A 251,260-nucleotide genomic window follows, 5' to 3' on the forward strand; every position below is an offset into this window, starting at 1 on the left:
TGCATTAATCCCTTTATCTGTTTTTGTCTCTCCTTCCAATTCCGAGCTAGATTGAAGAGTCTCTTTCAGAGAGCCAGGAAGAGACAGAATCAGCTAAGCACTATCCCTCTGGGTAGGATAAATGTTTTGGACAGCTCATCATAAGACTTATGTATCCTAAGATTTTTATTAATATTGATTGTTTCTTCATTGCTTATTTGACCCCCATGACAATCATTAAGTGTTGTACCACATGATTTTTGACAAATGTATCTTTTTTTAAATGTACATTGAGAGTATATGCACCAAGACAAATTCCTTGTGTGTCCAATCATACTTGGCCAATAAAGAATTCTTTTCTATTCCATTATTCTATTCTATTCTATTCTGTTCTGTTCTGTTATATAGGCTGCGATTACTAAAGATATGGGGTTACAATATTATTGCCAAGCTGAAAGATTCCTACCAAGCATTGACAAGAGTCAACATAATTTGCACCGTTTTTAAAATAGTTATCGTACTTGGTTTCATCATCTGAGAAAAGACAATAGTTCTGGGATACCTTTAGTTTGCAGTTCTGGTTGCTTCATTCCCTATTTTTGCAGGACCGTCTCCTGCCACAAACCTCCCAGAGACCAATAAGAGCAACACTCAGTTGGCCTCCTCCAGGGCCCATCAACTAAGCAATGCAGGTTGGCGGGGCTGTGGGGGAGGGCCTTCTCTGTTGCCGCCCCGACTCTACAGAATCAACTCCTCCCCAATGTCCGTACTGCTCCCACCCTACTGGCCTTCCTCAATGCCATGAAGACCTGGCTTTGCCAGCAGGCCTGGGGGCCATGAATTAACATCTATCATGGCCAAATTGTGTGAATGGTATGTATATATGCTGATTGGATAGTTTAACCATGGGTTTTAATTGGGGTTTTATAGTTTTTATAGTTTTTATAGTTTTAGACTTTAAATTTGACTTCTTTTTTATTGTATTTGTAATTTAGAAACCTAGAAACACAGCAAATTGACGGCAGAAAAAGACCTCATGGTCAATCTAGTCTGCCCTTATACTATTTCCTGTATTTTATCTTAGGATGGATACATGTTTATCCCAGGCATGTTTAAATTCAGTAACTGTGGATATACACGTCTGCTGGAAGTTTGTTCCAAGCATCTACTACTCTTTCAGTAAAATAATATTTTCTCACGTTGCTTCTGATCTTTCCCCCAACTAACCTCAGATTGTGTCCCCTTGTTCTTGTGTTCACTTTCCTATTAAAAACACTTCCCTCCTGGACCTTATTTAACCCTTTAAAATATTTAAATGTTTCAATCATGTCCCGCCTTTGCCTTCTGTCCTCCAGACTATACAGATTGAGTTCATTAAGTCTTTCCTGATATGTTTTATGCTTAAGACCTTCCACCATTTTTGTAGCCCGTCTTTGGACCTGTTCAATTTTATCAATATTTTTTTATAGGTGAAGTTTCCAGAACTGAACACAGTATTCCAAATGTGGTTCAAATTTTATATTATTATATTATTGTAAGCTGCCCCGAGTCCTTCGGGATTGGGCGGCATAGAAGTCCAATTAAATAAAAATAAATGAAAGTTCTGAAGGAACAATTACCTTTTAATTTCATTATTGATCCTCAATATGGCTTCTTTTTGAGCCATGTTATGCAACCAGTGACATATTTTACTGCATCTGGAGAGAGCTGCTCAGTTTGTATGTCTCTAGGTAGTTTTCTTTCCTGCCTGCGCTACACAGATTGCTGCTTTTGCTTTGTTTATTTCTGAGTTGTTTGTGTACCTTTAATTGGACACTGATTCATTCCCAAGGAATATTACATGTTTGTTCACTTCAAATGGTTCTAGTTGCAACAACAGAAGGAGGCCTCTGGAGGCAACGTTAATTGCGCAGCAGCTTCTGCATTGGGAATTAAGAGTCCCTCGAATAACCTTTCATATTTGAGTTAAGAAATCCAGTGTCTTGTCAAATAGGCTAATGAGATCTCAAGAAGACAGCTTCTCTGCAGCCATCCCTTAAGAGCCACAATTTCAGCCACTATTGTGAAGGTGGCGAACCAGCATCCCTTCTAACAAATATAACCTACATCTATTCAGGTTGCCCCTAAGACTTAGAGGTCTTCAAACTTGGCAACTTTAAGACTTGTGGACTTCAACTCCCAGTATTCTCCAGCCAGCTATGAGAAATCTGGGAGTCGAAGTCCACAAATCTTAAAGTTGCCAAGTTTGGGGACCCCTGCCTGTTGTGGTTGGCTCTGGGCCAGCTCCTGCTCCGAGGACTGTGGATGTTGGTTTGGGAGAATCCTCACGTTCTCAGAGACCAGTTTTACTGCCAACAGCTTTGGACAGTGAAGATTCTGTGTCAAGGGCAGACTCTGGTTGTGAAGCAGAATCGGATGGTGAGGTAGATGCAGGCAGCCCATTAGCTAATGACCCCATTAGTGAGTCATCATCAGACTCAGAGGAAGATGGATTAATAGATGCTTGCAGGCGCAGGTTTATGATGAGAAGGGAACAACTGCACGAGTATTATAGACAATAACGGAGAATACCTGTGGCTGGGGCAATTAGGCTAATAGGAGTGACCAGCACAGTGTGAATGAAGAGGAGTTGTGGGAGGTTGTGTAAGTGAGGGAGACTTCCACAAAGCAACTTGTGATCTTCCCTGTTGGCTTCCCCATTGCCTGTGCTCCCTGTCGACATCTCATGGGAAGCTGGCAGGTAGTGTGGGTAATTATGATGGAGTTTTCACTCCCTGTTAACTTCCCTCCTAAAGAAGAGCCAGATGCCTAACATTTCCAAAAGGCCACGAGAGCAGAGGCCGGTCTCTCCTTTGGGAGGAGAAGCAGGGCTGGGCAGCAGGAAGGACGGGGTGGAACACAGTTCCACCGGCAGAAATGAAGCTGTGTGTCGAACTCCAGCTGACCATCTCTGAGTCTTCGGAAAGGGGCGGCATACAAATCTAATAAATTATTATTATTATTATTATTATTATTATTATTATTATTATTATTATTATTATCCCCCCCTCCTGTCCTCTTCCTTCTCCTCAGAAAGCGGCAGAGAGACCAGCACTGGCAGGAGTTGCAGGGGGCCCATTTCCTCCCCCCTCTTTTCTCAACAGCTGATTGGCACCCATTCGCCTAGCTACCCAGCCTGAGACAGGGCGTGACCCAGGAAAGAGAGCGCGGGAAACGCGAAACAAATGGTTACCCCAGAGGGAGACACTGGTGAGGTTGTAAGTCAAGGACTTAACAGTTCACTTGAACAATGATGATCGTTCAAGCCACTCCCAACAGGTCACATGGCCAACAAGCCACACCCACAAAATAAGTCACACCCACAGTGTGGCAATAAAAATTTTGGCTGCCCACTACTGAGGAGAACATTCCAAAAGGCAGGTGCAACAGCAGGGAAGGCTCCCTTTCCTGAACCCTGCAGTCCATATTCTTTAACTGACATGGTCTGCAACATACCATCCCTGCCTAACTGGATAAAATAGGCTGATATTTATTGATTTATTATTTATTAATTGCACTTTTATGCCGCCCCTCTCCGAGGACTCGGGGCGGCTTACAACGTATGAAATAACAATATATAACATCCTGAGTCCATTTAGTAACTAACAACTTAAAAACCCAAAGACTATAAAAACACTCATACCCATTCAGTCCACTAACTGACATAGCGTTCGTCAGTGTTCCCTGTAATTTTTTTGGGGGGGGGGGCGGAAAAGTATAGTGTCTGAGCGGCAGTCCCTTCGGGACTGGGCGGCACAGAAAAAACAAACAAACAAATAAAAAACCCACCCTGTTTTGCCTCAGAGAATTTCAAAATAAAATACTGTACTGTGTGTCTATAACAGTGAGCTCATAATAGGGCAACTCTATCAATATCAAAATGCCACTTAAATAGTTGAGCTAGTTTCAAACTAGATTTTGATTTTCTTTCTCTCTTCCTTACTCCCATTCTTTTTCTTTCTCTTTTCCTTCCTCTCTTTTTTCTCTCTTCCTCTCTTCCTCTCTCTCTCCTTCCCTCTCACTCTTTCCCTCTCGGCTTCTGGGCAGGTTTGGAAAACTCTGAGTTGATGATGATTTTTAAGTGAGCGATTGCTCACTGCTCAGCTTAGAGGGAACTATGGCGTTCGTTGGCCAGGGGGCAGAAATCTAGTAGCCCCAAGCTTGGTGACATGAATGAGTTTTGAGGCTCTTACGGAAGGCGAGGAGGGTGGGGGCAGTATGAATCTCTGGGGGGACCTGATTCCAGAGGACAGAGAAGGCTCTTCCCCTAGGCCCCACCAAGTGACATTGTCTAGTTGACAGGACCTGGAGAAGGCCGACTCTGTGGGACCTAACCAGTCGCTGCAACTCATGCGGCAGAAGGCGGTCCTGTAAGTATCCTGGTCCGATGCCATGTAGGCAGTGATGGGCTCCACCCCAGGGCACCCAATTTGCACTGAAAGATGTTGAAACAAAATGCATAAGTCACGGCCACAGTGTGGTAGTAAAAATTTTGGTAGCCCATCACTGCATGTAGGGTTTTATAGGTCATAATCAACACTTTGAATTGTATCCGGAAACCAATTGATGTAATGGGGCAAAGTCAGTTTTGCAGATAATCTGGCCCTGTGCCATGCAGGGCTTTAAAAAGGCATAACCTTTGACCTGAATGCAGAGGCAAAATGGCACCAACGCAACTTGGGTAGCAGAGGTTACTTGAACTGTCCTCGGGGTGCTCAAAATTGCTCAGGGACCACATTCTGTACAAGCTGAAGCTTCCGGAGACATTTGTAGAGTAGCCCCATGTAAAGGACATTATAAAATCCAATGACTGGGAAATGACCAGGGTATGAGTCACCAAGTAGAGGGACTCCTTATCCAGGAAAGGCTGTACCTGGTACAACATACAAAGTTGAGCAAAGGCCAGTAATGGGTTGCTATCCAGTATGTGCCACACTGCATATTGGTAGCAAAAATGGATACTACCACACTGTGGGTGTGGCTTATTTTTTGGGTGTGGCTTGCCAGCCATGTGACGGGGGGGGGGTTGCTTAAAGGTCATGTGATTGGCTTAAAGGTGGTCAGCTTGACATCACTCACATCAAGGGTTTGGGTTAGGGTGCCTAGCCTCTCCTTGCCTCAAAGCGATACAATTTCCCTATCTATTTACTATTACTGAACATTCCCAAATACAGTACAGTATACTATTTAATTCTATGTACAGGGGGTGGACAAAAAAATGGAAACACCTTGAAAAATCATCCAAATATCTTTTAATATGGTGTTGGTCCATCTTTTGCAGCAAATACAGCCTCAATTCTCCGAGGTATTGATTCATTCAAATTGTGAATTGTTTCCAAAGGAATTTTAGCCCATTCTTCAGTTAAAGCACCCTCCAGTTCTTTTAGAGACGATGGTGGTGGAAATTGACTTCTTACCTGAATCTCTAAAATCGACCATAAATGCTCAATAATGTTGAGGTCTGGTGATTGTGGTGGCCAGATGAGATGCTGAACTTCATTAGAATGTTCCTCATGTTAAATAACCAAGCTGAAACAGAATTTTATTAAACTTGGCCGAAAGTTTACAATTGGTGGAACACAAAAAAAGATTCTTAAAGATATTAAAATAAAGTATTGAATAGTTAAATTTACTAGATTGAATATATTACATAGTGATATTTGAGAGATAACTTTATTTCTTCAAATGGACTTTAATTATTTTAATTATAATAATATAATTGCTGGAAAATATTGAAAAGTTAAGATTTTTATGTCAGTATATATTATATAGAGATATTTCATTGATAAGTTTACTTTTCTGTATTGATCTAAACTACAATTAGTTTTTTTCTCTGTATTAAGAAGACTTCTATACTGAGCGGAGCAATTGTAGCTCCTTTTTATGTTAAGTGTTGTATGTCTTGTCTTGTCTTACATTTTAAAAAATTAATAAAAATATATTTTTTAAAATAGAATGTTTCTCATGCCATTCCTTAACAATTCTTGCTCTATGGATTGGTGCATTATCATCTTGAAAGATGGCATCCCCCTCTGGAAACAGTTCTTGAACCATAGGATGAATTTGGTCAGCCAAAATTCCTAAATAGTGATGGCTGTTAATTCTTCCATTAAGGTGGATTTCTTGGCAAGACGATGTGTAGCTTCACGAGATTTCGGTGATTCCCCCTCCCCCATATGCGCAGAAGCAAGAAAAACATCACCGAAATCTCGTACAGCCACACTCCATCACTGGAGGTTTTCAAAAACAAACTGGACAATCATTTGAGTGGGATGGAGCAGGGGGTTCGTTCTAGAAGACCTCTGATGTCCCTTCCAATGCAATGATTCTCTGATTCTAAGCTCTTAGGGGTTAGGGTTGCAAAAAGAAAAGATAATAAACAAATATTTGAATAAACAAAATCTCACAGCCAACCCCCACTCAGTAAAAGACCTTGGAATACTAATATCAAATGATCTAAGTGCCAAAGCCCACTGCAAACAATATCGGCAAAAAGGCTTCTAGAGTTGTTAACCTGATCCTACGCAGCTTCTGCACTGGCAATCTCACACTACTCACCAGAGCCTACAAAACTTTTGCCAAACCCATCCTTGAATACAGTTCATCTGTCTGGAACCCATACCACATCTCGGACATCAACACCCTTGAAAATGTCCACAGATACTTCACCAGAAGAGCCCTTCACTCCTCCACTCGAAACAGAATACCCTACGAAAGCAGACTATCAATCCTAGGTCTAGAAAGCTTAGAACTACGTCGCCTAAAACACGATCTAAGTATTGCCCACAAGATCATATGCTGCAACGTTCTACCTGTCAATGACTACTTCAATCGCAACAACACAAGAGCACGCAACAGATTCAAACTTAATATTAACCGCTCCAAACTTGACTGTAAAAAATGTGACTTCAGCAACCGAGTTGTCGAAGCGTGGAACTCATTACCTGACTCAGTAGTGTCAACCCCTAACCCCCAACATTTTCTCCTTAGACTATCCACGATTGACCTCTCCAGGTTCCTTAGAGGTCAGTAAGGGGCGTGCATAAGTGCACCAGTGTGCCCTCCGTTCCCTGTCCAATTGTCTCTCCTTATCTCATTTATCTTTTCTTCCTTTCAAATATGTTCACCTATACTTTTATATCTTTTCTTCTATTCTTTTCTTTATTTATATTATTACATATCTATTCTCTTCAATGTGTATTATGTATTGGACAAAACAAACAAATAAATAAATAAATAAATAAATAAATAAATAAATAAATAAATAAATAAATAAATAAATAAATAAATAAATAAATAAATAAATAAATTTAAAATAAATAAATAAAATTGTTTGTTGAGCTGGCCCCTAGGTGTCGCTGCTGCATTTTAGAAAAGTTTCTTAATAAAATAGGCAAGCTGCAGTTCTGGGCAGAAAGCAGCCCTTTAATCTTAATGTTAAGATTATTATTCTCTGAACATAAATTGTCAGTGCTTGAAAATATTAACAGTGACCCCTCTGCAAGGAGTTTCTGGTGGCATTGAGCTTTCCGTGGTTATCTCAATAGCCAAAGAATGGAGGGTGTGTGTGTGTGTGAATTAATCAAATGCAAATATAAACCAATTTCTTCAGCAAGATAAGAAGTTCCCGATAAATGAATAATACATCTGAATATTAGCAAACCGGTACAAAAGTTAGACGTTACAATTTCTTTTCTTTTTTAAAATCTGCTTAGTTGAAGAGATGTTAACATGATTGATTGTCTTCTCCATTGTTTATCTCCTAGTTCCAAAAGAAGTGGGATGCAGAGACAAGCCCATTGGGCATAAAAAGATTGTTCCTATGCAAATTCCCTGTCTCATAAATATTGGTAATATTGCTTGTACTCTCGTGATATATTGACACATAGTTTGTTGAATAAACCACAATTATCTGGCTCAGTGATGGCGAACCTTTTTTTCCTCGGGTGCCACTATTGTGCATGCGTGAGTGCCCACACCCATAATTCAATGCCTTGGGAGGGTGAAAACAGCTTCCCCCACCCCCCAGAGGCCCTGTGGAGGCTAAAAATAGCCTGTTTCCCAACTTCTGGTGGCCCAGTAGGCTAGTGTTTCACCCTCCCCAGGCTTCCCTGGAGCCGGGGGAGGGTAAAAACACCGTCCCCCATCCCCACCGAGGATCCCTGGAATCCAAAAATACCCTCCTAGAGCCTCTGTGTGAGCCAAAAATCAGCTGGTCGGCACACACATGCATGTTGGAGCTGAGCTAGGGCAACGGCTCGGGTGCCAGCCGATATGGCTCTGCCTGTCACCTGTGGCACCCGTGCCATAGATTCGCCATCACTGATCTGGGTTCACACAACACATTAATTCAATTCAATTCAATTTATTAGATTTGTATGTCGCCCCTCTTCAAAGACTCGGGGCGGCTCACAACAATAAAAACAGTATAACAATGGAACAAATCTACTAATAAAATTACATTAAAAAAACCCAACAATTTAAAAACCATACAACACGTACATACCAAACATAAAATATAAGAAAGCCTGGGGGAGATGTCTTAATTCCCCCATGCCTGGCGATATAGGTAGGTCTTGAGTAACTTGTGAAAGACAAGGAGGGTGGGGACCGTTCTAATCTCCGGGGGGAGTTGATTCCAGAGGGCCGGGGCCGCCACAGAGAAGGCTCTTCCCCTGGGGCCCGCCAAACGACATTGTTTGGTCGACTGGACCCGGAGAAGGCCAACTCTGTGGGACCTTATCGGCCGCTTTAGAAAATATTCTTTTGGGTTTATCAACATACTGAGCTACAAGAAAATCTCCTTTGTATAGAATGTATTTGCTGCGAGGTGGGAAGATTGGAATAATACTAGAGTTACAACCAGTAGCAGGTTCCAAACGATAAGGATGAGGATGGCGCACTGGGAGTGAAATTTGTGTGGTGCGCGCAGCTTCTCTTCTCCCGCATGCACATGTGCCCATCCCAGTGTGTTTCTGCTTCTGTGCATGGGCAGGAAGCAAAATCTCGTGAGGGGATGCACGTGCATACAGTAATGGACAGCCAAATTTTTACTGTCACACTGTGGGTGTGGCTTATTTTGTGGGTGTGGCTTAATTGTCATGTGACTGGGTAGGAGTGGCTTGCCGACCATGTGACCAGGTGGAGTGGCTTGGACGATCATCATCGTTCAAGTGAACTGTTAAGTCCTTGACTTACAACTTTACCAGTGTCGCTCGCTGGGATGACAATTTGCTTCGGGTTTCCCGCGCTCTCCTTCCTGGGTCGCCCCCCACCTCAGGCTGGGTAGCTAGGCGAACGGGTGCTGCCAGAAGCATAAATGGTGCCAGCTCCACTTCCACCCTTCCTTCTGCTTGCACCTCAGGTGGGAGGTGGCCACGTGAGGCTGGAGGGGAGCCAGGCAGGAGAGAGGGAAGATTGTCCGAGGCCAGGAAGAAGGAAAGAGGAAAAAAGCAAGGAGCGCAGACACAGCAGCAGCAGCAGCAGGGAACTGCGTTCCACCCCGTCCGGCCTGCTGCCCACCCCTGCATGCATGTGAGATTTTGGAGATTTTTTTATTCAGCGAGTTGGGGGGGGCAAAATGTTTATTTCTTCCTGGGGGGGGGCGCAATAGAAAATAATTGAGAAATGCTGGCTTAAAGTAATTTAGCATGTTGTTGTTGTTGTTGTTGTTGTTGTTGTTGTTATTATTATTATTATTATTATTATTATTATTATTATTATTATTATTATTATGCCACCCCTCTCCGAGGACCCGGAGCGGCTCTCAACATGCAATACAAACAATACGTATACAAATCCAATAGTTAAAAACAGCAAACTAAAATTACAGTATATAAAAATTACAGTCTGCTCAATCACATCCACACATAATATTTAATGGTCAGAGAAGAAGTCCATCCATCCATCCATCCATCCATCCATCTAAAAAAACCAAATGTATGTAAATATATAAGTATACTTCTAAGTAAACAACTTCTTGAGTGAATCTATTATTACCAGACCTTCAGATGACAGCAGAAAAAATTGCTACTATAATTCTTTGTTCACTGCATTCACTGTCCATAACCCATTGGCAGCCGCTTTCCTCACCTCAAGTGGTCAATCAAATTTATATCAAACTTGCTATGTTGAGATGGAGATGATGGAATAGCATACACACATGTGCCTAAAATCTTCTTCGACAAACATTGCCTTTCTACTTTACAAATGAAAGTATAGGCAGCAATGTTTAGTTAAGCAGAGCAGCCCTGCTCTTTGAAAATGCTTATTCAGTGGTCCACCAGTGACAGGCAGCATGAGAAAAACTTCACTGGGTGAATCTTTTTCTTCACTCCTCATTCCTCCTCCCCCTTGCATATTTGGATGAGTTTTGGTTTTGGTACTTCCTGCTGTTTTTTATTCAACAAATCCCCTTGTGTGTTTTACTGTCTCTCACCCCCATGTACAAAAAAAATGCTTTCATAATTTCAAAAAGCTCCTTTGGAATTGCAAGCAGCCAAACAGTTGACCTCTTGTTTGCACCCTGCCCATCACAACTTTGCCATTTATGAAATATTTATGCAAACACATTTCACCAGTAAAAGGCTCATCAATTAATTCTTTGACATCTCTCCCTCATAAGAGCTAGTTTCCACTGAAATGCTAGATTTCCGCTTGGTAGTCTGTTTCATGTTTCAAATGAGTCCAGGTCTGCAGTGCAGATTAACATGAAGTATTTTAATTAAAAGTACACTCTTGCAAATTGTGTTGGGAGCAGTTACACATTGTCTCCTCCCAGAATGTTTTATTTTAATTCCCTTGCATTGCAAAGGTGTTCATAGGACGTGGTCAAAAAAGTCAAGATGGCAGCCATGAGATAAATTTATCTCAGCATCTGCTGTTGTCCTACTATCGCAGCACTATTGAGTGTCTTGACATATGGCATTCTAGCCTGGTATGGGAGCAACTCTGTAGCGAACAAAAAAGCTCTACAGAGAACTATTAAAACTGCCCAGAATATCATTGGGCTCCAGCTACCCGCCCTGGATGACATCTTCACATCTCGCTGTTCCAGGAAGGTGCATACCATTCTCAAAGACTCTTCTCATCCTGTTTACAATCTTTTTGAACTGTTGCCTTCTGGCAGAAGATATAGAACAACTAGAACTCGGACCACATGTTTCCTGAATAGTATTTATCCCAGAGCTATACTCGCACTTAACAACGAACTAAAGGGTCACCATCAGTGAACTGTTGGACAATATTACTCGGTTTGTCATGTAGATGGTTGAGTGGTTCAGGGTGGGGAATTTGTAGTGGGTGGGACATTTATTCTATTTTTTATTCTATTTTTATTCTATTTTTAAATTTACCTATTCTGATTTTATGTATGGTGGGTCTGGTCTCTGGGTGTCACACGACTTTCGTTGCCAATGACAATTCGTTGCTTTGACAATGACAATAAATAAATTTTTTTATTATTATTATTATTATTATTATTATTATTATTATTATTATTATTATTATTATTATTATTAAGTGATCAAAGTTCTGCCACCTGGGAACTGCATAAGTTGTAGGTATTGCTTAATAGGCTCATATTGATGCATTTTTCTAGAAATGTTCAATATTTCTTAGTTATTTCCCCACAATATTTAATATGTTCAATTTTCACATTCTTTTTTGGTTAACAGCTACTTATTTCTAAGGACCTTAAGTAGGATAGTTTGTCTTCTCTACTTTCATTCAATCTTACAGATTCTGAATTGCTGCTTTCAGCTTGTGTAATAAGAATCAGTATGTATAAATGTATAAACCACAATGGTTAATAGTTTTATGCAGTGATAAATATGGCCTAGTTTATGTAATTGAATTTGGAAGGCTGAAAATCTGCATGTTTATGTGCATTGGAATTCATACTTTGAGTGAATCCCTTTGAACTCATGGAGTTATTTTGAGGCTGTTCCTCCCATATGTTCTGTCCCAGTGCCAGCCCCAATAATCAGATGCACACAAATTGTCTAATTAATGAAAGGATTTAATATGTACAAAAGTCCCAATATTGTAAAAGTCTTTTAAGAGTCTTTTCAGAGGGAGAAGCAAATCTAGCAAAGTGCTATCAGTTGGCTAAAGTCCCAGAGTGAAGATAACCTGGTAATAATTACCAGCTGTAGCCAGAGTTCTCAGACAAAGTTCTCGGAAACTAACTGGAGGACCAAAGCTCATTAGCAAAGCCAAGAATGTGCCTTTTAAAATCCAAACTGAATGCAAGAGACAAGATAAGATGAAGTGATGTGCCGGTGTCTGGAGGCTGTTGGGGTATGGATGGGTGTCAACAGACTCAAACTCAACCCGGATAAGACGGAGTGGCTGTGGGTTCTGCCTCCCAAGGACAATTCCATCTGTCCATCCATAACCCTGGGGGGGGGAAATTATTGACCCCCTCAGAGAGGGTCCGCAACTTGGGCCAGTGTGCCCTCTAATTTTTTGGGGGGGTGGGCGGAAAAGTATAGTGTCTGAGCGGCAGTCCCTTCGGGACTGGGCGGCACTCTTTCCCTTTCACTCTTCCCCTCTCGGCTTCTGGGCAGGTTTGAAAAACTCTGAGTTGATGATGATTTTTAAGTGAGCCATTGCTCACTGCTCAGCTTAGAGGGAACTATGACTTGGGCGTCCTCCTCGATCCAGGAATACAGGACGCCTGCCTCGCCCCTCCATCGTCTCTGCATCCTTGGAGTCCATAGCTACAGTATTTGTGCAGGACGCGAGCAAACCATCACACCATAGGAACCAGCTGAAATCCTGTCTCAGGGTGGAAATGTGCTAATAGATTATAAGCAACACGTAGAATCCTTTGGATTCTGATGTCCTTTCCCAAAGCCCATCCATGACATGGACTCTCTGGGAGATGTCCAAGCTGAGAATTCCCATTCAAAGTCTGGAAGACTGCAGATCAGAGCACTCCACCTGACCTGCAAGATCCAAGTTCAGAGAAATCTTAAATTTTAGTGCATTTTAATACATTTTGTTCTGGATCATTCATCGAGTATAAATGTAATCATCCCAAAGTTTGGAAAATTTAAAAAATGCGGTGCTGCAGGAAAACTCAAAAAACAGTTACGATTAGCACCCAATCGGTAAGATGAAGCTCTGATTGTACCCTGGTAACTTTGACCCTCCAATGGAGCACCACCGATGGAACGGCCAAAAATTGCTCCTCCAACCAATAACGGTACCATCTTATGAAATGAGGGACTGAAGGATCACTGCCCTCCCCCAGGAAGGATGTTATGGTTCGGGCCCCTGCGGTCTCTATGCGAAAGCCCAGGTGGAAAATCCCACCCATACCAGGTAAGAGGCACAATTACATTGTACCCCAATGTGCATTGGCCCCTATGTGCATGTTGCCACTGAAAACATGGATGCCCGTTAAGGCTTAGCAGTTCCTCCAGGTAGGCACTGCGCAGTCGCTATACCCAGGAGGTATGGGCCAGAACGGTGGCAGGCTCCATCCCGTTTTGGCGGTGCCATGCCACCTCCCATGTGGCCCTGACCATACCCTTACGCAACTGTATGCGCATGCCCATGAACGGAACCAGGCTGTCATCCCCAGCATAATTGTGTTTGTGTATCGTGTGATGCATGGCTCGCACACATGGCAAGCTATCCCTAGTGAATGCACCCGTGCACCAGTTACGCATATATATGCATGCCTATATATGCATAATTAAATCTAGGGTCCCACTAACTACCCTCCACTAATCTAAACCTATTATTGCATTACTTATGTTATACTCCATACATGTATTGTATCAATACCTGAACCCATAAGCAGAACAGGGTGCAGGTCTCTGCCGGAGGGGAGAGGCCCGACCAAAGTATTCCCAATTCATTGTGCAATAAGTAGTCCAAAAACTGAACTACATGATTAACAAACAAAAACCTCAGTGTATGTCCAAGATTAATAATCTATCAACCATGCACCAGTCCACAGACCAAAAGGAATGAATTAAAATACATGATTTCCCATAAGTGAAAGCTTATAATACCAAAGGGGGATAGATCAGGATCATTCATAATTAAGGGAAACAACTGTTCAAACTACCATTACAATTATTAGGGACAAATTGATTAAATCCCTTTAAATCAATATACATAGTACAATTAATATAATTAGACCTTACCATTGTAATCAATAGGGACAATTAATTAAATCCCTCCCAATCAGCTATATGTACAATATAAATAATATATAAGGATAATCGACCTCGCCATTAAAGTTATGCATAACTCATATGTAAAAGCATGCCCAGGGCCTTGAAGCAACTAACGGTTAGCATTAGGCCTGAAAGGCCTCTAAACCCCAGAATGGGAAGGCCCTGAGGCATCCGGGCCATGGAAGGGGAGCTATAGACCATCTAAATGTGTTGGTTAATAAAATGGGGGGGGGAACTTTCTTGAGGACCGGCCCATTAATGCAACTTTGGCCGTTCACTGATGCCATCCGCGTGCCCCGCCCCCACAAGGCCATAAATGGCCCCATTTAAGAGAAAGCTAGTGTTTCGATGTGCACCCCTGTGTTTGATTACAGGATAACGAAATCACTAGCGATCCCCGAGAAAAGTTATCAAATCAGGGCTACGGAATACGGCGCGGGGTGGGGGATGCGGATTCAAACCTGTGGGCCTCTGCATTATAAAGCAGAGGCCTTGGATTACTGGCGTGGGCAAGGAGGGGATACCCCCTTGCTGCTGCATCAGTTCCTCAAGGGGAGCGGAGACGCTCCGTTGATGATCGGTCGGCTGTTAAACTGACCGATCCGACACGACGATCCCGGGCAGCCCCAGCTGCCAGGCGCGACCCAAGCCAAGGCCGCGCCATGTGGAGGAGCCCGCGGCTCTGCGAACACATGTTCGCTTCAGGAAAGCCGAGGGCAAGGGGGAGGAACCGCCTGAATCGCCCTTAAATAGGGCGACTCAGGACCTCCCCCAACCAGCCCGCAACGCGCTACCTTGGCGCGCTGCCAAAAGCCGAACTTCCGGGTTCCAGAGGAACCCGGAAGTCCGGAGCTCGAAAGAGTTGCCAGCAGCGTCTCCCCCGCCCTGGAGGTAATTTCGGCCGGCAGTTTAATCTGTCAGCTGTGCATTTCCCATTCAAAGTCTGGAAGACTGCAGATCAGAGCACTCCACCTGACCTGCAAGATCCAAGTTCAGAGAAATCTTAAATTTTAGTGCATTTTAATACATTTTGTTCTGGATCATTCATCCAGTATAAATGTAATCATCCCAAAGTTTGGAAAATTTAAAAAATGCATCCCATCATCTGTTGTGGTTAGCTCTGACCCAGCTCCTGCCCCAAGGAATGTGCAGGTGGATGTGGGGGAAACATCCATATGCCGCAGGCCTATTTTGCTCCTGATGGAATCTGCCGACGAAGCCTCCTCTGACCAAGGAAGTATGAGTGACAGGGAAGAGGGGAATTTGGCAGACAGCCCAGGAGGAGATCAATCATCTGTATCATCCTTGGATTCTGAACAAGAATTAATGACACATCCACGCATGCGTAGAGTGATGCATAGGAGACAACAACTGAAGGATTATTACAAGAGAAAATGAGGCCACCTGAGGTTGGTTGTACCAGAAAATCCCTTTGACATTTAAAAAGGAAGCTGTTTCTGTTTTCCTGTTTATAAAAACCTTTGGGTTTTCCTTTTAGCGTGTGGTGTGTGTCTTCCTGGACTAATTACCCTGTAATTACGGGCAGTTGAAACACGCCGGCAGAATATCATCCAGTCAAACTATTTCAGCTACCCAGGCAACTGATTTGTTCCAAACTCAATGCACAGGACTGTTTGCATAATGATGCTTCATGCCTATGTATCTATTTTTGCCTTTAAAACATGAGCATGATCTTGCTCATCAGAGATGGGTTCCTCCTGGCTCGTACCAGTTCTACAGAACTGGTAGTGGGAATTTCCCACCGCTTGTCAAACTGGCAGTGATGTCTGGCTGAACACACCTCTGAACTGGGTCTCCATCTGGCACCGCCATCTTGGTTTTTGCTTCCGTGCACATGCAGCTGGTTTTTTAGCACTGCGCATGCACACACGTCCCTGTGAAGCACACACGTGTCTTCATGGCATGCCTGCATGGCTTTTCAGGAAGCACACCGACAGCGAGGTAACTCACCCGTTGTTCATATGACCTCTCTTTGTTGAGTTCTAAGCAGGGGTGGGCAGCAGGCAAGACGGGGTGGAATGCAGTTCCACCGGTGGAAATGAAGATGTGTGTGCAGCTCCAGCTGATCGGCGGCTGTCACTTCCTGGATTACTGGTCTCAGCCTGGCTCTCCTTTTTTACCCTGCTGCTGCTGCTGCACCTGCACTCCTTGCTTTTTTCCTCTTTCCTCCTTCCTGGCCTCGGACAAGCTTCCCTCTCTCCAGGCTGGCTCCCCTCCAGCCTCACGCGGCCACCTCCCACCTGAGGTGCAAGCAGAAGGTGTGGGTGGAAACAGCGCTGGCAGCATTTATGCTTCTGGCAGCATCCGTTCACCTAGTGACCCAGGAAGGAGAGCACGGGAAACGCGAAGCAAATTGTCACCCCAGTGAGCGACACTGGTAAGGTTGTAAGTCGAGGACTTAACAGTTCACTTGAATGTTCAAGCCACTCCTACCCAGTCACATGGTGATTAAGCCACACCCACAAAATAAGTCAGTAAAAATTTTGGCTGCCCATTACTGATTCTAAGGATGATCATTTGAGAGAGGGATTTTTAGTGGTAACCCTACTTTCCTTGAGACGTAGTTTGGCACAATGATTAAGGCAACCAGGAGACTGTGAGTTCTAGTCCCACTTTAGGGACTAAATCAGCTGAGTGACCTTGAGCCAATCACTCCCTCTCAGCCCTAGGAAGCAGGCAACTTCTAAAATCTTGCCAAGAAAACAGTTGCCAGCAGCCAACACAAACAAAGACACAAAACAAGAACTTCTCTCTGAGGCTGAAGCTCATCTGGCATCAAAATTGATTTTTTTTTTTTTGGAGTGCCAGGGCTCAAGTTCTTTTTTTCTTCTTTAAATTTTGTAAGTTTCTGTTTTGATCCCAATGTCATTTGGAGGATATCATTTCAGTTTCTGTACTGAGTGATTTTAATTGTTAATCTGCAAGAGTCTGTAATTGCATTAATATTACGGTGGAATTGTGTTATTAAAATAATTAGTTAGTGCACTGTTGTTCACATTGTTCTACGGCTAGATTTAGACCAGGGGCCTAAATGTTGGCAATTTTAAGATTTATGGATCTGAACTTCCACCAGGCTTCCCTGGAGCTGGGAGAGGGTAAAAACACTCTCCCCCATCTCCCCCAGAGGCTCTCTGGAAGCCAAAAACACCCCCAAAAGCCTGTGTGAGCCAAAAATCAGCTGGCTGGCACACACATGCATGTTGAAGCTCAGCTAGGGCAACAGTTCACATGCCAACAAATATGGCTCCGCGTGCCACCTGTGGCACCCATGCCATAGGTTCTCCGTCACTGGTCTAAGACCTTGTCTTCACCAGTTCAACTTTTTAAGGAAAAATAGAAATACTGGTCTTTGTTAAGAATACATTACAAGCCTTAGCTGTTGTTATTATTCAGTAAATAGCTTAAAATTGGATTCTGGACTTATGTAAAACCTTTCCAATTTGAACAATTTTTATTTCAAAATGCTCCATTTCGAGTTGAAAACAGCAGCTTTCAGCTTCAATCACTTGTTTTGCATTTAAAAGAGGCCATTTGGGTAATTTTGAGATATTTCAAGCTTGACACTGATGTTTTCCAGTTTTGGAAAACTTTCAAGTCCACACGATCTCATTTGAAATTCAAAGTTGTTATTTCTGATTTCAAATACTACTAAGTGCTGTATCTTATTCTTGTGCTGTTTCAAGCACATTCAAAAGCTATGTATCAACACAAATTGTGTCAAAGGGGCTTTTCTCTACATGTATTTCCTTTAAAGATAAAACATGTTACAAACTGAGCTTATCTGTCCTGGTTTCATATCATTTAAATTCTGCCTCCACATTTAGTCTAATTATAATCCTAATTATAATCATTGAACAGCTGTTAATTGACACCTGCTCTTAGTAACCATCAGTGTAGCTAGGTTAAAGCTATTGTACTGTATTGTATGTTCAGGTAGCCACTCATTAAGATATGTTATAAAGCATATTTTCATTACTGTTGGGATGAATGTGCAAATGTTTATTCTTTCAGGACTGGTTTAAAGTTTTTGTACGTACCCCAGAAATAAGGAGGAAAAAGCATCAGTTATAATTATGTATCCAAAAAGTTTCTTCCAAAATCTTCTTTTTTTCAGTATATGCAATATAACACCGTTGTCTCTCCTGAAATGATTTTTTGAACTTGTCCTCTCCAATTTGGTACTCAGCATCTAATAACCTTAACAAATTATGCTCGCTCCCATGCTATTTAAATAAAAGGAATTGTTTATTTCAATTTAAGGCAATCCAATAGAAACCATATTACATCAAACATTCAACACAGAATATCGTAGCATAAAAGAGTTAAAAGTCATTGCCATGCAAATAAAAAGGGCTAGGAATGGAAAAAGAAAGAGAGAGAGGGGTGAAAACATGCCGGGGAGGCTGTAAGAAAGTTAGGTAAGTAGATGATATTTTGATCTGGGCAATAGGCTGTAATTTCAACAGCCTTACTTCATGTCTTCAGAAGATTGCCTTAAATATATATATATCACTGTTTCCATTACAAATCAGAGCTATTCTATGGGGCTGAGATTCAGTACTTTTGCCCACCTAAAAAGTTCATTTTATGTCAGATATCTTTCTCTCGCAAGCATTGTGTCTTTACTCAATGGAGCACCAATTTTGCATGATGTAGGTTTTCTTGCTCATCCATTCACACAAGTGAGGACAAGACCATTCCGACATGCTTCACCATGCTGTTACAAAGATGCAGTACAGAGAACTCCAGAGTAAATAATATCCACCAGTTGCACTTTTACTGATGTCAGCAATGCACAGACAGAAGACACAGTACGATCAGCATGCACAGACATTCTGCTCATTCAGTATTTGGGCCACAATAGTTCCCACTGTATCCTTTGGAAACTTTTCATTCTGAAAAAGGACCGGGGGGGGGGGGGGGGGGGGAAGGTGAGAAAAATGTCTAAGACAAAATTAATTTATTTTGAGGGTTGGAAGACCATATAGCTGTGCAAGTTATATTTTTGGGATATAATTCACAGCCAAAAGCAAAGTAAAAAAGAGAATTCTCATTCATTGTAAATAGTTCAGGATTTCTCCCTGAGTTTATGTCATTCAGCATATGGGCTGGGTAGTTTTACATAATAATTCCAGCCTCGGTCCAAGAATTTCTAGCTGAAGTTAATTTCACCAACTCGTGGGGGACTGAGCGGACTGTTGGTCATTTATCAGCTGCCTAAATCCAGCAATTTTTAGTAAGCACCAAAAGAACCCACTACTTGTCAGGATTAAGCAATATCCTGAGGTAGTATCTCAATGCAGAAGGAAGGACTACAAAAAGAATGCTGAGTCATTCAGAGTTAATTAAGCATGCAGCAACCTGATTGGGTGATAAATCTATAAATATGTAGGGGCTTTTGTATTGCTCTCTCTGTGCTCTGTTCTCTGATGTTACTGTTGCTGTATTGCTGTATTGATCTGTTGTTTCCTGTGAGTTACTGTAATTGAGATAATGGCAGTGATATACTAGTGAGATACTAGTGTGGTGTAGTAAGGTAGAATACAGATAGTAGTGTAAATAAGAAGTAAATATATTTTTGCAAGGCTTCCTGCTGTTGCTGTGTTTCACTGAAGACTTCAACTCCATATCTATTGGTCTGTGGCTGGCTGGTTGGGTTGGTTAGCCGGTTGGGTTGGTTAGCTTCCAAAAGTGCAGCTCTGACACTACTGAACTCTGTCCAAAAAAAAAATGACTAGTTTATGAGTAAGACAACCTCTAGCACAGAATGGGTTGTATATAGATAAGTGGCAAAGTAAAAACCACTCAGACAGCCATAAACTGGATCCGACATAACTGAAATGGTAAGAAAAGACACTGCATGTTTTTTCTCCTAATTCTGTATCACATCTTTGTAATCAATAAAGGCATCTGTGATCCAGATAGGGATTTCTCCTTTCATTCCAGTCCCTGGATTAATCTGCCTTGTTCCAATTTGTGAAAAATTACCCGAAAGACATCAGGTCTAGTAATAACCAGGACACCGGGCTTTTACAGAACTCTGCGATATCCTGTTGTTATTCCTATTTACACTGGAAATTGTCTTATGTCAGGTGCAAGAGATATTTTAAACAGAGGAACTTCTGGGTCACAACTGTCATGTTGTTAAGTGTGCAAACTCCTTTGTCCTCACATCAGTGGAGTGAAATTACAGTTTCCACCATTCTTTCTGTGGCCCTCATAACCTAGTAGAGCAAGAGGTCCCAAATCCTTGCATTTTTTCATTTACATTGGGGACAAAATAGATCCCTTAAGCCTCGATGTTTATAGCACATATAATTATTTTTTATATTCCCCAAATCTTCTCCCAAAATAGGTCTTCTCAAAATACTTTTGGGAATATATGCTGTGCAGACCAACATGACTGATGGGCTAATTGAAGAGGCACTCTCTTACCGTACAAATTGGAGGAGGTGAATGATGTTCCAGTAGATAAGAGTCTGAGAAACCCTAAGATGCTAACAGTATCTTTTGATTGAACCCCAAACAAATTAATTGTAGGGCAAGAAAGTGTCTTGCAACTTGTATCACTTTTTTTAACCACTCTAAAGGAGACAGCTGTGCATAATTGCTCGGCTACTGCTTAATACCTCTTTCACTCTCCCTACAATTGAGAAAAATACCAGCCAGCTGCAATGCAAATCTTATTAACAGATCAGAAAGATTCAAAGAGCGAGTTCTCTGAAGTGGACCTTCTTTGAACTTCTACAAAGCAGTCAGTTAAAAGGGGTGGTGGTGGAATATTTGAGATGCTCCGAATAATTAAGCAAAGTAGTACATCCTTTGCAAAACGAGAAACAACATTTGGAAAGTGGAGGCTTCAACGTAATTTTTTTCCCATTGGCCTATATAATCAATATACAGTATTCAAATCCTCAGAAATTTCCATTCTTGCACTTAACCCTGAGAAGTAACATTGCATAATCTTTGATTTAATTTCTGACTTCTGCCATTCTCCTTTCTACCTTCTGGGAACAATTTAGGTACCATCATCGAAAAAGGGAACTGTTGTCTAGCTAATTCTGCTATGGAAAGAGAACATCAACTAGCAGAGTGGTTGTATAATTAGATCATAATGGCAATGCAAAAATTGCGCCTGGAATGCTGGAAGGAGTCTTAAGATGGGCAAACAATTATGAGTAAGAGGAAGTTTATCTGCTGCTAATAAGGGGCATTATTAATGAACAGAATCCAAAGAGGCTTTCCATCTGGTCTTGAAGGGGTCCCCAAACTTGGCAACTTTAAGACCTGTGGACTTCAATTCCCAAAATTCTCCAGCCAGCAGAGCTGGCTGGAGAATTCTGGGAGTTGAAGTCCACAAGTCTTAAAGTTGCCAAGTTTTAAGACCTCCATCTTAGTAAAAAGATTGGAATATCTGCCTGACTAAGCATAATGCGACTCATGGAGTCTCCATCAGTGCAGGTTTTCAAACAAAGATTGGACAATCATTTATCAGGAATGGTGACAGGATTTCTGCCCTAAGGCAGGTGGTTGAAGATCTCCAAGATCCCTTCAAACTCCATGATTTTAGTTTCCTCTAGAAAAGCATGAACTGCTGAAAAATTGCTAGGAAATTATGAAATTTGAAGAGTGTCATGTTTTCATGTTACAGCTCTACCCCTGCTCTGAATGAGTAGACTGCTGTTAATGTTTTATATTGCAAATCTGATAGGCAAAACTGCAATAAGGTGTTTAAACTAATCAGGCTCAGTTTTAATTTTCTTCTCTGATGTTCCAAACACATCATTAATGCCCCACACAGAAATGTCAGGTATCAAAGTCAAGAGAGAAATTGGTTTCCAGGTAGATACTAGAAACCACAGCTTTAGAAAAATTAAAAAGGGACTTAAGAGAGGCATTAAGACATACTAATAAACAATCCAAGCCTGCACAAATATTGCCAAAGCAGATTTACAAACAATAAATAGAATTGGGCAAGCTAGGGATGGGGTTCAGTACAAGAAATAGTAGCAGCACCAACATGACATCAAACAGATATTCAATCACAATATTTAGCCTGCCAAGTCAATCCAGAAGTTGAGCTGTTACAAAGGAAAGACAGAAGGCCTAATGTGGCAGGCAGATGATAAACAGGCTATAAAAAATTCCAATAATTCAAAATTCCTTGAAGCTGGAAGGAAGAAGGGAAAAGGGTGCTTGGAAGATTTATGGAAATCCATCACACATACCATAAGCAAAATGAATCATGTAACTTCCTGAAGACTCACTAGCCTTCATCTTGGTTATTTTGCTGAAAGGAAATGATGACGTTTACCTATGATTGTGTCCTTTAAAAAAAACACCCCTCCCGTTTTTGCTGTTTCCCAAATGGAAATGTCTGTGAGTTAAACACATTGTTGTGCTAACATTTCAGCATAAACAGTTCTCAATATGAACTTTTTGGAAAGAGAACACATTGTGGATTTTCTCACTCTGATGTAGATACTGCCTGGGTCTCTGGCCCCAGAAAACAGGTTATCAGACCCTGAAGAGTGACTGGGTGTTTTGATGCCTGTCTCTCTCTATAATTGCTGTTTTCTTTGCCCGATCTTCAGATTTCGGTCTGAAGGGTGTGGCTTGAGGGAGAGTAAGGAGGCGGAGCTGGATTAGGCTTGATGCCACGCCCCTTCATATAGGAGATGAACTGATCTGGAATCTCAGCCAGCACATCCTTAGCCAGCCGTGCCATACTCAAGACGTGGTTTCCTGTGCGGTCAATGTAATCACGGAATGGTACAAACTGAGGGACAGAGAGAGATATCAACATATCAATATATCAACATACCTATATCTATATATCTGTCACCTATATCATCTATATATTTAAATCTGTAATCTATCTATTCAATTATTTTTCAATTTAGACAGCGTCACAAAGTAATCCAAAAGGTAACCATGCATTTAAATACTCCAGCTGCTTATTGTGTCAAACTTCCTAGTTGAAATACAGTGTTCCCTCAATTTCCGCAGGGGATGCGTTCCGAGACCGCCCGCGAAAGTCGAATTTCCGTGAAGTAGAGATGCGGAAGTAAATACACTATTTTTGGCTATGAACAGTATCACAAGCCTTCCCTTAGCACTTTAAACCCCTAAATTGCAATTTCCCATTCCCTTAGCAACCATTTAGATTATTACTCACCATGTTTATTTATTAAAGTTTATTAAAAAAAATATTTATTAAAGGCAGACGAAAGTTTGGCGATGACATAGGACGTCATCAGGCGGGAAAAACCGTGGTATAGGGGAAAAACCCGTGAAGTATTTTTTCATTAATATTTTTGAAAAACCGTGGTATAGACTTTTCGCGAAGTTCGAACCCGCGAAAATCGAGGGAACACTACTTCAATTGAGACAGAAATGTGTTAAGAGAATTCACTCATCTTACATAAATTAAAATAAGTGGCCAGGCTATGCTACATAATGGCCCAGGCCTTAATATCCCAATAATTATTAAATTATCTTTATAATACTAGATTGGGAAAGATCTTGGGAGGCTAGTCAGGAATGGGGAGTTACTTATGCTAGATGCATAAGGGTATTTTTTACTGCATGTTTACAGGGTGCGTTCCAAAAGTAATACAATTGTTTTTTTAAAAAAGTAATTTATTGAACAGATTTGCACAAAGACTTAAAATTCTTCAAAGTACTGTCCTTGGGCCTCTACACATTTTTTCCAGCGACTCTGCCATGACAGGTACGCGCCCTGGAAGGCGTCTTCGGGGACCCCTCAGAAGGTATTCATCACGGCTGATTGGATCTCTTCTATGGACGAAAAATGGGTTCCTTTAAGGGCTGCCTTAATCCAAGGGAACAAAAAGAAGTCTGCTGGGGTGATATCAGGACTATAGGGGTAGGGTGGGGCAGCGTTGGCACCTGGTGTTTGGCCAGGAACTAGTGGATTCGTAACGCGTTGTGTCAATGAGCGTTGCCACGATGGAGTTGCCAGGTACCGGATATGTCTTTTCTCATCCTGATGACCCTTTTTGGGAGTCTTTCCAGCACATCCACGTTAACTGTCTGTCCTTGAGGAACGAACTCCTTATGGACCACTCCTTTACTGTCGAAAAAGACAATGAGCATTGTTTTCACTTTTGATTTGCTCATTCTTGAGTTTTTGGGCTTGAGGGACTGGTTGGTGTGCCACTCAGAGCTTTGGCATTTTGTTTCTGGGTCATATTCAAAAACCCAGGTTTCATCACCAGTGATGACATTGTCCAAATAATCAGATTCAATTTCTATATGTTGCAAAAGTTCACTTGAAATTTCCGACTCCATTTTTTTCATGACACGGTCGGCGCACAGAGGTTTACAATAACTGATGTCCTACCGCTTCCACAGCTTGGATATCACTGAGACCAGTTTCGTGACAAAGCTTAGCATCCCCCCCCCACTCCAAGTGCTTCGGTCCCACTCCGACCAATAGAAGCGGCGCGGGAAATTCAATTGCATTACTTTTGGAACGCATCCTGTATTACAATAATCCTCCCCATGTCATGTTTGCGAATTCAAACTTTGCTACAGTCTCAAAAGGTTCTCTCTGTTTAATTCCTCTTTGAGTGTAAATTAAGATTAGGAGTACAATGATTTCTTTATGCCACAACAAATCTTTGTCTATCAGCTCTCCACTATTCTATGTAGACAACTTTTATATTATGTATTAAATTTGGAGATTTCTCTATGTAAACATGTACTCTCCCAATCAGCTCTTATTCTGAGAGATGTTTCCTTTCCATAGTGATCCAAAACTAGAATGTTTCCACGTCCATTAGACTGAGTAGGCTGTGGAAAAGAAAACTATTTACCCAGCATGTGACACTTTTTGTTCAGGGAACTTGCAAGGTAGCTATTGTTGCTCACACACAATCTGAGATTTCAATAGTCTAACAATTTTAGGGAAAAAAACTCACTGAGAAACGACCTGGCTTTCAAGATTGGAGATTCATCTTTGCAGCAAGCCTTACAATTCCATATTGCCTAGTGAATGTGCACAATAAAGCTTCATTGTTCTCTTCTAAATACCTGGACAATATCACGTTCAGCAGTCCTTCCGCGAGATGTGATCCGAACGTCATCTCCATCCAGTTCCACCATTGCTGTCCATTGGAGGAAGAGGAAATGAATGTTTATCAAATATTAAACACCCAATGGGAACAAGACAGAGAAGAGTCAAAAGCTCCCAGAATTTGTTTGTGCCTCAAACAAATGATGAATGACTTAGAAGTGGGGTGGGGGGTTATAAAAAATAGCCTTACTCTTTTTTTTCCTAATGAGTTGAACTGGAATCGTATACTGAATATTCTGTTTGCATGTTGCAACATGCTTTCTTAATGAACCAATCAACGTGAGCTCCCATTCTTTTTCACAAAGTATAATTAAGTCATGACATTTTACCTGTTGAATTGCGTTATTCAGATTTTCAGCAAATGATAGTTCTTGCACAAAAAACTATCAATAGGAAGTTTTAAAGTTGTTAATTGGAAGCTCAAGCAGATACATGACAGATTTTAGCAGCTGCTCTTCAGGGCAGCTTAAATGCTGTACAGTGATACCTCATCTTACAAACGCCTCGTCATACAAACTTTTCGAGATACAAACCCGGGGTTTAAGATTTTTTTGCCTCTTCTTACAAACTATTTTCACCTTACAAACCCACCACCGCCGCTGGGATGACTCGCCTCTGGACTTCCGTTGCCAGCGAAGCACCCGTTTTTGTGCTGCTGGGATTCCCCTGGTGGGATTCCCCTGCAGCATCGCAAAAACACAGAAGTCCAGAGGTGGGGTTTCCTATGGAGGGGAACCTCAGGGGAATCCCAGCAGTGCAAAAACGGGCGCTTTGGCTGGCAAAAGGGGTGAATTTTGGGCTTGCACGCATTAATCGCTTTTCCATTGATTCCTATGGAAAACATTGTTTCGTCTTACAAACTTTTTACCTTAAGAACCTTGTCCCGGAACCAATTAAGTTTGTAAGACAAGGTATCACTGTATATACTTTATTTGACAAATCATACTTTGTTAAAAGAAGCTAGGAAGTCTGTTCAAAATTTTAATCACAGAAATGTTAATAATGATGATGATGATGAGATGATGATGATGATGATGGAAGGGACCTTGGAGATCTTCTAGTCCAATCCTCTAATTGGGCAGGAAACCTTACGCTACTTCAGTCAAATTATTATCCAACATCTTAAAACTTCCAGTGTTGGAGCATTCACAACTTCTGGAAGCAAGCTATTCCATGGATTAATTGTTCCAACTGTCAGGAAACTTCTCCTTAGTTCTAAGTTGCTTCTCTCCTTGTTTAGTTTCCACCTGTTGCTTCTTTTTCTACCCTCAGGTGCTTTGGAGAATAGTTTGACTCTCTTTTCTTTGTGGCAACTTCTGAGATATTAAAACACTGTTATTATGTCTCCCCTGGTCCTTCTTTTTATTAAACTAGACATACCCAGTTCCTGCAATCGTTCTTCATGTTTTAGCCTCCAGTCCCCTGATCATCTTTGTTGCTCTTCTCTGCACTCTTTTTTAGAGTCTCAACATCTTTTTTAAATCGTGGCGACCAAAACTGAATGCAGTATTCCAAGTGTGGCATTACCAAGGCATTATTAAGACTTCACACGATCTTGATTCTATACCTCTTTTCATGCAACCTAGAACTGTTTTGGCTCTTTTGGCAGCTGCTGCACACTGCTGGCTCATATTTAAATGGTTGTCCACTAGGATGCCAAGATTCCATCTGGTGGTGTTGCTGTCTAACCCACATTTTTCTAATTTATCTAGTAGTAGGTTATGGTCTACTTTATCAAATGCCTTACTGAAATCCAAGTAAATTATACCGACACTAATTTTGGTCCACTATTTTTTTCATTTTGTCAAAAAATGCAATAAGATTAAGTTGGCATGATCTGTTTTTGACAAACCCATGTTGTCTTTTCATTATTACTTTGTTTGCATCTAGGTGTTCATTGATTTGTTGCTTGATTATCTTTTCCAGATTCTTCCCTGGTATTGAGGTCAGTCAGATAGGTGTTGTGACATGTGGATGTTTCTCTGGCCCAGGTGTTGTGACATGTGGATGTAGCTCTGGCCCAGCTCCTGCCCCAAGGAATGTGGAGGTGGATATGGGGAAACATCCACATGTCACAGGCCTGTTTTGCTCCCGACAGAGTCAGCTAGTGAATTATCCGATGACAAAGGAAGTGTGGGTGGGATGGAAGAGGGAAGAGGGGGGCTTGGCTGCCAGCCCAGGAGGAGATCAATCTTCCTTATCTTCTTTGGATTCAGATGAGGAACGTATGACAGACCCACGCATGCATAGAGCTATGCATCGGAGAGAACAACTTAAGACATATTACAGGAGATAAGAGAGGCCACCTGTGTTTGGGTGGGGCTCCAGTAATTAGAGATGCTGATAAAATAGCAGCGTTCTGGCTTAGCCATTGTGGAAGATTATCTGATCGTAGTTCGTCAAGACCGTGACTTGCTGTTTCCGTATTATATTCAAGACTTTGTTTGAATTCCCGGACTCTGGACTATAATTCATTGTGAGTGTTTATCCTCGTGAGGACAACAGTAGCTGTGAGCCAATTCCCAGTTACTGTGTTAGTAATTGGATTTATTATTAAACTTCGTTCTTGGATTGTCTTTAAAGTGTGCCTTGTTTGTACAAGAAATCCCTTTGAGGTTTAAAAGGGAGTTTTTTCTTCTCTTCTGTTGATAAAGAACATTTACTTACATTCTATTGTGTGTGTGTGTCTGCTTGGATTAATTAACCTGTAATTAAGGGCGGGTGGCACACGCCGGCAGAACAATAGGTCTGTAGTTTTCTGGATCTATTTTTTCCTTTTTTGAAGATGGAAACTACACATCAGCTCTTTTCCTCTGGCAGTTCCCCAGTGCTCCAGGATCTTTGAAAGATATAGTCCAGTGGTTCTGAGATCTTGTCTGCCAGTTCCTTCAGAACCTTGCGGTGTAATCCATCCTGGTTATTCAAACTCGTCTAGGGTCCTGTTGATCTGAACCCATCCAGGGTAGACAGTTGTACACTTACCATTTTCTTCAATATTTTAATTTGTGTTCCTAATATATTTTTTGTGATGCTGTTGGACTGGCTGGACTGTTTTTCCCCTTTGTGTAAAGAGAGATGCAAAAATGAGTTCAGTAGCTCTGCTTTCTCCCTGCAGCTTATCATTTTCTTGCTACTTTCTTCCTGCAATGGATCAATTGTTTCTTTGATTTTTTTCTTGTTTTTAATATGTTGGAAGAAGCTCTTTTTTGTTACTTTTTACTTTTGTTGCAAGCCTTTAGTCATTGTGAGCTTTAGCTTTTCTCACTTCATCTTTACAGGCTCAGGCTATTTGTTGGTATCCTGCCTTAGTTATTTCCCCTTCTTTCCACTTTTTATACTTGTCCTTTTTGTCTTTCAATTTGTCAGCGAGTTCTTTATGCAGCCCTGCTGGTTTCTTTTGAGATCTATTATTTTTCTTTGTCATTGTGCTAGACTGGGCTTTTATAATCCCACTTTTCAAAATTTCAAAATTGAGGATTCTTGTCAATGGAATCTTTCCCAAGTTCTCTCTAAGTTTATTGAAGTTAGACTTCTTAAAGTCTCTTAAATTCTTAATATCTGCTAAAAGATACATGTTGTTGCACGTTACATACATTGCAGAGGTAATATATTTCTATATCCCAAAAGAACTTCCTGAATGATCTGATCATGGAATAAGATGGCAATATAATCCATTGCTCTAATCCAGGGGTCCCCAAACTTGGCAACTTTAAGACTTGTGGACTTCAACTCCCAGAATTCTCCAGCCAACTAGGCTGGAGAATACAGCCTATATTTGAAGATCTTTGCTCTATGTATTAGTTTGTTTAAGTAAGGTTTGTCTTAATACACTATCGTATTTATATTCCACTTTTTCTCCGGGAGCTAAAGATTATACATGAGGAAGACTCTTAACTATTCTCTATTATATCTATTCTCACAGCAATAATCTTCTAAGATATTTAGGCTGACCAGGAAAGAAACTGGCCTAAAGATATTCTGTGCTCACATGAAGATATGAAGTCTAATGTGATATGAAACCAATTTCTGTCTTGCTATGTTTATGGGCATTGTAATGCTGATTGCCACTGCTACAGGCATCTGCAGAAAGTCATATGACATTATGTATGCCACAACGGCATCCCATAAGTGATGGGAAAGGTACAACTTGTTCATTTGTGTAATGAAATCATGATGCATATGACATCGTCTGCCCCTCCTCTTTAATGAATATCCATGGCTGTTGATTAAGCGTAGAAGTGAATTTATATCAGAGTAGTGCACTCCTATGAACTCTCAACAGAATAATATATATATTCTCATATACAGTATCATATGTCATATCTGGAGAAAAGGTAACACAACACAGATTCTTACCATCAAATTCAGCCTGTCCAACGCCCACAATTATTATAGACATTGGAAGTTTGGCAGCCTGAGGACCATCAGGAAACAAGTAAGGATAGAGCAGGACATGCAAAATGGAGATGGGAAGAAGAAACAAAGAAAGAGCCTGAATTTAGAACAGATTACCTATTATCTAATACAGAGAAAGATGAATTAAATAAATCCAGAATTCCACTCCCTCCCTTCATGCAGACCGAATAGCGTAGTCAACTTGCTGTCTGTACTCAATTAATAATAATAATAATAATAATAATAATAATAATAATAATAATAATAATAATAATAGAATTGGAAGGAACCTTGGAGGTCTTCTAGTCCAACCCCCTGCTTATGTAGGAAACCCTGCACTAGATTACAATGTTTTCATTGCTTGGCTCCACAGATGTCTGTGTATGGAGGGTTGAATTGATTTATTTATATATATTTCTTAAATTTACATGCCATTCATTTCACCAATGCAATTCATCTGGGTGGCTTGCAGCATGATAAAAAGATAATAAAAATTGACTAACAATTAAAAAAAATTAAAGAAAGACTAAAAATCAACAGGCGGAAGTCATTGCAAGAGTACAAAAAAATAAAAAATTCATAGTGATATTCTGTGTTTTCCAATCTGCCCGAGCTTGTCCTTAACACACTGTCCTATTATGAAATTATTTAACTCCCTTCTCTCCCCCATCAGCAATCAGTGGCTGCTTTCTACTGTTAAACACAGAAGTGGCAATAATCAGCGCGCTTTGCTGTAACAAATCTCTGGCAATGTTGAACAATGGACTGCAGCAACAATTTAATCAGGAGCACACTCATCACTCATCACCACTGGAATCAAAAGCAGAGCACATGGCAGCGTCCTAATGGCTGGAAACAGAAGGGCAATGTTGGGGGGGGGGGAGAGATTGCGCACAGAAGCAAATACTTGCATAACAAGAAGCTTTGTTTATTCATACAGCCCAGCTGATCTTCAAATCCCCTCTGGGAAACCTGAGCCATGGGAAGAGCACCACAGCTTTGGGCAAATGATTTTTCTTTCTTCCTCATTATTTGTGGGAAAAGCCTGTAGTTGCTTCTTTCATTTTCTCCCACAGCATACGGAGGGCCACGTTCAAAATGTGGCCAGGGTCAGAACACATTTGAGGGTGAGGCTTTTTGAAAAGAGTGCTTTTAAACTTTTGCTTACGCTCTCCACTCGGCAGAGCCTCCTAAAACTGATCCAAAACCTCAACCACATTTTTTAAAAAAACAGGGGCTGTGAGTTTAGACTTTCTCCAAGATGCAGTCCTCAGAAGGAATACTAGCAAGCCTTTTCTTTTCTTTTCTTTTCTTCCTCTTGCTGTATGATTTGAGGCTGATTGCTGTGTATGCTATGAATTAGATCAGTGTTTTTCAACCAGTGTGCCGCGAGACATGGTCAGGTGTGCCGCGAAGTTCAGAGAGAGAAAGAAAGAAAAAGAGAGAGAGAAAGAAAGAAAGAAAGAAAGAAAGAGCGAGAGCGAGAGAGAGAGAGAAAGCAAGAGAGAGAAAAAGAAAACAAGAGAGAAAGAGAGAGAGAAAGAAAGAAAGAGAGAAAGAAAGAAAGAGAGAGAGAAAGAAAGAGAACAAGAGAGAGAAAGAACAAGAGAGAGAAAGAAAGAAAGAGAGAGAAAGAAAGCAAGAGAGAGAGAGAAAGAAAGAGAGAGAGAAAGAGAGGGAGGGAAGGTGGGAGAGAGAAAGACATAGAGGGAGGTAGGGAGGAAGAGAGCAAAAAAGAGAGGAAGGAAGGGAGAGAGAAAGAAAGGATGGAGAGAAAAAAAGAAGAAGGGAGAGAAAGAGGGAGGGAAAGAGAAATAGAGCGAAAGGGAGGAAGAGAGAGAAAAAATTTTTGTCCAAACTTTTTTTAGCCACCCCCCACCCCACTCAATGTGCCCCAGGGTTTTGTAAATGTAAAAAATGTGCCGTGGCTCAAAAAAGGTTGAAAATCACTGAATTAGATGAGGTGAACTATCTGGTAGAATAAAGCCCGGGGAATGTGTGAGTTTCCAGCAGTAGTGGATTCCTGCCGGTACGGCTACATGGCTTTGGCAGACAAGTGCATATTCGAGTGCAATTTGGCTTCCTGTACCTGTGCAGGTAGCAAAGTCTCACACGGGGATGACGTGCATGTGTGTTTTGGTGAGGTTTTTCTACCTGCACAGGTGCAGGAAGCAACATGGCGCTTGAACCTGTGCTCACATGCCAGAGCCACAGAGCTGCGTGCAATTAGCTGTGCCGGCAGGAACCCATTACTGTTTTCCAGCCTTTGTTGAACAGCAGAATAAGGAAAGAGACAAGTTTGATATCTTTGGGGCATGTGTGCAACATGATGATCACATATAAGAAAAGAGAAAGGTGAGCTTTATCAGAGTGACCCACTTTTCTCCTTCCTGAGGAAGCCACTGATTCTAAATCTGATTGCATGGCTGCAGAGGTGGATGTTGTAGTTGAGCATCATCTGAAGGGCTACAGATTTTCCCCTCCTGGTGAAAGGATTACCAACACAATAAATGGACAATCCAGAATTGGTACTGGTACATGGTGGACCACATCCACTTCGAAATTATGGAAATAAGATTAAATAATTTTGATGAAAATAAATTGGAGAAGCTGATGGCACGATGGAATAAGGTGAAAAATTATATCTTAAGTAGAATTTATGACGACAATGTGAAAAATAAATTCCAATCACTTTTTGTATATAAAGAAATGTAAATCGGAGCTAAGGAAGAAATTGAAACTTATTGCAAATAATATAACCCCCTAAATGGTGGTGGGTTTTTATTGGTGTTGGGCACGTTTTTTTAAAGTATTTTTTGTTTGTTGTTAATTTAGTAAATAAACCATTTTTTTAAAAAAAGACAATCATGTAATGCACCAAGCACTTCATGGCAGGACGAACACATCAGTTAAGAGCCAAATGCATCGAGTATGGACTTCGTTTGACGTCCATCCATTTTGGCTTGGAAAACTTTGGCTTCTTTCTCGTACACTGGCAGTATGTATGAATGAGGCATGTGAATTCCAAGGAGCAGCCTCGGAAGGATCTTGTTGCTTTTGTTAGAATAAGGAAAGAGACAAGTTTGATATCTTTGGGGCATGTGTGCAACATGATGATCACATATAAGAAAAGAGAAAGGCGAGCTTTATCAGAGTGACCCACTTTTCTCCTTTCTGAGGAAGCCACTGATTCTAAATCTGATTGCAAATGCTGTATTAATAATAGGATGGAACGAAAAGCCAGTTGCCCAGAGAAAAGAATATAGACACCAAATCACAAAATTGGAAAGGGCCACTGATTCCAAGACTTGTTCAATACAGGGATTCCAAGGAAAACATTCCCAACAAATGCCTTTCCTGCCTCTGCACTTCCTCAGGGTTTCCCATATTTAGCAAAAGAGGCAACACCTGTGATTCCAGTTAGGAAACATTCAATAGATTTACAATAGGGAAAACAGGAATATGCTATGGCTGCAATATTTTGCCTCTTATCTATCTATCTATCTATCTATCTATCTATCTATCTATCTATCTATCTATCTATCTATCTATCTATCTATCTATCTATCTATCTATCTATTGGATTTGTATGCCACCCCTCTCTGTAGACTCGGGGCGGCTAACAACAATGATAAAAACAGCATGTAACAATCCAATTAATAAAACAACTAAAAATCCTTATTATAAAACCAAACATATACACAAACATACCATGCATAACTTGTAATGGCCTAGGGGGAAGGAATATCTTAACTCCCCCATGCCTGGCGGCATAAGTGAGTCTTGAGTAGTTTACGAAGGACCGGGAGGGTGGGGGCAGTTCTAATCTCTGGGGGAAGTTGGTTCCAGAGAGCCGGGGCCACCACAGAGAAGGCTCTTCCCCTGGGGCCCGCCAGACAACATTGTTTAGTCGACAGGACCCGGAGAAGGCCAACTCTATGGGACCTTATCGGTCGCTGGGATTCTTGCGGTAGCAGGCCGTTCCAGAGGTAATCTGGTCCAATGCCATGTAGGGCTTTAAAGGTCATGACCAACACTTTGAATAGTGACCAGAAACTGATCGGCAAGCAATGCAAGCCACGGAGTGTTGAAGAAACGTGGGCGAATCTTGGAAGCCCCACGATTTCTGCACGATCTGAAGTTTCCAAACACTTTTCAAATGTAGCCCCATGTAGAGAGCATTGCAGTAATCTAACCTCGAGGTGATGAGGGCATGAGTGACTGTGAGCAATGACTCCCTGTCCAATTAGGGCCGCAACTGGTGCACCAGGCGAACCTGGGCAAACACCCTCCTTACCACAGCCGAGGCTGTGGCTAGCAGTAAATTCCAGGTGCTCAGCTCTGCTAATATATTATGCTGCTGAACTGAAGCCATTTCCCCCCACCAGGCACTTGTAAGAGTATGTCTGTTATTTGACAAAGCTGAAATCAGGCTGCTCCATTCCCCACGAGAGCTACTCACATTGACAATTGCTTCTTTTGTCTGAGCCATGTCTGATATCACACCGTCTGTGATGATGAGCAAAACGAAATACTGGGAGCCATCCTGCACGGCCTCGGCATATCTGATTTGGGAGGAAATAATATTGAATGCAGGAAGATATAGGTTCTTATTGGACCTCTGAATCCTGAACCGAACACAAACGGTGCCGTTAACTGCATCAAACTGTAATCTTACAAGCATTAATGGAAATAATTTCTTTTTCAAAAAAGGATCCATTGCACTTTTTCCTGTAACTGTACAAGTCAGGAGGGTCTGTAGGATTCTGTACATAATACTGTAAGTATTATGAGAGGGATTTGCTTATGTCAAGTGTGCATTGGGTGCTCATGATAGTTGAAGTTGAGGGATGGGCTTGAAGCATATCAGGATGGATATAAGGAAGGGCATGTTGTTTGTTTTCAGAATGATGGAGTGGGAAATAGACTAAGATTTTGATAGGCAGGGGAAGAGTGGGGTGCAGATTGAAATATTCACAGTGATGAGGAGTATGTGGATATAGTCAGATTGCAAGTGCTTTTGTGTGGAATTAAGTAGCAAAGAAAAACTTGGGCAGCTGATGCATGTTGCCCAATCTAAACACCAACCCTCTATTAAATTCCTGGACATTGTCTTGGGATTGCTGTCTCAGATTCCATGGGGAAAACTCCATCTAGCTTGTGTGTACCAAGATAATCATGGGCTTGTCACACGAAAATGGGGCCACGACAGGTATGGGTGGACATATTTGACTTGGGCCTTTGTTTAGGAGCAGATGAGATATCATCTGAAAAGGAAGGACAATAATACCTGTCCTGGTCACAATTTTCTTGCCTATCAGGCTGTACATCATGACATTGTGGACCTCCGCATGGCCCAATTGATTTTTTTTTTAATGCAGGTTGATTTCTGATAAATGAGTATGTGCATCTGAGACCACCTCCAATTCAGAGCTGTTCTAAATATGTTCCGTCACTTGGCTATGTTCCCTTCTACACTGCAATCCTAATAAGTACAACAGGCAAATCCATTGACATGGTCAGTTTATGTGGTTTCTGGCTTGTAAAAATGAATGATATGAATTTGCCTGCCCGCTTTATGCCAAAAAGCGTTCAGTGTCATACTTTATAAAGCACAATACAAACGCCTCTACTTACAAACTTTTCCAGAAAAGAACCGGGCGTTCAAGATTTTTCTGCCTCTTCTCAAGAACCATTTTCCACTTACAAACCCGAGCCGCCGAAACTGTAACCGGAAAAGGCAGGGAGAAGCCTCCGTGGGGCCTCTCTAGGAATCTCCTGGGAGGAAACAGGGCCGAAAAAGGCAGGGAGAAGCCTCCGTGGGGCCTCTCTAGGAATCTCCTGGGAGGAAACAGGGCCGGAAAAGGCGGGGAGAAGCCTCCGTGGGGCCTCTCTAGCAATCTCCTGGGAGGAAACAGGGCCGGAAAAGGTGGGGAGAAGCCTCCATGGGGCCTCTCTAGCAATCTCCGGGGAGGAAACAGGGCCGAAAAAGGCAGGGAGAAGCCTCCATGGGGCCTCTTTAGGAATCTCCTGGGAGGAAACAGGGCTGAAAAAGGTGGGGAGAAGCCTCTGTGGGGCCTCTCTAGGAATTTCCTGAGAGGAAACAGGGCTGGAAAAGGCGGGGAGAAGCCTCCGTGGGGCCTCTCTAGCAATCTCCTGGGAGGAAACAGGGCCGGAAAAGGTGGGGAGAAGCCTCCATGGGGCCTCTCTAGCAATCTCCTGGGAGGAAACAGGGCCTCCACCCTCTCTGTGGTTTCCCCAATTGCACACGTTATTTGCTTTTACATTGATTCCTAATGGGAAAAATTGCTTCTTCTTACAAACTTTTCTACTTAAGAACCTTTGTCCCGGAACAAATTAAGTTCGTAAGTAGACTTGTATGGACCTACCCAGCCACATGGTTGACCACGGGTGCAAAGTTAGTGGGCCCATAGAGCTGCACAGTCTTGAGGCTCTGGTGATAGGCCTCCAGGATTCCTTCTATTCCACTACAGTGAGGATTGTCACAGTTGCCATTCTGAAAACAAGAGAAACGGAGACAACAACTAAAGGCAATCTCCAGGCAGCGGCTGCATCTTAACCATCCTCCTTTGGCTGCTTTAATCCTTCTACTTGTCCTTAAACATCCCTTTCATCTAACAATGTGCCACAAGAAAGATAAAAACGATAGGCAGCAAGACGGTTACCCATGAATAACAGTTGTCTTTAAAGACCCAGTTATAAAACATATGTTAAAAAACAGTTGAGCAGCTTGACTTCCTTCTTAAAAGAAAGAGCACGTGACTGCTCCAGATCAGGATTTTATTGAGAACAGATTAGGAGCTTTATCTTTGGAGGCTCCCTGCTGCAGCTTTGATCTATGACTGGACGTATTTCTTGCAATACGTATCTTATTTTTCTCCCTGCATTGTTAGATTGCACCACATGCATGCGCTTTTGCGCATGGAATATCAAAAGGCAGAACTGCTGCTAACTATGTCTAAGTAATGAATGCATCCTTAGATTTATCATGAAGGACTCCCTCCCTGTCGGAAGCCAAGATTAAGCAGAGGCAACTGAAGCTGCCTCTCAGGGGTTTAAAGGCATAACAATAGTAGCGAAGACATTTTTTCTTGGGTTGAGGGTTCATCCTGATTTTACAGATACATCAACATTTAAAAAGGCCCCAGATCAGGGCTCTCCGAACTTGGCAACTTTAAGACATGTTTCAAAAACAACTTTAAGATGACTGAGTTGAAGTCCATACCTCTTAAAGTTGCCAAGCTTGGAGAAACTTGCTTCAGATAATGTTTAATTAATTAATTAATTAATTAATTAATTAATTAATTAATTTATTGGATTTATATGCCACCCCTCTCCGAGGCCTCGGGACAGCTAACAACATATAAAAGGCAAACAATATAAACTTCCTAATCCAATTAATATTAACTAATTAGTCTAAAATCCAATAATATTAAAAAAAGACCCCAATCATTCCCATGCACACAACACATACATTATGTTCCATTGGCCAGAGGGTTAGAGTGTAATGGCCCCAAGCCTGGGGGCATAAGTGAGTCTTTAGACTCTTGCGAAAGGCAAGGAGGGTGGGAGCAGTACGAATCTCCGGGGAGAGCTGATTCTGGAGGGCCAGAGCCCCCACAGAGAAGGCTCTTCCCCTAGGCCTCACCAAGTGACATTGTCTAGTTGACAGGACCCAGAGAAGGCCGACGCTGTGGGACCTAACCGGTCACTGGGACTCATGTGGCAGGAGACAGTCCCGCAAGTAATCTGGACTGATGCCACTGCATCAGACTCACTGCTCACAGTCACTCATGCCCTCATCACCTCGAGATTTGACTACTGTAATGCTCTCTACATGGAGCTACCTTTGAAAAGTGTTTGGAAACTTCAGATCGTGCAAAATGCAGCTGCGAGAGCAATCATGGGCTTCCCTAGTTATGCCCATGTTACACCAACCCTCCGCAGTCTGCATTGGTTGCCAATCAATTTCCGGTCACAATTCAAAGTGTTGGTTATGATCTATAAAGCCCTTCATGGCATCGGACCAGAATATCTCCAGGACCACCTTCTGCCGCACGAATCCCAGCGACCGATTAGGTCCCACATAGGTGTCCTTCTCCGGGCCCCGTTGACTAAACAATGTTGTTTGGCGGGTCCCAGGGGAAGAGCCTTCTCTGTGGCGGCCCCAACCCTCTGGAACCAGCTCCTCCTGAGATTAGAACTGTCCCCAACTTCCTTGCCTTTCGTAAACTCTTTAAAACCCACCTCTGCCGTCGGACATGGGGGAACTAAAATTTCCCCAGGCCTATATTGTTTATGTATGGTATGTTGTGTGCATGTTTTTTAAATTATGGGTTTTTAGTTTTAATTATTAGATTTGTATTGTACATTGTTTTTCTATTACTGATGTGAGCCACCCCGAGTCTACGGAGAGGGGCAACATACAAATTTAATAAATAAATAAATAAATAAATTTAATAAATAAATTATAACCCTCAAAGCTTTAATTCGGAAATGGACAATATCTGACGTCCGGTGGATGAACTATGGTACTTAGCTGGACCTGTTAAAGATATAGTGGGGAAGATCTGGAGGCCCATCAGTATTTTTTTGTAAGCAAATTCCAAGCTCCTTGAAAAGCCAGGCCATGGCCAAGGAAAACAAGACTACCCAGTGCCAGCAGCCAGCCTAATCATTTTATCCAGGAGCAGGAAGAAATAAACGGTGTAGAAAACGGGGCTTATTCCCTAGTCAGTGTGTTTAGGATTGCAGCTTAAAAGATCAGTTGAGGCCAAGTCTGTGCCAACAGGTTCATATGGCATATTTTGCTCTCTCCAGAAAAGGCATCTCAAAATGTGACACATTGGACTCCTCTGTCTGGCATCTGATCTGATCTGAAACAAAGCGTCCCTCGGGAGCTGTTTTTTGAACACTGGTGTGACTCAAGTGTCAGTACCAAAGGGAACTCATGAGACACACGCCCGTCGGGGGGAATCTTGGCTCCAAACCCAAGCGCTGGGAACATTTTATCACTGTCATAGTCCTGGATGATCTCCCCAACAGCCTTCAGTGCCATGGCGTATGCATTGAGCTGGTATGGGTTCATGTAATGAAGGGAGGTAGACTGAGAAGGATTGCCTGCAGAAAATGAGAGAAAGAAAGAGGAAGAATCCGAAGGAGGAAGAAGCAGAAGGAACAGCAGTGAATTCATTGTCTGGGAGCCAGCTGCACTGATGAAGTTTGCTTAAGGTCAACAAGGAAAAAAACCCCTTATCTGGAGTGTTCTAATTGGGAACCTCTCCCTGGGGATCTTCACCTGATGCTACTACATTATCTTTCAGAGCTGGCAATCATGGCATTTTCATCCTCTCAAGCCCTTCAGTGGTTGGTATTTTAAGTACTGAAAGGATGTTATATTTTAAATACAGAAAATGGAATTTGCATTGCTGTTTGAGTTAGTATTGAGTCTTGTTGTTAAGTTGAATTGCTCTACTCTGCCTGTCCTACTGATTTCAACATTAGGCAGGGCCAAATGCTCTAAACCAGGGGTCCCCAAACTTGGCAAGTTTTAGACTTGTTGACTTCAACTCCCAGAATTCTCTAGCCAGCTATACTGGCTGGAGAATTCTGGGAGTTCAAGTCCACAAGTCTTAAAATTGCCATGTTTGAAGACTTCTGCTATAAACAATCAAAACACATCAGACAAGTTATACACACTTTTATATACTTGAATTCTCACTCTCTCTCTACAGTAATCTGCAATTATTTTCAGAGATGCCTTAGAAACCTTACCAAGTAAAATCTATACAGCGCAGTCTATCATTTTTAAATTGCTAACTTTCTATGTCAAGGGAAAAAAAGATAGTTAGAAGCACAGGAAGATATATAAGGCCTAGGGCAGTGACAGTGAGCCTATGGTATGCATGCCACAGTTGGCACACGGAGCCATTCTCTGCTGGCACATGAGCCAATGCCCTAGTTCATATGCATGCCAGTCAGCTGATTTTCTGCTCTGGGAGAGTAATTTCAGCTTCCGGAGGGCCTCTGGGTGTCGGGAAGGACAAAAATCAGGCCTACCGGGCCCACCAGAAGTTAGGAAACAGGCCACTTTGGGCCTCCAGAGGGCCTCCGGTTGGGGGCAGGGGAGGCCATTTTCACCCTCCCCAGGCATTGAAGTATTGAAGCACGCACACGCGCTTTCGGCACCCGAAGAAAAATGGTTCACCATCACTGGCCTTAGAAGTTTGAAGAGGTAGAAGTTGTCATTAGTCTACAAGTTAGTCCTCGCCTTATAACAATTCATTTAGTGATTGTTCATTATTGAAAAAAGTGACTTATGACTATTTTTCACACAGCCTTTGCAGCATTCCCATGGTCACTTAATCAAAATTCAGATAGTTGGTAGCTGGCTCATATTTACGACAGTCGTAGTGTCCAAGGCTCATGTGACCCACTTCTGACAGTGGAGAAGCCAGAATCACTTAATAACTGCAATAATTTACTTAACAACTGAGGCAAGCAAGATAGTAAAATGGGGCAAGACTCACTTAACAAATATCTTGCTTAGCAACATAAATGTGGAGCTCCGTTGCAGTCGTAAGTCAAGGACTACCCTGTATCTGGATGTTTAGTGAAATTTCATGAAAGTGACAGCAGGTGGCATACTAAGTTTTATCTTGCGGGATTGAAATATTCTTGAACCTGCTTAGGAATTCAGTGATCTTATCTACAAGTATGACCAGACGTGCGCTGCGTGCATGTACAAAAGAGAGCATTAGCTTGTTTATGCAGCTAAAATAAGGAAAGTTCTTGGCAATGATTTTGCAAGGAACATATTCACCTCTTTTACATTCGTATATGAATCACTTGCTCACCTCTTCTAATTTTGTTCCTTGAACCCAGTTCATAAAAATCAGTACAACAGGGAGAGACCACATTCCTACCAAAAGTAAACTGAGCCTGATTTTGAAAGCAAAAGGTGATGAGAGAAGCTGGTTTTGCCCTTTTCTTTATTATCACACCACATTTTCCAAGGTTCCTAACTGAAGCATCCTTCCAGCATGAAATATTTTGCTTTCTCATTGGATACTTAATTTGGTGTCGTTACAAGGCAGGCAAAGCAATCTGACCTTAAGTTACAAAGCTCAAAATTAAAGAAGAATCAGCTTCAGAAGTTTCCATGGGTTTAGAAGAGATGTGCAAGATTGGATCGCTCCCCTGAGAGGAGAAGGACAAAGTCAATATACAGTGATCCCTCTATTATCGCGAGGGTTCCGTTCCAAGACCCCTCGCGATAATCGATTTTTCGCGATGTAGGATTGCGGAAGTAAAAACACCATCTGCGCATGCGCCCCCTTTTTTTCTATGGCCGTGCATGCGTAGATGGTGGAGTTTGCGTTCCCCGCCGCCCACGCAAAGGGGAAACCCCGATTCGGCTCCTCGCTGCTGCTGCGCTACCGAGCAGATCAGCTGCTGGGTGGCCGAAGGAACCTTCCCTGGGTCTTCCCCCTCTTGCTGGCGGGCGAGCGAGCGGCGGGCATCAGCGAGGAGCCGGGATTTCCCCTTTGCGTGGGCGGCCGGGAAGACCCAGGTTGGGGGTTCGGGGGGGTGCTGGGAAGCCCCCCAGGCCGGCTGCGACCTTTTAAAACAGCCGCGCCGCTTCCCAGCTGAGTCCTGAAGCCAAACGCGGAAGTTCGCCTTTGGCGTTTGGCTTCAGGACTCAGCTGGGAAGCGGCGCGGCTGTTTTAAAAGGTCGCAGCCGACATGGGGGGCTTCCCAGCACCCCCCTGAACCCAGGTTGGGGGTTCGGGGGGGTGCTGGGAAGCCCCCCAGGCCGGCTGCGACCTTTTAAAACAGCTGCGCCGCTTCCCAGCTGACTCCCGAAGCCAAACGCGGAAGTGGTTTTTTTTTTAATTAATATTTTTTTAAAAATCGCGATATAGCATTTCGCGAAGATCGAGATTGCGAAACTCGAGGGATCACTGTATTCTATAACCCCTTAGATAGCTTTTCTGAGGTCACCTTAGGTTATGATGTAATGAATGGGTAGCTTCCTGGGGAAAGCTACCATTGAATATAATAGGCACTTTTATGCAAAATGTTTAGGCTTAAGATTTAATGACTTTAATAAAAGTATAATGATCCTATTTTATTTTTAAACCCTAGTAAATTGTATAAGCAAATAACACATTAAATACATAGCGCACTAACAACAATGGCATACAAATCCAGTAATAATAATAATAATAATAATAATAATAATAATAATAATAATAATAATAAATCAAAACTTACCATTGGAAGCTGTGAAATCAATGGCCACTGTGAAATTTATCTGTGTCCTGGAGGGGAAAAATCACAATATCATTTAGGCTGTAATTGTATAAATCTACAATTGTAAATTATTTAGCCTTTGAGAAAAATGAAATCCAGAGTTGTTGGAAACTACATCCTCAACTTTCCTTCTAGCAGATGGAAACTTATCAAAGAAGATCCAACCTAGAATTAAGGAGAACTTTTCTGAGAGCAAGAGCAACTAATTAGTGGAATGGCTTGCCATCAGAAGTTGTGGGAGCTCAATTACCCGAGAGTGTCAAGAAGAGACTGGACAATCATTGTCTGGAATGGTATAGAGCAGAAGATTGGACTAGAAGACCCACTAAGTCCCTTCAAACGTATTTATTTATTTATCTATTGGACTTATATGTCGCCCCTCTCCATGGATTTGGGGTGGCTCACAACATTTCAATTAAAAATACACTTGTTTATGTTTATTTATTTTATGTTTATATTTATTTAGATTTGTATGCCGCCCCTCTCCGCAAACTCTTGGTTAGTTTTATTCCATTCTATAACCTTCTCAGAGTTTCGCTCCATAGAGAAGAAAGATGGGAGGCTTTTTCAATGGTTACCCTCATTCTGTGAAATAAGCCATCTCCTGAGGTGGGCTTGACACTATACTTCTAGTACTCAGGAAGACATTGGAAGACATCTCTAATGGGGGGCGTTCGCCCAGGTCCGCCTGGTGCACCAGTTGCAACCCTATTTGGACCGGGAGTCACTGCTCCCAGTCACTCATGCCCTCATCACCTCGAGGTTCGACTACTGTAACGCTCTCTACATGGGGCTACCTTTGAAAAGTGTTCGGAAACTTCAGATCATGCAGAATGCAGCTGCGAGAGCAATCATGGGCTTTTCCAAATATGCCCATGTCACACCAACACTCCGCAGTCTGCATTGGTTGCCGATCAGTTTCCGGTCACAATTCAAAGTGTTGGTTATGACCTATAAAGCTCTTCATGGCACCAGACCAGATTATCTCAGGGACCGCCTTCTGCTGCACGAATCCCAGCGACCAGTTAGGTCCCACAGAGTGGGTCTTCTCCGGGTCCCGTCAACGAAACAATGCCGCTTGGTGGGACCCAGGGGAAGAGCCTTCTCTGTGGTGGCCCCGGCCCTCTGGAACCAACTCCCCCCAGAGATTAGAATTGCCCCCACCCTCCTTGCCTTTCGTAAGCTACTTAAAACCCACCTCTGCTGCCAGGCATGGGGGAATTGAGATACTCTTTCCCCCTAGGCCCTTACAATTTTATGCATGGTATGTCTGTATGTATGCTTGGTTTTTATAATAATGGGTTTTTAATTGTTTTTAGTATTGGATTATTATTGTATGCTATCTTGTTATTGCTGTTAGCCGCCCCGAGTCTTCGGAGAGGGGCGGCATACAAATCCAATAAATAAATAAATAAATAAAAGACATTTAACATCTATCTAGGTTTGTTTGGTGGCCTTCAGTACATTAAAAATGATTTTATGATTTAAATGGAAACGTTGATTGGTTTTTATGACAGCTTTTCGTTTATTCGATATATAAATCTCATAAACTGGTGGCCTAAAATGCTATGAAATGAAATAAAGTGAAGACGTGTTTCATTGCTTCTAGTACCAATTATTAATAACTACTGGTATATAATAACTATATAATAATAACTCTTTGTCTGCCCCCCCCCCCCATGAGTTCCTATGAATCAGCACAATTCTCACTTCCAGAGCCTATCTAGGTGGACAAGGAACCGAGGTTTAAAGGACAGTGCGCTGCGCATTACTGCTATTAAAATGGATGATTGAAAAAAGCTGTCTGCAGACATTTATCTGGCAGCCTTCTCAGATGAGATTCCAAATCCCTCACCTCCCACCCTCCACCAAAAGCAATTGCTCCCATGACAGGCCTTTCCTTCAAATGTCATACAAGCCTCCAATGAAAGAATGCAGCTGTCAGTGGGAGATAACAATTTAAAATTCCGCTGGGTGGAAAGGCAGAGACCAGGGTGAAGGGAAAGACTTCTTTGTTTTGCTGTTCTGGAAAGACATCCAAATTAGATGTAGCACCGGCCCAGGGACGTACTTTTAACTCTAGAAAATAACACTAAGATGTAACTAGAATAGAATAGAATAGAATAGAATTTTATTGGCCAAGTGTGATTGGACACACAAGGAATTTGTCTTGGTGCATATGCTCTCAGCATACATAAAATAAAATATACATTTGTCAAGAATCATGTGGTACGACACTTCATGATTGTCATAGGGGTCAAATAAGCAATGAAGAAGCAATATTAATAAAAATCTTAGGATATAAGCAACAAGTTACAGTCATACAGTCAACATGGGAGGAAAAGGATGATAGGAATGATGAGAAAAACTAGTAGAATAGAAGTGCAGATTTAGTAGAAAGTCTGACAGTGTTGAGGGAATTATTTGTTTAGTAGAGTGATGGTGTTCGGAAAAAACTATTCTTGTGTCTAGTTGTCTTGGTGTGCAGTGCTCTGTAGCAACGTTTTGAGGGTAGGAGTTGAAACAGTTTGTGTCCAGGATGTGAGGGGTCAGTAAACATTTTGCCCGCCCTCTTTTTGACTCGTGCAGTATACAGGCCCTCAATGGAAGGCAGGTGGGCAGCAATTGCTTTTTCTGCAGTTCTGATTGTCCTCTGAAGTCTGTGTCGGTCCTGTTGGGTCCGACATAGCCTATCTGTGGCTATGCAAAACTGAGATCCCCAAAGTTCCACTTCTTAAGTTGGTAGCATTTAAATTTTCCTAAAGCCATGTGGGAAGGCCTAAGGACACTCCCCATTTGTGTTTATTTCAATACTAGCTAAATACTCATGCTCCTCTACAGAACTACAGTATGTGATCGGGCTTCATAAATTGACACTTAGAGTTTGAAAATTAATGAGTAGTTACAATCGGCCTCTCCTCTCCCCTTCTCTCCTCAGGCTTGCCTCACAAAAGCCACTACTCTCTTATCTCCCTTCTCTCTGTCAAGTTTGCCCCACAGAGGCCTATCCTATCCTATCCCCTTTCTCTCCCTTAGCCTTGCCCCATGGAAACGTCTCCTAACCTATCATTGTCTCAATCAGGCTTGCTCCACAGAACCCCACCACCATCGTACCCACTTCTCTCCCTCAGGTTTGCCCCACAGAATCCTCTCCTACGCTATCCCATTCTCTGCAATTATTTTCAGCTTGGGAGGGGGAGTAGAATGTCTACCTAATTAGCCCCAGACCATGTTAGTACTATGTACATAATGTCAGGAGTATATTTTTTTTACAAGAAAGCCTGTTGCAGTGGCTTTTCTTTCTTTGAAGACTACAGTTACTTATAGTTTTTGATCTGTGGTTAGTTGGTGGGGCTACCTTCCGCATACATAACTTTTAACACATAACAATTAGGTTTGGCAATATATAAGCAAGCTAACAATGGATGCTTATATGTATTGAAACACTATGGCTTTAAGAGTTAGTGTTGGGAATTGCCATAAGAGGAGCCAGAAACATGATTCTTTCTCTTTTAATTTTTTTCTGCTCATTTTGCGCTGATTCATTGTGACTGCTGTAGTAAGAACTGTGTGTTCGATGATAGTTTATATATTTGTAAGCTGTACAAGTAAGGCTTGTAGTATTGTTAATGTATTGAAAGATAGTGACTGTTTTGACTGTGTATGACTGGACTGTTTAACTTGACTATGATATCTGCTAAAGTTAATACTATTGAATACACTTTAATGTATCTGGTTTGTATGACTGAACCATTATTTATATCTACTGACTATCTGCTGGGTAACTGCTAGAATTCCAAGTTTTCCTTTGCATGTGTGTATTCTTGATAACTCAGGGGTCATGCTGCATACTCCTTAATGTTAACGATAATTTTTTACATCCTGTCTACTGACTTGGGGATGAGTTTGATGATACTTGTATGCACTTTCCTTACTTGTGTTTTCCTAATGGCATGACCTACAGATCTTTACAAAAGATCTGTAAAAAAAATTCTGCACTTTTTGCCTCTTTCCCCTTTAACTGGTGTTACAGTAGAAGAAACAGATTCATCTGAACTGTGGAGGAAAATGAGGGTGTGTGTGTGTCTGTCTCTGCATACAGCATCCATCAGTATTCATCCTGTCAGTGTGTGAGAGAGTTGAAGGGTGTTTGGAAACTGAGTATTTGCTGTGAGAGAAAGGAGACAGGAAGGAGGCTGGCCGTGGCTTAGCTCAACTGTTCTGTAGTAAAGCTGCTTGCTGCTGTGAAGGTAAAAATGAAAGTGAAACTCCTCTCCTGTGCTTGTGTTTTGCATTTGGAACAGATTTATTTTCAGGTGGGGAGGGGGAGTAGAACTCCTTAGCGTCGAGTGTGTTAATAATAATACTGTATAGGAAATACTAATACTCCAATGGGCATTTTGAAAAATCCTTTCTTAGTGAACAGCTAGAAAGTAAGAGGAACATACTGTATGTGCCAAATTTCAAGCTTGTAGGCTTTATGGTTCTGGAGATTTCATGATTAAGATGTGTGTGTTTTTCACTTATATATATATAGATTACCTCTGAGCCTGGAGTATGTGGCAAATCTAATAACTAATAAAAGAAATCTGTAAAATGTAAAATCAGAATTGTAAAAAACCAAAAACTCCTACATACACAGCAAATTATCCAGGCCTTAAGCACTAGTTTTTTACCCAGCCTACTGAATTCAAAACAAGCATCATAATAATTACTTATGGTTGGTCACATAGCTAAATGATTAAACTGAATTTGGCATTTTTATTCATCTACTGAGTCCTTCAAAACCTGGGATAAGCTGATGTTGTTATTTGATGATCATTGCAAGATGTAAGCTGTTCCAAGTACAGCTCTCTTCTGCAATTGACTGGTGATGGTTTTGTCAATGCTGATGGTGTTTATGTTGTGCTGCAATCATTTTGGGATTGCATCTAGAAAGTTATCATTATTGGTACTATCTTTGCAATCACACTGGAACTGGTCAGAAATGGTCTTCACTCTGAGAGATAGAGTGAGTGCCGGTGACTAGATCCCTAGCTCCTGCCCATTCAGCAGTTGAAAATCATGCAATACTACAAGTAGTTACCACTTTGGTGGAGAAAAAAAAATCTAGCTGTGGTTTGTATGTGTGGAGAGTGAAAGCACCCGGACCGGATGCGAGACATCACAACATGAGGCAAGGAGAGGCGAAGTGATATTGGCGAAGAAGCCCAGAAGAGCCAGCCACCTGAATTGCCCACAAGATCATATGCTGCAACGTCCAACTGGTCAATGACTACTTCAGCTTCAACCGCAACAACACAAGAGCACGCAACAGATTCAAACTTAATACGAACTGCTCCAAACTTGACTGTAAAAAATATGATTTCAACAATCGAGTTATCGAAGCGTGGAACTCATTACCGGACTCAATTGTGTCAACCCCTAACCCCCAACATTTCTCCCTTAGACTCTCCACGATTGACCTCTCCAGGTTCCTAAGAGGCCAGTAAGGGGCGTACATAAGTGCACTGGTGTGCCTTTCGTCCCCTGTCCAATTGTCTTTCCTTTCTCTCACTTATCATATATATTTTCTTTCTTTCATATATCCTCTCCTCTAAGTTCACTTTACCCTTATATATATTACCACATGTCTATTTTCTTCCTATGTATTTGTGTATTGGATAAATAAATAAATAAATAAATAAATAAATAAATAAATAAATAAATAAATAAATAAATAAATGCCACTAGTTAATTAGTATAAAGTAAACTGGTATGGCCTTTCAGTACACCAAGGATAGGTACACAAGCGCTGAACAGAATGAGCTAGCAATTTAAGCTGTCTGGACTGCATTATGACTAGCATGTGTAGGTTTCCCTGACATTGTATGCCATACACTAAATACCATATTTTTCGGACTATAAGACGCATCGGAATATAAGACATATCTAAGTTTTTGGGGAGGAAAATAAAAAGTTCTGCCTCCCAGCATCCATCTGGTTATCGTCCTTCGCGAACAACTTGGAAAAGGTATACAGTGATCCCCCGATTATCGCGAGGGTTCCGTTCCAAGACCCCTCGCAATAATCAATATTTCGGGATGTAGTGATGCGGAAGTAAAAACATCATCTGCGCATGTGCGCCCCTTTTTCCGTGGCCGCACATGCGCAGATGGTGGAGTTTGCGTGTGGGCGGCGGGGAAGACCGGGGAAGGTTCCTTCGGCCGCCCAACAGCTGATCTGCTCCGCAGCGCGGCAGCAGCGAGGAGCCGAAGATGGGGTTTCCCCGTTGCCGCGTTGCGGAGCAGATCAGCTGTTGGGCGGCCTTCCCTGGGTCTTCCCGCCACCCAGGCAAAGATCTGTGAAGCGGCTCGGGGGGGGGGGCTAGGAAGCCCCCCAGTCTGGCTGCCGCCTTTTAAAACAGCCGCGCGGTTTCCCAAATGACTCCTGCAGCCAAACGCCAAAGGCGAACTTCCGCGTTTGGCTGCAGGACTCATTTGGGAAGCGGCGGAGCTGTTTTAAAAGGCGGCACCCGGACCTGGGATCGGGGGGGGGGGCTAGGAAGCCCCCCAGTCCGACTGCCACCTTTTAAAACAGCCCCGCCGCTTCCCAGATGAGTCCTGCACCCGGCGCCATCTACGCATGCGTGGCCATAGAAAAAAGGGGACGCATGCGCAGATGGTGTTTTTACTTCCGGGTTGAAAAATCGCAATATAGCGTTTCGCAATGATCGAGATCGCGAAACTCGGGGGAACACTGTATTAGCCTTGCAAAGCTCCGTTTCAGAGGCTGCTTTTTTCAGCTTTGCAAAGCTCCATTTGAGAGGTTGTTTCAGCCTCTGAAAGTTTTGCTTGGGAGGCAGAGCAGGTCTACATTTGGTGTACAAGATGCACTCAGATTGTCATCCTCTTTTAGGAGGGAAAAAGGTACGTCTTATACTCCAAAAATATGGTAAATGCTCTTTTGTCACAGTAATTCTACTTCTATTTGCAGGACTGTGTATTTGGTGATTCCCCCCCACCCCTGTTATAATTATTTATACAGTAACTATTCAGGATAATGCTAGAAGCAGGATAGTAAGAAATCATCAGACAAGCAGAGGAGCTCTGTTGGGAAGTCACTTGACTTCTATAGAGAAGGAGAACAGATGGTCAAGGAAAGGAAGGAATAATTAGTTAGATGTTAAATTAAGTAGCTTTCTCCTGAGATGAGAGGACCTTAAGGAAAATTGGTCAATGAGAGGACTGAATGAGAGGAGAAACATGTTGAATTACTAATCTGAAAAGGTAACAGGATAATGAGTTTCAAGAAAAAGAAGACTATAACAAGCTTACCAATATATTTCAGAAAATAATAATAATAAATAATAATAATTTATTCGATTTGTATGCCGCCCTTCTCCGAAGACTCGGAATGTATGCTAGTTAACCAAAATCATTCAAGATCCTCTTTACTATTGAATAAATCTAAATAAATCTCTTTACCTTTCAATGAATCTATATCTTTCAGGATTCCTTCTGAGAAATTAATGGGTTAGGAACCCATGTTGGCTGTTAAGTGCTCTGAATGTGCTTGGATTGATTTCTAGGCACTAGTATCTCTCAAAACCCACAAACTGAGTTTTGATGGATTCTTCCGGGATTGGATATTTGAATATGGAGAATGAGGGATTTTTATGGGCCCCAAATGGCTGGTTGATCCATCAGCTAAAATATTCTTGGCTGCAAACAATGAGTCCACTGCCCATCATCTAAACAAAAGCCAGCGCTCAGCAATATATGGAAAATAATGACAACAAAGCAGTAGCAAAGGGTGCAACTATTCTTCAGACTTGGGGAACTGTAAGGGTGGCTAAAATTCAGAACACCTGTGCATACACACTTGAAAAGTAGAAGATTGCAGAACAGCCCGATAAGAATTTACTTCCAAGTGATCAAGAAATCATAACTCTTGTTATTTAGAGAAAGGGAGCATTTTTAACATGAGTCCCCATAATGCAACATTATCCTTCACATTGCCAGATGGCATTAGTAATCCAGATGCATTAAAATAAAATAAAATATTGTTAGAATTTTAACTAAACTATCTATTTGTACAGGTAATCCTCGACTGACAATAATTCATTTAGTGACCTTTCAAAGTTACAACGGCATTGAAAAAGGTGACTTATTACCGTTTCTCACACAACCATTGCAGCATCCAGTCATAATTCAAATGCTTGGTGACTGGTTCATATTGGTGACAGTTGCAGTGTCATCTGGGGTGACGTGATTTTGTGACCTTCTAACAAGCAAAGTCAATGGGAAATCTGGATTCACTCAACAACCACCTTACTAACTTAACAAATGCAATGCTTCACTTAACAACCATGGCAAGAAGAGCTGCAAAATAGGGCTAAACTCTGTTTGGTGGGACCCAGGGGAAGAGCCTTCTCTGTGGCGGCCCCGGCCCTCTGGAACCAACTCCCCCCAGAGATTAGAATAGCCCACACCCTCCTTGCCTTTTGTAAGCTACTTAAAACTCACCTCTGCCGTCAGGCATGGTGGAATTGAGATATTCTTTCCCCCTAGGCTTCTACAATTTATGCATGGTATGTTTGTATGTATGATTGGTTTTATAACAAGGGTTTTTAGCTGTTTTTAGTATTGGATTGTCACATGCTATTTAGCACTGTTGTGAGCCACCTCGAGTTCACCGAGAGGGGCGGCATACAAATCCAATAAAATAAATAAATAAATTAAATAAATTAAATAAATAAATAAATAAATAAATGTTTCACTTGGCAATATAAATTTTGGGCTCAATTATGGTTGTAATTCGAGGACTATCTGTATGTCTAAGTGTGGCTAAATAAATTAGTGATCCTTCAGGCATAAGATATCTATTTGTAAAAACAATTCCCAAAACCAAAATGTGCACCCTAGGGAAGTCCATCTCATAAATGCATTTGTTAGGAAAAGTTACGGTATTGTAAATGGATGGGGAAACTGATGCCGGGGAAACTTGAACAAAAGAGACGTTTGATTAACTGTATGATAAATTACATGGACTGAATATAAAGAGGTTTTTCTGGTGAGAACCGGCTGTGATGACTCAGTATTTGGCAGGCAAAGGGGATTCTTCCTAAGACAAAAGTGTATCAGCAAAACAAAATCTTTCCAAGGTGTTTGAGCTTCTTTCTTCAAAATGACTTTTAGAGGCTTTTATTCATCCCCCTCCCCCTCCTCCCAGTTGCAGCTTGCAAGAAAAATAGGAAATAATAGAGCTACATTATGTAAGATAAACACAGAAAATGGTAATACCTAAGCCTCTCCTAATTTACCTTATTCCTTTTTTTTAACCCATTTACAATCTTATGCTTTAAGATTCTCCCTGAAATGCTTGTTTTATCGAAGGTCTAATAAATTAGGTACTGGACCAAAAGCTCTATATTAAATCCTCTTCCATTGTGCCTAATATACAGAAAATCTCTTGCTTTTGTTTGCATATTTTCACATTATTTTTACATCTTGAAGCGTGGTAACACCAGACTAAGAACCCCCTTTAACAGGCACTTTCTATGCATGGAAAAATCAGATCCAACCCTGTGTATTTTCAGCAGCGTTTTTTTTTTTTAATGTTCTTGTGTAACGGTTCCACTTTCTAAAACACAGACAATTTGCTCACCACAGTTGGGCATGGATTTCAGATCTTCTGTACCCAACAATTTTCTTTCCAGTGTTCATTTGAATAATTTATCAGTAATTCAACGTCTGATGGTGCAAATAAGCACAATTTCAAACCAGGAGGCAGAGCCATTTGTTACACTGACATAATCAGGGGAATCTTATCTGTTTTTCTTTTTATTTCATTATCATAAAATCCCATGCGCTAAGCTTCTTGAAAAAAGGGTAGACAGAATGTGATAACAAATACGACATTATGGAGATGTTATCTGATACACGAACTTGTCCAGGTGTTTAACTGTATGAGTGGCAGGCATGTGTGAAGTTTGAAATCCTAAATAGCTCAATTGCATTTCAGAGTTGTTTATTTGGCAAGAAAACAGCACATACAGTAACTAGTTTGTGCCAAAGAGCTGCAGCATCTTTCTTGATCAGTTCTAGTCACTGTGATACAAGCAAAACCTCATATTGAAACAAAATGAAAAATATTTCCCAGAAAGTATATCATTCTGTCAGGAGGTTTACAAGTACTCCTTGACTTACAATTGTAAGGGGGCCTAACCCAATTTTATGACTTTTTTTGGTGGCAGTCTTTAAGTCAATTACCATGGTTATTAAATAAATATGTGGTAATTAAGTGAACAGCATGGTTGTTAAGTAAACCCATTGTTCACTAGGGAGTGTTTTTGCTAAAAAGCAGAACACACACATACACACACACTGTTTTTTGGCAAAAACATTGTAAAACAGGACTGTGGGATACTGCACATGGCCATAAATGCAGACTAGTTGTTGAGCAACCAAAATATAGTCCTGTGATCACAAGGAGGCACAGCCACCAGAACTTTGGAATCAAGCTGTGAATACTTTTGTGGGGGAAGGAATCTGTTGTAACTTCAAACAGTCACTAAGCAACCCAAAATAAGTCAAGGACTGCCTATATACTATTTGGGCAGTCTCAAAGTAGAAGTCCAATTGCAATCACTAGCTAAAATCCAACTCTTGTGTGCCCAGTCCTTAACATTTTTGTCACCAGCCCAGTGCTTCATGGTGTTGGTTAAATCTTTATCATCCATCTCTAATCCTACAACACAGTTTTACAATGAAATATAAGAATCACATATTGCATTCTCATGTCACGTCAAACCAGGATAATAGACCATTACTGGAACAAGAATCATGTTGTCGCAACAGCTGGATCCCTTGCACTTGCTTCTTCTCTTTGGAGAAGCAAAGAGAAGTTTATATGGAAGCCCTTGTTTGATTTTGGGACCCCAACTGTGGTGATGCCAATTATGTGATCAGAGGGACCTGGGATTAAAAAAAACAATTGGCCTGTTTTGTTTTGTTTTGTGTGTGTGGATTGGGTTGGAAATGGGATCATTTCACAAAACTACAACTTTATATTTACTTTCCCATCTCTATTTCTGTTTTTGCAGCTGAAAATCTTTGGCCATTTCGATGCCAACTTTTGGCAGCATGATTTGTATCTATCTTCTGGGGATTTTGTAGAATTTTAACAGGATATGTTTGCTTCCTGGAGACTTGGGGAACATTCCCACTGCTTACATATTTTCATACCTAAAATCATAAACATTATCATTTTGACACTCTGTTTTGGCAGGAGAAATTTTTAGACATTTTAGAGGCTATAAATGAGGTGCCAGACTTACTAAATCTGTAGCTGGCTGTAGCTTGCCACAGAGGAACATTTGAACCTAGAATTAAAATTGTGCATTCTCAAACAAATCAGAATTCATAAACAAATAATGAACCTTGCTTTATAGCTTTTAAAAGTAATCCATCTTTATCTGGGCATTTTAAGCCTAATTCTGATGTTAGGGTTAATCATACAAAGCTATACCTTCTTCAAGGTGTTGAAAAGAGAAAACTAACAGCAGCCAACTGCATCATTAATTCTATTTATTTGTTTCGGCTGAAGTACAATTCCATCCTAATTAGGCTATAACATACACAAGTTGGTAGGAATATATATAACCTACCATGATGTCTGGGTTAAATTTTAGTGTTTTAGCAGGAGAGACGACTTACCCTCCTTTGATGTAATCTAGAAATGTATGTTCTGATTCTGTGGCAAATGACAGCAACGTTACCTTGAAAAGGAAGAAACAGGATGCATGTCACATAAGGACCCATGAAATAATTGCTACGGGGATTGAAGCATCTGATGCTAATGATGACTTGCAGTCATGTCCAAGGTCATCCCATCTTCAATCTACTCCCAGTCCAATAGGTTGCACAACTCTGATTTTTAAGATGATCAAATTTGGGTTGCAAAAATCCAGAAAAAGTATTTATTTCTTTACTGAAGATTTGAACTCATACTCATAAGAACAATCACAACAGTTGCCTAGTAAAGTATCACTGTGGTGGAGAATCTCTCACAAGTAAGTACCATGACCATATTTTTTTTTGGGGGGGGGGGAGGGGAATCTAAAGAACAAACCTGAAAAAGGGACAAATCTGAAAGACATACAAGGAAAAAAAGAAATCGTTTATAACTTTATTTCACAAAGGAAAAAAAGAAATAGTTCATAACTTTATTTTACAAAGGGGAAAAAATAGTTTATAACAAAGGAAATTTAAAGAACTTTTCTGCTTTTAAAAATGCCTTTTCTAATAAAAACATCTAAAGCCAAACAGTGCATGTAAATGTGTTTTCAAAAGTTTATTCGGTTTTTATATTTTTCACACGAATGTGAAAAACTGTATATTAAATGGTATCATTTCTATAGTAAAAGTTAAATGACCAAAATAAATGTCATCAAAAATAACTTTTTTTTGGAAAATAAATCTAAAAAGACAACTCTTTAAAATAATGGGCGCCCTTTATAATAAAGGCCATATGGTCACTGTACTCATAAGGAACAGAGTGAGTTGGATCTTTTAATTAAAGAATACTCTTATTAACTGTGGGTTACCATTACCAACAGGGGTGAAATGCTCTCAGTTCAGGTGTGCCTGCTGGTGGTTGGAGAGCCAGTAGCGATGGCAGTGTGAGGCTTTGCACACCTGTCTGGATGCCACCATTTGGGCTTTTTTACCCTCTGTGCATGCACAAAACATTCTGTGCATGTGCAGAGGGTAAAAGAACCCAAATGGCAGCACTTGGACAGGTGGGCGAAGCCTCACACTGCTGTCACTACCAGCTCTGCGACTACTGGCAGTCATGCCTGGCAGTCACGCCTGAACCAGGGACATTTCACCCCTGGTTAGCAATACTGTATTTCAAACAAGAATCTCCCTAGCCCATGGGTTCATACTGGGAACTAAAGATCAGCCATTCCTTATGGGATCTACCACTATGGCCCTGCTTTATCTATATAACAATTTAATCATTTTCGGCTACAGTCAAGGAAGAAAGATCAAGCTACCATAATATATCAAGCCAGAGGCATCAAACTGATTTAACAAAATAATCTGAATTTATCCGGCAAATGTATCAATCAGCTCAAAAGCCTGCATTTTTCTTTGCATGCAGGAATTAACATTCATTCAAAACACTTTCTACATTTATTCTGTGTTGAAATATTTATCAGCTCTGTCTGCCTTTGATTCAAATCAGATTGCACTGTTTTCTACTACGATATTTTAATTGTGGGATCATGGATACAGGACTGAAAGCCACCTGTTTTTATTGGCCGTTCCTCCGGCTGGTATTTGTATAATACAACTGCTGGGAAAAACAACACTGATAGTCATGCATTATTTGCTGCTCACTTTACATCAAGACATGCAATCTTCTGCCTATTTCCTATTGTTGAGACTCAAATAAAAAACAAATCCCAACTTCAAAATGACTGAGATGGCTTGTTGGGGAAATATTCTAATACATCAAGTACATTTATAATAATGTTTACTCACTGTTCCTGAATTAGAGTATTTCTTTTTCTTCATTTTCTTTTTGGGATTTACCACCTGAGAGAAAGAAGAAAAATGATGCTAATATAAACAGCTTTGTGAGACATCTGGTCTGGCCAAGCCTGTAATGTACACTAGAAGCAGTAGATGCACTCCTGGTATTTACTTATACTAATCCCATCTCTATACATGACACTTTTGAGGAGGGATATTGGAAAACAAAATAAAAGATGTGATGCTACCCAAAGGAATTTACAAATTCTATTTAAACAAAAAGGAAGTCTGAGGCTGAAGAGGCAAGTGGGGAAAAGGAGGCTCAGAGAACAAAATGTGGATGTGCTGTAAACAACTTCATTTGCAAATCATCTGGTTTATGCTTTAGTTATATGTGCTAGGGTTTTATTTCAGAAGGGCAGAGAGCGGGGACTTAAGCTAAATCTTCCCACAAACAAATACCTCTGAGAAGAATTCAGCCTTCCTTGTTCTTATCCTTGCAACTATCTCACAAGATGTTCATTATTGTTCATCATTTGCCAACGAGAATGAAAACTGAAACATCAATTAAACTTCTACAGGCAGGGAGATCAACACATCTGTTGTAACAGATCAACATATCGGTTACAATCAACAGATCTTTCTAAAAAGGCAAATGGTCTGCCTTAATCCAGGTTAACCTTAATTAGTGTACACTTTTTTTCCATGACATAGCCAAAAATAAGATTTTCTCTTAATATCCCACCAAACCCAACATATACTGTTCTTGCCCTGTGAAGCAGGTATCTTTTAAAGGATTGGGATGGGGGGCGGGGGATATAAGTTTAAAAGAAAATATATTTAAAATTTAAAAGAAAATAATTTGATCATTAAAATTAGAGCAGGTAGAGTGCTGTACTGCAGGCCACTGAAGCTGACTGTAGATCTGTAGGTCAGCAGTTCAAATCTCACCACCGGCTCAAGGTTGACTCAGCTTTCCATCCTTCCGAGGTGGGTAAAATGAGGAGCCGGATTGTGGGGGCAATATGCTGGCTCTGTTAAAAAGTGCTATTGCTAACATGTTGTAAGCCGCCCTGAGTCTAGGGAGAAGGGCGGCATAAAAATCAAATAAATAAATAAATATTAAAGTGGAGGTACAGTATTTTACCATAATACCAATAAAATTTAAACTTGTTTCTCATCTTAAATAAATACTTTTTTTGTACAAATCAAAATAATAATAAAGAATGGTAGCAGGCGTAAGTCCTAGCATGCCAAATATGAAACAGGGAATAAATTAGTTGTAATATTGTAGGTGTAGGTTCCATTTCACTGCATTACAATGAACTTGGTACAGTACCTATGACTATGCAGTTCTTTATCACACTGACTATATTTTCTCAATGTTTTTATTCCATGACTGACCCCAGATTTTGGTCTTATCAAACACCCATAATATCTGACAATATATATACTCTGCATCACAACTGCCATCATATGCTGCAGTATCAGTGCATTCTGACCCTTTCCTCCATTGTAGGCTGCCACAGACCAAGTTACATGTGTGCCACACTGCTTTACAAAACTTATTAGTACAGAATTAAAATTCTTCCTCTTCTATGTTTAATTCTTTTGAACTTAACCAAAGGCATATTTACAGAGCAGGTTCCTAGCTAATTTTTAACCCACAACTATGAAATCCTAGCAGCTAGTAATGCAGCTTCCCAGAAGTTGCAAATGAGATTAAAGTACCCTACTTAGCCTCTTCTCAAAACCAGAATAAATCCTTCAATTCAGTAAAAAGTAAAGAAAAAAAAAGGAGGTATATAATTTATTCATATTAGGAAACTCAAATCTCTTTCTTAAAAGATTTGGGCTTTCTGGAATAAAAGGTTATTTTTTAGCATGATATACAAATCAGACTGCTACCATCTCAGCAGTTACAAAAGTATTCTGGAGACTATGTAGTCCTTCTACTTCCTTCAACAGATCATCAAGCTATTGGAATTACTTTGATGAAAGAACTGGCATTCAAACAAACTCAGTGTTTCCTTCTGTTTCAAATCAGAAATGTCTCCTGGGATATAAATCATGCAAATGCAGTTATGAAATAGAAAATTATTTTAAAGAAAAAAAAACAAAAATGCAAAGTAAGTATAGGGTATAATCTAGTATTGTAAATGACTACAGGAAGTGTACAAATATGACTTCTTTCAAATAGAAGATTACTAAAATATGACAGTTCTAAGTTTAAAAGAAAATATATTTAAAATTTAAAAGAAAATAATTTGCTCATTGGAATTAGAGCATGAAGCTTTAATTCCAATTATCAAATTATAAATTATCCATTCTGAGTTACTATACAATATTTCAATACATGAGAATAGATTTAAAGTTGGGAACACAAATGTAAGACCAATCCAGTTCTGATGGATCTTTAGAAAGAAATTTGAAAATAAAGTTATCACTATAATTTTTTATGACACAGCTACATTTGATATTTGAACGTGTTAGACAATTCACTGCATATTCGGGCTGTGCAAATCATTTGAGAGGGGTAGTTTTGCAAGCTATCTTGGTGCCAGCATAATATCCCTCTTCAAATTATTAAAATGGATGCAAGCTTTAAAAAGGTTTATGTGGCTACTTTGAAAGCTCACTGCAGCACACATATATCCATGTGCAGTCACACCAGCACTTTAGTGAAAATCCCAGTAGGTCACAGTCTGCATACAAAATGCATACAGACAGACAACTGGGAAAAGACCTAAAGCTTTTATATGAAACTTTTAAGTAATGTGACTTTTCCAAATTTTGGGTGAAAAATGCTTCATTCATACCTGTGAATTTTTTTGAAACGCTCATTTCCAAAGTTATATACAAGCCTATTGGACATCAGAAAAGGTATAGCAGATTGGTGGGAGATTCAAGGCTATTCAATAGTGCAGATACACTCCTCACTAATTCATGCATTCACTAATCCACATACAACAGTGGCTGGAATAATGGAAGTATGGGCAGGCTAAAGTATGGCATTCACTGGTGACAAGCTTCCTGTCAGATAGTTAATCCACATTCACAAGTGAGCCATGATTCTTGGCCACATTCAAAATTAGTCCCTCTCTTTTCTAATGACAAAAGGGTTTTTCCCCCTCCAAGCACAATGTGTAGTTGAACAAGGAGAAGGGACTAAAAAGATTGAGAGGTCATTACAAAGCAATCTTTCTAAAAATAAGAATTTAAAATTGGATGTGTCTCATACGGGTTGAATGACAACAAGAAAGGGCTATACATGAGAGACAGTTGGGTCACTGCAGAATCAGTAAAAATCTAAACTTCTAGAACAAGGGTGTCAAACTCAAGGCCCAGGGGCCGTATCCGATCCATGGGGTGCTTAGATCTTGCCTGCGGGGCCACCTTGGAAACAGTGAAAAACCAGCCCACAGTGCCTCTGCCAACCAAAATAGAGCTCGGGAGGGCTGTTTTTTGAGTTCTGTTTTTGCTGGCAGAGGGTTGCAGAAGGCTCCCAGGCACCCTTGACATGAGTGACGTCGATCTGGCCATGCCCATGCTGGCCACACACATCCCCTGCGCCCCATGGTCAAACACAACCTCCATGAAATTGAATTCGACACCCCTATTCTAGAAGCTCTTGCTGAATTTTAACAAGTAATTTCAGCCAGCATAGCCAGTGCTGAGGGCTATAAGGACTTACAGTTAAGCAATATTTGAAGAATCACAATGGTTTAAGACTAATCTTACATATGGGTTCCTTCATTCCTTTGAAAGGGAGTGAGACAAATATCAGATCTATTTTTCATGGCATTCTGTTCTCTAGAAGTGCCGAGTTCCTGAATTATATAAACTATACAAATTTCTCATCTCCTGTTTTCTCCTCCTCTCCATTCCCCCCTTATTGAGGAGAGAGACTAGGTTCTTTGAGAAGGAGCAGCTGGGATCTCCCTATGCCTAGTCAGGCCAGTCGTATGAGAAATTGCCCCAGAACTGTCACAATAGATACTATTATAGCAAAACTACCAAGCATAAGAAATTAATATGTAAAAAAATGATTGGTAATAACAGGAACCCCAGGGTCTGAAGTAACTGGCCCCATATGTGGACAACTGGGAATGCTTCAGGTGGGCTTTGTCATCTGTTGGGTGACAAAGCTGTTGGGTGAAGACAGATCTTCAATTTATGAGGAAAGGCACCATCAATGCATATTACAACTGGAACTAGTGATAGGCCCCAAACTCTATTGATTAAAATCACATGCCATGACAAGGTATGATTTTTAAATCATGTTTTATTTTTAAAAAATAATGGTTTGGATTTACATTTAATATTAAATTGTTCTTCATAGTTCAAAAGGTACTATGGCAGGATTCAATAGTGGTTTAGCTCGTCATATGTAGGGGGCATGGAAGATGACCCTGGTAGAGAAACTGAAAAAACTGTTACCTAGGTAAAAGGGGCTGAAACGTTTTTAAGTCTAGAATATCCAGATAGCATTCAGAAGTGGCTATACTATGGCTCTTGATATTATAGCCCAGAAGTCTTCAAATGTGGCAACTTTAAGACTTGTGGACTTCGACTCCTGAACTGTCCACCCAGCATCCACAAGTCTTAAGGTTGCCAAGCTTGAAGACCCTTGCTATAGTTCTTGAATTCATTGAACTGTAAGTAGGAGGATGAAGGACAGCACAGTTAGAGTTGCAAAATTCTGTTACAGCAATCACTTTTAATAAAAGCAGTTTTTGTCATCTTGCAAAATTGATTTCATAATCGGATCTGCTTAAGTGGGGCTGGCATTAGGTGAACCCAGTCAAATCTAGTTGCAACCTCTTGGCACTTATTCAGTGCTATTTAAAGCTCTATATTAACATTACATGTTAGTAGTCTCAAGAGGTATGTAGATATGCATGAGCATCTGTGCATATCATGACGCTATCACACAAATTTTGCCAGTTATATAATATCATCAGAGCTTTTACCAAATGCTGTACACAGATAAGGGAAATATATGTTCTTCAACTTGAAAACAATGAAAAGCTTTTTCCACGGACTCCCATGATAACCTATACATTATCTCTGAGGTTCTAGATTATTGGGATTCTGTAAACTGCTTAGAGAGAGCTGTAAAGTAGTAAGTGCTATTGCTATCTCATAAAAAAAGCAACTTTTCTGTATGACATGGAATTGAAGGGAGAATTACGTATCGTTTTCACAATGGAACAGGTGGTTATCTCCCACTTCTGTCTGACATACCCTTCTCCTGTAAATAAAATGTTTTGCATTTTATTCAGTAGTGGGATTCAAATTTTTTTACTATCGGTTCTGTGGGTGTGGATTGGTGGATATTGAATGGTGTGGCATGGTGGGTATGACTTTGTGGGCATGGCAGGGGAAAGATACTGTCAAATCTCCATTCCCTACCCATTCCCTACCCATTCCAGGGGAAGCCATTCACTCCTCCACTCGAAATAGAATACCCTATGAGACTAGACTTTCAATCCTGGGCCTAGAAAGTTTAGAACTAAGATGCCTTAAACAAGATCTACGTATTGCCCACAAGATCATATGCTGCAACGTCCTGCCTGTCGGCGACTACTTCAGCTTCAACCACAACAACACAACAGCACATAACAGATTCAAGCTCAATATTAACCGCTCCAAACTTGACTGTAAAAAATATGACTTCAGTAACCGAGTGGTCGAAGCATGGAACTCATTACCGGACTCCATAGTGTCATCCCCAAACCTCCAACACCTTATCCTTAGATTATCTACGGTTGACCTCTCCAGATTCCTAAGAGGTCAGTAAGGGGCGAGTACAAGTGCACTAGAGTGCCTTCCATCCCCTGTCCTATTGCTCTCCTATATCTCCTATACCTTTCTTCTATTCCTATATCTCTTCTTCTATTCTTTCATTGATATGTTCTATTACTATACCTTCTTTTCTATTATTTCTTAGATATATTTTACTATGAGTATCTCCTCTATAACCTTCATCATGTATTTTACTATGTGTTTATAGATATATACCGACTAAAACCCTCATTGTGTATTGGACTAACTAACTAACTAACCAACTAACTAACTAACTAACTAACTAACTAAATAAATAAAATAAAATAAAATAAAATCCCAATTTCCTCCTGATCAGCTGGGACTCGGGAGGCAGAGAGTAGACTGGGGCGGAGGCCAGTCAGCCTGATTTAACGGTTCTCTGAACTACTCAAGATTTCCGCTACTAGTTCTCCAGAACTAATTAGAACCTACTGAATCCCATCTCTGATTTATTCATCAATGATTTGGGGTCACAAAGCAAGCCCTAAAGATGTCAAGTTTGTAGAGGACACTAAATTATTTAAGATGGCAAAAATATAAGTTGATAAATGTCAAAGCAACCTCTTCAAACTGGATTCGGAAAACAAGAGTTCTTTGCCCCACGTACAGGTAGCCTAAACTCTAATGATTCAACAGGAAAGAGATATTTTGGTTGTGGTAGATACAGTAAAAAAAAAAAATCCCCACATCATCTCAGCATGCAGTCGCAGAAATGAAAAAAAGGCAAACGCTGTGTTTGGGAAGATCAGGGAATCGGTTAAAAATAGAACCGCCAGTGTTATAATGCTTTTATATAACTCAGTGGGGAAAGTGCAACTGAACGGTGGCATAAAACTCAGGTAAGTCCCATTCCAAACAATGAGATGTTCAGGCTGAAAGTTTTTAGGTTTGAAAAAGAATTGTAAATGGGGAAACTTCATTGAGACGTTACAATAGCTGACAAAAAAATGTATAAAAGTCATAAAAGAGAGAAGAATCCACATGTAAATTCTTGAGCTCTTGGACAAATTGGGACAGAAAATGAGCAAATGCTATATGTATATTTCAAGGCACAGAGTTAACGTCTTTCAAATGGCTTTCCCTAAAGGAGGAATAGGGCAGAAAGACTGATAATCATCATGGACAATAGTCAAGCTACCGATTCACTCTAACTATGATGCTGCACATAATCTGGATGAAATTACTTCTCTCCAGGCTCATTTTGGCAATCCTTGATTTATTCTTTTATTGAGATCTGAAATTAACACAGTACTATGGTTGTCAATGCCCTATCAATGGTTTTGTACTACAGCTGAGCATACTAAATCAGTTACACCTCTTGGTATTTTAGTAGCAGAAGGGCTTTAGTGTAAAGATATACCGTATTTTTTGGAGTATAAGATGCACCTTTCCCCCACTTTGGGTATGTTTTATACTCTGAATGTAGCTTTTTCAAAGCTTTTTTCCCAGCCCTAACAAGGTGCTAAAGATCTTCCTAGCTCTTCCCGGTTTGCAGGCTTGTTTTCATTGCTACTTCTTCCAAAAAAGGTGGTTTTTTCCCCAGCCCTAACAAGGTGCTAATGGCCTTCCTGGCTTACAGGATTTTTTCATCCCTTCTTCCTTCGAAGAAGTTTTTTTCCAGCCCTAAGTCTTTGCAGACTTGTTTTCATTGCTACTCCCTCTGAAAAAGGTTTTTTTCCAGCCCTACTCAGGGGATAAAATAATGTGCTGAAGCTGACCAGACTAATGCATCTGTACTCCGAAAAATATGGTAAGTCATGCTCAAAAGTTATTGTTCATTTTTAGTCTAACATATTATCATCTAAAATGACAGGTATATACTTCAGAGAGTACTCTCCATGTGAATACCTGATTGTAAATATTTTATTTGTTCCTGACTGTAGAAGCTGCTAATGTAGTATATGGAAGCAATGGTCTGAAACTGGTCTAAATAGGAAGATTTGGGAGAATTTGAAGGGTTTATCCCAACTGAAAAATGGAAAAAATATTTTTCTATAAAATACAAGGAATGCATGTGGAGAGGGGCGGCATACCAATCCAAATAATAATAATAATAATAATAATAATAATAATAATAATAATAATAATAATAATAATAATATATTTTTAGGAGCCTGGTGCAATTTATAGGGCAGAACATTTCTTTTGTTTTAGGACAACAATTCTGGAGGCAATAAATTTATAAAAATCTGCTTCATATACCAGATGAACATTTTATTCCTTGCTGAATGTTACCTGTCTTACGGGGGTTGGAATTTGTCCAATAGCCTTTAGAAAATACTGAAGCATACAGCAATATGAAATATATATACAGCATTACTCCATTGGATTAGAGCCTCAATATTTCAGGAGTATAGATGGTTTTTGAAAGATTTATGTTTAGAATTTTTCCCCCCTAGCAGAGGAGAAAATTACATTGATATATGATGCATTGAAAAGGAAATGATGATTGTGGTCTAAAACTAGTCTTAAAATAGACTGATTGTGAGAGGTAAGACAGTATTTCTACCTCTATTGGGATTAGAAATCTTATTCAATGACAGAAGAACTCCTTCTACTGTTCCAGGAATCCAGAAGAATCAACGGTAATTATAAAAACTGTTCTACAATATTAATAAAAGCCAGTTTGATGTAGTAGTTAAGGCAGGGGTCCCCAAAATTGGCAACTTAGGATTTGTGGACTTCAACTCTACTACCCTACAAAATAGATTATGTATCTCCATGGTCAAACAATTGGCAAAACCAAAGTTCTGCTAACCAATGCTCAGTCCTGCACATTGGCAATAAAAATCAGAATATCAAATACAAGCTGGATGGAAACGATCTAAAAGATGAACCACGCTCTGTCAAAGACCTTTTGTCAACTTGAAAACTTTCAAGGGGTGAAAATGGTGTGGGTTTTATAGCCTGCAAACATGGTTCAGTGGATAATGTGATTTATGACATGCCCAGGGAGGAGGGGGAGAGACAGGGTCACGGGGGCCGTAAATTACATGAGATTAGTTCTGACTCCATTGGAGTATTGCCGGAATGTTGCTCCTAATAAATGACTAGATTTCTTTGGAACCTAGGCTTGTGTCTCCTGAATTAATTAGGGCAGTGAGGGCAAACCTACGGCATGGGTGTCACAGGTGGCATGCAGAGCCATATCTGCTGGCACACGAGCTGTTGCCCTATCTCAGTTCCAACGTGCATGTGTGTGCCAGCCAGCTGATTTTTTGCTCCCACAGAGGCTCTGGGAGGGTATTTTTTGGCTTGAGAGCCTCTGGGGGGATGGAGGAGGACACTTTTACCTTCCCCTGGCTCCAGGGAAGCCTTTGGAGCCTGGGGAGGACAAAGCATGAGCCTATTGGGCCCACCAGAAGTTGGGAAACAGGTCATTTCTGGCCTTTAGAGGAAGGGGGACAAGATAAGCTGTTTTCGCCCTCCCCAGGCATTGAATTATGGGTGTGGGCACTCGCACATGCGCTATAGCACACGCATACGCTCTTTCAGCACCTGAGGGAATAAAGGTTCGCCATCACTGAATTAGGGCATCTTTCACATTTTTAAGAATATGGACTATGGGACTAAATCCAATCTATATTGAGAGAACTAAACTGAGGAACGGATGCTCCAGTGGAATTGCCCCACTGCCCCCAATCTATGTTTTGGAAAAGCCCTAGGGAAAATGCCACAAAGCCCAGAAATAATAGTATAATTCATCACAAAAATGAGCAAAGTTGATAAATGAAGTCTTGAATTTGAGGAAAGGGAATTTTTGCTTTGCTTTTCTAAAAAACATAAATTAAGCCTATTTTAATGCTTATGCTATCATTTCCTACAATTTCACACCTTAAATGACGAGAAACCATCAAGCTTAATTTAGTTATTTTGATGGGAAAGGTCGTAATAAGTACAAAAATATAGTTAAGGGGAGTAGGTAACTATTGTGAATGGAATGGAAAAAATAGAGTAGAGTAGAATAATTTTTATTGGCCAAGAGTCATTGGAAACACAAGAAATTTATCTCTGGTACATAAGCTCAAAGTGTACATACAGTATAAACAGCAAGTAATAGGTCATAGATCATAAACCATCGTTATAATCATTAATCATGAGTTACAAACAATATTTGATAAATCGTAAGAAACCAATGGGAGAAGATAGGAAAGATGAGAAGACGAGAAAAGATGAGAAATAAGACAATGCTGTGGGAATAAAATGTTCAGCAGAGTGATGGCACCATGGTTTTAATCAAATCAACATAGAATGCAGGGGTCTGAATAGAATGGACCCCATGGGTCATAAAGTCTGGCTGCTTGTTCAAGGCAAGAATTTGTTAAACCATTTCAACCATTTTTCCAGTCATCTATCAATATCAATTAACTTTGGATGCTGATATTAAGGGGCATCTCAAGAAGCTACTCACCTCATACACATTAAACTGGCTTTGTCCTCTTGCCAGTTCTCTATAGCTGGTTGTAAACTCTCCAATGAAATCATGACTGTTAACAGAAAATAAAATTGTGAAAGGCAACATACAGCAAAAAAAAACCCCCTACTTATTGATGGTCCAAGATAAGAAATAATAAAATGTCATAGCCAATCAGTGGTAATTCTGCCTATTCATCACTTCCTTAGTTTGTGTATTTTTGGTCCAGTGTATGGAGTTTTAGTCTAGTCTAGTTTTCATTCTCATGTCATTTACTTAGACAATGGACTATTTATTAAATAAGGCGATTCATAAGGCAAAGCCAGACTTTCCTAATCTAAGGGCTGTGAGATGTGGTAAGATTTATAATTCTCATCATTTTTAACATCACAGCTGGAATTCTAGCCTCAGTACATATGGGAAGAATGGGATAGTATGTATTTATTATTTTGTGGTGAACACAAGCACTTCCCCCCTCAAGCTGCAAAAATTCAAGTACCGTATGTTACATGCTCTTGCTGCATTTTATTTTCATTTAATTTTTATCAATGTAGTTTTCTGTTTTGTTTTTTTAAAAAAACAAATACTAAATGCAAGCCATTAAATGTTACTTACCTGCCATCTCGGTCCCAGTCATACACCTCTACTTTTATGGTTCTGCAAAAGATGACATTAGTGGTCAAGTAAGTTGAAATTCCTATTACAGTTTTCGTTTGAGAAAACCAGCGGCTTGAAATAAAAAGTGTCAAGCTGTGCATTAGAGATAACATTCTCTCTTTTAAGAAAGCTGAGCAAATAAAGCCCGGTGGGATTTAGGGGATATTAAGACCATTCCAGGACAAAATCTCCTAAACAGGTCTACAACTGCCCTTCTAGCCTTTTCTGGATAAGCATCTTGGAACCAATGTAATAAATAAGCATGTGTTGACATCAAAGTCTCTTGCCATGTAGGGAAAATGGAATTGCCAGGGGGTGAATAACTCCCTCTCTTTATTCTGACTCAACACAGAATATGATATGATTGGGCAAATAAGTTGCTAAGCCAAGTCAAAAATAGTCAGTAAGTGTGCAAGATTTTTATTTTATTTTTAAGATGAGCCTTTTTTTGCTCTCTCTGGACCATTCTACTTGGCCAATTAAAGTACAATATCTCCTTTATCTCAGAGTTCTATTTGGAAAATGGCTGTCCACAATGTGCTTGAAGGCAATCATTAAAAGCTTAATTTAGACAAGGCAACATATTTCTTTTTTTCTTTTCTTTTCTCTCTTTCTTTCTTTCTTTCCTTCCCTCCCTTCCTCCCTTTCTTCCCTCCTTTTCTTTCCTTCCTTCCTTCCTTGATGATGGTTAGTTTCCTTAATGAGGGGTTTTATTGCATTCTTTGATAGGATCTCCCCTACTTGAAATTAAACCCACAGTTTGGGAGCTCTCTTGGTTATTAATTAATGTTCAGATAATAGCTGCGGACAAAAGGTTTCAGATGTGGAAATGCAACAAAGTAGGTATATTACACCTATTTCAAAAGAGGAAATGAAAATAAAAAAGCACGGTTAGCAACACGCATCTATGAAGAAATCAAAATATTTTTCTTTTAAACCGAGGCTCTATCCAGTCTGTGTCCTAGTGTCTTTGGACCCCTTTCCTGCCAATACATAAAACCGGAAAGTTATTTTTCTGTGTTCCAAGATGAATAGATACAAATTAATCAGTGTATGTGATGTGCTTTTTTGTGATGGCACCCCAAAATACTCCAAGAAAGCATTTTCACGCTGAAGGTCTGATTTCCTGTCCCTTTTAGCTTTTTCTGGCAAGTGAAGACAACTTCAGACAAGATTTTGATCAGCTCTGGTATTTTGCACTGAATCCCAATTCTCAACTTTTACTACGTGTGTGTGGGAGGGGGTGTTTGTATCTGGTATCAGCTATTTTTTCCCTGTGTTTTTTTTTTACATTTTAGTTACTTATGTTACTCTGTGAAGTTGAAGGATGAGATACACATTATTCTAATAAATGCATACAAACTGTGGTTTATCTTTAAAGTATGAGGAAGAAGGGTGGTGGCCACCCATGTATCTCAGGACCAGATCGCCCCAACCGTTAGTGACCCGCTGGTGACGTGAAAATGGCGTCATGGATCCCAGTTCGGTCTGTGCACACCACCATCTTTTTTGGGGAATTTTCAGTGGTTTTTTTCTGTCTTTAGATGGCTTCTCCTTATGAGCTCCTTAATACAGCTCATCTGTCTGGAACCCATACCACATCTCGGACATCAACACCCTTGAAAACGTCCAAAGATATTTCACCAGAAGAGCCCTTCACTCCTCCACTCGAAACAGAATACCCTATGAAAATAGACTAACAATCCTGGGTCTAGAAAGCTTTGAACTACGGCGCCTAAAACACGATTTAAGTATTGCCCACAAGATCATATCCTGCAACGTCCTACCAGTCAATGACTACTTCAGCTTCAACCGCAACAACACAAGAGAACGCAACAGATTCAAACTTAATATTAACCGCTCCAAACTTGACTGTAAAAAATATGACTTCAGCAACCGAGTTGTCGAAGCGTGGAACTCATTACCAGACTCAATAGTGTCAACCCCTAACCCCCAACATTTCTCCCTTAGACTATCCACGATTGACCTCTCCAGGTTCCTAAGAGGTCAGTAAGGGGCGTACATAAATGCACTAGTGTGCCTTTTGTCCCCTGTCCAATTGTCTTTCCTTTATCTCATATATCATATATATTTTCTTCCTTTCATATATCTTCTCCTCTATTTTTACATATTATCTTTATATATATTACTTCATGTCTATTCTCTTCCATATGTATTGTGTATTGGACAAATGAATAAATAAATAAAATAAATAAAATATCCTCTGCTTGGAAAAAAGCCCTCCTGCCCAACCTGGGTTAATACCGACCTTTATTTCTGCCCCTGAAGCACAGCTGAGCAATTCCTCAGTTGTGTTTATGGCTGAATCCACCTTCTGAGCATGTGCGTATGTGAAACTGCATGAGGGCATGCGCAAAATATCACAATGCGAACTGGTGGTGAAGATAAGTGGAACCCACCCCTGAAGTATTTCATCTATTTTGCCTGTGAACCATTTAAATGTTGATAAAAGCATAGTCTTCTGAGACAAAATAGGCCAATGTCAGATAGATATTATTTAACCCCAGTAGTTCAATATATGTCTTACAAGGCTGCCAGAGATATTTATTGTTCCCAAGTAGTACAAAACAGTGGTACTTTTACCCTTAACTCCAATGCGATTTTCAGTGTCAGGCACTAATTATTCTCAGTAAATACTCCAGGCTAGTGGCTTCGTAAACTCTTGTTAGCAAAATGACAGTGATTAAATTGCCTGTGGCTGTATGTATGCTGACAGGTGACATTTGAATTCTCAGAGGCACAGGAATGAGTGGAGAAGTCAGAACAGACTTGAGTTCTATCTGGAGCTAATTTACAGAGACTCTGCCACATCCCCTCAGCCACTTCTGTGACTTGAGAATTGCTTTCTCGATATTTTCAGTGCTTCTGGAAGTCAACCAAACTTCCAAACTATCGCACACACACCAGCAATTTAAAGAAAATGCTCGTGTTATAAAAGCAGTGCAAAACAGAAGAATGGCAAGCAATCCCAAAATTTCAACGACATTGTAATAGATGAGCAGGGATGGGCAACAATGGGGGAAAAATCATTCTTGTATAAGATTAAAGTAAAACTTTAATGAGTTTTCACTGAAATCAATAAACCCAACTGATGATAAGTATTCTATCAATCGTAGTAGCAGATCTCTCATACAAATGCTCTAAAAATGGCAAGTCACACTCTAGTGGAAACTAACATTCAAGAAGAGTATCTTTAAAAAAAATGTATTTTATATACACAAAAATTTGACATGACATAACATAGAAACATATACTCTTAGGAATCCAACTTCCTATCTTAATTATAGCTAAAGATCAGTGCAAAATTTCATATACATATATTATAAATGTTTGCATTTCTAAATCATTTCAGTATTCATTTTTTCCATATATTTGTCAGTATAATTTATCTTATTTACTAAATCCTTACTTATATTATAATTTATCTAACAATTCTCTATGTTATATAATAATATAATAGTATATTTAATTGAATAATTCCTCAGTATTTAATCTCATTTGATTATTATATCACAATATAAGTTATTCTAATTTCTAATTTGCTTTTTATCCTATTTTGAACTCCCATATGAATTTCTTTAATACATACTTTATCCTCTATTTCTAATTATATTTATTTAGGAATCTATCTTCTCCATTGCATAGAGACCCATTTTCAAATATATCTAACTTGTCTTTACCATACATTTCATAACTCCACATCCCTATTGTTTATATAAATTAGTAAATTTCTAACCACGTGTCGTATAATTTATATACCAGTCTTTAATATATTTTTATTATTGGCTAGGAATTTATAATGGTATTGCATCTTGTTTTCTGAGCTGCATAAGTATTCTATTTCTCTTTGTTGGTGTATTGGAATCCATTTGGTGTTAATAGCAATCAATTTGATTTCTTCTCTCATTTTTTATTGATATTGTTTCCTTACGGTTCCAGTTTCCATTAATACCTTCCTGTAGTTTTTTCTTGTTCTATCTTTTCTTTTTCCTGTATTCTTTTTTCTCCTCTGCCTTTTGCTCATTCCTCTATCACTTCCTCCTCTTGATGAATACCTTCCAACTCTTCCTCACTCTCTTCTTTGCTCTCTTCTTCACCTTCCATCACAATGTATTGTTCATAAAATTCATGAGTTTTCTCAACTGTATCTATTTTAACTTTGCGTCCTTGCCATAGAAACATAGAAGTCTGACGGCAGAAAAAGACCTCATGGTCCATCTAGTCTGCCCTTATACTATTTTTGTATTTTATCTCAGGATGGATATATGTTTATCCCAGGCATGTTTAAATTCAATTACTGTGGATTTATTTACCACGTCTGCTGGAAGTTTGTTCCAAGGATCTATTACTCTTTCAGTAAAATCATATTTTCTCATGTTGCTTTTGATCTTTCCCCCAACTTCAGATTGTGTCCCCTTGTTCTTGTGTTCACTTTCCTATTAAAAACACTTCCCTCCTGAACCTTATTTAACCCTTTGACATATTTAAATGTTTTGATCATGTCCCCCCTTTTCCTTCTGTCCTCCAGACTATACAGATTGAGCTCATTAAGTCTTTCCTGATACGTTTTATGCTTAAGACCTTCCACCATTCTTGTAGCCCGTCTTTGGACCCGTTCAATTTTGTCAATATCTTTTTGTAGGTGAGGTCTCCAGAACTGAACACAGTATTCCAAATGTGGTCTCACCAGCACTCTATATAGCCATGTTACGAAAATGCCCTCTGTTTTATCCGTTGGGAAGTTAAAAATTGATACTGCCTTCTAAGATTCTTAACCCATCTTGGAATCTGCTTTAGAACTATTATCTCCCTTGCTTTGTACATAAATGTTTCTTCCCTAGTTTTTTTTATAAATGCTATCTAACTGCTCTTTTTATGACTTTTACATGTACTTTCTATTTCTCTTATTATTTTTTGCTCATCACTCTGCATTATTACTGCTAATATTTCAGCTATCTTTTCTCCTATGTTTTCTTTTCCATCTTCTTGGATATTCTGGAACCTTAAATACTGGGAGGCTTTCTCTAATTCTAAAAATGTAATGGACTGTTCATGTCCATTGTTAATTATTGTTAGATTCTGCTCCATGGTTTCTACTTTTTTCTGTCTGTTCAATTTTTGTTTCAATTATTTTTATTTTAAGTTCATTTTCTATTATTTTGTTTTAAATTTTTCAATCTTGACATTCATATTTTTATGCCCCTTTCATTTCACTATTCTCTGTTTTAATTTCTTCATGATACGATATGCCTCTCCTACACCTTCCAAAAAAAGAACAGTTGATAGCAAGTTGGGAACTGAAAAAAACAGGTTCAATGATTAATATACAAAGTATGCAACTAATGTTACAAAGTATACAAGAAACCATAGCCCAAACACAAGAATCTATAACAAAAACATAAGAGACCATTATAAATAACCATGAAGAAACAAAAACATATCATGAAGAAGAGTATCTTTTTATTTAGAGCATTAAGTGTCTGGGGACTGAATCCAAGGTTTTTCATACATTTACCACATTCTACAAAATGTGCTCAGAGTGACCAATCGCTTGAGTTTTACTCAGTTTTTAAAAATGGAGAATAATCCTTTCTTTAAAAAAACAAGCCTGAGGTGATTTTGTTGGCAAACAGAAATTTAGAGAGATCAACTGAAGAATTAGCTGAGCTCCACTAAAGGCTGTTTTCTAAGCAATCAAGATGGGGTTGGCAACCTTTTGTTGGGTTGCTTATTAAATGCATGAATGCGTACTTTTGAGTGTGGAAATCTGGGGAGATTTTCAAGAGAAGCAATTTACTCTGAATAGTGGAGAATGCATAGATTTGAACTGTGTTCAGTACATTTGATATTGGACAGAAAAAATAAAACCTTCAGCAAGTCGGGAATTCAGATCTACCTTTGTTTATTCTTCATTTTCTTGATATATTTTCCTGGCAAATTTCACAACCAAATCTTAGACAAACCAAATTCATTTATTCTCATTTCCCCCTCAACTTCTTGACCGAAAACCTGCTATTTGATTTTTACTGCTAGCATAAACAGTATAGAATGCAGTCTTCAAAGAGGGGCAGCATACAAATCTAATAAATAAATAAAATACATAAATAAATAAAATACTGGAAAACAAAGCGTCCTTGGCAAAGACCAAACTCAACTTTCCCAAAACCTGAAATAAACTCAATCCAAGGATACAGATTTTTGAGTGAAAATAATATGGCAAGTCCAGGTTTCACTTATATCCAAGCTTTTTGTATAGGATCTTAAGTTGATTTGCATTGCACTCTGTCCTATTTTTCTCACACTAATTTATAAACTAGGTTGGATTGAGAATAATTTTCAGTGAGCTTTCATGGCTGAGGGGGAACTAGAATTTAAATCTCCCAATTCCTGGTTCAGTACCTTAACCATTACAAAGTATTCACTGAGTCTCTGGATCTGCTTCTGGAAACTCTTTAATTTCTTTCTCCCAGTTTTATATCTACAGGTGGTCCTTGAAGTCCCATCATGATGATGGGGAAAATGGCTTATAATCCTTGCACATGCAATTGTTGCAGCATCCTTGCAGTCACATAACCGTTTTCTAGATGCTTGGCACCTGGCTTGTTCTTAAGAACAATACTGATAGCTTGTAGTATCCAGACTTTTCCAGTTCGCTTTCAACAAGCACAATCAAAGAGGAAGCTTGCAGGAAATAGATAGTTGTATGAAGTGTTACTTAACAAGCAGGTGATTTACTTAATGACAAAGCAAAAAGGTCATAAAATTGGGTGCAGTTAAATGATGCTTCACTTAATGTCTACACTACAATGAATTTTCTGGTCCCTACTGTGACTGTAAATCAAGGACTACCTACATTAATAATCAAATTAGACCTTTTTTGTTGTTTTCACCCATTTTTTTCTCTTTACAGGTTGAGTTCCCCCCTCCAATCAATATATGACTTTTAGGGGTGGTAATGGTTAAAGAACAGAAAGTAAATGAGAATTAAAAGGCTTTCAGATTAGATAAGTATGCAGAAGAGGGCCTGCATATCAAGAAAGTGCATTAGGATTGCAGTTTTGTTTCAAAACTTTCAAATGTTGATAAGTTACCAAGATTTTTGATTATATCAATTTACTCAGGTTGGTAGCATCAAAAAAGGATTAGAGAGAGCTTTAAAAAAAAAGCCATGGCATCCTGTTACAGCACTTCCTGCCCTCAGATTTCATACATACTGTTGTACGTGATCCTTGTCCACCTCAGGTCATGCCTGATTCTGAAGAGGATGAACAGGCCCCTCAGGATACCCTGGGCCAGGGGGGCTGCCAGAGGAAGTTGTGAACAAGAGTGAGGCAGACAGTGAGTGGGGAGAGCCAGAGGGGGTTGAGGTGATGGGAGATTGGTCTCTGTCACATAGTGCGGAAGACATATTAGAGGAAGATGCGTGGGTTAACCCATGCTATCGAAGATTGGCTAAACGGAGAGAGAAGATTCAGAATAAAAGGTATTAATCCACAGCCGTAACTCCTTGAGGTGTGATGTCACTTCCAGGCTATATAAGGAAGTGTGGACTTGCAATCTGTTCTATTGTTGGGCCTCCGATAACATTTAAGTCCTGGAAAATCACTTCTTAGAGATAAAATTCACTCTTTATTTCCAATCAAGCAGGATACATATATTGCAATGCTGAGTTTAAGTAGCGACTCTGGATCTGGGAAGCGTGCCAAAATTCAATCCTCATAAATTCCTAGATAACTCACTTCTCATAAATCAAAGCACAAGTCAGAAGCTCACCGTGAACTTTGCTCACACAGGGGAAAACAGCATAGAATATCTTGGGAAACAGAGATCATGGTTTTTAGAATTTCTTTTCAGGCACGCCAATTTCTCCGTTCTTCCATGTAACAAATGTTGCAAGTCCACGCCCCCTATTACCCACACACCTCCTTATATAGCCTGGAAGTGACATCACACCTCAAAGAGTTATGGCTGTGGATTAATGACTTTTACTCTGGATCTCCTCTCCCCTTTTAGCCATTCTTCGATAGCATAGCAAAGGTTAACCCATGCATCTTCCACTAATATGCCTTCCCCACTATCTGACAGAGGCCAATCTCCCATTGTCACCACAGGCCCCTCTGGCTCTCCTCAGTCACTGTCTGCTCTCAACTTCCTCTGGCAGCCCCCTGGCCCAGGGTATCCTGAGGGGCTTGGTTCATCCTCTTCAGAATCAGGCGTGACCTGAGGTGGGCATGGAAATGGATGGAAGAAATTCTGGGCTATATACTTGAGATAAAACCGGCAATGTATTTACTAGGCATAATCAGAGGTAATCATAGCAAAGAAAATTACTACCTAATAAATCACTTACTCACTGCTGCAAGATTAACATATGCACAAGTTTGGAAACAAGAAAAGGCTCCAAACAAAGAAATGGTAATTAAAAAAATATTAGACTGCACCAAATTTAGCAAATTAACATATGAGATACAAAACCAACAAAATAAGGACTATTACAAAGTGTGGGGAAAAATATACAACTGGGTGGAAGTTAAGAAAAAGGTATAGCAAATAGAATTGTAAAAAACAAATCTTGTAAATATATAAATTATAAATGTTCAATGTTGTATTGTATGATGTCTAAATGTTTGTATGTCAAACAAAATAAAAATAAATATCAAAAAAAGAAAGAAAGAAAGGGAATTTGGAATCAACACTTCCATGAAAATGTCAACCCACATTAATCCTTGAAATCATTAGGAGGAAAACAAAAATTTCCAATACATGTATAACAAACCAAGTGCTCTCAAAAAGCCTTTGGCTGAGACAGCACTAAGAATAAGCATCCAGCTCTGTTCATTGCACCTTAGAAAGGATGTTGTAAATCTGGAAAAAAAAATACAACAAAAGCAACCAATATTATAAAGAACCCAAGGAGCAATTGTTGGAACTGCTAACAAGCCCAGTGAAGGAAACCGCAAACATGGGAAACAGTGTATGTAATTTTGATTTTAAAACAGAAGGGAACGATTTGGAAAAGAACAATCATAAAGATGTTTGGATTGAACCAGACTATAATTTTTATAACAATGTGAGGCATGGGAAATATGATGGTGATATATGCCATTTTATGCAGAAAATGTGATAGTTTCTCTAACAATATTAGAACTCAAAGCGATCCAATTAATGTTACTACTGGAGGAATTCAAGACTCCTCAACAAAAGGAAATAACAATTTACTTATGAGCTATGAGATATGCTTACTGGCATTGAATTAAATGGTTTTGAAAGGAGCGAAAACCATTTATGGAGGATTGGGCAATGAATAGCTACACATGTTAATGCATCCAACAGATTGTTTCCTTGAACAACAGGGAGTATTCTTTTTAGTACAGTATTAGTTAAGGAACAATAGCCATATTTTGCTTGTGAGCTTTTAGGAGACCCTTGGTTGTAATACAGAATACTAGGATAGGGGAGCCTTTAGCCCCCAAGCCTGGCGGTGTGATTGTGTTGCTCTGGTTACAGAGGGACTGGGGCTCAGATGATAAGGAACAGATTTCAGAGCGTGGCACACAGGAGAATATGACAAATAAAGATATCATAATTCCTCCTACTTTTATAAACATCTACTCTTCAGCTAGCAAGGATTTGTAGCAGCTTTATAATTCATCCACTGGACTAGGAAAAGGTTAATATTTTAAATCATACTTTCAATCAGGAAACAGAACGAGACGATTGCGTCTGTTGTCTTGATCTGTGACTAGCTTGGTCCCAATGTCATACGTTTCCATAGCAACAAAAGCTAAAAATATACCATCTAAAATGGGGGAAAGGCCCACGCAGCAGTCAAAACAAACTAAATAAAGATCAAATTGCAATCATAATGGGGGGGAAAAGTAATTTTAATAATTTCCCTGGACTTGTTCAGGAGGTGATGAAACAAGATGGAAGAAAACAAGAGATTCCGGAGATAGAAAACTCACAGTTCCATCAACTATGTTGGAAAACGGGAGCCCTCGGCCTCTTTCCATATGAATGGGATCAATTGAAAAAGCTTTTACTTCTCCAATAGTGATTTTTGGTTTAAGATATCTGGCATTGTTCAGCGGACAGTGGTCAAGATTAGGAGACTCATGTGGTCCAAATTCAATGATTAAACAGATTAACGTGTATAATTATAAATAGACCCATATTTATATACATAGAAAGACACATACATACACTTTACTTTAGCAAATAGTTAAAAATGATTCCACTTGTACTTTTTATATCTCTTGGGTAATGTATCAAACACCAAGAGGCAGAAAAATGTAAATTTAAGATGAAAAAGTATTGGGTGTTAAAGGTAAACTTTGGCAATAATATTTCAACATTTAAGGATAATATGATATTGATATCACAATAGGCTGCCCAAAAGCTATCTTGATATTTGTCATCTTAATAATTGATAAGAGCAATATGAAGAAACCTGAGAATTTGTTTCACGGTCAAGAGAACAAAGAAAATATTGAGCATTGTTCAAATGGGATATTTACTGTTTGAAAAGAATCATATTATTCCACTGTTATATATGTTTTGCAGGAATAATAGTTATTTTGCAGCATTGTTATAAAGATTGCAATAATACAATAAACCTATGGAATATAATTGGGTAGAAAATGAATACACTGCCTAAATACAAATGATACGCTGCTCAAAAAAATAAAGGGAACACTTAAACAACACTATATAACTCCAAGTAAACCCAACTTCTGTGAAATCAAACTGTTCCCTTAGGAAGCAACACTGATAGACAATCAATTTCACATGCTGTTGTGCACATTCAACTTCCTAAATTATTTCATGCAACCACATATTTGACTACATACATCCAGTTAAGTGTCAAACTTAACAACTTAACAATGAAAGAACTTTACAAAGACTCACATTCAAATCTCTACCAATCCATGTTGGACCATTTGTTCTCTTATTCCATTCTACCTAAGATCTTTGTTATGAAAAAAAATAGAGGAATTGTGACTTATAAATGCAAACAATAACAACTGTACCATATAGGAAACTAATAGCCTAAGTTATGACAAAGTATAGAAAAAGTATATTGGGAAATACAAATACTGAAACTGTTGTTCTTAAACTCTCCACAATGAGGTAAAATCAACAAATGTTCACCAGTTTCCAAATTTTCCCAAACTTTACTTTTGAATTTCAACCGAAACCCTAAGCTGAAATAACTTTTTTTATTATGTCATTGCCCCAAAACATTGCCCTTTAGCTGAGATAACATTACCAAAAAACATTTATTTCATTCAGACCTTGGAGGCAGGTTCACATGTGTATATATTTGCATCTCTCTATAAACACATACAATATGTCTACATCAGTGTTTTTCAACCAGGGTTCCGTGGAACCCAAGGGTTCCGCAAAGGCCAGCCAAGGGTTCCACGAGTACAGCAGCCACCAAGCAGGAGGAAGAGTGGGCACTGTAAGAGAGCGCGCCTTACTACTCCCCTCACGCTCGAGGCCTGAGAGGGCAGGAGGAGCGGAAGGCGTCTGCTCCAGCTTTGCTTTCACTTTGACCCTCCCACCGGCCCCCGCAGCCGCCAAAAAATGCAGAGGGAAAGCTGGTTGAATGGAGCGAACGGCCTCCGCTTATTGTCCTGCTCAGGCCCAGCACTCCCGGCGAGGTTACGCGGTGCAGCCTCTCTCTCTCTCTCTCTCTCCCTCTCTGCTACTCCACAGCCACGGACCCCCATTCAGTAGCAGCACTTGCTGGTTCTGCCTCCATCCTCTAAGGCCACATTACTATTACTATTAGTCTTCTCATCATTCCTATCACCGATTTCCCACTTATGACTATGACTGTAACTTGTTGCTTGTATCCTTAAGATTTATATTGTTTCCTGATTGCTTATTTGACCCCTATGGCAATCATTAAGTGTTGTACCTCATGATTCTTGACAAATGTATCTGAGAGCTTATGCAACAAAGACCAAATTCCTTATGTGGCCAATCACACTTGGCCAATAAAAGAATCCTATTTCAGCTTCAGGATGTACAGCTTAATGCAGTGTTTTCAACCAGGGTTCCGCCAGAAATCTGATGACACCAAAGGGTTCCCCTGAAGAAAAAAGGTTGAAAAACACTGGTCTACATGTATATGTATCCCAGCGACCAGTTAGGTCCCACAGAGTGGGCCTTCTCCGGGTCCCTTCTCCGGGTCCCGTCAACTAAACAATGTCGGTTGGTGGGGACAAGGGGAAGAGCCTTCTCTGTGGCGGCCCCAACCCTCTGGAACCAACTCCCCCCAGAGATTAGAATAGCCCCCACCCTCCTTGCCTTTCGTAAGCTCCTCAAAACCCACCGTCAGGCATGGGGGAACTAAGATAATCTTTCCCACTAGGCTTCTACAATTTATGCATGGTATGTTTGTATGTATGAATTGTTTTGTAACAAGGGTTTTTAACTGTTTTAGTATTGGACTTTTACATTCTGTTTTTGTCACTGTTGTTAGCAGCCCCGAGTCCACGGAGAGGGGCGGTATACAAATCCAATAAATAAATAAATAAATAAATATACAGTATACACTAAAATTTAAGTACAGTAATCAGGTAAACAGCTTTTCAAACTCTGTTCTCATCTCATGGATGCAGCCACTGACATGAATTAGTAAGCCACAACAGATTCTGAATTTCTTCAAGAGATGGGAATGAAGAGGGATGGAACTGCTGAGCTGGTGACAGTAATTAAGGCTGTTCAAGACTTTTGTAGCCATCAAAGAGTCTCTCATTTCCACTCTAAGCAAAATAAGATTGGGATCAGGCAGCATCAAAAAATAAGCTTAATAAAATAGGCTGCTACATTTATAGTACCATTATTCTAGCCTATCATTTGGGAATTACCTTTTATCTCACGAAGGAATAATATCAGTGATGCTGGTTTCATCTTTCATAAATTTGTAGCTAGAAAATTAGTGGCAGGATTTTTATACGTGCAGGAAGTTTGCACAGGCTTTGCAATGACTCTGATCTGCATTTTATTACACAGAATCCTTTATTTATATTATGGGAGATTAATTAGCAAATAAAATAAGGAAATACAAGTAGAAGTCTTGGGAAACTTCTATGACCTCCATTAAAAGTATAACAATGATATTTGGACTAACTAACAGAATTTTTGTTTAATTTATTATTTTCATATAGCTAAGAAATTTCCACTGCTTAATTTATATTTATTCAACATACATTTATCCAAGAAAATTAGGAGGCACGCCTTTATTTAATATTATGGTCAAGAGCAGGACAAAGTTATCATGAAATTGGTTTATAATATGCTCCTTTATTCAGTCAGTATAACCCTGACAGTTTGGATTTTCTTTTAATGTTCTCAAACATATGAGTTTGAGAATATTACCACTATACGGCCAACTGCTGAGTCCCTGAAATCATTATAAAATGAATAATTTTCAAACTTATAAAAATGGATCCAACCTAACAGAGATTATTATCAGCACATTATGCTTATTTACTTAGAATAAATTCCATTAAGCTGGACAGGTCTTAATCCCAGTGCATATACAATATTCATGCATAAGCACGCTAGTGCATAAGGGCACCAGCGTGCCTACCATCCCTGCCCAGTACCCCTCTTATGTATATAAAAAATGTTATATCTATGTATATTACAAATACATACTTGACAGCAGACGTGGTAGATAAATCCACAGTAACTGAATTTAAACATGCCTGGGATAAACATATATCGCATCCTAAGATAAAATACAGAAAATAGTATAAGGGCAGACTAGATGGACCATGAGGTCTTTTTCTGCCATCAGACTTCTATGTTTCTATGTTTCTATTACAAAATAAATAAATAAAATAAAATAAATATATACTGTACTTCTCTAGGAGTAAATTCCACTGAACTCAGAGAATAGTCAACTTCATTATTTCAATTTTAAGGAGCCATATTCAGATTGCAGCTACATATCTTATTGCCTTCAGTAAAAAAAGAATACTAAATATAGGAATCTCACATGAATTTTACAAAAGAGAACTTTAACAATGTAGTCTTTTGGTAAGGCTGCATGTACTCAAACCTTTAAAAGCTAAAAAGAAAGTATCAGATGAAATAGAATGAACACAATCATTCTTGGATATCAAGCATTTGAAAAGATAATTTAAGGTTAAAAATGGACTAACACACGTTCCTATTTGTTTCTTCATCTAACAACATAAAGAGAGTTACATCATAAGAATCATAAGATACTTTGTAATCTGAGATCCAACTGGCTTTAATGAAGCAGTTACCACGTTTCACAAAAAATAAAAAATGTTGGGTTAACATTGGGAAATGTCTGTCATCTTACTTCAGAATTTGAGTTTGAAGAAAGTCAAGATCATAGATGAAACTTTCTTCCTTTGTGTGTGCTTCAACTGAATGCACACATCCTATTTTTTTTTCAGTGACGTTTATTTCCAATAAAAATATAGAGCTGCAACTTTCAAGAGTTTACTTTGGAACCATATGCATATATAGCAATGAAGAATGGTAAGAAGAATTGGGGTCCGAAACAATCTGATGTATAGACTCCTGCAGCCAATAGGGAGGTTAAAGGTCTTTTCCTGTGCCATTCCTCCTCCACATTTCTGTGCCGAGCACTTAAAAGATTTACAAAACATAAATATGGTTGCTAATTACTTCATTAGTGTAATGTGTAGTTTTGTTTTCTGTGTGGGTTCGTATTTCTGAAGGCTGTTTACCTCCTGGGAAATACTACCACAAAGATCTAATTCAAGATAGCTTTTGTGAAATGATTATGGTTAACTATTTTGCATAGTTAAACAGGCTCCATAGTATCTTGGAAAAATGCTGGCACTACTGGAGGAATGTTCTGAGCTACAGTTTTGGATGAAAGCCTTGGCATCAACCCAGAAACCGCCCCCCTGGCAAACATTCTGATTTATTTTCTTTCGGTAAGTATTTTGGGATTGCATGTTTGTGTAGCACTTTATGGCTGTATTCACACAGCACATTTACCCAATGATACCTGAGCCATGGTTTATTTAATTCACTCAATGTTCTGATTCTCATAGATCGCTGAATTTGAGGCTAATCGTATAAGGTGGATTGACCCAACATGTGCCTGATTAATTTGTGATCTTTTGAGTCATAAGAACCCAATTTAAGGGTGAAATACTGGCTAAAGAAACTCAAGTCAGATCTTCCCACTCTGATTCACCTTTATCATGAATACACCAGGTGTTGTGGTTAGCTCTAGCCCAGCTCCTGCCCCAAGGACTGTGGATGTGGGGGAGACATCCACATGCTGCAGGCCTGTTTTGCCCCCGGTGGAATCTGCTGATGAAGGCTCCTCTGACCAAGAAGACATGAGTGACAGGGAGGAGGAGAGTGTGGCAGACAGCTCAGAAGGAGATCGATTATCTAGCTCCTCCTTGGATTCAGAACAAGAGTTAATGATACAGCCACGCATGCGGAGAGCGATGCATAGGCAACAACAACTGAGAGATTATTATCAAAGAAAATGAGGCCACCTGTGGTTGGGTGGGGCTGTGATAATTAGTGAGGCTGCTATAAATAGCAGCCTGTGGGTTTGGCCATTGTGGAGGATTATCTGATCGTTGTGTTTCATGCCTGCTTTGCTGACTTTGATCTTTGTGTGCTGATTTTTCCCTGCTTTGAAACTAAACCAGAGCAAAGTGTGCTTCATTTTGTGAAAGAATAAGGACTGTGAATTGCCTCACAGCTGCAAGCTAAGTATCACAGAACTAATAAGGGACTTGTACAAATTACCAATTTGTTTGGAGACAAGTGCTCTTTGCTATACAAAAATAGTGCTTCGTTTATTTGCCTTTTTTGGTATAAAGAACATTGTTTTGAATTTTCAAATGTGTGTGTGTCTGAAATTGTATCTGGGCATTTTTGGGAGGATTCTACCAGAGAGCTCGACAGAACAACCAGGTAGATTTAGCAAACCACTTTTGGTTACAATATACCTATTCAAAATAACAATAAATAATATCACTAATGCTCTAATTTAATGACCTGAGCTGTAGTGGCACAGTGGTTAGAGTGCAGTACTGCAGGCTACTTCTGCTGCCTGCTGGCTGCCTGCAATTTGGCAATCTCACCAGGTTCAAGGTTGACTCAGCCTTCCATCCTTCCGAGGTGGGTAAAATGAGGATCCAGATTGTTGGGGGAAATAGTCAGATTCTGTAAACCACTTAGAAAGGACTGTAAAGTGGTATATAAGTATAAGCGCTATTGATATTGTTGCAAGAATCATAACCAGATAATATAGTTTATGTACTAGCAATGTTTGAAATGTCATAAAAGTATTCGTAATCATTTTCAACAGTTTAACTATAGCATATAAAGGAGGGAGATGGGCAGTTAAGAAATATAAAAATAAATAAAGTGGGCTATACTGTTATCAATAAATGAAGTCACAAAGGGTGGGAGCAGAACACATTGTTCTCCCATCTTCCTATGCTCCACTGGTTCAATTTGCCCCTCATATAAACTCTGCTGATAGGAAAAGTGTCTCTACAGGCAGAGTAAATAACTCACGATGGTGGCCACAATTATGTTCAAAGTTTTTAATGTATTCTGCATGAAAGAGAGATGAAACATCAATCTTGCAATTGTGATTGCCATTTTGAATTTTTACCGAATGTGCATGTGCACATGCATATACTGTATATATATATACACACACACACACAGAGTAAATGGCCCTGCATTGGTTCTCAACCTGTGTGTCAGGAATCCCTTTGGGGGTCAAACGACCGTTTCACAAGGGTTGCTTAAGACCATGGGAAAAGACACATTTCCCATGGTGTTAGGAACTAAAGCTTCTAATCTGGCACTTTGGAACATATATTTACAATCTGACCAATCAGGCTTTTACAGTGGGGGTGTCCCTCTGAGCTTCCTGCCAATTAGCTTGAAGCTCTGTTGGGAGTATTGGCGCTAGACTTATGGTTGGGAGTCACCACAATATGAGGAACTCTATTAAGGGGTTGCGGCATTAGAAAGGTGGAGAACCACTGCTACACGAAGATGAATGATCAGGGAAAAACAATAATCAAACAATGAAGGGTGGAGTAAGGGGCGTACATAAGTGCACTAGTGTGCCTTTCGTCCCCTGTCCAATTGTCTTTCCTTTATCTCATATATCATATATATTTTCTTCCTTTCATATATCTTCTCCTCTATTTTTACATATTATCTTTATATATATTACTTCATGTCTATTCTCTTCCATATGTATTGTGCATTGGACAAATAAATAAATAAACAAACAAACAAACAAACAAATAAGTTCCACTTTGTAAGTTCTTGACCACTTTATAGCTAAATTGATTACTGCAACCTTATACTCTTTCTGACCTTTAAAACCCCCCACAGCCACCCCAAATAGTTCTAAATGTGTCAACAACATTTTGCAATTGATCTGCTAAGTTTCAACAACATTTTTTCAGGATACTTAGGGAGGCATGGAAGGGGAAAGGGGAAATGGGAATACTGTACTGTAGTTTGCTTTCCAAAGATCTTCTATTCCCCTTTCCAAGCTTAAATCTCCACTCACCCCCAGGAAAAGGCTGGGAAAGTCCATGGACACCAACACCTCTACCAGGCATCCAGTGATGGGCTACCAAAATTTTTACTACCACATTGTGGGCGTGGCTCATGCATTGGGTGCTCTGGGGTGGAGCTCCATTTTCACTACCCCACCGCTTTCTCTCCCGTCTGGGCAGTAGCCCACCCCGGATTATTTACTATATAAAGTGTATGTACACACACACACACACAGCTCTTCTAAAATTATACACATTCAAATTCATTTACTGCGATAGGAAAAACATACGCAGAGCCCAGAAGGGAAGAAAAGAAAAATCAAAATTTTGCTACCCGTTCTGCGTACCTGTCCGTACCTGTAGGAGCCCATCACTGCAGGCATCTCCCGCAAAGTTGTCCATCAACACGGCTTAGTCCAATATGTGAACCAGTCTTATTCAAATTAGTTACAAAGAAATCTTCATGCTCCACAGGACACGTTAGCCAGCATAAACACAGCTGGTGTGAAGATACAGCATGGAACCCAATTTTCCCAAGCCACTGGATTACTTAATAAGGTATTCTAATTAAGTACGGAAGGAAGTCTTAGAGACAGAAGGTTTAAATTCTTATCACTTCTAACTTTTGCCAGTTCAAAATGCTATTCTGAATACACACTTGGCAGATAAATTAAATCCTCAGTGTTCAAGTTTAGCTCTATTAGGTGAACATTAGGAGAAATCAGCAAAAATGCCATACCCCTATGTAACTAAAAGCCTGCTTTAAGCCAGTCTCTGCCGCGGTTGAAAATCATGTACAAGTGCATCGAGAACATTTTAGGAAAATAAAATCTAAAAGCATCATCATCACTGTCATTATAGTCATAGATATTTTTTGCCGAGAACATATATATATACCAGTGTTTTTCAACCAGTGTGCCGTGGCACACTAGTGTGCCGCGAGACATGGTCAGGTGTGCCGCGAAGCTCAGAGAGAAAGAAAACAAGAGAGAAAGCAAGCAAGAGAGAGAAAGCGAGAGAGAGAAAGCAAGCAAGAGAGAAAGAGAACAAGAGAGAAAGAAAGCAAGAGAGAGAAAGAAAGAATGCAAGAGAGAGAGAGAGAAAGAGAGGGAGGGAAGGTGGGAGAGAGAAAGACATAGAGGGAAGTAGGGAGGGAGAGAGAAAGAGAGCAAAAAAGAGGAAAGAAGGAAGAGAGAAAGAGGGATGGAGAGAGAGAGAAAGAGAAAAAGAGGGAGAGAAAGAGGGAGAAATACTGTAGAGTGAAAGGGAGGAAGAGAGATAATTTTTTTGTCCAAATTTTTTTAGCGCCCCCCCCCCAAATGTGCCCCATGGTTTTGTAAATGTAAAAAATGTGCCACGGCTCAAAAAAGGTTGAAAATCACTGATATATACAGTGATATCTCATCTTACAAACCCCTCCTCATACAAACTTTCAAGATACAAACCCGGATTTTAAGATTTTTTTGCCTCTTCTTACAAACTATTTTCACCTTACAAATCCACCGCCACTGCTGGGATGCCCCACCTCCGGACTTCCATTGCCAGCAAAGCACCCATTTTTGCTTCATCGCAAAAACACAGACGTCCGGAGGTGGGGTTTCGAGGACTTCGGTGTTTTTGCGATGCTGCAATTTCACTGATGCTCACTTCGATGGGAAACCCCACCTCCGGACTTCCGTTGCCAGCGAAGTGCTCATTTTTGCAATGCTGGGATTCCCCTGCAGCATCACAAAACCACAGAAGTCTGGAGGTGGGGTTTTCTATGGAGGGGAGCCTCAGGGGAATCCCAGCAGTGCAAAAACGGGCGCTTCGGCAGGCAAAAGGGGTGAATTTTGGGCTTTTCCATTGATTTCTATGGGAAACATTGTTTCGTCTTACAAACTTTTCACCTTAAGAACCTTGTCCCGGAACCAATTAAGTTTGTAAGACAAGGTATCACTGTATATATGTTTTCATAGATTTTCATGGGTACAGGTATGAAGGTCTTGGCATATTCGGGTTTCTTCCCATGTAAGTTTCAGAGATTCCTGGTGACGTTTCGACAAGGTCCCACTCGTCATCTTCAGGCTGGTGCTTTTGGCTTTTTGCACAAAGCCAATTACACGGGGGGACGGGGGGACGGACCCAAACTCACAACAATCTACATACATATACCCGTGATAATCTAGAAAAACAAATAAATAGATCTATACTAGCTTCAATTCATTTTCAATCCAGTAAAAATATGTTATACACACACACACACACACACACACAAATATAAATATGCAGTAACATATATTATCTTCCATTATGGTATAGATTATATAGCTCTCAAGGAGATTTTTTTTACCCATCTGTTTTTCTTTTTCATATACAGTACACTATATTTTTCACCCAAATTTACGACAGTCCATCTTTTTCCATCTCTTTCCTTCTCCTTCCCTCCCTTCCCTTCTCCCCTCTGCTTCTCTCTCCTTCCCTCTTTCCTTCTCCTTTCCCCTCTCTACTTCCCTCTCCCCTCTTTCCCTCTCCTCCTCTCCCTTCTTCTCTTTCTTCTCCTACTCCTCTCCTCCCATCTACTTCCCCCTCTCCTTTCCCCTGAACTACAGTAAGTTGCATTCTATCAACAGAAAGCATTGATGTGAAAACAGTGTGGCAGGGCTGAGCTGCTAATCAACAGAAAATATGCTGATAAATAATAATAATAATAATAATAATAATAATAATAATAATAATAATGGGAAGAGCCTTCTCTGTGGTGGCCCCGGCCCTCTGGAATCAACTCCCCCTGGAGATTAGAACGGACCCCAGCCTCCTTGTCTTTCGCAAGTTACTCAAGACCCACCTATATCGCCGGGCATGGGGGAATTAAGACATCTCCCCCAGGCTTTCTTATATTTTATGTTTGGTATGTATGTGTGGTATGGTTTTTAAATTGTTGGTGGTTTTTAATATAATTTTATTATTAGATTTGTTCCATTATTATACTGTTTTTATTATTGTTGTGAGCCGCCCTGAGTCTTCGGAGAGGGGCGGCATACAAATCTAATAAATTGAATTGAAAATTGAATTGAATAATAATTTATTAGATTTGTATGCGGAGCATCTCACAACAGTAATAAACAGTGTACAAATCCAATACTTAAAAACATCTAAAACCCATATCATTAAAAACCATGCAACTCAGTCATACCATTCATAAGCCATAATATCCTGGGGATCTCTCAATTACCCCATGCCTGGTGACATAGATGGGTCATAAAAGCTACAATTAATGCACAGCTCTCAAACGAACACAGTTGCAGAGAACCAATTGTGATATAGGAAATCATCAAGCTGAGTGAAGAGCACTATATATTTCCCTGCTAATAGAGCCAATCATTCTTGGGCGCTCTTGAAGACATCCCTCACCAGCAAGTTCCTGAATTGAAACAGACCTTTGCTGTGGTCTGACAGCACTGGCAGGTTTTATCAGTGTAGTAGTAATCTATTGTCAGTGCTTCTCCCAACAAACCTTTTCCCACTTTTTGGGTTCATTCCCATCCATTCATCACTCCCCTAAGTACATTTCAGTTCCATCTGTGAAAGCAAGGAAACAGCCTTCCCAAGGGAGCCTTCCCAGCTGCTCCCCCCTTTTGTCTTTCAATAATGCTGACAGAATAACAGCTCCCTAATTTAGAACAGCTCCGAGGACTGTCAGTGGTTTATTTTTTAAGCCCCCTTAAAACTCCCAAGGGAGGAAAAGTCTTTTGTATCACTAAATTCCGGGATGTGACAGCTTCTGCCACGTTGGGTGAAAATTCACGAAGCCATGGAAGTTGTTGAGTTTAATATTTAAAATATTGAGATATTAATGTGAAATATTAAACCTGTATCTTTTGCCCTTCTGTACCTATAATAAAGTGAACCTCGGTTGGAACAATTCTTACCTATCCAAGCTATTTTTGCAGAAGTCTCTTTACCTCCCATTAATTCTTTCTAAACCAGGTTTAATAAAATCATCCTCGTCTGGAACCACATATCCCTTCTTTGTGTATTTATAAGTCAATGTCCAAGTTTGCTAATGAGTGCTTATACTGTAGGTGACTGTAGTACTTTTGGGGAATGTATGACAGACTTGAGTTTTCATCTCAAAACAGATGGCATAATACCTAGCCGACTTTGGCTGATCTAGAAATCTAAGCATGGCTGGCTCTAGTTTGTTCCAGATGGCTGAGAAACATCTGTAAAATCTAGAGACATAAGCTAAACTGGTGTGTGTGTGTGTGTGTGATTGATTTCTTCTAACCTGATCTTTTCCAAACTGGTCCCATTAGACCAGTTTGGTTAAAGACCTTGATATACTAATAACAAAAGATTTAAGTGCCAAAGCCCACTGCAACAATATAGCCAAGAAGGCTTCAAGAGTTGTAAACCTAGTCCTACGTAGCTTCTGCTCTGGCAATCTCACACTACTTACCAGAGTTTACAAAACTTTTGCCAGACCCATCCTCAAATACAGCTCATCTGTTTGGAACCCATATCACATCTCAGACATTAACACCCTTGAAAATGTCCAAAGATACTTCACCAGAAGAGCCCTTCACTCCTCCACTCGAAATAGAATACCCTATGAGACTAGACTTTCAATCCTAGGCCTAGAAAGTTTAGAACTAAGACGCCTTAAACAAGATCTAAGTATTGCCCACAAGATCATATGCTGCAACGTCCTGCCTGTCGGCGACTACTTCAGCTTCAACCACAACAACACAAGAGCACACAACAGATTTAAACTTAATATTAACCGCTCCAAACTTGACTGTAAAAAGTATGACTTCAGTAACCGAGTTGTCGAAGCATGGAACTCATTACTGGACTCCATAGTGTCATCCTCAAACCCCCAACACTTTACCCTTAGATTATCTACGGTTGACCTATCCAGATTCCTAAGAGGTCAGTAAGGGGCGAGTACAAGTGCACTAGAGTGCCTTCCGTCCCCTGTCCTATTGCTCTCCTATATCTCCTATACCTTTCTTCTATTCCTATATCTCTTTTTCTATTCTTTCATTGATATGTTCTATTACTTTATCTTCTTTTCTATTATTTCTTAGATATATTTTACTATGAGTATCTCCTCTATAACCTTCATCATGTATTTTACTATGTGTATATAGATATATACCCACTAAAACCCTAAAACAATTTTGTCCAATTGTGTATTGGACAAAATAAATAAATAAATAAAATAAAATAAATTAGATATGTTGGAATTACGACTCTTAAACCTCCAGCTGTTCTAGGAACTAAAAACCGTGGTGGTATTTTGGTGGATATCAGTTCTAACATCACTTTTAATGAAGAAATCATGCCAGATGTTAACACTAATTGTGTGAAACTTGTACCTGTCATAGTCTCCATTGCACAAGGCTCGCACAGGGATGGCAAATGACTGCCATACTGGATTCAGAGTGTTCTTCACCACTTCAGTTTTATGACAAATGGTAAATCTAGGAAGATAAAGATTGTCTGTTTAGTTATGCTAATTCTCAGAAACTGAGGAATACCTTGGGTTAGACAACAACAGAGAAGAAAGAAAAATATCATTGTTTTTGTTCTTGCAATAGGCTTCTCCAAATCAGCATGGACTATGAAAATTGGCACTGGGTTGGATCAAGATAAAAATGGATTACTTTAATAGCTGCAAACATTGGCATTCTCCAGGCGCTTGCAGAAGAAATAAGCACCAACTTCATGCAATATTAGCTCACATTTTTCACAGAGGATATAAATATTCTCTATTAAAATTATACTTTTATTAGCACAAGTAGTGCAATATCCATTCCCGCAGAGAAAAAACCTGCTGAAAGCAGAACAAACTATATTGGAAACCAATTTAAAGCAATAACCAGCAAGATATCGCAATATCTCTAGAAAGGAGAAGCTCATATTCTCTCAGACAAGGGAGGGGGGATTTTATTTTATTTTTCAGGCAGGGCCTGTGTTTTTAAGAAATAATCTGCTGGGAGCCATGTTCCAGTAATGACCAGAGCCACAATTGGGCAGATCACCCTTTTCTTCTCTTTTTCTATTAGCTCAACTTTCCATGATGTCCATCCATGCTCCTACCCAACCTAGTATTGGAAGAAGCACAGATAGCTCTTGCAACCGATTTAAAGTGATCCTTTTGCAAAGATCCTTTGATGTTCATGACTCATAGGCATGAATTACCCAAGAATGATAAGCATTCTTATCATTCTTGCAGTAATTTGGTTGGGACATCTCAATGAGAAAGAATTTGCCTGGCACAGTGGTATCTTGTCTTAACTCCACACTAGCCAACCTATCAGATTTTGATTTTAAGAATATGGAAACATTCATTCATTCATTTTATTTGTCATACAAATATAGTATTGTAGCTTGTTTGTTTGTCTGTCTGTCTGTCTGTCTGTCTGTCTGTCTGTCTATCTATCCATCTATCTATCTATCTATCTATCTATCTATCTATCTATCTATCTATCTATCGATCGATCGATTTGATTTGTATGCCGCCCCTCTGCGCAGACTCGGGGTGGCTCACAACAGTGATAAAAACAATATATAATGATTCTATTCTATTCTATTATACATTATATTATGTTTAACATAATATAAGTATAAAGTAAAGATAGATAGAGATAGAAAAGATAAAAAGACAATAAGATAGGGACAGTTATGCATGCCCCTTTACATCCTGCTCACATAAAAGAATGTTAGAGTGTGAGCCTGGGAATTTAGCTATAAACCAATGTTTTATTTCAGCACCATTGAAAATTGAGGAAAATCTTCTAAATTTCAAGATCTTACCTTAATTTATCTATTTAATTATTCAGAATGGTCAGCTAGGGAATAGTCTTGAGGCTATTTAAATTTCACCCCCATCCCTTTTCTATTAAACACAACATCACATTTCACAACATCTTGCTGGTTTAGTGAACAACTTCAGGAACATTCATAAATCATCATTTTGAAATGATTCTGCAAGTTGAAAACTTAGCATACTTGAGGTATTTTATTTTCTCCTGTATCAACTAAAAAATTGATCAAAGGAGGTTTTTTTTACCAGAGCTGGTCATGCCCCCCAAAAAACCTCTTTCCTACTTGCAAGAAAGATTTGTCCAATTGACATGGTGGCCATGATCACACATAAGAAACGTAAAGCTTATATCACACAATCATATCCATTATCTTGATTTTTTAAAAACGCATCCTATAGATCAGTGGTTCTCAACCTGGGGGTCGGGACCCCTTTGGGGGTCAAACAACCGTTTCACAGGGGTTGCCTAAGACCATGGGAAAACACAAATTTCCCATGGTGTTAGGAACTAAAGCTTCTATTCTGGCGTATTGGAACATATTTTTACAATCCAACCAATCAGGTGTTTACAGTGGGGGTGTCCCTCTGACCTTCCTGCCAATCAACTTAAAGCTCTGTTGGGAGAATTAGCATTAGACTTATGGTTGGGGGGTCACCACAACATGAGGAACTGTATTAAGGGGTCGCACCATTAGAAAGTTTGAGAACCACTTCTATAGAAGCTACAAAACCTCCACCCATTCACCCTGAGTTTAATAGTCCATGCCTCACCCACTAAAGCTTTTCTTTTTGATGTTCTCTCAGAGTGATGATCTTTTCAATTAACCAAAATGACTGTAGTTTTGGAATGTGAAGTAAAGAACCTTTAAGAAGAAGGGACCCGCTGTTTTAATGTCGGCAGATTATATATAGCTACAATAGTGTTGTCCATAATAGGCATTAGCCTGGACACGTTCTTTATATGAAGCTTTTAAACATTTGCTTGCTAAGGAAAGCCAGCTATACTGATTGACTTCATCGAAGCCTGTTGGATCTGACTGGTATTTGAAAGAGTGATCATCAGAAAATGCAGACTTATAGGCTAGACTGGGAAATCACAAAAAAAATTCCAGAATGACCAGCAAAGTATCAATGAAAAATTTCACTGTGTGGCTAGTGAAGGACCAGTTAAAATTGGAGCAAATCTGTTCTCAGGAAGAAAAAAAAACAGTTGTACTCACGTTCCATCTTCATTACTCCTGAAGAATACCATGAAAGGGTCTGATTTCCCAAAGAAGTCTTTCTTGTCCAGCTTGTTGGCACAGAACTGCATTGTGGCTACATCCTTGGAATTGGAAGCAGAAAATATATTGTGTAACAGCATTGCTGCTGAGCTAACAGAGCAATTTTAAGACGTTGTATGGGAAACAGAGGTGGGAGTCAGCAGGTTCTGACCACCTCTGGAGAACCAATAGTGGAAATTTTGAGTAGTTAGGAGAACCGGTAAATATCACTTCTGGCTGGCCCTGGCCCCTTCTATTCTTTGTCTCCCGAGTCCCAGTTGATCGGGAGGAAATGGGGATTTTGCAGTAACCTTCCCCTGGAACGGGGAAGGAATGGGGATTTTACAGTATCCTTTCCCTGCCAAGCTCACCAAGCCACACCCACCATGCCCACCAAGCCACAAACAAAGAAACAAACAAACAAACAAACAAATCCCACTCATAGTTACTACTGTTGAACACGGTACTGAGGAAGCTGGGCTTTGCTTTGATATCATTTTATATTGCATCTCTTGCTGAATTCTGTTTTTTTCTGATATATGACCTTTGTCCTACATATCTGCTGTACTCTTAGCATTCTTAAAGTGCTGAGAGCTGGGCAAAAGGATCTTTCCGTTTTCACACCTCTGTTTCCTCTGTGCCCGGGTGGGGTGCATCTCCTGCTTGAACGCGTAACCACGAAATGTACTCAGGAAGGAGCCACCTGCTCTCAAGGCATATAGCTCCATGCAGGAACCCACAATCTAACCGCAAGTGCCTCTTTGCTGTACATTCTGTACATTCTGTATCTCCTACATTGTATAACCTCTTTTTACTTTCTGTATAAGGAAGCGTTGACAACTAGTATCTGATTGGCTGATGCTGTGTGTTTTTTGTACTCCTTTGGAAATGTATAAAGAGCCCTGAAAAGCAATCCACGTCGTTCAGACATTGCTTTTATATTCTTCTGAACCTGATGCATGCACCAAATAAACCTGTATCCTGTATCCTGTATCCTCCTGTGGTCTCTGGTCCCTTATTGGCATCAAACATCTGTGTTTCTGCAACATTTTCTGGCGACCACGAAGGGACTAGACGGGACTTTGGATCCCTCTGGACGCCCACCTCAGTGGCGTCTGCCCCAGGTGTGAAAGAGGAACAGTCCAGGCGCCATCGGAAATCTTTCTCCGAGGACCTTCCTGTTGACACCAGGGCAGCCACGCTGACGGTTTGCGATCCAAGAACCACTCAAGAGAGGAAACCAGAGATCAGGACATCTGTACGCCGGCCTGGAAGAGTAACCGAGTCTCCAAGATAAAAGGCAAGTTCTAAGGCGAGGCCTCTGTAGTAGACACTTTTTAGAGACTGGTACGAGTCTATCTTCTCCCTATGTAGAGGGACAGAGGCGAGGACTGATCACCCTCGTTTTGGCTCGTTCTTCACTGAGGGACCCCCAAGGTGGGTGGCCTGTGTTTTCTGAGAGAAAACGTTGTGTGTGTGATTGCCTACCGCGGTTCCCACAGGTGGCTGTGAGCTCCAGGACCTTGGGCCGGTAGAGATTGTGTGAAGTGAATAAAATTCCTTTTGTGTCTCAAGGGAAGGACCCCTTACCTCCCTTGTATACTCCCTCCCCTTTTCTGTCTGGTGCCCCGGGTGGAATATGGGAGGGAAACCAAGTGTGCCCAAGACCCCCCTTGAGTGTGTAATGAAACATTTCAACCAGGTCTATAATAATCAAACTCGAGAGTATAGTATAAAATGACCTGTGTACGTCAGAATGGCCCTCTTTTAACTTGGGATGGCCTGATATAGGAACCTTCGATATTCCCACTAGACTTGTATTTGATCCTGCCTTGGGCCATCCTGACCAAGAGCCATACATTGATATTTGGTTGAAACTAGCTCAAAATCCACCTCCATGGGTCACCAAATGTAGGACCCAACAGTGTAAAGTCCTGGCCATGGTCCCCATTCCTTCAGGGGCCACGCTCAGGAGAAGGACCCCTAGGAGAGGGGGAGGTAACTCATCCCCTCCCTGGCGGCCCCAGAGAAGTTCACATTGTTCCATCTCCCACACCAAAAGGGGCAAAGGACTCAGTCAGCCCCCCCCACGGAGATGGAAAAAATAAAAAAAAACCCCGTACTCTTTAGTTGCTCGGAGGAGGTGCCCCAGCCCCCACCATATGTTCTTGTGCCCTATGGCCAGATACAGGCACAATCAGCCCTACAGGATTCCCTTACCTTAGGGACTGGGAGGATAACCCCACTGGATGCCCCCCCTCTACGTGAGGGAGCCCCCGCTCCTTCACCCGCTTCGGGGGGGGGACTGGGATCCCCGGTCTCCCAAATAGACCCTAATGAAACCAACGCTGACAGGTTTGCCCGTTATGACACCCTCCTCCAGCAATGCCCGGATACAAAGAGATCTCCTGGGTCTCTCGCAACCATTCAATCCCCATCTGCACCTGAAGCCCCCTCCTCAGGGTCCACTCCTCAACTGGAGACCCCACCAGGCCCCAGTGGACGAATGGCCAACCTGTCTTTGCCAGATCCAGTAAGTGAAGGACCCATTGCAGAACGCACCAGAGCAAAAACCACATCAGTGTCCTTCACAGCCCCACTTCGCAGAGTGGATCAAATTGTCATTGATCCAGATGATTTCACAAAAACCTCAAGAATGCCCCTATTCCAACATGTTCCTTTCACCACCTCCGATCTTTTGAATTGGAAATTGCACTATGGCCCATATAGTGAAAAACCCTTAGAAGTTGCAAGCCTCTTGAAAACCATTATGGATGCCTAAAATCTCAATTGGATGGACTTGCAACACCTAATGGGAACCCTGTTTAAATCGGAGGAAAGAAAAAAAAAATCCTAAAACCAGATGCCCCCCCCAGGTTTAGACCTAGAGACATGTGGGTCAGAAGTTCCCTGCAGAGGACCCCCAGTGGGACCCCTATGTAGAGGGTAACCTTGACAAGATCAAGGACTACCAAATCCTTTTGATGAAAGCAGTGTGACAAGCAGGGAAACCCACCATTAACATGTCTAAGCCATCCCTTATTCTCCAAACCCCGATGGAAGTCACCCGGGCCCTACTAAACCTCATCATTCCGAGGTATGGGCTGCCTTCAAGAATTTCCTCAGACAACGGTCCAGAATTTATCCATAAGGGCACCCAGAAAATTGCTTCGATGCTTGGCATCACTTGGAAGCTTCACGTAGTTTTCATGCACCCCCCAGTGGTCGCGTGGAGAGAGTTAACAGGACTGTTAAAGATACATTAGCCAAAATATGTCAGAAAACTCAGCTTCCAATGGCCCTTTTTGCTGTGACATGTGCCCCTCAAAAGAACATACATGTTTCCCCTTATGAATTACTGTATGGGAGGGTACCCAATCTTTTACCCCCCACGATCCAATATTCCACTCATGTGGCAGATTCCCTTAAATTTAAACAGCTATAGACACTAAATGCCACTGTTAATGAACTCCAGGATTATGTGTTACAATGCAGACCTTACATTCTTGTCAACATTATACCTGGCCAAGAGGTGTGGGTGAAAGACTAGAACAGGGAAGTTCTCAGGCCCACATGGAAAGGGCAATATACTGTGGTCATGATCTCCCCTCTTGCTGTCGAGGTTGATTCCATCAAATCTTGGATTAATTGGACGAGGATCAAGCTTGCAATCCCCACCACATGGAAGGAATTGCCTCACCCCACAGATCCTTTCAAACTCATGCTGAAGAAGCAGAGGAGAGCCCTCCCTCCAGGAGACCCACCGGAAGCGGTCCCTCAACGGACGGACGGCTCGAAGAAGCCCCCCCTGCAGGCGCGGCTCCGGAAGCCCGCGTCCATCGCACGGGCAACGATCCAGGAGTAACCCCTGTAGCCGCGGCTCCGGAAGCCCGCGTCCATCGCACGGGCAATGGTTTGCCAGCAACTCCAGCAGCGGCCTTACCCGCCACCCCAGGTGCCGCTAAACCTATTACCCCCCCCCCAAAGTTGTGGTGGAAGTTGCAGTCTCTCCAGGACCCCTACCTCCTGGATGTCCCCCGATTGCATCAAAACTGTTTACGTTATAGTGATTCCTCTTTTGCTTCAGTTTCTGGCCTTTCCCTACTTCCTCTTCTTGGTGAGTACTCAGCGCCCTCTCTTCCACCGCCAGGGTCCCCATGGTTGATTGTCCTATTATGGAGTCTGGAAGTTACTTGCATACCACCCTCCGCCGTTTGGCTTATCTCCGTAAAACCCTTGTGTTGGTATTGGGCGTGCTCATTTTCTTCCTATTGATAAGTGTTTCTATTAATTCTATGTATGCCTACCGTATTTTTCGTGCAAAGGGAGAGTCAGATGGGCCTTTGGATTCCGTTGCCATATGCGAAGACACGGATCCCAATTTTGATCCCACCCCCTCGGTGGAGCCCTCTGCTTTGGCACTTACACCTTTACAGGTTACAGCAGTGTCAAACCCCCCATGCATGAAGTGTATGCGAGGCCCCCCTGGTAAAAAGCAGACCCCACCCTCAGACCCCCCCAACTGCACTGAGGTTGGACTGCCCCCTTGTTGGCATGATGGTCGCAAATTCTATCAGTGTAAGACTGGGAGTACTATTAGATGTTATCTCACTCAACCCCCCCTTTTACTGGCTCCCAAGCCCCTCTCTAAGGGGGGGCACTCCATTCCTGACACCTGTCCTCTATGTTTTCCTAAGGGTGATACTGTGTACTATTATGCTGGGGAGCCTCCATCCTGTACCCCCTTGGATTTTCTCCCATGCCAGCACATTGGGGATACTCTTTGTCACTGTAATGGAACTCAGGGCTTCTTGTGCCGCCTTCATGAATTGCAGCCCCGCGCTCCGATAATCCCTTTACGGGCCCCTGACGGCGGCCCTAAGACCCTCTCTCGTAGTAAAAGGGCTTTGCGGGACAAGGCACGCTCTCCTTCAGCCTGCCTCCCCTGTATTCAAACTACCCGCACAGACAATTTTCTTGCCCGCACTCATGTTTACCATACGGCTACTCCTCCGTCTTGTGAAACTTTTAATCTTCCCCCTTGCACCGTGAATGCCACTACCTACCAGCGATGCAATGGGTCTCGGGGTATTCTGTGCTATGACCCTAAACAGGCCACTAAAATAACTGAATATCATGTTATTCTCCGCCACATTACATACGGTCGGAGAGAGGAGATTCGCCGTACCTCTATTCCCACTCTCAATTTCCCTGTTAATTTTACTTTTGATGCCTGCTATTATATTGACCGCAATGCCCACCCCAAGGCGGGTGTGGCAGCCTGAGTTGGGAGCGCTCCTATTCATCCCAACATAAATATGTTTGCCATTGTTCCCAATGGGGTGACTGCCATGTGATTGGCCACAACTACTTTCCCTATTGGTCTTGCGTTACGTTTGCTACATGGACCCCTGGCACTATGGGTGGGATGAAGTTCTCCTTATCTTGTGGGTGTTTCCCCGAACTTCAAAAGTGGCCAGTGTAACCCTGTCACTCTTTCTTTCACTCCGGTTGTGGTCCCACAAGCTCCTATGTTTTTTGGAATGCAAATAGATGGCCAGGGATATGACCCCTCCCTGATTCTGTCCTTGGAAATCACGGCCCAGACCCGGACAGTAGGACGGAAAAAGAGCCTCTTTTGGTCCTACTATCAGGAAATGGATAAACTACATACATGGGCAGCCCCCCCCCCCTGCTGTAACCAATACTTTTGTACAACTTGCACAAGATGTGGCACGCACCCTTCAGGTTAAGAACTGTTTTGTCTGTGGGGGAACTAACATGGGTGAGAAATGGCCTTGGGAAGCACTTGAGTTGAATTATACCATTGTTCATGACATGGAGCTGGCCGGTAACCTGACAGCTGCTGCGGGGAAGGAGGGGACTTGGGCTCTGTCTTCTAATTTGGTGGGCAATGTCTGTTATACCCGTAACCACACCGCTGGCTGTGCCCACGTTGGAAACCTGCATTGCCTGTCCACGTGGAACAATGCGGCCTGGTGGTCTGGCAAGGGTCTGCAGCCAACCCACATGGCCCGGGCGTTGCAAAACGTTAGCCTCCTGAACCCGTATATTTTGGACCCCCAAAACACCAAATTGCTTTGGCTTGCTCCGGATGGCATGTATTGGATTTGTGGGAAGTATGCTTATGCCCAACTCCCACTCAACTGGTGTGGCTCTTGTGTCCTTGCTGTTATTCGCCCTGGGTTTTTTTTCTGCTCCCCCTGAAGCAAAGATTAGTTCTTGGGGTGCCTGTATATGATGAAATTGGCAATGTTTGCTCTAAAAGATCCCTCATTAGTGACCTTAAGATCGGGAACTGGAAGGATGATGAATGGCCCCCCGAACGTATTGTAAAGGTTTATGGCCCGGCCACCTGGGCTGAGGATGGTACCTTTGGTTATCGCACCCCCATTTATATGCTTAACCGTCTCATCCGCCTCCAGGCTGTGGTGGAAATTGTCACTAACGAGACGGTCCGTGGTCTTGCCCACTTGGCCTCGGAGGGTGTTAAAACACGCACTCATATCATGCAAAACAGACTGGCTTTGGACTATCTTTTAGCCAAGGAAGGGGGTGTGTGTGGGAAGTTTAATTTGTCTAACTGCTGCATCGAGATTGATAACAGTGGGGAGGTCATTAAGGAAATCACCGATCGCATGGTCAAGATTGCACATGTTCCAGTGCAGACTTGGAGGGGTCTGGACCTCTCTCATGCCGTCGTTGGATGGCTTCCTTCTTTACCCGGTATCAAATATGTTTTGGCTTGTGTTGTTTTTCTGGTGGCTGGCTGTGTTATTGTCCCCTTTGTGCTTCCTCTTCTTATGAAACCTTTTCATAGCTGTTTCGCTGGTGGCGGACAAACAGTCCTCCGAGAAGATTTTGGCTCTGTGGCACCTGCAATTGCTAAACAACTGCAGGGGAGGAAATGAGGAAGGGGAACCTGTCACTCAGGACCCCGATAGTGAGGAGCCAATATACGAAGTTCTCCTGCCACTCCAGCCCCAGCCCCTCCAACACCTTCAACCCCCTTCCAGTAACATGGTTGAAACCCCATCCGAATAAACTTTATTTCGGTTGGAGTTCCAAGAGGGGGGAAATGAGGAAGCTGGGCTTTGCTTTGATATCATTTTATATTGCATCTCTTGCTGAATTCTGTTTTTTTCTGATATATGACCTTTGTCCTACATATCTGCTGTACTCTTAGCATTCTTAAAGTGCTGAGAGCTGGGCAAAAGGATCTTTCCGTTTTCACACCTCTGTTTCCTCTGTGCCCGGGTGGGGTGCATCTCCTGCTTGAACGCGTAACCACGAAATGTACTCAGGAAGGAGCCACCTGCTCTCAAGGCATATAGCTCCATGCAGGAACCCACAATCTAACCGCAAGTGCCTCTTTGCTGTACATTCTGTACATTCTGTATCTCCTACATTGTATAACCTCTTTTTACTTTCTGTATAAGGAAGCGTTGACAACTAGTATCTGATTGGCTGATGCTGTGTGTTTTTTGTACTCCTTTGGAAATGTATAAAGAGCCCTGAAAAGCAATCCACGTCGTTCAGACATTGCTTTTATATTCTTCTGAACCTGATGCATGCACCAAATAAACCTGTATCCTGTATCCTGTATCCTCCTGTGGTCTCTGGTCCCTTATTGGCATCAAACATCTGTGTTTCTGCAACAGTACCACATATACTTATAATGCACTAATAATTTCTCCCCCTTGCAAAATAGACCCACAATTATAAACATATATCTGCAACCACTTGATTTGTTATCTAATCTATTGTACATCTTGATCTTGCCCACCAAGCCCACCAAGCCCACCAAGCCCAGCAGTAAAAAAAAAAAGAATCTCACCACTCATCAGAAAGTGGTACAGTAAAGTATTAAACATTAAATGTTGCACATTTCCCAATAGGAAATGGGAAAAGAAAGACTGAGGCTCATCCCTGAAATAAATTCTAATACAGTGTGTAATTGAAACGACCATAATAGCATGAGCAAGGTTTGAAAAATCTGGGAAAGCTATCTGTTTGGCTTCAAACAAGAATACTGCACCTACAACTAAGACTTTTTACTCATAGACTTTGGTACTTGGGTATTTTCTATCCCCATCAGTCTCTGGAACGTGCACTGAAGCATGTTAAACTGAACTCTTTATAGAAGAGTTACAGCTTGGCAACGATTTTCATAGTTGATAAATCATGCACTACATTTTTTCGCTTCCTGGCATTTAAATCAATCCAGACCCTTAGGATTATAATGGAACTAGCTACTTTCGTGAGTTAGAAAAAATGCAAACAACTTCATATATTTATCAGTGCATCCCTGTTGCTTTGTGAACATGCACACAAAAATCTTGCTAGGATTGGCATTTCATAAATACAGCAATCTTATCTCACTTGCTAAAATATCTCCAACCCCCCCCCACCCCCATCCCGGATTCTTCTATATTGCATTGACTTGCAAGAATGTGTGGATTTTATGTACATTTCCCCTGCATTTTATGCATATTTTTCCTAATGTAAACAAATCACTTCTGGAGCACTCCTAGATCCTCTGTACATTGCTGTTAAATCAGGTCACCCTAGTTTCTTACCTTTTTGCCACAGTTCACATGGATTAGATCCAATGCTCAATGATTTTGTGCTCTGAGGTATTTCGCAATTAGCTCCTTATCATCTACAGTTGGGGTCTCAAAACCGGGCCACTTTAAGACTTGTGGACTTCAACTCCCAGAATTCCTCAGCCAGCAAAGCTCAACATCTCACCTCAGCAAAACTGGTTGCCAAATTCTGGGGGTTGAAGTCCACAAGTCTTAAAGTGGCCCGGGTTTGAGACCTCTGTTCTACAGATTTGATAAGTATGCCTTCCATTGCATTTCTAGGCTATTTCTTGTTCTAGGCTATATATCATGATTCATAACAAAGGTATCTTTTCTTTTATGTACACTGAGAGCACATGCACCAAAGACAAATTCCTTGTGTGTCCAATCACACTTGGCCAATAAAGAATTCCATTCTATTCACCTAGGTGTTGAGTAACAGGAGGCCAAGGATAGAGTCCTGGGGAATTTCATTTAATTCTTCCCATCGGGATAATACAGAACTACTCACAAGCTCCATTTGGATGTGATTGTTCAACGAGTTAAAAATCTAACTGACCACTGTATCATCTGGCCCTCGTTTATCCTTTCTGTCCACAAAAAATATCATGAACATCCTTGACAAATACTTTTCTGAGATCAAAGTATATTACATTGCATCCTCAGTCTTTTAAACTATTCATGTTTTATGAATAAAGGAAAGACCAGAACAGTATTCCTCTGCTTTGAAGATATGTGGACTTCAATTCCCAGAGTTGAACTGAATACATCTTCAGGTTGGAATAGAAAGACAACAAACCACTAACAATCACAGGTAGCTTCTGGTAACATTCTTTTTAAAATATTCATAACCACACTGCCTGACAATTTATTCAGCAGAGATGCTAAATAATAGGTGCATATTTTCTCTGGTGCTCCCTCTACCATTTTGGATATTGGTTGTTGCTCTTATCCAGTCTTCCAGCACCAACAGGAGTTTTCTAAGATCACAATCAGTCGGCTGGAGTTCGTGTGTAATGCAGTTTTTAATTTCATGCTCGCCAGGACCGGCCATCCGTCTTTAACTATCTGCAGATACGCTATAAGATATTCCTGTGTTGAGGAAATAATAGCCTGGCTGTTGCAAGCCAAATGTTTCAAGCTGTAAAGCATTGAAGATCACACTGTGTCTTGAAGTGCTATGTTAGAGATGAAAAGTCAGTTTGATGAGACTTTTTCAACCAGTAGGGAAGCATGAAAGGAAGCCAGAAGAGATTAGGATCCCACTTATCAATCCTTCCTGAGTCCAACTCAAGGCATTTTCATTCTGCAAAGTTCTCTGCCAGTGCTGCTGGAAGCAGTCAGCAGTGGTGATTTTCCAGCAGAAAATAAGTGAATTACTGCGTGTGTATGAACGCTGTATTTTTCTAAAGGTACATTTTAACCGGGAGAGGGGGAAAAAAGGAATAGAGCATGCAGGGTAAAATAAAAAGCCTCAATTAGACCACACCTAGAGTACTGCAACCAGTTTTGGTCACCACACTACAAAAAAAACCACACATTGAAACTCTAGAGAAAGTGCAGAAGAGAACAACCAGGATGATAAGGGGGCTTGAAACTAAAAATACAAAGAGAGGTTGCAGGAACTGAGCATGGCCAGTTTGGCAAAGGGAAGAACCAGGGGTGACATGATAGCAGTGTTCCTATACTTAAGGGGCTGCCACAGAGAGGAGGGGGTCAGGCTGTTTCCCAAGGCACCAGAAAGCCAGACAAGGAATAACAGAGGGAAGCTGACCAAAGAGAGATTCAACCTGGAAATAAGGAGGAACTTTCTGACAGTCAGAGTGACCAACTTGCCTGGGAAGGTTGTGGGAGCTCCAACACTAAAGACTTTCAAGGGGAGATTGGACTGCCATTTGTCTGAAATGGGGCAGGGCAGTTATTAAGTCGGAGACACCGCAAGGTAATTAACTGCGGTTTATTGAAGTCAGACATAGAAACAACTAGTACAAGCAATACACAGAACTGAGGAGAGCCTGAGCTATATGACAGCTCATTTATACTCCAGCCCATAATAACATAACCAATATGTTAGTATAGGGGTTTTTCTTAAATTTATAATATTTTAATTAATTGGATTAATGTATTGGATTGTCTTTTCACTTGTTGTGAGCCGCCCCGAGTTTTCGGAGAGGGGCGGCATACAAATCCAAATAATAAATAAATAAATAAATAAATAAACACGCAACAAAGTTCCTGCCAAGATTTGTCTCTACCCAGTGACAGGAATGCCCAATGGCAGTTCCTTTACTAGTCACTGGGCAGAGACATAACAGCAGTGATGGCGAACCTTTTTTTCCTCAAGTGCCGAAAGAGTGTGGGCGTGTGCTAGCGTCCATGCATGAGTGCCCACACCCATAATTCAATGCCTGGGGAGGGCAAAAACGGCTTCTCTCACTCCCCAGAGCCTCTCTGGAGGCTGGAAACGGCCTGTTTCCCAATTTCTGGTGGGCCCGGTAGGCTCATGTTTCACCCTCCCCTGGCTCCAAAGTTGTCTCTGGAGCCGGGAGAGGGTAAAAAAGCCCTCCCCCATCCCCCAGGAAGTTCTCTGGAAGCCAAAAACGCCCCTCCCAGAGCCTCTGTGTGAGCCAAAAATCAGCTGACCAGCACACACATGCACATTGGAGCTGAACTAGGGCAATGGCCTGTGTGTCAGCAGATATGGCTCTGCGTACCACCTGTGGCATCTGTGCCATAGGTTCGCAATCACTGGTGTAGGGACCCCTGCTTGAGTGGGCGGTGGGGGAGGTTGGACTAGATGACCTACAAGGTCCCTTCCAATTCTAATAATAATCTAATCTAATCTAAAAAGAGGACAGTCTGGATATCTTTGCTTGTTTGAAGAGTTGTTATAACCTAGTAAAGCATTCCTCATTTTTTTTTTTTTAATTTACTAATCTGGACTTCATAGTTTATAAACAAAAGGGAGGATTCCTCCTAATTCGGACTGGATCGCCTGAACCAATAGCAACCCACTGGTGAAGTCACAATGGCGTCATAGATCCAGTTCGGTAGGTTGCTGGTTTGTGGGTGCCACCATCTTTTTTTAAAAAATCCATTTTTTTTTACTATTTGGAAGTTTTTTTCTCTGCTGCTGCTTGAAAAAGGGTCTTTCCACCCACCTGGGTTTATATTTATCTTTATTCCTTTGCCTGAAGCCCAGCTGGTCAGCCCCTCAACTTGGTTTGGGCTGTTTATAGCTACTGAGCATGTGCAGAAGCAGAATTGCATGAAGGGACATGTGTGTGTATGTGTTTGTGTGTGTGTGTGTGTGTGTGTGAGAGAGAGAGAGAGAGAGAGAGAGAGAGAACTTAGTGTGAGCGTGCGCATGAAACATCGTGTTGCAAACAAGTGGTGAAGTTAAGTGGGACCCACCCCTGTAAACAAGCATCTAGGGTTGCTTGAAGCTTAAGGTGCAGAAAAGGAAAAAAAACACAGATCAGAGATGTAGATTGTAGAGTTCAAAAGAAGCAAAAATCCAGACTTGTTGCCTTATGAGAACATAAGTGAGCTTCCTTATCTCTGCTTGTGGTATATGTTTTCATGCTTCCTAAGGGAGTTTGGAAAGCATTAAGAAATGGAATTTATTTCTGCTATTTCTGCTTAATGTGCCTTGCAAATCATATAGGATGAATAAGGGATGAATCATTGCAATTGCACGACAAGGTGACAACTAACATTAATGTAAGATATATCTCAGGAGTTCATGTCTCGGGAGCAATGATATATATGGATAAGCACCCAGGATGCAAGAATACACAAAATGCCCTTTTCCATTTAAGATAGCTGCACTTCAACCTAAAAAAAATATCCTTGGGGATTAGAGATGGAAGAGAATCTTGAATCAATTTGCATTTGGAGATCAATGTAATAGATTTACCCTTCCTAAATCAATATGGAACTGGGACCCAATTATCCTATGATATTAACACTTCTCAGAATCTTGCAGTAGTACAATCTCCCACATTACAAAATAATGTGAGAAATGTGTATTTCAGGTGGTGGTGGGGATATGCATATGTAAAATACCTTTAAGGGAAAAGCCTCACTAAATTAGCAAATAATCAGACCATATCCCATGGAAGTACTCTTCAAACCTTGTGTGTGGGTGTGGGTGTTCTCACTGATAACAAAAGTTGTCCTAAGGGAAGGGCATTAGAGTGAATCCTTAAGGCTCTAAGGGAAGGGCATTAGAGTGAATCCTTAAGGCTCTAAGGGAAGGGCATTAGAGTGAATCCTTAAGGCTCTAAGGGAAGGGCATTAGAGTGAATCCTTAAGGCTCTAAGGGAAGGGCATTAGAGTGAATCCTTAAGGCTCTAAGGGAAGGGCATTAGAGTGAATCCTTAAGGCTCTAAGGGAAGGGCATTAGAGTGAATCCTTAAGGCTCTAAGGGAAGGGCATTAGAGTGAATCCTTAAGGCTCTAAGGGAAGGGCATTAAGGCTCCCCTATGCAATGGTTTCTAAAATGACATTGTTTGAGATCAATATTGATGACTTTCATTGGCTTCAGCATCTTGCAACACTATCTAGTCTCCTTAACAGGTGCAACAGGGCAGTTTCTTGTCCATTTGACTGACCTCCTTTTCCCCACCTATAGTCATGAATGGTCCTTTGAAGTTACGGTGAAGTTAGTACGCCACAGGTAGAAAGATATGGCTGCGGGCGAAGAAACAGAGCCCTTTCCTGCTTCCAATCATCTTCTTTATGCAAGGGAAAGAGCTAAGCCAACGTCTAGCGCAGGCTGCAGGACTGCTCATGTAAAGCTAATTGCTTAGGTCTCGGTTTGTTGTGATGGAAAACAGAGTTAAATTCCCTTCACAACACAACAGATGGGCTGCTTTGAACGCATTCAAGCATACCCCCTGAAATTCTGAGTGGATCTTATGTCTAAAGTGGCATGCAATAGCAAAGGCTGTGCATTTTGTGAATTGATGAAGTAAATACAAACATGCAAACCTTTTCACATACTTCATATAATGAACAGGGCGCGTGTATAAGCTTCCAAGCACAAAAAAGCAACAGAGATAACACACGACGTTCTATAATTCACTCAAACTTTCACCATGTTCTGTACCATGGTACGTGCATCCATTTCCATAGATATACACACAAAACACTTGTACATGGACACATGAGTGAGAAAACGCTGATCTGCACGCATTTTTTGAAGGCATGGGAATTTAACACAAGTATGTCTGAGGACAAAGAATTGCACAAACATATGTAAGAGAGAAATTAGGATTTTATCCCTCTTGTAGACGTCAAACATGTGGGCGAGATGAGGTGAGAGAGTGATATTATTTGTGTTAACTTCTGTACGGGGGAGAAAAGGAGATTAAAAATGTCTGGCTTCGCTGGAGTTTAGACAGGCTGATCCTTTTCTAGAAAAACAGCCACGGGTTTATTTTGCTTTCTTTGGTGACAGCAGCAAATTGGCTGTGGTTGTAAAGAGATAGTAAACTTCTACTGGCCCACCAATACTTGACTATTGGGATCACCCAAGCATTGTCTCTTTCTCTTCTTTGTCACTGTTGTGGTTGGCTCTGGCCCAGCTCCTGCCCCAAGGACTGTGGATGTGGGGGAGACATCCACATGCTGCAGGCCTGTTTTGCTGCCGGTGGAATTTGCTGATGAAGGCTCCTCTGACCAAGAAGACATGAGTGACAGGGAGGAGAAGAGTGTGGCAGACAGCTCAGAAGGAGATCAATTATCTAGCTCCTCCTTGGATTCGGAATAAGAGTTAATGCTGCTAAAGCCTCAAAAGAGGAAGAAATTGCCAAATCTCTAAAGAAGGGGGATAAAACCTTCTTCAGATATATTAGTGATAAGAAGAAGAAAAACTGCGGCATCATGAAGCTTAGTACCGGGAATAATACATGCATTAATGGGAATAAGGAGATCGCTGACCATTTCAATAGCTACTTCTGTTCAGTTTTCTCAAAAGACACCTTACAAAATAATACTATAGAGGGATATAGCATTGCTTCTAGCTGTACGGATTCAGCTCCAGTGATCTTAGAAGCTGATGTCTTAGAAGAACTTGAACGATTAAAGATAAATAAGGCAATGGGTCCAGATGGCATCCACCCCAGAGTTCTTAAAGAACTCAGATCTGTCATTACTATCCCCCTGACTGATTTGTTTAACCAATCCTTGTTAACAGGAGATGTTCCTGAGGATTGGAGAATGGCCAGTGTTGTGCCTATCCACAAGAAGGGCAGTAGAGCAGAAGTTGTAGTTAAAATGATGGAGACTCTACTCAAAAAGAGGATAAATCAGCACCTAAAAAACAATAACTTATTGGACCCAAATCAGCATGGCTTTACTGAAGGCAAATCATGTCAGACTAATCTCATTGATTTCTTTGACTATGTCACAAAGGTGTTGGATGAAGGTGGTGCCGTGGATATTGCCTACCTGGACTTCAGCAAAGCCTTTGATACGGTTCCACATAAAGAGCTGATAGATAAATTAGTGAAGATTGGACTTAATCCCTGGATAGTTCAATGGATTTGCAGCTGGCTGAAGCGTAGACATCAGAGAGTTATTGTTAATGGCGAGTATTCTGAACAGAGTCAGGTTACAAGCGGTGTGCCACAAGGGTCTGTTCTGGGTCCTATTCTTTTTAATATATTTGTGAGTGACATAGGGGAAGGTTTGGTAGGGAAGGTTTGCCTATTTGCCGATGACTCTAAAGTGTGCAATAGGATTGATATTCCTGGAGGCGTCTGTAATATGGTAAATGATTTAGCTTTACTAGATAAATGGTCAAAGCAATGGAAACTGCAGTTTAATGTTTCCAAATGTAAAATAATGCACTTGGGGAAAAGGAATCCTCAATCTGAGTATTCTATTGGCAGTTCTGTGTTAGCAAATACTTCAGAAGAAAAGGATTTAGGGGTAGTGATTTCTGACAGTCTCAAAATGGGTGAACAGTGCAGTCAGGCGGTAGGGAAAGCAAGTAGGATGCTTGGCTGCATAGCTAGAGGTATAACAAGCAGGAAGAGGGAGATTATGATCCCGCTATATAGAATGCTGGTGAGACCACATTTGGAATACTGTGTTTAGTTCTGGAGACCTCACCTACAGAAAGATATTGACAAAATTGAACGGGTCCAAAGACAGGCTACAAGAATGGTGGAAGGTCTTAAGCATAAAACATATCAGGAAAGACTTAATGAACTCAATCTGTATAGTCTGGAGGACAGAAGGAAAAGGGGGGACATGATCGAAACATTTAAATATATTAAAGGGTTAAATAAGGTCCAGGAGGGAAGTGTTTTTAATAGGAAAGTGAACACAAGAACAAGGGGACACAATCTGAAGTTAGTTGGGGGTAAGATCAAAAGCAACATGAGAAAATATTATTTTACTGAAAGAGTAGTAGATCCTTGGAACAAACTTCCAGCAGACGTGGTAGATAAATCCACAGTAACTGAATTTAAACATGCCTGGGATAAACATATATCCATCCTAAGATAAAATACAGAAAATAGTATAAGGGCAGACTAGATGGACCATGAGGTCTTTTTCTGCCGTCAGACTTCTATGTTTCTATGTTTTCTATGATACAGCCACGCATGCGGAGAGCGATGCATAGGCAGCCGAGAGATTATTATCAAAGAAAATGAGGCCACCTGTGGTTGGGTGGGGCTGTGGTAATTAGTGAGGCTACTATAAATAGCAGCCTGTGGGTTTGGCCATTGTGGAGGATTATCTGATCGTTGTGTTTCGTGCCTGCCTTGCTGACTTCGACCTTTGTGTGCTGAGTTTTCCCCGCTTTGAAACTAAACCAGAGCAAAGTGTGTTTCACTTTGTGAAAGAAGGACTGTGAATTGCTTCACAGCTCAAGCTAAGTATCTCAGAATTGATAAAGGACTTGTACAAATTACCAGTTTGTTTGGAGACGAGTGCTCTTTGCTATACAAAAAGAGTGCTTAGTTTATTTGAATTTTCGGTATAAAGAACATTGTTTTGAATGTTCAAACGTGTGTGTGTGTCTGAAATTTGTATCTGTGAATTTTCGGGAGGATTCTACCAGAGAGCTCGACAGAACAGTCACCATAACATAACTTGGCCATCACTCTTAAAATTCCAGATACTCTGAACATTTTCCTTGGATTAAAGCATGTTTTTCTTCTATCTATGGCAAAAAACAAACAAACTCAAGGGCATCTTTTAGGTCAATTTACTGTAATGGAAACAGTCGGTGAAAAAAAAATCTATAGCAGCTTTTTCCAGATGGGATAAGTTACAACTGCATATTCAGTCTGACCAGCTCTCAGAAAAGTGTGAAACTCTTGTCTTTTAATGATGTGGGTCCACTGAGAATAATTGTTCCAGGTTGATCTTGTGACCTTCCTAGCTAAGTCAAGATTGAAATTGTGGCCTTGCTATACTTAGTGCAGCACTCCAACACAATCTGTTCGGGTGTGCCTTTGAGTCAACATTGATTCCTGCCAATGGCTTGGACTGATTATAAAGTAGTTTGACTTTGCATACTTCCTAGGGCTGAAAGAAAATGACCGGCCCAAAATCCCTTTGTGCTGATGGTGGCTGTAGAACTTATGATATGCTTTTTTCTAGCCTAGTGCCTTAAAATTGTTACACCAAATGGGTACCCTACTATCTGCCCATAGCACAACTCACAATATGTTCCCTACATCTTGCAGATATTATTTCATCCAGATGTAAAATGGCTTCATATGAAATATTTAAGATACAAGGGTCGCCTAGAAGGTAATGCACCAACATTTTTTCCTCAGGCTACAGTAATGGTATAAATGTGAAACTTTAGATATACAAAACTTTCACCAGACCCATCCTAGAATACAGCTCATCTGTCTGGAACCCATACCACATTTCTGACATTAACACCCTCGAAAATGTCCAAAGATACTTCACCAGAAGAGCCCTTCACTCCTCTACCCGAAACAGAATTCCCTACAAAACTAGACTTACAATCCTGGGTCTTGAAACCTTAGAACTATGATGCCTTAAACATGATCTAAGTATTGCCCACAAAATCATATGCTGCAATGTCCTGCCTATCAAAGACTACTTCAGCTTCAACCACAACAACACAAGAGCACACAACAGATTCAAGCTTAATATTAACCGCTCCAAACTTGATTGTAAAAAATATGACTTTAGTAATCGAGTTGTTGAAGCGTGGAACTCATTACCGGACTCCGTAGTATCATCCCCTAACCCCCAACATTTTACCCTTAGACTATCCATGGTTGACCTCTCCAGATTCCTAAGAGGGGCGTACATAAGCGCACTAGAGTGCCTTCCGTCCCCTGTCCTATAGTATATCCTATATCTGGAATTCCTTCTCTACTATATCCTCTATAACATTAATTGTGTATTATTGAGTATTGGACAAAATAAATAAATAAATAAAAATAAAATAAAAAATATTTGAATTGTGTGTCAATTTTGCGTAGCTGCAGCAGTGTTTTGAAATGGCAGTGTTCTGTAAGTGATGTACATTACAAGCAATGTGTCGTCATTGAATTTCTCACTGCGGAGAAGGAAACTGTTGGGAACATTCACAAATGTTTGTGTACAGTTTACGGAGAATCTGCATGGATCTGAATGGATGCCACTTGCGGAAGACATTTTGAGGATGATGAAGAGGTGATTTGCACATGTGCAGAAATGGCTTCGTGACCAGAACAAGGAGTGGTACCGATAGGGCATACACGCCCTTGTGTGTTGCTGGAGGAAGGCCATAGAATGGGATAGAGATTAGGTGGAAAAATAGGGAGTGTAGAAGAAACATTTTTTCTTGTGTGTGAGTTTCATTGTATTCTATAAATACTCATTGAAGAAATAAATGTGGTGCATTACTTTCTGGGTGACCCTCGTATTTTTAATGTTTTTTGTCTGTTAGCCGCCCAGAGTCCTTTGGGAGCTGGGTGGCATATAAATACAATAAATAATTGAAATAAAAAAATAATAATTATTATAATTTGTTCAATGTTGGATTTATCGCAGCATACCCATTTAACATCACTCCAATATAAGATCTACTAGCTCCCAGGGGACTTATGGGTGTAATCTAAGGTGCCAACTGTTAGCTTTGAAGCCCTACATTCGGTGGTGGGATTCAAAAAATTTTACTACCGGTTTTGTGGGCATGGTGTAGCTTGGTAGCCGTGGCAGGGGAAGGATACTGCAAAATCTCTATTTCGTCTTCATCAGCTGGGATTCGAGAGACAGAGGATAGATGGGCCAGGGCCAGCCGGAAGTGGTATTTACCAGTTCTCCAAACAACTAAAAATTTCTGCTACCAGTTCTCCAGAACTGGTCAGAACCTGCTGAAACCCACCTCTGCCTACATTGCATGAATCCCTGTTACTTGCACGCGTGTCTATTGCTTTTAGTATGAGTCTGCCCCACCAGATGTGACAAAGTGGACACGATTAGTTCCCCTTAGTAAAATAGTGTCATTTGTTGGGACCTAGGGAGTGTGCCTTCTCTGTCATAGGGGAGGCTATATGGAATAATCCCTCCCTCCCATTTAGATGGCCTAATTGCGTGGTCTTCCAGAAGAATTAAAGACTTGACTTTTCTGCCGTGGGCATTGGGGCTAGGATGTTAGTGAAGTCTCTGGAGGTATGTTTATTGTGTAATTAGGACAATTTTCATGGGAACCTCAATTAGATTCTTTTCAGTGATTTTTATTGGTTTGTTGTGTGGGTTTATATGTGTGTGTCTGTTTGCCACTTGTCAAAAAATAACCTAATTTTTAAAAGAAAGAAAAGGAAGGAAGGAAGGAAGGAAGGAAGGAAGGAAGGAAGAAAGAAAGAAAGAAAGAAAGAAAGAAAGACTCTCCCCCACCTCAATATTCAAGCTATAATTTCCACTGTCTATCATGATGATTTAGGATACGAAGTTACACAACTCTATCCCATAACTTATATCTATTTCTCCTCAAATATCCTGTTAGGTATTGAGCCCATAATCTTCCTTTCTCCATTTTTTTTAGTTATTCATCGATTTTTGGTGATCGTCTACGATTATCTTTTAAACAACACAAATCTTAGCTCTTGACTTCCTGCTATAAGCATTCTTTAGGTACTAATGTTGACTGTAATCTTGGTTCATGTTTCCAGAATTATTATGGGAAATTTTCAGCTAACAATTACAGTAGATTTTCCTCTTGGAGAAGCAGCGTGAACTATCTTGCTGTAGTCTCATGACTTCCTGGAACTGCCCAGCTAACTTTTCTGCATATGATTTACTTCTGCTGATCCACTAGCGAGGGTTCATCCGATTTACTTCAGCATGGTACATCCTGCTGAGAGTACTACCAAGGCTATGTTGCTGGCCACTATCAAAGTGTTAAGCTAGGAAAGTATCGTATTTTTGCAGTATAAGATGCACCTTCCCCCCCGCCAAAAAAAGAGGTTGAAAATTTGGGTGCATCTTATACTCCGAATGTAACTTTTACTAAGCTTTTTTTCAGCCCAGTGAGATGCTAACGCATCTTCCATACTTTTTAGCAAAGCGAAAAGCAATCTTCCCTTTGCCTGCTTTTCTCATTGTTTCTCTCTCTGAAGACAAAGAGATGTGTTTTAGAAACTGTTTTTTATCCCCAACCAGGGGTAAAAAGCAAGCATGCATGCTCAAAACCAGCAAACTGATGCGTCCTTCCTTCCTTCCTTCCTTCCTTCCTTCCTTCCTTCCTTCCTTCCTTCCTTCCTTCCTTCCTTCCTTCCTTCCTTCTTCTTTCTTTTAAAAGCTGACCGGACTAAGGACTAGCCAGATGAATACCTGATAGGCAGGTTATTTTTTCCCTATTTTCCTCCCAAAAAACTAAGGTATACAGTGAACCCTCGATCATCGCGAGGGTTCCGTTCCAGGACCCCACGCGATGATCGATTTTTAGCAAAGTAGCGGTGCGGAAGTAAAAACACCATCTGCGCTTGCGCAGATGGTGTTTTTGCTTCTACTGCCGCCCGCCCTTCGCCCGCCCACCCCGTTGCTCGCGCAACGGCTTCCCTGGGTGCCCGCTGGCTTGGGAACATCCCAGCTTCGCTCCCCAGCTGGGAAGCGGATCTAGGGAGTCCCCACCGCGCGCGCGTTGCTGGGGATGTTCCCAAGCGCGTGCGCTTTCCCCAGCAACGCGCGCGCGGTGGGGACTCCCTAGATCCGCTCCCCAGCTGGGGAGCGGAGCTAGGCTGCCCCAAGCTCGCGCGCGCCGCCCGCCCGCCCACGCTGTTGCCGGCTCCGCTTCCCAGCTGGGGAGCGGATCTAGGGAGTCTCCACCGCGCGCGCGCGTTGCTGGGGATGTTCCCAAGCGCGCGCGCTTTCCCCAGCAACGCGCGCGCGGTGGGGACTCCCTAGATCCGCTCCCCAGCTGGGGAGCGGAGCTAGGCTGCCCCAAGCTCGCGCGCGCCGCCCGCCCGCCCACGCTGTTGCCGGCTCCGCTTCCCAGCTGGGGAGCGGATCTAGGGAGTCCCCACCGCGCGCGCGTTGCTGGGGATGTTCCCAAGCGCGCGCGCTTTCCCCAGCAACGCGCGCGCGGTGGGGACTCCCTAGATCCGCTCCCCAGCTGGGGAGCAGAGCTAGGCTGCCCCAAGCTCGCGCGCGCCGCCGCCCGCCCGCCCGCCCACGCTGTTGCCGGCTCCGCTTCCCAGCTGGGGAGCGGATCTAGGGAGTCCCCACCGCGCGCGCGTTGCTGGGGATGTTCCCAAGCGCGCGCGCTTTCCCCAGCAACGCGCGCGCGGTGGGGACTCCCTAGATCCGCTCCCCAGCTGGGGAGCAGAGCTAGGCTGCCCCAAGCTCGCGCGCGCCGCCCGCCCGCCCACGCTGTTGCCGGCTCCGCTTCCCAGCTGGGGAGCGGATCTAGGGAGTCCCCACCGCGCGCGCGTTGCTGGGGATGTTCCCAAGCGCGCGCGCTTTCCCCAGCAACGCGCGCGCGGTGGGGACTCCCTAGATCCGCTCCCCAGCTGGGGAGCAGAGCTAGGCTGCCCCAAGCTCGCGCGCGCGCCGCCCGCCCGCCCGCCCACGCTGTTGCCGGCTCCGCTTCCCAGCTGGGAAGCGGAGCTACGGTGCCCCAAGCTCTCGCTCCAGCCCACCGCCGCTGGGGTCTTACGGGGCAAGAGGGGGAAGACCCAGGGAAGCCTCTGCCCGGCGGGGAAACTCCACCATCTACGCATGCGTGGAAGGGCACGCATGCGCAGATGGTGGAGTTTACTTCCGGGTTGCAAACTAGCGAAATAGCCCTTTCGCGATCCTTGAGGACGCGAAACTCGAGGGTTCACTGTACTCCGAAAAATATGGTATGTTATATTTCATTTAGAACTAGAACATGGCCTTTTTCTGCTATAGCACTGCCTTGTAGAATATTCTCTAATTGAAGATTAGAGAAGCCCCAATGCTATTGGCTTTTTGCAAAGCTTCAAAAACTTGGCTCTGTACCCAGGCCTGGGGCTTGGAATGTGTTAAAGGTCCTGTTACTTGGCTTTAGTATTAGTTGATTAACCGTCACGGCTGATGTTTATATTTAATTGTTTTGTAGATGTTTTCATTGTTGTACAGCTTTTAAAATTGTTTTAACTGTTTAATCATTTTAGAAATGTAAACCATCCAAGGTCACTTGATTGAATTGAGCAGTTATAGAAATTGAATAAATAAATAAATAAGCAAACTTCAATGGTTTTACTAAATATCCACAGGTTTATATGTATACATAGAGCTAGCATTTTTCCCCAGAAGGGGAAGAGATCTCCAGTGTACTGGTATTACAGCTGTGTGGGTCAGGACATATCATAAAAGCATAAGAGCAGCAGTTTTTAGATGGAACTTGCTTAAATATATACCTTATGTGTGGTCCTGCATCACAAAAAATAATATCAGAGTCTCTCATTATCTTCCGCAACATGATATCTCTGAGTCGGATGCAGCATGGCCTATCTAGGTAACTTTAACAAAATAACGTTCTTAACCATCAGGGATTCCCTAGCATTGGGGCTTTTGAATTCAAAGGCATCATTTCTTCTTTTGACAAGCTTCTTTTGAAAGCAAAGACATGAACAGAAATTCAAAGAGAAAAGAATGACTCACTCTACAGTTGCCCAGTTCTTCAGCTGACAGAATGATGGTGCCACACTTTTTCCCTGGAATTCCTCTATAATAAGAGAGAAAATAGTTTATGAAGTGGGTAGAAAAGTTAGAAAAGAGACATCCATCTTTGCCTCCAATGCAGAATAATGTCAATTTTATTTTAATTTTTTTCTGTTCCGTTTGCAATATCTCCTTTGATGAAACTCAAAAATGTCAGTAACTTTGAATTTTCCAAACCTGTAACTCCTTTTCTACATCCTGCAATGGAGTAGGAGGAAGAAGAGATAGCTTGGAGGGACAGGCTAAATATCCATCACCAAGGAAAAGGTCAGATAGAGGATGAGTCAAGGGCTCGAATGTGATATGAATAAACAAACCCATAGTTCACACGAAGATCCAGGGAGGGAGTGGGGAAGTGTGTTCGGGCTGGCACAAATCTTGTTATTAGGGCTGACAATACTGTGTTTTGATTAAGGCTTTGATAAAGCACACTTTCAATGCAACTCCATGAAGCATAAAGGTGCCCTGTGTTTGGTGCTGTGTGAAAATAACCTGTGAAATCAGCCTCAGACAATCATTGAATGTGTGAGTATGCATAGAAGATATATTTGCCAAAGTAAAGCAGCTGGATTAAGCAAGATGGCCCAATGTAGAGGGGAAATGTTTGACTTTTACCCTTTGCCTTAAAGCCCAAAGCTCCTTTTCCATAAAGTGAAGCAGGGCCACATCACTCAATTTTGGTTTGAGTACCTATATTAGATGGGGATATAACTAGGACATCCAAAATGTTTAGCTTTTTAAAGTATTGGACCTATTCTTAGCCCTTCTTTGAAACATTGGAGGCATTTCTAGGGCTTTTAATTATTCTACTAGTGAGGGATGATTTTATGTGTGTGTTTCTATGGGGAATTGGTTGTGGGCTTGCTGCAGGCTATCATGGACATTATGCCTACAGTTGACATTGTAAAAGTATCTTAAATATTACAAATTAAAATGAGTTCCTCACAAACATTAAATACTGTATGTTCAAAGATAGTATAAAATTGAGAACCAAATAAATATCCCCCCCCCCCAAGTTAAAACCATATGAGAGTTTGGTGCAAATTAAAGCACTGCCTGAATATGTAGCAGCAAAACTGAAATCTTTATTTGAATGCTAATATCAAATTGATTATTGACAGATATAACTCAAGAGAGAACAAAGCTAAGAAGAGAAGCAGTTTACCTGAAACCCCTTTTTTTCTTTTTTAAAGTGTCAATTTTATGATATTGTCCATTTAATTCCATACAGATAGATGATGTCTTGGATAACAGATTTAATCTAAAGAGCTGATGACAAGTCTATTTGTTCATGGAGTTTGGAAATTAGAAGTATGACAGTGAATAACTAATATGATCTTTCTCAGGCCAGAAATATAAATCACATAAAGCCCTAAATTATATCAAAAGGATTACCCTACTTATGACTCTTATTATCTTCATTCACCAGTAGATAAAATAAAGATTGGGTTTAGAAAAATGATATAGTTATACATACAGATTCGACTAATAACGAATGGAAATATGAAAATATTCTATTTCTTGATCTATGTAGGGATTGATGCCTAATAATCACAGTTCAAAACTCTAAACCCTCTTCATAGTCAAAGTTAGAACTAAAGTGGTCAGTGTAAACAATTTGCATTACTTTCAGAGGTGAGGTTTGGTTTTAAATATAATTCCTCAGATAAATCATAAATGGAGTGGTGGATTCAAAATCCTGGTTTGTGGTAATGGTCACCAACTGTGATGAGTTTTTCCCATGCATCAATTTGAATGTGGCCCAGCAGGTGGCAGCACATAGCCAGTTTTTGTTGATCTCAAACCACTAAGAACAACTAGAAGCAATTAATTCTTGGATGGGAGACCACTAGAATGTTTTGAGATCCCAGGCAAGATTGGAAAGTCAAAACATTCCTCAAAGGAAACAATGGCTATGGGCAGAAACTATCTGGAGTTGTCAGTGTGGTAATATGACCTTAACCGAAACAAGGAAACTCTAATATTATGTGCTGGTTTATCGCAGTAAACTTTGCTACAACTTTGGATATTATTCCTTATAGATTGTTTTTGTTTACTTTCTTCCTTTTGTTTCATCTATGTTCCCTTTCACCACAAAGAGCATCTTTCAATCTGGAGCTGTCCAAGTCAAAGTTCCTCAGAATGATTGCCACTCGTGGGGTGACTCTGGTGTTTGCACGTACTAAACTTGTGTTACATTTCCGTATCATAGAAAGCACTATCATACAATCATAGGATTGTAGTTGGACATATTATAGATTTGGAGAAAAGGCACTATCAATCAGCCTGTCCACACATATCAGCAGAGGTGACTTCCAGTCAGAATGGGATAACTCGCTGCAGCCAACATGCATCAGCCAACTTGCCAGGGTCAACTGACCATGACAAATTCATCACAGCCAACTCACTGCGGGACTACTTGCCATGACCACAGGACCACCACAGGACAATTCGTTACATGACAATTAAGCAATTCTATTTAATTTTTTTAAATAAATAATTAAAGGGTTATTTTAATTTTTGTCATTCACATTTAATTTTGTCCCTCTCTTGCCATCCTTCCATTAATTATTCTATCACGCTATTTCTTCAACATTGGTATAACTCTTGTTTACGGTGAGTTTATCTATGATAAGTTGGCCATGGCAAGTTATCCCATGGTGAGTTGGCCACTGCAAGTTGTTGTAGACCTTCCAGTAGCCCATATCTCGCTTTTTCAAGAGATTTTCCATGTTTGTTTACTATATTTCAGCTTTCTGACGTGTATTTAACAAAAAATTCAAGATCACAAGGAATTCTAAATCAACCTTGGAAGATATTTTGTTAATGTTATTGTCTGGCAAAAACGCTCACCTCTGGAAAAAAATTAGACAATAAATATCTAGAATTGGGCGCAGGCTTAACAATCCACTTATTTGCCAAGTATGTTTGATTATCCAGATGACTTTGTGAGCATACATATGACTGATACTGATGACTCAATATTCAATATTCAAAATCCAAGCTCAATCAAGACCCACAGTGGTTGTTATGTATTCAGGAAGGAGAAGAAACCCAACAGATTTGACATTACCTGCTTTGAATATTAAATAGGAATGGTGAGATGTGCCTTCCCCGCCCCCCTTTCTCCATGGCTTATCAATTGAGTAATGAGAACCAATGAGACAAGAGTTGTTGAGTTCTCACTAAAAATGAAGAGAATGATAGAAAGAGCCAACAAAAATAGTTTGAGCTTGCCAAGATCACATCTAAGCCTCTTGTGGACTTGACTACAAAGGAGTTTGATTAGATGACGTTGTTGTGTGTAAATTCTACATCAAATTAAGCACTCCATCCTTTGGAAGCATAAATGAAGCACTCCATCCTTTGGGGTTTTTTACTAATATGGTATGGCTCAGGATAATACTGTAGAATTTTTTTAAATAGAAAAATTAAGTGGACATCTCATAATTCAGCTGACAGGGCCTCAGGGAAGGGCCTTCTCTATGGCAGCCCTGTCGCTTTGGAACCAACTGCCTCTGCAGATCCTTGTTTGTTTGTTTGTTTGTTTGATTGATTGATTGATTGATTGTTTGACTGGTTTTTTTTATGCCGCCCTTCTCTTTAGACTCAGAGTGGCTTACAACATGTTAGCAATAGCACTTTTTAACAGAGCCAGCATATTGCTCCCACAATCTGGTTCCTCATCTTACCCACCTTGGAAGGATGGAAGGCTGAGTCAACCTTGAGCTGGTGATGAGATTTGAACCGCTGACCTGCATATCTCCCAGTCAGCTTTAGTGGCCTGCAGTACTGCATTCTACTCACTGTGCCACCTCGGCTCTATTATCCCCACCCTAATGGTCTTCAGGAAAGCTGTCAAGACCTGGCTTTTTTGGCGGACCTGGGACCATGAATGAATGAGAGAATAGATGTTTTCTAGGGTTAAAATCAGTAATGGGTTGCAGCCAGGATGACTGGGATCAGGGTTCTAGTAGTGGAAATTGAGATGTGCACACGCCCCTCTGTGTCCCCCGACGTGTGCACACAGATGCATGCACAGGATTTGGCTTCTGTGCATGCGCAGCAAGTGAAATCTCATATTAGGACACTTTCGCGCATGAGATTTCACCAATTTTTGGCGGTTTTTTGCTTCTGTGCAGGTGCGAAAGCAAAGAAATCGCCGAAAATTGGCAAAATCTCATGTGCGAGAGCATCCTCATGCGAGATTTTGCTTGCTGCACTGACGAGCACACATGCGCACGCTGGATGTGCACCCTTGTGACGGTCCCGGAGAGCGGCCGGTAAGTGGAACCCCCACCTGGTTACAATGTATTTTATACCGTCTTTGTATTTATTGTTCTTGTTTGGTTTTATATTGTTGGCATTTATCCTCATGACTGTAAGCCAACCAGAGTCCTAGTGGAGTTGGGCAGTAGATAAATCCAATAAAATAAATAAATAAAATAAATAATTTCGGTAACAAAGACTTTAGTTCCTTATGCAGTTTATATCGATAATTTGAAGGGATGGAATCATGGGCAGGACCAGATCACCCTAACCCTTAGCGACCTGCTGGTGACATAACACTGGCGTCACGAATCCGGTTCTGTCAGTGCCAATCTGTGCGCGCTGCCATTTCCCCCCTCAATTTTTGGCAAGTTTTCGTGTGTTTGGATGGCTTCTCCTCATTCTCTGTTGGGGAAGTTAATACTCATATTTTACATAATATTTTACATCTTTGCCTGAAGCACAGCTGATCAGCTCCTCAGCTGTGTTTCGGGCTGCATCCACCTTCTGAGGATGCGCAGAAGTGAAATTGCATGAGGGGACTGTTAGTACATGGTACATATCCTACTTTGGAGTTACCATACAGTAAACTAACAATGTTGGTCTATGAAATTAAAGACTGTATCTTTAAGAACTTTTACTGGTTGTCCATAAGAGGGCGCCAGCACCGTTCCCTTTGGGGGGGGAGTTACTTTGAGATATCTTTGCTTGTGAGCTGTATTATTCTTTGCTGTGTGCGGTTTGTAATCTATTAGTATTATATTGTTGTATATTTGTAAATACAGTGGTACCTCGAGATACGAGTTTAATTCGTTCCGGACCTGGGCTCTTAAGTCGAGCAGCTCTTATCTCGAACGACTTTTCCCCATAGGAATTAATGTAAATAATTTTAATTGGTTCCAGCCCTCAAAAAACTCACAAAGTTAGTCTAAATTATGCAGAAAGACATGTTTTTAATGAAGAAATGTACATGTACATATAAATGAATAATGAAGTTTCTTTCACTTAACTTGTAAACTTTCTTAAACTTTTAAATTTACATATGTTCAACTTCTCTGCCACCCAATCCTGTAGGACAGAGGTCCCCAACCCTTTTTGCACCAGGGACCGGCTTTAAGCGATCAAGAGAGGAATGGGTGAATGAATGGACGGAGGGTGGGAAGGAAGGAAGGAAAGAGGGAAGGGACAGGAACAGAGGAAGGAAGCAAGGAAACTTATGAAAGGGGAGAGTAAGAGAGGAATGAGTGAAGGGAGGGAGGGAGGGAAGAAGGTGGGAAGGAGAAAGAAAAGAAGAAATAGAGGAAGGGAAGGTAAAAGAGAGAAAGAAAAAGAGCAAGCAAGCAAGCAAGCAAGCAAGAAAGAAAGAAAGAAAGAAAGAAAGAAAGAAAGGGGGAAGGGACAGGAACAGAGGAAGGAAGCAAGGAAACTTATGAAAGGGGAGAGTAAGAGAGGAATGAGTGAAGGGAGGGAGGGAGGGAAGAAGGTGGGAAGGAGAAAGAAAAGAAGAAATAGAGGAAGGGAAGGTAAAAGAGAGAAAGAAAAAGAGCAAGCAAGCAAGCAAGCAAGCAAGAAAGAAAGAAAGAAAGAAAGGGGGAAGGGACAGGAACAGAGGAAGGAAGCAAGGAAACTTATGAAAGGGGAGAGTAAGAGAGGAATGAGTGAAGGGAGGGAGGGAGGGAAGAAGGTGGGAAGGAGAAAGAAAAGAAGAAATAGAAGGGAAGGTAAAAGAGAGAAAGAAAAAGAGCAAGAAAGAAAGCTGCAAGCACCCCCCCGAGCCCCCCAGGCCGGCTGCAACCTTTTAAAACACGTGCGCCGCTTCGCAGCTGTCTCCTGAAGCCGAACGCGGAAGTTAGCGTTTGGCTTCAGGAGACAGCTCCTTGGCGCTTGTATCTCGAATTTGGGCTTGTAAGTAGAACAAAAATATCTCTCCCCTCCCAGCTCTTATCTCGAGTTGCTCTTAAGTAGAGCAGCTCTTATGTTGGGGTTCCACTGTACAGTAATACCTTGTCTTACGAATGAAACAATGTTTCCCATAGGAATCAATGGAAAAGTCAACAATGCATGCAAGCCCATTAGGAAAATCCAAAACATTAAGGCTTTTAAAAAAAAGCTGCGGGAAGACGAAGCTGAGGCAAACGGAGTGGGGGAAGGGACAGCGAGAGGTGGCAAGAGGTGGCAGTCCCAAAGAAGCAAGGCGAAAAGAGCCTCTCTTGAGCTCCATGGGTCTTTCCCTCCCGTTTTTGCCCACCCCGTCCTGCTCATTTTCCCCACACCTTTCTCCTCTCTTGAGCTCCATGAGTCTTTTCCCCATGCAGTTTGGAACGGGGGGAGTTTGTCACTGGGATTCAAAGCAGCGCTGGCAAAAATGAAGGGAATCGAGGAGCCTCAGGGAAATCCCGGTGGCTGCTTGGGTTCGTAAGGTGAAAATAGTTCAGAATAAGAGGCAAAAAAATCTTAAACACTGGGTTCGTATCATGAAAAGTTCGTATGAAGAGGGGTTCGTAAGACGAGGTATCACTGTAATAATATTGTTAATACTAAGTCTGAGTCTTTGTCTGGCTACCCACATTGCCTACACCAGTGTTTTTCAATCAGTGTTCCGTGGCACACTAGTGTGCCGCGAGACATGGTCAGGTGTGCCGCGAAGCTTAGAGAGAGAAAGAAAACAAGAGAGAGAGAAAGAAAGAGAGAGAAAGAGAAAGAGAGAGAAAGCAAGCAAGAGAGAGAGAAAAAAACAAGAGAGAAAGAAAGACAGAGAAAGAAAGAAAGAGAGAGAAAGCAAGAGAGAGAGAAAGAGAATAAGAGAGAAAGCAAGAGAGAGCAAGAGAGAGCAAGAAAGAAAGAGAGAGAGAGAGAAAGAGAGGGAGGGAGGGAAGGTGGGAGAGAGAAAGACATAGAGGGAGGGAGGGAGAGAGAAATAGAGCAAAAAAGAGGAAAGAAGGAAGAGAGAAAGAAAGAGGGATGGAGAGGAAGGGAGAGAAAGAGGGAGGGAGAAATAGAGCGAAAGGAAGAGAGAATTTTTTGTCCAAACTTTTTTTAGCCCCCCCCCCCAATGTGCCCCATGGTTTTGTAAATGTAAAAAATGTGCCGCGGCTCAAAAAAGGTTGAAAATCACTGGCCTACACCACTGCAACAACTTTGCTGATTGTATGTCAAAGGTTTTGCACCGAGACATACTAGCAGGGACGCGCATGCACAAGTGGAACAAGCGCATGCAAAACATTATGATGTGAACCAGTGGTGAAAATAAAGTGGAACCAACCCCTGGGTGGAATGCACCAATCCTTCTCTATTTGCTAATCTGCAAAAGAACTTAAATAATGCTTACCCATTGGAGACAGATGGCATAGGCTTCCCAGTTTTGGAATGTAATGTAAATGCTCCCATCCTGGAAAAAAAACAGATTTAAAATTATAATTCATTTATGTAATTCAAGATATATGGCTGCAGATTTCACATAATTCACTCTGGGGGTAAACACAGTTAAATATGCTAATATACGAATGCAAAATGAACATGAAAAACAGTGTATGAGAATAAAATAAGAAAGTTGTAATAATTTCCACGAATATCACTTTTGCTCTTTTCACTGCATAACACCTGGCATAAACCATTCTCAGCTAACACATTATCACAACCCAGGGCTGGTTTTGTTTTCTTATTTTGCACAAAGCACAGAAGAAGCATTCAACAATAAGATCACATACAATCAACACAATAAATCAGAGATTTGTCAACTTCTTCCCAACCATTAGACAACATCTGTAGAGCCCGTCATGGGTGCAAATTGGTGAATTATCAAATGTGAATTATAGGTAGTCCTCAACCGACAACTATAATTGAGCCCAAAATTTGTGTTGCTAAGTGAGAAAGTTGTTAAATGAGTTTTGCCCCATTTTGTGACTTTTGTTGCCACATTTGTTAAGCAAATTAGTTAAATCATGAACTCATCACCTGCAACAGAAACCCAGAAGTGAAGTTTCCTTAGCAGGGGGTTCCAAACTTGGCAACTTTAAGACTTGTGGACTTCAACTCCCAGAATTCTCCAACCAGCATAGCTGGCTGGAGAATTCAGGGAGTTAAAGTCCACAAGTCTTAAAGTTGCCAAATTTGAAGACCTCTGTCTTATTGGATCAATAATATCTCTCTGTAGTTATATGAAGAATGATGAAGAAGGTTCTTATGGCCATGGTGCCCTGAGCATAGTTCCCTCTAAGCTGAGCAGTGAGCAATCGCTCACTTAAAAATCATCATCAACTCAGAGTTTTCCAAACCTGCCCAGAAGCCGAGAGGGAAAGAGTGAGAGGGAAGGAGAGAGAGAGGAAGAGAGGAAGAGAGAGAAAAAAGAGAGGAAGGAAAAGAGAAAGAAAAAGAATGGGAGTAAGGAAGAGAGAAAGAAAATCAAAATCTAGTTTGAAACTAGGTCAACTATTTACGTGGCATTTTGATATTGATAGAGTTGCCCTATTATGAGCTCACTGTTATAGACACACAGTACAGTATTTTATTTTGAAATTCTCTGAGGCAAAACAGGGTGGGTTGTTTGTTTGTTTGTTTGTTTATTATTTCTGTGCCGCCCAGTCCTGAAGGGACTGCCGCTCAGACACTATACTTTTCCGCCCCCCCCCCAAAAAAAATTAGAGGGAACACTGGCCCTGAGACCTGTTTCTGTTCATGAGCACTCACCCTTCCAAATTTCCCTTCTTTACAAAGATCCCCTGAGATCATATGCAGCACAGAGATATGGTAATTGTAGAATCTGCCTGCCTGCTTGCCAATGCTTAATACGCAACCTGGTTATTGCATGACCTTGACAAAAGGCTTCAGTTCTAGAATGTAAGTTAGCAGTGCTGGGCATTTTGCACACAGCAGGGAATTAATGTTGCCAGTCACATTACACCATCCAGCTATTCTGTATTCCCCTCTTGGATGAATTTCTTACAGAAGAAAAAAAATAGATTTGATGCTGCAAGGCCACTTCCATCTTCCCCAATAAAATTTGGCAAGACATGACAATTGCACCATAAAAAAACAACCCTTGCAAGAAGCACCTCTAGTCCTTATGTATACAGGGAAAAGATAATCACTACAATAGGGCCTGCTTTTTTTCCCTCCAGCGTCTCCCCTGAGAGCAACAATGATACCTTCTAAATTTCCTTGGCATGGGGCCACAGCTACAGAGACAGTGACTAATTCCCTTCTTTCATTGATACAGTTTTCCTGGTAATATTTATAGAACTTGATAGAGGTTTCCTCCTCCTCTCAACAGTTAAAGAGCTTTCTTTCTGGCTGCCTATGCTCATATATTCAGTTAAATGGGAGGCAACTGGTAAAAAGTACCGTATTTTTTGGACTATATGATGCACTGGTGTATAAGATGTACTAAGATTTCAAAGAGGTAAGTAAGAAAATAAAAACTTTTGTCCACTCTGCAAACTTCCAAAACCATCTGTGCACCCCAATCCTTGCAAAAATACAGCCATTTTTCATCTGTTTTTGCAAAAAATGGGGCACACAGAGTTTGGGAAGCTGCAGAGTACTCCCGAGGGCTGGGGGAAGGCAAAGACACCCTCCTCCCATTTTTTTTTTACAAAATAGCAGTGTTTTTGCCTTCCCCCAGCCCCCAGGAAGCTTCCCAAACCCTCTGCACACCCAATTTTTGCACACAAAAAATGGGCCAATTTTTCACGAAAATGGGATGTGGGACTTCGGGAGGCCAAAAATGGCTGTATTTGGTGTATAAGATGCACTGACATTTCCACCCTCTATTGGGGGGGGGATGCATATTATACTCCAAAATATGGTAGTTTCTACAGTCACTCGGAGTGTCTTCCATCCCTTTTATTTATTTATTTATTTTATTTATTTATTACTTAGATTTGTATGCCGCCCCTCTCCGAAGACTCGGGGCGGCTCACAACACGTGGAAACAAATCATAAATAATCTAAATTTTAAATTTTAAAGATTTAAAAAGACCCCATATACTAACAGACATAGACACAACCATACCATATATAAATTAAACATGCCCAGGGGAAGATGTTTCAGTTCCCCCATGCCTGACGGCAAAGGTGGGTTTTAAGGAGTTTACGGAAGGCAGGAAGAGTAGGGGCAGTTCTAATCTCCAGGGGGAGTTGGTTCCAGAGGGCCGGTGCCGCCACAGAGAAGGCTCTTCCCCTGGGGCCCGCCAACCGACATTGTTTAGTTGACGGGACCCGGAGAAGGCCCACTCTGTGGGACCTAATCGGTCGCTGGGGAGAAGGCCCACTCTGTGGGACCTAAGGCGGTCTCGGAGATATTCTGGTCCAATGCCATGAAGGGCTTTATAGGTCATAACCAACACTTTGAATTGTGACCGGAAACTGATCGGCAGCCAATGCAGACTGCGGAGTGATGGTGAAACATGGGCATACCTAGGTAAGCCCATGACTGCTCTCGCAGCTGCATTCTGCACGATCTGAAGTTTCCGAACACTTTTCAAAGGTAGCCCCATGTAGAGAGCATTACAGTAGTCGAACCTCGAGGTGATGAGGGCAGGATTATTTGCAGGATTGCTTCAGTAGATAGTATTGCATTGGAACTGAATGAACCATTGTTTTCTTCTAATGGTCTATTTAATTAATAGGCATGAGGTATTAGTACAGGGGTGTCGGACTCAAGGCCCCATGGCCTGGATACAAGCTACGGGTTGCTTAGATCAGAAACAGTGAGGGATGGGTCTACAGTGCCTCTGCCATAGAAAACAGGCTCCCCAGCTCTGATTCCAGTTATGATGGTCTCCTGCAACCTTGAGCTTCATTTTCACTAGCAGAGGGTTACAGGAGGCCGTTGCAGTTGAAAATGGAGCTCAGGAGCACGTTTTTGCAGGCAGGGCATTTGGGCTGCTATAGTGTTCCCAACATGACTGACATCGAGCAGGCCATGCCCACCCTGGCACCCTGAGGTCAAACACAACCCTATGCATCGCTCAATGAAATCTTCAGCACATGCACAGAAGCAAAAAAATCCCCGAAATCTCACACACTTGCATGCCCCTTCGCAAGAGTTCAGCGCATTTCTGCTTCCTGCACAAGCGTAGAAAGCAAAACCACACTGGGGGTGCAAGACAACTGAAGCGGTGTGCACAGCACATCAGTAGAGGCAGTAATTGCAATCTGCCCCTGAACCCAGGTTAGATGTATCTCCGATACCACAATGACTGGTAGGCAGCCTCTACAAAATAAGCCAGGTGGCTTTCCCCATATAATGCTAATCCCTTATTTAGCAATATGGGAGCAAATTCACTGAGGTTAGTTCATCAGAGGCTTTCTGAGCCTCTTATTAAGATTGTGATCACCACGATGCCTGAGCAACGTCAGTGGCAAACGAGCAGAGATGACAGATTGCCCTAGCTGCAGTTACTTGACAGTGAAGCGTGGCAACCTTTCTCCTACCAGCTGGAGAGCACTGACTAACAAATTGCAGGGACAAAGGACATGGCTTTGCCAGCTGCCATTTCTCTAGCAAAATCTCAAAATTTATCCAGGCTTTGCCATTAACTCATAAGGCTCAAACCAATTAGTCTTCAGTAGCACTGAAGGGACTGCTGAGAAAATGACTGGTCTACCTAACATCTCCCCAATTACCCACATCAGCTTTCCTCCAAACAGATGCCCTCCAAGTGGGTTGAACTTCAACCCTCTGTAATCACCCAGCCAGACTACAGAAAGTTGTCCTACGGTGGGATAAATGAGTCTATTTGGGAAAGCAAATTCTGCCTGCCTTGTTGCAAATGTGTACATAGTAAGGACCTGGTGAACTGTACATACAGGAGGAAGACCAAAGAAGCTCATCTTAAGTACAGTCAAACTTCCTGCAGAATTGGGCTCAGGAAAGAAGAAAGAGACAGGTTCTGAAACACTAAAACAGAGGAAAGGGGAAAAAAAGATTTGCAAAAGATATTGAACGGGTCCAAAGATGGGTGGAAGGTCTTAAGCATATAACTTATCGGGAAAGACTTAATGAACTCAATCTGTATAGTCTAGAGAACAGAAGGGAAAGGGGGGACATGATCGAAACATTTAAATATGTTAAAGCTTTAAATAAGGTTCAGGAGCGAAGTGTTTATAATATGAAAGTCAACACAAGAACAAGGGGGCACAATCTGAGGTTAGTTGGGGGAAAGATCAGAAGCAACGCGAGAAAATATTATTTTACTGAAAGAGTAGTAGATGCTTGGAACAAACTCCAGCAGGCGTGGTTGGTAAATCCACAGTAACTGAATTTAAACATGCTTGAGATAAATATATATCCATCCTAAGATAAAATACAGGAAATAGCGTAAGAGCAGACTAGGTGGACCATGAAGTCTTTTCTGCCATCAATCTTCTTTGTTTCTATATAAATGATAACAATTTCAGGTGCAATTAAGATAAGATATGTGAAAATGTCTGACCAGAATCTTCCTAGGCTTCCTTTTGAACAGACAAGATGAATTTAATATGTCAAGACAGAGGAAATCAGTCACAGCTTGCCTTTTTTTTTTTTTTTTTTGCAAATCAGCAAACTGGAACAAAGATTGGATGCTTTCAAATTTCCAATGGTCACCCTACGAAAGGTCACTTAAAATCAGCACCCCATCATCACTATGGAAATAAGCAGCAGGGACAGCAAAGAATAATTATTCCTTATTATAAATGGAATTTTCCCTGCTTGCTCCACATTTTTATTGAGTCAGTGCAGGCTTAAGGGTTGCTTCCTTCAGCTGTTTTTCTTCTCATAACATAAACAGATTGTTTAAGAAATCATTCTCTGAATTTCATGCCTTTCCTCATTCTGGCCACAGTGATAGACTGGATTTTGTCTTGGACATTGTTAAAATAACCGCTCATCAGTGGATTTCCCTGCTTCATTCTCCTACCAATCCCAGGAAAGCACGAGCTAATTGCTTTTATGACTCTTCTAGTCTCATGGGCTAAAATGAGAAACTTGGCAAAATCTTGTCTATTTTGGGAGAAAGGGAAGGAAGGAAAGCCAGCCCTTCACTAATCTACCTTTGAACTTTTAAAAAAATGAAAGCAACCCCCACCCCCACAGTTCAGCTTTTCAAGCGTCCTTATGCAACATAGGTAGAAACATAGAAACATAGAAGATTGACGGCAGAAAAGAACCTCATGGTTCATAAAGTCTGGCCTTATACTATTTCCTGTACAGTACATTTTATTTTAGGATGGATATATGTTTATCCCAGGCATGTTTAAATTCAGTCGCTGTGGATTTACCAACCACGTCTGCTGGAAGTTTGTTCCAAGCATCTACTACTCTTTCAGTAAAACAATATTTTCTCACGTTGCTTCTGATCTTTCCCCCAACTAACCTCAGATTGTGCCCCCTTGTTCTTGTGTTCTCTTTCCTATTAAAAACACTTCCCTCCTGAAACTTATTTAACCCTTTAACATATTTAAAATGTTTCGATCATGTCCCTTCTTTTCCTTCTGTCCTCCAGACTATACAGATTGAGGTCATGATGTCTTTCCTGATATGTTTTATGCTTAAGACCTTCCACCATTTTTGTAGCCTGTCTTTGGACCCTTTCAAAGGTATTGAAAGTCTGGTGGTTCAATGGTCGGAATGCAGTACTGCACGTTAACTCTGCCCACAGTCTGGAGTTCAACCTTGATTGGCTTCCAAGGCTGGTAAAATGAAGACCCAGACTGTTGGGGTCAATACTGTATACTGATCAGTCTACGTGTTATTGCTACTATGAAGCAGGCTCATGGAAAAATATTCCACAAAGCACCCACAATCAATTAGAACGGAGGCATTTGTATACAATGAAACGAAGTATGGCAGGTCAACCAAATAGCTCAACTTGCACCAGCAGAAGACTACAGACATCTCTGGTGGTGGTTGATTGTCCTAGCAACCTAGGGCAGGTCAAGGACACCATCCACTTATACCGTTTGACATAATAGATAGCCCATCTTCATGTGGGAGCTGGAGCAAGCATAAATTGTGAACCAGCCCTATGCAGCCATTATTGTATGAAATAAATATGAAGTTCAGAGGGATTTCAAGGAAGTCTTGTCTGTCTATTATCAAAAGATTCAAGATTCACTAGTATGTTAAGATCTGGCTTGCACGCGGAGAAGAAAATATAAAGAATCTTTTGTTTTTTGTAATTTTGTTTATTTTTTCCTCAAACTTGCACAAACATACATATACCATATTATTAAAACATCCATTGTTGTACATTTATATACAAAATATCATAAATATATATCTTTAATTTGCTCCTTTTATATTTTTATCTCCAATCTGCTTTCTTTCTATATTTCATACTACTCCCCTCCCTCTATCTCTCTCCGTCTCTCTACATTCTTTTTCCCTCTCTCCCTTTTACCTACTTCCCTCCTTTCTTTCTCCCCTTCCTTTCTACTTCCTATTACACCCTCTTATCCTTCTCTTAGTACATCTAATCTTGATCCCTTTTATGGTTTGCAGACAAGGAGTTCAGAAATCTGACTTCATTCCCACATCGGAGCTATTCTTAAACGTATACCTTTCCTTTTTTCTACATCTATCAATCCATCAATCCATCTATCCATCTATCCATCTATCCATCTATCTAATATTTTTCTAGGTATATCTACTATTATTTTAATGCTGCCAAAATATAAAGAAGTTAAACAACTGCATTAGAAAGAGCTAATCAAGGAGATCCCACATCATCAAATTTCATATGGGAACCAGCTACAGAAGCAACCAGAATTATCTGATTGCCAAAAAAGAGGAGCTGACAGATCAATTCCATGTCTACACTCATCTTCAAGACATGCTGCAAAATTAGCCCTGGGGCTGAACTCTGCCTCCATCCCATATGGCCCTTTTGAATATCATTCATGAAGGCTACAAATGGGAGGCAGCATTCTTTCATTACTACATCTGAATTCAGTGGACACGAACATTGCACAGGGCAGCAATCAGCTAATAATCAAGGATAGCCGTGAAGAATTAACTGCATAATGAAACTGAGGTTCCAATAACAAATACCGTAACTGCTCTGCGGAGCAGTTGTGGTTTGTATGTATATGCTGTGTGTGAAAGAGAGGGGGAAGGAGAGAAATGAACAGTTGGATAAATGAATTTAAGGGAGGGCTGAAGGAGATTGGACCAGCACTTTCAAAAGATTGATTTAAAAAAAAGGAAACTTTAAAAAATGATAATCTTATGAGGAAATAATCTTGAATGAACTTAGCCCAGACCATATTTAAGAAATCTGCTGTGTCCAGGGCATCATTTTATTAGTAAAGCCTGTTGGAATTATATTGACAGGCATAATTCTAGGGAAGGGGGGGGGAATGCCATTTTCACTACCAGCATGTCTTCCGTTGTTGCCAGAGGGAGGGACACATGAAAAAATAAAATCCACCAAGAACCAGTGAGCACCCACAATAAGTAAAATGCCTCCAGGTCATCCAGTTCCTTTTGCGGACATGTCCTGATCTAATACCAAACATCCTGTTCAGCCAGGAGATGAACAGCCTCCTAATTCCAAAGCCTCCTAATTCTTAAATGATAATAATTAACTGCAACCCAGAAAAATGCAAATGATACATGATTGTTTTTCCCCTAAGGAGGATGGAACTTAGATGTTGTTTCATCTTCCCAAGTCTATGTGAGAGGGCATCATAGTCCTTGTCCTATGATGCCCTCTCACTTTTACTGAAGCAAGTGGCAGATGGGTATTTGGAACCAGAGGTCCAAGCAGATCTTCACAGGCTATCCAGGTCCTCCATATAGTCCAATATTATTGTGCCAGATTCTTGAAGTGAAACACGAGGGAGCAGGAATACTGACAGGAGAAAATGCTGGGGTTGCAGCTGTGCTTGAAAGGCCTACTCATACCTCCAGGAAATCAAACATAACATAAATTGTGATGATATATGTTCTGCCAGGGTGTTTCAACCGCCAGTAATTACAGGGTAATTACTCCAGGAAGACACACACCACACGATAAAAGGAAAACCCAAAAGTTTTTATAAACAGAAAAACAGAAACAGCTCCCTTTTTAAATGTCAAAGGGATTTTCTGGTACACACAAGGCACAGGTTAAATGCAATCCAATTGCTCACCCAATAACTGGGAAATTGAGTCCAATTCTAAAGTCCAGAGAGTCCACACACACAATCGTGAACAGCAAAAAACCACAATCTTGACGAAACAATGAATCAGATAAACTGCCATGAGGCTAACACACCAGGCTGCACTTTTATCTATAGCACTAAATACAGCAGCCCCACCCAACCACAGGTGGCCTCATTTTCTCTTGTAATAATCCTTCAGTTGTTGTCTCCTATGCATCACTCTACACATGCGTGGATGTGTCATTAATTCTTGTTCAGAATCCAGGGATGATACAGACGATTGATCTCCTCCTGGGCTGTCTGCCAAACTCCCCTCTTCCCTGTCACTCACGCTTCCTTGGTCAGAGGAGACAGATTCTACTGGAAGCAAAACAGGCCTGCAGCATGTGGATGTCTCCCCCACATCCACGTCCACATTGCTTGGGGCAGGAGCTGGGCCAAAGCTAACCACAACAATATAGAGCAGTGGTTTCCAATGTGGGCCCACGTCCAACAGGGGGGCAATTTGATTATTAATGGCGGTAACTGCGATTTTGTTTAAACCAACTTAGTGGTTTTTTAGGCTTGGGTAGGAGTTCATTTTTTTGAATAATTATAATACAATAAACATATAATTAAGAATTATATGTCATGGGGGGGAATCAGGATTTTAGAGATGCTTAAATGGGGCATAGCCTCCAAAAGGTTGGGAACTATTGATAATAGAGCCAGCTCTTTCGCTCCCATCTATGCTTTTTATTAAATCAATGCTGTTTTGATTTTGCTTTGAGAAACCTCACCCTATAAGAGCCATAAGAGCTATGGCTCTTATAGACCAATCAAACAGTCCATGCTGAGATCAGACTCATTGGGTCCTATGAATTGGGAAGTAAAAGACATTAGCCTACATTGTCTCTTGGAAGGCTGCTTCTAATGCAGTGCTTCTCAAATAGTGTGCTGCTCCCCCCCCCTGGGGGGGGAGTGGGGAGCAATGCCAGGGGGGATGGCACATGACCCCAAGGAACCTGCTTTTTTTTGCCGCAGGGAGTAGGGATTTTTTGCACTGAACAATAGCACACAACACACAGAAGGAGATATGAAGTGCAGATAACGAACCCTTAAGAGACACCATAGAAAAATATTTAACAGGGAAGAAAAGAAAGGAGGAGAGAGATGGAGATAATGAGACAAACGTAAGCATCCTGAAAGCTAAGACGAGGAAATGTGACAAAGCCTATGTAGTGCTTGTTTTCACTGTGACTACGGTGGGAGATGAGGAAAGATGTTTAGTGTGTCCAAAAATGTTGGCAGCAGACAGCATGAAGCCAAATACCGTATTTTTCAGAGTATAAGATGCACCTTCTTCCCTCTAAAAGAGGGTTAAAATCTGGGTGTGTCTTATACATCGAATGTAGCTCCGTCCAACCTCTCAAATGGAGCTTTCAGAGACTGAAGCAGCTTCTCAAACAGAGCTTTGCAAAGCTGAAAAGGCAGCCTCTGAAATGGAGTTTTGCAAGACTGAAAACAATCTGTCAAACGGAACTTTGGGACGCTGAAAAAACAACCTCTCAAATGGAGCTTTGCAAAGCTGGAAAAAAACAGCCTTTCAAATGGAGCTTTGCGAGGCTAATATACCTGTTCCAAGCTGTTTGCTAAGGATGCCAGCCAGATGATGCTGATAGCTAGAAGTGTTTTTTCCCCTTATTTTCCTCCCCAAAACTAAGATGCATCTTATACTGTGGTGCATCTTATAGTGTGAAAAATACAGTAAATTAAGGTGTCACTTAAACAAATTAAATCCCAATCACTTGAGTTTTTTCAGCAGAAATATGCCGAATGTTGCAACAATTGTCCCGTTGGAGAGCTTGAGGGGGGCACGAAGTGTTCACTTCTTCCTGGGGGGGCGGCATAACAGAAAGTAATTGAGAAGCACTGTTCTAATGTCATCTATTCATTAGGGTCTACAAGTGAATGAGAAACTTAAAGAGGTCAAAGTCTTCAGGCCAGTAGTGTGTTCTAAAACCAGTTGCTACCGGTTCGTGCGTGACGCTCCCGTGCATGTGCAGAAGCGTCCCAGGGGAGTGGGCAGAGCTTCCCGCTGTCACCACTTCCAATTCGCAGAACCGGGCCGAACCAGGAGCAACCCACTGCTGCTTCACGCTAGAGCAACAAGTTCCAGATGATACCACGTTCTGCAGGGTAATCATCTGACACTATTTTTTCTTTATTAGATTTGTAGAGGGCTATACTGCCCTTTAGTTAGACACTCAAGCTCTGGTCACTTCATGAACCGCCCCGAGTCTTCGGAGAGGGGTGGCATACAAATCTAATAAATAATAATAATAATAATTATAATTATTATTAATAATAATAATAATAATAATAATAATTAATAATAATAAATAATAATAATAATAATAATAATTATTATTATTATTATTATTATTGGATAACCATAATGTGCACTACATGATGCTGTATTGAATACCATCCAGAAGCTGCATCTGGTTCAGAATTTGGCAGTGTGGATGGCAATGGGAATATTGTATTACTCACCAGTGAGCCCAGTTGTCCATGAGCTGCACTGATTACCTGTTGGCTTCTGGGTAATTATCATGGCAGAACTCCAGCCTTTCTGAGGGATCACTTATAGCAAATGCGCTCCAGGTCCCATTGATTAAACAGTGTCATCTTACACAACTCAGGAGGAATGCTTTCTCTGTTGCGACACCTGCAGACTCTCCCTCCCCCAGTGATCCATACATTTCTCACCCTTTTGAAAATCATTAAAAACTTGGCTGTTCTCCCGGATTTTTTGAAAGTATAATTGTGGAGTCTCTACAAGTTGGATTTTTTTTTTCTGTTATAAAATTAGTCTTTTGGTCAGCTACATCTCCCCCCCCCCATATGTATTGTTTTCTTCCCTTTTTACTGTAAGCTGCCCAAAGTTGGTAAAGCGCCTGGCTTCAAGCTGAATTGATTAAATTGTTATTTAATTAAGTTTATTTTTCTCTCATAATAGCTTGGTTTGAGAGACAATAACTGATCCCAAGTCATCTAAGGAGAGTCTATTGGTTTCTATAGCTGATGGTTTCTATGATCCTAATTCAAGACTTTCACCAATACACTAAATTAACTTTGGAACCCCTGAGAGCAATTGCTTGGATAATCCATTAAGATATATCCATAACTAGGCAGATTTTTTTTTATGTAACAATTTAATATTGTCTGCAGTTGATCTCTAGGCTGAGATCAGTATATAACAGGGGGGGGGGGCAAACGTGGCAACTTTAAGACTTGTGGATTCCAACTCTCAAAATTCTGGGATTTGAAGTCCACAAATCTTAAAGTTGCCATGTTTGAAGACCTCTGGTATATACCATTGACTGGCATAGTTATTTTCAGTTTAGAACCAGGATGACATGGCCATAAATCAGCATGTACTATATTCCTACAAGTGGGTAACTTAGGGATGACACTCCATAAGATAATGCATTAACTAACAAAAACAAAAGAAAGAAACTAGCATGGCTGCATAAAGAACTTTCTGACAAATTGAAAGACAAAAAGAACAAGTATAAAAAGTGGAAAGAAGGGGAAATAACAAAGGCAGAATATCATCAAATAGCCCGAGCCTACAAAAGTTGAAATGAGGAAAGCTAAGGCTCACAATGAACACCATGATGTAAACAGGATGTTGAGACTCTATAAAGAGTGCAGAGAAGAGCAACAAAGATGATTAGAGGACTGATGGCTAAAACATATGAAGAATAGTTGCAGAAACTGGTTAAGTCTAGTTTAATAAAAAGATGGACCAGGGGAAACATGATAGCACTGTTCCTATATTTCAGGGGTTGCCACGTAGAAGATGAAGTCAGGCTATTCTCCAAAACACTTGAGGGTAGAACAAGAAGCAATGGGTGAAAACTAAACAAGGAGAGAAGCAACGTAGAACTAAAGAAGGAGAGAAACAACTTAGGAGAAATTTCCTGATATTTAGAACAATTAATCAGTGGAACAGCTTGCCTCCAGAAGTTTTGAATTGTGAACACTGTAAGTTTTTAAGAAGATGTTGGATAACCATTTGTCTGAAGTCGTATAGGATTGGGCTAGAAGACCTCCGAGGTCCCTTCCAACTCTGTTATTCTATTTTATTCTATTTCCCTAAATAAAAAAAATATGTTCTTAACACCCATCAGGACTTAATGCTCATACAGCTCATTTTCACAACTGATCTTTCGTGTTTAAATGGTTTTGATACTTGTACGTAGCAAAGCCCTTTTTTGTGAACTTCTTTCTACAGTATTTATTGTGTTCAGAATCCTGAGCTCTCTGCCTTTCTTTATGGTTTTTTCCCCTATCTGCTGTTTCTCTAGGGAGAAGCCTTGGGCTTTGGCTGGTTTCCAACAGCAATGATAATTAATTCCACAGTGGGCTTCTGTAACGCCCCCACCACTTGTACATGCTGCTTTGCACCTTGCATTTACTCTCCCATGGTGCATCTGAATTAATAAGATGCTTCTCAAAAAGACGGTACAGAGCTTCTCTTTTTCACTATATGTATCTCTCCTTTCCAATTATGGCTGGCAATTGCAAGAGGAGAGTTGGCACCTGCTTCCTTCCGGAAACTCTGGAGTTGTTTTCAGACAATGAGGAAAAAGGTGTTATTTTCTGGGCCTGGGAGCTGCATGCATACTGCTGTATTAGTGATGTTTTGCACACTTATCATCATCTTCCCAGCAAGGATTTGATCAGATTTGACTCAGCCCAGCACAAGAAGTTGGGAGCCCTCGGAGAGGAGCAGCATATAAATCCAATAAATAAATAATAAATAAATCTTCCTCAAGAGTAGTAGATCCTTGGAACAAACTTCTAGCAGACGTGGTTGGTAAATCCACAGTAACTGAATTTAAACATGCCTGGGATAAACATATATCCATTGTAAGATAAAATACAGGAAATAGTATAAGGGCAGAATTTAGGGACCATGAGATCTTTTTCTGCCGTCAGTCTTCTATGTTTCTATGGTTCTAAGTTCTCCTGAGTGGAGAACAGCAGAACAGCAAATGATATTGTGGCCATAACAATAACAAAATCGTTATACAAATGCTGTAACCTGAGAATTTGCATCAAACATCAGGATACCTTTACATAATAGAAGCAGTTGTACGATGATGTCCTTTTGCATATGTAATTTTGGCATTTTACGGTGTCAGGGTTCCAAGTAATACACCCATAGCTGGCCTGACTGAGGTCATCTTGGAGGCTTCAGCTTTGCCATGTGGCTAGCCTTGGATGTCAATGATCCCACTTTGCTTCTCCTAAAAAGACTAGTGCAACGATGGCAAACTTTTTTTTCCTTGGGTGCCGAAAAAGGACGTGTATGGACTATCATGCATGCGCGAGTGCCCACACTCATAATTCAATATCCTGGGGAGAGCGAAAACAGCTTCTCCCACCCCTCGGAAGCCCTCTGGAAACCAGAAACGGACTGTTTCCCAACTTCTAGTGGGCCTAGTAGGCTCATGTTTCACCCTCCCCAGGCTCCAAAGGCTTCCCTGGAGCCAGGGGAGGGTAAAAATACTCTCCCCCATCGGAGGCTCTGTGCAAGCCTAATATCAACTGGCCAACACACACATGCACATTGGAGCTGAGCTAGGGCAACAGCTCATGTGCCAGTAGATAAGGCTCCACGTGCCACCTGCGGCACCTGTGCCATAGGTTTGCTATCACTTTACTAGTGGCTTTGACACAACATATTGGTATTATGAAGGGCTCATAATGATAAAGCTGAACTGGCAACAGACTGTTCCCTAGATGTTGTCAACCACAGAAGACATGGTCAATTGTGGAAGACGTAACCTAAAATCTCTGCAGTCGTATCTTGTTTTCCTAAGGGATTCAGAGTTCAAATTTTTAAAGACACTCTAAATTTTATAGACTACTCTACAACAGGAAAAAATCCATCCAGTAAACATTGGTCGTTAACCACTGCAGCACACTGACATGTGTGCAACAGGTAGCAAGTGCAGAATGCTATGTTCAAAACATTGTATTATATTTATTTGTTAAGCAGAGTCTCGACTGTCCGTCAAACCTAACAGCTCCCAATTTGCAAAACAAATTAAAAAGGATCCACAGTAAAACAAATCAAATCTAAAAATAAATCCAAAACTCCAGCAAGCAATGAAACCAAAGAGAAGCACCAGGAGTGCAATCAAAACAAAGCATCAGAATAAGGAAACAATCAGCAAAGGCTATACTAGATACAACTTCAGCCTTGATTCAAAATACTGCTTGTATGTTAAAGATGTGGTCTGCAATCCAGATTACACGTATCTAATTAGCTTTTCTTTACACTGTTTTCTCCCAGAAAATGGCCTCTATCTTACCTCCGCCTCACATTTAAAAATGATCTACTACAAGTACTTCTCAGTTTACAGCCATTTGTGTAGCAATGCTTCATCGTTGCAATGCCACTGAAAAAAGTGACTTACACTTATGACCATGGCATATATTTATGATGGTTGCAGCAATCTAGGAACATTTAATCACCATTTCTGACCTTCCCATCCAGCTTCTACAAAGAAAAAGTCAACAGAGGAAACCAGAGTCCTTTAATGACTATATGATATGCTTAACATCTGCAATTGGTTCGCTTAACAATTGCTAAGCAACATTGGCCAAAAAAAAGGTTGTAAAATTGGGTGCAACTTACTTAACCTTGAATTAGCAATGGAAATTCCAGTTCCAATTCTGGTTCTAAGTCAAGGTTTACCTTTATCTTAAGCAACCATGTATTCTATAAACCAGGGGTCCCCAAACTATGCTGGCTGGAGAATTCTGGGAGATGAAGTCCACAAGTCTTAAAGTTGCCAAGTTTGAAGACCTTGGCTATAAACCATTGTTGAACATATTTGGATGTCACTGCAAAGATTAATTTGTTATAAACCACACAGCCATCGTTATAATGCCTCTGTTCTTTTTCTTTGGAAGATCAAAATCCCAAGCTTCCTGTTAATGTTCTGGCTACAGAAGGAGACAATATACAGTTTAAAACGTGCCAAAAATTGAAGCTGGAATTAGCTGTGAATCCATTTGACCTATAGAATCAGTACTAAAAATAATTTTTCAAAACTGGAGTGCTGTATTTTTTTAAATCATGTTTCATGAAGAAAAAGTAGCTAACGGAGCTAGTTCTAAAACAAGCTAATGCAGATGGCAAATTCAGTAAAAGGCAGATGTCCTTGAAATGAATATTAATGAATCTGAGAGGGAATATATAAAGTTATAAAGTATGCCTATTACATATATATGAAAAGTAGGAGAAAAGATTCAAGATATAGATCTTCTCTGTGGTTCATATAGTGAATTTAAATTCACTAGAGATAAAAAACAGACTTTTGTATTTACTATTTTTAGATATGTTTATATGAATAAATTGTTTTGGTGACTTTATTTTCAGTGTGCTTAGGTTTAGAACAAAATATTACACACTGACTTCCACAAACTTGAGAAGAATTTATGACATGTGGGCTTGATATTTTGCTTTTCTCCATGCATCAGTCAGTGTCCCCTCTAATTTTTTTGGGGGGTGGGCGGAAAAGTATAGTGTCTGAGCGGCAGTCCCTTCGGGACTGGGCGGCACAGAAATAATAAATGAATAAACAAACAAATAAACAAACAAACAAACAAAAAACCCACCCTGTTTTGCCTCAGAGAATTTCAAAATAAAATACTGTACTGTGTGTCTATAACAGTGAGCTCATAATAGGGCAACTCTATCAATATCAAAATGCCACTTAAATAGTTGAGCTAGTTTCAAACTAGATTTTGATTTTCTTTCTCACTTCCTTACTCCCATTCTTTTTCTTTCTCTTTTCCTTCCTCTCTTTTTTCTATCTGTTTCTCTCTCTTCCTCTCTTCCTCTCTCTCTCCTTCCCTCTCACTCTTTCCCTCTCGGCTTCTGGGCAGGTTTGGAAAACTCTGAGTTGATGATGATTTTTAAGTGAGCGATTGCTCACTGCTCAGCTTAGAGGGAACTATGGCATCAGTGACCCATGCTCATCTAGAGAGCATCAGGTTGGGGAATGCTGATGTAGACATAATAGCAGGAACCAGAAAGAAGCTAATATCTGGTTGCTGGTTTTCCCAAAGTTAAATTAGTCTTTAGTCTATATCTCTAGGAAATGAAGACTTCCCTTTGATAGGATTTATCTAAAAATGAATTATTTGTACATCACTAGGTGTGGTAGAATGGATCCACTGCAGCAGCAGCAGCAGCAGCAACAGCAGCAGCAGCAGGAGGAGGAGGAGGAGGAGGAGGAGGAGGAGGAGGAGGAGAGGAGGAGGACAACAAAGAGGAGGAGGAGGTGGTGGAGGAGGAGGTGGTGGAGGAGGAGGAGAGAAGGAGGATAACGAAGAGGAGAAGGAGGTGGTGGAAGAGAGGAGGAGAAAGCGGACCAGGATGAAGAGGAGGAGGAGGTGGTGGAGGAGGAGGTGGTGGAGGAGGAGAGAAGGAGGATAACAAAGAGGAGGAGGAGGTGGTGGAGGAGGAGAGAAGGAGGATAACAAAGAGGAGGAGGAGGTGGTGGAGGAGGAGAGAAGGAGGATAACGAAGAGGAGAAGGAGGTGGTGGAAGAGAGGAGGAGAAAGCGCACCAGGATGAAGAGGAGGAGGAGGTGGTGGAGGAGGAGGTGGTGGAGGAGGAGAGAAGGAGGATAACAAAGAGGAGGAGGAGGTGGTGGAGGAGGAGAGAAGGAGGATAACAAAGAGGAGGAGGAGGTGGTGGAAGAGAGGAGGAGAAAGCGCACCAGGATGAAGAGGAGGAGGAGGTGGTGGAGGAGGAGGTGGTGGAGGAGGAGAGAAGGAGGATAACAAAGAGGAGGAGGAGGTGGTGGAGGAGGAGAGAAGGAGGATAACAAAGAGGAGAAGGAGGTGGTGGAAGAGAGGAGGAGAAAGCGCACCAGGATGAAGAGGAGGAGGAGGTGGTGGAGGAGGAGGTGGTGGAGGAGGAGAGAAGGAGGATAACAAAGAGGAGAAGGAGGTGGTGGAAGAGAGGAGGAGAAAGCGCACCAGGATGAAGAGGAGGAGGAGGTGGTGGAGGAGAAGATGGTGGAGGAGGAGAGAAGGAGGATAACAAAGAGGAGGAGGAGGTGGTGGAGGAGGAGAGAAGGAGGATAACAAAGAGGAGGAGGAGGTGGTGGAGGAGGAGAGAAGGAGGATAACAAAGAGGAGAAGGAGGTGGTGGAAGAGAGGAGGAGAAAGCGCACCAGATGAAGAGGAGGAGGAGGTGGTGGAGGAGGAGGTGGTGGAGGAGGAGAGAAGGAGGATAACAAAGAGGAGGAGGAGGTGGTGGAGGAGGAGGTGGTGGAGGAGGAGAGAAGGAGGATAACAAAGAGGAGGAGGAGGTGGTGGAGGAGGAGAGAAGGAGGATAACAAAGAGGAGAAGGAGGTGGTGGAAGAGAGGAGGAGAAAGCGCACCAGATGAAGAGGAGGAGGAGGTGGTGGAGGAGGAGGTGGTGGAGGAGGAGAGAAGGAGGATAACAAAGAGGAGGAGGAGGTGGTGGAGGAGGAGAGAAGGAGGATAACAAAGAGGAGGAGGAGGTGGTGGAGGAGGAGAGAAGGAGGATAACAAAGAGGAGAAGGAGGTGGTGGAAGAGAGGAGGAGAAAGCGGACCAGGATGAAGAGGAGGAGGAGGTGGTGGAGGAGGAGGTGGTGGAGGAGGAGAGAAGGAGGATAACAAAGAGGAGAAGGAGGTGGTGGAAGAGAGGAGGAGAAAGCGGACCAGGATGAAGAGGAGGAGGAGGTGGAGGAGGAGGAGAGAAGGAGGATAACAAAGAGGAGGAGGAGGTGGTGGAGGAGGAGAGAAGGAGGATAACAAAGAGGAGAAGGAGGTGGTGGAAGAGAGGAGAAAGCGCACCCGGATGAAGAGGAGGAGGAGGTGGTGGAGGAGGAGGTGGTGGAGGAGGAGAGAAGGAGGATAACAAAGAGGAGGAGGAGGTGGTGGAGGAGGAGAGAAGGAGGATAACAAAGAGGAGAAGGAGGTGGTGGAGGAGGAGAGAAGGAGGATAACAAAGAGGAGGAGGAGGTGGTGGAGGAGGAGAGAAGGAGGATAACAAAGAGGAGAAGGAGGTGGTGGAAGAGAGGAGGAGAAAGCGGACCAGGATGAAGAGGAGGAGGAGGTGGTGGAGGAGGAGGTGGTGGAGGAGGAGAGAAGGAGGATAACAAAGAGGAGAAGGAGGTGGTGGAGGAGGAGAGAAGGAGGATAACAAAGAGGAGAAGGAGGTGGTGGAGGAGGAGAGAAGGAGGATAACAAAGAGGAGGAGGAGGTGGTGGAGGAGGAGAGAAGAAGGATAACAAAGAGGAGGAGGAGGTGGTGGAGGAGGAGAGAAGGAGGATAACAAAGAGGAGAAGGAGGTGGTGGAAGAGAGGAGGAGAAAGCGCACCAGGATGAAGAGAAGGAGGAGGTGGTGGAGGAGGAGGTGGTGGAGGAGGAGAGAAGGAGGATAACAAAGAGGAGAAGGAGGTGGTGGAAGAGAGGAGGAGAAAGCGGACCAGGATGAAGAGGAGGAGGAGGTGGTGGAGGAGGAGGTGGTGGAGGAGGAGAGAAGGAGGATAACAAAGAGGAGGAGGAGGTGGTGGAGGAGGAGAGAAGGAGGATAACAAAGAGGAGGAGGAGGTGGTGGAGGAGGAGAGAAGGAGGATAACAAAGAGGAGGAGGAGGTGGTGGAGGAGGAGAGAAGGAGGATAATAAAGAGGAGGAGGAGGTGGTGGAGGAGGAGAGAAGGAGGATAACAAAGAGGAGGAGGAGGTGGTGGAGGAGGAGAGAAGGAGGATAACAAAGAGGAGAAGGAGGTGGTGGAAGAGAGGAGGAGAAAGCGCACCCGGATGAAGAGGAGGAGGAGGTGGTGGAGGAGGAGGTGGTGGAGGAGGAGAGAAGGAGGATAACAAAGAGGAGGAGGAGGTGGTGGAGGAGGAGAGAAGGAGGATAACAAAGAGGAGAAGGAGGTGGTGGAGGAGGAGAGAAGGAGGATAACAAAGAGGAGGAGGAGGTGGTGGAGGAGGAGAGAAGGAGGATAACAAAGAGGAGAAGGAGGTGGTGGAAGAGAGGAGGAGAAAGCGGACCAGGATGAAGAGGAGGAGGAGGTGGTGGAGGAGGAGGTGGTGGAGGAGGAGAGAAGGAGGATAACAAAGAGGAGAAGGAGGTGGTGGAGGAGGAGAGAAGGAGGATAACAAAGAGGAGGAGGAGGTGGTGGAGGAGGAGAGAAGAAGGATAACAAAGAGGAGGAGGAGGTGGTGGAGGAGGAGAGAAGGAGGATAACAAAGAGGAGAAGGAGGTGGTGGAAGAGAGGAGGAGAAAGCGCACCAGGATGAAGAGAAGGAGGAGGTGGTGGAGGAGGAGGTGGTGGAGGAGGAGAGAAGGAGGATAACAAAGAGGAGAAGGAGGTGGTGGAAGAGAGGAGGAGAAAGCGGACCAGGATGAAGAGGAGGAGGAGGTGGTGGAGGAGGAGGTGGTGGAGGAGGAGAGAAGGAGGATAACAAAGAGGAGGAGGAGGTGGTGGAGGAGGAGAGAAGGAGGATAACAAAGAGGAGGAGGAGGTGGTGGAGGAGGAGAGAAGGAGGATAACAAAGAGGAGGAGGAGGTGGTGGAGGAGGAGAGAAGGAGGATAATAAAGAGGAGGAGGAGGTGGTGGAGGAGGAGAGAAGGAGGATAACAAAGAGGAGGAGGAGGTGGTGGAGGAGGAGAGAAGGAGGATAACAAAGAGGAGAAGGAGGTGGTGGAAGAGAGGAGGAGAAAGCGGACCAGGATGAAGAGGAGGAGGAGGTGGTGGAGGAGGAGGTGGTGGAGGAGGAGAGAAGGAGGATAACAAAGAGGAGGAGGAGGTGGTGGAGGAGGAGAGAAGGAGGATAACAAAGAGGAGGAGGAGGTGGTGGAGGAGGAGAGAAGGAGGATAACAAAGAGGAGGAGGAGGTGGTGGAGGAGGAGAGAAGGAGGATAACAAAGAGGAGGAGGAGGTGGTGGAGGAGGAGAGAAGGAGGATAACAAAGAGGAGAAGGAGGTGGTGGAAGAGAGGAGGAGAAAGCGGACCAGGATGAAGAGGAGGAGGAGGTGGTGGAGGAGGAGAGAAGGAGGATAACAAAGAGGAGGAGGAGGTGGTGGAGGAGGAGAGAAGGAGGATAACAAAGAGGAGAAGGAGGTGGTGGAAGAGAGGAGGAGAAAGCGCACCAGGATGAAGAGGAGGAGGAGGTGGTGGAGGAGGAGGTGGTGGTGGAGGAGGAGAGAAGGAGGATAACAAAGAGGAGGAGGAGGTGGTGGAGGAGGAGAGAAGGAGGATAACAAAGAGGAGAAGGAGGTGGTGGAAGAGAGGAGGAGAAAGCGCACCAGGATGAAGAGGAGGAGGTGGTGGTGGAGGAGGAGGTGGTGGAGGAGGAGAGAAGGAGGATAACAAAGAGGAGGAGGAGGTGGTGGAGGAGGAGAGAAGGAGGACAACAAAGAGGACCAGGAGGAGGAGGAAGAAAAGGAGATGAGGAGGAGGAGAAAGAGGACCAGGGGGAAGAGGAGGAGGAGGAGGAGAGAAACTCGAAGTCCCACTAATAACATCACAAATGACATTGACTAGTGACTCACATCAAAGGTTTCTCCAAGCGACTTCCTGGTGATCCAACAATCTCCCCCAGAGTGCAGAATGTTTGACCAAGGAAATCCTGATGAAAGAAAGGGACATGAGTGTTATGAAATTTCTCCTCCTAGCTGGTTTCCCCCTCCCCCCCACCTTTCAAAGCTCCTAGACAGTGAAGGCATGACATTATTAAAACCTGAGTTCTACTCTAGTTAATTTATGGAGAAGAGCTGTCCTTCAGTCCAGGGGTCTCCCATCTTGGCAACTTGAAGACCTGTGGACTTCATCTCCCAGAATTCCTCAGCCAGTTTTACTTTGGTGAGGAATTCTGGGAGTTGAAGTCCACAAGTCTTAAAGTTGCCAAGGTTGGAGACCCCTGCTTCAGTCAAGTCCTATAATTCCTTTCTAGAGTTCTTACCACAGAAGTTTGGGACTAAGTGGCTAGGAATTTATGAATCTGGCCACAGTACATGCATTACATGAGTTAAAAACATTGCTGAATTTTTTTAAAAAATCAGGCTGGTGGAAAGACAGTAGCATCAGGTTAATTGCATGGAACAAGGACATCCTGTAGCAGGCTCAGTGCCTAGTCAGTGTCTGTCCAGGTACAATAGGTGCTTCAGCCTCTGGCATCATTGATCCTGTCTTGTAGAGCCAGAATGCAGCAGAATTGGGATCATTTTGACTGTCATATTCTCATAAATTAAATCTTAGTAATGTTAGTAAAACAGAAGGTTAAAAAAATAGACTGGTATTTTTTTCCTCCAGCATAACCTGACTATATCTGCTTCCTCAAATCATGCCAATTTATTATAATTTACACTGTCACTCCATAAACCTACACTTTGCAATGAGTACCTAACAAAATTACTGATGCATGATTTAAGTAGTTAGCAAAAATAATAACTGAGACTCACTTCTTTGCAGTTTTTTACTCACTTGAAATGCAAAACCTTTACATTATACACTATAATTACATTTTACACTATATACACTATAATTACATTTTACACTATAATAATTCAGGATAAAAGAACAGAATGAACCAAAGTATGTGTAGAAAGGGCAAGAATAAAAAGCAGTTTTAACAATATTTCACAACTTAGAAAAACCTTTATTCAATGGTTTACCCTACATGGACTGCATGTTGAAAGACCCAGATTCAGTCACCCATAAGCATCAAAGTCCTTGCAGTACATGTACATATACATGTATGTATGTATGTATGTATGTATGTATGTATGCATGTATGTATATATGTGTATGTATGGCATTTGTGGTGCCCCACAATTAAATACAATATTTTAAAATGAGTCTATTAAAATAATTCTTAAAATTAATATTTTGGTTTGTTGTGCTTACATAAATTCTCATAGATTTTTAAGCAAGAATGTTGACATTTGAAATTTTCTCCCCATTTTTAATGGAAGATGGTCAATATTTTAGGATTCTTGAGGGAGATCTCTAGGTGAGATTTGCAAAATCTTTTCACAATTTGTCTATTTTGTAATATTTCTGTCACTTTATATAATTTTACATAAAGCTACCGTAATTTTCCGAGTGGAAGACACATATTTTCCCCCTAAAACAGGCTAAAAATTTGGGTGTATCTTTTACGCTGAATGTAGCTTTTTTTGAAGCTTTTTTTCCCAGTCCTAATGAGGTACTAACAATCTTCCCTGATCTTCCCTGCTTGCAGGCTTTTTTTATTGCTAATTGCTCAGAATAATGTTTTTTTCCAGCCCTAAGTTTTTACAGGCATTTTTCATTGCTACTTGCTCCAAAAAAGTTTTTTTCCAGGCCTAACCAGGGGATAAAATAATGTGCTGACGCTGATCAGACTAAGGATGCTAACCAGATGAATCCCTAGTAGGCAGATCCCAACTCCCAACCCCATTTTCCTCCCCAAAATCTAAGGTGCATCTTATACTCTGAAAAATACAGCAATTAATTAATTAATTAATTTTGGGGCATCTGCAACTATATGTGATGCTACCTGGACCTGAAACAATCGTAACTCCGTAACAATCTAACGTAGCACCTTTAGTGTAGCTAAGTCTGGTAGCAACCAATGGCAAACGTCTCTGACAGTGTTCATAGCCAATTGCATTAAATCACAATTGGTGTTACTATCCAGTGCATAATAGATAAATAGATTAACCCGATATTAGGAAACTTTACAAGGTGAGTTAAAATTGTAAATAAGTTTAACTTAGTAAGTATCATGCTCAAACCCAATTCGTAATCACTTGACTCCCATTCTAAATGGGAGTGACTAATGAAACCTGGATAATTCTGTCTGTGGTTTATTTAGAATAAAATATGAACCAGGGTTTATTTATTTCTGGAAAAAACAGAATCAGAAGCTAAAAGAAAACTATAGTTTTAGACCCTGAACAAAACACAGTTAAAGTGATCCAGGCTTGTTTGTTTGTTTGTTTGTTTGTTTGTTAATCAGATTTATATGCCTCCCCTCTCCGAGGGCTCTTGGACACTCTCAATGAAAGGTACAGCTAAGCGGAAAAAACTGAAAACCTGTATAGCATCTATCATATGGGTGATTTATCAAGAGGTTTTTGGTTGTTTTATTTTTACAATTCTGGCTTATTGAATTACGTGAATATGATGTACTGAAATATAGGCAACAAAAATGTATCACAGACTTAAATATCTCAAAAACACCATCTGCTTCTCAAATAGTGGGGTGCCCCCCCCTGGGGGGCATGGAGCAATGCCAGGGGGGCGCCTGTGATCGATTGATTCCCCTGTACGGGGAATGTATTCCCAGTTGCATGTTGCTCCGAGCTGGGAAGAGAAGGCAGCCAGGTGGGGCAGCTACGTGGGGTCTTGTTGTTTTTGATGGGTGCCACAGTAACTATGAACAGCAGGGTGAAACTGCTGCTGGAGAAGGAGGAGCATCCTCTGCAACTGGCACCCTAAAGCCTCCTTCTACACCATTTGTTGTGAGTGCCCAGCAGAGGCAGCGCTTATGGGCCTGGGCGGCAACTCCCAAACATCACCTTGGTTAAGCTGGCCTGGCCTAACCACGGTAGCCACGGCTGCCTAACTGAAAACAGGTTCCACTGAGTTCAGTGTGACTTGCTCCCAGGTAAGTGGGTAGAGCAGCCTTCTCCAGCCCACAGTTTGCTTGCAATTTATAACAAGTAAAATAATAATAATTGTAAATGAAGAAGAAAATGTATACTTAGCTTACATGTTTGGACAGATCAGGACTCTTGGAATCTACATCATAACTGCAGGGAAGAAGAAGCAGAGATCACACACTGGCATTTCAACCATGTAGAATCTTGGCATTTTTCTTTTTGCAAAACCTACACAGCAGGGACATTGTACAATATCTATGAAGAAGGAAGCGGAGTCAGGGCTGGAGAGCAAGATTTTGACTTCTTCTGCATGGGTTTCTGAGATTAGCCGATTGAGGCTGAAGCAGAATCCTTTTCCTGCCCATTATTTTAAAAAGTGTTCTCCAATCATTTGCAGACCTCATCTCCCATATCCACTCCCAAAAAATAATTTTGGCGGATTATTATGCCATCTGAAGTCTAATGCATCTGGAAGAAGTAGATTGGGGGGAAATGGCAAAACAGACAAATGGAAACAAGAGTACAGCTGATGGAATATGACAAAGATTGTAATACAGGTAGGCATGGATTTACTACCACAACGGAGCCAAACATTTTGTTGCTAAGCAATACAGTTGTTGCAAGTTTTGCTCCACTTTACAACTTTTCTTGCCACAATTGTTAAATGATTCACTGAAGTTATGACTGATAGTTATTCAGATATTGTAAAAATATATTCTGTGAGCCACAACGAGTCTTCGGAGAAGGGCAGCATACAAGTCTAATAAATAATAATAATAATAATAATAATAATAATAATAATAATACTTGTTGTTGTTGTTATTATTATTATTATTATTATTATTATTATTATTATTATTATTATTGCTGCTGCTGCTACTACTACTACTACTACTACAACTGGTTGATAAAATAAAGGATAGTTATTTGGAGGATGTTCATTCCAAGCATACCAAGGAGAACAGTACGTCATAAAATTGCAAAGCGAGTTTCTTTCAGCAACAGTTCACATATATTTACTAGGACTTAAAGAATGCAAAGGCATATTTGCACAAGATAGGAAGGCATCATTTGTAACAGTCCAAATCCATCACAACTGGAATTATTTCTTCATCTATTGGAATACTATGAGGAATTCATCAAGACTGTTAATACATCAAGAGTACTTTAATAATTTACTTGATTTTTACTTTTATTTAATGTGATGTTGGCACTATTGACCTCTACATAAATATCTAAAAATATTTTAGGTATCAAATTAGTGGAAATGGAACATTGTGAGAAAGATCTGCATTGGGAGTGAATGCTTATTTCAAATATAAAAAAATAACGTAAAATCTCCAGTAGTCTATGGGGAAGAATAAATGTCAATATAAAAATAAGTCCAAAGTTAATGCATATTATTAGAGGAAATCATATGTTAATATTTGTAATGGGTTTTAACCAGTCTGACAGGATACTAAAAAAACTTTCATGGTATTCTCAGACTCATAGATTTTCTATATTAGAATTACTTTTTTCTGAATTTGGGGATTTTAATTTGTCAATTTTCAATTATATCACTTGGCATATATTGTGACCTATATTGCTTTTGCAATTCTTCTGATTACCTCAAAAACTATTTTGGGAATAATTAGAAAGCTATTACATTGCCTTCTTATATTTGGCCAACATTTTGGTTTCTTTTTAATTGGTTTTCTCACATTAAAAGTTTCAAAATTTGTATATTGGGAAGGAAATTCAAATTTAATCCAACTCTCATGAGAAATTGACATTATGGGGAAATCTAAATTAAGTTTGCTAGTAAATAATTATTATGGAAATTATGGACCAAAAGGTTAAAAAATTCTTCAAAAACACTCAATGTTTGGCAAAAAAAAATACATCCCATTTTGGATTATCTAAGACTGTTTGATGACTGCTTACTTAATTAAAATATCTTTTAAAGATATACTGGGTCTGCAGAAATAGTTTCTGAAGTTCCTAAACTACTGATATTATTACAAATGTTCTCAAAAGTTGCTACGCCTATAGTTAATTTATTTATAATTAAAATGATGTATTAAGATAAATATGGGGACATTTGGAGAGTTGGAATATTCTGTCTTAAGAAATCAATGGGCTACAATTGATTGCTAAATCAATATGCAATAATTCATTAATAAAACAGCAGAATATTTCCCACGTCTAGTAGAGGACCCAAAGGATGTCCGTCATGATGAAAGGGGAGCAGAAGAAGATTAAGACATCTATATCTTATATATTATATTATAAATATATTAGATTTGTATGCCACCCCGAGTTTTTGGAGAGAGGCAGCATACAAATCTAATAAATTGAATCAAATAAATTGAATCTGGTTCTATTTTACCCTGACATTAGAATAGAATAGAATAGAATTTTATTGGCCAAGTGTGATTGGACACACAAGGAATTTGTCTTGGTGCATATGCTCTCACCGTACATAAAAGAAAAAGATACATTTGTCAAGAATCATGCGGTACAACATTATATAAGTTTAATGTCAGCATAAAATAGATCAAAATGTAACTGTTTTAACTTTCTCCTGATGTGCATCACGCAGATGTTGAAACATAACCCTATACCAGTGATGGCGAACCCATGCCAGGGGTGCCAGAGATGGCACATGGAGCCATATCTGCTGGCACACGAGGTGTTGCCCTAGCTCATCTCCAATGGGCATGTGTGTGCTGGCCAGCTGATTTTTGGCTCACACAAAGACTCTGGGAAGCACTTTGGCTTCCAGAGAGCATCTGGAGGGGGCATTTTTACCCGCCCCTGGCTCCAGAGAAGCCTTTGGAGCCTGGGGAGGGTGAAACACAAGCCTACTGGGTCCACCAGAAGTTGGGAAACAGGCAGTTTCTGGCCTCCAGAAGGGTGGGAGAAGGCATTGAATTATGGGTATGGGTACTCCCACATGTGCAGTAGCGCGCACCCACACTCTTTAGGCACCTGAGGGGGAAAAAGGTTCACCATCACTGACCTACACTAATGGTATTAGTACGATATCGGAGAAAAAAATAAAGATAAAAATTTGGAATCTAATGTATTACATTTACAAATTTTGTAACCTATTGAACAGTGAATACTCTGCCTTTAATGTACATAGAATTATTGTTGCCCTTAGAGCTCAGAATAAAGAGACCTCCTTTGGATCTCATTTCACATCGCTATTTTTCTTTTCAGTGCACCCTGTTTAAGGTAGAGCACCTGTATATTCTTCACAGAATCTCACCATTTACAGGATACAGCCAAATTGAGAAGTCATTTTGGTGCACACTGGTATTCCCTTCACACACGCTCACAGTCTTTAGAAGACCAAGAAATATGTCACTCACAGATCAAAGCGCAAATTCTGCTTCTCTTCAAAAAAGTAATCGAGGATGAATTTCCTCACAAAGTCAGGGTTCAAGGTGTTGTCAATGACTTCAGTCCTGCCAAACTGAAAAGGGAAAGGAAAAGGGAACCAAATGAGTGTGACAAATCCAGTAGCATTATAACTATTATTATTATTAATTATTAGATTTGCATGCCGCCCTTCTCCGAAGATTCGAAGAAGACTTGAAAAGAAACAGTATTTTTATCACACACCAAACTGATTCTTGGATGAAGGCTAGCCTGGAAACATTTAAATACAAGGTAGCTTTTTTTTAAAAAAAAATAATTTATTAATTTAATGAAAGAGGAAGAGGGGAGTACAAAATCAAAAGGAGGGGAGAGGAGGGGAAAGGAAAATACATTTATATTGGTTTGAGAATAAGAATTGTGGAAAAAAATACAAAGATCCGTTATATTCCTTAATATATATACATTATTATACAACGATTCACATTATTACATTAGTTCTATTCATGTTTCGGTCTTAGTTTACATTGCAATGAGCATCTTTATTATCTATATCTTATGTTGCTTGATAAGTCTATTCGAAACATTTAAGTATAATTAGTCCTACTGTAATTCTGTAGGGTATATAATATATTTAGGTTAGTATTTAGGTTAGTAAGAAGACTTGAAAAGAAACAGTATTTTTATCACACACCAAACTGATTCTTGGATGAAGGCTAGGCTGGATACATTTAAATACGAGGTAGCATTAAATATCTTTGTTTTATGCATCTTACAAGCATCATCAATTGCCTCCTTCTAGGCTTAAGAGCAGGAAATAATTCTTTCATCTCTTCGTCTCCAGAGCAAGTAACTTTCAGAAGTGCTGACTTCAATTTCTAGCATGCTGAGAAATAGCAACACTGGCTGGGGAGAGACTTCTTTCAGATAACTTACAGGCAGTTCAGAAATTGGGCTGAGTGCCACAGTTTGCCTAGTTCTGCTTCAGGACAAAGTTTTTCAGTCTTGGCAGGTGAAAAGAAACAACATCAACAGAAGAGAAGAAAGAGGGTGCATGGAGGATTTGTTAATTTCCTCTCCCTTCTTCTCAAAAATTGTTTTCTTGAATGGCATATGGTTCTTTTGCACTTTACATGTGATGGTCAAGATTTTGTTATGATGGGTAGGTAGGTAGGTAGGTAGAAAGGTAGATAGATAGATAGATAGATAGATAGATAGATAGATAGATAGATAGATAGATAGATAGATTTTCTTGAATGGCATATGGTTCCTTTGCACTTTACATGTGATGGTCAAGATTTGTTATGATAGGTAGGTAGGTAGGTAGGTAGGTAGGTAGATAGATAGATAGATAGATAGATAGATAGATAGATAGATAGATAGATAGATAGATTTTCTTGAATGGCATATGGTTCCTTTGCACTTTACATGCGATGGTCAAGATTTTGTTATGATAGGTAGGTAGGTAGGTAGGTAGGTAGATAGATAGATAGATAGATAGATAGATAGATAGATAGATAGATAGATAGATAGATAGATAGGGAAGGGAATTCTTTATTGGTCAAATGTGATTGGACATACAAGGAATTTGTCTTTAGTGCATATGCACTCAGTGTACTAAAAGAAAAGATAAATTGTCATAAGGTCCAAATAAGCAATCAGGAAACTATCAATATTAATATAAATCATAGGGATACAAGCAACAATTTGGATGTACTAGCCTGCTGTTTCTAGTTATGCCGTACTGCAGATAATACACACGAAGGCAGAAACAGGTGAAATGTGCATCAATTAGCAAAGGAAAGAAACTAAACACAACAAAGCAAAACAAGAAACAGTATTTAATCGATTGAGTTTCAGCCAAATTATTGTTTTTATAATATTTCAATTATCAAAAATCTGTGCCTCCTCCAACATATCAGAATTTCCAGGCTCAGCAGCCAAAGTTGTTTGATTTCTTTCCAGAAAGCAAGGACTCTGCCAAGCGAGCAGGCACATTTGGAAGAAATGCTCCACTTTTAGGTGCAAGCTAGAGATATTACAGCAAGTGACGCACACAGAAAGCAGCACAGCTACATAGGCACAGCTGGGGGGACAGGGCAAAATATAATCAGCAAAGGGGAAGGAGAAAAAAATCACTTGTGAAGACAGAAGTTTGTTGCATCAAGAACTGCTAATTTCCTCTTTGCATCACAACAACTAGTAGTCGCCTTGAGACAAAGCTAGCCTAGTGAGAATATCTGACGGCTACGTGACTAAGTCTCCAAGTACTTCAATTAGTCAGATATTAATTAGAACCATTACTCCTCAGGGGCGGTCACACAACAAAGGGGTGAATTTTCAGAACCTCCATCTAACATGTTCAGGAAGCAGAGGGATTTCAAGCCTGTATACCAAATGGCAGCAGAGATTTTCAAGACCAAGGCAGAATGGAGCAAATCCAAGTATGTACCTAAGATGACAGGATATGAAATTGCCTGACAATAAAAGGGGGGTGTCTAGGTTTCTTTAAAAGGTAATGAAAAGTTACAGTAGGCAAAAATACGAAAATGGGAACTTTAAAATATCTATTTGTCTATATAAACTTTATGCTGAATGCCCAGCTTTCCTCTTACTTTCTGTGATGAATTGTGAAGCCAGAAGCAAAAAGAAAAATTAAAGAGTTTGGTTAAGCTGTTGATGAGTATTGCCCACACAGAGGAGCCTCAGGATTTTGCATCCTCAACTCAGCCCCCCAAAGGGAAAAAAGTCCAGAAATGGGAGCAAGAAAATGAGGATACCAGTTTTAAACTGGTGACATATAAAAAGCCATAAAAGAAAGTGTTGTAGATGAAATAGAGAAAGTACTCTAGAAACTGAGCAAAGAGCAGACAGGAATCATTCAAAAACAGACAGGGCAGAATTTTAGCTATAACTATGTGAATGAAAAGGCAGCCTCTGCTAGGTCCATCAGGTTGCAGTCACCTGAATATGTTTAAGGTTGAACCAAATGCTTATACAGAAGGGAAGAGAATATTCACACATGAATGAAGGCAAATATACATGTCCCAGGCAGTGATGGTCTACTACCGGAACGGTAATGTGCTACTTTCCAGTAGCGATTTTAGAGATGTGTGCGTAGCTGCACACCCCCAACGCATGCATGTGCACCCCAACATAAGATTTGGCTGCTGCGCATGTGTGAAAATGCTCACGTGAGCAAGATTTCGGTGATTTCCGATGATTTCTTTCTTTCTTTCTTTCTTATTTATTCATTCATTCATTCATTCATTCAATTTTTATGCCACCCTTCTCCTTAGACTCAGGGTGGCTTACAATACGTTAGCAATAGCACTTTTTAACAGAGCCAGCATATTGCCCCCACAATCCGGCTCCCCATTGCATGCACGGAAGCAAAAATATTGGAGAAAATCGCCGAAATCTCGTACGTGTCCTCAAATGAGATTTCACTTGCTGTGCATGTGCAGTGGCCAAATCTCATGCTGCCGGGCACGCACACATCTGCAATGGTCTTGGAGGGTGCAAAAGTAGTGCCAAAGACCTTCTCTAGTCCCAGGATAATGTTGCAGTATCCAATTTGGATCACTGGGATCAGAGGGTTAGTTTTCTGAGCTTTCAGACTCATGATGGAGCCCCTCCTCAGGAAATTTCTCTCTCACCGGAATGTGAAAGGAGCACATTTTGGTGGGAAAGAAGCTCCTGAGGAGAGGCTCCAGCGCAGGTCTGAAAACTCAGAAGATATTTTAAAGGGGATACATTTAATGTGATTGTTATGAGCTTTGATTTTATTGTATTTTATATATTGTAGCTTTTGATTTTTTTCTAAAATAGCTTTCATTAAAAAGATTTTACATGTGTTCTGCTGGCATGTCTCAAACGCTCGTAATGACAGGGTAATTAGTCCCAAACAGACACACACCACACGATAGAAAGAAAACAAAAGGTCTTTATCAACAGAAAATTAAAAACAACTCCCTTTTTAAATGTCAAAGGGATTTTCTGGTACACACAAGGCACAGGTTAAATGCAATCCAATTTCTCACCCAGTAACTGGGAAATTGAGTCCAATTCCAAAGTCCAGAAATTCAACACACAATCTTGAACATGGAAACAGCAAACCACGATCTTGATGAAACTATGAATCAGATAAACTTCCACGAGGCTAAACCAGCACGCTGCTCTTTTTATCTGTAGCACTAATTACAGCAGCCCCATCCAACCACAGGTGGCTTCACTTATCTCCTGTAATAATCCTTCAGTTGTTGTGTCCTAGGCATCACTCTACGCATGCGTGTATGTGTCATTAATTCTTGTTCAGAATCCAAGGATGATACAGATGATTGATCTCCTCCTGGGCTGTCCGCCAAACTCCCCTCTTCCCTGTCACTCATGCTTCCTTGGTCAGAGGAGGCTTCGTCGTCAGATTCCATCGGTAGCAAAACAGACCTGTGGCATGTGGATGTTTCCCCCACATCCACATCCACATTCCTTGGGGCAGGAGCTGGGCCACAACAACATGTATAGTGAGTACTTTAAAAATAAAAGCCCTACATGGCTTAGGACAGACTATTTACGGGATGGTCTCCTGCCGCATACCTCCCAGAGACCAATAAGATCACACAGGGTTGGCTTTCTCCAGGTCCCATTGACTAAGCAATGCAGGTTGGCAGGACTTCAGGAAGGACCTTCTCTGTGGCTGCCCCAACTCTATGGAATCCCATCCTACTCCCACCCTACTAGCCTTCCGAAAGGCTGTGAAGACCTGGCTTTGCCAGCAGGCCTTGGGGGCCATGATTACTACTATCTGTCATGGACAAATTGTGTTGAATGGTATGTATGTGTATATTGATTGGTTTATTGTTTGGGGTTTTTTTTATAATTTGGTTTTTTATTTATTTAGTAATTAACATTTGACTTCTTTTTATTGTATTGTATTTCTTATATTGTTGTAAGCCGCCCTGAGTCCTATTGGGATTGGGTAGCACAGAAGTCAAATAAATAAACAAACAAATAAGTGAGTGAGTGAATGAATGAATGTGAAAGAGAAAAAGAAAAGAAAGGTAAAAAGAGAGGGTGTTGAATATGGTGTAACAAAGTAGTTCAAAGCTGACATATATGTGACTCCTGAGATGGGAGAGTGGCTCCAATAGATTCCAATAGATCCCAAGAACAATATCAGAATGCTCTGTCTTTCTCGTGTTCCCCTTCAAACATTTTGTTTATCAAAGAATCCATGTTTATTTATTCAAAATATTTACACTTTGTTGATTGACGAAGTAGCTAAACACAATATATAATTAAAACTAATTTCCATAGAGTTGGTGTGCTTGCCACGCATAGATGCTGAACTTCATTACAGTAAGTGAGTCACTTTCCGTATGCATCTGTTATCAGGAAAACACAGAGCTTAAAATAATAGTAATAATATGGGATGTTTTTAGCAAATCCCCCAAAGGATCATGTTGCTATGGGCTGAGCATCTGTTATTTTTGGGAAGGCGCCACATGTTGGTCTGAGGCTGATTTCTGCAGTTTCAAACTCGTTGCTAGGGGGCATCCTACTTGGGGCAGGTGACGGGATCTAATCTTGAACTGCAACATGGTTCACTATACAGTGTTCCCTCGATTTTTGCGGGGGATGCGTTCCAAGACCGCCCGCGAAAGTCGAATTTCCGTGAAGTAGAAATGCGGAAGTAAATACACTATTTTGGGCTATGAACAGTATCACAAGCCTTCACTTAACACTTTAAACCCCTAAATTACAATTTCCCATTCCCTTAGCAACCTTTTAGATTATTACTCACCATGTTTATTTATTAAAGTTTATTTTAAAAAAATATTTATTAAAGGCGGACAAAAGTTTGGCAATGACATATGACATCATCGAGTGGGAAAAACCGTGGTATGGGGGGGAAATCCGTTAAGTATTTTTTAATTAATATTTTTGAAAAACCGTGGTATAGACTTTTCGCGAAGTTTGAACCCGCGAAAATCGAGGGAACACTGTACAGTTACAATATCTATGACTGCAGTGAAAATAAAAACACCCTTGAGTCAAGTTTAATTCCTGATGACTTCACAGATCCAACCATGTATTTTTCTTAGCAACAATGGTTTTTTTTTACTGCCAATGCTTTTTCCACAGATTTGAGGTTTGCGGGGAAAAGGTGACTCCTCTATTTTGCCTATGGATCAATTTTGCTTAGGGTCCCCAGGTGGTCTCCTTTCTGAGTCCTAATAGGCTTGACCCTTTTTAGTTCCTTAGCAGATACTAAGTTGGCCAAACGCTGCTATCTGTGGAGGAAAATAAAGTAAATTGATTCCCCTCAGAGGGTTAATATTTGAAGCTTCTTACTTCTTCTTCAAAAAAGGTTAAACCTGTCAGTCTGGCATTCAATTTCCACCAAACATCCTATTCTATTAAGATGAAAAGAGATGAATTGAGATCATCTGTGTCTTCTATAAATGCCACTGATAGAGTCTCGGAATTGTCCTCAAAGTGAACTTTTTTCACATTTACAAGCTGCCATGTATCTTGTTACTTGTATTATAATGTATAAGCCAGTCTTGCCCTAATGAACCCTCCAGATGATTAGAACCAGAAATCTCTGCCAATCTGGTCAATGAAATTGTGGGAACTGTAGAGATACCTAGATCTATGAAGACTTTGACAAATTTTTACCCCACTGGCATTGCAGACTAAGCTTAGCGAGAGTGAAGAACCAAACACTAAATGAAAATTTAAGGAAGTAGTAAAACATGATCCCTTCAATGCAAATCTCCCCCTCTCTTCACCAAAGTATTTTCCAGAATCTTTCCAGGGAAGGAAAGGCTTAAATTTCCCCCATCACAATTGCTTTGACAGTCCCTCCTACCCACCAACTGCTATTTGCAATTTTAAAAATATCCACCTTCAATACAGACACATTTAGTTTAACTCTTACTAAGAGGTAACAAATGATCAGCTGGGTTCAGTTCATACGAGGGAAGGACTCTTCCCCCTCTCTGACTTTATATGAAAAACAAGTACAAATATTCTTCACTCTTCTAACAATGGAGATATTTATGTTTAGCCATCTGGTTAGGCGAAAAGCAAAACCCACTGCCAACAATCATGCCTACCATCTAAGGCAGTTTTCTATTCCTTCCATACCACATGCTCACAATTCCAAGAATTGCCTTCGATTTCAGGCATTCCCCCATCCTTGTACTAAACATGTTACCTTCATAACTCCAATCTCATAGACATTAATACCACTGCAACCACTATCTCTCCCCCTCTCCCCAGGTATGTATATATGTATGAATACACATGCACACACATATCTGTTGTATATACTCTTGATCAGTTGGAGGATGATGAAGATATTGAGGACTCAGATTCAGATAGTGTTTATGAAGTAGTGGGGGGGCCTGGGTTACAGGTAGTAGAACAGGTGGGAGGCCAGCCACAGGATGGGGCTATGAGTTCAGGATCTAACGAGGGAGAATCAGATGCATGCTGGGTTAATCCTAAATTCAGAAGAATTCAGAAACGTAGAGAGCAAAGGTCTGGAAGAAGATATTAAGGAGAGGAATGGGTTAAATATTGTAGTGAGGTAATTGGAGTTTCAACATTGCCGAAAAGAAATATGGAGGGGTTTTTCTCGCCACGCTAAAGTAAGCCAAAGTATTTTGTATTGTATTTAGTCAGTGTGACTGTTTTTTATAGCTATGTAGTTAGGAAATAAATCTTGTCTAAGTTAAGCAGGAAAAAGAATGTGAGGAATGCGGCTAGAAGAGAGATAACGGACCGATTGATGTCAGAAATGTGTTGAGGTACAAAAGAGCAGAGAAATAAATGGAATTGCTTTATTCATGAAATGATGCATTTAATGAGAGTTATTTGTAATTACTAAACTTCTACCAGAAACCAGAACAATATCTATGTTTCATCTAGCCCTAATCCTACCATTAGTTAAGGACCTGTATACTGCATGAATCAAAAAGAGGTGGTGAAAATATTTACTGACCCCTCACATCCTGGGCATAAATTGTTTCAATTCCTACCCCAAAAACGATGCTATAGAGCACTGCACACCAAGACAAGTAGACACAAGAACAGGTTTTTCCTGAACACCATCACTCTGCTACACAAATAATTCCCTCACCACTGTCAAACTATTTCTTAAGGCTGCATTACTATTACTATTAGTCTTATCACTCCTATCACCCATCTCCTCCCACTTTTGACTGTATGATTGTAACTTGTTGCTTGTATCCTTACGATTCATATTAATATTGATTGTTTCCTGATTGCTTATTTGTACGGTATGACAATCATTAAGTTTTGTACCTTAATGATTCTTGACAAACATATATTTTCTTTTATGTACACTGAGACCATCTACACCAAAGACAAATTCCTTGTGTGTCCAATCACCCTTGACCAATAAAGAATTCCATTCCATTCCATTCTATTCTAGTTTGGAAACCAGGGCCAATGAAAGATTTCCTTCCTCCCAGATATTCCAGATTTCAAACTGGTATAATATCTCAGGCATCCCCTATCACAGTGATAGTGAACCTATGGCATGGGTGCCACAGGTGGCACACAGAGCCATATCTGCTGGCACGTGAGCCATTGCCCTAGCTCAGCTCCAACATGCATGTGTGTGCTGGCCAGCTGATTTTTGGTTCACACAGAGGCTCTGGGAGGGTGTTTTTGGCTTCCAGAGAGTCTCCGGGAAATGTGGGAGGATGTTTTACCTTTCCCGGTTCCAAGGAAGCCTTTGGAGCCTAGGGAGGGCAAAACATGAGCTTAATGGGCCCACCAGAAATTGGGAAACAGACCATTTCTAGCCTCCAGAGGGCCTCTGGGGGGCAGGGGAAGCTGTTTTTGCCCACTCAGGCATTGAATTATGGGTGTGGGCACTCACGCATATGTGATAACACCTGCCCACACTCTTTCGGCACCCGAGGAAAAAAAGGTTCGCCATCACTGCCCTATGACCGTAAACTTCAATTGGCTTTTTTCTTAGATTTAGGACAGTGTGTCTCAAGCTTAGCATCTTTTGTTGTGGAATTCTGCAAGCTGAAATCCACACATCTTAAAATTGATAAGGCTGAGAAACACGGATCTACAGTAGGAGCTCATCTGAACTACCACAGTGGCAAATAAATTGTCCTGAATGTCTGCTTATGACTGGGAGCTGTAATTAAATCAGGGGCAGGCTCAGTTGTTCAGGCTCAGTTTCTTAGTTCATTCTCCATGTCCATGGTGGTTACTGCCTTTTCATATTTTTTCCCCCAGGCTTTTTTAATGCCTCTGTTGGGAAGTAAGTTGCTGGGGACTGATAAAAAGTAGCAATATACACAGATTAGCTATATGGCAGTTGGGAAGGGGAAAAATAAGGACAAAATAAGCCTCAAATGTTATCTTCAAATATGAAGCAATACTTTAGGGAACTGTGTCTGTTATGAGTTATAATATTAATAACCATTTCATTTTGGTACTCTATGTCCACAACAGAGAAATGCAAAAGGCCATAAAACATTCAGACAAGCAGAGATGATGCATGTGGTGTGGAGTAAGGCTGCATTTAATAATTAAAGTTAACTTTATACCAATGGAACTTTGTATTGTAACAGGAGCGTAAAATGGACTGAATTCTCAACTTAGGAAAACGATGACAATTCAGCTTTGTAGTATTCTATAGGACAGTGTTTTTCAACTAGTGTGCCGTGAGACATGGTCAGATGTGCCGTGGGGAAATTAAACATGGCTCCCCCAAACTACCATTCTTGCCAGGATATCCCGTTTGTGTTCATCGAAACAGGCCCAGGTTTCACTCTAAGTGGGTATAAATACATTTAGAAACTATATTAACTATATGTATAATATGTACTGTGTTAGAGTGTCATTTTGTGTCATTTTGGTTGATGGTGTGCCCCAGGATTTTGCAAATGTAAAAAATGTGCCGCGGCTCAAAAAAAGGTTGAACATCACTGCTATAGGAATCAAAAGAGAAGATGCCTAATAGGTGATGCCTCTCTTTCAGCTAAATTTGCCCATATACATGCTGAAGAATCAAGTGATAAAACCTTTTCTGGATCATGTCACTTCAGAGAACAAACTTGAATTTTTCATTTCTAATTTCATCTCATTCACAAAATGAAAAAAATGGATATGTTGGAGGAAAAATTTAATCCCTCTCTCTCTCTCTCTCATTTTCTATTTGAATAGTGGACAATCCGGGAGAAGTTTCAGGACCAGAAAGAGATGCACGAGTAATATGCATGTGTGCTGATTGGACTGCTTGCTTTCTGGGTTATTAAAATGGGTTTTTTATTGTTTTAATTTAATATTTGATTTCTTTTTATTATTGTACTGTACTGTTTTTATTTTGCTGTAAGTCGCCCTGAGTCCCATTGAGATTGGGCGGCATAGAAGTCAAAATATAAATAAATATATCAATAAAAATGTATTAATACAAGAAAGGCATCAAGGGGGGTGGGAGAGAAGGGGAGGGGAAGGGAGGGAAGAGAAAAGAAAAAAGGAAAGGATGGGTAGGGTAAGGTAAGGTAAGGTAAGGTAAGGTAAGATAAGATAAGATATCTATGCATATATGTTTCAAGTCATGATTTTAGTAGTGCAGAATCAAATAACATAACTCAGGGAATCCAAAACATATTCAGATACTGGACAGTGCATACTGAATTTTTCTCTATAAGGGGAAAAGTACAGCACTTGATTTTGGTTGTCCATAGCACAGCAAAGAAAGAACAAACACAAGGCAACTGGAGAAGGACAGTACCTTGGCTCTAGGAAAGAGAAAGGATCCCAAAAGGCAGTTTCCACTGGGAAATTGCCCACCTTAATATTCCAGAGGAAATGCAGCAAACTGATCTCGAGCCAACAGTTCATCAGCTCGGCTGCTCAATCAGGAGTGTTGAGGAGATACCTGATTTAAGAACATAAGCCATGCTGAATCAGGCCAAAGCCCATCGAGTCCAGCATTCTGCGTCACACAGTGGCCCACCAATTGTTTATGGGGATCTTGAGCAGAAAGAGAAGGCAAGACCCTCCCTTTCCTCTGACCCCCAACAAATGGTAATTTCAGCCACAGAGATTTTGTATCTTTGTATCTTAGCTCAGTCCTCTTATATTTCTATTAAAAAAGAAGGGAAGAGAGGCTTTGATGAACTCACACAAATTCACATTTGCAGTGAGATCTGAATCAAGGACTTCTTGGTTAAACACTTTTGCTCTTTGCTGCCACGTTAAATCTCCGCAAAACAGTAGCCAGTGATATGGTCCAATGATTACACAAATTGTGACACCAATTTTGAGAGACAATTGTCAGTTGGGGACAAATGTTGGATGACTAACATACTGCCAACAGCCACAAAGATTATTTTGGGACTTGGGAATTCGATAATGATGGGGAAATACACACATGCTCATTCTTTGATGATAACTGTTGGCTTCAAATTCTCTAAAGAAGCCTTCTCTAACCAGATGCACTTCGTACGTGTTATATTAGTTCCAACCACTCCTAGTCAATAATGAGAAAGGATGGAGGCAACTATAGTTAAAAAACATTTACAATACTTTACAAGCCTGGAAAAGCCATAGCAACTGATCTGAAACATTCGCCATAAGGCCCATCCAACAGTGAGATATCTGTTCAACTTTTGAAGTTTGACTTAGTAAAATGAGAGAATCCCAAGATAAAAACAGGACACATAGCCTCCATACTGCTTATTGTCCAGATGCAAAAGGAACATATGAATTGAAACTTGTCCTTAAAAGTTCTAAAGGAATGGCAAGTTTTTTTGAAGTGGGTAAATGACAGACTAGAGAAGTGATGGCGAACCTATGGCATGGGTGCCATAGGTGGCACGCAGAGCCATTTCTACTGACACGTGAGCCGTTGCCCTCGTTCAGCTCCAACATGCACGTATGTGCTGACCATCTGATTTTTGGCTTGCACAAAGCTCTGGGAGGGTGTTTTTGGCTTCCAGAGAGCCTCCGGAGGGCTGAGGGAGGGCATTTATACCCTCACCTGGCCTTTGAGCCTGGGAAGGGTGAAACACGAGCCTACTGGGCCCATCATAAGTTGGGAAACAGGCTGTTTCTGGCCTCCAGAGGCCATCCGGGGGGTGGGGGAAGTTATTTTTGCCCTTCTCAAGCATTGAATTATGGCTGTGGGCACTCGCACATGCACAATAGCGTGCACACATGCTCTTTCGGCACCCAAGGAAAAAAAGGTTCACCATCACTGGACTAGAGATAAGTCCATATTCTAAGAAGCAAGCTTTGCCCAAAATGAGGGACCCCAGATGCATTGCTTTTACTGGCTGAGAATTCTGGGATCCAAAATTTTTAGAAAACAACATTACAAAGCCTGACTTGACCTATCGCTTTGCCAACTGTGATGTAGTTGCTAAGCCGACCTTAAGTGCTTATAGAAAAATCACGGGCCCTTTTTTCTTCTGTAGAAAGAATGGAATTGCTCCTGAGAAACAAATAACAAGACCTCAGTGGTGCCGTTTCCAAATAGTTAATTTCATAGAACAGACAGATTCTCTCCTTACTGGAAGTCTTTATGGAAAGTACTCAGGGGAGAGCAACAGTCACGTAACTGAGCAAAACAGAGATAGACTTCAACATTATTGGAATGGGATGGTGGGATGGGAGAGTACCATCTGTTCTTTTTCACACTGTGGCAACATCACACAAATTCTCTTCTTGCTATTCTACAAAAAGTAACTACATTGGCAATCAGCAAAAGTAGGGAGGCCTCTCCCATCCCGTCGCAAAATGCATGCTTCCAAGAATGCATGATTCATAAGCTTGTGTTGAATAAAATATACCCATCAGGAAAAGAGTATTGTATGAATCTAAAAACAGGTTGATTTCCTAATCAAATAAGTCCACGTGAACCCAGCTTTTCAATGCAGTTCAGGCATTCAATGTGGAGCGATGTCACTTTCCTCCCTCTACCTCGAATGGAGAAGCAGTATCTTATTTAATTATTCTCAGTTGCTTTTTACCTCTTCTTGCCCCCAGAGCTTGCAGGTTAGGTCAGTTCAGGAGATCAATTTCATAACAAAGAAAAAAACAATAAAATAACTGCAATGATTCACTTAAACAAGTTAAGTCCTTAGATAAAGAGGAAAAGTAGTGGAAAACTTGTTAGGCTCTTCCCCCAATGCAACATGGCAGGCATATTATATTGTGTTTTTATACTGTTGTAAGCCACCCTGAGTTCCACAGGATTGGGCGGCATAGAAGTCAAACTAATGAATAAATAATAAATAAATAAATTCCTGCTAAACATCTTACTCAACTGCCCTAAAGCCTCCTGCAGGGGCAATAGCCAGTGAAGGGCTACCAAATTTTTTCCTACTGTGTGCGTGGCTTATGCAGGGTGCCCTGCATTTTCTTTCAAGATCTTTCAGTGCAAATTGGGTGCTCTGGGGTAGAGCTCCATTTTTGCTACCCCACTGCGTGTGTCCCCCATCTGGGCAGTAGCCCACCCCTGGCAATAGCAATAGCATTTAGACTTATATACCACTTCGCAGTGCTTTACTGTAAACTGCTCTCTAAGCAGTTTACAGAGAGTCAGCATATTGCCCCCAACAATCTAGGTCCTCATTTTACCGACCTTGGAAGGATGGAAAGCAGAGTCAACCTTGAGCCTACTGAGATTCGATCTGCCAAACTGCTGGCAGCCAGTAATCAGCAGAAATAGCTTGCAGTGCTGCACTCTAACCACTGCACCACCAAGGTTCTTGGGCACCAAGTCACTTGGGCAGCTCAGCTGCTTATGAGCTGTGGGAGAGGAGTTCTCATCAGGAAAATTGTATTCCACAAGTTCCACAATCCTCTATGGTCTGCAAAGTGCTAAACTGTGCAGCAGTTCATGTGTTATTTGTCTGTCTCTTTTGCAATGATGCCCTTGATAGATGCTAAGAATGATTTACAGATCCAAAACTAAAATATCTAAACTAAACTAACATAGTAGGATGCTTGGCTGCATAGCTAGAGGTATAACAAGCAGGAAGAGGGAGATTATGATCCCGCTGTATAAAGTGCTGGTGAGACCACATTTGGAATACTGTGTTCAGTTCTGGAGACCTCACCTACAAAAAAATATTGATGAAATTGAACAGGTCCAAAGACGGGCTAAAAGAATGGTGGAAGGTCTTAAGCATAAAACGTATCAGGAAAGACTTAATGAACTCAATCTGTATAGTCTGGACGACAGAAGGAAAAGGGGGGACATGATTGAAACATTTAAATATGTTAAAGGGTTAAATAAGGTCCAGGAGGGAAGTGTTTTTACTAGGAAAGTGAACACAAGAACAAGGGGACACAATCTGAAGTTAGCTGGGGGAAAGATCAAAAGCAACATGAAAAAAATATTATTTTACTGAAAGAGTAGTAGATCCTTGGAACAAACTCCCAGCAGATGTGGTAGATAAATGCACAGTAAATGAATTTAAACATGCCTGGGATAAACATATATCCATCCTAAGATAAAATACAGAAAATAGTATAAGGGCAGACTAGATGGACCATGAGGTCTTTTTCTGCCATCAGGCTTCTATGTTTCTATGTTTCTACAGGTTTCTTCCTCATGATTTAAATGGGGGGGGGGGGAGAGACAGAAAATCCTATGAGGAAAATCAGGAGATTTGTAAACAGAAGGGACCCTTCAGTACAATTTGCATTTACCTTTATCCTTCACGTCTTTCCCACTCTAATGTTACATCACCAAGCCAAAGAAATAAGGCATAGGATTCCCCCCAGCACCCACGCACCAGCAGTGGTGTGTGAAAATATGCAAAAGTAGGACGAGAGGAGTAGGAGGTCTTATTTTTAAAAGCAACAAGTTTGCGTTTCACGGAGTGGAAACCAGCCCACCCATCTACAGTTTCTATCCCTTCTGTTTCTCATTCCAGGTCCCTTTTTCTCCTCTGATATTTCAATCCCAGAAATGACCTATTGAGAAATAAATTTGAGAGTCTGCAGAACAACCCAGAAAAGTTGATGGAGTTTTGCCAGTGCTTCCTTGTCCAGCTGGCTGTAATTCCTTTCTGAGGGTGACAGTGTTTTAGAATAAAATGCAATTGGAGCCTCAGTCCCTTTTGGCAGCTGGTGGCTGAGGACAGTGCCGACCCCAAAAGGAGATCCATCACAAGTTAATAAAAGGGGAAGAGTCTCATTATATTGTACAAGGACATTATTGGATGACAAATTCTTAAGAGCAAAGAAGGCAGAGGCTTCTTTTTATCCCCAAGTCCAACTGGCCTTCTTATCTAGCAGTCTCTGTAACTGTCAGCAACTGTTCAGCAACTGTAACCTTCTGTGGCAGAAAAATACAATAAAAGTTTAACAGGCCAAGAAAAGCCCAGAGTTCTGTCTGATTCTTGGGTGTGGGGGCTTCCTCAATGGCTTTGACTTTACTTTTCATTGGTTGTATTCCCGAACCATCAATTAAATAACCCAGAAATTCAACTTGTGGAACGGCGATTTTGCATTTCTCTTGGAACCACTTCAATGTTCTCTTAGCCAATGGGTTAATTCTTCTTTATTGTCCCTGGACATGAAGATGTCATCAAACTAAAGCACTACCCTCAGGATACGCTATAGGAGGTGCTCCGTTACACTTGTAAAAAGCCCTGGTGCCATTGTAATCAGTGGAATTTAAATGCCCCTCGGTGTGTTACAATAGCCTGTGCTTCTGCGGCGGCATAGTTGCTGATAGCTTGTGCTAAATCAAGTTTTGTAAATATTTTGCCTTTTCCCCAAAAGTGCAGTAGATGTTGAACTACTGGTATGGAGTAGGCACTCTGTTGCAAGGCTTTATTTATGGTGCATTTATAGTCTGCACAGATGCAAGTTGACCCATCTGATTTAATGGGGGTGACAACTGGGGTCTTCCATTTAGCGGAAGGTTCAAAAAACCCTTGTGCAATTAGTTTGCCTAATTGTGCATCTATTTTGGACCAGAGAGCAAAAGGAACCCTTCGTGGTTTTATTCTGACAGGGGCAACGTTGGAGTCTAGATTGAAAGAGATAGGGGTCCCTTTATACTTGCCTAGACTCCCGCTGAAGATGTCCTCAAATTCAGTTAGCAGCTCCTCAAAGTCATGTCCCTGGATGGTGTGTATGCCGGCAGGTCACTCCCAAACCCAGGGGCCTGAACCATTCCACCCCCAGCAGACTGGGTCAGTTGCTATCCACAATGGTTATCTGCAATGGTCCACTGAACTCTTTAAATTTTACTAGGATTAATGTTCTTCCAAGAACAGGAATACAGTTTCCTTGGAAGTCATTTAATGTAATTCTATGTGGCTTTAGATGTTTCTTCTTAATTTTGGGGATTAATTCTTTCATTATCTGCCAGGACACAATGGTTAAAAACAACCATGTTACATGGAGATCCCTCAATGTGGATTGTAGCATGGAATTTCTCTGCATCACATGCATCAGAATGCCCTATAGTTGTCTGGTGGATTTCCCTCATTTCTGGGTATTAGCCCTCTATTTACTTATTCCTCCAGAAACCCAATTGTGGGGTAAATAGTCTTGTTGGGGAATGTCTCTGGTGGAAAGAACTTGGCTGGGTTGTTCTGCAAGCCTCTGTTATATGTCCCTTCCATTGGCATCACTTGCATATGGCATCTTTAAACTTACATGCCAATCTGGTTTGATTTCCCGCACAACTGGCACACCAGGAATGTTTATATCCCGCTTCCAAATGTCCTACTGTTGCAGCAAAACTCAGTTGCCAGGCAAGGGAATGGAGACCACAAGGCAATTGCGTAACTCAGGTTTATTTGATGCATGCATCAGGTTCAGAAGATATAAAAGCAATGTCTGAACAACGTGGATTATTTTTCAGGGCTCTTTATACATTTCCAAAGGAGTACAAAAAACACACAATATCAGCCAATCAGATACTAGTTGTCAACGTTTCCTTATACAGAAAGTAAAAAAAGGGGTTATACAATGCAGAAGGTGCAGAATGTACAACAAAAAGGAACTTGCGGTTAGTATGTGGGTTCGTGCATGAAGCTATGTGCCTTGAGAGCAGGTGTCAGATCTATCTCTGCACTATCAAAGCCATGTCCTTTTCCTGTAGCACAGCTATGTTCTACCGGATGCAAGCATAGATTATAAACACAAAATGTACTTTTGTACTCTAAATGTCAAGCATAACTATATATGTGGGGCATAGGTCAAGGCTTAAGAAATGCAGAATTTGGGCTAGCACTAAATATTAACCCTTTCAGAATTTATGTGATGAATTTCGTCTTCTCAATCTGAGGTTTCTTTGGATTCTGTATTCTCTTACTGTCTGGTGGGCATTCCTTCCATGAGATGGATTGATTTTCTGATAGTTGCTGCAGATTTATCAGAGGATTTGCTGCCTGGGCTTTGTCTAAGGCGATTTGAAATGTGATGCCTCTTTCCACCAGCAGTCATTTTTGTAGGGTCAGGACCCTCAGACCCAAAATTATTCTATCTTGCATCATTTCTTCTAGATTAATGAATTCACATTCAGATGCGATTCCACTCAGATAAAGTCATTAATTGACTCATTCTCCTGCTGGCATCTGAAATAAAACTCGTACTTGCTAATGAGTGGCGATGCTGGGGGTCATAATGAGTCTTTAATATGTTCTGAAGTATTGTCCACTCTGCAGTTTCTACATCGGTTGGTGCTGCTAAAGATTTCGCCATCTTGTAAATTGGCAGTCCATAATAACTTAGGAAAGTGCCCTTTTCCTAGTGTCCAACAGATCATGAAGATTATTCGCCTCCATAAACATTTGAAAACAACCCATATATGAAGATCATTCTTTGGTGTTACAGGTGAAAGGAGCTGGTGGAGCATGTGTGGTCATCTTGGAATGGCCGTGGTAGGCAGCTGTTCGCTACGAAGATGGCCGCTGATGCCACGTGGATAGATGTTCAATCCTTAGTTCTGTTCTAAGATCCCATCCTCATCACCAATGTTAAGTTGGATGGTTGAATGAAGTGGCAGGACTCTGAATAGTGGTTTAGTTCTTTATCCCAAGTTCAGCAAACATGATTTCCAGATAGCCAACAGCACCCTCTTTTAAAGGGCTCTGTCAGGCAGCCCAGCCATTGACAACTCTTTATTTTCCCACCACTTGAATGGCCCAATGAGCCACGATATGTTTTTTTCCTTTTATGTCTTAAATTCAGCCCTTAATTCATCTTTCCTTGTGGCTGCTATGTGCTAGTTTTCAACATTTCGAATTACTGTTCTCATGCCTCACTTTGGCCTTAACTTTTGCCCTTTCTGAATCGTATTTTCTATTTAGCTATATTCTCTTTCACATCAATTAGATGAATTTCCATCAGCCTATGCAGCTTTATGCCAGCTACACCAATGCCGTATTGCAGTGTTTCTCAACCTTGGCCATTTGAAAACATCTGGACTTCAATTCCCAGGGTTGAAGTCCAGATGTCTTCAAATAGCTAAGATTGAGAAACTCTGCCATAGTGTGAGTGAAGCTTTCTGGGTGAAGCTTTCACACCCCTCAGTGGTGCCACAACAGATAAACAAGGCATCTCAGACATTTTTAACCAACAGAATTTTCATCAAATGCCTTTAACTTAATCTCACACACACACAAATACCAAGGCACAAGATAAAAATGTGACTTGAAAGAATTGTAATAAGAGGCAGTAAAGCAGAATGAAATCCAGGAGACGATCTGCTGGAGAGTTACTACTTTTCTGAGACACAACATTTCCCATTAACATACAAGTTACATACCTCTCTCCACTGCTTGGTCTCTATGCCCTGAGTATACAGCACACATACTGTAAAGGAAAGAAAAATCACCAGTTAACTAAGCCACCAGCACAGAGAAAAAGAATTAGCCCTAGTGCCACAGAGCACACTTCACAAGCTTCTTCAAGATCAAAAGCTAAACAAAATTACTGAAGCTCGAACCCCACTGCTGAGGTCGGGAGGGGGATCAAATTCCTGAAAATTGTAATGCTGTGGTGCATTATTTCTTTTTCTGCCCTTTTTTCTTTTTTTTTTTTAAAAAGTATTATTTATTGCTATGTACACAGAAATAGCATCTAAGCGTTTTCCATGTTGCTATTAATGAAAAGCATTTTCCTGCAAACTCAAAAAGGCAAGAATGGGAAGAATTTGAGGTTATAATGGAAAACTGAAATGGAAACAAACTGCAACAGATGCTAGAACTTGTGATTCATTTAATCAGGTCTTAGATGCAAATCACATTTATGAAGAACATTTTGAACCATTTGACATCTTAAACATCCATCATATTTTCTGTGTGTGTATTTTCATTTGATCTTCACAATAGTCTTATGAGGTAAACTGACTGATAGATTCTGGCTAAGCAAGTATTGCGACTCAGCATCCTAACCATTCTGCCCCATCAGCTACTGTCACATCTCAGCTCCAATAATCCGAATAACATCAATTTCATGCGTGTGACTGATTGCTATTGTCTTCCCACATAAGGGAGTAGCACAAGAGTTATTTGCCTTAACTTACATGAGGAAAAAGAGAGGCTGCTTTGGAACCAGAACCACATTCATTTGGAAACTACCACATGCCAAGTCTAGTCGTAGACTAAAGTTAGTGTCACTAGACACAAAACATTGCACCTTAATTCTACCCAAATTCATTAGATTCACTGGAATTACTCTGTTGAATCAAACTAGACTTGCCTTGGTAAGATGGGTACAATAGAGGTTTAATAAACAAACATGGGAAGTTCAGATTTAATCCCTAGTTCTTAAAACACACACACACACCTCAGTAGATAATTTTGAGATTCTCTGTTTTCTCCCAGTTTAAACTATATATTTTTGTGAAGACTTCTCAGATTAACCTATTTTTTTGTGAAGATAATACAAAGTGGGCGGAGGGGGGGGAGAGAAGACTCATGTTTATTACATTGAGTTCCAAGAATAAAAATAGAATATGCATAAAAAGAATAACTAAGCCAATATCCTTTGGGTTCTGGCCTTATTCTACTGTCCAAATCCATATAGAAAAACCTCTGCCATGCTTCTTGGATTGGACACTCTATGTAACACAATCTTTTCCTGTGCTTCCTCTTCTGTATAAGTAGCAATGAAGCAGCTGGGCTATAAAGTAGAAGAGCCACAGGAGAGGTGCTCAGAAACTACCCTGTTTTCTTCTGTTGAGAGGTGGATACTCCTTTCTATAAATCAAAAGACAAAAGAGACAAGAGACCAAGTGTGGTCTAGTGGTTAAGCAATGAACCTAGAAACAAGGAAAGAGTTCTAGTCCCAATTTAGGCTTCAAAGAGAGCTGGGATGACTTTGAGTCACTCACTCACTCTCTCTCTCTTATTTATTTATTTATTTATTTTATGATTGATTGATTGATTGATTGATTGATTGATTGATTGGATTTGTATGCCGCTCCTCTCTGCAGACTCGGGGCGGCTAATAACAGAGACAAAAAACAGCATGTAACAATCCAATACTAAACAACTAAAAAAACCCTTATTATAAAACCAAACCTACATACAAACATACCATGCGTAAATTGTAAGGCCTAGGGGGAAAGAATATCTCAGTTCCCCCATGCCTGACGGCAGAGGTGGGTTTTAAGAAGCTTACGAAAGGCAAGGAAGGTGGGGGCAATTCTAAACTCTGGGGGGAGTTGGTTCCAAAGGGCCAGGGCCATCACAGAGAAGGCTCTTCCCCTGGGTCCCGCCAAACGACATTGTCTAGGACCCGGAGAAGACCCACTCTGTGGGACCTAACTGGTCACTGGGATTTGTGCAGCAGAAGGCGGTCCCTAAGATAATCTGTTCCGGTGCCATGAAGGGCTTTATAGGTCATAACCGACACTTTGAATTGTGACCGGAAACTGATAGGCAACCAATGCAGACTGCGGAGTGTTGGTGTAACATGGGCATATTTGGGAAAGCCCATGATTGGTCTCACAGCTGCATTCTGCATGATCTGAAGTTTCCGAACACTTTTCAAAGGTAGCCCCATGTAGACAGCGTTACAGTAGTCGAACCTCGAGGTGATGAGGGCATGAGTGATTGTGAGCAGTGACTCCTGGTCCAAATAGGGCCGCAACTGGTGCACCAGGCGAACCTGGGCAAACTCCCCCCTCACCACAGCTGAAAGATGTTTCTCTAATGTGAGCTGTGGATCGAGGAGGACGCGCAAGTTGCGGACCCTCTCTGAGGGGGTGAATAACTCCCCCCCAGGGTGATGGATGGAAAGATAGAATTGTCCTTGGGAGGCATAACCCACAGCCACTCCGTCTTATCAGGGTTGAGCTTGAGTCTGTTGACAGCCATCTTAGCCCAACAAGGTTATTGTTAGGAGGACAAAGAATATTAGGTGTCTTTGCTGCCTCGACTTATTTATACAAATAATAAAGGCAAGATAAAAAGCAACATCACAAGGTTGTATATGACATGCATAAAAAAATAACACAACTTGAATTGGGTCACAGTGATGCTGTTTTCCTAATCTGATCTCATTGTGCCTACCACCTTTGTCAAAGACCACTCTATTAGGTACTATGCTAAATGTAGAATCAAAGAACTGTGGCTCCTTCATGACTTAGAACAGAAAACCAAACAAGACTTTTAAATTACCCAATAATGTATTTCAATAATGCATTTGGCCCACTTTCAATTGCTCCCCATTACTAAAGCATAGCAAGAAAAATGTAAAAATGATTAATGAGATTTTAATGAAGAGAAGCTGCCAGAGAGCAAAGTATGCCTCACTAAGCTTTTTATTTCCCAGGTTCTCCTGATCATGTCTTTTATCTGCCTAAGGATCTAAACACAGTACCTCGGTGCTAATCAAAGGAACTATAATTTCACAAGTTGAATCTGCAACAGTGCAAAGTGCTACAGTTCAGAAATGCTTCCGTCCCCTGTCCTAATGTTTCTTCCCCCCCCCTTTTTTCCCTAGTACCATGTATATAAATATTATTACCCGTATATACTCGAGTATAAGTCGAGTTTTTCAGCACCAAAAATGTGCTGAAAAATCCGACCTCGACATATACTCGAGTCTCTGACGGCGTTTGGGCGCTGCAATGGCCCGAGAGCTGGCAGGGACTCTTCACAGCAGAAGCTGTCCTGATGGAGGAGCCATGGGCGATGCAGCCACCTCGGGGAAGCAGGTGGCGGGTGAGATGGGCGGTGGGAGGCGGCTTTTCGGGAGAGAGATAGAGAAGCCCGGCTGTTGTTGCCGATTCTGGCATTTAGCATTCCCCCCCCCCCCTGAGCTCTACCCCTCCACACACACACATCTCCACTGAGTCATTTTGGGATTTGAGCCTAAGAGTTCCAGATGACACGCTGCTTGTAACGTACATCACTTATAGATGCCATTTCGAAACACTGCTGCAGCTACACTATCTGTCTGAAGAAACTCAACATTTACACACGCACTCCTGACAAATCAAATAATGTATCTCTAAAGTTTCACATTTGTACCATTACTGTAGGCTGAAAAAATTGTGGTGCATTACCTTCTGGGCGACCCTTGTACTACCAGGAGAAAAAATTAATATATACAGTATACTCTATGCTGGGCTTAATAATTGCTAGGTAGGCATGAATGTCTACCTTTCAGAGCTGTTTCTGTTGAATGCAAAGAAGGAACACACTCTGTCTATGCTCATTTTATACATTCAAATCGAGTCACCCAACTAATGAAAAGTGAAATCATCCACACACTTAATACATTTCTCTGTGTTTACGAACTTGGATTTCTTGACCACTATGTTTATTGTATATAGATATGAGGTCATTCAGATTGTAAAGATGTAAGAATGAAAGTTCAAAGCCAGAGCTGGGATTCCACCGGTTCTAATTGATTCTTTAGAACCATTAGTAAAGTGGTGATGATGTCATGGAGCCAATTCTGTCCGTGCCAGTCCAAGGGCACCGCTATCTTGGATTTTGCTTCTGAAAAAGCTTTTTTTTTTAATTGCTGCAGAGGCACATTAATTCTGTGTACAATCCAAGATTAGCAAATCCCAGTAATTATAATTATGTTTTATGCTTCCCGGATTTAAATTAATATTTCTTAAAAATCTTTAATTTGGATTTTATTTTGCCCTAATTGTGAATGTAAATTTGCATACATTTGCAATACAGAACTTGACAGGTCCATAAATTGGGGGCAAGAAATTTCATGAAAGAAGCCCAAATATTGAAGAAAAGTGAAAGTTCATGCAACACTTACGTACATGGATCAGACTTGGAGAATGTATCTTTATCCAAAAGATTCCTGGGAAGGGGGGAGGAAAAAATAGAAAATATTATGTAGGACCAGGATAGATGAGTTTTCAGTTCAGAAACACAAGTGACATTTTTTTGCACCAATTCCTAACTACCGTATTTTTCAGAGTATAAGACGCACTTTTTTTCTCCCTAAAAGAGGCTGAAACTTTGGTGCGTTTTATACACCGAATGTAGCTTTTTCAAAGCTTCTTTTTCTAACCCTAACTAGGTGCTAACGGTCTTCCCAGCTTCCTACTCCCTCTGAAGAAGATTTTATCCTGCCCTGTGTTTGCAGGCTTGCTTCTATTCCTATTCCCTCTGAAAAAGGCTTTTTCAGACATAACCAGGGGATAAAATAATGTGCTGAAGCTCAACAGAATAAGGACATTAGCCAGATAAATATCTGGTAGGTAAATTTTTCCCTTATTTCCCTCCTCCAAAAGTAAGGTGTGTCTTATAAGGTGCATCTTATATTCTGAAAAATATGATATTTTTTGAAAATGATAATATTGTTTGTTTTCTAAATAATTATACAAAACCAGAAATTATTGAACTCTGCTGAAATTGTCAAGGCAGCTATCAGAAGTAACCTGGGGAATTGGAGCTGAAAAAGCAGACAGAAATGCAATAAATAAACACACCAAAGCCAAGAAGAAGGTTTTTGCTTACAATGAGTCAGTAGCCATGCTGACTCAGCAGGAAAGTCTACGGGCTGGGAACATTTTATTGCCGAAGGAGATACTCCACACCATGCTAGGCCTACAGAAGAACTGTATTTGGAACAGAATTTCCAGCTTATATGCTTCCTAACATTAGCCACACATTTTATAATTCACTATTGCTTATGAGCAAGTTTTCTCTCTTCAGAAAAACACTTCCTTGCAATCTATTCAGTGCTTCATATTATCTCCCAGGGCCAGTTTAATCAGCTTCCCTTAATTGGCACTTTTCAGATAAGCTGGAATACAGCTCTACTAATTTTAATTAGTGTTGCCTTTGCCCATTATGGCCAGGGAAGTTTAAAGTTGAAATCTAACACATCTGCAGAATTCCAGTGATGGCCAAAGTGTACGTATCAATTCATTTGCACATGCAAATGAACATAACTGGAGGAAATGTCATTAACACAATATTAAAGTAGCTGCTTTGCAAAATGAGCCAGCACTAAAAGCACATTAGTTAAGATGTTTGGTTTTCTTTCTACTTTAGCTATTATTCTCTAAAAGAAATTGTCAAGGAAATTATTCCAAATTTCACTATAATTTGGAAACCATTAATTCATCCTTAATAGCAATTCACATGTCTCAATCTTCAAAATGTTTACTTCTAACTCTCTGGAACCCACACAAAACTTTAATCAGCCTGAACCAATATGCTTAGTAATCATTCAATAGTTTAAGCAACAGGTTCATATTGTGTTGCCTCGAATCATTCTGTAGGTTGTAGGGAAAGAAGGAATTATCTATCCAATATCACTACTATCCAATACCACTACTATCAGATTGCCCTTTTCACAGCAAATGAAGTCATAACTAATTCACAAATTCTTGATGGCTAAAAATAGACTGTAACGGACTATGTTTTCCAAAATTATATATTGATGACTGATGGTGTAAAAAAATGTAAAAGTTATTTCTTTCTTTAAACTTAGGGGGCATTTTTATTCTCTGCCAAGTGGTGTAATCATTCTTAAAGTTGTCATAAATCTCACAATATTAAGATTTTGTCTAAGGAAACTTCCTAACAACTTTATTTCCTTCAAGAATCTGCCTGTTATAAAAATTTTAATAAGGAGTATTTTCTCTAAGAGCTGTCCAACACTTGCAGTGCTGAATACAGTCTGAAAGCATGATAGTATTTCCAGACTACATTCAGCACTGTCAGTGCTGGATAGCTCTTAGAAAAGTTATGGTACTTGCTCTAGGGATTTTTACTTGAAAATAGGTAAATTCTTGAAGGACGTAAAGTTCATAAAAGTGTATAGGATTCTTTGCTGATGCACTTAAATTTTAGATCCTGCACTAATGGCATATTGTGCCATCAATGAATAGTAGAAATAATGAAGGATTAGAAAGAGCTTAATAGCATTCCAGTTTCAGAGCCAGACCTTTCAATAGCTTATCTTTGAAGCACACAAGAGTACCAATTAAATGTAAGAAGATACACAGTCTGAATGCAGAGGGAGCTTGTTTCAACTCCTTGGCAAACTTGTTCTAGAAACAATCTTTCAGTACTTTAAAGACAAAAAAATTTCAGGGATCACAGCAGGTCAGGTTGTTGCATTTGGGCAAGGCAAGGAGCCAATCTGAGTCAAAAGAACTGGGTAGGTCAGTAACCAGGGCAATTAACCAGGGCACATTTCCTACATGATTGCCACTAAGAGAATCTTCCTCGGTGTGGTGTTCTCTAAGAGTTTTGGGAATACAATTCCAAGGATTTATAGCAGAAGTGAGTTGCTCCCGGTTTGGACCGGTTGGCCTGAACCAGTAGCAAACTGATGGTGATGTCACGATCACATCACGGAACTGGTTCTGTCAGTGCCGGTCCTTGGGCACCACCATCTCTTTTACTTTTGATTTTTTTTCACTTTTTTTTTGAAAAATAAATTTCCTGGAGGGGGGGTTCTGCACATGTACAGAAGCTGAGTTTCTGGCACTGTGCATCCATCACCGTCTTGGTTTTGGCTCTGTTTTTGGCTTTTTTAAAAAAAATTGGCACTGTGGCATGGAAGGAAGCAAACCGGCAGCGAAGTATGTAAGAACCCATCCCTGATTTATAGCCAGCATGGCTGAAATCCTGGGAATTGTAACTTAAACTCTTCTAGAAGTGGTGACGAAATCAAAGGCAAGGTCAGGAATGCAGAAGGCAGTGGAAGATACATCAGTCATATTGGGAAGATGAATATTCAGAGTCAGGTACAAGAAACTACTGGAAATAACTACCAAGTGAGTCACCCATCATTATTCATTCTTAAGACTCAAATATTTAGCTTCCAAAGAATAATTATTTATCGTCTTCTTTTAGGATGTGATACCCAGCTATTAACCAAGAAAACCTTCCTGCTCCTTTTTAAGGGGGAGTAGACTGACTGCTTTTTTATATAATGGGATTTTAGTTGACTGTTTTTAACTATTAGATTTGTATACATATTGTTTGTATTGCATGTTGTGAGCCGCTCCGGGTCCTTGGAGAGGGGATGCATACAAGTCTAATAAATAATAATTTTAATGATTTAATAATTTAATTTTTTTAAAATCATAATTGGGAGAGGGGTAAAAGCCCTGTCCATTAATATGAGATAAAGCCAATAAGAAATTCTGAAATAGCTGATTCTCCTGGAGTGCAAAGAGAAGAGAACATACTAGAAAGGTTAGGTTTGCATATTTCTATGCGTGTATGCCTGGTGTGTGTGTGTGTGAAGAGCTATGAAGTGATGTCCTAGAACTTATTGTGCTGAATAGGACTCGTCTTTGAGCTTTCATGCTTCAGCTACACATCTGATCTCACAGAAACCTGTAAGCAAAGAACATAGACACTATAAAGAAGAAGCTTGATATCTAAGTAATGCCCCAGATACCCTTTTCCACATGACCCCTGGCTTTCTCTGGAGTGATTGAAGATAAGGGACTTTGTGGGTCAGACACTTAAAACAGCTCTGCTTCTTCCTCCCCATCCCTTAGAGAATCCCGGGACTTTCAATTATAATTCACTTTCATTGAACAGGATGCCCTATCCCAGACTGACAAGCTGCACTCACTGCTTGGCTATTATGTACAGAAAAAGAAGAATGTGTGTAGGCGGCTGCTATGTATTACTCGAATGACCCATAAATCAGGAGAAAGGCACAAATCAAGAGGAAAAAAATATATAAGCCATGCTGTTTCCCTTCTGCATTAAGAATACCGCTACTTTACAGATTTTTAAACACTAGAAAGTGTGGTGCAAAGAAAGGCACCAGAAATAGAAATTCCAAAATAAATAGAAGGGACTGAAAGGTAGACATATAGCTATTTCAGTATTTGGGGATCCATTTATTCTACTGTTATTAATGTTGGCTTAATAATTTCAGTACTGCCATCCCTACTGATGAACAGAATGAGGCACTGCATTTGTCAGACTTAACACTCTGTCTTGGCAGCAAATCATAGATTTCTAGATCCTTAGCTCTTAATTCAGTTCTTGGCTAGACTTGACAGAAGCCTCCAAGACACAACACAACTAGTTTAGAATTTTTACTGCAGAGAAGAAGAAGAGGAAGAGGAGGAAGAGGAGGAAGAGGAGGAAGAGGAGGAAGAGGAGGAAGAGGGAGAAGGAGAAGGAGAAGGAGAAGGAGAAGAAGAAGAAGAAGAAGAAGAAGAAGAAGAAGAAGAAGAAGAAGAAGAAGAAGAAGAAGAAGAAGAAGAAGAAGCAGCAGCAGCAGCAGCAGCCTTAAAACAGGGCTGTTAAACTCTCGGCCCATGGACCAGATGCGTCATGCTCGGTTTAGCAAAGGGAGGAAAAGTCCCAAAAAGTCACATGATGTCACCATGACAACGTGAGTTTGATAACCCTGCCTTGACACAAGAGTTGATTGCTTATAGTACATCAAGAATTCAGAGCCTTTAGCACATTTAAAAATTCTTCTTTCTAGCTTTTCAAAATAATGAACAGTTGGCAGGTCCCTGAATGGCCTTTGGCACCTAATTTGAGGGTCATAAGCATAACAGAAAGCGGTCATGGAATGTTTTATGCTATCAAGGAAGAGATTTTCTGCTGAGCTCAAAAAATTATCTGACAGGCCTTAGGCACTTTGAGCAATCATTTTCTCCTCTGTCTCTGGCCGTAAAATATTCTAGGGTAGTCCCGCTGTCTAGAGATCTTTTTTATCCTGATGATTCTTGGAAAGTTCAGAATTCTACTAGGAAGTTCTCCACCCAATTTCTCAGTTTGGCCACATTATACCAAGATGTGCCTTAAACTAGGCTACCAGATCTGGGCCGTAAAATTTCAGAAGACCACCAGATAGTAGCAAAGAGATATAGAAAGCTTTGTTGCCACCTACTGGTTATCCAGACTTTAGCCCTGGTCTGCAACCCTGTCTAAGTGTTGACCTCAATGGAAAACAACTCAATAGGTTTTCCTCTTCTACCGCCATGAATATTCATAGATTTTAAAAACATGTTACTGCTCCCTAGTCATTTTTATTATTTAGAAGCATGCTTGTTGTATTCCTTCCAATTTTACCATTTATTACAAAAAAGGTGATGATCTGATGAAGTTAAAAATCTTATAAAAAGTTCATTCCACCCCAATGCTATTTCATTTTCTCTTCTTTATTTCCTCCAATCTCATCCTCCTGTGTTTTTTAATCCTAATGTCTGTAGTGACCCACATATCTTTGTTTACATACAACCATTGTAAGATCAGGCATATGATCTGAAGACATTATTAATAACATTACAGGCTCTGTAAAATGAATCCCATTAGATGCTATTTTAAATTTTTAAAACATGGGAAGAGAATAGGCGTTGATTGCTTACCTGAACGCCTCTTCTCGTACGGTGAGCGGGTACAGCAGTCACATGGGTTGCTCATGTCCAATCCGGTGGAACTGAGCCTAGTGTTAAAAAAGCTTGCTGGATCCGCCCCTTCCCCAGAATTCGCGAATCCGTAGACTAGGCTCAGATGTGAAGCTCTTTAGTGTTCAACTCTCATTGTTAGAGGAAAAAAAGGTTATAGAAGGTATAGAAGACACATACAAGGGCGGGAAGTGACTGCTGTACCCGCTCACCGTACGAGAAGAGGCGTTCAGGTAAGCAATCAACGCCTATTCTCCGTACTGAAGGAGCGGGTCCAGCAGTCACATGGGACATACCCAATAGATTGGTCCCTAGGGTGGGATTAGATTGCTATCGTGAGAGATAACGGATTGGAGTACCCTTCTGCCGAAGGCAGCGTCCGCTGAGGCGTAAGAATCAATCTTGTAGTGCCTGATGAAGGAATTTGGCGAGGCCCAAGTGGCTGCTTTGCAGACCTCCTCCAACGGAGCTTGAGTTGCCCAAGCGGCCGAAGTGGCTGCGCTCCTGGTGGAATGCGCTGTGATGTTCTTTGGAACTGAGAGGGAGGCCGACTCGTAGGCCTTAGAGATAGTCCCTCTGATCCAACGGCCTATCACTGTTGAAGACACTTTGGCACCCATGACTCTGGGGTGATAGGCTACAAAAAGTGCTTCCGACCTCCGAAAGGGTCCTGTGCGTTGGATATAGATCCTCAGCGCTCTAATGAGGTCCAGGGTGTGCCACCTAATTGCCAAAGGATGGTCCCGTTGGAGGCAGAAAGAAGGTAAGACAATATCTTGGGTTCTGTGGAACATGGAACTGACCTTAGGTAAGAAGGTGGGGTCCAGTCGTAAGACTACCTTGTCCTGATGGAACTGGCAGAGGTCCTGCCTGATTGAAAGGGCTGCCAACTCCGAAATGCGTCGGGCAGAGGTAATTGCCACCAGGAATGCTACCTTAAAGGATAGGTACCTGAGGGACGCAGATTTTAGGGGTTCGTATGGTGCCTGCGTGAGGGAATGGAGAACCCGTGGCAGATCCCAGGAAGGATACCTGTGGACCTTAGAAGGTCTGAGGTTGGCTATACCTTTGAGGAATTCCTGAACTTCTGGGAAGGAACGGAGAGGCTGTCTGCGGGGCCCCGCTAGGACAGAGGAAATGGCTGCCAGATGACGACGGAGAGTACTGGTGGAAAGGCCTTGATGGAAACCTTGCATAAGGAAGGAGATGATCCTGTGTATGGGAATGCACAGGGGAGAAAGACCTTCCTGTAGACACCACTGGTGAAACTTGGACCATGTATGGTCGTAGATTCGATTGGTCGAACCTCTTCTGGCCTTTAAGATGACCTCCACTGTGTCGGGGTCGTGTCCACGCAGTTCTAAGTCTCTCCTGATAACAGCCAGGCGGTGAGGTGGAACCACTCCGGGTCTGGATGGAATGAGGCCCCCTGCCGTAGCATATCCCCCGAAACAGGGAGTCGCCAGGGGTCCTGGACGGACAGCTGTTGAAGATCCGCGAACCAGGGCCGGCGGGGCCAATGAGGGGCGATTAGGTTTACTCGGGCCCTCTCGATGAGGACCTTGTGAATCACGTCCGGAAGAATTGGAATTGGAGGGAATGCATACAGGAGTCCTGGGGGCCAGGGGCTCCTGAGGGCATTGGTTGCTTCTGCTCCCGGGGATGGAAACCTGGAGAAGAATCGAGGGAGTTGGGCATTCGCTTCGGTCGCAAAGAGATCCAGCACTGGGAGGCCGAATCTGAGGCTGATTTGATGGAACAGTTCTTGATGGAGATTCCACTCTCCTGGGTCTATTGTTGCTCGAGAGAGCCAATCTGCCTGGACGTTGAGGCTCCCCGAGATGTGATCGGCTAGGAGCGACTGAAGGTGTTTTTCTGCCCAAAGGCCTAACTTGAGGGCCTCCTTCATGAGAGCCTTGGATCTCGTACCCCCCTGTCTGCAGATCTGGCTTTTTGTGGCTATGTTGTCGGTGAATGAGAACGTGCCGATTGGGGATGCGAGGCTTGAACTGTTTTAGAGCCAGGGATACGGCTCTTAACTCTAGCCAATTGATTGGCCTGGAAGCTTCCTCCGGTGACCACGTGCCCTGGGCTATCATCCCCTGGGCATGGGCGCCCCATCCTGATAGGCTGGCGTCTGTGGTGATGACGAATTGGTCCGGAGACCTGAAAGGGGATCCCTTGTCCATAGCCGGAGACATCCACCACCTGAGAGATCTGCGAACCATCGATGGAATGGCAATGCGACGACTTGAGTTGCTGAGCCCCGATCTCTGAAAGGGTAATAGGAGCCACTGTAGTTCCCTGGCATGGAGACGAGCCCAGGGAATGATGCCTATGCACGACACCATTTTACCCAAAAGGGAGGACAAGGTGACTATGGAGACTGATTGCAGGGGTAAAATGTGAGAAATCAACTCCCCTATATTATGTTTCCTCTCAGGGGAGAGGAAAACTTGGGAGGATTCTGAATTTATGATAGATCCCAGATGCAATATGGAAGTAGAAGGCTGAAGGTGGCTTTTGTCAAAGTTAATGGAAAAGCCATGGGTCTGTAAAACTGACATGGTGACAGAAAGGTTTACCTTTACTTCCTCTAGAGAATTTCCATGAACTAAAATGTCATCTAAATAACATAAAAAGTGTATGGGCTTGGCCCGGATATAGGCCGCCAAAGACCCCAAAAGCTTTGTGAAGACTCTAGGGGCCGAGGAGAGACCAAATGGCATAGCCCTATACTGGAAATGTCTGCCCTGGAAGGAGAAACGTAAGAATTTTCTGTGGCATTTGGCAAAGGGGATATGGAGGTAGGCCTCAGTGAGGTCTAAGGAAGCCATGAAGTCCCCCGGATGAATAGCTGCTAAAATAGATGACAGGGAATGCATCTTGAACTTTCTATATTTGATGAATAAATTCAGCCTTTTGAGGTCCAAGATAGCTCTCCAACCTCCGGAGGTCTTAGAGACCATAAAGAGGATGGAGTAAAAACCCCGGCCTCTCTGACCGGAGGGGACCGGCTGGATGGCTCTAATGGATAATAAATGGGAGATGGCTTCCTCCATCCGGGTAAGAGCAGAGGGAGTACTGGGAGAAGGACAGGAAATAAAACGTTTGGGGGGGGGAAGAAATAAACTCTAAAAGGAGACCTTTTTGAACTGTATCAATGACCCAGGGGTCCTTGGAAGATTGGCGCCAGCTAGAGGAGAAGTAAGCCAGGCGCCCCCCTATGGGGACCGAAGGGGGATTACCATCTGGGCTTTTTAGAAGCCCTGTTAGAGGACGCTCCTCTCTGGAAGCGGTATCCCTTACCCCTGGGGTTCCTACCTTGGGAACGAAAACGAGGGGAGTACTGACCTGGATTCCTCTGGTAAGTGGGCGCCTGATCTTGTTGGCGCCCCGGGCGACGAAAGGACTGCGTTTTAGTAGTCTTTTTGGTAGTCGGGCCCAATACTTTTTTCTTGTCCGTGGTTTCAGTTAGGAGTGGATCTAGGAGATCTCCAAATAGGAGGTCGCATTTTAATGGACCTAAGGCTAACTGCCACTTCTGACGTACTCCTGCCTGCCATGGGCGAAGCCAGAGGAGTCTTCTGGCCGTTGTGGAGGCCGCAATGGACTTGGCTGCGAATCTGGTGGATTGCAGTGTGGCATCAGCCACGTATTGGGCGGCCGCAAATACCTTGTTGAAGTCCTGTTGACCTCTTAAGTCATCGGGAGGAATATGTTGTTGAAGTTGACGAAGCCATAGGAGCATGGCTCTAGAAAAAAAGGAAGCAGATGCGGAGCTTTTAATAGCCCAGGAATCTGCGGTGAACCCTCTCTTGAGCATCTGTTCAATCCTCTTGTCCTCTGGACGGAGAACCTCTTCTGCTTCACCTGGAACTGCAGCCGCAGAATGTAGGGTTTTGACCGGTTCATCAGGCTTAGGGCAGGATAAGAGATCCTCATAAGAGGGGGATAATTTATACAATCTTTTGTCTTTGGTGGTGGGGTTAAGCCCTGATGCTGGAAACTCCCACTGCTTAAGCAAAGCATCTTTAAACAATTTTGGCATAGGGATTACCTCGTTATCCTCCTGTTCCTCTGTGAAGTAGGGTAAGTTCTCCTCCGGAGGGTCAGTGGAAGTAGTGGCCTGCTTCTCTTGTGCCGCTAGCCCTGTGGAAACTCTAGCCTTGAGAAGGAGAGATTTGAACAATTGAGAGGGAAAAATAGTAACTGGAGAAGGAACCTTGATTTGGGATTCCTCATCGTCTGAGAGGCCTTGACATGGATCCTCATCCTCTTCCATATCCTGATCATAATCATCCTGAGAAGAATCTGATTCTTCCTGAATAGGAGCTCTGACTGCTGAAGGAGAATTCAAGGGACGGAGGGGACGAGGAGGAGGAAGAGGTAAAGAGGGCACATTGATGGCAGAGAGCTTGGCATCAATGGCCTTGGACAACACAGAGAAAATAGATAGGAACTCTGGAGGAAGGCTAGAAATATCAGCAGGAGTGGCAGAAGAATCTCTGATGGCCTGAGATGTTCCTGGCTGGGAAGAGTCTTCAACGATATCTGGTTCCTCTGGACCTAAGCCCCATAGATTAGGTTGGGGTCTGTCTAGGTTTGGCTCATCCAGAGATAACACAGTGACACCAGAGAGAGGCAGGATAGGAGCCTCTGGGGGGTCAAGACTGCTGAGCACTTGGGCCTGCACTTTCAAATGTTTAGCAGATTTATCATGAATTTTTTGTAGGGCTTGGTCCCTTCTCTTCTCAGCCTTGGTGGTTCTGGTCAAGGGGCGGGCTATGGAAGAAGAGGGGGCCGAGGCCTGGGGGATACTGGTTATCTCATCACCTGTAGGCCTGGCCTCTCTGGGACCCTGAGTGGTGCCTCTCTTGGGAAAGGAAGCCATAGTCTGACAATCTACAGAAGACAAGGCTTGAGCCAAAAGAAATCTGATTTATAGGGGGGAGAAGAATTCCAAGCTTTCCCAAGAGGAGTGGGATCCTGCTCCTAGGCCTCGGAGCTGCTGCGACTTGAGAGCAATCTGGGCAAACCCAGAGTTCGTGTTCCCAAATACAGCGTGGCCAGCCTCCCTAAACTTCAATTAAAGTAACCAAGGCACCCTGGTTGGAGGTCTGGCCGGTGGAGAATTAAGCCTGAGCGTCTCAAAGCCCACTCCAAGGATCCAGGCGGTGGACTGAAGCACCAACGGCCGGCAGGAGGCCAACACGAGGTACTAAATTACAGGGCGCGAAGGCCTTCGCGCCAAAAACGAAACCGTTCCGTAAAAGTTTTAAAAGAAACGGCCGGCTAAGTCCAGGAGACTGAGAGGGAGGCGTCTCACACCGCGGGAGGTAAAGCCCTTTGAAGATAATAAATAAATAAATAGACTTGCCTAATGACCTCCAGGCCGAAGGATTGTAAATAACCCAAAACGGCAGCAGGAATAGCCAGCGGCGAGAGGAGCCGCGGGAGGCTAAACCGCTACTTCTCCCCTGAGAGAAAAGCCGAGCCGCAGATGGCTGGCGTTAATTAGCAAGTCCCGAAATTCAATAGAAAGGATTTCTTACTATTTGGAAGGATAGAACGAAGGGAAGGTGTTAGTGATGAACGAGCTATTCACAAAGATTCCGCTGGATGCGAGAACTGAGCGAATTCTGGGGAAGGGGCGGATCCAGCAAGCTTTTTTAACACTAGGCTCAGTTCCACCGGATTGGACATGAGCAACCCATGTGACTGCTGGACCCGCTCCTTCAGTACGGAGAAAGAGAATGATGGGAAATGACATCAAGAAGTGCAACATCATTTCAGCAATTGTGTAATAAATGCAACAAAGTAACCAACCAACACAGCAAAGAAACTTTTTCTCAAAACTGGGAAAAAATGAATTAAAAATTGGGTAAGTCATTTTGGCTCAGATTTAATTATCTTTAATGTGAACTTTAAAAACAATTGGAATGAATGTTTAATTTAAAAATGCCTTTTTATATTTATAAAATTGTCTGAAATTTTATAGCTTATGTTTTGCCAAGTAAATTACACATACCATATGCGCCTTTGGAACACTAAAAAAACTAGCTGGAAGAATCTGTTTCCTATGAATCTCCAGTACTATCCCTGGTGGAAATTGCTCGTGAATCCTTGGAGTTGTAACCTCAACACTGCAGGCATGGTTGCCAGTGTCACTTTTAAAAATTCTCCCCTAAAGGCATACCCTTGTGGGGAAGGTTTCTTATAGAATTATAAAAGGGTTGCATAAATACTCTCCTGGAAAGTAGTGAGCTCTGAATACATTTTGTATTTATCACACTATACAAAAACATCACAGCCTGTAATTAGCATTTTACGTTTCTCAGTCTTCTAACTCTATTTGCAGACCATAACAGTGTGATGCTCTTTTAACCAGCAGTACTTGGTTTCCAACTCAGTTTCACATCGCTTGTTTTCTGCTTAACTTTGCATTCTGAGAAAGTGAAGGCTGGCGCCCTGATATAAAGCATCTTCCCAAGATAATCAGTTTTTGCTCTGAGTGCAATATTGCTTAAATCTCAGTATAATTGCCTATTTCTCATTGGTTAACTCGAGGCCCTTCAACCCATCAAATACCTTCTGTTTTGTTATAAACAAAATACCTCATCCAGCTTTTCAATTTTCTGACACCAAGTGCAGGGGAGTTATTTTATTCTCTCCCATTGCTTTGCACATTTCTAAGGGGAGTCAGTGTTGCTTTGCTAATTGCTTTATTATTCATTCTGGCTGTTTACTCCTTGTCATTTTTAAAACTTGTGTTTCTATGTGCATGTTAATGAATACGTGAGGACAGAACTGGTAGGATATGCTTACTTCACAAATGGCTCTAGAATAGTTGTTCTCGACATAACAAGATCTCCACTTGGGCAACATGATTTTGTTCCTTTCCCAAGATGGTGCAAACTCAGGACTGTTTTTAAATTTATTCAAATAATATTAAACATGGAAAACAATACCCTGTTGATAGTAGCCACGTTGTACATGAGAAAAACAATTCAAAATCCACTGAAGGGTTTATTTACGTTTATTATTTTTAAATCATTGCAGCTCTTTGACTGTCAGGAATTATTTATCTAGTCAAATAGTTGATGGAAGGGAGGAATGTGTCTGATCAATAAAGCACATTACATTATTCAATGGAGAAACTGTAGAAGGAGAGCTGAGTTGGATTATGGTAGCAATAAATAAATAAATCAGAAGGAGTCTGATTATTCAGTGGCATATGAGGAATACTCTCCAACCATGCAACTTAGTTTTATCAGCCGGAGAGCAGTGCTAGGTTCCATTAGCAGCTCTCTTAAAGCTTTCTGAGAAGAAGAAAAAAGAAAAGGAAATGTTTGTAAGCTTTCCAGTTTGGGAAATAGAAAATGTAGCTGTTAAAATCAGAATTACAGGACCACCTTCTCCCAGTATTCTAATAATACTGGCTTGACTCAAGTAAAGAAGACTCCACGTGTAGGAAACTCAGAAACCTTCCTTTTCAAATGTGGTGCTGCTTCTCTGGAATAATTGCTTCCTGGCAGGCTTTTGAAAAATCTGTAAAATTGTGACTGTTTCACCAAGCCATAGAAACCTGAATGCTTCTCCTTACTCTGGTGATGAAACATAGAAACATAGAAGACTGACGGCAGAAAAAGACCTCATGGTCCATCTAGTCTGCCCTTATACTATTTCCTGTATTTTATCTTACAATGGATATATGTTTATCCCAGGCATGTTTAAATTCAGTTACTGTGGATTTACCAACCACGTCTACTGGAAGTTTGTTCCAAAGATCTACTACTCTTTCAGTGAAATAATATTTTCTCACGTTGCTTTTGATCTTTCCCCAACTAACTTCAGATTGTGTTCCCTTCTTCTTGTGTTCACTTTCCTATTAAAAACACTTCCCTCCTGAACCTTTTTAACCCTTTAACATATTTAAATGTTTCGATCAAATGTTTCCTTCTGTCCTCCAGACTATGCAGATTGAGTTCATTAAGTCTTTCCTTATACATTTTATGCTTAAAACCTTCCACCATTCTTGTACCCTGTCTTTGGACCCGTTCAATTTTGTCAATATCTTTTTGTAGGTGAGGTCTCCAGAACTGAACACAGTACTACAAATGTGGTCTCACCAGCGCTCTATATAAGGGGATCACGATCTCCCTCTTCCTGCTTGTTATACCTCTAGCTATGCAGCCAAGCATCCTACTTGCTTTTCCTACTGCCCGACCACACTGCTCACCCATTTTGAGACTGTCAGAAATCACTACCCCTAAATCCTTCTCTTCTGAAGTTTTTGCTAACACAGAACTGCCAATGCAATACTCAGATTGAGTAGGGTTTTCATTTTTGGGGTCCATTCCTATATTCTTTTCCTTCTTCTTTTTTCTTTTCCTATTCATGTGTTCTATCAATATTATTTATATGTTTTATTTTTTTGTTTTTAATCTGAATATGGAAATTGTACAACATTCCAAAATGGCTTTAAGCCTGTAAACAAATAAAATTGGTCGTGTTAGCTTTGAAACTTGACCCATAAAATCTGATTCTGACAATTTTTTTAAAAAAAAAATTACACTAGCTAAGTAGTTTAGAGGCACATCATGCATTCGGAGTTTGTATTGGTGCCACACAGATATCATCATTCCAAAAGTAGATTTGCCAACCAAAAAGCGAACATATGGAAAGACAAATAGAGCAGAACGACTGAGCAGACAAGCCATTCAGGCAAGACTTAACCATTTGTCTTCTTGTTTGCAGCCAATAAATATTAACTAAAAACATGGTGTTTCCCCTCCCCTCACAAAACACAAACTGTTCGTATATCATAAAGAATCAATACAAAAAATCCTATGCAAATTTTTGTGACTAATTCTATAAGTTTTAAAAAAAGAACTTAAGCAAGACTGTACAGTTATTTCCTCCTTGTCATAAGTATTATTGTTTACTTCACTTATTACATGCAATTGTGATTTCGTGCAATGAGTGACTATAATTACCTAATAACTTTATCCCTGCACATAAGTTTATTTGTTTCAAACCTTTTCCTGTCTCTAAAGCAACAGAAGATCAAAATGGGGAAGTTAAAAAGGAAAAAAACCTGAAATCTGGCTACAAAGAAAAGCAAACCATGCAAATTTTAAAATATGACTGATTTTGGCTTGGTTTTGACTTAGTCAATAAAACATACTAAATTAGATTAGGCCTATGGTGATATATGAATGAGTGCCACTTCAAACATTACAACATTTAGACACGATAGTGAATTTTGTTTTGAAATGTTCAGCAAATGTACATAAAACCTGCCTGCCCTGAGACTCTATCTATCTGAGACTCTATAATCATAATCCACTCATACTTTTTAATACCATCATTTGTTAGTCTCTCTATATATACTTCCTCCACATAAAACAGTTCCTGATCCTCATTCATCAATCTGCAATTGGATATTATAATTTAATCTAATGGGAAATTTTAAAAAGCAGCTCAGAAGGTGGCCATTTGAAGTGGGAGTACTCTAGTTTTTCCTGCAAAGTTGTCTCTCTTTTAAGAGGAAAATTGGAAGCTAAAAGCTTCAACAGACCCTGTCCTTCCAAATAAGATTAAACTGCTAAAATCTCTCTCTATAAGTTGCCAAAAGTTCCACCGACACATTACAATTAATTGCACATAAATCACAGTGCAGAGGTCCTGATTTGCAGCTTTAGCATCCATGTTCAGTCAATGGCATCTCCACTTAGATCTGAAAACACTGACTGCTCTGAAACCTTGGATAAATTGCTGGCTGTGACTGTAAATAATGCTCTAATGGAACTATTCAGCTAACACCATAAAGGCAGCCACTCTGTAAGTGACTACAGATAAGTCCAAAACAGCCTTAGCCTGCTCAAAGAACATGCAGTACTAGATTAAAATTAATTTGAACTTCATCTGACTCCCAGCTAGATAATGTTAGCTAAGCAACATTGGATCTTGTTGGTGCTTGGATGAGAGACCCCAGAAGATCCTAGTGATGTAAGCAAGACTCAGAAATGGGGAAATGTTCTAGAAGAAGGAACTGAATACTCTTTCTGTCCTACTTTCACAAAAACTGCCTTGGCTGGTATCAGGGGTTGGGCTTCACTCAAATGACATAACAATTTTAATAAAGGTGTGTGTGTGTGTGTGTGTGTGTGTGTGTGTGTTTGTATCTAACTGTCTGTCTGTCTGTCTGTCTGTCTAACTGTCTGTCTGTCTGTCTGTCTGTCTGTCTGTCTGTCTATCTATCTATCTATCTATCAATCAATCAATCATCTAGAGAGATTTAGAAAAGAAATGAAGAAAAATATTTGATTCAGGAGGAACAATCACGAGAATAATAAAGTACAAGCTAGGGATATTCTTCAATCACAGGACTTATTTTCACTTTGACAAATTGAGAGTGATGACTGAGTCCAGGAAAGTTTCCACTTCACCTCAATCTGTAAAAGCCACAGAAGAAAAATGTAACATTAATTCATTCCCAACTTTCTATGAGAAAGAGGCCACTATCAAAACCCATGAATTCTAAAGGACTCACCAGAGAAGCAATATTATGGGATTGTTCTACAGCAGATATCAAATAGATAATAGCTGTATTGTAGCTATTCAGTCCCCTATCATACATCAGACAAAGCTAAGTAAGTCATATCAACTAGATATTGCAAACTCCTCCAGGACCATAACAATTTTTTAATCACATCCATAGTAATGAGACTATTTTTAACGAAGAAACAGAATAAATAGGAGCAGAAAATACCATTATGATGCAACTGTGATGTGGTTGAATGTTAATATAACATCTAAATAAAAAAAGCATTGGATTTGCCAGACCGTATCTACCTAATTCCCCTCTGTCCCTGAAAACATTGAACTGTTGCTTGCTACAATCTAAATCTTGGAAAGATATAAAATAATAATAATAATAATCAATAACATTCAGTAAACAAATATAAAGTTATTGTTTTCAGACCAAACAAACACAAATGACATTTTCTCTTAGTTACCAGGAGCCATAAGCAGCAGGGCCAGTAAGGAGAGATGCTGGAAATTATAGTTCAGGAACACCTAGAACGGGGGTCCTCAAACTATGCTGTCTGGAGAATTCTGGGAGTTGAAGTTCACATGTCTTAAAGTTGCCAAGTTTGAAGACCTCTGATCTAGAAGACCAAATATTCTTCAAGCCTATTTAATTACATCAATCCGTCCTTACTCCAAGAAATCCATAAGTCTCTGTACATGTAGATGGCCTGTAGAAGCCATAATTTAATTTAGTTAATTGAGACATTGCCCAACTCCAGAATTGCCTCTATGTGGCTCACAACATAATAAAGAAAATATAATGTAATGTAATTGAACCAAATAGAATAAAGATGAGAGAAAACAATTGCTTTCACTGTTGCCTTCTAGACCAGTTGAAACTTCCAACTGAACTTCAAAAGTAGTCCCATATACAGCACAATATAGTAGACGACCCTTGAGGTGATTAGGGCCTTCCTGATCCAAGAAAGGATACAACTAGTGCACTGATGGAGCTGGGCAAAAGGCCTTCTTGGAGACAACACAAGCAAGAGCTCAAGCTAGAAGAGTGAGCCCAAGAAGACCCCAACATCTTGAATAAAGAAGTGCAACCCCACTCAAGATTAAATTTGGAACTTCCCCAGAACTAGGTGACATTAATATCTATAGCTACCCAGTCTTAGTAGTCTTAGATTATTCCTTCCCATTCAGGTGTGTAAGCATTGGGACCGGTCTTTGACAGCTGCAATTAGCTGGTCTGGGGTCAAAAGATATATCAGATTATCATCATCATGATACTGAACCAACAGGTAATCTCACCCAGTGTTGCATGTAATGTTGAAGAGGAATAGAGAGAACATTAAGCCCTGATGAAGTGGACAAGGCCATTGGAGCTGTGAGTTCCGCCACCTGTTTACTGGATCCGTGTCCCTCTTGGCTGGTTTCGGCCAGTCGAGGGGTGACACGGAGCTGGGTCCAGGAGATTGTCAATGCCTCCTTGGGGAGGGGGTCCTTTCCGCCCCTTTATAAGGAGGCGCTTGTGCGCCCCCTCCTCAAGAAGCCCTCCCTGCACCCAGCCGTGCTTAATAACTACCGTCCAGTCTCCAACCTTCCCTTCATGGGGAAGGTTGTTGAGAAGGTGGTGGCACTTCAACTCCAGCGGTCCTTGGAAGAAGCCGATTATCTAGGTCCTCAGCAGTCTGGATTCAGGCCCGGCTACAGCACGGAAACTGCTTTGGTCGCGTTGATGGATGATCTCTGGCAGGCCCGGGACAGGGGCCTGTCCTCTGTCCTGGTGCTCCTTGACCTCTCAGCGGCTTTCGATACCATCAACCATGGTATCCTTCTGCGCTGGCTGGAAGGGTTGGGAGTGGGAGGCACTGTTCTTCAGTGGTTCTCCTCCTACCTCTCCGGTCGGTCGCAGTCGGTGTTAGTGGGGGGGTCAGAGGTCGACCCCGAAGTTTCTCCCTTGTGGGGTGCCTCAGGGGTCGGTCCTCTCCCCCCTGCTATTTAATATCTACATGAAACCGCTGGGTGAGATCATCCAAGGGCATGGGGTGAGGTATCATCAATACGCCGATGATACCCAGCTGTACATCTCCACCCCATGCCCAGTCAATGAAGCAGTGGAAGTGATGTGCTGGTGCCTGGAGGCTGTTGGGGCCTGGATGGGTGTCAACAAACTCAAACTCAACCCAGACAAGACGGAGTGGCTGTGGGTTTTGCCTCCCGAGGACAATTCTATCTGTCCATCCATCACCCTGGGGGGGGAATTATTGACCCCCTCAGAGAGGGTCCGCAACTTGGGCATCCTCCTCGATCCACAGCTCACATTAGAGAAACACCTTTCAGCTGTGGCGAGGGGGGCGTTTGCCCAGGTTCGCCTGGTGCGCCAGCTGCGGCCCTATTTGGACCGGGAGTCACTGCTCACAGTCACTCATGCCCTCATCACCTCAAGGCTCGACTACTGTAACGCTCTCTACATGGGGCTACCTTTGAAAAGTGTTCGGAAACTTCAGATCGTGCAGAATGCAGCTGCGAGAGCAATTATGGGCTTCTCTAAGTATGCCCATATTACTCCAACACTCCGCAGTCTGCATTGGTTGCCGATCAGTTTCCGGTCACAATTCAAAGTGTTGGTTATGACCTATAAAGCCCTTCATGGCACCGGACCAGAATATCTTCGGGACCGCCTCCTGCCGCACGAATCCCAGCGACCGATTAGGTCCCACAGAGTCAGGTGTATATGACTAATTGAACAGAGCTTTAATAGAATGTCAATGTACTGTAGTTAGAACCATTTTTAGGATTTGCTACACTTTCATCCAATTTTTTTGTTTTTTATAAATGTCTTTCTTTTGTTTTGTATATTGTATTTTCTTATGTATTTAAACAAAAGTTAATTTTTAATTTTAAAAAAAGCAGCTGAGAAATCAAGATACATGTGGATAGATACATCACCTCCATGTCAGCTTTGCCAAAAATCATCAACAAGTAAAACTAAGATTGTCTCTGTCCTAAATCTTGCCTGAAACCAATTTAAATAATTCTATGGTAATCTAACCAACTTCTCAACAGGGAGACAGGACATTATTCAAGAACACTAGTTCTAAGGGACAATGTTACAAATGTATGATATATTTTGAAGTATTTAAAATAATGTAACGAAAAGCAAGCAGCACTGATTTTTCCTGATGTGGAAAAGGTCTTTGACAATTTGAACTGGACTTTTCTGTTTAAAATTTTGGAAGATGCAAGCTTTGGTGAGAATTTTTTCAAATGGGTAAAATGGATTTTACACTTCACAAAAGGCACAGATAATTGTGAATAGGGAATTAAACCCTGAGGATACAGAAAGGGAGTAGGCAAGGATGGATTGTCTTTGTTACCGTTGCCATTTATTTTAGCTGTGGAAGTATTGAACATAGATATAAGGCAAGATGAGAGTATTGAAGGAGTGAAGATTAAAAAAGAAACTTAGACTTTAAAGTTTTTTGCTAATGACCTTGTAATTATTTTGGAAGATCTCTGGAAGGAATAGAAATATTAATGAAAAAAAATTATGGACTTGCAGGTATTAGCTGGCTTTAACATTAATAACCAAAAGACAAAGGTATTAGAAAGAAATATGAATATCAAAAAGTAAATGGAATGATTGGGAAAGTGGTTTTAAGACTGAGCAAAGGTTAAATACTTTGATATTACTATAACTAACATGAATTGTATGTTATATCAGAATAATTGTGTTAAGATACGGAATGAAATCAGGAAGAACATGTTAAGATAGGAGAAATTACAATTGCCATTGTTCTGTGATAAAAATGAATGTTTTGCTAAGAAAAAGTTTTTATTTCAAAGAATACCTATAATGACATCTGGTGTACATTTAAACAATGGCAGAAAGATATATCTAATTTTTAATGGCAAATGGGGGGAAACAAAGAGTTAAATATAAAATGCTTCAATGTGCAAAAAAAGAACAAGGAAGACTGGAAGGGCACAATCTAGGGGTCAGAGGTTAACAATAAAGTTAAGGTTAATGTAGATTTTAACATTCATACATTAAAAGTACTACTATATTAAGAATATGGAACAGATATAAGCCCAAACTGTGTCTGAAAATACTTTTATGGGCTTCAGCATTTTACCAAAAAGAAACAGTAGGTAAAGAAAAATGTTTATCCTCTTGGGAGTTGATAGAACAGGTAAATGGAGAATAAAAGATGAAAAAAGAAAAAAAAATGAACTTATGATTTATGGTCTTGAATATTAGAAGAGATAACTTGTGGAAAGAAGGGAACTTTGATGTAACCAGAGAGAGAGAGAAAGAGAGGGGGAGGTAGGAAGGAAGGGAGGGAGAGAGAGAAAATTTTAAATGCATTTATATCTGCTGTCAAAAAGATCAATTGCTTCTTTTATTTCTTTTCTATTTCTTTTTCTGTTTTCTTTCTTACTCAAAATCTTTATTTTTTTTCTTTTCCAATATTTGTATTGTTTCTAACCTTGTTAAAAATTTCTTCAGTAAAAAATATATTTGAAAAATATAAGGTTGGCTTCTTGAGAAAGGGGATGTACTATTGCCTCTTTCAAAACTAGAGGCATTACTCCTCCCTCAAAGAGGCTGACACCACCACAGCCTGGACCCATGTATAGATTATGTTCCTGGCTCCTTTCATGATTCAGTAGAGACCTGTATCCAACATACAGGCAGCGAAGCTTACAGCACAGATCAGACCATAAAATTGTGTCTCACCTGGATCTGCCCAGTCTGAATCCAGCTTGCAGCAGACCAAAGTGATGTAATCCATTAAATGTCCAAAATAATCTTCACAACAACCCTGCAGATGATTCTAGGCCTAGTCACTGTCTAGTAGGGAAGGGAATAACCCCAAAAAAGGTCATTGTACTGCTATCAGTGAACCACAGTCAAGGGCAGAGAAATACTGATTTTCTAAAGATTTGTTTAAATCCCACCTTTATTACTTTTATAAAGGCAGTCTATAACGTCTATACTTTTATACTTTTATAAAGGCAGTCAATAATGTCTATACTTTTATGCTTTTATAAAGGCAGTCTCCTTTATCACCCAGAACAACTCTGTGAGATAGCTTGGGTTGAGAGAAAGTGATTGATCCAAAGTTACCCATTTAGGTTTCATACCAAAAGCAGGACTAGAACTGGATTTCCTGGATTTCTACCCTGGTGCCTTAATCACTAAATCAAACTGATTTTGCTGCCCTTATTACAACAAGGCAATTTCCAATATCATATATAACAGTGATGGTTAACCTTTTTGGTGCCGAGTTTGCCCAAAATGCAATGTCAGTGCCCCCTGCGCATATGCCCCACCCCACACATGCACACATGTTCCCAAAGATCAGCTGGCCGGCAGGAGGTGCACGCATATGCACAGTGGAGCTGGACTTGGGTGACGGCTGGCATGTCCACAGAGAGGGCTCTCCATGCCACCTGTGGCACATGTGCTATAGGTTCACTATCACAGATATACATTGGTACCTGTCCCTACAAAAGCCTCTACTTACAAACTTTTTTAGATAAGAACCGGGTGTTCAAGATTTTTTTGCCTCTTCTCAAGAACCATTTTCCACTTATAAATCCGAGCCTCTGAAACTGTAACCAGAATAGAATAGAATAGAATAGAATAGAATAGAATAGAATTTTATTGGCCAAGTGTGATTGCACACACAAGAAATTTGGTGGGAGGTGGGGAGAAGCCTCTGTGGGGCCTCTCTAGGAATCTCCTGGGAGGAAACGGGGCCAGAAAAGTCAGAGAGAACGCTCGGTGGGGCCTCTCTAGGAATCTCCTGGGAGGAAACGGGGCCTCCATCCTCCCTGTGGTTTCCCCAGTCACACATATTTGCTTTTACATTGACTCCTATGGGAAAAAATTGCTTCTTCTTACAAACTTTTCTACTTAAGAACCTGGTCACGGAACAAATTAAGTATGTAAGTGCAGGTACCATTCTATAATGATACATAACATGTTTCATAACATCTCTTGCTTTCCCCACCCTTCCACAGCCGTTCATGGCTACACGGTATCATCCTCCGTGCTATCTTTACAAAGTCCACAAGATGGATTAAATGGAAAGAGATTGTCTCTGACCACCCAAGGTTTCATGACAAAGGAAGACTACCAAAATTCAAGTCTCCCAAATGTGACACTTACATTCTACTTTATTTCCTGTTTATTCAGAATGCTTTTCAAAAAAAAAAAAAATTAAGCCCAGGAAAGCCAGGATCTGTAATTAATCAGGATCACCAAATATATTCCGAAATCTAAAAATATTCTGGGATGCAATTTCTTCTACGCAGCAAGGTATTCTTATTTCTGCATTTATTAATGCTAAGCAACAAGAACCTTCCCCCTCCTACTGGTTTTACAACTGAAATGCTCTTCCCGCTGGAATAGTAGCTATGTACTAATAAAACCAGGAAAACACATTTCAAGTTCTATGTTTTGCCTTGACAGCACATGCGATCTTAGGCAATGGATGGAAGGGATTAGTATCTCTTGAAGTATGTAGAGGGAAATCTGAGCATCCTTGGGGAATTCTGTTTAAAGGCTTCTGATGCCAAAGACTGACACAGAAATTAGCCTCTTCCTTTTAATATTCCTTTGTGTTAGAAAAAGGAATCAATCAGACTTCTGGTGTCTGTTTTCTGATTGTAAAGGGAGTAATTCCAAAGGGAGAGCCCTCGTAACATGCCTGGCATTCTCAATTGCCCCAGGAAAACACAATCAGGGGCATCCTCATAGAATAAATCGCCCTGTTTTCATCCAGATTCCTTAGGCTGGATAATTTGTCAGGCATCCCATAGGCATGCTAGGATCTCAACCTTTTGCTTCTATTCAGAAAACCAAACAACTTGAAAGAGGACCGAAGCTGTGCTTATTAATCCCTCAAGGCCTTCTTATTAATGCGACTCTCCCTTTAGCCAAGCACTTTCCCCTGTAAAAGTGCTTTCAGCCTATCTCCATCTGTGCCATGCAGCCAAGTACAGTGGAACCTCTACCTAAGAACGCCTCTACTTACAAACTTTTCTAGATAAGAACCGGGTGCTCAAGATTTTTTTTTGCCTCTTCTCAAGAACCATTTTCTACATTTACAAACCTGAGCCTCTGAAACTGTACCCGGAAAAAGCAGGGAGAAGCCTCCGTGGGGCCTCTCTAGGAATCTCCTGGGAGGAAACAGGGCCGGAAAAGGTGGTGAAAAGCCTCCATGGGGCCTCTCTAAGAATTTCCTGGGAGGAAACAGGGCCTCCCTGTGGTTTCCTCAATCGCATGCAATATTTGCTTTTACATTGATTCCTATGGGAAAAATTGCTTCTTCTTACAAACATTTCTACTTAAAAACCTGGTCACGGAATAAATTAAGTTCGTAAGTAGAGGTACCACTGTATACGCTATGGCCTGACTTAATATATCATATGGAAATGAAGACTGGAAGTCTTGGGAACAAAGGAAAATTTGTTTAAAAAGTAAAACAGCACCAGAAGAGTATTGCAGGGGACTTTCAGAATCGGGTAAGCTTATGGAAAAACTGGACACACTTTTAACTTTCCCGGATAGCCCCCAACTAGTCCTCCATCAGTCTTGTCAATGATCTGTAGAGAAGCAGGAAAGCACAATACGCTGGAGCCCAAGATATATGTTGTATGAGTGATTTATGTATCACATACCACCACTACTTGTCCCTAAGAAAGATAAAGTTCAGGAGATTTTTCCTCCTGTAGTATGGTTGGTCCTCTTTTTCATCACCAAGCTAATTGATCCACTAAGATCATTTCTTTCTCTACTACTAATTCCTTTGTGCTTTCCCACTCCCTATGTGGCCAAAGAATCTGTAATAATAAGAGAGCCTCGGTGGTGCAGTGGTTAGAGTGCAGTACTGCAAGCTACTTCTGCTGATCACTGTCTGCTAGCAGTTTGGCAGATCGAATCTCAGTAAGTCAAAGTTGACTCAGCCTTCTATCCTTCCAAGGTCGGTAAAAGGTCGGTCAGATTGTTGGGGGCAATATGCTTACTCTCTGTAAACGGCTTAGAGAGAGCTGTAAAGCAATGTGAAGTGGTATATAAGTCTAAATGCTATTGCTATAAAACATGTCAACTGGTAAGAACAGTTGGTGACAAAATCAGATGCCCCTCTATGTTTAATCCAAGTCTGACCCATGAAGATTACCAATATAAGAAATATCAAATTCCAAGGGAAGGATATACTTGCTTGCTTCAGAGAAATACAACTGCACTGATTTCTATGGTTCTCCTTGAAATGTCCAAAAATGAAACTCAAGTAACTTCTCTAAATAGTGTGAGTCCTAAAGTAGACTAGGTCAGGAAACAGACTCCACAAGAAATACTGAAACTTTATGTTATTGATCAGGGATGGGTTCTAACTTATCTCGCTGCCAGTTTGCTTCCTCCTGTGCTGTGGGTGCATGCTCACTTTGGACAATTAACCAGTGGAACAGCTTGCTGTCAGAAGTTGTGGGTGCTTCATCACTGGAGGTTTTTAAGAAGAGACTGGACAGTCACTTGACTAAGATGATATAGATTCTCCTGCTTGAGCACAGGGCTGGACTAGAAGACCTCCAAGGTCCCTTCCAACTCTATTCTGATTCTGAATAGTACTAGGCATGTAGCATCTACTATTACAGGACCTACAACAAGGTTTATCAGCCTATGATGCTATAAATACTTAGCTGGGAATAAGTTTCTGAGATGTACTTGACTTCCAAATAAATAATTCAAATTAGAATTGGGTTATCATAGATTTAAACCCTTTGAATGTAATCCATCACTTACAGATATGTACATTGGGACAAGTTGAATCTAACACATTTGGAAGACACCAAACTTGAAAAGTATTTTCTAAACTTCTAAAAGATCTATACGGATCTTATTATAACAAAACTTTACGAACTGTGAAACATCCCACCTCATTCCACAGCCTGTAATATTTAATTCGTTGTTTCAAATTGTGGAATGCATTGTTTTTGGAACTATAATTTGATTTTTAGAAAGCAGATTCAAAAAGATTTGATGTGCCCCATTATTTATATTCAAAAATACAATGTTGTTTGCCCCTTTCTCTACTGTTTCCAATTATAACTATTTGTTTTCAGTAAAGATGATCCAAACAAAGGTACTAAACATACAAAATATTTTAATAGATTCTATTTTCACTAGAAAATGTTTTCCAAAAGTATCTGCTACTTAGATTCTGACCAACTTGGAGAATCAGAAATACTAAGTACTGTACCTCCCATAGGACTAAATATATGTAAGTACATCCCATCCCTGGGACACCTTCAATTACACCCTCTAAAAATCAGTGCCCTGACCAGTTCACCTGAATTGGCAGCAGGCCACTGGTGATGTCACCATGATGTCATGGAACCGGTTCAGTCACAACCGGTCTGTGGGCACCACCATCTTTTTTTTTTTAATCCAAATTTCTTTGAATTTTTTCTTCTTCTGAGCATGTTCAGAAACCAGGTTTCCGGCACTCTGCGTGCAATCACCATCTTGTTTTCAGTTTTTTTTTTAAATTATTATTATTATTATTATTATTATTATTATTTTTATTATTATTATTATTTTTATCATCATCATCATCATCACATTTTTGGCACTGCACATGTATTTATTTATTTAATTAATTTATTTATTAAATTTGTATGCCGCCCCTCTCCGTAGACTCGGGGCGGCTCACAACAGTAATAGAAAAAAACAATGTAGAATACAAATCTAATAATTAAAACTAAAAACCCATTTGAAAAACATGCACACAACATACCATACATAAACAATATAGGCCTGGGGAAGTTATATCAGTTCCCCCATGCCTGATGACAGAGGTGGGTTTTAAGGAGTTTACGAAAGGCAAGGAGGGTGGGGGCAGTTCTAATCTCAGGGGGGAGCTGGTTCCAGAGGTTCGGGACCACCACAGAGAAGGCTCTTCCCCCGGGACCCGCCAAACGACATTGTTTAGTCAACGGGACCCGGAGAAGGCCAACTCTGTGGGACCCAATCGGTCGCTGGGATTCGTGCGGCAGAAGGCGGTCTTCTTCTGAACATGTATGCATGGAAAGAAGTGAATCGGCAGCAAAGTAAGTTAGAACCCACCCATGGCCCTGACCCTACGAGGTGGTCATTTATACTTGAACATCCTAAAAGCTAAAAAAGCTGGGAGACGTTATATATTCAGTACAAAACTGGAAGCAGCAATATAATCACAATATAATTAAGTTCTAAGAAGAACACAGTGGGCGGGCCAAAACCGCTGACTTCTGCTTTTACGTATGTTAAAAAGCCAAGCACGGAGTTTATTTGCTAAGGCAAATGCTGCTAGGCAAATGCTAAATGCTATTTGCCACTACAGGGCTCCTAAATCAAATGTAATTTATCATTGCCATCTATTACGGCTGCGGATCATACATTATAGACTGGAATTTACATTCATAGCCTCTCTCTGTTGAATTTTACATTTTTATTATATTATGATAATTCTGAAAAGATGAGCTGCACATTCTCCTCTTAACTCCTCCAGCAACCTGTTCTCTTTTACTCTCATGGACATAGGACCAAGTGCTGGTAGAATGGCTGGTAGAATTGCTTAGGCATTCTTAGGAAAATTAGGCACTCTCAGAAGAAAAGTCTTCTGGGCCACGTTTTGTTTCAATGGATGGTAAGCAATTACAGTACTTTATAGTAAACAAGCCCATGCATATACTTTTGTTTTAGCTAATAATTTAGCAGTTCATAGCAGAGCTTGGGATATTTTTAAATATATATATTGCTATACTTCTTTTGAGATGAATCTCAAAAGGGGCTTTACATGCACAGCATTTATGTCTGCAATATTTCATTCTCTGAGGCATAACATTTCTTTTCTTAGAACACAAAACTGTTACAATTTTAACCCTGCTGTTCTGTTTAAAAAAAGTTAAAAATCTTCTGTTCGCGGGTCACCTTGACCCGGACCGAAAACTCTTCATTTGCAGTGCTTATGTTTGGTCAATTTGAATACTTTTTTCACTTGGAAAGTAGTCTGAACATTTCTGCACACAATGATATGAAAATTGAACTGAAGAAATTAATCCTTATTGGTTTATTTTGCACATAAATATGCCTCCCCCCCTGTTTTTGTGAATTTTTTTTAGGTTTATTGATAATTATGCCTGCAAAATGCATTCTATTTTACTAAAGTTGGTGTGGGATTGGTAGCTTGAACATTTCTGAACATAATGATATGAAAATTGAACTGGAAAAATTGATGCATATTGGTTTATTTTGTTGATGAAATGCATGCCCCCCCATTTTTTTTAAATAGTCTTCACTTTATGGATAGTTTTGCTAGCAAAATACATTCTATTTTACTAAAGTTGGTGTGGGATTGGTAGCTTGAACATTTCTGAACATAATGATATGAAAATTGAACTGGAAATATTGATGCATATTGGTTTATTTTGCACATAAAGTATGCCTCAATTATTTCAATTTATATAAAAATTATGCTGTTAATTTCAAACTTACATACTTTTTTGTAGTAAAATTGATTTCTTTCATAAAATTAGTTATCTAGTTACAATGTGGTTGATTTTCAAAAGGATATTCCAAATATTTCTAGCCAAATATGTATAAAAGGTGACAATAATGGCACACAGCAAGGCCGAGGGGGGGTGGCCCTTTTGTGGCAAAAATAAACCAATAAGAACCATTTTTTCCAGTTCATTTATATTTTTCTTATATTCAGAAATGTTCAATTTAGTATATCAAATCTTTTGGGGGGAAATTCCTTAGGGATTTGTAGCCTTAAAAAATAGAAATTGACACAAAATTCAGAAAGGATGGGGGGAGGGGCTTCTTGATCAAAATAAAAATATAAGTCTCAATTTTTCCAGTTCAATTTTCATATCATTATGTTCATAAATGTTCAAACTAGTTTTCCAGTTGAAAAAGTTTTCAAAAAGATCAAATTCAAGTACCTAAAAAATTATTTTTGGTCCGGTCGCATACGAACAGAAACAGACTCGAAGTGATGATTTTTTTTTGCCCAGAAAACAATTAGCCACCACCCCAAAAATATTTTTTGATGATCAGCATTGTTAAATTGAGTAAATGAATGCCTAAGTTTTTAAAGAATATTTCGGATTTGGAGCATAAAAAAATAAAAAGTGAAAATGGTTGCAAGCAGCTGAGGGGGGGGCTTATTTCTGATGTTAAAAAACCAGTAAAAATCATTTTTTTCAGTTCCTTTATATTTTTCTTATATTCAGAAATGTTCAAGCTACCAATCCCACACCAACTCCAGTAAAATAGAATGCATTTTGCAAGCAAAACTATCCATAAATTGAAAAAACTTTCACAAAAACGGGGGGGGGGCGTGCATTATATCAGCAAAATAAACCAATAAGAATTACTCTTTTCATTTCAATTTTCATATCATTGTGTGCAGAAATGTTCAGACTACTTTCCAAGTGAAAAAAGCTTTCAAAAAGACCAAACATAAGCACTGCAAATGAAGAGTTTTCGGTCCGGGTCAGGGTGACCCGGGAATAGAAGATTTGTAACTTTTTTTGCCCAGCAAAAACTAAGCCCCCCACCCCCCAAAAAAAATTCTCATAGAGAGAACCCCTGAAATGATGAGCAGTCATGAAATTTCAAGTTTCAGATATGCAGGGAAAATTTTTTACAGGGACTCAAACTTGGCTTCGGGTCACATACGACCCGAACAGAACAGCAGGGTGTTAATTAAAAGGCAAAAGTAATATCAAAATATTATCAAGTTGATTTAGCACTGGACAGCATTCAAACAATCAAATTAGTAATGTGTTTCCACATCAAGGCTTGTAAAGCTTATGTGAACTAGATGCAAGTAAGAAGAATGTGGATTGTTTAAAGCAGTGTTTCCCAACCTTGGCAACTTGAAGATATTTGGACTTCAACTCCCAGAATTCCCCAGCCAACAAATGCTGGCTCGGGAATTCTGGAAGTTGGAGTCCAGATATCTTCAAGTTGCCAAGGTTGGGAAACACTGGTTTAAAGAATGACATTAACTTTAGCAATAGTTCACCATTTGGAGTTCTTCTTGTGCTACTATTTGCATAATAAGTTCCAGGTATCTTTGAAGAGATAAAATGAAAGTCACTTTCTCATTAAAACTATTATGTATTCTTCTTTCAAGCATATAATATGTATCCATTTTTATTTTCCTGACAGTGATTTATATAAAATCATTTATATGATTTTCCTGACAGTGATTTATATAAAATTTTGGTCAGCAATAGCTGAAATCTACGTTCAGAGACTTGTTTATGGGTATTGCTGTCATTTTCCAGACATTTTCCTTTTTAAGAATTCAGACATGATGATTCTAATACTGTTCATTTTGAGGCATTTCCCGAGTTCCACTCGAAATTAGGCTAAGAAATTAAAGTGTTTCATCTTTTCTTTCCCAAATCCTTTTGTTTCAATGGTCTGTGATCAAATGTTCTTTCTTAGAAACGTTCTAAATTTGATTCACTAATATTCTCATCCAAATCATATATGTTTTTCTCCTCAGGGTGGGTTCTAGTTTACCTCACTGCCGGTTTGGTTCCCCCTGTGCTGCAGGGTCACGCCTCATGGTCACATGCACATGGGAAGCACATGTATGTATGCACAATGCTGAAAAACTGCCAAAAATAAAAAAGCTGAAAACGCATGCGCAGTGCCAGAAACTCAGCTTCTGCACATGCTCAGAAGGACACCTCCCCCAAAAAATCCCCCCAAAAGATGGCAGCGCTGCGATGTCACCAGCGGGTCACTACCGGTTCAGGTGAACTGGTCCAAACTATAAGGAACCCACCTCCTCTTGTTGTAATATTGGAAAGGGGGGGGGTCATTCTCCACAGTCTCCAATCAGGGCACTTCAAGTCTCAAAATTGTCAGTAACAGCTGAGGAATTATAAAAAATGAAGTCCATAAATCTGGGAATCTTGCCTCACCAGGGAAGAATTTTTTCCCCACATTAAAAAAAAAATCTTCAGCATGATTCCTTTTTCCTTAACTGAAAAGCTCCCAATATTGCAGTCTTCCCTTGCAGGAAAACTGCACTCGCTTTCTAATCACTTTAGTTGTCCTTCCTGGAATCTTTTACATCTCTGCGCTACGTTTGTTGACACTGTACAGTGACTAGAACTACACACAATATTCCAGGCACGACTGCATCGTAAATTTATATATGGAATTGTGTAACCCTCCTGGACTGTATTGGTAGAATTGTAGATAAACTTGCATGTTTTGCTATGTTTAATTATAGGATCCAATGAGACAACCATTTTGGCTAAATGTTTTTAAAGAAAGTGGAAAAATCATAGGACTGCTACAGGTTTATTGTACAAGTTTCCTAAGATTGATTGATTGATTGATTGATTGATTGATTGATTAGATTTGTATACTGCCCTTCTCCAAAAACTCAGGATATATAAAAAAGATATGTAAATAAAATCAGTGCAAATGCCTGATTCAGTTATTAGCTGCCAGGAATGCTACCACTAAATATTGAAAAATTAAAATAAATCTCTCACTGGACTGGAGATATTTAAATTATAACATAATATAATATATTATCTAAATTATTATTTAATTTAAATTATATTTAAATTAAAGAATGAGGTGGCTGGATGGCGTCACTGAAGCAGTAGGAGTGAGTTTAAACGGACTCCAGGGGATGATAGAGGACAGGAAAGCCTGGACGAAGGTTGTCCATGGGATCACAATGGGTGGGACACAATTTGGCAACTAACAAAAAAGACATATGCAAAAGTGTTTGGCATCTCTTTTCCTAATGATTTATTTTTAATGTGTCAATAATGTCTATAAATTTATTTTCTGCCATCTTCATTTGCCTCAATTCTTGAAAAAGGGCACTTATTTTTATTTATTTATTTTTTTTTTATTGGATTTGTATGCCGCCCCTCTCCGTAGATTCGGGGCGGCTAACAACAGTAATAAAAAACATCATATAAATCCAATACTAAAACAACTAAAAAACCCTTATTGTAAAACCAGCCAAGATGGATCTGTTTTAAAACAATGAAGACAAAGAACTGAGGTCCATGAAAGAGAAAATTATTTGAAAGGATACCTTGCAGCAAATTTCTTGCAGAATCAGTAGGACCAGGGGGCCCACAAAACTCCATCAGGTACTCACTGATGACAGATAAATGAATGGGAGTTTTTAAATTTGCCTTTACGAAATGGGCTACTAAGGAGATACTCACATCATCTTGTTTTGTTTTTCAGGTAATGGAATGGGGACAGTCACAAATTGCAAAGCAATGGAAGTTTTCAGGATGAAGCGATAAGTTAAACAATAAGATATTAGTCTCTGATAGTATTCACCAGGGATTCTGAAACTGTTTGAATATGAAATTTGTCGATTGCTCATATGTACTTTGTAATGCCGCATAGCTTCAATCCTCATATTAAAGAATCAACAAGAATAAAATGTCACACAAATGTTTTTTGCGAGATTCTGGTGCAAATGCCGGGATAGGGAAGAGACAATCAAAACCGAGTAGATGCATGATTAAAAAGTAACGGCATATTATTGGAGAAGTCCACAGTACTGTGCATTGGCAGAACACATCCATCCAAAGTCAGGTATCTGTCCGTAATATAAACTCCTGGGGCAGATGTGGGAAAATATCTTCCTACGCCTCTGGGAGCTTTCAGAAGCTAAAGCAATCAATAACGGACTAGATCTCAGCAATATAACTCAGCACAGAGGTTTTCCATAAGGGTAATACAATACAACTGAATTATGGGAAAAGATTATCGGGCTTTCAATATCTGGCCCCTTTTAACAGGGATGAAAACCTTTGGCAGAAACCTTCTTCGTGCACTTAAATGAGCTGTGGGGTGGGGACGAAGACTCCAAAGGGCAGGGGGGTGATGCAAAGTGAATGGGCCATGACATGCAATGGATGGAACTGCAACTCAGAGAGAGTCCACAACTTGGGCGTCCTCCTTGATCCACAACTGAGCTTGCAACATAATCTTTTGGATGTGGCAAGGGGAGGCATTTGCACAGGTTTGCCTAGTGCACTAGTTGCAGCCCTGTCTGGACAGGGAGTCTCTTCTCTGTCACTTATGTCCTCCTCGCCTTAAGGTTCAACTACAGCAATGCCCTCTACTTTTAAGGAACGTTCAGAGACTACAGTTGGTGCAAAATGCAGCCGTATGAACTGTCCTAGGCCTTCCAAGGCATGTGCATATCTCACCATCACTCTACAAGCTGCATTGGTTGCCAATTGGTCTCTGCATGCAATTTAAAGTGTTGGTTATGACCTATAAAGCCCTACATGGCTTAGGACAAAGTTACTTACAGAACCGTCTTCTGCTTGAACCTGCGTCTTTCTCAGCAGTGGCTCGGAAGGAATTCATTCCCACTCATTAGCTGCCCGGGAGAGAGGGAAGCTTTCCTGCGGCCCTCCTGCTACTTATGCATGGCCAAGGGCAGCCTGGACTCCAGCAGCGCCTTGATGGTCTCCTCCCTGGACTCTTGCGGGTCCTTGATGGGCTCGAGCCGCCCAGCGCATCTCCTGGCCGAGCAGTTTGGAGGAGATTCGAGCCGCTTGCCACTGATCAGTCCCAGCGGCAGCAGTGGCAGAGGCACCCCACGCCCACCAAATGAGCGCTGCACTCTCTGGCCCCACCTAGTGGTGGGTCCTGTCGCTGCTGGCTGGGGAGGTGAGATTCGGCTTCTGCACATGCGCAGAAGCCAAATCTCACGTGCATGGCGTGTGTGCCCAACTCCATTTTTGCCAGTGGAACAGCATTCCACGCAGTCCTGCCTAGAGCCCACCCCTGCACACATGCCAGATGTGGCATGCAGAGCCCTCTCTGTGGACACGTGTGCAGTCACCAGTTGCTCTTCTGTTTTCTGGTGCACCAGGCAGCTGGTGTTCACAAGCGCCCTGAGCACTGGAAAATGGCCAAAAAAACAGGCATGTGCACACCGGCCAGCTGGTCTTTGGGTTTTTAGTGCTCCGGCACATGCAGAGGGCACCTGGCCAGTGCAGATGTGAATGCCAGAAAACCGAAGACCATCTGGCCGTGTCTAGTTTTCCGTGCTCTGGTGCGTACACATGCACGCAGGTTCTGGTTTGGGCATTCTGTGCCGAAAAGGTTTGCCATCACTGATCTAGTTCATCAACTCTTTTATGTTATTTCAGCTGGGCTATCAATTGTTCCCTACAGCTTTCTAATCAAGAGCTGCTTTATGTGTTTGGACCACATAAAATAAATACTCTCAGGCTCACTTGAAATTGCCATTTACTTTTTTTTTAAGGGCAGATTAAATTTTTAAGGGCAGGTTAAACCCAGCCGCCCCCAACTTTTTAGGTACCAGGGATGTTTCTGGAGAGAGAACCCAGACTCTTCCTAGAACCAATCCCAGACTGGAGGGGGCTTGGTTTCACATGAGGCAGATGGGATTTCGCTTGTTTGCGTGGCCCAGTTTCTGGCATGCCACAGCCCGGTGCCGGTCTCCGGACCAGATGATGGGATTGGAGAACCCTGCTGCAACCTTAATTCAAGCTCTGAAACTGAATGCAAATTCATGGAGTGAATGGCAGCTTGTATATTTGCCAGTTCCACCGTGTGTATAAAGTTAAGTGCTGGAAGATGTTTGTAACAGAATAGCTTCGTGCTATTCTTCAGGGAAGGCAATTTGGAAGTTGCCAACTTGCTCTTACAACAATTTAGAATTTATTGCCGTAGGGCTACAGCTGAGGTCAACATATAGTTAAGCAACCAAAGGGATTTTATTAGTGACATTAAAGCTACATTGTCTGAGCTGTTCTATAATATGTGATGATAGTCCTGAGAATTTTAGTTTTAAGCAGCATAGAAGATTCAGTTTCTGCAAATCACTGTGGGTACAGGGAACATAGATGCACTTTATATGGGTCCTACCCTGAAACATATTGATCGTTAGTCTTCTGGAGAAAGGACAACAATATATTCAATTTAGACAGCCCTATAACTTGAACAAATGGACAAATGAATATTCTTTATTATTGATATATGAGCTATACCATCCATAATATGCCGATCAATTTCCGGTCACAATTCAAAGTGTTGGTTATGACCTGTAAAGCCCTTCATGGCATCGGACCAGAATATTTCCGGGACCGCCTTCTGCCGCACAAATCCCAGCGACCGGTTAGGTCCCACAGAGTTGGCCTTCTCCGGGGTCCCGTCGACTAAGCAATGTCATTTGGCGGGACCCACGAGAAGAGCCTTCTCTGTGGTGGCCCCAACCCTCTGGAACCAGCTCCCCCCAGATATCAGAGTTGCCCCCACCCTCCTTGCCTTTCGCAAGCTCCTTAAAATCAACCTCTGTCATCAGGCATGGGGGAATTGAAATTTCACTTCCCCCTAGGCTTATAGAATTTATGCATGGTATGCTTGTATGTATGAGTGGTTCTTTAAATTGGGGTTTTTAGATTGTTTTTAATATTAGATTTGTTTACATTGTCTTTTTATATTGTTGTTAGCCGCCCTGAGTCTTCGGAGAGGGGCGGCATACAAATCAAATCAAATCAATTCAAATCAAATCAAATCAATCAATCAAATAAATAAATAAATTCATAGGCCATCTAAATTGGCTAAAGGTAACAATAAAATATGAAAATGTTGTAACTATATTTAAAATCACAAGCTCAAACTGAAAAGGTTTACCTTAAGAGGAAGAAATTCCTTTCCTAAAATAGGAAAAGCAGAGAATTGAACCATGTCCCGTTTAAAGTTGGGAGGCGGGGGAGGAGACAGCCAAACTCTTTCAGAAGTTGTATTTAAACTATAGCAAAAACTGTAAGGATCTACTCAAGATTACTAATATTGTTTTACATTGCTTTTTTAAATATATTTTTGGATATTTTGGATTTGATTGTTAGCTACCCAGAATTATGTGTCAAGGTGGGTGGCCGTACAAATTTAATAAATAAATGACTGTGCTCACACAGTCATACTAAATCAAACCTAAACTAATACTTATGGAAATGTAAACACAAGTAATTGAAAATATGTGTTATGTTTTAAGAGATAGATGAAGTTGGTCAACGGGACTGATTCAACAAGCGCCAGAAACTATGTCTTAATTCAGCCCCCAGATAGCAGCGGAATCTGAGGCACAATCAACTCATGGTACTAACTGTGTTGAATATAGTCCAGAGGTCTTAAACTTGGCAACTTTAAGACTTGTGGACATCAACTCCCAGAATTCTCCAGCCAGCTATGCTGGGAGTTGAAGTCCACAAGTCTTAAAGTTGCCAAGTTTGGGGAGCCCTGGAATAGTCTCACTGGCCTATCAAAAGAATTATCTCCATTTGAAAGCAGGACAAGGATGGTTTTAATAAATGGTTGGTGACTTAGGATGGAAAGCAATTCATTCCATTTTGCTCAAATTGTTAAAAATCATGATTGCATATGATTCAATCCACTGCTGACTTCATAATGACCCAGCTAATTATACCCAATTAACCAACACCTAGAAAAGCAGTACTTCAGACTGAATGTCAGATCTAAGATGTCATAGTACTCTTTAAATAATTTCAGTGCAAGGGAGAAAAGTGTTCTTGACAAATTAGAACTACTCACAGTAACAAGTTCCTACACTATTTGGAATGTTCTGCATTAACAACTAACAGACCGAGGTCCTGAGTCACAAAAGTGTAGCACGAACACTATGCCTTGCTTGGGTCAATGCAAATAGAGGTACTGAAATTGTCAATAGATTAAGCAGACAATTTCTAATTGTCTAAAGGAATCCGTTGGCCGCTGCTTTAAAATACTCTGAATCCAATTTCCACTTCCACTTCTGCCTATAGAAAAAAGAATTACAAAAAAATGCATGTACGGAATGTATTTGGGTCAAGACAAAAATTGTTGAATATTAGCATTGAAATGGGATTCTTTTTCCAAATTAATTAACTAGCATGAAGTGAAAAAAGGATGTTTTCTTCTATGGTATTCAGATGTACAGTAGTTTCACATGGAATATACCCAGAGAGGGCGGAATACAAATCCAATTAAATCTTAAATCTTAAAATGTGCTGGTCCACAACCTTGCCTGGTTTAGCAAGGGGGAAAAAGTCTCAATACATCACATAATGCTACAGTGACGCCGTGAGTTTGATACCCCTATTATACAGCACAGGTACTGACAGCCATGTAAAACCCTGGAAGATTACATCAACCTAGCTACCTTCCTGCCTTGGAGCCAGCAGAAAAAACCTTCTGCTGTAGACTTTGCTGTTTTTATAGCAAGCCCTTACTAGACACCCAGAAGGTTCTATGCTGTGCTCTTCTCTACACAGCTGAATGCCCCAACACTCAAAAGAAGATGCTCCTTGTTCTCTCCGATGAAGTTCCAGCCCTGTCAAACAATGTGAAAATTATCCTCTAATTGACACGCACAATCATTACTAGCACACGTTATCTTTCCTGCTGTAATGCCAACTGTTTTTTTTTAATCTTTCAATATGTGAACCAGCAATTTGCCTGTTTACTATATTGACCAATAGATGGCAGCAAGCACTTTAGAGTTTATATCTCTTGGCTGCTCTCTAGTGGTTGTCTGGATTTGGACAGTCATTGGATAAGTACCATTTGAATAACTGGAGTGTCAGTAAAGGGGAGGCTCCGGGCATTTATGTAAGTGGTGTAAATTACCCAAAGAATATTATGTGAAAAGAAGAAATAAGAACTGGGGATTCTGGGGGCAGCAACTATTGAATTGCAGGGGTCACCAAACTTGGCAACTTTAAGAGTTGTGAACCAGAGGTGGGCTCCTATTGGTTTGGACTGGGTTCCTATAGAACTGGTAGTGCAGTGGCCCAGGCCTGCCATGCCCCCCAAGCTGGTTCTCTCAGCGGCGCCACAGGCACTGCCATCTTGTTTTTTTGCTTCTGCGCATTCGTAGAAACTTTGATTTATTACTATGCATGTGTGAACTGGCAGTAAAGAAAACCGGAATCCACCCTCCTGTGGACTTCAACTCCCAGAATTCTCCAGCCATCTATGCTATGGTGACCGGAGAATTCTGGAAGTTGAAGTCCACAAGTCTTAAAGTTGCCAGGTTTGAGGAAAATTTAATGGAGAGTTAAGACTTATTGATGTTTTGATGTTGTTAATATTCAGATACTGTCGATAAAATGAGACGACAAGATTGAGTTTTAAATATTATAACCCAGATGGAGAAGATGAGTAATGGTGATAGCACTAAGTATTGATATAACACACACATAAAAGTACTCTTGGGATAATTTACTGTAAACATTTTCAAATTAACTAAATTTTAAAAAAGAAAAGTTATTTAGCTTTTATGGGATGTGATATTTCAAATTTACTTTATATATAATTTACTTTAGTATAAAATATTATATACTTTCTTATTAGAATAACTGTTTTATTAGATATGTAGAATTATGGTTTATAGCTCTTTTTGTTGTAATATGAAGAATTATTTTATATATAGTTTACTTGGCTTAAAAGGATTATAAGGAACTAAAAAATTTTTTTTTTGAATAATGAGATTTGTAAGATTTAAATAAGAAATGAATTTGTTGACCAGCGACTAATGTAAAGGTTATTGTAATGTTTTAATATTAGAGAATGAAAAGCTATACTTTAATGTTTTTTTGAATATATAAGAATATGATATGTTTTTACAATTACTTTGTGAAAGAAAGAGATATAAGACCCTCCATTGAATGATTACAAGGTAAAAAGGGGAATTTTTGTATATGTTGGACATAAGCTGGATTTTGTGTGGAAACTATGTATTGTTTTTTTGTTGGAGAAAAAAAATTTAAAAAATGATCACAAGTTGCCAAGGTTTGGGAACTTCTGAGCTATTGAGAAGGACATTCCCAGCCAGGCAAGCTTTAGAGGTACAAGAGATGAGTTATTTCTGTAAGGCATCCAGTTATATGCATTAAGCCAAGGACATTCTAAACAATTTCAGGACTTCCTAGTCCATTTCAGGGCTTCACATTCTTTGGTAATCAGACAACCAAGTGGGCTTTAAAAAGGAGGGGGGAGTGGGCTTTGGTTGTCAGGGTTCTGATCTCCCTCCCAGCTGGGTTATATAGGTCACGAACCAGACGGAAGGGGTGGTCTTGCAGGAAACTAGAATTGCCAACACAGATCATGTCACTTCAGTACATTCTACAATGCTAGCATACAGCTTCTGAAGCATGAGAACAAAGAGAGAGAGAGAGAAAAAAAAAAACCCAAACATTTCCAGGTTGCCTCAGCCATGACTGGAAAAATGCTATAGAGGTGATAGCACACAGAAATGTTTTCTGCAAACAGATAGTAGTCTTTTTCACCCCAATGTAAGGTTGCTATGTGGATTTGTCCAAAAGCCATGGGAATTGTGATGTGGGTTCTTTTGGATTTATCACTATGAAATACAATTGTGAGAATTGTTATCTTTGATGCAATTAAAAAGAAGATCTTGGGTCATATATGCAAAAACATTGATCCTGCTTATACTGCCAAGCACATACCACATTTGCATACATGCAACAAGCTGTGGTTCTTAATTGAGAGATATTCAGGTTCATTGTTTGTATTTTGTTCTCAGGCCAGGGGTGAAATACAGTAGGTTCTGGAGAACCAATAGCAGAAATGTTGAGTAGTTCAGAGTACCGGCAAATACCACCTATGGCTGGGGTGGGAATGGAGATTTTGCAGTATCCTTTCCCAAGCCATGGCCACCAAGCCACGCCCGCAGAACAGGTAGTAAAAAAAAATGGATGTCACCACCATCTCAGTCTCTTATTCCAGCATTGGGGATCCCACAGGTGCTTTTTCAAGAGGCAACTGGACTTTCTCATGTTTTTTTTTTAAGGTGCTTCGCATTTATTTATTTATTTATTATTTAGATTTGTATGCCGCCCCTCTCCGCAGACTCGGGGCGGCTCACAACAAAGTGAAAAACAATTTCATCTAAGAAGCTTCTATCTCATTTACTTTGCAAGAAAATACTCTGCAAGAAAATAAGCAAGCTCAAAGACCACCAAGGACCCCTCATTCCAACCCTGAAGTACAAATATTCTCCTTTATTCTTATCCCATCTTTCTTCTAAGTCACAGTGTTTCGCAATAGTATAAACTTTAAACTGCCTAGACCTCAGAATTCACCAGCTCATCATTCTGTCAGGGCAATTCTGGAAGTTGATTTCACACATCTTAAAGTTGCTGAGGTTGAGATCTTCACCCAGAATATTTGAGACCCATTCCAGCAGCAGCCCTGTGAGGTAGGTCTAAAGTCACTTGGCGAGTCTCCATAACTGGACAGAGGGAGGATAAAACCCAGGTCTTTCCCGCAATTTCTATCCTCCAGCTCAAAACTGTGTCAAAGAGTTCAGTATTAGCTCTCCATGCAGAAATATTCCATAAGTCTAGGCGATCCCTGACAGTTGGTGAATTTGCAACACTTACTGGAATTTTAAAGTGCTTTAAAGTGAATTTGTATAACAGTAGAATTTTGCTATTACAAAAGCCTCTTTCATTCAGTAATAAATGGTGTTTTAGTGCAGGTTTAATAGCCCAGGAGTTTTTATTCTTCCCCAAATACATGCTTATTTCATTATTTGGGAATAGGTCGTCTCTCACAGTTCACTACACAGCACAATCGAAGTGAAATATTTCCTTCAATTATGTTTGCTGGAGCCACACCAAGCAGGCAATCTTTGTTAACACATGAAGCATATGTTAACTGTAACATATGCTTCATTCCTGTAACTACGTTCGTTCCTGTAACTTAGAATTCCTTCATCCCACCGGAGGCAACTCTCCAGGTCTTTCCTGGCCTTGGTGACGGGAGACACAAGGATTAAAGTAAGAGCCTTCCTGAGACCAGGAGAATCCATTTTTAATTAAAGATACAAGGCTTCCTCTCTTTTTTTTCCACATGCAGCCCATCCCCCAGAATACATGCAATGTGAAAAATAATGGGGTACTCAAGACAAAGTAGCTCTTCAGGATCTAGGCTCTTGCCCTGAAAATAAACCTTCATTGCTTATTTGACCCCCTATGACAATCATTAAGTGTAGTATCACATGATTCTTGACAAATGTATCTTTTTCTTTTATGTACACTGAAAGCATGTGCACCAAAGACAAATTCCTTGTGTGTTCAATCACACTTGGCCAATAAAGAATTGTATTCTAAAAACACATCCTCCCAAAGTTGATTGACAAAGTTGATCCCCAAAACTTCACCGATGGATCCCTATCCCCCACTAATTGCATGACTACGGTTAATGACAGGTATGGTTTTAAAAACTGTTTTAATTGTTTTTTAATTGTTGGTTTAAAATTGTTTTTAAGGGGTTTTAATGTTCCATCTATTCTTTGGTTGTGAGCTGCCCAGAGTCCCTTAGGAGTTGGGTGGCATACAAATTCGAATATGTGTATGTATGTATATATGTATGTGTGTGTGTATATATATATATGTCATATATCTCCGAGACCGCCTGCTGCCGCACGAATCCCAGCGACCGGTTAGGTCCCACAGAGTGGGCCTTCTCCGGGTCCCGTCAACTAAACAATGTCGGTTGGCGGGCCCCAGGGGAAGAGCCTTCTCTGTGGCGGCCCCGGCCCTCTGGAATCAACTCCCTCCGGAGATTAGAACTGCCCCTACTCTCCTTGCCTTTCGTAAACTCCTTAAGACCCACCTCTGTCGTCAGGCATGGGGGAACTGAAACATCTCCCCCGGGCAGATACAATTTATGAATGGTATGTTTGTATGTATGTGTGTTTAGAATATGGGGTCTTTTAAATATTTTTAAACAGTAATTTAGATTTGTTGTAGATTGTTTTTTCACTTGTTGTGAACCACCCCGAGTCTGCGGAGAGGGGCGGCATACAAATCTAAATAATAAAATAAAATTTAAAATTAAGGGAGACTAGGATAGATCTATTTCGGCTTTATTCTGGCCTCATCAGCTAGCCATGCCCTCACTGGGACTTGAACTTGCAAACTTGGCCTTGTAAGGCAGATATATATATATAATAAATATATAAATAAAAATTATTATTATTATTTCAAGAATACAACACAGCAAACGAGATTACTATGCTGGGTTTCATATTTCATCACCAGTCGGGTGCAGATCCCAGATAGAGATTTTGTCAATTCTGATGGTTTTCAAATGTCTGCTGAGATCCTTTGGCACTGTGCCTTGTGTTCCAAGGACCACTAGGACCACTTTCACTGGTTTATGCTGCTCGATTTTCAGATATCATCATCATCATCACAACTATTAACAACAACAACAACAACACATATGGGAGCATCCCTTGGTCACTTTTATTTGGAACTGTCAATCCAGGAAACCAGTCACACCAAGTTGCACGTGGGGGGGGGGGAGCTAACGAAGGCTCTTCTTCCTTTCGCACTTCTACAGGTGATTGGTTTTTTGCGGGCGGATCGTAGCCATTGGAGGTGAGACGTTCCAGAGCCTGCGGGCCCCGCCCCCTACCTGTCAGCTTCCCTGAGACCACGCCCACCGAAACGCCCTGGACCTTGCGCACGTGCGTGCGTGCCTCTGGTTCTTATTTGTGAAGCGTGGACGGTGGGGGGGGGGGAAGAGAGAATGAGAGCCGACCACCGCGAGCCTTCGAGCCTGACCCCCCCTCCCTCCACAAACGGAGAAGCGATATGCTAGCTCCCGGCTAGCTCGAGACGGGCTCCCTCAACCTCGTTTCGTTGTGTGTGTGTGTGTGTGTGTGTGCATGCGGGCGTCTCTGTGTGTTTTCCTTCTTCTCACAAGTTTCCAAGCCAGCCGACCGCGCGAGCCGAAACTTCGAACCGGCGGCAAAGAAGCAGCAGCAACCGCCCTCCCGGCGGGGACCACCTCGGCGGCGGCTTTAACGCGCCGAGAAACTTGCCGCCGTCTTACTTTCCCGACGGAGAAACGCTCCCCTCACACACCGCGCGCGCCCTTCCTCCTCATCCTCGTCACCCGCAAACCCCACCCCATTCCTCGACGACCGCGCCGGCTTTCCCTTCCCCCCACCTCCCTTTATTATTATTATTTTTTCCCTTTACCTGCAGGAGACCGTGATCTCCACTTTGGTGGCCGGGATGCTCCCCGTGAGAGGGTCGAAGTCCTGCACCGACGCCATGTCCCCGAGTTTGTCCAGAACGTCCTCCTCCATGAGAGAGAGGGGAGAGGGAGGGAGAGAGGGAGCGCACGGGAGAGCAGCTCCTCTCAACAAGTCGCCGCCGAGTGCGCTCGGCTAGCCGGAGAGTGAGTGTGTGTCAGAGAGAGAGAGAGAGAGACCAATCCGCCACCGAACCCTAATCGGAGCCCCCGGCCCGGCGGGCGAGCCGAGCAGGCGCGCTCTCTCTCTCGCTCGGACTTGTACGCGTTTCTTCGCTTCAAGCGCCGCGGAGACCCACGCGCCAGCCGGGCGTGAAGCGCTGACCGCTCGGAGAGCTAAACGGAGGTGGCGCGCGCTCTCGCTCGCTCGCGCCGGCTCTCTCCACGCAGGGAAAGGGGGCTTTTTCCCCCCCTTTCCCCTCCTCAAGTCCACGGAGGGAGATTTTAAAGAAGCTCCGCCTCCCTCCTTCGGAAACCAAACGGTCGGCGGGGCCCCCTCAGCCCAGCGCTGCTCCTACAAGCAAATAGGGGAACACCACCACCACCACCCACCCCCGCCGCTGGACCCATCCCTCACACACGCACACACACGCAACCCCGGGGACCTGTTTCCCCGCCGCGCACCCTTTCTGCGCTGGTGCCCGCGGGGAAAACGCCAGTCCCGGAGGGCTGAAGAAAGAGAGCCTTCTCGCAACCGTAGGGCATTGCGCCGAAGCGCGGGGGGATTTGGATCCGCGCTTCGGGGGGGGGGAGCGAAATGCCCTTTTTGTCTCGTGGGGGAGGCGCCCGTAGCTTGGCGTCGAGATTAGGAGTTGCAACCTTCTCCCAACCGGGGGGGAGGGGGGCGCGGAGTCGTAGTCCGAGGCAGCTTGGAGGGCACAGAGGAAGCTGTGTTTCTTGAGCGTTTGAAAGTAGGCGAACTGGCTATAAGTGCCGTAGGTTTTGTGGGACGCGATTTTGAAGGAGACCTGGAATCAGAGACTGGGCTGTGGCCAGGGAAGAAAAGAGGAAGGATTGGGAGGAAAAACGCGTTCCGCACATGCATGTTCTAATGACTGACAAACAGTGGTAAGAACATCTCTCTCACACACACAATCTCTCTCACACACACACCTCTCTCTTTCACACACACACACACACCCTCTCTCTCACACACATACCTCTCTTACACTCACACATACCGATCTCACACATACACATCTCACACACACACACACCCCTCTCTCTCTCTCTCACACACACACACACACACCTCTCTTACACACACACACACCCCTCTCTCTCACACACACCTCTATCACAAACACCCCTCTGTCTTACACATATATACCTCTCTTCCACACACACACACTCTCTCTTTCACACACACACCCCTCTCTCACACACATACCCCTCTGTCTTACACATACACACACCCCTCTCTCTTCCACACACACACACTCTCACACACACACACATCTCTCAGACACACCTCTCTTACACACACATCTCTCACACACACATACACACCCCTCTCACACACACACAGCCCTCTCTCTTACACACACATCTCTCTCACACACACACACCCCTCTCACACACACCCCTCTCTCTTACACACACAGCTCTCACACACACCCCTCTCACACACACATATATATATATCTCACACACACACTCACACACCTCTGTTACACACATACATATATATATATCTCACACACACACACACACCTAATCCGCTTTCTCCTGTGTGAAGATTTTGGGAAGGTATGAGGATGGCATGATTTGTATGAGACAAACCTTAAGACAAGGCCATTGGGAGAAGCTCCTACGCCTGCCCTCATATGCAGAGCAGAAGGCAAGTATGCTAAACTTCACAATAGTCTTGAGTGGTTATATACCCTGTGTATGTGCCTCCAGGGTATGAGGATGTTTTGTTTTTCTTGTTAAACACCTTAAAACAAGTAATTATAGTTTCCAACCGCCTGGCTACACTATGCAAGAAATAAACCTTCACGGAGCTACAACCCAGCACCATCCAGGCTAAAAGACTGTCAGAAAGCAAGAAATCAATGTAGTATATACAAGAGAAGCATCAAGAAAGTGACTCAAGACACGGACCATGCATCAGTTCAATTACATATTTAATGATGAATATGCATGTAGAAAATAGTTTAGAAGCATTTGCCTGTTTTGGAGATGCTAAAACACACACACCAGAGAGAGAGAGATGCCTAAGGCCAGGGGTGGAGTCCAGGACCTCAGTCACAAAACCTAGCAGTCTTCAAATCAATGTCGCACAAATCCCAGCAGCGGGTTAGGTCGCACAGAGTTGGCCTTCTCCAGATCCCATTAACTAGACAATGTTTGGCGGGGCCTAGGGGAAGAGCCTTCTTTGTGGGGGGGCTGGCCCTCTGGAATCAGTTCCCCCCCAGAGATTTGTACTGCCCCCACCATCCTCGCCTTCCGCAAGAATCTTAAGACTCACCTATGTTGCCAGGCCTGGGGCAATTAGACCTTGCCCCCCTGACCAATAAATGTGATGTGTGGTGTGATTGGATTGCTTGACTGAGTAATACATAGGGTTTTTAGTTGTACTTTTTTAATGTACTGTATTAGATTTGTCCTGTACGCTTTGTTTTTATATTCTGTGAGCCGCCCCGAGTTTTCGGAGAAGGGTGGCATACAAATCTAATAAATAAATAAAATAAATGTGTGAAGCTCAATCTCACTTCACTTCTTCTGTACATACCCCCCCCCCTCCCGCTCGGTATTTATGGGACTGGTAGACTGGCTGTGCCTAGCAAAAGCCACAAGGGTGCAGATGACTACATGTTTGCCTGGAATACGGAGGAGCATGAATTCAGGTGTCTATATAAGTGTGAGCTGGAGAAATTAGGAATGTATATTAGAGAGTGACAACATACGCCCAAAGTGTCTAATGTGAGTGGTGGTTGTTTTTAGATAACAATAGAATAGAATACAATTCTTTATTGGCCAAGTGTGATTGGACACACAAGGAATTTGTCTTGGTGCATATGCTCTCAGTGTGCATAATATTAATAAAAATCTTAGGATAGAAGCAACAAGTTACAGTCATACAGTCCTAAGTGGGAGGAAATGAGTGATAGCAATAACTAGTAGAAATAGAAGTGCAGACTTAGTAAAAAGTTTGACAGTGTTGAGGGAATAATGTGTTTAGTAGAGTGATGGTGTTCAGGAAAAAACTGTTCTTGTGTCTTGGTATTCAATGTTCTGTAGCGATGTTTTGAGGGTAGGAGTTGAAACAGTTTAACTCTTTTCAATCCATTAAACAGTTTTAATGGATTGAAAAGAGTTGTTTAAAAGTTGTTTTGCTTTCTTTGGTCCGGGGAATGTTGGTTTTTATTTTCTGTTTTTTATGTTCTTATCACTGCTGTGAGCCACCCAGAGTTATGGCCAATAAAATACACAGCCGTATAAGTCTCATAAATAAATAATATTACTCCTTTTTGTTGCCTAGGAATAAGATAATAATATAAATGACAAGCATGCAAGCAGAGTTGTACAAGATAGGAAGAGAAGGGGGTTTTGTATCAAGAAGTGCTCTGATTTAGAATGGGGCGAAAAATATTCTGTTATTATTCTTGTTCTGTATAAGCAAATGGCCATATTAGAAAATAGCAACAGGATATAGTTTTAGCATATTCAATTCTCTGACTCTGCATTCTTTTTATTATCATAATATTAGGTCCTATTTTTCATGTTCTATTCACATTAGCCTAATGTAACCAAACAGCAGCTTGTGAAAAAAAATGTTTGTGAGTAATATAAGCAATATTCATCCAACCCACAATCACAAAGAAAATGCCTTGAGCATATATTTGACCTAAATAGTTGAAAACAATTTCATGCAAGACAGGATTTTTTTTTATAAAGGTCCGGTGAGTAAAGAAGAGTATTTTCAACATTTTGCATCTACATTGTCATTTATTACTTTTAAAATATTATTTGAGAATTTGTTAGCTTTCCTTGCTTTGATTTACATACTGCTTAGATTTTTAATACTGTATTGCTGAATCATAGGAAATATGTGTCAGAAATGCAGATATGTTACTCTTTCTCTATTATACCTGATCTACCACATGTTTATATAATTCAATCATAGTTTGTTAAATTTCAGTATAAAATAAAACTGACAGCTTTAGCAGACAAACTGGCTATCAAGGACTTTTTCAAAAGATACTGACAACAGAAGTCAAAACCACCATAATGTCATCTTCTTGGATGAAAAGTGAAATGTCTTCAAGGAAAAAGAAAGAAAACCCAAAGAAGAGCATGGCCAATGCCGCAGCACCATGGAGTTTCCCCTTGCTGTGTAGGGGAACTCTGATATCTGCCCCGTTTAGAAACCTGATTCATTCAGAACCAGATCAGAACCGCCCTGTAGGGGTGAGGAAAAAGAGGAACACTTGCCGGTGGGTTGGGGGAGCAAACCACCACCACCACCAGGGAGCCAGCTTAGCCTCCACAGCCAGCAGCAACAGAAGATGACTTTCAAATGTCGTCCTAGCTGCGGCTGTCACTTTGAAAGGATTGAATTGTGAGATTGGAGTCATCTGGGAAGGAAAACTAAAGCCAGGTACTGGAGTGATGAAGAAACTGAGGCAAGTGAATGGCATTACCAAAAGAAAAGTTAGAAGAAGCATTTTAATATTTTAAGGGAAACAAAAAGACCAGAAATTAAGAAGCAGCTGCCTAGTATATGGATACAAGGGAGTAACAAAATTAAAGAGGTCTACAACTAAAGCCCAATTACCAAAGATTTGGAACTGTGTTTTAAAAGATTTGGAGGAGGCTTAAGAAAGTTAGATGATAACATTTGGAGGAAGTAACTTGAAAATTGGACTTGATTTTTTAAAAATGGAAAAATTAAAACCAGAAAGGCAGAGCTGGGATGTTAGAACAGAGGGTACCATCTGGTGGTAAGAGGAATTACTGCAATGCTTGAATATCTTTATGGATACTTGCCCAGCTGCTGACCTTGAAAGATTTGAAAGCCTGAAAGTGGAGGAAATTTAAAAACATATTTAAATTTGTTATTGTTTGAAAGAAAATGGTTGGATTGTTCTGGATAAGAATGAACTTGAATAGATATCAATAACAAAAGTAACAAAAGGACTTGGATTATTTATTTGTTTATTTGTTTGCTTGACTTCTATGCCGCCCAATCCTGAAGGACTCAGGGCGGCTTATAACAGCGGTACAAGTACAATAAGAATAAACTCAAATCAGTAAAATAAGTTGAACAGTTACCAATATAACTATCAAAAAGAAAATTTACAAGTTATAAAAGGCTGTAGAATACATTTTTTGTTAGCAGCTGGACAAATTGTGAAAAATTAGTGATTTGTGATTTTGAAGCATGGAGACAAGCAACGAAATTTGAAATTGGACTGATTCTGCCAAAATTAAAAATCTTCTTTTAAAAATCTGAGAACTTGATTTTCAAGTCATGGAGGAAATTGATAATAATAATAATAATAATAATAATAATAATAATAATAATAATAATAATAATAATAATTTATTAGATTTGTATGCCGCCCCACTCCGAAGACTCGGGGTGGCTCACAACAATAATAAAACAGTGTGACAATGTAAACAAATCTAATATTAAAAAAGCATCTTAAAACCCATCATTTAAAAACCATGCAACACACGCATACCATACATAAAACTATAAAAGCCTGGGGGAGATATATCAATTCCCCCATGCCTGGCGATATAGGTGGGTCTTATGTAGTTTGCGAAAGACAAGGAGGGTGGGGGCAGTTCTGATCCCTGGGAGGAGTTGAGTCCAGAGGGCCGGGGCTGCCACAGAGAAGGCTCTTCTCCTGGGGCCTGCCAGACGACATTGTTTAGTTGACGGGACCCAGAGAAGGCCAACTCTGTGGGACCTCATCGGCCGCTGGGATTCATGCGGCAGAAGACGGTTATGAAGAATTTATTGATTTTTTAAAAGAACTTAATGATCTCAGAAGATCTTTTGGAATTGAAATACGTGAGAAAGGAAAGAATGAAGCACATGAAAATGATGATGAAAAGGGAAATAATATTGATAATGAAACATTGATTAATGATTATGCAATTTGACTTAAAATTAAAAAGCAAGAGAAAGAATAATATATTGGTAAATTAAGCTAGTAGCGGTTAATTTGAGGGGGAGAATCTTTTTGAAATTAAATGGTAGAAATCCCAGAGGACAAAATTAGATTTATATATATATTCTTTTTTTGTCTTTTAGAAGCAATAAAATTTCAGTATAAATATAACTGGAAATTTAGTGTCATATATATAAAGTGTCATATATATAAAAAATTTACGAATGATTGATTAAAATATATAATCATGTATATATTGTAATATTGTAATATCTGAAAGTACAGTAATACCTCATGATATGAACTTAATTGGTGCAAGGAGGAGGTTCGTAAGACGAAAGGTTCGTAAGACGAAACATTGTTTCCCATAGGAAAAAATGTAAAGTCAATTAATCCGTGCAACCAAAACAACCCCCACAAAAAAACGGCTTTCGGCGACTGCTGGGAAGCCGCGCGGCTGTTTTAAAAGGTGACAGCCAGCCTGGGAGGCTTCCCAGCACCCCCCCGAACCCGGGTTCGGGGGGGTGCTGGCAAGCCCCCCAGGCCAGCTTCGACCTTTTAAAACAGCCCCGCCGCTTCCCAGCTGTCTCCTGAAGCCGAACGCGGAAGTTCGGCTTTAGCGTTCGGCTTCAGGAGACAGCTGGGAAGCGGCGCGGCTATTTTAAAAGGTTGCAGCCGGCCTGGGGGGCTTCCCAGCACCCCCCCGAACCCCGAACCCGGGTTCGGGGGGTGCTGGCAAGCCCCCCAGGCCGGCTGCGACCTTTTAAAACAGCCCCGCCGCTTCCCAGCTGTCTCCTGAAGCCGAACGCCAAAGCCGAACTTCCGCGTTCGGCTTCGGGAGACAGCTGGGAAGTGACGCGGCTGTTTTAAAAGGTGACAGCCGGGCTGGGGGGCTTCCCAGCAACCTCCCAAACCGAACCCGGGGTTCAGAAAAATTTTGCCTCTTCTTACGAACTTTGTTCGAGTTACGAACCGGCGTTCGGGAGGCTTCTGGGAAGCCCCGCCGCCCGGCTGTCACCTTTTAAAACAGCCCCGCGACTTCCCAGCAGTCTCCGAACGCCGGTTCGTAACTCGAAAAAAGTTCGTAAGAAGAGGCAAAATTTTTCTGAACCCCGGGTTCGTATCACAAGTTGTTCGTAAGACGAGGGGTTCGTATCTTGAGGTACCACTGTATATGGACTTATGTATGGATTGATGGAGAAAAAATAAAAAACGTTTTGCAAAAAAAAGAAAAGAAAACACAATTGCCTTTTGAAAAAGCACCTTTGGGACAACTATGACCTGAAGACTGAGAATCTCCATAGACATTCTCCCATTGTATAACATGTCTCTTAGGACCAGCTTAGCCGAGGCAACTTGTTATTTAAACATACCATAATCCCCGAGCAAAAGAATGAATTCACAACTTTTGAATATAGCATTTGCCTCATTCAGTAGCATATGAATCAACTGGTGTAGTGAGAAATTGGGAAGTTATCTTTGTCCATTTAAACTATTTTAGTATTTTCTCATTACATGTTTATGTCTCTTCAACCATTTAACTCTAAGCGTCTAAGCAAAGTATAATTAAAAAGTTATCAAGATTATAGAATATGCAAATAATATTACCAATATATGTTTAATATCTTAATATAATTGCAATAAAAATCCCCACATAATAGCAAGGAACTGGCTTCATCCCAAAGTCCTTCTCACGTTGGTGTCTTCCTCCAGCTATAAGATGCACTGCTTGGCCTTATTTTTGGGGAGGTTTTATTATTTTGGGGCGCATGGAGCAAGACAGGGCTCCTTTTGCCATCTTACCTGATTTCACGCTCTGTCTCCCTAACCAGAGGAAATTGCAGGGACCGGCTGCACATGCATTTAAATATTTTCGAAAAGGGTTTGTTTTCAGGGAAACACAGTCGCAATTCTTGTGAGATATACCTTCTTAGTTATTTTGGATTTGACACCTCTACTGTACCGAACTTCGGGATATTCCTCCCTTGTTTATTTGATCCTTGAATCAGTTATAGTACTTTTTGTCAATTGACATTCTTTTCTATACCAATTTAAATAATGTTGTTTGGCAGGCCCCAGGGGAAGAGCCTTCTCTGTGGCAGCCCCAGCCCTCTAGAATCAACTCCCCCCGGAGATTAGAACTGCCCCCACCCTCCTTGTCTTTCATAAACTACTCAAGACCCACCTATACCACCAGGCATGGGGGAGTTGAGACACCTTTTCCCCAGGCTCTTTATATTTTATGTTTGGTATGTATGTGTTGTTTGGTTTTTAAATATGATAGGGTTTTATATGCTTCTTTTTTAATATTAGATTTGTTTTGCTATAATATTGGGTTTTTTATTGTTGTGAGTCACCCCGAGTCTTCGGAGAAGGGCAGCATACAAATCTAATATATTATTATTATTATTATTATTATTATTTCAATGCTGAAACTTCTTTCTGAGTTCAGAGATCTTACGACTTTCCTTTTTTTCTAAATCTATTTCCATCTTTGATGTCTTATGGGTGTTATTGTAATACTGCTTCTTGTGTCTTCTAATAGTTCTCTGAAAATCTTTATTAAACACTTTCCTGATATCTTTGTCTTTCTTGGCTTTGGCTTCTCTTCTTGGCAATCTTCATCCTTGGTTTGTTTTTTTTCCGATATCAAGTTTGCTATCTTCTGTTTCTCCATTTTTGGCAGTCTCCTTTCACATTCACAACTTCTTTAAATAAATTTCACACTTCCTCTGTTTCTCTATCAGTGAGGTTCAGGATTTCAAAACAATTTTTGATGCTCCCCTTGAGAATGGTAGGTATATGCTCAAGATCATATTGTGGAAACTGAGTGGCTTCCTTTTTTCTTCTTTAGCTTAACTTAGAACCTGCATAAGAACACTTTATAATCTCTTCCTGTCAGCCACACACCCCAGAAAGATATATGGTAATTCTTCCACACAACTTGCCATAAAAGGGCAAAGTTGAATAAACTGTCTTGGATGGACTGTCTTCACACTCTTTCTCTCACAAATATCTAAATTGGACTCTCTCTCTTATTCCACTGAAATGCACCCTTTTTATTCCTGAGAATCCAAACTACCACATTCCATCATATTTCCACAGTCAAAATTGGCCATGTCATATGATTATTATTATTTATTGGATTTGTATGCCGCCCCTCTCCGCAGACTCGGGGCAGCTAACAACAATGATAAAAAACAACATGTAACAATCCAATTTAATAAAACAACTAATAACCCTTATTATAAAAACCAAACATACACCCAAACATACCATACATAACTTGTAATGGCCTAGGGGAAGGAATATCCTAACTCCCCCATGCCTGGTGACAAAGGTGGGTCTTGAGTAATTTGCGAAAGAAAAGGAGGGTGGGGGCTGTTCTGATCTCTGGGGGGAGTTGATTCCAGAGGGCCGGGGCCGCCACAGAGAAGGCTCTTCCCCTGGGGCCCACCAAACGACATTGTTTGGTCGACGGGACCCGGAGAAGGCCAATTCTGTGGGACCTTATCGGCCGCTGGGATTCGTGCGGTAGAAGGCGGTTCCGGATGTATTCTGGCCCAATGATACAATTACATTTGCCTTCTTAATATTTTGGCATTTCGGTTTCCAAATGATAATCATCACACCTTTCTGTGTTCTATTAGTTTCAAACTGAACTTGATCATCAACTCCTCTTATGGATGGAGCTTAAATGTGGACAATCATCCTGCTAAATAGTTGTCCAGGAAAGCCAATTAATATTACACATTTATTGACTGAATTGTAGAAGTACAGTTCTTGCCATACATTCCCTAACAATAAGAGAAATGCCATTCCCTCTTTAAAATTCATGTCCCAAGTAATAGTCAATGTGATCTTCTAACTGAGTGTGATCTGACCGGTCCATCTCAATTAATTGATGCCTAGATTTCAACATGTAATTGATTCAGTTCACCTTTTGTTGTGTTGGCCTTTCCCATGATCATAGTTGTTATATTCCCACTGTAATTCTGTCTTTATAGCTTTGGATTTTCTTCTTCAGCATGGCAAATTTGAGAAAGGTATACTAAAAGGTTTAAATGAGGCATAAACCCTTCAGCTCTTTCTCAGAAGCCTGTTGAACGCCATCTGATCTGAGGGACCCATCATTTGGCACTATACTGTCAATCATTTTATATAAATGTGGTTTTCTTGATAAACTCCTATAATGGTACAGTATACCCTATCTTTTCCTGCATGGGAGAAAACGATTCCCCCCAACATCTTCCTTTATCACCGTTGCCCTATACAGTGGTACCTCTACCTACAAACACTTCTACTTAGGAACTTTTCTAGATAAGAACTGGGTGTTCAAGATTTTTCTGCCTCTTCTCAAGAACCGTTTTCCACTTACAAACTCGAACCTCCAAAATTGCAACCGGAAAAGGCAGGGAGAAGCCTCTGTGGGGCCTCTCTAGGAATCTCCTTGGAAGAAACAGGGCTGGAAAAGGCGGGGAGAAGCCTCTGTGTGGCCTCTCTAGGAATCTACTGGGAGGAAACAGGGTCTCCACCCTCCCTATGGTTTCCCCAATTGCACACATTATTTGCTTTTACATTGATTCCTATGGGAAAAATTGCTTCTTCTTACAAACTTTTCTACTTAAGAACTTGATCACGGAACAAATTAAGTTCATAACTAGAGGTACCACTGTACAGTATATGCATTTGCTTGCTTTAGCCAGGCAGTGGAGAGACTTTTGCTTGTATTATTCTGAGAGTATGAACTCCTGGCATACACTTCTGGAGGGGTTTTTGCTCATCCCTCCCATCAGGGTAAGGCAATACAGCTTTCTTGGATAAGGGACTAAAGATAGAACTTTTTTGAAATTGTCTGTGGAGTGGGCCTAGATGTGTTGGAAATAGAAAATAATTTACAGGTAATCCTTGATTAATGACTAACTGGAAACAGATTTCCAGTGATAAATCATTACGGTCATAAATTGAGGCACTCACAACCTGATAATTTTTGCAGCTATCATTAAGTGAATCATGATGGTTAAATGAATATACAGTTATTAAACATTCTTCCAAATGGGCATAAACTGGTAAAAAAAATACCACATGACTTTGGGACTCTGCAACAGGCCACAAAGACAAGTTAGTAATAACGCTTAGAGTTTCTCTAAGCAGTTTACAGAGTCAGCATATTGCCCCCAACAATCTGGGCCCTCATTTTACCGACCTTGGAAGGATGGAAGGCTGAGCCCACCTTGAGCCAATCAGAATCAAACTGCTGGCAGTGGGCAGAATTAGCCTGGCTGCCAAGGTGCCTCAAATGCAATCATGTGACCATGTGGGTGAGTGAGTGGGTGGATGACATTTTGCAAAGGCCAGGAGTGCTTTACTTCTGGCCTATGTAAAACAAAGGACTTGTTCCTGTGCTGTTTGTACTTTCATTAAGCAGCTGGTTGTAAGTTGAGGACTACTATATAAAAATTACACTTGTAAAGCGTTTATAAACTTACTCTTAAGGTAGCACAAATGCTTCATTTAAATCTGAGTAATGATATTGTTACTGATTAATTACTAATTGTAATTGCTAATCTACCTAAAATGTGGCTGTCATTCCATGCATTACAGAAATCAGTAAACTAATTAATTAGAAATTGACACTCTACTGAGAATTTTGGAGGATGGATGATATATTACAAATGTCTATAAAATCTCCCATTAAACTCTATCATTCCTCTAAGATTACGGTACTGAAAAGATAAAAAAAATAAAAAGAATAAGTCTCCCCCTTTTATTTTACAATAATCATTGAGTGTGTTGGATATGAGTTATATTAGAGAAATAAGTACTCTCAAAGCATAGTTTGTGATCTTTTGTGTGCTATTTTAAGAAATAGAGATTGTCTTCTGAATAGACTGTCTCCCATCCCTCTTAAAAAACAGCTTGAATATACAGGAGACTGATTTTTTCAAAAATACTCCCTGTAGGTTCAGCCTGGTTAGAAATGTTACTCTGCCATATATCCTGAGAATATAGTTATAAAGGGTTTTTGCTTACTTTTCTAATGTATTCCTTCCATGTAGCAAATAGAAAACACTGTTGCAATCCCAATACACACGTAGCAGCAAACAAAAGTTAATTCATGTGCCTGCTATATCCAGACTGATGTCCCATAATCCTGGAAGTAAAAAAGAGAGTACATATTGTATACTTTTTGCATTATGGTAAAATGGGTAAATGATTCCTTTATGTGGGATTTGCTCTCATGTTTGTTGCATTATTCCAACATGAAATGAGGATAATGATGACAGCAGTGACACTATGCATAACAAAATGATAAGACTTCTACCCAACCACTGTTATCTTTTGTTAACATGAATATTTTTTTTAAAAAAATTCATATTACAAATAGCAAATATCAGTAAAATATAAGCAAGACAACGAAATGTTCTTTTCTGATTAAGAAGCCTGTGGGTCTTGAAAAGCTTTTTCTTGGAAGATTCCAGTAAGTGGAATAAAACATTCCTCTTGCAAGTATTTAAGCAGACACAAAACCATACAATGCATGAATTCTGAGGTCATATCAGCATGATCAGGACAGCATTTGTCCACCATACTTAGATCATTCTTTTTGATTAAGGGAAATGGGAGTGATTAATAATCCTTTATGCATAGAGCAAGATTATAGTTACTCAAAAGGAAAGGCCACAAACTGTACATGCAAACAGGATCATTGACTGAATTTGTTGTTGGTTTGACCAAGAAGAGTGAAGAGTTAATTCATGTTGGATCCTGAAAGTTTAAATACACAAAGCTGGATCACTGGTAGGACACATTTTTATTCTGTATCAAACTCAAGGCCTACGGGCAGGGGTGGACTACTGTCCAGATGGGGGGGGGAACACAATGGGGTAGTGAAAATGGAGCTCCACCCCAGAGCACCCAATTTGCACTGAAAGAAGTTGAAAGAAAATGCAGGACATCCTGCATAAGCCACACCCATAGGGTGGTAGTAAAATTTTTGGTAGCTCTTCACTGCCTACGGGCCACATCTGGTCCATGGGGTCACCCCGGAAAAAGCAAAGGATTGGTCCATGGTGCCTCTGACAGCGAAAATGAAGCTCGGAAAGACTGCACGCAACCCTCCTAAACTCCATTTTCTCTGGCAGAGGGTTGCTGAAATCTGTCCCGGCCAAAAACACAGGTCGTGAGCCCGTTTTTGCTGGCAGAGCGCTCTGGCATTACAGGCGTCTCCAAAATGAGTGACATCAAGCTTGCCCCACTCACTTTGGCAACGCCTCCTCCCCCCCAGCCTCCCCTGAGGTCAAACACAACCCTGATGCAGCCCTCAGTGAAATCAAGTTTGACACCCTTTGCCTAGGCCAACTGGCAGCCAACGTATTCAAGTTAAGTGGATTCCAATGGGTTCCAACTTTGTCTCCTCAAGAGTTAGAGTGTGTGAATCTGGAATAGCTGTCAGAACTGGAATGGCTGTCATAACTTTTTACTGAAATGAAGATTGAAGCAAGGTTTGAAAACCTATACACAAAAAATGGATCACAGACAGAACTTCTGCCTGGATAAGTTGTCAGCAAAGTCGAGGTTGTCCTCAGCTATGTCACAAAGACCAAATGTTGATCCCCAAACGAACCACAGAAATGAGAGTTATCTCAACAATAAAGCCCACTTGTTGTTATAGAAATGGCTAGTTGGAGTTGGAAGTCAATGCATTTTGTCTCTTTTCCACCTTTTACCTATACTTTTTCCTTCCCTTTTTCCTCTGCTATTTTTCCTATGATATTCTTTTGTACTTCTGTTTTTTATATTATAAAATAATGAAAAAATAAACCCCAGTTTTCTAGAACTATGGAAAAGTAAGGAACCTCACTTTTAAATGTGTTTTATTCACTTTCAGTGAAAAGGCTTTATTTGTGTGGGTCCAATCTTCTTTGCTTATTTGTTGTATAAATTAAAAATTATTACAGTAATTATTCTTAGCCAATGAATGCAAGTTTTATTAGCTATCACATGAATTGATTTATCATTTTAGGACAGCACAATATCACAACGAATGAGAAGCCCTATTTTAGGGGTATAATATGATGATCTATTTGTTATCCACATTGTGTCAACATTTTTCAAATTAATTATTTCAACTTTTCTAATAAAAGCTATTCTTTTCTATTATAAATTCGTTCATGTATTACTTTCTCTTAGATCTTCATTAAATATGCATTCTGATAAATATTTCTTGTTCATATTTCATAAAAAGTTTAGTTTTAGATAAAACAAAAAAAAATACCATGCATTATCGTTTTATTGGTGTATGTCAGCATGATTTAGAATTGGTCAGTGGGAAATTCTTTGTTAAATTGGCAACTTCAATGTAAGACAATGTAATTGACAACTTCAATTAATCCTGGATAATTTGGTTAACCAATATTTGGTAAAGTGCTGAACCATTTGATACAAATTGACACAGGTGAGCAATAATGAAATCACAGCCTAAATTGCAGTTTTTGGATTGTCTGTGGAAATTCTCAGTCAACCAAGCCACGGTTGTCCCAAAGGTGCATTTTCAAAAGACAACTGAATTTTTGTTTGTTCGTCCTTGAGGACATTTCGCTTCTCATTGAAGAAGCTTCTTCAATGCAGTTCAGTTCAACTGAAGGAGCTTCATGGATAAGAAGAGAAATGTTTCAAAGAAAAAATATTTGGGACTGTTGTGTCCTGAGATTTGCATGTTAGCTTGTACATTTCCAAACAGGTCTGTTCTATTGAGCGGGAGATTACTGAACGCTGATTGGTTCTTCCCAGCTGGTGCTCCCTATTTAAACAGGAGCCACCGGCTGGGCTTTTGCTGGAGTTCTCACTATTCTCAACAAAGAGCTGTTGCCACTATACAAGTTTCCTGACTCTTCAGGACCAGAACTCAACAGGAACATATTTTTTTTAATTAAATTTGATATAGATGAAGATTGTATTATTGAAAACTTGCTGGTATTACCTATCTAAAGCCTGTTTGCTTAGGGAGGGCCTCCCCAGAGCCTCTTGCTTTGTGGGCAGTGAAGGGCCACAAAATTTTTACTACCACACTGTGGGCATGGCTTATTTTGTGGGTGTGGCTTGATTCATATAACTGGGTGGGAGTGGCTTGTCAATCCTTGAAGAAATCAGATTGACTTAACAACCTCAGCAATTCACTTAACAATTGGCAAAAAAGATCATAGAGTGGGACACAACTCACTTAACAGCTTCCTTGCTTAGCAATGGAAAATTTGGGTTTCATTATGGTCATAATTTGAGGATTATCCGTATTGCTGATTTAACTCTGGCTATGAAAATGTAAATCCTGTGTAAAGGATATTTAGGAAATCAGCAAACAAAACAGCAGTCAAATGCATTTTGAAATAATCATTTTTGTAAAAAAAAATGCAAAATACTGTCGCATGGTAAGATTTAAAATTGAAAATATAAAGTACAAAATCCTGCTGATTAAAACATTTAAATAATCAATTAAGTACATATGGACACTTTCAAAGAACTGGATTTTAATTTCTTTTTTTTTACCAATTTTTCTATATTGTGATGACATGCATTGCATTCCCATTTCACATCACCAGTTGTTCTGGAAACAAATGTATTCACTCTGATTAGGTGTTTTTCCACAAAACCTGTTTAACAAAAGAACAGTAATTAAAATTCGCAGTTCAAATTCAGATTATAAAGAGAGGGTTTTTTGATATCACTTCCTAAAATAGTCTACTGAGTCACATTCAGATAAACTACTCTTTTTTTTTCCTTTTCATATTCAGTCAGAATACATAACTACATGCTCAATGACATTGATGCTTTGGGATTATTACCTCGGAGGAGAGTTTTATTATCGTATCAAGTACTAGGCTAACAAGTCAGGAGGTCCTGCAATCATTTAATATTCATGCCTTCATGGCATGGGAGCAGGCTCTTCTCCATCACATTACATTAGATCTAATGATTAGATCTGGCAGAAACGGCATGCTGTGTATACTACCAGCTGGGACCGATATTTGGTGATTTCCAGAAGAACCTCTTTTCTCTGCTGTGGTTTCAACTTTATGGCACATCCTTCACCCTGAAATTAGATTTGCTCCATCCCTTTTGACATTCCAAAAGTCCCTCCAGACCTGGTTATTTAATCAGGCCTGGAGCTCCTGGGGAATCAAAGATAATTTAATAATACAGTGTTCCCTCGATTTTCGCGGGTTCGAACTTCGCGAAAAGTCTATACCACGGTTTTTCAAAAATATTAATTAAAAATTACTTCACGTTTTTTCCCCTTATACCACAGTTTTTCCTGCTTGATGACATCATATGTCATCGCCAAACTTTCGTCCGCCTTTAATAAATATTTCTTTTAATAAACTTTAATAAATAAACATGGTGAGTAATAATCTAAATGGTGGCTAAGGGAATGGGAAATTGTAATTTAGGGGTTTAAAGTGTTAAGGGAAAGCTTGTGATACTGTTCATAGCCAAAAATAGTGTATTTACTTCCACATCTCTACTTCGCGGAAATTCGACTTTCGCGGGCGGTCTCGGAACGCATCTCCAGCAAAAATTGAGGGAACACTGTAATAATTTATTAGATTTATATGCCGCCCCTCTCTGAGAACTCGGGGTGTCTCACAACAATAATAGCAATACAGTACAATACAAATCCAATACTGTATTAAGAAAAACTCAATTAAAACCCATCATTACAAAAAACAATCAGTACTACACAATCACACCATTCTCAAATGCTACAAGTCAGAAGGGGGGAATTAATTCCCCCATGCCTGGTGACATAAATGGGTTTTCAACATCTTGCGGAAGGCGAGGAGGGTGGGGGAAATTCGAATCTCCAGGGAGAGTTGGTTCCAGAGGGCCGGGGCCGGCACAGGGAAGGCTCTTCTCCTGGGTCCCACCAGACAACATTGTTTAGTCAACAGGACCCGGAGAATGCCAACTCTGTAGGACCTAATCGGCTGCTGGGATTCATGCCGCAGAAGGCAGTCCCGTAGGTATTCTGGTCTGATGCCATGTAGGGCTTTATGGGTCATTACCAACACTTTGAATTGTGTCTGGAAACTGTTCAGCAACTAGTGTAAGCTGTGGAGTGTTGACGAGACATGGGCGTATCTAGGTTGGCCCATGATTGCTTGTGTGGCTGCATTTTGCATGATCTGGAGTTTCCGAACACTCTTCTGTCAGAGGACAGTTTGGATAGTTCCATCATTAGGTGCTGATTCTTTGCCAAGGGTTTCTGTATTTTTTGTGTATTCTATGTATGTTTTTATAATATTTATTTGCAATCGTGATTTTATATCATGCATATATATATACATATACATATACATACATACACACATACATACATACATACATACATACATACATACATACATACAAGGGTCGCCCAGAAAGCAATGCACCACATTTTTTTCTCAGCCTACAGTAATGGTACCAATGCAAAACTTTAGATATACATTATTTGAATTGTCAGGAGTGTGTGTGTAAATTTTGTGTTTCTTCAGACAGATAGTGTAGCTGCAGCAGTGTTTTGAAATGTCGTCTGTAAATGATATATGTTACAAGCAGCGTGTCATCATTGAATTTCTCACTGCAGAGAAAGAAACTGTTGGGAACATTCACAAACATTTGTTTATGGAGAATTTGCAGAAGTACGGTTAATCGCCGAAGACATTTTGAGGATGACGAAGGGGTGATTTGCACAGTGCAGAAATGGCTTCATGACCAGAACAAGGAGTAGTACCGACAGGGGATACTCGCCTTTTTGTCTCGCTGGAGGTAGGCCATAGAACGGGATGGAGATTACATGGAAAAATAGGGAGTTTAGAAGAAACGTCATTCTTTCTCGTGTATAACTTTCATTGTGTTCAATAAATAATTGTTGAAGAAAAAATGTGGTGCATTACTTTCTGGGCGACCCTCGTACATACATACATACAAAGAACTGATAAAGAAATAAAGGGAGACTGGTATAGATCCATTTCAAGCTATTTGGCTCTCATCTGCTAGCCATAAACTTCTAGGATTCGCACTTGGGCAGCTTGCCTTATTAGGCAGTGCTTTTACCCTCTAAGCCACAAGTTCTCCTCCCTTATGAGCTGAGCCAAAGGGAAGATTAAATGTTTTTCTGTTGAATCTCTTAGTATAGACAAATATGCTCCCTCCCATATTAGGATATACCAGGTGACTCAATACAGTTGACACATGACAAAATTTATGATGGTTGCAGTGTCGTGGGGTCGTGTGAACTTCTTGCAGGCAAAGTCAATGTGGAAGCTGGACTCCCTTAACAATCATGTGATTCATTTAAAACGGGGGCAAGAAAGGTTATAAAAATGGGGCAAAATTAATGCAACAAATATTTCACTTAGCCCCAGAAATGTTGGACTCAATTGTGGTTGTAAGCCACAAATGACCTGTACATGTTTCATTGGCATAGGCCATCCGGAATTACATTCTATAAGTGGAGCAGCCATAACAATTTGACTAAATTATTTATTTATTTAGGGTTCTTGTGCCACATGTCCTACTTATTATTCTTCCTTTTTGTTCCAACCGGCCATGCTTGTTCCATCACAAAAGGCTCTCTCGTGGCTCTCTCCAGATTAGCATATTATACTTTTACTTTGGCAAAATGTAGGTTGCTAGGATCCTGTTTAGGATGCTAGAATGTATAATTGTCAGAGATTAGCAGCTAAATCAGTCTGGTTAATCTACACCAGGGGTCTCCAACCTTGGCAACTTTAAGACTTGTGGACTTCAACTCCTAGAATTCCTCAGCCAGCAAAACTGAAGTCCACAAGTCTTAAAGTTGCCAAGGTTGGAGACCCCTGATCTACACTATCTACATTTAGTAGAATGTGAGAAGAAGCATCAGATTCACACTCTCTGTTGAATGTTAAATGTTTGTTTGGCTTGTTTGTATAGAGGATTATATACAGCCTAGATTATTATATCAGAATCTGCTAAAGAAGTCATAAGTTGCCAGGTTACAAATAATACTAGATTGTGTATGTTGTACTAAGCAAAAGATGAGAAACCATTATATGGTATATTTATGAACCAAGCCAGTAGGTATACCCATACCTGGAAGACCTCTGTGGCTGACCTCAAAAAGAATGAACGGCTTTTCAAATGGAAGATGCCCAGATCAAATCATATACAGTGGAACCCCGACATAAGAGCTGCTCTACTTAAGAGCAACTCGAGATAAGAGCTGGGAGGGGAGAGATATTTTTGTTCTACTTACAAGCCCAAATTCGAGATACAAGCGCCAAGGAGCTGTCTCCTGAAGCCAAACGCTAACTTCCGCGTTCGGCTTCAGGAGACAGCTGCGAAGCAGCGCACGTGTTTTAAAAGGTTGCAGCCGGCCTGGGGGGCTCGGGGGGGTGCTTGCAGCTTTCTTTCTTGCTCTTTTTCTTTCTCTCTTTTACCTTCCCTTCCTCTATTTCTTCTTTTCTTTCTCCTTCCCACCTTCTTCCCTCCCTCCCTCCACTCATTCCTCTCTTACTCTCCCCTTTCATAAGTTTCCTTGCTTCCTTCCTCTGTTCCTGTCCCTTCCCTCTTTCCTTCCTTCCTTCCCACCCTCCGTCCATTCATTCACCCATTCCTCTCTTGATCGCTTAAAGCCGGTCCCTGGTGCAAAAAGGGTTGGGGACCTCTGTCCTACAGGATTGGGTGGCAGAGAAGTTGAACATATGTAAATTTAAAAGTTTAAGAAAGTTTACAAGTTAAGTGAAAGAAACTTCATTATTCATTTATATGTACATGTACATTTCTTCATTAAAAACATGTCTTTCTGCATAATTTAGACTAACTTTGTGAGTTTTTTGAGGGCTGGAACCAATTAAAATTATTTACATTAATTCCTATGGGGAAAAGTCGTTCGAGATAAGAGCTGCTCGACTTAAGAGTCCAGGTCCGGAACGAATTAAACTCGTATCTCGAGGTACCACTGTATTATGGTGTGCACATTCTCCTATTTGAGAAAGACAGTAAGGAAGACCTGTGTGAAATGGATTTGTTCAATAGCACAGCTCTAAGCAATTGTAGGTTCCATCCATTATGGAAGAAACACATAAGCCCATCTTGGTTGGATCACAAAGATAAAATTGCACTGGATGCTTTGAGAAAAGAACTGGAAGAAAAGGTTGCCCAGAGCGATTCTGGTGGCTTTTGAAAAGAGAACAAAAAGAATACAAAGATCTTGGGAATAAAATTGTTGGAGTGGGGAAATCCTTAGAAACCGTTTGAAAACAAAAGATTTAATAACAGGAGCATAATCATCCAGGCCAGGAGTAAACAAGTAAGCAACAACTCATAGCAGCTTTTTCATCTTATTCGTTTCTTTACTCAATTGTCTATACAATCTTTCTAGCTGAAGAAACTATAGAAACGCATGCCAGCATAAGGTTAAGGACCCTGGAAGCAATGCAGTTTCAATGAATTGTCTGGAATATCTGATACAAATAAGCTTCTTATACTTCATTAGTTAGAGTAAGGATCCTTTGCACCCTTTCTAACTGCAGAGAAATATGAGATTACTATAGAAAACAAAGAGTCCATAAGGAGACTCTTATGCAGTAATCCCAACAACCACAAAATGCCATCATAGAATCACAGGGCTGGAAGAGACCTGGAGGTCTAGTACAACCCCCAGCTTAAGGCAAAAAAAAAACACTATACTACTCCAGACAAATTGTTTGTTTGTTTGTTTATTAGATTTATATGTCGCCCCTCTCTGAGGACTAGGGGTGGCTTACAACATATATTTATTTACTTATTGATTGATTGATTGATTTTGTCCAATACACAATGAGGGTTTCAGTGGGTATACACATAGTAAAATACATAATGAAGATTATAGAGGATATAATCATAGTAAAATATATCTAAGAAAGAATAGAAAATAAGGTATAGCAATAGAACATATCAATGAAAGAATAGAACAAGAGATATAGGAATAGAAGAAAGGTATAGGAGATATAGGAGAGCAATAGGACAAGGGATGTAAGGCACTCTAGTGCACTTGTACAATAAACAATAAAATACAGTAGCTAAATCCAATTAAATAAAACTAGGTAAACTAATCTAAAATCCCCAATTATGTTAAAAATCAATCATACCTATTCAGACAACCATACATAACATTCATCAGCCAGGGGGCTAAGATCTAATGGCCCTAAGCCTGGCAGCATCAATGAGTCTTAAGATTCTTGCGGAAGGTGAGGAGGGTGGGGTCAGTGCGAATCTCCAGGGTGAGCTGATTCCAGAGGGCCGGGGCCCCCATAGAGAAGGCTCTTCCCCTAGGCCCCGCCAAGTGATATTGTCTAGTTCAGTGTTTCCCAACCTTGGCAACTTGAAGATATTTGGACTTCAACTCCCAGAATTCCTTAAACACTCAAAGAGCCAAAAAAGTCCTACAGTCCCTTGTTCAATCTGTATAGTGTGGAGGACAGAAGGAAAAGGGGGGATATGATCGAAACATTTAAATATGTTAAAGGGTTAAATAAGGTTCAGGAGGGAAGTGTTTTAAATAGGAAAGTGAACACAAGAACAAGGGGACACAACCTGAAGTTAGTTGGGGGAAAGATCAAAAGCAACATGAGAAAATATTATTTTACTGAAAGAGTAGTAGATGCTTGGAACAAACTTCCAGCAGACGTGGTTGATAAATCCACAGTAACTGAATTTAAACATGCCTGGGATAAACATATATCCATCCTAAGATGAAATACAGAAAATAGTATAAGGGCAGACTAGATGGACCATGAGGTCTTTTTCTGCCGTCAGACTTTTATTTTTCTATGTTTCAATTCTGGAGTGGACTAGAAATCTGGTTGCCCCATCATAGAGTCTCCTTTTTCCTCTGCTGACCGGAATTCTAATTCCCCTACCATAGAGTCTCCTCCTAGCACAGCATCCTTTTTCCTCTATGTGTCCTAACTGAAAGCCCTATCAATTGTGGCACCACTGGCAACAGGGAGCCGCAGCAGAGGTATGAAAGAGCCACATGCAACTCCAGAGCCGCAGGTTGCTGATCCCCTGGGCTGGACATACCTAGCTCCTTCAACTGGTCATCATATAATTTAGGCGCCAGGCCCCTTATCATCCTTTTTTCTCTTTGCACAACTTCTAGGGGGTTTCAGCATCTTTATTGTTTTGTGGTGATCATAACTGGAGTATTAGTTTAAGGGTGGCTGCACTAATGCAGTATAAAGTGGTGCTATAATTTCTGCCACACAAACTTTTCTCTCTGCTGCCACCTAAGCATTTAGTTAGTTAGTTAGTTAGTTAGTTAGTTAGTTAGTTAGTTAGTTAGTTAGTTAGTTAGTTAGTTAGTCCAATGCACAATAATACACAATGAAGGTTATAGAGGTTATACTCAAGTAAAATATATTAGAAAAAGAATAGAAGTGAAAATTTAGGAATAGAATATATCAATTAGAGAATAGAAGAATATTATGAGAGTAGTATAAGAAGAATAGAATAGAAGAATAGTAGATACGATATATAAGATATAGGACAGGCATCAGGGGCATCCCATTCAAACTAACGGTAGCTAAAATAGTTGGTGCCATTCCTTGCTTCCCCAATAAAAGCATTTTCACAATAAATTATTCTTTTCATCCTTGAACATTTTTTGGCTCCTGTTCATGGTGAAGATAACAAAACAGTGGCTTAAATAGCAATGGACTTTTACATTCATTTTAAAATATTGATTAATATTATTTTAACGTTAAAAAATTAATATATGACATAAAGTAGTGATGTATGGCATGATTATTAATTATTATCTCCCAGGAAAAAGATGCTAAAAAGAGGATATCTAATTTTGCAGTATCTCTGCACTTTCAAAACGAAGTTTCAGTGAAAGGCTCAAAAAAGTCAAGGTCAGAGCAGAAAGATATTATTCTTTATGATTTATGTCAAGAATTCAATAGCAAGTTAGAAGTTTGAAACTCAGATGAATGATCCTAGCATAAAACTAAGAATTTCAATGGCTTCTACTTCAAATCTGTCAACACGTCAAGTAATTTCCAATCTTTGTAAAGAATCATTGAGTAGGTTATTCATCGTCTTTTATTTAGCGACATGCAGTTTTCTTTCTATTGTAACAAACGGTCTGCTTCTAAACACTTGGCCCGGTGCTCCTATTTTGTGAATGCATATTAATTCAGGATTGTCTTTGGCAATGGGGAGATAGGTACCTATTGTGTACCAGCTGCTGAATGAGAATCATTTGTAATAGAAGGATGACATACATGTGTCCAAAAATCCTGGCAATTTTCAGCTGGATAAATATTGCTGGTGGGTCTGCAGCCTGCATTTCTTGTGGGATATGAGATTAACACGCTGCTGCAACAAATCTCACAACGCCTGAGCAACATGCAAGGGGTTTACCTCAAAGAGTGCGAGGCACAGGGATCAGTGTGTTTGCAAAGCCAGGAAAAGCAAAGTTCAAATGATGACGGTGATAATTATTTCTTGTTTTTCACCAACCTCTGCTGAATTTCAAGCGACTCGAAAATGATTGATGGCATCCAATGCATCTGCAGCTTTTCAAGCCAAAAGACGGGCATTCCCAGCATCTGGAAGGAGACATGGTGGGAATGTGTAAATAATTTCTTTTGTTTCATTGCAAACAATTCTAAGAACTTAACTATATGCCGCATTAACTGCCCAGATGCAATTAGCGGGCTTTATTTTTGAAGTGTAGAAAGTGGGAACTTGCTTAGCATTTGGAAAGCTGAGAGCTTTTTCTAATCATGCACTAAAGTGCCTTCCGTCCCCTGTCCTATTGCTCTCCTATATCTCCTATACCTTTCTTCTATTCCTATATCTCTTCTTCTATTCTTTCATTGATATATTCTATTCCTATAACTTCTCTTCTCTTCTTTCTTAGATATATTTTACTATGAGTATCTCCTCTATAACCTTCATCATGTATTTTACTATATTTTACTATATACACATACTATACTATGTGTATACCCACTAAAACCCTCATTGTGTATTGGACAAAACAATCAATCAATCAATCAATCAATCAATCAATCAATCTCAGGAAAGACGTGACCAAAAATTGCTTTTTCCTTCAACTCTGCTCACAGGTCCCCAAGCCAGACCCTTTCATTAACCCCATATATGTCCCTTCATTGCAAATAGCTGACAAGAATTATCCTTGGATTAAGAGGTTCTTCCTGTCCTTTTCCTTTAGAAGAGACTTCCTCTAAATCCCCCCACCCACAGAAAAACAAACACAGCAGTATTTTCCTCTGGTCCATTGCTTTCTGCCAAAAAGGTTTCAAAAGTTGTTAACCTAATCCTACATAGCTTCTGCTCTGGTAATCTTACACCAGAGCATACAAAAATTTTGCCAGACCAATCCTTGAATACAGCTCATCTGTCTGGAACCCGCACCTCATTTTGGACATAAACACTTTAGAAAATGTCCAGAAATACTTTACTAGAAGAGCCCTCCACTCCTCCACTTGCAACAGAATACCCTACACAACTAGACTTACAATTCTAGGTCTAGAAAGCTTAGAACTACAACACCTTAAATGCGACCTAAGCATAGCCCATAAAATAATCTGCTACAACATCCTTCCTGTCAACGACTACTTCAGCTCCAACCAAAACAACACACAAGCACACAAAAGATACAAACTTAAAGTAAACTGCACCAAACTCGACTGCAGGAAATACGACTTTAGTAACCCAGTAGTTGATGCATGGAACTCACTACCAGACTCTGTAGTATCATCACCTAACCCCCAAAACTTTATCTTTAGACTATCCACTGTTGACCTCTCCCGATTCCTAAGAGGTCAGTAAGGGGCGTGCATAAGTGCATTAGCCTTCCGTCTCCTGTCCTAATATTTCTCTCTTACTAGTATCCTAGTAAACATTGTTATACAGTATCTTTGTATACTACCAATATGTACTTGACCAAAACAAATAATAAATAAAAATAAAATAAATTTAAAAGCTTTCTAATGGTTCTAAATGCCCCACATAGCAAGTGAGAATATTCTTCCAATGTCCCTAAGTAATTCCTTAATGCAGATGGACATTTTTGTCACTTAGGTTTCCCTCATCCCTGCATCTCTTTTTATCTTGAGTCCTCCGGTGTTTTTCGAACCCTTAACTCCTCACTGTCTTTTAATTGGTTTCCTAGTGAGGGAAGGAGTGTTTCCGAGCAAGCCGAAAAGGGCTGCTGAGTACCTAAATTTGATTCATTTCTATGCGAGGTGTATCTCCTTGTCACTCTCTCTCTCTCTTTCTCTCTCTCTCTCGGCTGTTTGTGGTTGACATTTTCTGCCAGATAAAAGATTAAATGCGGGGGAGGCAGGAAACAGCAGTTTTCTGCAGTTGCCCCTGTATTTTGCATGATTGCCACTGCTTGGGCAGCAATGTTTTAAAACAGAGGGCTAACATTTCAAGATGCTTCGTTTATTATATTCCTCCTGCCACCCAGGCATGTTCGCAGCATATACTTTGTAGCAATTGCCTTATCTTAGCCGAGCCAAAACACAGACACTCATTGATAATTCTGATGATATATTATTCTTAGTCAAGCCTTGGGCAATTGCAGATTAACTGAGTGACAATTTGACAGTCTTGCCAAATACGCACAACATTCTCAAAGAGAGAGAGAGAGAATGCCCTGTGCAGCAGATGGAAAATTGAATAATTCTAGCCTTCTGAAATAGCAAAATCTACAAATTAGGGCATTGCACGTCGATTACAGGTTGCATTACCTGCACTACTGACTCGGGTAAAGTTAAGATTTAGCTTTTCCTGTTTGAAAGATTGCAGCCTCAATCTTGGGTTAATCTGTAACCCACGGTTCAGGGTCTGTAACGAAGCTGTGCTTTAAACCTAATCCCAGAGCTCCAATCAGCCTAGCAGAATTGAACTGATTTTATTTCTAATTTAATATAATTGCATTTGTATAGGAGGATTTAAGCACAGGGAAATTATAGGCCACATCTGTGTCAGCTGTTTACCTGCGGTTTTGATTTGAAGCACCTGTAAGATGCACCTGGCTTGAAAAATCTATGCCTTGTATGGCCGTGTTATTGTAACACTGTATTAAACTAAGGAAAATAGTTTTTTCTCAATAGCTACCTGCCAAAGTGCAATATTTCTGCAAAAAATTAATCATTCTGATTATTCTTTTTATTTTTATCCTGTTTTTAACAGGTGATTTGCCACTCTTTGCTTGTCACTCTGCCCTTCTGGGTGGAACTTTGGCAGCATTCGCTATTTTGGTGTACAGAGGGGGGCGAAATCTGGTTGTTATTTTTTTTAAGCTCTTGGATTAATTTATAATTTTTCACTACCTCAAGATACTGGAGATTTGCCAAATTTTAGAAATCTACATCTGAAGCATGTATATTCGTTGTCACTCTTGATTTTTAAATCTAAATTTACTAGCAGATTACAGGTGGAAAATTTGGAGGGACCCAGAACGCTGAAGAGGGGGTTTGTCTCCTCCGACCATAATCATGGCTAACAAGGTGTTCGGCCGGGCTCTCTGATAGGAGCCTCCCGAAAATTCAAGGGTACAAATTAGAGACACACACACGTTTGAAAATTCAAAACAATGTTCTTTATCCCAAAATTCAAAATAAACTAAGCACTCTTTTTGTATTGCAAAGAGCACTTGTCCCAAAACAACTGGGTAGTCTGTACAATTTCCCTTAAGCACTCATTAAGTACTTAGCTAGCAGCTGTGAAGAAACTTCACACCCCTTCTTCTTCCAACAAGTGAGACACACACACACACACACACACACACACACGTTGCTCTGCTTTGTTTTCAAAGGCGTGAAAAAGCAACAAAGTCCAGAAAACACAGGATTCCTGACAAACTGCCATCAGATATTCTTCCACAACGGCCAAACCCACATGCTGCTATTTATAGCAGCAGCCCTAATTACAGGAGACCCGCCCAAACACAGGTGGCCTCACTTATTTCCTGTAATATGTTCTTACTTGGTCTCTTCTATGCATAATTCTGCGCTTGCGTGGGTCCAAAACGTCATCATCTGAATCAATGGAAGATAAGGGAGATTGACTGCCTGGGCTGTGTGCCAAGCCCCCCTCTGCCGAGTCACTCCCACCTTCTTCTTCGTCCGAGGAAACTAAACTCTGAACTGATTCTGTCGGCAATATCACAGGCCTGTGACATGTTGAAGTTTCCCCTGCATCCACCTCCCCATTCCCTGGGGCAGGAGCTGGGCCAGAGCCAACCACAACACAAGGTAATATCCATAATATGTGGAAGATCATGCACAAGTTCTTATCTCAGCTTTTGTCTCTGCAATTCTTCAGGGTGCATCTATAAAAGGCAGGATGCCTGCATTCATTTTAAGATCATTATCCCTTCTTCATTTCTGTCAGTACCCACTAGGTAAACCAGAGCAAGAAGTACACAGGAAAGCTAAAAGTGATTTTAAAAATTCTGTAATTAATAGAATCTCACAAATTTGATTACACTCTGCCTCCTTCTGCTGTTCACAGTTCATTGAATTCGGCAGGTTTCTGCCTACGCATCTTCAAAAACTTATCCTGCTACTGTAACTTGAAATACGTCTTATCCCCCTCATTACTCTGAGAAGGGGGTTTGCACGTCTCCGTCAAGCTCATCTTCCTAACTCTGTAAAATTTCCTTCTATAGCAACTCAGGTACGGTGACGTTCTGTTCCCTAATTTGGAAAATGATCTTCTTTTATGCACCCTTATTTGTTCGGGAGGATCCATTGAACCCCCATTGAAAATTTTTAGATAGGAGGCTGAAAGAAAGAGGAAAATAACAAAAAAACATTCTGCAAAAATGGGACTGCAGTGGTGGATCCCACTCTTTGCTTCTTGCTGTATGTGTCAATTTCCTTCAGTTTTTGATTTTCAGTAATAAACAGTCCTAAATTTTATTCCTGGTGTGACATGCTAATACATTCCTTTTTCTTTCTTGCCCAATAAGTCAACACAGACACATCCCTTCCTTTAATTCCATACTCTTTTCTCACTCTTTTTTTTTCTAATCCTCCTTTTGGACTTTCCAAACAGCAGCTTAATTTGTTGTCACCATGCATACCACTTCATTAGCTATCACTGGACAAGCTGATACCTGTCCGGAAATGGTGGTACATCTCTCCCTGCTGATGTCATTCAGTGACAAATCTGGCCATACTTGCTCAGCAGCAGAACTCTAGTGTGTGTGTGTGTGTGCGCGCGCGCAAAGTAGCCAGAAACATTTAGGCAAACTGCTGTAAAAGAAATAAACTGCACAGTACGATTTATTAACCGCCTTGAAGAAGGAATATAAGTACTGAAGTTATTCATTCCCATCAACAAGTCCCTGTTCTAGATGTGAAACGCCTTGAAAAACTGGACCAAGGATGTTTGCTGGGCTGAAAACTCTGCTTTTCTGTGTGAGTTGGCAATTAGGTGTTGGCAATGAAACAACTGCATTTCCTGTAAGACATTGTCACTTTGAAGCTAACAAGAGGCAATTATAATTATAGGGTAATTTGCACTCAGTTAAGAACCTAGTGCTAAGCCACAGGGCTCTATTATAAAGAAACTGATTATATAATATCAGTACACAAAATAAAATAGATTTCTTTTAAAAGATTAACATTAGAAGTAATCTTTAACTGGGCTTATTCTCAGGTGTATTTAATCCCCCCCCCCATTTTTCCAGAAATAAAATACAAATACAGTGGTACCTCTACTTAAGAACACCTGTACTTAAGAACTTTTCTAGATAAGGATGGGGTGTTCAAGATTTTTTTGCCTCTTCTTAAGAATCATTTTCTACTTAAGAATCCGAGCCTGGGAAAATTTCCCAGGAAACTTGAGAATGGCACGAAGACCCAGCCAGTTTCCTGCCATTCCCCCTGGGTTTCTCTCTCTAGCTCAGTGTATGGGAGGCAGCCTCATGCTGCGTGTTTGGGAGGTGAGTGCGCCTCCTTGCTGCCTTAGAGTCCCTCTTTTTTTTAAAGCCTTAAAGTTTTGGATTTTTTCGATTCCCTTCACCTCACCTTCTTCCTTCGGCAGTGACTGTCCTCCTTCTCTTCTTCCTCCCCCCGCCCCCCAAAATTCCGAGCTTTTATTTCTTTCCTAATGGGTTTGCATGCATTATTTGCTTTTACATTGATTCCTACGGGGAAAATTGCTTCTACTTACAAACTTTTCTACTTAAGAACCTGGTCACGGAACGACTTAAGTGCTTAAGTAGAGGTACCAGTGTACAGAATTTGTAAATTAAAAAGAACAAAACAAAAATTACAGGCAAAACACCGGAAAAGAAAGAAAAAGCAAATATAAAATTAAAAATAAACATATGAGGTCCATCCTAATTGAATGCTGGGTCTCACACAATCTAGCAGGTTTGCTCCTTTGCATTGCAGATCTAAAAATAGTTATACATTTTTCATCTATGCTTACTAAATTACTATTTTACATCACAGACTTTTGACAAATATCTCAAATATACAAATCTATTGTCTACCAATCAAATCGACCAATATCTGTTCACTGTAAAAAAAAAAGGTGTTAATTGTTATCACCCTAAAGTTCTTATTTCTTATTCAGTATTGATTAATACTGTTCTGTGGATCTTAACCTGGGACTCATTAAGCTAATCCAAGCGGGTCATCACTTATGTTTGAGCCATCAATGTGTTGCAGCTGCCAAAAAAGCCAAAGCAGTCCGAGGCGGCACCAACAGTGGAACAGCATTGAGAACATGAAAAGTGATACCTCATTAGTGAGGCCACACTTGCAATACTGCAAACAGTGCTAGTCACCACGATACAAAAATATGCTGTGACTCCACAAAGTGCAAGAGCAACAAAGATGATATGGTGTCTGGAGACTAAACCACATCATGAAAGATTGAGAGAACTAGGCACCAGGCTAGAAAGGAGGGAAACTGTTAAGTGACCTGTTCATAGAGGGCTAGTGGGGCTGGCTGAGGAATTCGGGGGGTTGGAAACCCACAAGTTGCCAAGTTTGGAGATCCTTTCTCTAGACCAGTGCTTCTCAATTATTTTCTGCTATGCCCCTCCCCCCAGTAAGAAGTATCGCCAAATATCGCCAAAAAGGCTTCTAGAGTTGTTCACCTGATCCTACGCAGCTTCTGCTCTGGTAATCTTACACTACTCACCAGAGCCTACAAAACTTTTGCCAGACCCATCCTTGAATACAGTTCATCTGTCTGGAACCCATACCACATCTCGGACATCAACACCCTTGAAAATGTCCAAAGATACTTCACCAGAAGAGCCATTCACTCCTCCACTCGAAACAGAATACCCTACGAAAGCAGACTATCAATCCTGGGTCTTGAAAGCTTAGAACTACAATGCCTAAAACACGATCTAAGTATTGCCCACAAGATCATATGCTGCAACGTTCTACCTGTAAATGACTACTTCAGCTTCAATCGCAACAACACAAGAGCACGCAACAGATTCAAACTTAATATTAACCGCTCCAAACTTGACTGTAAAAAATATGACTTCAGCAACCAAGTTGTTGAAGCGTGGAACTCATTACCTGACTCAGTAGTGTCAACCCCTAACCCCCAACATTTTCTCCTTAGACTATCCACGATTGACCTCTCCAGGTTCCTTAGAGGTCAGTAAGGGGCATGCATAAGTGCACCAGTGTGCCTTCCGTCCCCTGTACAATTGTCTCTCCTTATCTCATTTATCTTTTCTTCCTTTCAACTATGTTCACCTATACTTTTATATCTTTTCTTCTATTTTTTTCTTTACTTATATTCCCATATCTATTCTCTTCAATGTGTATTCTGTATTGGACTAACTAACTAATTCACTAACTAACTAAATAAATAAAATAAAATAAAATAAATAAATAAATAATAAAATAATTTTGCGCCCCCTCCAACTCTTCATTGGGACAATTGTGTGCAATATTCGGCATGTTTTTGCTGAAAAACTCAAGCAGCTTATCAGCGTGATTGGGGTGTAATATGTTTAAGTGATGCCTTCATATATTTGGCTTCATGCTGTCCGCTGCCAACATTTTTAGACACAGTAAACTATTGTGGTTGGCTCTGGGCCAGCTCCTGCAACAGGGAATTTGGATGTTGGCTTAGGAGAGTCCTCAGGTTCCCAGAGACTTGTCTTACTGCCATCAGCTTCGGACAGTGAGAATTCCTTGCCAAGGTCAGACGCTGGGGAAGAAGAAGAAGAATCAGATAGAGAGATGGATGCAGCCAGCCCATTAGTTAATGACCCCGTTAGTGGGCCATCGGACTCGGAGGATCAGTGGATAGATGCCAGAATGCGCAGGCTCATGGCTAGAAGGGACCAACTGCGCAGGTATTGTCGGAGATAAGGGAGAACACCTGTGGATGAGGCAATTAGGCTAATGGGGCTGCTGATAAATTGCCAGTGTTGCAGGAAGTGCATGTGGGAGATTATCCGTTTGGAGAAGGAGACGTCGTGTTTGCATTTTGTTCCTGGTTTTTCACTCTTGGGGATATTTCACAGCTAAGTAAAAACTTGTGGACTGACTGGAAGAGGTCTGGCTGTGACGCTTCCACAACTGTTTTTATCTGCTTTGCTTTTTTTTTGTTCTCGCAACTTTCAAGGACTGTTATCTGTAATTTGCTGAGTTTAAAGTGCACGTGCAGAGCTTTATTTTGGATAAATGACTTTTCTGTTTACTTTACAACAGTGTGTGTGTTTGAATTTATATTTCTGACTTAATTGGGGCTCATAATGTGAAGCCCGGCATAACAGTAAACATACCAGTTTTTCCTCATCTCCCACCATAGTCACAGGGAAGCCAAGCACTACATACGCTTCGTCATATTTCCTCGCCTTAGCTTTCGGGAGATTTATGTTTGTCTCGTTTTCTCCATCTCTCTCCTCCTCTCTTTTCATCCCCCTTAAATATTTTTCCATGGTGTCTCTTAAGGGTTTGTTATCTGCAGTTCATATCTCCTGCTCTGTGCTATGTGCTATTGTGCGGTGCAAAAAATCCCCTACTCCCTGCGGCAAAAAAAAGCACATTCCCTGGGGTCACGCCTGCCCGCTGGCATTGTTCCGTAGCCCTCCAGGGGGGCCGCCCCACTATTTGATATAGACTCCTAAGAGTTGGTTTACAGATGGCAGAAGGACAACATCACAGAATTATGGTATGGGGTATTTCCAGTGAAGGACTACCAAAATTTTTAACCACCACACTGTGGGCGTGGCTTATGCAGGATGTCCTGCATTTTCTTTCAACATCTTTCAGTGCAAATAGGGTGCTCTAGGGTGGAGTTCCATTTTCACTAACCCACTGCTTCCCCCCCACCCCCGTCCGGGCAGCAGCCCACCCCTGGGTATTTCTATTGTTTAAACTGGATTCTTCTCTAAAAAGCTGCTTTTTTTGTGTAAGGAATACATTGTGGAATGTATATGTATGAGATACACAGATACACAAAAACAGTTCCGCTATTAAGAACCACATTTGAATGTGTTAATTATATAAGTAAGCAGTAGAAAATGAACAACCATATCAGAGCAGATGTTGGGAGGAGCCAGAGTTTTGAATTTCTTTCTTCTATTAATTGCAGTCTGTGTAATAAAACCAGGACATGGCGATTTTAGGACTAAGATTTATTCATGAAAATAAATACATAATTGCTTCTGAAACATGTTTTCTTCCCCAGGGCAAAGGATGACATCAAACATTTAAGAGCTCACAGATTTAGAAAACAAGGGAGGCATAATTTTAGTGATAAGCATGTTCCATGCCAATGCAATGGTAAAAAAAAAGAGAGGGTTTTTTAAAATAAGAAATGAAATGCAATAATATTTTGTGAAAATATGCTTTAGATTGTATAGCAGGAAAAAAATCCCAGTCCAACAATGGCTCAGCCCATCACCTGGATTCCCAGATTTTCCATTCTGCAGTTGATTCTTTGTTTTAAAATTCCTGTTTGCTCATCTTTTGGAGCAAAGCAGGGCTCCTTCTCATCTCTTCTTGCAAGCTGAGATGAAAAATGGGCAAGAGAAGCTGGACAGAATGCATTCTCTTACCAGATAATGTACACCAGTGGATTTTAAAAAGGGAGTATCTCTCGTTGTGCCCAGAAACTGTTGGACAAATGATAGCTGACATTGTAAAGAAGCGCTTGTCTAAATGAACTAGAAATCTGATGCAGTATCACATCACATCTTTTATATTAAAAACCTGAGACCAATGCCCCCTCGGTTACTAGGCAGCAGCTTTTTCCATAATCAACCCAAGATGTTTTCAGGTGTGCTTGTCTTCCTTTTCACAAAGCACTACAGATTAATCATGAGAAGATATTAATGCAGCCGCCTGGAACTTTGGCTCTTATTGAAGTTAATGGCATTTCCTACCTTGCCAATTAATCATAGCAAAAAATGTAAACCACCAGAAGAATGCAAGAATGCTAAGCGAAAAATAAAACACAGATTTCCAAATAAAATAATTCCCCGATTATGCATGCACACAGGTCATTAGCAAAGCCAAGAGGTTTCCCCCCCCAAATAGATTGTGATAAAATTAGGGCATTGTGTTTAATATAAGTATATGTACTATACTAGTGAGCCTTTTAACACGATAGCATAATTGCTAAAATTGAGTGAGAACTGTGTTTACTCAGATGCATTTCTGTAAAATCCTACGGGGACTTTATTTTTCATCTTTCAAATACTGATTGAAAAACTACTGAACATTTTAGAAAATTGAGAAATATTATGTTTATGCAAGTAGATAAGCGAAATAAATACAGAAAACAGCCAGCCAACATTAGGTGAAATCTGTACACTATGAATATCTTTGAAAGGCATTTCATTATGTGACACTTTGCTTAGCATTTTTTTAAAAAAAGTAGAGTATAATGTGGAAATCTTGCATATGCTTTTAAAAATACCAAGACTCATTTCACCATTTAACTGTTTCAATCTTGAATAATTCAAGAATGATCCCATTACTTGCAATTTTTACTTTTCGTGCCATATTTCTGTAAGGTGGCTCTATCTCCACCTTATGGCAATTGGTAACCTCTTCAATCATTTCACTAGTCAGTTTAGAACACTTGTGGTATAGGACTGCCCCCTTTAGTCTAACTAAGGTAGTGCCGTATCAACAAATGTACAACACAAGGCAGAAAAAGAGCAAAAGGTTTGCTTTCCAGGTATGTTTTCTTTATTTTGATATTACCTAAGTTCTATAGAATGTTCTTTATAACGGAAGAAAATAAGCCTCCACTGAATGATTAATAGAAAAAGAAAATTTTTATGTTTCAGTTTAAGCATGGTTTTAATGTTTGTACTTATGTATAGTTTTTTATTCTACATTGGAGAAAAATAAAATTTCTATTTGGCTTTCCAGGTATGTGTTTACCAGCCCCAAAATGTTCATTACAGGTGAATACATTTTTGAACAATCATCAAGCCTATCTATACAGCCTATGTTTTCCTCTATCTTTACTTACGTACTTTTTTCTTAATTCTTCATGACCATTCAATTCAGAGTTGAATTTGTATGTGTCTGCCATTAACATATTCCATCTAGCCTCGTGATGGTGAACCTATGGCATTCAAGTCACAGGTGGCACACAGAGCCATATCTGAGGGCACATGAGGCATTGCCCTAGGTCCAGCTGAGTTTTGGCCTTCTGGAAGGTGGGGGAGGCCATTTTTGCCCTCCGCAGACTTCCGGAAAGCCTCCCAAAGTCTGGGGAGAGCGAAAAATGGCACAATGGGCCTACTGGAAGTTCATTTCTGAACTTGCGGTAGGCCCATTGCCCTACTTTTCACCATCCACAGGCTCTGGAGGCTTTCCTGAAGCCTAGGAAGGGCGAAAAACAGCCCTACATTGGGTGGGGGCAGCACAGGGAGGGTTGTGTGCACATGTCGGGGGGGACGGGCATTGCACTATAGGTGTGGGCATGCGCGCACGCTATTCCACACACCCTTTGGCAACCAAGCAAAAAATGGTTCGACATCACTATTATATTCTATAAATTATATGGAGACTACAAAAGTCTTTGATGTCATAAATTTATGAAACCAGA

The 251,260-nt window shown here is 40.9% G+C and overlaps 1 protein-coding gene across 5 annotated transcripts; it reads right to left on the bottom strand.

Moving 5' to 3' along the window:
- Positions 1-18,460: 18,460 nt before the first annotated feature.
- Positions 18,461-216,238, bottom strand: CPNE5 (copine 5). Of its 5 annotated transcripts, XM_070745131.1 has the most exons (21): positions 215,966-216,238; positions 173,699-173,739; positions 169,226-169,272; positions 150,414-150,517; positions 147,165-147,204; positions 143,959-144,035; positions 122,550-122,609; positions 114,893-114,956; positions 92,127-92,230; positions 89,456-89,560; positions 66,448-66,489; positions 65,830-65,905; positions 55,599-55,652; positions 53,766-53,827; positions 42,028-42,074; positions 38,690-38,871; positions 36,120-36,247; positions 34,193-34,295; positions 29,692-29,749; positions 25,293-25,366; positions 18,461-23,013 (listed from the first exon to the last, which is right to left on the bottom strand). In XM_070745131.1, the coding sequence occupies exons 1-21, from the start codon at positions 216,073-216,075 to the stop codon at positions 22,825-22,827; spliced, it is 1,767 nt and encodes a 588-aa protein (XP_070601232.1). In that variant the 5' UTR covers positions 216,076-216,238; the 3' UTR covers positions 18,461-22,824. The 5 variants fall into 5 exon arrangements, with proteins under 5 accessions (XP_070601232.1, XP_070601233.1, XP_070601234.1 ...); XM_070745132.1 differs by lacking the exons at positions 25,293-25,366; positions 29,692-29,749; XM_070745134.1 differs by lacking the exons at positions 18,461-23,013; positions 25,293-25,366; positions 29,692-29,749; positions 34,193-34,295; positions 38,690-38,871 and having other exon boundaries at positions 36,162-36,247.
- Between the last annotated feature and the right edge of the window lie 35,022 nt (positions 216,239-251,260).

Source organism: Erythrolamprus reginae, chromosome 3 (genome assembly GCF_031021105.1).
Source record: "Erythrolamprus reginae isolate rEryReg1 chromosome 3, rEryReg1.hap1, whole genome shotgun sequence".
NCBI classification, from domain to species: Eukaryota; Metazoa; Chordata; class Lepidosauria; order Squamata; family Dipsadidae; genus Erythrolamprus; species Erythrolamprus reginae.

Coding starts and splice junctions, on each gene's coding strand:
- CPNE5 (XM_070745131.1), bottom strand. CDS start 216,075: ATGGAGGAGGACGTTCTGGACAAACTCGGGGACATGGCGTCGGTGCAG. Junction 169,273..173,698: donor ATTCTCCAAGTCTGATCCAT/GTACGTAAGTGT, acceptor TTTCCTTTACAG/TATGTGTGCTGTATACTCAG. Junction 144,036..147,164: donor GTCCTGATCTGTCCAAACAT/GTAAGCTAAGTA, acceptor TTCTTTCATCAG/GATTTCCTTGGTCAAACATT.